We start from the raw sequence: 265,222 nt of genomic DNA, 5'->3' as shown, positions 1-265,222 counted from the left end.
GTTTTGGAGCCTTGGTTGTTTAGGCAAACCACCTAGGCTACAGCCTGCTTACCCTTCAGGTCTTAGACAAACATCGTTCACTCCAAGAGGCCCTCCCCCCAGGGACCCCTCATCCAAATCAGGTCCCTTCAAGGCATCTGCACTTAAGACTTCACAGCTCTATTCCAATCATGTGTTTTATTTATTTTTATCTGTCCCTTCCTTATAAACTTCGTAAAGGCAAAGATTCTGTCTGATTTCCTTACTATACTGCATCTCCTATACCTCACAAAATGTTTTGGAAGTCCTTTGTGCATGCGCCTGTGTGTGTGTGTGTGTGTGTGTGTGTGAGAGAGAGAGAGAGAGAGAGAGAGAGAGAGAGAGAGAGAGAGAGAGAGAGAGAGACGGGGGGAGGGAGGAGAAACGGAGAGAAGAGGGAGAGATGATAAGGCATGTGGAAGAAGAAAATGACAGAAAGGACTTGCAGGCCAACTCCATCCCCCTCCCTGAAAAAGAAGAGGAAGAGGAAGGGATACCCAGCAAGCAGCCCCACCCCACCCTGCCCTGCCTAGGCCCTCAGTCCTCAAGAAGTCAATCCTGGAACCACCCCACCCTCCTCTCACCAAGTACAAAGGAACCTGTTCTGTAATTGGTTTGAGTCCCAAGGCAGAGCTTTGGGGGTGAAGAGCCTGCAAGGTGACGAACACGAAGGTGACCAGATTTTGGTGTCCCAACTGCATGAGGCATTTTGAAATTCACAGCCAAGCAACACTGTGTTCTCTGGGACCAAGTTACATAGGGTGCAACCACGTGGGCTTGAACTCTAGAAGCCTGGGCACTACCTTGTGCCACCTGCTCAACTTTACCTTTGGGTTCTCACAGGGATCAAGAGAGATGGCGCATGTGAATGTGTTTGATAACCTGGAGGGCTGTGTATGGCTCAAGTTATGGCTTCTGTACCTGTTTAGATCTGAATCTGGCAGGTGTGGATCAGGTGTGACTGGACCCGTGTGAAGTCCTCAGAAAGGGGATCCACGTGGGCCCCGTGATCGTCCTCGTGTGGGCAGGAAAACGTTTCCTTAGAATAAATACTGGATGTCAGCTTTGCTAGCTGATTATTTGTTTTGGAGGTTACCCCACCTACTTGCAAGGAGTCGAACTAGCTGCTAGAATGATCAAGGCAGGCATTTTTAGATAAGAATTATCACACAATGATCCAATCGCTGTATGTGGCCATGTAAAACCTGCACCTCGTCATTTTTATGAGCATATTTACAACTGAGGGCTGGTCCCAGGTTATTGCCGTGGTATGTACTTCAGGCTCAGTGGCCTCAAGTCCAAGATGTATGTCGTAGCAACAATATTGGTTTAAAGCAAGACTTTTCAAGAACTTGCAAAACCTGCAGAGGAGCCATAAGGACTGTACAAGCTATTTCTGGCACCATTCACAAATTCATCTGCCTGCCATCAGTGCCTCAGATCCTCTCTGTAATTCTGATCTCAAATCCTATCAGCTCCGTAACTGGTACCTATGGGTCTACAGGGTTACATCCCTGGAATCTGGAAATCAAGCTGCGCTTAAGGCCACACATGATGGACAGGACAAGTTATCTGTACAAGGCCCCAGAGGGAACAGGACATCTCCCTGGTGACAGCCAGAAGAGTAGGGCTTGGAAATTTAATCCAGGCATGCCTGCATGTGAAGGAAGCAGGGGCCAAATTAAATCTCAGAAAAGCTTCTGAACAGCAGGTGTCTCCAGAGTCTAAAAGACACCAAAAGGATCTAGCCCATCGTCACAGCACTAACCAGAATAAAGGGGGACCCACTGAGCAGGTGTGTTCCATCTACCTGGAGAGCTGCTGTACCTCAGTGACATTACTAATATACTACTCGCATGATTCCCTTTGCCCTGTTTCATGCTCTCTAAAGCCTTCAATTCTACTTCCTATGCAGGGGAGAGTACATACGGAGCAGTCACCATGACACCAAGTCTCAGGCCCCTTGGCAGTTATATCTGTCATTACAAATTAATAAATTACTATTTGACTAGGCCTCTAGGGAGTCAGTTTTTTCCTCTCTGAACCTGATCAACTTCGATTTTAGACTTGCAAAGCTAATACCCAGAGCTCAACCCATGAACGAGTATGTAGCCCAAGTACGTGGCTGCGGCAGGCCACTTCACCTTCCACCCACATTCTTCGTTATCTATTGATAATTGGCCACCGCCTTAATATACTAGTCTAGGCCCTTTCATAACCAATCAATGGGGCTTGGAATGGCAGAAAACCTTCTGTCACTGCAGCCCTGGCCTCTGGATGACTCGGTAGCCTCCTAACAGCTTGGTAAATGTTTCTAATAGCAGTAGCTACATCAAGTGTGATTTCAGGAAATGGCAAGCCAGCTTACATTACCCAGAATCAAGATTATTTTCTGGAATACAATCACCTATCCATTCATAAAAATGCATATCAAAAATAGAACAAAGAACAGTCACCATGTCATTTTCTAAATACAGCGTTGCACATGATCCAGAACCTCGTCATGGCATTAAAATCCTGCGTACATCAAGGAGCAACATTCTTATGGACTCGAAGACCCTTTGTACATAACCTGAGCCAAGTTACACAGGGCAGATGTTTAAGCCGGGCCACTGAAATCAATGTTTTTGACATGTGTACATTGTTAGGAAAAAACTTTGTGATAATCAAGTACAAATTTAGAATATAAGCTTGTATTTTAAAATTATTTTTGTATCAAAAAAAGAGGGCCATGTATATAAAAAAAAGAAAGCAGGAATGAAATATACAGGGTTAACAGTGAGAATATGGTGGAAGGATTCTAGCCCTTGATTTTATTTTTGTTTTTTCCAAATGTTCTGTGAATTTTTATTACTTTTATATTGAAATGTAAAATACATTCCAATTTTCTAAGTTACCCTTAGAAGAAACATATGCAACCAAGAAGAATGAAATCAGAGACTACGTGAATATCTTAATTTTCTTTCGTGTTGCAAACAATACAGAAAAAACATAATCACACATGTGGACTGAGGAAGGCTTGCAAATAAGACAGTAGATCTAATAAGACAGCCACTGCCAGGAATGAACTGTGAGGAGTTACCACCAGGCCTGCTGTCTGGGGTAGGGTTGGTTTAACCTGACCCACCTGTCTCCAGAAGTGTCATGAGCAAATTGCCTTTGCAAATCCCCAATGCTGACCACATCCTTGGCCAACACAAGGATTGCTGTTTTGGTTTTGTCAGGTAGCATTCGTTTCTGAGAATGAGTAGAGGACGGACGCCAGAAAAGAAAGGCTGAAGAAGCCTCAGATGCTGACATCGCCAAAAGCACCATAAAAGTCAAGTCGTGAATCTGGATCTTGGAGGAGTTCCTCACCCATTACAGGTGCCCTGAAATTGAACGAGCCTTGCGATGAACACTCCCAATTCCTTCACACCCACTATTGGAACAAAAGCAGCACTGATTTTCATAACAGATGTTTCAAACACCTGAAGTTTCTGGGACAGATTAACTCTTGTCTCGCTATCAAGATCATTTGCATTTGAGTCTACTTCCAAAAGAATATCGAGTTCCCACATCACTACCACCACCTTTTTAGGTCATCTGCCACTCCCACCTTTGAAAGAAAACAAAGTTCCTTGGAAAATACGCTGTAATAAGCAAATTGGCCTCAAAGTTGTTGTTTTTTTATAAAGACATCAATACTGGGCAATCGGCTCATACCCTTACTTACTTACACGAGGCTTCCTACTACCTGTGGAAATCTTTCCTGAGAAATGAAATAGGAAGGAGCTGGCTAGCTTTAATTTGACCCACCTTGTATCCAGAAGTGTAATGGGGGGTCATAGTTAGACCCCTTTGCAAATCTCTTATAACCACCTTTTGACCACCTTTCTTTTCTTTTTTAATTAGTTTCAGGTGTACAAGACAAAGCAATACTTAGACGTTTATCATTTGTATCCCTCACACTGTGAACCCCCCTCCCCCCATCCACTATCCCTCTGACATCACATACAGCCATTACATTTCCACTGTCTGTATTCCTAATGCTGTACTCCGCTTCCTGTAACCATATACGTACATATATACACACACATATATATATATATATTTATATAAAATTATAGTTGGCATTCAGTATTGTTCAGCTTCAGGTGTACAGTGCAGAGATCAGGCATCTACATCATCCCTGAGGTGGTCTCCCAAATGGGACACGTGTCCATCGGATACCCTACAAAATCTTTACATTATTGATTACGTTCCCCAAATTAATTTTCAAAACCCCGTGGCCATCTTGTGGTTACCAACTGTTTTCTAATCCCCTCACCTTCCCCCTTATCCCCACCCCCCCATCTAGCAACCCTCAGTTTTTCCTCTGTCTCCAAAACTGTTTCCGATTAGTTCATTCACTTATTCTTTTCTTTAGATTTAGCATATAAGTGAGATCATATGGTATTTGTCTCTCTGTCTGACTTATTTCACTTAACATAATGTTCTCTAGGTCCATCCATGTTGTTGCAAATGGTAACATTTCTTTCTTCTTTGACCACCTTTCTTGCTTGCTCTTCAATTCCAGACTTTCTGGGAATAAGACGTGTAAATAGCGCCACCTCGGGGCAAAGTGTGGTTCCTCCAGCTTCCTAGCCCAACATCAGCAAGAGGAAATGCCCTCATTTGGGAGCAATGGATCAAGTCAAGACTGGAGTCCCCTTAGAGGATGACTGGAATGGTGTACAAGGCCTCCTGGGAGCATTATCAGAGCCAAGGGCATTAAACCGGAATGGAAACGATTAAGGAGTGTGTGGTTTCATCTCAAATGGGGAGATTCTGAGATGAGAAAAGCTGTCAATCAAATACCAGGGGACAAAGCACGATTCCTATTTTGGGGTGTGGAAAAGCCCTGCGTTCTTTGCTGCTTGATGCCTGATGGGAGAGCACATACAGGGATACCCTGGGGTCGTGGGACAACTGATCTGAAGGGTAACAGGATGTCTGCACCGCTCCGTTCTCTGTTCCAGACCAACAAAGCTGAACAGTAGGAATCACGCTGCTCTTTGTACCACAACTTGATCCACTTGTCTGGGAAGAAGAGAATGTGAGGATCAGCCAGGTGCATGATCGGGCAGTGCTTGGCACACAGAGGCACTCAGTAAACACTTTGTTAATCCACGAACAAAGATGCTGGGAGAAACTCGGGGCCAGGGGCAGTCAGTGCAGCGCCCCCTTACTAGCCTGAATCCCTGGCGCTCAATCACAGCTCTGCAGAGCAGCCCTGGAATATCCACTGATCCCCCAAATGTCACCTTCTCACTGGGACCATAAAGTGAAGTCTGAAAGACCTCATGACACAGGTGGGTGTCCCTCAGCAAGATCCAAAACCTGACCTAGGGCTATCATGCTATGCCCCAGACTGGGTGCCGGGACTAGAGGAAGGAGTCAAGCCACTGTCGCCAATGACCAGATGCTTCTTGTCCCTGAAGGGGGCAGGCGATGAAACACAGTGTTTCTAAGAACAACGCATGGTGGTGCATGTTTATTCTACATCTGGTCACAGCAAATCTCACATACCCAGACGCGAGCCAGGCTGAGGATGCCATGTGGCTATATGCAGTTGGAGCAAACAGAAGACCATCTACTCTGTTGCACACGGCCACGGGCGGAAGGCACAGCTGCCTCACGGGCACTGGGGCCATATTCCCGTCTCCAGGCCCCTGGGACATCTCTAAAGGCGATTCCTGTTTGGAACTCCCAAAATCCTAGGCACCTGTGGGAATCGCGCCCTGGTTCCAACAAGTCCTTCTGAGTCCAGGCTCTGCCACACAGACTGAAGCACTGAGCTGGTGTCAAGGCAGCTTGGGGGCTGAAAAGGAGCCTTGGGCTGGGCCACAGAGCAGGCCTGGGGGCCCTGGGGATCAGGGCCTCCGATCCTTTCTGCGGAGCTTATGTCCCACCTGAGACCCCCGCTGAGCAGCTTTCACCAGGCCTTTGAACTGTCCCTGCAGCTTCATCTTCTTCCTGCAGGGACAAGGAACAGAAGGGTCACATCTCACTGAGAACAGGCGGCCCCCCTTCCCATAATGTCAAAAGACGGCTCTCCCCACAGCAGTAGGAATGGAGGAAGAGTGCTGCCCGGTGGTGGTAGCACATGTTCAGGGCAGACCTATCATGTTTAAAAGAGCACTTCAAGTTCACAATACATGTAAGTACCAACTACATGAAGGTGCATGTTAAAAAGTAACAAAACAGGGGCCGGCCCGGTGACTCAGGTGGTTGGAGCGCCCTGCTCCTAATGCCAAGGTCACTGGTTCGATTCCCACATAGGCTAGTGAGCTGCGCCCTCAATAGCTAAAATTGTGAACAACAGCTCTCCCTGGAGCTGGGCTGCCATGGGCTACAGTGTGCTGCCATGAGCAGCCAGTGGCCAGTGTGAGTGGCTGGCAACCATCGTGGGCTGCTGTGTGCTGCTGTGAGCTGCTGTGAGGGGTCGACCAATGACTGGTGACCGACTGCTTGGGGGCGGGGAGCGCAAGGCTCATGATACCAGCATGGGCCAAGGGGCTTGTCCTACACAACTAGACTGAGAAACAACGGCTTGAACCTGAGGGGGGGAAGAGAGGGGGCAAGGCGGAAGAAAGGGGAAAAAAGGTAACAAAACAAAACTGGAAGAGACATTGAGCAACTGAGTGGAGAGTTTAATGAGAATAAGGCCCCCCGAGCACAGCTCCTGCCCTACGCCCCCCACCACCCCTGCACGGCACCATACCTGTGGTTGAGCTTGGTTCGATTCAGGGGGATGTAGGCATAGGGGTCGAGCCGACCTTTCTTCTTCACGTCACCCTTTGCTTTCTGCTCATCCAGAGAAACAGAGTCAGCTAGGAGTACGGGGTTCCCCTCCATCCCCTCCTCTGACTTGATAGGCAGGCCCTGCACAAACTCCCTTCCCTCATTCTCTGCCTTAGGTGACACCAGTTTCCGTGGCTCTGGAAGGCCATCCAACAGAGGCCTGGACTTTAGATGCTAACATGACCTCAGTGTGCCCCTCAGTCTGCTCCATAAAGGTGTCTCTCCAGGACAGTGATGGGCACAGATGCCCCACCCTTTCCCAGACTCTCTGCCAGGAGACCCCTTGCCCCCACCTGAAACTCTTACCTTGGCCTTGTATTCAGCCCCAGGTGTAGCCTTCTTGGCCACAGGACGATGGATGCCAGAGCCTCCAGCTAGAGAAGGAACACAGAAGCCACGAGTCAGGCAAAGCCAGGGCAGCCTCCTCCTAGGAAAAGGCACTGGGCACCTTCTGTTCGGAGAGCTGCTGGGGAGACAGGTCATGGCCGGGGACCTGGCTCTGTCCCTTACCAACCAAGGACAAAGACCTTTCTTGAGAAAGGACTGTCCTCTGATTTGACAGACCACGGGCTCCTCAGACTGACCCGAATCCACAGAGACCTACCAGTGACCTCTGGGGACATACATATTCTCCATTAACATAAAATAGCCCACATGCTGTTTTTGTTCCACTTGTTCTAGGAAAGAACACGCGAAAGAACGCAGGCTATGAAGTCAGACAGACCCGGGTTCAACCAGCTGCCACCTCAGGCAGGTCTACTAATTTTCTGAGCCTCCAAACCTCATTTGTAAAATGAGGCACTATAGGCTTTCTCTCACTCAAGCTTCACATCAACACTGTGAGAACGGGAGCTCTCACTCCACCATACAGACGTGAAAACTGCAGCTCAGAGCGATCAGGATGTTTCCAAAGTCAGTGTCATTTCTACCTGGACGTGAACACAGTTGTGGATGGAATCCTACAATGCTGACTCAGGAGGACTCTGAAGTGACCCAGATGAACCCCCTTTACAGGTGAGCAGCTAGCAGCTCAGAGGCAGCATGACTGGGCAAAGGCCACAGACCTAAGAGCAGCTGGGCAAGCAATCCTGAAGCCCGGCCTCCTGCTGCACCATCGGCTTCTGCACCACACCATCTCGGAGTGAAATAGGTGAGCTGGGCCCCGGCCTGGGGACCACAAAAGGAGAAGCAGCCACAAGGCTCTCCAGCTGGCTTAGGGTGCCATGGAGCTCTGAGGAAACACGGAATCCTGATACTGGGATCAGGCACTTCCCATAGGAGCCCCTGGACCTCCACATACATAACAAGGGCTCTGCTGCAAGGGCTTCGGGACAGGGGCCCTGCAGGGCTGCCCTGAGGGGAAGGAGGCAGAGGTGAGGTGACAGAGGCGTTCCCTGGCTTTGGGCAACCACCTTGGTACCTCTAGCAGCTGCTCTGGGGAGAACAGCCTGGGGCCAGGGACGAAGGTACAGGGGAATCCCCTGGGCAGGCCCAGTACTAACCCTCCCACCTGCCACCCTCAACACAGGCCCAACCCGGCCTGACTCAGGACCAGACAAGACAGGCAGACAGCTCCCAGCAGAAGGGGCAGCTGCTAGCGTCATGGAAGGCTGGGTGGGTAGGGAAGAGATGGGGCTCAGGGGTCCCCCAGAGGGCTGGGGGTTCTGAGCACAGATCTCCTAAGCCCCAGGCTCTTCCTCATCCTCAGACCCTCTTGGCTCCCAGCCCACTCCTGAGTGACGTATCAGCCAATCTTTGCTAGTGCCAACTAAGTGCCACTGGGCCGTGTAACCTCGTGGCTCTGCCTGCAAAACCCTGCCTAATGCAGGTGACAGAGTTTCAAAGGTGAAGAGTAGAAGCCTCACCTTGGTACTGAGGGGGCATCTCCAGCTCCTCGTCATCAGGCTCTTTCTGATGCTTGAGCTTCTGGGGTTTCTTCTATAAAGAGGTAAGCACAGTTTGTGAACAGACAGACATGACCATCCGCACTAGTGGTAACAGTAAAAGTAGTCGTAAGCTGCATTAGCGGGAAAGGCCCTCTGCCACGCACTTGATTGCCTACTTACAGATGAGGACACTAAGGCTCAGAGGGGGCAAGTAACCATCCAAGATCACACAGCGAGGCAGTGCAGAAGCCAGGTTCCAGCCCAGGTCCTCAGGGCTGAGCTTGTCTCAGCTGCCCATGCTCTGCCTCTTCACACTGAACTCCCTCCACAGGGCTCCAAGCGCCCATCTGGGCACGCTGACCTCGGCTTAGCCCCAGTCTTCCAAGCAGGGAAAATGAGGTCCCGGCCTCTTTGGAGAGAACAGCGTTACCAGTTCTTTGCCTCATATGAACACCACTTTACCTTCCCCATTAGTCAAACGCTCACTGACTCCCTACTACCCTGTTTCCCCGAAAATAAGACCTAGCCAGACCATCAGCTCTAATATGTCTTTTGGGGCAAAAATTAATATAGTAAAATAAGTAAAATAAGACCTTATTTTATAGTAAATAAAATTGGGTCTTACAGTAAAATAAGACCGGATCTTTAATATAATTAATATCATATAGTACAATACAATATAATCTATAAGATATGATATGATATAATATAATATATAATATACTATAATACCGGGTCTTATATGAAGTTTTGCTCCAAAAGATGCAGTAGAGCTCATTGTCTGTCTAGGTCTTATTTTTGGGGAAACACGGTAAGTGCTAGGCTATAGGGACACAGGAGATAGGAAGTACGTCCCATGCTCCAGGGGCTCTCCGACAGGTGGGAGACCCCTGTGCACGTCAGCACAGCTCCTCAACAATGCTACCGTTCCCAGAGCTGTGAGCACAGGACAATGGGACAGGTCACCCTGCCCACTTATATCCAACAGGAAGCAACTCAGCACTTACTACATGCCAGCATCGTGTCAGGCTCAAGGGGGAGAGGTAGGCCTGACAGCAGCCTAGTGCACCGGGAGATCTGAGCCTACAAAGCGACACGTAGGCCAGGCAGAGGGACGTTGTGCAGGAGACCTCCGATCACAGGGCTCACTGCCACACTGTGGTCTGTGCTAGCCACACTGCCTGGGAAATCTGGTCAAACTAGGTTCACGGTCCCCAGGGGAATCCTGAGGTGGGGGCTCCAGGCCCCAACTCTGAGGAGCATTTACTGGCTTAAAGGCCAGGTAGAGGGAACATACACAGGGTACTTTGGGGGAATGGGAGCACCCAGTTCCGTTGGCTGAGGCCTCGCAGAATGGGCTCCTAGTGGAGAAACAGAAACTGGCTGGAAATGGGACGTGGGCTGCGTCACAGAGGGTGATAGCTCAGCTTGTTCTTGGTTCAGTTGGCATCTGGCACCAGCTCTGCCCACTGGCAACTGCGGTTGTGACATGTACCCCAGCATTTTAATGCTGCCATAACTGTGGGCAGAGGAGTAGGATTTAGCAACTGCCACACAAAAAAGCGCCTGGGGATCTCGATGGCAGGTGATGACCTGCCATGAGCCAACTGTGGAGTGTGGCCAGCCCGGCTCCCTCTCGGTGCCTTGAGACACGGCACCCCAGTCCTGCTGTGCCAAACTGTGGGCCATCCTTGGAGGAGCGTGGTCAGCTCTCCCTGGCCAGCAACAAGAGTAGGCTGCAGAGGGACTACAAAGCCACATGTGAAGATGTGCTGTAACAACCAGGTAGGCTCTGGCCAGAAAAGACTTCCAGGAAAAATGCAGTGATAATAAGACTACCACACCACTTACTTAGTGTCATTAAGTGCCACATACTTTACATACAAGCCAGGATTTGGGTTCAGGCAGTCTGGGCCTGGAGACAGACACATTTATAACCCCTATGACCTTGGGCAGGTTACTTATCTTTCATGAGCCCTTCTGGAAAAGAGGATGACAAATAGTCCCCACATCCTCTGAGGATTAGATGAGGTAACTCGTGGAGGCCCTCAGTACCCCTCAACGGTGGACGCCCCCACCCAGGTGGGAGCTTACTCCTTGGAGCATGCAAGCCAGCTGTTGCCCTTGCAAACTACATAGCACATGCCCTCATGGAGAGACGAGGGGCTTTGTCTCGTCCTTCTTCAGCTGGACAACCCAGCCAACACTGAAGGAAGCCCCAGGTGCTTCAGAGGGAGCCAAGCTCCCTCCCGCCCCACAGGGTGGTCAGCCTGACACCGGCCCTGGCACACACTCGCCATACCCCATGGACTGCCTGCCGTGTACCTCCTTGAGGCTCCACTGAGCAGTTAGGAAGCAGCGCAGGTGAGCGAGTAAGAAGCCGTCAGCCCCAAGACTTAAGTCTGAGGGCCCAGGCCCCCGTCAGCAGGAATTACTCACACGCCTGACGCCCAAGTCTTCCATCAGGTCAGCCATCTCTTCATCCTCCCCTGCAGCCAAAAGGAAGAGAGGCCTGTGAGCACTCAGGGAGGGCCCCTATTTTCCCAAAGCCCACCCAAATTTCATCCGGCCTCCTCCTGGCTCATCAGGTTGAGGGAGCTGCCAACGCCAGCCCCCAAGTCCTGTATCCATCTGTGGGAGACAAGACCCCTGAACACTGACCCTTTCCCCCTCCCATCCTCCGTCCCAGGGACAGCAGCCCCGGAAGGATGTGGTGATCCCATTTCTGAGGTAAATACAGCTTTCTTTGCGATTCTAAGACAGCCCCAGGTTTCCTGGGGAGCCAGGCACTCCGCAGCCCCACTCCACTTCGCCAGGAGGACTGCTTTATTTTCCTCCTTAGAAACTATTTTTTTGCCCTATATATGCTGAGCACTGTGTGGGGATAGAAAGAAGTAGGAACCAACAAATTGGTTCTACGTTAATAAATTGGACTATGTTAACATTTTACAATTTCTCTGTGTTAAAGGACACATCAAAGACTGAAAAGGCAACCTACAGTATGGAAGAAAATATTTGCGAATGATACATCTAATAAAGGGTTAATATACCAAATTTATAAAGAACCTCTACAACTCAACAACAAAAAACAAACAACCCAATTAAAAAATAGGCCTAGGGGCCAGCCCGGTGGCTCAGGCGGTTAGAGCAACATGCTCCTAACTCCGAAGGCTGCCGGTTCGAGTCCCACATGGGCCAGTGGGCTCTCAACCACAAGGTTGCCAGTTTAATTCCTCAAGTTCCACAAGGGATGGTGGGCAGCGCCCCCTGCAACTAAGATTGAACACGGCACCCTGAGCTGAGCTGCCGCTGAGCTCCCAGATGGCTCAGTTGGTTGGAGTGCGTCCTCTCAACCACAAGGTTGCCGGTTTGACTCCCGCAAGGGATGGTGGGCTGCGCCCCCTGCAACTAGCAACGGCAACTGGACCTGGAGCTGAGCTGCACCCTCCACAATTAAGACTGAAAGGACAACAACTTGAAGCTAAATGGCACCCTCCACAACTAAGATTGAAAGGACAACAACTTGACTTGGAAAAAAGTCCTGGAAGTACACACTGTTCCCCAATAAAGTCCTGTTCCCCTTCCCCAATAAAATCTTAAAAAAAAAAATAGGCCTAGATTCATATTCAAATTCGAATTCATAGAGACAGAAAGTAAAATGGTGGTTGTTAGGGGTGAGGGGAGGGGGAATGGGGAACTGTTTAATGTGCTTAGAGTTTCAGTTCTGCAAGATGAAAAGTTTGGAGATTAGTTGTACATCAATGTGAATGTATTTAACAGTACTGAACTGTACACTTAAAAAAGGCTAAGGTGGCAAACTTTGTTATGTGTATTTTACCATAATTTAGAAAAAAGCTATCAGTAATTAAACAAAAAAAAGTATGAACCTGACTAGTTGGAGGGAAGACAAAGTCAAGTAAAGTCAATCAACAACCAAACATCACAAGAAAGCATGGGACTAAATGCTGAAGGCTGGGCAGTCTCCTGGGCTTGCTGGGAATTCTGAGGGAACAAGGCATGAAGGCTGAAGGGCAGTGGAAAGGCCACAAAGGACTTGAGCTGGACGTTAAAGAGCAGGGAGGGTTTGGGAGGCAGAAGGAGAGGGGAGGGGTGTTTTCAGCATCAGGAAGGGAGCAAGGAGACAGGAATTTTCAAAGGTGAGGGCAGCAGTGGCAAGACCAGATCAGGAAACAGTGTCATCACATTTTTACCCTGCTGTGCGTGTGGTCTTCAGCTTACTTGTTTCATCTTCACAACAACCCCTGATGTAGGTACTAGTATTATACCCATTTTGGCACAGAGAGGTTAAGTCAATTGTCCACAGTCACACGGCTAATAAGTGAGGGGCAGGGGCAGTGTGAAAGCACTGGTTAGGAGGCTGCAGTGAGTCAATGGTATAGGGACCATGGCAGTGGGGACCAAACGAGAAAGGAAGACAGGTACATCTTAGAAGACCTGGGCTTTTGTGATCTGATGGATGACACACGCAGAGAGGGTGCAGAAGACGAAACAGGACTCGGAGGTGTTACACCTGAGTGGCTCCTAGACAACAGGAGACAATGGAATCGGGGGGTGGGGAGTGTCTGAGTCTGGCTCTTCCCACCTGGGCCTCCAAAAAAAGGAGGAGAAGGAAAGAAACATAACAAAATAGTGACCGACAAAGTGCACTGCACATGGTAAGGAGAAGTGGTGTATTTTGAAAGTTTTGTATGAATTATAGAAGAATCATATACAACATTGGGTTACAACATTAAAAGATTTCTTAATGTGGTCAAAAAAGTTGGAGAAAATCAGTAAGTTTGAGCAAGTTGCCTTAGATACGAGCTCCTTAGATCTGTTTTGATCTGCAGTTCTCCAACAAACGGTCATGAATGAGTGAATGAACAAATGAGTAAATGAATGAAGAGGCGAGTGCAGCCGTGGCCCAGACCAGAAACAGCTGCATTCCCAGAGTGGGCGGAGGCCCTACCTTTAGCACCTTCCTCCTCTTCCATCTTGGTGGTGGCAGCGTCATCGTCCTCCTCCCGGATGATCAGCCGGCCGTCGGCACTCACTTTGAAGCCATGGTCCTTCTTCTTGCCGTAGCCAGGCCCAGGCTGTGTGGCTGGCGTGGCAGAGTCGGGCAGTGAGGAGGTGGAAGGCCAGTCCTAACCCACTCACACCCTCATCATGACCGACCAGCCCGGCTGTGCCCTGGACGGGGGTCTGAAGCATAGCGAGGCGCATGTGTGCGGGCAAGGGCTGCCCACGGGCCCACAAGGAAGTCAGCAAGGCCGGCCTGTTTTCTGAGCCAGCTGCTTCTTGCTCACCTAGGACTCGCTGGGCCACCTTGGGGTCCAGGAAGTTGAGGGGCTCATCCCCACCACCCTCCTTCAGCCAGGCCCGGCTCCTCTGCCGGGTCAGCCTCCGCTGCTCCTTGCCCCGGCTCCTTTCCTCCTGCTCACTGTCCTCGTCCTCGGAGTCGGCCAAAATCTCCTCGATGCTGAGGACAGACAAGCCCCACGTCAGCGGGCTCCCAGGAGAGGCGGGGCAGCTGGGCACTGCCTGGGCACACTCCACACCACACGTCTCACCTGTCACCTGTGCCCTGGGCGGGCTCCTCCTCCTCTTCCTCTTCCTCAGCCGCCTGGTTCAGCGCGCGGTGCCTCTTGGCCCGGGCCTCAGCTTTCCGGATGTTGACCAGGACTTTGTGGTATTCCACAGGCAGCAGCTTCTTCACCAGCTCAAACCTGAGGGCACAGTGATGTGCGTTGAGGCGCACTGGCCAGAGAGCGCTACCTAGTCAGGTGTTCAGCCAGAGCCCTTCCAGCCACAGGGGAGGGACCTGCCCCACCCCCACCCCCCGCGCGGCCCCTTCTCTGCAGAGTCCCTGTGGTATGGAAACCCTTCAACTGCTCCTCTGCTCCCGCCACCCCACCCCACTCAGTGCACAGACCCAAACTTGCGGATGAACTTGGTGAACAGGTTCCGAAGCTTCATACGGAAGTGCCGCCGCATATCGTCTGACAGCTTCCCAATGGCTTCCATCTGCAGGGTGGAGTAGATTAGGGTTTTGGAAGGGGGGCCTTCCACCTTGCCTGGCCCCCCACTGCTGTCCAGAGCAGGGACACAGGAGGACCAGGCCCAGCTAAGAGGTGAGGGCAAGAACAGCCCTGTTCCTGCCTCAGCCCTTGGTGCAATCAGGCTCCACAGTCTGGGTAGCGCCCATCTTTCCCCTAAACCCTCCTTTGTGACAATCCCCGACCACCCTGCCAAGACTACAGCTTTACAGTCCTTTGCACAGTGTTTGGCACCTTACATGCATTAGCTCACTGAATCCTTAGAACAATCCGGTGAGGCAGAGACTACCATCATCCCCAGTTTATAGATGAGGAAACTGAGGCACAGAGTTAAGTGGCTGCTAAATGGCCACAAAGGCAGGAGTTAGCCCAGATCTAATTCCAAGGCTCACACTCTGCCCCCAACACCACCAGGTTTCTCTTTGTTCTATATGTCTCTTCTATCACCCTGCATTAATCTCTAGCTGAACTGCTCTCAAGCCTTCGTGCAGTCTGGTTTGGGAAACGCGTGGGTGGCAGATATCTGCAGTATCTCATCACCCAAAGGGGCTGGGGGGAAGAGCTTTTGTCAATTCTAATAATTTCAGAACGGATCTCCGCTCTGGCTATTCTCCCACCTGTGGTCTCTAGGTAGGCTGCAGGCTTTGGAATTGGAGGGCGGGGACAGGCTATCCTGACTCTCATCCGCTCCTCCTTGTCTCGACCTAAGGACAGACTCAAAAGTGATAGGCAAGAGGGACCTGGAGGTCTGATGAGACAGAATCCAGGAGGAAGTGGGAAACTGAGGCAGTGGGTGCGGTGGACAGAGGGTTTGAAAGACAGTCCCAGCTTGCTGCACACCTCATGCCTGGCTGAAGCGGGCCAGGGACCCAATACCAGAGGGCTCTTTGGGCCCTTCTGCAGCCCAGATGGGGCTTCCAGAGGAGCCTTCTCAAAACCAGAAGGTCAAAATGCAAGAGGGGGGAAACGTGAGATGAGGGCCTGCCAGGGAGAGCCCAGTTAGTCCTGAGCTTTGGGTTCTGTTCCCAGGGCTCCTCTCACTAGCGCTGTGACCTGGGGAAACCTCTGGCCTCAGTTTCCCTATCTGTAAAATGAGGGGTGGCCCTGCCCACTGGCCTCTGCCCTACAGAGCCCTTGCTTCTGTGGAGGGGCCACGGGGGTGACAAGAGGCAGCCTGGCCACTGTGCCCTTCCCTTGTCTCTACCACACGGACGTTCCCTACTCGTCCCTTCCAGGGCTCCTGCATGACCTTCTGTTGCACAAGATAGTGTGTAGTTAAAAACGTTTGAAATTTGCTGGCCTCGAGACTCACTGGTTCCATGACAGCAGCTCAGAGGCCACGGTGCCACCCACTGCAGGGAAGGTGGGCACTTACCACCAGCTGCACATGCTTGGCCAAGTGTGCCACGTCCATGACAAGCACCGCCACCTTGATGAAGCCCAGCGCTGACTTGACCACATCCCGTGTGCGGGAGGCCAGGAGCAGGCACACGTTTTCCAGCAGCTGCTCTACGGTGCTTGTCCCCATCAGACCTGTGGTGGCCAGAGAGCCACTGTCAGAGACACCCAGAACCCCATCCACACCCAACACCTTGCCAGGTCACAAGAGTGGGAGCTAACATTTGGGGACTTTCGTGTGTCTGGCACGGGTCCGGTCACTTTCATGGAATATCTCCTCTGGTCCTTCAACCACCCTACGAGGAGGTGCTATTTTTTGCCCCCATTTTTAGAGGTAAGAGAGTCACGCTGAGGAGACATGTAAACTTGCTGGTAAGAGGCAGAACCAGGACGGAAATCGGGCACGGGACCTACCTCCTCCGGTCCACTCTGAGAATGGGATGTGAGATAGCTGCTGGGAAGTGGGAGGGCCTAGCTGGGCAGCAAAGAAGATGGGAAGCAGCCGGGCTTGGCTCCAGCTTTTCTTCCTTCCTCTGTCTAGTAGCCACCCTTCTGGGCATTTTCCTACCCCAAGGGCTTCCCAGGCCTTCAAGGAAGTCAGATTTACCTTTAAACTCGAAAAGGAGGTGGGTCAGGGCCAGGATGCTGCAGCTGACCATGGTGACGGCGCCCACAAGGCCAGGGTAGATCAGGATGAGGTAGCGCTGCAGGGCCTCTGGGGGGGAAGAGGGGAGACAAGTTGCACCAGAGCAGAGCCCAGCCCACACACTGCATCTTGGGCCCAGCAGGGCGGGGGATTCCAGCCAGAGAGGAGCAGGCTGCCAGGTCCAGAGCCAGACAGCGCTCTCTACCTTTTCTCTTTGACCAGTGGTTTCAAGGTACTCCCCGCAGGCCTCGGGGCAGAACACCACCCCCGTCCTGCATGACCCAAGCCTCACCTTCCTGGCTTGGGCCAAACCGAAGGAAAGCATGGCCCATCTCCACCAGCAGGGCGAACGCATTCTTCCGAGCACCCACCGATACCTCCTTGGTACACAGGATCACCTGCCCAGATAGCGCCATGAGCACGTCCTCCCCAGCTGGCCACCCTGGGGTTGGTGGCCGAGGCAGAAGGTGTAGGTAGGAGCACTCCTACTCCCGGGCCGTGAATCAAGCCCATCCCCACATCCAGTAGTGCCCTCCCCTGATCCTGACAGGCCTTTAGGAGCCACACTCTAAGGAACTCCCCAACACACACACGCACACACACGCACGCACGCACACACGTACACACACCTGCACCCCTCACCTCTGGGACAAGGGCAGTGATAAACTCCTCATGCTCGGCTGTGAGCTTCTTCACAATATGTATGAGGCACTTCAAACGGGGCTGCAGGGCAAAAGGGACAATGATGGGGACCCCTCAAAGCCACCCTGTCCCTGAAGCCCCCTAAGCGTCTCCACGTGGTCCTTTCCTGGCGTCCTTTACTTGCCCTCTGGAATCCTTACCCTCTTGGCAGGTGAGGAAGTGGTCCGCAGCGAGTCCAGCAGGGTCTTCTTCAGGTCGTCCAAGTGACTCTGCACGAAGCGGGCCCCGGGGCCCCAGGGACTGGCACACACCTCCTCTAGCACGCGGTAGGCCTTCTTCTGTACCCCATGGGCCTTGCTCTGGGAGGGCACACAGGGAACAGGGATGGGTGAAGAGGGCGAACTGGGAGTCTACCACCCATCTAATGACAGTCCCAGAGCAGTCACAATTAACGGGCCAGCACTAGAGGGGATTCAGAGAAGATGGCCCCGTCTCTTGTGCTCATGAGGGCTGATGAGAGAGCTGGCAGAGTCTGCAGGCCAGAAGCTAACTCTGTCAGGCAGGGATGCTGCGGGGAGAAGCCGACCCAGAGCTCCGGTCCATTCCGCTGGCCCACTTCTAAGTAACGCTCATGCCAGCGAACTCGCAGTGCCTGGAGTGTGCCACGGCTGTGTGCACGCTCACTTTTGTACCGGAGCACTCTGCTCTCTCTCCTTGTTTGCCTAATTCCTTGTGCTCCCTGCCACTCCCCCTGGACACCTCTCCTGCAGTTCGGTGGCTCTGCCCTGGACTTCCGGGTCGCCTGCATATTCCACCCCCGAGCACTTCTCACACGGTTGGGTAACTGCTTATTAAACTGTTGCAGTGGTGACAGCCACAGCACGTCAGGCAGAAGACCTCGCATGTGCAAAGGCACTAAAGGGGCCCATTATACCTGTGACTCTTAAAACAGCTTAATGAGGCCGGAGTGGTGGCGGAGGGATGAGGGGGGGAAAGGGGTGATGAGAGTGACGGGAGTGAAGATCAGTCCAGGTTAAAACGGCCCAGGGGACAAGCCAGGCAAGGGAGTATGGCTTCGGTTCTACAAGAGGCTTCTCAGCAGGTAAGGCCTGAACACGGCTGTGCATTTTAGTCACCTATATGACAGATGGGCTAAACAGGTTACAAAGGGCAGCCACACCACGAGAAAGCAGATGAAGCCCTAATCTTGGGCAGCAGCAAGGGCTGAAGACTAGGAGACAGGGCCCACCTTTCCAAGGCGGCCCCTTCTGCCACGAGTGTGGCTGTGTGGGGATCGCAGCCCTGGGGCTCACCTCTAGGTAGGGCCGGATGGTGGAGTACAGCTTGCTGATGGCAGCTTCGTCAGCATGAGGAGCCAAGGCCACGACCAGGTCCAGGACAGATAATCTGCTCAGCAGGACAGGAGACCAAGGAGCTTAGCAAGGGCTAGAGAAGGGCACAGACTACCAGCGTCCTTCTGTCTATCAGCTACGGGGCAGGTGGGAGGCAGGTGGGAGGAGTGAGGGTGAGAAGGACAAGGACCTCACAAGGGCCCATGAATGACAATCATAGCTTGTACCAAATCAAGCTCTCATCAGGTACCAGGCACCATTCCAGGTGCTTTACCAGTGTTAACCCCTTCACTCCCCACAGCAACCCTGCTGCGGTACTGTTAGCATGTCCCTTGTACAGATGATGACACAGAGGCACAGAGTGGGTAAGTAACTTGTCCAAGGTCACACAGCCTGTAAGTGGTAGAGCTGGGATTAGAACCCAGGCACTGAGTCTCCAGGGTCCTCATCCTTCCCTAGGAGACTGTTACGACTCTCCAGGAAGGAGGAGTCAGCCAGGCCTCACAGAGACTTGAGGACATTTAATACCTTGTCTTTCCTGAATTATTCCAGACATAATTCCAGAATCCACAGGCTTCTGCTAGGCACACCCTCTAGAACCCTGGGCTGCCTCAGCTCAAGTGGCACATTTTACCTGGTGAAGTCCGAGCTAGCAGGGTCGAGCACCTTCTCACTGGCTTTTTCCAGGAAACCATTCACCAACTGGCAGCCCCAAAGGGATGAGAGGAGGGAGTTGATGAGAGAAAACAGAGCAACGGCAGGTCACAGAACTGCGCCCTCTTCTCCCCACTGACACCCTTCCCCCCACCGTTGTTTAGAAGCCTCAAGCTCAGACCAGCCGCCACCGCTGGTTATCTGGTCACCTCTTCTCCAGGTGGCAGAGGCCCAAGTGAGGCCTGGTGGGTAAGGTCTCGGCATTGCCAATACACCCAAGCCTACACGCGCCACCTCCGTCTACCAGCTCACCTGAGGCTCAGTAATGGTGAGGTAAGTTTTGATGGTTTCCAGCACGGCTCGGCGAGGGGCTGGGGTGTCCCCAGCTGCAACAGGCTGCCCATACAGGTTGAAAAGGATCGGCAGGAAGTTCTTGGCAAAGCGGCTCACTTCAGCACGGTCGGCCTCTGGCAGGAGGACCAAAGTTTACATAAAAGGGGCAGGAGTTGAACCTGCTGGGCTGCAGCCCTGAGGCATCCTTTTGGGGGACCCATGATAGGACCATTGATGTGTGGCTTCTCTGGGATAGGAGAGGCTGAGGCTAGAGCACAAAGAACTAGGTGCCACCGTGGTCTATACTCCTCCACGCCTCCGGTCAACACCAATTAGGTAACTCCTCACAGCTGTCAGCACATTGGGAGCAGGGAGAGACAAGGGGCCATTTTCGGCATCCTTGGATCCCCAGCAGAAGCCCAGGTCCTTGCAAAGGATACCCATGGCTCAGCGGTAAGCCATAACAGGCCAGGAGATGGGGTCAGGGGAACCATGCCATTGCAGCCATCCTCCCACCAGCTCCTGACTGCAGAGCCCACACGTACCTGCTTCGCAGCCCTTGGTGATGAGGGTGCGCAGGGCCTGGCACACAGTGACCCTCAGGTCTGGGTGCTCACTGATGGCTGTGCCCAGCGTCCGTGCCAGCCCTCTGAAGGAGGCAGCCACATCTGTTGGCCTCGTGCAGAACCCAGGCAGGAGGGTCCAGATCTGGGGAGGAAGAGGACAGTAAAGGAGAGTGACACCCAAAAAACTGCACCCCTACACCGTCCAACCCACATTCCAAGTGACCCCTTACCTGCCACTGCAGTGTGTCATAGATCTTGGACTCCACTGTGCTGCCCGCCTGCGCCAGGTCCATTGCTGGAGTGTGACACAAAGACACAGTATGACCCTGAGCACCCTCCTGGCCACCACGACGCATTTTCACCAAAACCAAAAGCCCAGACGAGAATATGGGTGATTTCTTCCCCACAATAGATTGAAACTTCCTGCTGAAAACCTAAAAAGACCCCTATAAAACAAAAAGGGGATGTCTCCCCATAATCTCACTCCCCCAGGAATGGCTACTATCTCTTTTGACTTTCTTATATTTCTTTAAACACACATACACTTTTAAAAATATAAACAGGATTGTACCACACATATATTGTTCTGAAACCTTGTTTTTACTTGACAATTAAGTTGACAACATTTATTGAACAACTTCTACATGCCAGGCTGCATAATGGGCACTTACGTGATTCTTTCATTTAACCTTCATGATGTCACAATTATTGTCCTCATTTTACAGATGAGGAGCAGACCCAGAAGTTGAATAAACTTGCCCAAAGTCACCAAACTGTGGCATGGAAGAGCTGAGATTTGAATCTAATCTGTTCACCTCCCCATTTACTAGACACCCGCACATAAGCTCTCTTTCTTTCTTTACAAGGACCACATTATGTCCCACCGTGGGCTTTTCCATAACTAACTTCGCCAAAGCCCTGTTGAGGGACGCGCAGGTAGTTTCAGAGTTTTTGGTAGGAACATCTCTGCAAACACGTAAACTGCTGTCTACTTGTCTATTTCCTTAGTGGGAGAGGAGGCCAGTGTCTGCCACCACAGGGCAGGCCAGGCCATGCCTCGGAGCAGAGGGGAGGGACAGCCGCCGAGTTAGGCACAAGCACTAGCTGGCCATCTGTTTGGCAGAGGGAGGTTGCCGAACATCCTAAGGCTGGAGTGCAGGACCGGGAGCTCTTCCCGACCCCTTCCAGCTGAGCCTCCAGAACTGCGGGGGGCCCCGTACCTTTGCTCTTCAGGGTGGTAGCCAGGGGCAAGAAGTAGGCGGTGAAGAAACCAAGTCGTGTTTCCCGGACGTGGTCCCGGATGACGGGCAGCAGCCAGCTCCGTGGGAAATCCAGAGTCTCTCTGGGCAGAGGCAGGGAAGGCTCAGTAAGGAAGAGGTGACAGCCTGGTGGGCAGCATACCCAGCAGAAAGTCCCCTGCTGAGCCAAGGAGCCATGCCAGCCTGCGCTGGTCTCTCCTGCTGACTCCTACACAGCACACAGGGAGTTCACCCGAAGGAGTGGACACCCTTCTGGGGGACAGAAAGCCATCTGACCTTCCTGGGGCTCATACAGAAGCCCACCAGGGTCACACTTACTCAGAGCCATCAATCTCCAGAGGCACAGCCTGTAAAACCACCTCAGGTCCCATGCTGGCCACCGCAGCCCCCACTGCCTGGTCCAGAGCTGCTGTGTGGGGGAAGTGGGGGGAGAGGCGCAGGTCACACAGGGATTGGAGGCACTGGAGCAAAGAGACAAGAGACTGTACATCAAGACATGCTCACAGAGCAGGCACCCGTGGCTGAGTCTGAGCCGAAGTCTGAAAGAGAATGAGGTCTGGAGCGTGGGCCCAGGTTAAGCGCTAGGTCAGAGGTCACAAACCAATAAACAAATGCAACCCACTGATGTCTGAGCCCTCCCCAACGCCCTAAGATTAAAACAAATTCTGCACTAGTTAATAACATGCAAAAATCAGGAGATTTTACACACAAATGTACATCTCCAGTTTATCTTGAAAAATGGGAAGGTCTGGCAAAGGCAGACCTGCGTGTGACAACTGGCAAATTAGCAGGCCCTGAGGACCAGCTGCCCGTCCAGACAGAGCTGCACGCTCTGGTTCACCAGAGCCTGGAGTCCCCCTGCGAGGCTCACTCCTCATGGGCCTCTCCTAGGAAGGCAAGTCTGCCAAGTTCATCTCTCAGGGCCCGAGCCAGGCCTCCCGAGAAAGCCGGCCCCCCAAGGCTGGCTCCTTTCTTCCAACCAGCAATGTGGGAGGGGTCAGTGAGGACGGCTCCACAAGGCGGGAGGAGGGAGGCCTGGAGCTGCTCCGCCTGCTGATGAGATGCCTGGGCCCTGGCCCAGAGCTGGGAGGATCACCGATCCTTAGGTGATTTACTCTGGGCCAGTCACCTCCCTGCAACCAAAGGCTGCTTAATACATTACACCCACTCACAGAAAATCCAGAAACTTAAAAAGTAAAAGATAAGGGCTAGGGGTGAGAGAGAATCACATTGGTTCCCTATTCAAAGCTATCAAGTCCAGCCAACACTAGTGAGCATGTTGTAGGGAGGGGGGCTGCTGCCCGTCTTCTTGTTCTTCCCACACTAGTCCAGTCATCTTCCTGGGGACACAGTACTGGGCAACTGCTGTGGGCACTAAGTGTTGGGTTAAAGTGCAGAGATAACAGAGACCCCTTCCAGGGTCCCCCAGTGCAAACGCCCGCTGCCCTGGTCGCAACAGCCCCTCAACGCACCTTCTTCATCACAGGATGGGCCTGCCTCCCAGCCGCCTCAAAGAAGACGCACAGCAGCTGCAACACGGAGCTCCAGGCCGCGTGGAATTTGTATGTCAGGCCCTCCTCTACTGCCCTGCCAAGGAAGCAAGCAGTCAGGGCCATGGTCACGACCCCTGGGCCCCAGCCAGGAAGGCAATGGCTGCCACCAGGAGCTACGGACCATCAGCGGGCCAGTAAGGGCAGGGCCAAGGGGGACAACTAGCATTTATGAAGTGCCCACCCTGCCCGTGCTGAGTTTAATTTACATAATCCTCGCACTTAAAGAGAAACCTGTGAGGTAGGTTATTTGTTCCATATTCAGATGGGGAAACTGAAGCTCAGAGAGATGAAATAACCTGTCAGGGTCACTGTGCTAGTGGCCAAACTGGGCCTCCAAAGCCCACGCTTTGTCATTGTCTCATGCTTTCCTGGCCTGACCCGAGGTGGGATGGCGGGGTAAGAAGTGGTGGCCTGGGCAGAACGGGGAAGCTGCACTGGGGAGGGCTGGTCCTGCCACTGGCCCCTCCAGGCACGTGCACACCTTGGTCGTCTCCATCTCCCAGTCTAGCCCTCGGGGGCTTTTAGGCAAGAATGGCCAACAGGGGTCAATGTGGGGCAACAGATGAGTTATGGGTGGGGACAGTTCTATTCCTGTTTCCCTAAAACTTCACCCCACATGTAGCCATAGGAAATGGGCCTATTCCTCACAAGGAACAGTACGCAAAGCACCACTACTTGACGCTGAGCAGAGACCCAGAGGAGACACCAAGGATCCCAGCCCCTTTCCCGGGACCACCCAGTGTGCTTGATGCTGAGGCTCCTCACCGCCCCCTGGGAGGCTGAGAGTGGGCTGTGGCTGGGGCTGTGAATTGCTCCTCTAGGAGGTACGCAGAGCAGGTGGGCACTGAGGTCAGGCTGCCACTTACTAGCTGGGTGACCTCAGTTTGCCTATCTGTAAAATGGGGTCAGTACCTATTTCCTAGACCCACAGGGACTACTAGTAGTTTCTATTTATTGAGTGCTTAACTACACGTCAGGTACTGTTCTGAGTACTTTGTACATATTACCTCATTTAATCCTCACCTGTTAGTACCCTTTGACTGATGAAGACCCTGAAGTATCGGGAGGTGGAGGAACTTGTCCCAGGTGACTGGCCCCAGAGTCCACGCTCATGAGCACCAGACTATGGCACCTGGGACGTACTCAACTTGGCAGCAGCTACTCTGGCATTGTGCATGTGGCCCAGAGTAAGTGACACATGGAGTGCTTGTCATTATAAGGAACTTTCTACAAGGTACACCCACCCTATTCCTTCCTATCACGGATGCCATGTTCTCACCTGAACATCTTGGCAACATACTGGCCAGGGCCTGAGGCTGAGGAGGTCACGGAGCCAATGCCGGCCATGTGGGGAGCGACACACTCCTTCAGGATCTCCTGCAAAAAGAGGTCGCAGCTGTCTGGGCCCAAGACCGCCCCCCAGTGCCACTCAGCCCTTCCAGGTTTCTGCTTCCTGAAGCTTCTAGGAAGCCTATCCCTACCCCAGAACTGCCTCTCCAGGATGCAGCTGGAGGTCTGGGGCGAGCTCTAGGAGAGACTGGGCAGCTGGCAGAACCTCTTGTGCTCTCTGCTACCCAACTAAAGCTGGGGCTAGTGGGGGGTACAGTACCTGGAGACTCTGGGTAGCAGCTGTCACCACGTGTGAGTGGGGGGAGAGGAGGCAGGTCATCGCAGTTCCAAAGAAGCGAGGGAGGTGGCCCAGTCCCAGGTCCGGCTGTAGCCTATCAAGAGAAAAGACAGAATTCTATGGGGCCTGGCCCTGGGCCTTTAGGACCTGGGTGGCCCAGGCCCAACAACAGTCACTGATCTGCAGGGCATTTTACCTGGAGGGAGGGCCCTTCTAATCGGCCCTTCTGGTTGCCAATAGTGCTGTCATTCAAGAAATAGCTACACGTGGTTAAAAAATTCAAATAGGTCTCCAGGGTACAAAATGAAGAGCATGCCTTCCTTATCACCTCATTCTCCCAGACTGACCCTCGAATGCACTTCCCCAAGGAAAAATCAAGGTTAAGTTTCTCGAGTACTCTACCAGATGTTTTTATGCATATACAAACATAAAAAATAACAGTTACTAATGTTTACGTAACACTTATACACATGCCAAGCACAGATGTAACAACACATTAATTCATTTAAACCTTGCAAAAACTGAGATTAAGTCCTATTACAATTCCCATTTTATGGATGAGACAACTGAGGCACAGAAAAGTTAAGTAAGTTGCCCAAGGCCACCCAGCTAGAGGAGGGAGGGGTCAGGGTTCCCACCCTGGTTGGATTCAGAATAGGCATGTAATTACACCATCTGCTGTGCTGCACCTTGCTTTTCCTCAGCATATCGTGGAGGTCTTTCCACGTCAACACGCACCCATCTACTTCAATTATTTCTAACAGCTGTGTGGTATTTCACTGTTTGTATTTAACCAGTCCCCTCCTAAGACACATTTAGGATGTCTCTAGGCTTTTTTGCCATTATTTATGGTGCTACAACAAGCATCCTGGCGCAACTGTGGGAGTCCTCCTGTAGGATAAATCCTGAGAAGCAGAGAACGAGGCTTTTCCCCTTTTCCAGCCCATCCAGGTGAAAGGTGGTTTAGTGCAGGAAGAAGGACATGGACCTGGCCGACCTGGGCTACAGACCTGGCTGTGCTCCTTAGCAGCTGCGTGACCACCTGACTCACAGTGCTTCCATTTCTGGTTTAGGAAATGGGCTAAGCCCTTCCCATGAGGTGGTGGTGATCAGTGTGGACAAACATGGATGCACGGCACCCAGCACGGCGCCTGGGGGAGCCTCAGAGACCCTCCCTCCAGGTAAAATGCAAGTCACCACCTGATACACTTATGTTCTTCTCAGCCTGAGCTGGGAAAAGCAGAATCATCGAGAGGTGACTATTAAGTGGCCAAGTTCAACTGTGAGTGTTATGACAGAGACACAAAGCAGAAACTAGACTTGGAGGACTAAGAGGAGGGGACAGTTAACCCAGGTGGGGAGTGGGGCAGAGATGCAGAAAGCAGGTAATATCCTCTCAGAAGGAAATCAACTGCACAGGGTGACAGCCGGGGTGACAAGATCAGTATGGCACTAGGACCCCACCCTGAGGGCAGTGCTCTCAGCCAGCTGGTCAGTGCTTTGGCAGGAAAGGCGTCAGCCTTGGCTAACACCGGCTGTGCTGCCCAGCCCTGTGCCTCATAAAACAAGCGGTGGTCCTCTGTACCCTCAACGTGGACCTGCTGCCAACCCCAGGAAGCTGACCCCCTCCCCCACTTCCAGCTCAGGTCCCTCCACCTCACCCTACCTGACCAGGTTGATATGGGCTTTCTCCATGACCTTCAGCCAGGCCAATAGGGGCTGTAAGTCATTCTCACTGGGAACGTAGTCATACAAGGCCTAGAGGCAAGACAAAAGAAGCAGGTGACTGAGCGAGTGTGTTCGGCAGCAGCCCAATGACAATGACCCCTCCTGTCCCCAGGCACCCCAGTGACAGGCCTACATGTGGGGCCCTGGAACTCACAGCCCCCCTGGCCCTCCCAGCTGCTGCCTTTCCCTGCCCCGTGAAGCCTTTCCAGTTTTGCTTCTATGGGAGAAAAGTCTGTAGGAGCGGTTGAGTGTAACTTGGGTCACACAACCCACTGTGATCTTGACAAAAGGCACAGAGCCCTTTCCCAGAAAAATGCATGTGAGCACATTTTGCAAACAATTTGGGGGCACATCCGCTCCCTTCCTCAAATCCATCCACAGATCCCTAAGGTTGAGAGTCCCTGCTCAAAGGTACCTGTTAATACCACGAGATCACGCTGAAATTGGTTATGAAGCTAACTGCTACTAAGTCAGGAGTCAGGACCCCAGCTCCCGGGGATGCTGATGTGGCTTTGGCGGCCCATCTCCTAGCTGCCTGTCAACTGGTCTCCAGCAGTGTGACAGCGCAGCCCAGACCATTCAACCTCACTCTGCAGACAAGTAACAGGGCCACCCCATCCCGACACAGACTTGCCCTCCCTCCGTCCACTACCCAGCCTCACCGTGATGATCTGAGCATTGAGCTCTGCAGGCAGGGTACCCGGGCCCGGCTTCGCATGGAAGAGGCTGTGAAAAGCCTGCATGGCACAGGCCGTCACCAGCTGGAGAGGACACACAGGCTCAGTGGGGACTGCAAAGCCCACAGTTGCCCTGGGGTCCTCAACCTCCCACTCCAGCCAGTGGGCTGGGGGGAGACCTGGGACCCCTGAAACTCAAACATGCTCCCCACACCTGGACACTCAGAGGACTGTCACTTTAGCAAGTTTTGGCAGCCACCAAAAAATTTAAATGATTTAAACAAAAACAAGAGAAACATAAACAAGATGTTTTTAACATAATAGACTAAGAATGTAAGCTACAAATGATTTGTATACTATAATTATAGTTATATTTTCACATTTTTATGTATGTTTATCCAAAGAGAAGATTCTGAAAGGATACACAGCAAGTTGTTCTAAAAGGTTTTTTTCTTTTAAACAATGATCATGTTATTTACATAATAATTATTTAAAAATATGTATGTGAACAAACACTGTAAGAGAATTCAGGAAGATTAACAGAGTTAATGCTAGAAATGACAGAAATGTGGGGGATGGTTTTTATGTATCTTTAAAGGCACTATACTGATTTGTAAGAAAGAGAGGGAGAGAGAGAGGAGAGGGAGAGAGAGAGAGGCAGAGAGAGAGAGAGAGAGACAGAGACAGAGAGAGAGACAGAGAGAGGAAGAAAGAGAGGGAGAGAGACGGACGATTGCTGGAATAGCGCTCAGGCAGGGAGAGGACGGATGCTGTAGCAGCCCCCCACCCCTAGCTCTACCCTCACCCTGATCTCTGAGCCTGGCTCCTAACTGGACTGGGACCCTGAGGATGGCCCCGCCTGTTGGACACAGGACATGAGATGGTACCCTGGTGGTAGCGAAGAGCAGGTTCGGGGCAGGGAGACCCCAGATCCTGCTTTTGGCCTGACCAGGGAGTTCCCGGAACTCTAGCACCATGGGCCTGGGGTCTGCAGCTGTGCCCCCACCCGCTCAGAATAACCCTGCCTGTTGGCTCCCCAGCCTGAGCTCACCACATGGCTCAAGGTCATGACCCTGAGAAGAGTCTCACTGCAGCTTTTCACCATGCCTTCCGGGAAGCAGGGCAGCAGGTCCTTCAGCAGTGTCAGCATGTGCAGCGTGGTGGTGGCCTCCTTGGAGCCTGGCAGACAAAGGGGAGCTGAGACTCCAGCCACTCTCTGCAGGGGGCCCTGTCCTCCGCCGCTGGCCCCCGCCTCCACCCACTCAGCCCTGGGCCTGGCTCCCACCTCCAGACTTCTCAATCTCCTGGATGCAGAATTTGGCAGTAGAAACGGCAGCAGGGTGATGGGCAGCGGCCTTCTCACCAAACATGAATTCACTGCCCTTGAGGACCGAGCACACTCCATGCTGGGCAGCCTTCCGGATCTGAGGGGCAAGGAAAGGGGTCAGGGCTGTAGGTCAACCAGCAGCTTTGGGGGGTCGGCACAACGGCCCACCAACAATCGGTGTTTGCACTCCTCCCGCATGGCTGATGCTGCGCCTAGAGCTTCGCAGACAGACACCCGAGCTGTGGGGGGAGACAAACCTCGGCTCTAATCCCCACTCTCCTCTAAACTCACCAAACGGCCCCGAGCAGCCAAGCAACTTAATCTCTGAGCTCCTGTGTCCTCATGTTTACAACAGGGATGCCTGCACTCATTCGATTGTCAGCAATACCGTGTCCACCAAGCCCTCACTGTTCTTAGTGCCGGCAGTGTGGTAGTGAACTGAGCAAACAACTCATGCTCTGCTTGGGAGGCAGAAAGCAAACACTGTACACCGGAAGGTAAAAGTACCCTGCAGGCAGTAAAGCAGGGGCTGTGACTTTTTATATGGCGGTCAGAAAAGTGACATTTCAGCAGAGACCCGAAGAAAGTGAGGAAAGATGACGTGGATACCCAGGGAAAGAGGCACCAGCCACCTGGGATCCAAGTGCTCAGCAGAGTGATTACTAAGACTGTTATATTACATGCTCCCTGCCCTGCATTTCAGGAGGAAATAGTGGCCACCCACCACTTACTACCAAGCGCCTGCTATAAGCAGCAGCTGCACCAGGCCTGAGGAACACTGGAGTCTCACCACACCCTCACAGCAAGGTTCGTATTATTACCCCTATTTTAGAGCTGGAAACCGAGGCTCAGAGATTAAATAACGTGCCCAAGGTCACAGCACAAACGGGGAGCCCAGTATCCAATTCAGGTCTGTGTGACTCCAAGGCTCCGCCTCCCGAGCCCCCCTCCTGCTGCTGTAACTAACATGTCACTGCCCAATGAGGCAGCAGACTCACAAGGGCCTGCAGTGAACATCCCCCCTTAGGAGGAGGAGCTGCCCCTCGTGTTCTGGACCTGAGCAGATGGCGCCTCAGAGGCAGGAAGTAGAACCTCGGGCCCAGAGCCTAGGACTCCAGGCAAGCTCCCCAATCCCACTCAGGTGGACCAGCCCAGCCCCGCCTCCTGGAGTGGCTGGCCCCTCCTGTCCTTGGGGGGCCCTGCAGCCTTACCTTGGGCTTGGTGTGCACGGTGAAGCTCAGCAGCCCGTGGTACACCTGCAGGGTCACGGGGTAGCCCCAGGCCTCCAGGTCCTGCTTCCGCAGAAGGATAGCCAGGCACGAGAGGACCTTGAAGAGGAGAGGCAGAGTCTCTCAGCTCTACCTGCGTCAGCCAGGTGGAAAAAAGCCTCACTGACCCCCCCCAAAATCCCAATAGGATCAACCCGAGGGTCCAAGGAGTGCCCACACCTCTCCTAGGGAGCAGCCAAACTTTAGCCTGCTCAGATGGGCCCTGGACTACAGTACAGGAGAAACTGAGACCCAACCACTAACCCATCGGAGCGCAGAGGTGGAGCCACTGCTGGCCTGGGCTGACATGATTTCCATGAAGGCTTTGGAGGTATCGGAGAACTTCTTAATGAGCACAGGGCTGGGTACTCTGCGGGGAGAGAACAGAGAAAGTCAGAACCCCAGAGGGGCCTCCGAGAGTATCTGGTATAGCCTTAGCCCTGGGCTGAAAGAGGAAGCTGGACAGACGGAGGCAGCGCTGGACCAGTCACAGCAAATGAGCACCAGCCAGGACGGCTCGCCCTTCCTGACACTCGGTTCAGCGAGCCCTCCATGGCACCTGAGCTCCCTGCTTCCCTCACCTTCTCCACTATCTATTCTCTGTGCTACCACAAGGTGGATCCTTATAAACTGACCCCAACCCCCTCCCCACCTTTCCCCAGATACGCTGGCACCAATACTCCACCCCCTGCCTCCTGCCCGACTGCACCAGGGCTGCCCTCTCTCCAGGCACCAGCACTCACACTGTCCGCAACATCCCAAGCCATGCCCAAGCCTGGTACTGTAGGATGCCACCTGATACTCCAGCCTCTTTTCATTTTTTTAAACAATTCCCTGATCCTATTCCTCCCATCCACACTCCCTTCTCCTCTGCACAATGAGCCTTGGGGTCAGACAGAAGCCAGGACTCACCGCTTCAGGACAAGGTTCAGCAGGTAAGCAACAGCGGCCAGAGACTCTGGGGATTCCACCGCTTCCATTGTCGTCATCTGAAAGCCAGATCACGGGGTGTGAACAGGAAATGTGTCATGTTGGCAAATGGGATGCTGTAGGCACTACGTACCCAGCAGAACAGTTATGATCAAGAATCCTGGTGTCAGAGGCTCAAATTGCCGCTTTGCCACTGTGTGACTTTGGGCTAGCGACATAACGTTTCTGTGATTCAATTTCCTCATTGTAAAACAGGGACAGCAGTCCCTACCTATAAGTTGTTGTGAGGGTTCACTGAATTAATATGCGATACAATTAAAATATTGCCTGGCACATGATGAAAACCCTGTATTGCTATCTATTTTGTTTCATTATTCTAGAGCAGATTGGCAAGGTTTGTCTGTAAAGGGCCAGATAATCAATATTTTAGGCGTTGCAGGCCACATGTGGTCTCTGTTGCAGATTCTTCTTTCCATGTTTTAACAATCCTTTAAAAATGGGAAAACCACTCTTAGCTCTCAGGCTTACAAAAAGAGGCCATGGGTTAGATTATGCCTTTGGGCACAGTTTGCCTGTCCCACGCTATAGTAGTGATTCCCAGACTATTAATCCCTTTAACATTACTGAGGATTCCCCAAGGAGATTTTGTTTACGTAAGTTATACCTACTAATATTTACCATATTAAAAATTAAAATGGAGAAAAAAATTAAAACACAAGAATATGCAAGCACAATTCCATCAACTGTCAAAATAATGTCATCAGAAATCAAATAACTTCTGGAAAATTCTATGATACACTCATGAGAGAGTGAGACTGAAAGAGGTAAATGATGTTTTAATATTAAGGAAATAATTTTCACCTATTCAACCCCCTCCCCAAAGCGTCTTGGGGACCCCTCACACCACATTTTAAAAAACATTTTTCTTGAGGATACTCAGCTTCATAGATCACAGAGAGAAAAAAAAAACCACAACAGAGTAGAGAATTTTTGTTTTACACAAATAACGCAGCAAATACCACCAGGCTTACCAAGCCACCGGAGAATGACTGAAGCACTTTCGCCTGCTCAAGGTTGTCCTTCTCTTCCCACATGCCAGGGGCACCTCTCTTCTCTCTACAGCTTGAATAATCTGCTGCTCTGAGCACCCACCCCAAGTCACAACCACTTACCAGGGCTGCAAAGTACTCAGTCTCCGTCTCCTTCCCTCCCTGGGAGCGAATCACCTCGGTGACAGCAGCCAGAACAGCACAGATCTGCACAAGAGGGAGAAGGCCCCTATGACATCTCTTGTTAGACCTACCCCACCCAGGTTCGCCTCTCTTCCTTGCTCCTTCACAAATGACTCTCCTGACAGCCCAGAGATAGACAAGATGAGCAGCATTCAGAGCCAGGTGTACACAACACAGGGCCCAGCACACAGGAAGCTCAGAACCCGTTTGCCAGAATTCTACCTCTAGGATGCTATCTATCGCTTATAGAAATACCTGCACAAATGTGCAAGCATTTATGTACAAGTGTGTTCATCGCAGCAACAAATTGGAACAACTATGCAGCCAACCACAGGGGATTAAGTATCATAGAATAAATAATGATACATTCATATGCTATGTAACTATTGAAAATAAGGAACAACTATGGATATTAACATATTGTTCAGTGAGGAAAAAAGTTGCAGAACACTGTATATAAAATATAATCACGTTTTAGTAAACCAAAACAAAATGCAGATAAAAAATATACCAAAAAATCTAGAGTAGTAATAATATTAACAAGGGGCTATTGAGCACTTGAAATGTGGCTAGTATGACTGAGGAACTTAATCTTTAATTTAAAATTTTTAATTAATTACATTTAAAAACAAATACTTGATCCAGTTATTGGAAAACAGAGTTAGAACAACTTGGGTATACAAATCTACCTGTGTAACTGTAAGTTTTATGAACTCTAAATACAAATCAAATATTTTCAATTAAGATTTAGCATCCAAATGGAGATGTTAAGGGTAAAATGCACACTAGATTTTGAAGACTCAGTATGATAAAAATATTGTAGAACATCTCATTATTTTTTTTATATTGATTATATGTTGAAATGATAATTTTGGGATATATTGAGTTAAATAAAATATATTATTAAGATTAATTTCACCTACTTTCTACTTTTTTTAACATGGCCACTAGAAGATTTAAAATTATATACATGGCTTGCATTACATTTCTGTTGGACAGAGCTGGTCTAGATAGATACACAAATGACCCATTAACTGTAGCTACTATGAAGGAGTTAAGTTGGGAGAACAATTTTCACAATTTTTTCCTACTTTGGTACCATTTACAATTTTGACAGTTTTCATTTAAATAATGAAATAATATAAATATACATAATTGAAAAATATAAACTAAAGTAAATTTAGTTGTTAGAGAAAACATTTTCTAACCCCTGTTACTCAGCATTAATTTGCTCCATAAGTGTTTCTTAAAAATATTCTATGTACAATGTTCTGTGCTAGGTACAGTTGAAGAGAGAAAAGTTTGGAAAATATTTTTACCCTGAGGGGCTTTACACTTGAGCAGGGAAGATGTCAGAAAAGGAGAAAAGTGGAATCTGCCCTAGGAGAGGTAATAAGATAAGTAGGGGGCACAGAGGGTAAGAGAGGTGATGCATCCTCCAGAAATACCAGCTGCTGTCACCGACAGCAGTCGGCCCACGCTGGAATAAGCATGAGTCTGGCTCCTCTTCACTACCCCACGCCCTCCTGACCCTCCCCACTACCTCCTTGTGGGCAGCAGAGTTGGATTCCCAGAAGCGCTGCACTTTGCTGAAGGTGACATTAGTGCAGTCGGAGAGGCCGCTCAGGAAGGTGGCCGAGGACTTCTCCGTGAGAGCTGTCGCCTCTTCTTCTTCCATGGCCGTCTCAGGAGCTTCACTTTTGCCCAGGCGCAGGGACCCTGACTGCAACTCATTATGCAACTTCACAGCATCAACTGTCAGGTCGCTCTTTCCTGAAAACCGGAGGCACAAGGTAAGACCACCCCCTACTTCTACCTGAACCTCCTTGGCCTGAGAGAAAAAGAACCATCCCTACGAAACGTGCAGGCAGAGTCCAGGCCCCCAACCCGAGAGGCTGAATTCTGAACACGGTCTTCCCCATCAGCCTACTGTACGCCTAGAAGTTAGAGGGAACCCTCCAGGTAAAATTTTCGGATTCCCTGCCCTGGTGGCATAAGTGCCGGTGGGAGTCGGCTGAGGGCTGCATTCAGGGAACATGGGAAATAAATGAAGGTGAAGACGTTTTGAGAAGAGCCACCAGGTTAATTATAGCCATTAGTCCAAACTCTGATACCCGTGGTACCCTAGACAAATCATTTCCGTACCGTGGACTCAGTTTCCGCATCTGTGAAATGGGGAGGGGCCTTCCCGGTAGGCTCCAGACCCAACACTCTAAGAGATGAAAGCTCCAATGCCCGGGCCTCAGAGGCCCAGACCCATCCAGACCCAGACAGGCCCAGAACCCCACCGCCGACATTGCCCGGGTCTCGATCCTACTACCTGAGGGCCGGCTGAAGAAGCGGCTGCGGGCGGCCTGCCGGTGGCGACAAATGGCGGGGTTGCTGTCGCTGCTGTGGCCTTTCTTCCAGCGTTTCAACTTAGCGGAGACACCGGAGGGCAACTTCCCGGAGCGACCCATGTCTATCAACTAAGCTTGTAAGACTGGCTTCCAGGGACGCAGAAACACGCGCAGAACCCACGTGGGTCCGCAATTCCCGTCGTTTCCTTTTCCTCTGGCGCCACTTCCGGACTCGCCTCCGTTACCGTGGCAAAACAGTCAACTTCCGGTTTTACATTTCCTCTAGGTTCAAGATCCTGAGGAGCTCAGAGGAGAGTCGTTGCTAGGGAGGAAGTTGTGTTGCTAGGGTGTCCCTGGGGCTCCTACTCCAGGTCCATGGTTCTTGGCCACAGGAGGGAGCCTTGCAAAACTGGAATTCCTTTGCAGGTTAAAAACACAAACAAACGTACATTTATATTATTTTTGAAAATCTATTTTCAAAAGTTAAACATAGGAACAAATTTATATGAAAGGGTCGAAATCTGTCCAGACCTGAAAGAATGAAAATCAGTTAGGCCTGAAAAAAGAAAACAGCAGTGGGTATGCTCTAAACCCACTTAGCTGTTTTCATTTATTACTGGGGATACCCAATTGCGAAGCTATCCTTGCCTCAGGACAGCACTCAATCCCCTCTTGTTAATCTCTTCTAATTCCACTTCAGAACCAGCAACCAATCCAACCCTCCCAATCCCCTCCAACCCTCTCCCAAATCCTTTACACAGAACCCAAACCTTACAAAAGACGTTTAGGAGGGCCTCTTGATAGGAAGTCCCTTCTTCACTTCAAATGAATAAATCTGATTTTGTCAGACTAAGGTTTGATCTTGGTGGTTTGGGCTGAGTAGGTTTAAACATTCATTTTTACTTTTTTTTTCTTAGCTCTCGTTGATAAGACACTTTGATAAGTCAGTTTTCTAAATGAACAAATAATTGACAAAGTTTCACTTGATACCGTGTGAATTTTTCCCCTTGCTATGATCTAAATGTTTGTGTCCACCCAAAATTCATGTGTTGAAATCCTAGCTCCCAAAGATGATGGTATTAAGAGGTGAGGTCTTTGGGAGGTGCTTAACTCATGAGTGGAATGGTGCCTTATAAAAGCAAGCCCAGATTGATCTCTAGCCCCTTCTGCCACGTAGAAGACACAGTGAGAAGGCACCGACTATGAACCAAGAAGCAGCCCTTACCCAATCATGCTGGTACCCTGACCTCAGACTTCCAGTCTCCAGAACTGTGATAGATAAATTTCTGTTGTTTATAAGCTACAAAAATGACAAAACTGGGGTGGCCAGTTAGCTCAGTTGGTTAGAGCGTGGTGCTAATAACACCAATGTTGCCAGTTCAATCCTCGCATAGGCTACTGTGAACTGTGCCTTCCTTATAAAAAAAGAGAGACAAAACTGAAGTGTCCTACTTCAGGCACATCCTGAGAAGCCAGGGTTCTTTGGAAAAGACAGTAATGCTGGGAAAAATACAAGGCAGCAGGAAAAAGGAAGATAAAATATGAGATGGATTGATGCCATCAAAGAAGACATAGGCGTGAGTCTACAGGAGCTGAGCAGGGCTGCTGAGGACATGGATGTCACTCATTCATGGGTCACCAATATAAATTCCACAAAGACAGGAATTTTGTCTTTGTCATTTCCATTCCCAGCATCTGGAACAGTGCCTGGCACATAGTAGGCACTCAACAAATTACTGTTGAATGAATGAATGAGTATATGTGTGTTGTGGATAGAAGAAGAGGGACTAAAACAGGGCACAAATTATAAAAATTCAAGAATAAATGTAAATACTAATAATTGTGATGAGTCTTTACTTAGGCAAACTGAGATATTATTTCACTCCACAGTTTGAAACACAAAGCTCAAAACACACATCTGAGGAAGTGAAGGGATGCCAAAAAAAGAGTTTTGGTCCAAGAATCAAAGAGCTGGGAATGGAGAGTAAAGGGAAGGCTGGAGTGAAATTCGTGAAACTACAATGTTGGTGTTGGAAGCAGACACCTGAGGGGGCACCTAGATGACAGTGTCAATACTTTCGTGTCAGTGTTAATATTTTGCTGGTCAGTTTCAATACTTTCACTGTTCTGCAGTAAAATAAATATACCATAATGATGCTGGTGTTCAGAGGCCCTTTCTTCTTCTATAAAGCAATAGTGAGAATAAATGGAAGGTTTTTTTTCAAACACTATTATTTGTGAAAATAAAGAGTTGGCAACATTCTGCCAGGCATTCTCCTTTTTAAAACAAGGTTACTGACGTGTGAAAACTCAAAATATCTGCCAACCAACTCTTCATTTGAATATCTGAACCAACTGTTCATTTTGCCAAGTCCAGAAAGGTGAAGTGATTTGCACAAGTTCCCACAGCGTGGTAGTTTATTTGGTGAGACACAGAAAGTGCTATCCATAAAGGAAAAGATGGATGAAGTGAAATACATTAAATGTAAGAAATTCTGCTCATGAAAAGACACCATGAAGAGCATTAAGAGGTGAGCCAAAGATATTTGCAATACGTATAACTAATGAAGTATATCAGAATATATATATGTATTTTAAAAAGACCTCCTACAAATCAATAGAAACAAGGCTGACAATCCAGAAAAAAACAAAGGGCAAGAGAGATGAATAGGCACTTCACAAAAGTAGATACCCAAATGGCCAATAAACATATGAAAAGATGCCAACCTCATTAATGAACAGGGAAATGTAAATTAAAACCACAATGAAATGCCACTACAAACCCAGCAGAATAGCTAAAATTAAGAAGACTAGAGATGGCCAGCCCAGTGGCTCAGGCGGTTGGAGCTCCGTGCTCCTAACTCCGAAGGCTGCCGGTTCGATTCCCACATGGGCCAGTGGGCTCTCAACCACAAGGTTGCTGGTTCAATTCCTCAAGTCCCACAAGGGATGGTGGGCTGCGCCCCCTGCAACTAGCAACGGCAACTGAACCTGGAGCTGAGCTGCACCCTCCACAACTAAGACTGAAAGGACAACAACTTGACTTGGAAAAAAGTTCTGGAAGTACACACTGTTCCCCAATAAAGTCCTGTTCCCCTTCCCCAATAAAATCTTAAAAAAAAAAAAGACTAGAGATATTAAGTGTTGGGGAGGATGTGGAGCAACTGGCTGCATGTGCTGCTGGTGGGAGTACAAGCTGATACAACCACTTTGAAAACCTGTGTGGTAGTCTCTACTAAAACTGAATACATTGATTATACCTCATAATCCAACAATTCATTCCTGGGTATATACTCAATAGACATGTACACTTATATGCATCAAAGACATATATATGATAATGTTCATAATAGCAAAATGGTGGGAATGACCCAATGTCCATCAACAGTAGAATGGATAAATAAATTGTGTCATATGGGTACGATGGAATATTATAGTATTCAGCTGTACACAGCAATGAGAGTGAGCAAATGACTGCTACGTAATGCCACAGCAGGTATGATCTAAGTTGCGTGAAAGACTCCAGACACAAAAACGTACATATTGCATGATTCCACTTAGGTGAAGTTCAAAAGCAGGCTTTCCTAATACAAGATTAGAAGTCAGGATAGCAGTTACATGGTGGTAATACTGAGAGTAGGCACAAGAGGTGTGGTAATATTCTAATTTTTTATCAGAAGGGAGTTTACATGGATGTATTCAATCATTTACTGAGCTGTGCGCTTATAATTTGTGTACTTTTCTGTATATATATATATATATATATATATATATATATATATGTAAAACATTTCACTGGTTTATTAAAAACAAAAAGTGGTCCTCGCACAGAGAAGAGAGAACATAAAGACTGCTGATGTAAAAAGCCTCACTCCGGAGTAGACAAAGCCCAGCGCTGACTCAGCCTCCAGCCACAGAAGTTAACACAACCACCCTCCAGTCCTGGGACACAGGCTGAGACCTGAGCAATAAGGCTGAAAAAGGGGAACTGGTGGCCTGGAGAGGAAGAGGAAGCTGATTTTGGAAACTGTTGTAATCAAACTGGTGTTCACACCCAGACATCTAGATGTGGGGACAGTTGCTACCTAAGAGAAGGCAGAGAAAATGTTAAGCTAGAGTCTGTATTTTTTTGCTACATGACACTGAGCAAGGATTTAACCTCTCTGAGTCTTCGTTTCCTAGTCTGAAAAGTGGTAATAAAACTGAGCCCAATGGGCAACTCTGAGGATTCATTATGAAAGTGCGTGTGTCAAAATGTGCACAACTCCCCAAATGCGAAGTGGTACCCTGCGAAGGGCGCGGTGGTGCACCTCTGCCACCAGAGGGAGCTCTGGAAACAGTTTTAGGCTAAAGCCCTACGGAGACGCAGCAATACGTGCTGAGCAGGCTGGAATTTTTGCAAATCAGATGGGAAGATGAAGAGGTCCAGGGTAGCGGGAGCCTTCTCATCCTTTTCCTAGGCCGTAGACACTTCCAAATGAGTCTGTATCGTAACTGCATAGAGCCCAGGTTGGAAGGGGCATTGGAGGGGCCATGGGCCACCTGCTGGCCTTTCCTCCTGAGGCACCTGCTCAGAGCCTCCTCCAGGAGGCAAGAGCACCCACATGTCCGGAGCACACACTCTCCCAACCCTGCACTCAGGGTTCACCTTTTTGGTGAAGAACCAACCTGCCCTCCCCACCCCAAATTCCAGCCACATCTTCCACCCAGAAGCAGCAGTCATCTCCATGATTAGTCACACTACACATACCCCATATTTTGCCCTGTATAATGTGCACTTTTTTGCCCAAATTTGTGAGGGAAAAATAAGGATGCGCACCATACATGGGTGGTACTAATTTCATATCTATACAAGTGTGTTTAATTCTTTTTTGTATGCTGTGTGACCTGGAGCAAGTCACCTTCTTTTCTAAGCCTCAGATTTCCTCATCTATAAAATGGAGATAAGAATGCCTACCCCTAGGGTTTATGAGAACTGAATAAGATAATATGTAAAGTGCTTAGCACACTGCCTGCTCACCTAGTGAACAGGCAATAAATGTGAGCTAATATTATTATCTAAAAAAGTCTTCTTGAGTTCCAAAACACCATCCCACCTATTATCTAAGTGAGGAGGACAAAGCAGGAGTCCTCATTTTACAGATGAGGAAACATGGTTTCCAGGGGTTCAGTCACCCCCCCAAAGTAGCACAGTTGGTCAATAGGCAGAAGCCGGGATATCCAACTCTTAGCCCAGGAGCCCCCTCTGTAGCCGCTGCTCTGTAACTTTCTGTGAGGCTCGCGTGGAGGGAATACGGTATCTGAAGTGCAGAGCCCAAGGGGAGCAGGAAGGCCGTTTTTAGGTCAGCAGGGCTACGATCTGTTATGACACTGGGTAGGAGGAAACGGAAGTTGAAGCCTGGTCTCTTGCCCCAGACAAAAAGGAAGCACGTGGTTTGGGTGCCTAACTTAGGGCCCACGCTCGGGGGAAGGGAAAAGGACTTCATCAACCTTGGCAGGCCATCGTGACCAAGGCGGTGTAGAAGCACTGCTTCAAGGAGGGATAGAACACGTGCTCCAGCCCTCTCCGGTCACCATCTGAAGATAAACAGAGCTAGAACTGGTGCTGCTGGAAAAAAAAGAAGAGAGTTTGGCTGTAGGCTTGTGGCTTCCTAGGACTCCCCTGAAAGCAGCACCTTCTCTGCTCTGACCCTAAAACCCAGCTTCAGACTTGAACGTCCAGCCCAGCCACAGTGCAAGACCTTCTCTCTGGATTATGGAACTTTCATTCTCTGAAAATAAACCATCAGGTGTGTTCCAGGCCCTCTGCCTCCAGGCCCTGCATGGGTAACTATGATGATAAAAATGCTCAAAGCCTGGCAATAAGCAAACCTTTTTGACCCTTCTATTTTCTTCACAAAAACTGGTTTCCTAGTCTATATTTTCTTTGGATTAAATTCTAAGTGCAAAACAGGCAGATACCTTGTTATTTCAGAATAATTTGTACTATGAGTAGGGAATGACTGAGAGATTAGTAGTGTGTTAGCCCAGGATCTCTGAGAAGCAATTGACAGACAGGGTTTACAGGAAATGTACTGGGGAAATGCCTGAGGCAGGAAATGGGGAGGAAATAAGACAACTATGGCAGAGTAGGTGTGACTCAAGTGAAGGATGGAGAGAAGGAAGGTTGGATGGGTGGAAGCGTCTTAGACTGTAGTGAATTTCTGAAGGAAATTCAGCGAGGCTGTTGGGGAATACTTGAGCCAAAATCTCCCCTCAGAGGAGTCCCGGGTCTCCCAGGACCAGGCCTTTGTATCCTTGATGCAGGGCTAATAAGTCACGGCTCGGCACGACTAGAAGCTCAGAGTCTTGGGATCTTAGCTACAATCATCTGGGCTCACTCCCTCTCCAAAGCAGAAATCCTCTCCTCCTCAGACACCAGCTGAGCTGGGAGAACTGAACATCAAGCGACACATTTGCAAGATGTTCAACAAGTAAAGACACATGGAGTCCTGACAGGGAGTGGGCTGAACAGCAGCCTCTCCTTCCGCTCAGCGGAAGACTTGGTTTACCCCACTGTGATTTTAAGTCGGGTTCTTCACTGAATGTTCCATAATAGATAAGGGAGATACCCTTCTGTGGAAAAAAATAAATATTATAGGAAGGGAAGGCTGAGAGAGGCCTTCATTGTTTTAAAGGACAGTGGAGGGTAATAGGGCTAAGACCACTGATTATCCTAATCTGAGTTTTTCGAACTGCTTAACCAACAAGATGGCTGTTTGAAAGCTGTTAGAGTCCTGGGAATTTCCCTGAGGCCTGAGGAATGAAAGCACCGAGCTAAAAGGGAGGCGCTCTGCCTTAAGTAAGGGTTTAAAGGCCGACAGGAGCCCTAGGCAGAGATGAGAGCTGGTCATTGATGACCAGCTGGCCCATGAGATGACAGCTGAGAAGCCTCTGGAGGACAGATGCCCACGCCCACGCCCACACTCTATGCAGGAAGGGGACTTATCGGCCACAGTTGCTCCCTGCAGGGCAGAGAGGGAGGGCAGTGACCTGGGGAGGAGGGGTGCAGTCATTCTCCCAGGCTGCTCTGTGATCTGAGTCCCTTGCACCTGCTTTGTTCTCAGAATGTGTGAATGCATCCTGCATCCGCCCAGTTCTTTAGAAAGGCCTAGGAATCAGTCCTGACAAATGTTTGCGTGTCTTGTGTTCAGTAGAGATAACAATTAAGATTTAAAAAAACAAAGTAGTGGCGGGCAAAACACACTGGTTTATCCTTATCCTTATTGACATTTGAGAAATCACCTTGGCTTGATAGGCTCTAAGCTTTTCCCCAGATTTGTGATGCTGTGACAGATACCAAATGGATCCCCATCTCTGCCCAGGAATTCTGGCTTCCAGCTGCAAAGCCTTCAGCTCCTCACAACGGTCCTTTCCACTCCCTCTGTCTCCATGTCTCCTTGGGCTCCTGCCTTTCTCTTCCTGACAGAGCAATCCCCAGCTGTGGGGCCCTTCTCCACAGATCACCTCCGACTTCTCACACATGAACGTGGTCCTCTGACCTCTCCCACTCTTTTGGTGGGTCACCTCACTTTTCTCATCTGCTACATGAGAATTGGGGGAGGCAGGAAGTGAGGACTTGCAGTGAAGAATTTTCAAGATGTTTCCCAGCTGGGACACTCAGGGACACTGACGGAGTGGTTAAGTGCATGTGTGCGTGGGGGTGTAAAAATAGTTAAGATGTAGTGCCCGTCCTCAAGGAGTTTCTCGTGGAATAGAACTGATGCATGCACAAAACAAAACCCTCTGATGATCTGAGGTGCATAAAGTTATCAGAGTTCTTCAGAATTCCAAGGTGATGAGAGATTCCTTCCAGAGGCAGAGGGGGTGGGTGAAGGGAATAAAGTAGGATTCCTGAGCTCCTTCCTAAGGCTGGTGGCACAGATGACCTTGGCCTCCTGCCCAGTGTATCCTAGTTATCCGCCCAGTTCCAATTCCAATGAGCAAGCCATCCCTACCAAGCATCCTGCTGGAAGGGAAATCTGTCCGCGGACCGTCAGACTCACAACCTCTGAAATGATACCCCTCGTTAAATCTTTTTTGTCTTCTTGATCACACTGCTAACAATATTTATTATTAGTGTTAATAAAACATACTTATTGTTATTTATGATTATTTGCTAGGCATAGCACTAAGTGCTTCCCATACATTCATAGCATTTATTTCTCACAATAGTGTTTTAGGTGAATATAAATGTGCTTATTGTCCCAGCTTACAGATGGGGAAATTAAGGACGAGCAGTTGAGTGACCCATTGTAGGCCCCATGGCTAACCAGAAACAGAAACGTATTTGAATTTCTCCGTACTCACACTTCCTATTCATTGTAGAAATGTGAGACCCCAATTATACAAGAGCATAGAAATTTTGAATAGAAGGAGAGAGCAGGGGGAGGAGAAAGGGACATGGCGAGAGTTAGAGTGGGAGCATGGATGAGGATCAAGGCAGAGGGACAAAATGTGCAGTCTGAAAAGCCAAGGGCAGGCCAGGGCATCAGGACTGGGATGACCAAGCAGCAGGGATGACCAGAGGGAGAATTTTCTAAGAGGAAGTCTTTCAAAGACTCTTGTTGGGGCCACACCAAGATTTTGAACAAGGATAGTTCTCCCTGGGATTTTGTGAGCTCTGGGTGCAGCTTTTAGTGTTGGACTCTTCCCAGTCACTTCTCTGGTCGCTGAATTCCATCTTATCCCCCCTGCAGAAGACAGAGGCAGTGGGCATTGTGGTTAGAGTATACACTAGGCCATTGGACTGCTTGGGTTTGAGTCCTGCCTGGCTTCTCCTTCACTTCTGAGCTGTGACTTTGGACAAGTTATCACTGTGGGTCTCAGTTTCCTCATCTGTGGAATGAAGCTATAATAGTATCTACAGTATAGGAATTGCTGGAGGGTTGAGATAATACACTAAAACACTTTATACATAAACAAACAGTAGCTATTATGATGATTAATCTACAAACCCATCCAATGTGTTTTGGTTCATGTTGTTCCTAGAGTGCCTTTTCTCTCCCTCACAAATCCTTCCCACTCTTCAAAGTCAACAAATGACTAAAATGCCACAAAAATGTGGAGAGCACAGAGAGCAGTAGGTAAGAGCATGCATGGACTTGGGAGCCAGCTAGCCCGGTTCCTGTAACGGTGAACAAATTACCTCATCTCTCAGTTTCCTCATCAGTAATGAGGAAACGATAGTACCTGCCTCAAAGGATCATTATGAGGATATAAAGACTAAATGAGTTAACACTTGTAATGCACTTACAACACTGCTTGGCACTTAGTAGTTGCTTCATGAGTGCATGTTAAAAACTTTTCTAGAATCTCTGTCAAAATATAGCATACAGTACAGTTTCATTGTTAGCTACTTACATGTGCATCTTATTCGAACTCCACCTGCTGTGAAGGGCAGAAAACACATTCAATCCATCTTGGATCTAGCCCACTGCCTGACTCCTCTAAGTGGCTAGATTGAAATACAACGGGAGAGTGGCATGATTAGCAGAGAGCTGTCCAGATAAGCACATATTTAAACTACTGATTGGGTGTAGGGGAGGAACAGGCTGTGACTCTTCTTTCTGGAATGTTTGAAGGGGCCTAGGCTTTGTTTCTCTGTTGGAGGCCCACGAGGCACTGACTAAAGGCTGTGAGACTAGCAGATGTGGGGATAAACAGCTTTGCGTTAAAGAGCATGGCTTTGGAACCAGCAGTCAGCCAGTTACCTTATGTGTAAAATAGATCAGTGTCTACTGAAATGATAGCAAATTACAACGTTTTACTGAACATCTTCCAGGTAGATAGGCTTCAGCTAAGTATTTGTGATGTCCATTTACAGATAAGGGTGGATGAGATTACAATAACTGCCCAAATACAAAGCACATAAAATGAAAGCGTAAGGATTCGAACACAGCTGTGTGCATGAAATTCTGTGTACGGATGGGTAAGAGACCTGGCAAAGCTAACTGCGGTTCAAACGGTAAGGGCCATTTTATTGCAATGAATGACATGAATGACAGCTATACTAGGAGAACAGGCTTGCCCTCGAACAGTCACGGGGCCAGCACGCACTACCGGCCGCGGTCCAAAGGTCCCGCCGGCCTGGGCGCTTACGTGCGCTCCGTGACGGCCGCGGAGGACGCGGGGCCATCAGTGGAGGCCGCATGCGCCCTGGCGTACGGGAACTCTCCCCCTTCCCGCCGCGGCCGCAGCGCCCGCACGGGGCGCATGCGCACACTCAGCGGGCAGAGGGCGGCCTCCAGCGAGTGGAAAGATTTAAGCAGAGCAAGTGCGTCGGAGCCGGGCGGTGGGGCGCGATCGCGCAGGCGCGGCCGGGGGCCGGGCTGCTACTCCGGAATCTCGGCGAGCCCCAGTCTGCACCGCACTCCGAGCCGCCGCCATGGCTGCCTACAAACTGGTGCTGATCCGGCACGGCGAGAGCGCGTGGAACCTGGAAAACCGCTTCAGCGGCTGGTACGACGCCGACCTGAGCCCGGCAGGGCACGAGGAGGCGAAGCGCGGCGGGCAGGCGCTGCGAGGTGCGGAGCGGGCCGGGCTGTGGGTGGGGGTGCGGAGTTCCCGACGGGCACCGCTTGATCAGGGCCGCCTCTCTCGCCCCCGCGCACTCCGGGAGAGGTCCGAGACCTTGGGCTTCATCTCTACAGCAGTTTATTTGGCAAATGAGAAAATGGGCCCAGGGTGGGGAATCGATTTGCTCAAGGTCACCCAGTAGGGTGTGAGGGTCTGCGCCAGGAAGTGGACCCGCAGCCCATTGCGCTCTCCACACCGCCTTGTGAAATTCTCTTTCTAGTCTGAGCATTTAGTATAATTCTGGGACTTGTTAAACTGGATGCCTGGTGTCTCCCAGTCGCTGTAACGAAGCCTTTTCAAGGGGCTGCTGTGGATCCTCTTGAAGAGGCAGGTCACACGTTTACCCCCGCTGTGGGGGGAGTGACGTGGTGCTCGGGGGGAGGGGGGCTCAGCAGGCACCTAGATACCAAGAAATCCACGTGCTTGTGTAGGCCTTGGATGCTCAGCAGCGTTCCACAAATCCTGTGCCCAAATGCATCCGCAAATGTAATTGAATGAATGAATGAATGATTTGATCCTCTCCACGACCCATAAAGTATAGATTTTATGCCTCTCCTTCCCATCCCTCCCTGGTCCTTTTGTAGTTGGGAAAGCGAGGATTGGAAAGATGACTTATGCAAGGTCATATTTCCTTATGCCTAGTCCAGTGCTCTGGCCTCAATTTTGGGGTTGAATAAAGGGTAGATGTGAAGAACTGGTAGGCTGCTGGCCAAGGACGCTGGGCAAAGGTGGAAGTGGCAGTGAGATAAGCTTGCCTAAGCAGGGTTGCCCGCTCTGGCAGACAGATATCTCTGATTTTGGAATCCTAATAAGGGTGCATTCCTGCTGCCAGCGAGTCAAAGAATCTTTGGACTGAAGAGGTGCTCCCCCCCCCCCCCCCGATGATTTGTGTAGGTCTGGCCTTGCTCCCTTTTAACCTCTGGACAAAGAAACAGTCATTTAAAAGGGTCACTGATGCCTGGTTGATGTGGAACAGTATTTGGCTCCAGGTTGCTCTCTCTGGCTTCTTGCCTTAACTGTAGATCCTCTTGAAATGAAGCAAAGGCTTGGAAAGCCTGGGAAATGTAATCTTGCAGCAGGAGTGTGTGGATGCTTTGGGATGGCCTCGTGTGACCTCATACTGTTTAGGAGAGCAGGGAAAGGAAAGGGGCTGGTAAAGGAGGCCATTTGCTCTCCTGCTGCCTGGCAGGAAGAACTGTATGGGTCTGGGTGGTTTGCTGACGATTAGCCCAGGACAAAGAAATTGTAGCTATTCTATAAGACTGGTCAAATGGCTAAACTTATAAGCTCTCCTAAAATAACAGACCCTATTTCAGTTTCTAAGTAAATATTGGTAGCATTAGTTTTTTAAAATCCCATTTGAAATCTTAATATCCCTTATGGGCATCACAGATGATTATATCAAAACTGAGACTAAAAGCAAAAACTCTGAATGATGAAGACCATTGTGAGTAATCTAATAATATAAAAGACCTAAAATAAATAAACTTACCAGGGCTTAAGTGATAGTGGGGTTTATAGACTCTTGAATATGATTTCAGGAGGAAGGGAGTGAGAATCTAGTTTCCCGTGTAATTTACTCCTGGGGAGGATGGAGTCCGTACCACACCATCACCCCATCCCTGGGAGTGCCCTAGACTATGCTTTTGCTTGATGGGCAAGTTAAGTGAAGAGGCTTCAGAGGTTTCTGTCAAGAATCCTAAGGGGAACTGCTTTTCTACTTGGGGACCTACTTGTGTATCCACTTTGTGCATTCCATTCCAAGTGGAAATAATTGCAATGTAACACCATTAGCTTTTCAGCATGGGTGCTGAAGCTTGCACTATGGGTAGTTGCTTCCCAGTGACTCAGCCTTTTATTGGGCGCCTTTCCTTCCCTTAAGGTTAGGGAGGAGACGGTAGCCACATCTACCAGCACTTGTCCTAAGGCTTAGTGATGAGATCTGTCATCTTTTCCCTCGTGGGTGGTGCTGCTTTCCTAGTGGTTAATCCTCCCTTCCTGCATCAGTATAGTTCTTACTGGCCTCACTTTCAATTGAATGACTGGCAGGATAATTCACTTCACATTTTATTAATGACTATTGGCAACCTCAATATGAGGCAATACCCAGGAAAGTGCTGAGTTTCAAAGAGGGCCTTGTAGCCTCATGGAGGAAAACAGGACTGTTTTTCCTGACCCATTACATAAGGAAAGGGCCGTCTCCCCCTTAGAGTGGGAGGGAGAATAATTTTTCTTTTTTTAATTAAAGTTTACTGGGGTGACAATTGTTAGTAAAGTTACATAGATTTCAGGTGTACAGTTCTATAGAGAATAACCTTTCATGAAACATGAAGTAAGATTAACCTCTGTAACCTACTGGTTGGGCCAACACAGCTCTGGACTGCCAGTCAGTAACTACTGGAGGAGAGATTCGTTTATAAACGAATCAGATAATTCAGACAGTGCACAGTATGTGCTCTCTCCCGTGAGTGGCTTCTCCTAAACTTGGTTTAACAGTTAGCCTAGATATATACAGAGGGTGCCAAAAAAATGTATACACATTTTAAGAAAGGAAAAAAACTATTAAATTGTAATACTCAATATATACTGATAACAAAAGATGAATACAAGTCACGTTTGACTTCTGCAATTACAAGAGGTGCTCAAAGTGGTTCCCATCAGCGTCCAGACACTTCTGATTACGGCGAACTACTGCTTGAGCAATATCGATCAAAGTGTCTACTTGTATGCATTTTTTTGGCACCCCCGGTATATATTCATATTCCTCTGAGAGTACTCAGGAATAGGCTGGCACTTTGACTACAGCAGAGAGGAACTATAGATGAAGATTGTGATGTGACTTCCACACTCAATAGTGAAAATATAATTTCACGCAACAAACGGAAGTTTTATCAGCATTCCCTAGAAGCTCGTGCAGTGTCCTGATTGTCGGGAGTTCAAAATCCCATTTCGCCTATACCAGAGGTTAGAGAGGAAGGAAATATATTAGTAATTATCAATCAAAAGTGACAGTTCTAACTAAAGTACAAACATCAGGATTCTTAGGGTTTAGGAAAATACAGAGGTAGCTCGAGATGGTGGCCATGAGTTGGATTTTGGAGTCACACAGCCGGGGTTTTTATCCCTCTGAGGTAATAGCTGTGACCTTGCATAATTTGTTTAACTCCTCTAGTCTTTATTTTTCTCACCTGGTAAGATAGATTGTAAGGATTGTAACTTCATAAGATTGTTATGAAGACAAAATAAAACATACAAAGTATTTAGTCCAGTGCCTGACAGATGGTAAGCCCTCTGTAAATACTAGCAATTATTATTTATTAAGAGATTCCAAGTTTTTAGGATCCTTTTCTTGAAAGAATTGTAGCAGAAATAAATTCTTAAAATGTGCTTCATTAAGCCCAGCATTCTGGGGGTTAGGATAAGCAGCACAGAGGGCAGGTTAGCTAGTTGACAGGACGTGTAGGACTTGGGTTCAGTGCATTATTGGGGAACCACTGGGAGGTAGCTGTCAACTGGAACAAGCCAACGGGTTTTCTCTTCCCTGAAGGCAGAGCATTGTTTTTCCTGCTAGCATATACAAAATTAAACATTTAGCCACATAATTTTCATTTGGACACCTGTACAAATACATATGTAAGAAAATTCTGGCTCCAGAGTGGACTTCCATTAGCTGATCACTTTGAACTTACAATTTCCAGATGCTGGCTATGAGTTTGACATCTGCTTCACCTCAGTGCAGAAGAGAGCAATTCGGACCCTTTGGACGGTACTGGATGCCATTGACCAAATGTGGCTGCCAGTAGTGAGGACTTGGCGCCTCAACGAGCGGCACTATGGGGGTCTGACCGGCCTTAACAAAGCAGAAACTGCTGCCAAGCATGGCGAGGCCCAGGTGAAGATCTGGAGGCGCTCCTATGACATCCCACCACCTCCGATGGAGCCCGACCATCCCTTCTACAGCAACATCAGCAAGGTACGGACAAGCCGAGATTTGGCTCCCTCCACCCAGGACCAGGGGATTGGAATCTGGGCCTCACTCTTTAGATTTTATCAGTGTCTGCCTAGTCCCATTGAATTTATAATTTATGATAAAATAGTTGTGATCTCCCTTCTCCAAGGAATGGCCCTCGTTTGTTAAAAGATTTAGTTGATCGTTTGTTTATCTAAAAACAATTTATATATCCTTTTTTATATTCCTACTGCCATATTTTATAAAACCATCTATAGCCATGGGGCCTTCCTAAGCCAATTGCAAGATAAAGTGAACTGGGAAGAGCCTTGTAGCTTACCTTTCTTCCCTCCTTTTCTAAGTTACGTTTCTTTTGAACTGTTACTAATCTTCCCAGTAGTGGGTAATGGGGGAGGGGGGTAGGATAATAATTATCCCTTTTCCCCAGCTCTCAGCTGCATTCTGTGCCCTGGGGAGACAGCTTTACCCATCACTTTGACCCCTTAGGGGATGAATGGGCAGAATGCAACTGCTAGTAACTGGTAAGCTTGGATTTTCTGTTGTTTTTAGGATCGCAGGTATGCAGACCTCACTGAAGATCAGCTACCCTCCTGTGAGAGTCTGAAGGACACTATCGCCAGAGCTCTGCCCTTTTGGAATGAAGAAATAGTTCCCCAGATCAAGGAGGGGAAACGGGTACTGATTGCAGCCCATGGCAACAGCCTTCGGGGCATTGTCAAGCATCTGGAGGGTATGTACATTTTTCAGAGGGGCCCTCAAGGAGGGAGAAAGAACAGCCACTAATCAGGGATTTAATTACTTAGTAATAGCCTTAGAGGCGGTCTGGATTGATTCCTAGTAGAAACACACCCTCTACTTTTGTTTCTCAAAAGTGTCTTCTGCAGAAGCAGAGGCAGCCAGACCCCCCGGTTGCTTGTCATACGTGCAGAACCTCAGGTCCCACTTCAGACCTGATTCAGAAGGTGCATCCCTCACCCAGGTGATTCAGATACATGTTAGTTTGAGATGCCCACTTCTCACCCAGGATTGCCAGTTGAAACTGCTGATGAAATCCTCCTCAATCACAACCTGGGACAACTTCACACATGAATCTCAATTTGCATCTTAAATTGTTCCACCTAAGGGCTTAGAGCCTCAGCTGTGCTGATTTTTGGCAGGCTGGATGGACTACACAGGACATCTGAGATGTGTGTAAGTAAGTCCTGCTTTAGTGTGGGCTTCTGGATCCCACTTTGGGAAGATACAAGATGTGATCAAAAGATACGGTGAATGTTTAAATAAAAAAATGTATTACAGTAAAAGACACACTGCCATTAATCCCCCTCAAAATACTCCCCCTCGCTGGGAACACACTTATATCGTTCTTGCCACTTTCTGAAGCAGTTCTAGAAGTCCTCTTTCATGAGTGTCCTTACTTCATCCTCCATCATGAAAACCCTCTGTCGTGCGGGGGATCCTGCCAACTATGCCATGTGCAGGGCGGCCTGTGGGGTCTCTGCTCCCGTTTCCCGCACAAGAACGCAGGATACGGTGAAGCCAAAAAGGAACACTCACGGAGCCATAGATAGGGGAGTCATACCACTATATTCTCACTGGTGGCTGGGTTGGAGAAACAGGAAACAGGAGCCACACAATTCTCAACCCTCATTCCGCTTGCAGGCTCAGCCACCATCTTCTTGCTGGCCCCGATTTTTTACTAGTGTAGCCACAGCAGTTATATTACTGGCCAATGGCTCACTGGTTACAGCAACTAGCCACAGCTGATGGCCATCCAATCACAGTTGATGGCCATTTACTACCTGAGCCAGCACCTGTCTATGTGAGGCCAAGAGCCTGGAAACTGCTTTCTGGGGCTCTGTCCCCACACCCTCCATGTCACACATTGCTTCCAGTATGGCATTTTCTGTCAAATAAAAACATTGAGATGTGTCCTCATCCACCTTATTTGTGGCATCTGGCATCTTGTGACTTCTGGCTCTTCCCCAGTCAAATCACCATGAAAGGAAAACATATTGAATCGATTCAGGACATCAAGGCAGCCAAGACAGCACAACTAAACACACATGAAAGAGGACTTCAGAACTGCTTCAGAAAGTGGCAAGAATGATGGGATAAGCATTTTCGAAGTGAGAGGGAGTATTTTGAGGGGGATTAATGGCAATGTGTCTTCTACTCGAATAAATTTTTTATTTAAACATTCACTGTATCTTTGATCACACCTCGTATCTGCAGTACACAGCTTTCATACCTTTTTCTTGCTTTTCAGTGGCTGAGAAGTCAGTAGTGGGGGAACTCCTTGGGTGACTGATCTATAATGTAGATGATTACTGTTATTACAAGTGTCAGAAAGGGTGTGTTGTTTCAATTCCTACCGAAGCCCTTTGTCACCTGGGGATGAATAGTAAGCCTGGAGGGGTGATGGGGAGCCAGGTCTTGCTGGGCTGATCATGGTGGTGCTCTCTTCAGGTCTCTCTGAAGAGGCGATCATGGAGCTGAACCTGCCAACTGGTATTCCCATTGTCTATGAATTGGACAAGAACTTGAAGCCCATCAAGCCCATGCAGTTCCTGGGGGATGAAGAGACTGTGCGTAAAGCTATGGAGGCTGTGGCTGCCCAAGGCAAGGCCAAGAAGTGAAGCAGGCAGACGACTCCCCCAAGGATACCCTCCCTGCCCGTCCTATTCCTCCGCATCTCTCCTCTGCACATGTCACACTGACCACATCTGTAGACATCTGAAGTTGTAGCTGCAGATGGGGACCAGTGGCTCCCAACTTTGTTTTAGCTATAGCTATTTTGTCTGTTGCACCCACTCCCTCACACAGTGTAGTCAGAATAGCATCTCTGGGGCACAGGTCCTCAGTTAGGCCAAGGGAAGACTCGTATCCACGAAAGCTGCAAGTATGTAACTCGGGTTTATTACTAAGGACCTGCTTGAGTAGGGTATAGGGAGGAGCGATGCTAAGGTGTGAGCAGTGAGGACGCAAGAGCCAGTTTGTGTTCCCAGGAGCCAGACCTGTACTGTCTATAATCAGGTGCCTGGGGGCTCCAATCATTCCAGTGGAAGATGAATGCATGGTGATTCAGACAAAGTAGTTCCTCCCTGATCCCGGAATACCTGGCTTCAGAAGACGGATCAGTCCAGAATGTTTACGTGTTACATTTTCTTAAAAAAAAAAGTATATATATATGATACAAAACAAAAAGCCTTCTGGGGTTTCTAGTGGCAGTTGAGATATTCCCACATGTGGTCACCACAAAATAAGCCATTCCTCACACCACTGTGGGATAAGCTCCTTGACTTGTAAGCTTTAGGAGTTCATCCTGCTGTGTGTTTTAGAATCCCTCCCCTGCCTTACTGTTTTGTGGCAGTGAAGTCTCTTGATCATGTCTGAGTGTCTTTCACTGTGTCTGATTTCGGAATCACATTCCAGTTGCTTGGCCCTGCCACTGGGGCCCAGTATGCATTCTGAGCATAACTACTAAATCTTTTTTCCTGATCAGTATAATAAAGGAGTGATGTGCAATATTCTCTGTGACGTGTAGTATCTCTTGTCTGAGGAAATCATCTCGAACATTCACCCAGAAATGTCTCTCATTACCCAAATTCTTCTATTAAGAGCTTCAGGACTATACGCACAATTTTACACAACCTGGTTTTCCAGCTCAGGTTGGAGAGCTGAGGGTGGGGGTAGGCAGGTCTTCTGGCTGAGCTCTCTATTCCTGTTGCCTCTACAGCTCTTGCTCAGTGCTGCTGGTTACTGGATACCCCTCAACTGGAAAATCCAATTCTGAAACTACAATGCCATCTTTAGATTTAGAGTAAGGTAAAGGCTTGACCAGATTTTTTAAAAAGCCAATCCTTTTCTATTACAGATTTGATTCACACCTTTCTTTTTTGGCCCCTAAAGTTTTATCCCTGTTAGTCAACATCCTAAAAAAATTACACATTACTCATAAAATGACTTGATCCAGGAGGAAGGGAGTGTAATTCCACTATATACACAATTGGAAGGGGCATTAGTCGTTTACCTTTTCTCTAAGGTCTGAAAAGGTCATTGGAACATGAGAAAGCCTATAAGGCCTTTCTCCTAGGAAGAAGTAATATCTGTTAAGCTCTTACGAAGCTTCCCTGTGCCAGCCATTGGGTGAGGCACACTACAAAAATCTCTAGTCCCGACAACCCTGAAAGAGCAGGTATCCTCAGTTTACAGAAAAGGAAACCGGCCAAAAGAGATGTAGAAACTTGCCAGAAGGTACACTGTTAAATACAGAAACCCTAATGAAGGACATTAGTTCAACTAAATCAAGGTCCTTATTCTAAACGTTAATACTTTCAAACACCTTGCTTTCCATGTTTAGTTTTCATTTGACCTGCACAGTAACCCTAGGAAAACCTTGGTAATTTAACTCACCAACAGCCTGGTGTCAGGATGCGACTTTACTTAGCCTGGACTGAATCTTAGACCAAGTTGGTCATTTTGTCTGAGCAAGTGCTCTTGACCCAAGTCAGACTAGATCAGGTTGGATTAATATTACTCTATGTCTGAACATCTCTTGAGTTTACACCAGTCTCCATTCCTTTCAACTTAGAGGTTCTGACTAGAACTGCCGGATGGGCAGGAAAATAACAAAGCCAGCAACACTCACCATTACCACTAGGAGGCCAATAACTGTCCCTCAGCGACAGTGCTTAGCCAGGATAGCACTTCAGAATCAGCCGGGCCTTGTTTCCCCGGAAATAAGACAGCCGGACCATCAGCTCTACTGCGTCTTTTGGAGCAACAATTAATATAAGACCCGGTATTATATTAAAATAAGACCGGGTCTTATATAAGACCAAGTATAATATAAAATATAATAATACATGTAAGAACCGGTCTTATATTAATTTTTGCTCCAAAAGACGCAGTAGAGCTGATGGTCCGGCTAGGTCTTTTTGGGGAAACGGTAGAGCTGGGGAAAAAACCTAACCATCTGCTCTCGCTTCACCCATGGGATTCAGGATTAGAGCTAGGGAAGTGCTCCCCCTGCCCTTCCTTTAACGCTTTATAGGCAATTTTGAAGTCCTAACCCAGGCTGAGAAGCGCTATTCCAAGGCACAGAAAGAATATCCTCTTTGTTTCTAAAACCAATTTCAGATTAGCAAATACCACTATCACTAAACATCACTGGGCACAGCTGTGCAGTCAGCTCTGAGTATACTTGAAACAATTTTTATTGAGCATTTGCTATGTATTAGTCACAGTACCAGGAACTGGAGATTCAGAGATAGATAAGAGAATCCTGCCCTAAAAGCTCAAGTTAGTAGGGAGGCAGGCCCACAACGAACTTGTAATATACTATCAGATGTTAAGGATGAGAATACCTAGCCTGTTTTGCAGATCAGAGAAGGCTATAATCTATTTCAAATGCTCTTCTTTAAGATAGTATTTTAAAATTACTGTCTGAAATTATGAGGTGTGATCAAACAAAACAGTGAATGTTTAAATAAAAAAAAAATTAATTACAGTAAAAGACACACTGCCATTAATCCCCCTCAAAATATACCCTCTCGCTTTGAACACACTCATCCCATCATTCTTGCCACTTGCTGAAGCAGTTCTGAAAGTCCTCTTTGGTGAAGGTCTTTAGTTGTGCTGTCATGGCTGCCTTGATGTCCTGAATCATTTTGACTGGGGAAAAGCCAGAAGTCGCACGGTGCCAGATCCGGTGAATAAGGTGGATAAGGACCCACCATAATGTTTTTATTTGACAGAAATTGCCCTACCAGGAGCAATCTGTGATACAGAGTGCTGTCATGGTGGAGGATGATTTATGGCACACTTTAAAACACACCTTCCCTCAACTGTAGCTCACACCCCACTGACTGCACCGAACAAGTTTAGACTTGTCAACACTTATTAAGGGTCGATGCACAGCTTCCTGTATTGAAGATCCCTGACTTCTTGTTGGATGGCACTCGGCAGCAGCACATTTTGTAATCGCAACGGTAAGGCTCTCTGTCACACATCGCTTCTGGTACACAGCAATTTCTGTCAAATAAAAACATTATGGTGTGTCCTCATCCACCTTATTCACTGGATCTGGCACTGTGTGACTTCTGGCTTTTCCCCAAGGTCAAAATGACGATGAAAGGTGAATGTTTTGAATCGAAGCAGGACAGCGAGGCAGCTATAATTGTGCAACTAAAGACACGAAAGAGGCAAGAACGATGGGTTAAGTGTGTTCGAAGTGAGGGGGCGTATTTTGAGGGGAATAATGGCAATGTGTCTATTACTGGAATAAATGTTTTAATTTACACATTCATTGTAGTTTTTGATCACACCTTGTATAGCATTTCTTTGTTTACTTATCTGTCTTCCGCCACTGGAATGTAAGCTTCACAAGGAAAGGATTCTATCATGTTACTGCTTTACTTTCTAGTTCCTGGAACAGTGGTTGGCAAAGTAGTTATTCAATATGTATTTATTAAATAAATGAATGATTTACAACAAGGACTCATAATTAATGAACCAATGTCAATTTAGAAAGCCTTAATTATATGCCCAAGATTCTGTTCAGTGCTTGAAAAAGGAGGCACCATTGTATAGAAGAAAACCTGTGCTTTACAGTAAGACAGACCTGGGTTTGAACACTGTTCTGACACTTGACATCTGTGTGACTTCAGGCAAGTTACTTTTTCTAAGCCTTAGTTTACTTCTTTGTGAAATGGAAATGATGGCTACTTTCCAGGGTCACTGTGAAGTTCCCAGATAACTAAAATGACTAACACTGTTGTTGAGCGAATCAATTGGTAACATCCTTCTGCAAGGCCATACATCTGACCAAAAATTGAAATGTACATATTCCTTGACCCAGCATTCCATTTCTAGAAATCCATTTTGTAAAAGAATCATGGCCTGGGTGGCCAGGTGGCTCAGTTGGTTAGAGCGCGAGCTCTTAGCAACGGGGTTGCTGGTTCGATTCCGATATGGGCCAGTGAGCTGCGCCCTCAACTAGATTGAAGACAACGAGTTGCCGCTGAGCTGCCGGTGGGGCAGCCGGATGGCTCAGTTGGTTAAAGTGCGAGCTCTTAACAAGGTTGCCAGTTCAATTCCTGCATGGGATGGTGGGCTGCGCCCTCCACAACTAGATTGAAGGACAACGACTGATGGGTCCTGGAAAAACACACTGTTCCCCAATAAAAAAAAAAAAAAATAGTTCACATTAAAAAAAAAAAAAAATAGAATCATGGCCTGCACAAAGATACATGGTAGAGAGCTTTTCTCTGCAGCATTGAAAAGAAAAATCTGTAAAGTTTTAAAATGCCTATCAGTAGGGGTCTGATTATACAAAACTACATCTGAGTGTCCAGCATATGGCCTGGCATTTATTTAGATACTTCATAGGAAGCAATCAGATATAATAACATATGACAATAATAGTGGCACGTACTGAGCACTTCTATGCGTTTCTTCCTTACAATAATCTTATGAAGTCACACTATTCCAGATGAGGAAACAGACTCAAAGAAATAAAAATAACTTGCTCAAGTATCAAAGTCAATATCCTGATTGTTGTAATTTTGCAAAATGTCACCACTGGGGGAAACTGGACAAAGTGTACAAGGATATTATTTTTTAAAATTGCATGTGGCCCTACCGTTATCTCAATAAAATTTTCAATTAAAAAACCAAAACAACCTAACCTACTCAAGGTCAGAACTAGAGGATGCAAACCCAGGTGGGTTAACTTCAAAGCTCACCCTCAACCACTGTCACTACACACAGATGACGTGGGCTCCTTGAATAACACCTCAAGAAGTGACACCTCATGATTCACCATTCCTGCCATTCCCTCTGCAACCTCTTCGTGCTTAGCCCTCATGCCCTCCTCATCCTCAAACTTATGTGTTCATTCCTGCTTCTGCCCTTTGCTCTGGCTTCTCTCTCTGCTTTCAATATCTTCACTTCACTTATCTAAGTTCTTTAATTCCTTTTACCTCATGTCACAAATCCTTCCTTGGCCACCTCACCATGATAGTGCTGTGTCCCTCTTTTCAATTTAGATTTCAAAAACATTTCCTGGAGCACCTACTGTATCAGTAACACTATGTTTACCAAGTTACTTTCAGAACTACTCACATGCTACCTGAATCACCACGTGTCCTGCACCCTATCATTTTCACTAAACCATAATCTCTCTAAATGAGGGAATGTATATCAAGTGCTTGACCCAGTGTCTGGCACATAGTAAGTGCTCAATACACAGAAGTACTTAATAGAACATAAAAAATATAGAAAGATGAGGGATTAGGCTTTGTCCAGAGCAAGCATGCACTTGACACGTCAGTTAATGGGTGCCATCAAGCAAACCCCTGCTCCAAATGTCATGGCAGAATGTAGATTTCTTTCCCTACTCAAGACAACGGAAACCATAAAATCCTTTTAATAAAAATATTTTCTTTGTCACAGCAAAAAAAAAAAAAAATATGTATGTTTAAGACTGTCAGAAAGAATTGGCCATTTCCAACATTATATACTTTATGAAGAGAAATTATCACTCAAGAGAATGAAATCCACTGGAAGGTTCACAAGCAAAATGTTTCATCTACAGAGTAAGTTTCTGGCAGACTTTTCTAGAGGTGGCTGCTGGCTGACCCCAGGTGTTTGAGTAAAGACAATGGCATCTTACTGTCATACATGTACTCTTGGAAAGAGCTTAAGCCCCTCCTTGGGGTAAAACGTGGCTCCTTAGGTCTGCAAGAATTCAGGCTGTACTCGGGCCACTTTCCGGAATTCTTTCGTGTGGGTCTTAGGGCACTGCATCTCACACCAGCTGATGGGAACCATCTGGACACCTAAAAGGGAAAAGCTGGTGTTGGAGCTGGTATCCCAAACATCTGCCTGAGATCCTTCTCTTCTCAGCTGTATGCACTGAAGTGTCACCAAGCTACCTAATGAACTTCACGTCATGCAGAAAAAAAAAAAGTTTATTCCACTGACTTATGGAGGGATAAGTAGGAGTTATTCCCCTTTCCTTAGATTTATATAAGGAGAATTATTATAATCTCAGTAGTAAGAATCTACACTTATATTACTTCCTAAATAATGATAAAACAAGGGAAACGAAGGAAAACAATGGATGAATCCCAAACCATGGCTCCCAGGGAAACGTAAGCATGTGGCAATACAGACCGACTCACCTGATTCGCTGTGGGCCACCACCACGCCGAGCTCGTTTTCAGCAGTGGTAAGGAGGTAGTTGGACTGTGCGTCACCCAGGGAGATCTAGTCATGTAACACTGGTGAAGGAAAATGAAGGGTGGAAGTCTTCCCTCCCAGAGCCACTTGAGTTGTTTCTCTACTTCCATTTCTTCTTTTGACAATGGACCCCAAGTTTGCTGGGAATAAAGGATACCACTTTGGCCAAAACAATGTCACCTGGGTGGAAACTCTTATAAATTTCAACCTGTAAAGAAAGAACAGGAGTATTAAGTGAAAGCTCTAGGTCAGGTCTATATGAAACTATTAACCCCTCTGGTACAGCCGGTCTACTTTCTAATCCCAGAGGGTAGAAATCATCATTACTCAAGTCAATCAACAACTTTTATTGCTTCTACAGCACCATCATATTAGGCTGGTGCAAAAGTAATTGTGGTGTAAAAGGTTAATAATTGCAAAAACCGCAATTACTTTTGCACCAACCTAATATAAATGAAAGATTTTGAATCCAGTAAACTGATCAGGAATCTGACTTGGGCATAAGGTACAATCGTTGGCTCTGAAAGGGTCCAGAGTAAATCTGAGGGAATAGCAATGAATAAATACTTGGCTTCAAAGCGAAGGGTAAACTAGCCCCCCTCTGGTCAACAGAGTGAACAAAATCATATGGAGAAGAAAGGGACAGTGAGGTCCCCCCACATTTTCCAGTAGGGAACATCTTCAAATTCTTTGGACTCCACATTCCTACAGATCTTTGAAATTCATTGGAGTAATTTAAAAGGATGGAGATGCCTAAAGCCATGGGGAAAAAGAAAAAGAACCAACCAACAACCTTGTCTTTTTCAGTAGCTCGGACATCTTCCTTGCTGTAAAAAAAGAATTAACAGAAAGATTAGTTATCTGTGAGAAAGAATTACCCTGCAATGCCTAGCAGACTAAGAGCAGAGAGAACAAGTTGTAACTGGGACCCAGCTGTCACCCGGAGGAGCAGGGTGGAGAAGCATCACCAGGCTTCACAGAGGAGAAAATCATATTTCCCATTCTTAGATCACAAAGAGCAGCAGTATCCAATACTTCTGACTGGAGAAAAGCAGATCAGATCTGGCAAGACAGATAAGGAACTTTGCTGCTTTAGAAGGGCTTGCACAGAAGTACTCTAGAACTACACAGAATCATGAGGCTGGGAAGGGCCTCAGAAGTTAAACTATCTGCCTCATAAGAACTGTTTGTCCCTTCTCAAAGAATCCACAGGGGAAAAAAAAAATCTACCATTTCGCCCACTAACCTTTATAATAATGTCTTACAATACTTGGGTTTAATCTATATTAAATTCAAGAAAGGAAGGTACTCCTAAAATGCTTTCTGTTTTGATTATCTTCAGCTTAGCTCAATTCTTTTTGCTTTATTCTTATGCCCTATCTCATTGCTATAATATTTTCCTTTTGTCCTAACTCATAAATTACAGTATTTTCTTCGGACACTACCTGGGTGAATCAAAGCACAAAGAGGAAAGAAATAAGCAGGAGCAGGAACTGTAATTGTTCCTATGAATTCTTATATCATTCCAGGTGCTGAGGCAAGCGTGACGACAAAAATACTTACCGGATAGTTCCTCGAAAAGAGTTCTTAAGTGGTGTGGACCCCACGTACAGGATGTGTACTTTGGCAAAGCGTGAATTGATACTAGAGACCTGTGGAGCAGAGAAAAGATTAGAGTATTAGTAGTTGTCAGCTCAAGGAGGCATCAATAAACTAGGAATTATCAGGATTTTCATCCAAGCAACCCAACTAAGTTTAGAATTTAAGACAAGTTAACTCCTACTTATCCCTGCGTAAGTGATATATGTAAAATGGGATAAGAGCCACTCTAAGAGTTACTGTGGGAATCAAATGAAATAATATGGTTTAGATTTTGAAAAATACAGAAGTCTAGCATAGACACAGGGCATTATAGCAAATTGAGACCTTTAACAGAGGCCTGTGTAGTGGATGGAATTTAAGTGTACATTTCAGCTGCTGCATAATATCTGGATTACTGCCTCCCTAGTTATTTTCAGAATTACACATAGATTTTCTGCTGGAGCAATGTATAAAGAAATAAACTAAGAGCTCCAAGTTAATTTAACTTGGTAGAGGGTAGGATGATATATTATACTTACTGATCATTACAGTATTAATTTGTACTTCCCATGAAACATCCTAGAAGACTTTACGTTTAATAGGAACGCTACCGTATTCAAGTCTCTTGCTTCTCTGCAGAAAAAGGTCTCACTTCAGAAATTCAAAAATAGGCCTCCTTACCACCATTTGGTGCACCTACCTCCCAGACACAGGTAAAATATATATATATATATATATATATATATACACACTCAGGGAACCAGCTCTGTGAAAGAACTACGCAAGCCTGACTTGGCTGCCTTGATCATTATCCTAGAAATTTCTAGACCAGCACAGTCCAGTAAAACTTTCTGTGACGACAGAAATGTTCTGTGTTGACCAATATGGCTTGAAATGTAGCTAGTGGAACTGATAAATAAATTTAAATTTTTAATTTACTTAAATTTAAATGGCCATATGTGGCTAGTGGCTACCATATTGAACAGTGCAGTTCTACAATGATCATGATTTCAGCATTGGACAGGTGTCCTAAGCAGGGAAGTTAGGACTAACCTACCTTACAGGTTACAATAGTCCCGACATCTGGCAGTAACTGGGACTCTGTTTCTCTCATCACAGACACGACAGGAAGCTACAAAGAAAACAATAAAACGTGGGTATCCTGGCTAAGCTTTGGGTAAAGGTATTTGTGGTTTGAGAATAATATAGAAATTCCTTAGTTGAAGTCATGAGGGCAGGTGGAATACAGATACATTTATAGCCTAGAGCAGAAGCCTAGACATTATAGGAAATAGGAAGGCCAAGGGGCCACAGGAAGAATGCTGCTAGAAGATATAATGTAACCATTTCAGATTAGTTCTAACAAGTTTTTGGTGATTTTCTTGGAATTTATTGGTACACAACTATATGGCTTATAATCGTGGATAATTTGACTCTTTCCTCCAGGTATACCACTTCTTTCTGTTTCTCATTTTATTGTATAGGCTAGAATTTCCAAATAAATGTTATATAATAGTGGCCATACTTGTTTACTTTTAGTTTAAGGGAATACTGGTAGAATTTTCTCTTTGAGCACGGCATTGACTATTGGAATAGATAAATAGAACCTCATTATTTATTAATCTCTTCCTTGTTCACTATGCTTCAGCTTTCCTGGCCTTCTTTCAGTTTCATCAACTCACTAAGTTTCTTTCCATCTCAGGATGTCTGTTCAACCTGTTCTTTCCACCAGTACTAAGTCCTCCCACCCACCCAACTCTTATGTATTCTTTAGATTCTGGTTAAATGTCACTTCGTGATCAGGGTGGGTGATCAGGGTGGGTTTGCTTATGACGACGATCTCATGGTATCCTGTAGTATTCTTTTAAAGCAGTCATCGCATTTGAACACTTGTTTGTTTACAATGTATCTGTGCCCCTGGATAGCAGAGACCATGTGTATTTGGCTCATTACCATACCCCTAGAGGTCAGTACTGACAGTGGCACATGAACATGCTCAACAGATATCTATATCTATGAAATGAACAAACTGAGGCAGGTCAAGGACATTCCCAAAACTGACTGAATAAAAAGCCTCTCATTTTACAGATGAGGAAGACCGGAAAGCCAGAGAGTTTGTTTCTTACATAAAGTAGAATCAAGGTTTAGTTTGCCAGCACCTAAGGGTTCTAATTCTGAATCCTCTTTCTACTATGCTACCTGTCTTTAAGCTGTTCCTCCGAAGTCTGCTTATCTGATCTTGCGTTAATCCTAGATCAGCCTCCAGCACAAGGATAGTTTTACTAACGCACTCAACAAATGTTTATGGAACAGTTAGTTACCTTGTGGTACTCTGAGTTCTGGTGGTAAGGCCTGCTTTCAGGGATCTTGAGTTTAGTAGGAGAAAAGTCTAATGGGGAACTGAGTGTTTAATTATATGCTGAGATAAGTGCCTGGAAGGAAAGGAATACGATTCTTTGTGTTTAACAAAACACACAGTAAACAAAAAACAAAACTCCTTTCCTCAGCTAGTGAGTCTCGGAGGGCTTCTCTGAGAAAGTGAGACAGAGAGGCTACCTGAAAGACAGGTCGGGATTGAATAGGCTAAGGAGAGAGGAGCGTGTTCCAGACAGACGGCTTCGTACAAAGGTTCTGTGGCAGGAGAGAGCTTAGCGCATTAGCGACACTGAAAGAAGCCTCTATGACTGACTAGACTAGATTGCAGTGAGGTGGGAATATGGATGAAGCCAGACAGGTAGGTGACATTCGGGCAGGATTCAGCAGCTCACGGCAGGGCTGAGCTCACCTCTGCTCTTCCCTCGACTTCCTCCCCTGAGTGTCAGGAACACAACCAAGAGTGACCAACACAACTAACTGGGCTGTGCTAAGTGTCCAGCAGCAGGGACCACAGCTGGAAGAAACTTAAGAGACCAACTCTTCTACCCGTGAAGCACTAAAGACGCGTCCGCGGAGCCGCTGCCATAAGGACTGCGAAATCAAGCGCAACCTAAGGGAAAAGCAGAGACAGAGGAGACGGGGAGCCGCCTTTACCGCGCCATTCTCGCTGCTTTTCGTCATGCAGCCAGCAAGCGACGAAAAGATGTAGCCGTGCCGGGTGTAGGTGCCGCTGCCTGGGCTGGCCTCCTCCAAGTTACAGAGACGTTCGCCTGCAGAAAAAACGCTGCATCAGCCACGTGTGCCCAGAATCTGTTGGCCATCCCGCCTCCCTTCCTCTGTCCCTATCCAGGATTCACAATGGTCACCACTCACTTACCGGGGATGCAGTACCTCACGGGTGGCGCCATGACTATCGCTGCCCCAAACCCCGAGAAAAACGAAGCCGATTTCTCATTGGCCCAAATCCAGTTCCTCAGTAAGAAACGCACCAATTGGTGCTCTTGTCACGTGACCTCAGGGAAGGCCTTCTCGAGGGGTGAACTACATTTCCCAGATCGTCCCGGGCCGAATCCGGGGGAGGAGCTCCAGGAACGCGTGCGCTTGCGCTTGTGGTTGAGGATGGGCTGGCGGCGGGTCCGGGTCTGCAGGCTGGCTCTGTGGGCGGCGGGCCATGGTTGATTGGATTGAGCCGGCCTGTCCTGGGGCGCCGAGCTGGAGGGGGTGGCAGTGAGCAGAGGCTGCGGGCTGGATTTGGCTGATTGGGGAGTCGGCAGGCGGCAGGTAAGAGCGAAGCCGCGGCCTTTGCTCCCCAGTCCTGTCCCTTTTTCTAGGGTCGGGCCCAGTTCCGGGGCCTTATCGTGAGCCCGGCTTCCTGCTGTCTCCTCGCCTAGCCCTGCACGTCCGTGCCCTTTTCGTGCCCTGCGGGCAGCCGTAACGCGCCACGCTGAAAGGCCGACCAGCCCATCTCGCCCATTTCACAGATTTACAAACTTAGATCCAGAAATAGAATTTGAATTGTCAAATGTCTCGAAGATAGTTTAAGGTAGAGCACAAACCGGAACCCAAATGTTTTGACTTCCAGTCCATCGCAGTTTGACCATACCACCCTCATTGAGAAATAAAACCGTGCCCCGGTTTTTGTAACTGCAGTTTCCGATCTTACAGTCGTATCCTTTCAAGAGTCGTGTGGGCCATTCCTTAACTTTTTCTCATCCCAGCGTGTTAGTCCGGAAGGGAAGTCTGCACATGAATAAAGTGTCGGTTACTGAGGGGTTGACAGTACTGCTTGAGATTGCAAACGTCCTGAGCGCTGCATCTTTGTCCGGATGAGTTGTCACGACTTTCATCAGTTTCCTTCCTCTGCCTTCTGGTGGCTTTGGAATCTGTTCTTCCCTGTGTCAGCCGCCATCCTCCAATCCCATTTCCCCTTGGGAAACAGATGGTAACTTAGAGCCTTGAGGAGAGGAGAGTACCATGGTCTACAATCCCCTATAATCTGGTGGCAGATGTCACTATGGCCTGTGATTACTACTGAAGGATCAGAGTGCTCAGGGCTTGTACTTGGGGTGATAGTGAAGCTGTGCTTTGCTCTTTTTCCTTCCCTGGTCACTCTGGTCATCCACCCCTCACCATCCCCTTCACAGTTTTTCAAGTTCTGCTTTAACTCAGTTTCCTAAGACGAAAACTCCGTAGGTTCAGTTGTGGCCTCGTGGACTACATATCTCTTCCCTGGCTTCCCCAAACCCCACTAGCTAAAATGAGTGGGGGCTTGGCTTGAGACTTTGTTCACTCAAATCTGATATGTAGCTCTACATCTACAAGTTTACATGTTTGGGTTGATTTTTGGTTGGATAGACTTGTTTTCTAAAATGCCTGCTAGCTCTTAAGTGCTATGATTCTAAAAATGAAGACTGATAGTGGCAGACACTTATTTAATGTTATCACATTGGCAGGAATGCCCTTGCTGTTATTTGTAGGACAGGTTGACATCTGACAGGCCTGCCCACTTCTGCATCCCAGGTCATTCATTCAACAAGTATTTATCGAGCATGCCCATGAGCCAGGTATAGTGCTAAGCACTCTACAAACATTTCATTCATACCCTACCAAGTGTATATATGGAATCTTAAAGGGTTAGAACTGGAAGGGACCTTAGCGTTTACTTCTATCTCCTCACTGAATGGTAACACAGGGAAATTGAGTTCCAGCAGGATTTGCTGATTTGTCCAAGGTCACAGAACCACTTAAGGGCAGAATTGAACCCTAAGTCAAGTTATGGGGCAGGTGAGAGTTGGTAAGTCTAGTCCTTGCGGCAGGCATTTCCTGTAAAGATTCAAAACAATCCAAAGAGTGGAGAATCTGAGAAGGAATTTTTTTTTTTGTAGACAGAAGAAATGACATATAATTCATGTTTATTGCAGGTGAGGGATATATCTTATTTGCAAGCTATTGCTATAAAAAGTATTTTAGCAAATAGGAAACTTGCCATGAGCCATAGTAAGGGACAATCTAAGTCATTTGGACTTGTTGTGGGGTAAAATATTTTGTCCCACTTTTAAACATTTGATTATGGTGGCCATATATACTATTTCAAAAATTCATATTTTAAGCCAAATCATGGTTCCAAACAATAGGAGTCCAACTCAAAGGAGGTAGGAAGTTTGAGTTTTTCCTTTTTCTATCTTCTTCACTGCTTCTTAATTCTCTAGCCCCTAGGAATGGCCAGTTTCTTTATCCTGGTGCAGAGGGTAGGTCCCTACTGAATTGCCTTTCTTCTCTTTCTCTGCTGGCCTTGTCTGCTGGATTTCTTTTTCCCTTAGGTCGTTACAGGGTTTGTGGAAGGAGGTAATTAACTGTCTTTGAAAGGCCTCTTGTGGTGATGAGCCAGGATGCAAGGAGAGTACCTTGCTCCAGTTACTGAACTGAAACCATCCTACAGTGGAGCAGCCTCCTCCAGTTTCTGCTGGGTTTTGAGCTGCCTGTTAAATAAGTCAGTGGAGTTGCTGAGGACAGTACTCTTCATAGGGGAAAATCAGATGATTTCTTTTCTAGTAAGGACTTTAATCTGCAGAATGAGGAGACAGTCATGGAAGGAATCTGTCTTCTCTTGTGGCCATTGGCAGGGCAGCTGGCCTCCCACGGCTGTTGGCTGAGGTAGAAACCACATGGAAGAGACGAAGGCACTTGCAGAGGAGCCACGCAAAGGGCTAAAGAGCTGGGAAGGCTGCTTGGGAAGCTTGGGCCCAAGAGCAGCCGCTGCAGAGAAGGCTCTTGAGTGTAACTAGAACAGGGTGGGGGCGACTCAACTGCAAGGGCAGGCCTTGTGGTTTTCATGAGCCACCAGCACGGAGTCCTCCCCCCCCCACTCCCCCTACCGCCAGTATTTTCCTGTCTGTGGTGTTATTCTGCTCTGAATACCCAAAGTTGTCTTGGCTTCTGTATCCTTGAGGTGGGGCTGGGAATGGAATTGAGACAAAGCGTCTTACGTCATGGGAGGCGTAGTTGAGCTGTCCTGACAGGAGATACTCTCATACTACCAGGTTAGGTTTGTAATGTCAGCTCAGAGGGAGTAGGAAGGATGAGTACTTTCGCCAAGACTCAGCACCAGGGAAGAGTGAGGTGCAGGGTCCACACACTGTGCAGCGCGCCCCCCCCCCCCCCCCCCCCCCCCCCCCCGGCTGTTCCTGGACGAAGAGCAATTGTTAGGAAGTAGGTGGAAGGGCGGGGCCAGGTGAGGGCCCTGGGAAACCCCTGCTGCACTGGCCACGCCCACAGAGACACGGGGCAGTGTTGTGCACGTTGGCTGTACTCCACCCAGTGGGCTGTCTACACAGACAACTCCAGAGACCCTGCTTTGGCTTGGCGCTGCCTACCTGTCCTGCGCCTGTTTATTGTGGCCCTTTACTCTAGGTGTGCACCGTCTGGGATTTGCTGTGCAACCACATGGTGTAATGTAAGTATGATTTCTGCCTGCTCAGAACCTGCGACCCTACTCCCTGTCATCTGGTTGGGACACTGGCACCACACATTCCGTAGAGAGGTGAAGTGACTTTCCGACTTCCCACTGCTGGTGACTGGCCCAGCCGGGCCTCAGTCAGGTCTTTCCTCTAAGCTGGTGCTCAGGCTCCCCCCATCGGTGGAATAGGGAGGGACGGCGCCCAGGCTGGCCACCCACAATGGTGTGCTCTCCTAGGAGCCATGCAGGGCCAGCGGACCCTGCTGCTGGGCCCCGCCCGCCTCTGCCTGCGCCTGCTTCTGCTACTGGGCACCCGGCGCCGCTGTCCCCCTCTGCTCCGGGACCTGGTGCAGCGCTGGCGCTATGGCAAGGTCTGCCTGCGCTCCCTGCTCTACAACTCCTTCGGGGGCAGCGACACCGCTGTCGATGCTGCCTTTGAGCCCATCTACTGGCTAGTGGACAACGTGATCCGCTGGTGTGGAGTGGTGAGTGACGCTCCGGAAGAGGCCTGTTTGGGGCGGTAGAGGGACATGTGTCTGATGGACCCACAGCAGCCCCCACTGCAGGGACATCCCTGAGTTACTCTGGGTGTTGGCAGGCTCTCCCTGCATCTCCTCACCCTCCCTGGTATTGGCAGGTGTTCGTGGTGCTGGTGATCGTGCTGACCAGCTCCATTGTGGCCATCGCCTACCTGTGTATCCTGCCCCTCATCCTCCGCACCTACTCCGTGCCACGGCTCTGCTGGCATTTCTTCTATAGTCACTGGAATCTGATCCTCATCGTCTTCCATTACTACCAGGCCATCACCACTCCACCTGGATATCCACCCCAGGTGGGTCCCCACAGGGGCTGGGGGAAGGGAAAGGGCTGCAGGCCCTGGGAGCCAGGCCCAGGAGTGGGGAAGGAGAGGGCCGTGGTATCTTTCGAGGTTTGACAGTCATGCTGCCACAGTTGTCATACTTCTTCTTTGCACAGGGCAGGAACGATATCGCCACCGTCTCCATCTGTAAGAAGTGCATTTACCCCAAGCCAGCCCGAACGCATCACTGCAGCATCTGCAATAGGTGGGTCTTGGCTTTGCTCTCTGATAACCCATCTGTGGCCCTCCTGCTGTAGCCCTAGGGCAAAACCTAGACCTGCTGTTTGATAAGACATTTCTGAAGCACCTGTCATGTGCCAGGCAGTGTGCTCTGTGTCACGACACCTCAGGATGCTCGAGTCAGGCTCTATCACCACTTGGGAAACTGAGTTTCAGAAAGATGAGTTCCCTTGTCTAGTATCATGTAGCCAGTAAAGCGGGTTTGAAGCGAGGCCTGGCTGTCTTCAAAGTCTGTGCCCTTTCCACCTCAGCAGGATGCTGGTCCTTGTAGGGAAGGATTGGCACTGACATCTCAAGGACCTTGGCCATCGTAACAGCCTGTGTCCCTCCCTCACAGGTGTGTGCTGAAGATGGATCATCACTGCCGTATCCTTTTGTTCTGTCTTCTGCCTGAGGCCACCTTCTTTGGCTCCAGAGCACTGCACAGGGTTAAGGGCCACAAAACTAGGGCTTCTAGCATCACCCTGCAGAGAATACTGGGCTCATGAGAAGTTAGTGGAAGAGGAGCTGTGGGGGCTGACCCTGCTGGGGGAAGCAGGAGGCTTACAAATGCTTGGGGACAGGTCTCCTTGGAGCAAGACATCTGTTCTTTTTAGACTGGCGTGCTAATATCTGTTGGATGGAAAGCAATGTTTGGGCTGTAGCGGTTGTCCACTGGGTGTACCAGATAGAACCATTGGTGAACCCCCGCGAGGCTGAAGTACTGGCAGGTTAATTTTAATGAAGGATTTCAGTTTTCGTGATTTTCTGGTGGGACTTGTGAGGGCTCTGAAAAGCTTTAACACTTTCACCTCAACCTCTGGGAAGTTCCATATTTTCCTGCCTTTGGAAAATAGTTCTTGCTGACTGGAAGCCCCAGGCTTGGGTGATGTCATGAAGCGAGGATGAATCAGGCCTGGACATACTCTGAAGCTGTGTCTGATCTTGTCCTTAATCCTTCCCCCACCAGCCTGGCTAAACAACTGTGTGGGCCACTATAACCATCGGTACTTCTTCTCCTTCTGCTTTTTCATGACTCTGGGCTGTGTCTACTGCAGCTATGGAAGTTGGGACCTCTTCCGGGAGGCTTATGCTGCCATCGAGGTGAGCCCAGTTAGGAAGCAGGGCAGCTCGGTAGAGAGCACTTGAGGTGTGGCATCTGTCCCTAAGGAGAGGGGCTGGTAGCACCTCTATGCTAGAAGCCTGAGAGTATAACCAGCACTGTTTTCCATCCCCTTAGAAAATGAAACAGCTCGACAAGAACAAACTACAGGCGGTTGCCAACCAGGTGGGCCGTCCCCACCCCACTGCCTCCTGCTGCTCAGGCCAGGGGGTACGGAGTTGCTGAGGCAACTGGGGCCCACCTGTGAGTTGAGTTGTAGACTGGCTGAGGGGCTGCTTAAGACCGGAACGAGGGTGTTCTGGGAAGCTGTCTGCCGTGGGCAGACTAAGTGGCCTGGGGGCAAGCCAGAAGTCCCCAGTATATGGGTTTTTGTTTCTATCCCATTATCACCTTTGGGCTGAGCAAGGGCTCTGCCTTGGTGATGGCCTGAGCAGCAAGGAGTCTGTGTCAGTCTGTGTACTGGGGCTCCAGGGGACAATCAGGCTGGGCCAGTCTGATCATCCTTCAGTCCTGGTCTGTCTGCATCGTCCCTTCTCCCCTGGCCTTTTAGGACCCCTTACTCTGATCTTAGGCTAATGACTGTATTACACCTCTGCTGCCCTTTTGGTTCTTAGTGGAGCTCACTGTTCTCCCCCCTGGCAGTCATTCCATTGTGGGTGCGGGTCTGGTCCCCTCTTGGGGGCTGCAGCCACATGGTGAAGGAATTCTAGCTGGGGAGTGGCATGGCTTCCCCTGGAGCCCCATTTGTGTTGTCACATCTAAAGGCCCAGGGTCGGCTCCTCTTGTGCTTTGCCATCCTGTCCAGACCTGCTCTGCCCAGTGTTTGTCCACATGCCGCCGCTGGGCTTGGTCGACCCACCTGGCTTCTGCCGACTCCTTTGTGGCTTCACCCCTATTTTCTCATCCTGGGCTTGGATCACTTCCCTGCCTGAAGGTGCTGGGGGCTCTAGTGGAGACCAGCAGAGCAAATGAGCCAGACTTTGCTGTTTTTGTTTGTTTGTTTTCAACAGACTTACCACCAGACCCCACCACCCGCCTTCTCCTTTGGAGAAAGAGTAACTCACAAGAGTCTTGTCTACCTCTGGTTCCTGTGCAGGTATCTAACTCATTTTTGACAGCTTAAGGGAGGGGCAGCTTCAGGAAAACCTTTTCAGGTCCCCACAGCGCCCGTCCCTATGTGAACTGCTGCTCTTCTTAGTCTAATTGAGGTTGGCAGAGTCAGCACTTAATTTTCTTTAGCCTTTTGGGGCAGGGAACACTAAGGATATTGACACTGTTTGTTATATGCCATGGTAAGTTCAATCCTACTTAAATGGTAGGTGACTACATTTTATAGATGAGGAAAACTGAAAATGAGAGGGGTGAAGTAATTTTGTTCCATGATACACAGGTAGGAATGGTAAAAGCTGGAATCTGAATTTTTGCCATCCCATTCCAACCCCTGCTGCTCTTACTGCCTTCCAGTGTCTCCCAAACATGGGTATTTTAAGAAATACAGAACATTTGTATTAGTAATACACACTTCTTCCCTCCCTCCTTTGCACACAATTTATTCTTAGCCCATGGTTTTTCACTGATGCTCTTTATGGATGTAGTTAAGTTTACCTGGGATGTGTGGGCTGGGAGATGAGATTTAGGCAGAGGTTCCTGTGCAGTCATCACTCAGCTTAATTTCAGACATAGCCTCTGCCCTCCTCTAAGCTACCCACCAATCTTTGCCCCTTTTCTTAGTTCCGTGGCACTTGCCCTGGGTGCCCTAACTGTATGGCATGCAGTTCTCATCAGTCGAGGTGAGACTAGTATCGAAAGGCACATCAATAAGAAGGAGAGACGTCGGCTGCAGGCCAAGGGCAGAGTGAGTAGGACTGAGGGCGGGGGATGGCGCTGCGGGTGGGTAACTGAACCTGCCATCCTACAAACAAGGCCATGGTCAGGGCCAACTAGGGCAGGTATCATAAAAGGCCAGAACTTGCCTAGCTGAGCTTTAGCTCAGCCAATTTAGGCTCAAAAATTAGAAAGGGATTAAGTGAAAGGGGTTTGTAGAAACACGTTTTTCTTGGCCCTAGGTTTTTAGAAATCATTACAACTACGGCTGCTTGGACAACTGGAAGTTATTCCTGGGTGTGGACACAGGAAGGTAAAGTAAAACCTAGATCAGTGCTGTCCAACAGAATTCTAACGAGAAAGGTGTCCTATACCTACGCTAAGACATTAGCCATTAGCAGCCACACGAGGCTAGTGGGCACTTGAAATGTGGATAACGCACTGAATTTTTAATTGTTACACATTTAAAAAGGCACATGTGGCTGGTGTCTACCATATTGGACAGTGCAGACTGAAGACTCTAGGAATAGAGCTTATTGCTCACTTCAGCCAAAGGAGCTTAAGGCCAGCATTGTGTGATTTCAGTAGCAGATGAGGCTTACAGATGACATAATAAAATACAAAGAAAGCTGTTCTCAAGAAGGGACCTCTATGTGGGATAGGCAGCTACCAGTCACCTCTCATTTGTATGGCCGTGTCTGGAGTTCAAGCCAATAATTGCTGGGATTGAAGTAATCTGTTTGTGACAGAGGTCCTAAGACAATAAATGAAGCTAGCTCCCTCAGCCCCAAGAGACAAGGGAAAATCCTTCTTCAAATTGCAACGACAGAGACAATAATAGGCAGGTGACTGTAGTACCTGCCCACCCCACTTTCCCATCCTCATTACATCCTGGTCGTCACTGCTTGCAGTGGTCCCTTAGAAGATTAGCTCAAAGCCTCTAACGGCCTCCCAGGCACTTAGAGGGCAGATTTATCGGACAAAATTAGGACTTTTGTGACATTTGTGATTCATGTCAGGTAGCTTCAGGAAACCTTGATGTATTGTTGCCAAGGAAGGAGGATCAGGAAGCCCAACAACTCTTGGAACTCAGACATTTCTTTCCTCTCACAGGCACTGGCTTACTCGGGTGCTGTTACCTTCTAGTCACCTGCCCCATGGGAATGGAATGAACTGGGACCCCCCTCCCTGGGTGACTGCTCACTCAGCCTCTGTGATGGCAGTGTGAGCTGGACTGTCAGCCACGACTTGAGCATCGCCTTGCTTCTCGTGTTGTCTCAAGGGCCTCCAAGAATAGCTTCTTGGGATCCTTGAACAAAGAGCCAGTGGGCCTGCCTTAGGGTACCATGTAAGGACAACTCAAGGACCTGTCTCCTGGCCACTGCAGAAGCAAAACACGATGTGGAAAAATCTAGGACTGATGTCCTTTTACTCAGGCAAACAGAAGTCCCAGCCATGACTGGAGAGGAGGCAGCTAGCAACCTTGCCAGGTGCTGTCCCTAACCTCCAGTTTACAGCATGGGGGATGGCCACCACCTCTTCCACTTGCTGCCTGAGAAAACACCTGAAAGGTGAAGCTGAGATCCTGGCTTCTCAACAGGGCAAAGATACCAGGCCTACTGCTGAGGTCACTGCCACTTCTCACATGCTGCTGAAGGGGGAAAAAATAAAGGTATTTGATTTTTAAAGATATACAGCTTCTTTCTCACTTGTTGCCGCTACGGTAGGGCAGGGAAAAGGTAGGTCAGGGTCGAGGCCTAGTGAGTAGTTGTCCGGGTGATGCCGCCTGTGTGCTACTGGGAGGGGTTGGGTGCCCTGAAGAATTCTTGGTTAGTCCCTATCATTACTGTTCTTCTAGCTCGTACACTGATGCTTCTGGTTATGTGCTTCTGGTGCATTGGTGTGTGGGCAGGGGAATATCTGGCAGCCCCATTATCAAAAGAATCTTTATTCTCCAGCAATATACATACACACACGCATCATCCCGGTTCCTCAGAGCTACACTCAGCTGCACTCACTGCTCAGCAGCGTGTCTCACTTTTTATGACATTCACATGGGGAGGAACCCCAAGATCTCTCTCCAAACACAAGTAGTCTCACACTTAGTTACTTTACAAATCCGTTATAAATCAAGATTCCCATGTTTCCTGTACAGCCACGCAACAGAGGCCCAGCATTTGTGCTGTGTCTGTGGGAAAGGCAGGCCGAGGCCAGCGGTCTCCCTGCCCTGGCAAGATGGCTTGATAGTAATTCCAGGTTCGATTGTCTGTCAGAACAGTCTAGGCCAGGACAGAGGGCTCAGCTGCCAGGGCTCCCCAGCAGAAACCTGTAGGCAAAAAGAATGTTGACAGCATTCATGGTGAGGCTCATTTCCATCCCACATCTCCCTATGACCTAGAAACTCACCACTCTCCCCTGGCCGACACTGCTTCCTTGCGCACCAGTCTCTTCTTGTCATCCAGAGGTTTGGCTAAGGCCCGAATCACCTGTGGTTTGTACGGTAGCAGCTGTGGAGTTAAGAATGAATCTCAGCCTTGCTCAACCATGGCCACCAAAAGAGCCGCTTCTCTGACTTGACAACTAATAATCTTCCTATTATTTTTTAGTGGTTCCAAAGGATGCCAGTTGGCAGGATGGCCTGTCTGTACCTTGCCGTTCATACCTCAGTCACACAGCAGGGTGGCCAGTCCTGCTTACCTAAGGCAAAAAGGTACTTCTCTGGCTCTCTGAAGTTTCCAGGCCAGAGAGGGACCTGTGGGGTACTCACCACAGGGGTGGGAAGGCGAGTGAGCGCGTGCATACACTGCAGTGCAGCAATCCGGACAGCCTGGAACACAACCGTAAGGAGGTGAGGGGGGAGCCGTGAAGGAGCCATAGGTGCCAGAAAGTTGCTGGACTCAACGCACCATGGAAGGGCTAGAGCTGAGGTTCAGGAACTTGGTGACGAGGGTGTCAATGTGAAGACTCATGACCTGGGGCGCTTCCAATAGAAGCGGCTGAAGGCAGCGGAGGGTGGAGAGCTGTACCACACAGTCGGGGGAAGACAGGGCCTCCAGCAGCAAGGAAAGCAGCTAAGGGGCCACAGGAAGGAGGGATGAGCACACAGTCATGAGCCTGCTTCTCTGCCTCCCCCCTCTAGCCCAGCTGGAGGACATGGCTTGGTCCCTTGCTGACAGGCTCTGACTGCGAGGCTTACCGTGGGCAGCTCTGGCAAGACCACATGCTTAGGCAGACTGTTCAGTACATGAGACAGAGCCTTCAGGTAATTTGGTTTCACATCTGGAAAACAATGGAAAAGCTTAGGGGAGAAACGGGCTTAGACACACAGCTTGAGAATTCATCTCTCATCTCTGATGAAGCTGGGACATCGGCCTATAAAGAGGCTTAAAAACAAAAGGGCCCCTCAAGTTCAGAATAAGCAAGATATGCCCACCAAAGGAAAACAGTGGGGCAAGAATCTGGAAGTTAGTCCTGTAGGCACAGACCATGACATAGCTCTCAGGAAGCACTGAGGACCTCAATGATTTTAGAGAATGTGGCCCGAGCAAAGGAGAGGTCTATATATTTGGGGCCTTTCAGACTCTCCTCACCTTGGGGAGCAGCCTGGAAGCCCTGCACCAAAGCAGGCACATTATCCGTGAAGAAACGCTGCCGGAACATGAGCCGCACTTCAGCGTGGCCAGCACGGGTCATTACATCAGTGCAGTTAGACATGAGCAGAGAGAAGCCATCGGCTGCTGCTGGGCCTAGTTCTGGGTCACTCAGGAGACCCATGAGCTGGAGAAGAGAGCTTTTGAGGTCCTTCAGGGAAGAAGAACCTTAAATACCCAGTCATTTCTGGGAGGAACAGGGTCAACAGGAAGTCCTGTTCAGGTTCTAGGTTCTCCTATCTCCAGAGTGGACTTACCCGGTTTGTAAGGCAGGAGCTGAGAGGATGGTATCTGAGCACTAGGGCCTTTGTTACCTGTAATCAGAGACGAGACTGGTCAGGGCATGACACTCAAATCCCAGGACCCCGAGAAGCATGCTTATGGTTCCAGGTCAAATGGAGAAATTTTATTTAACCAGACATAACTGTCTCTGTCTAACCAGAATCCATTCCAACTCCTTACCCAGAGAAGCAGTGTGAACACCTGACTACGAGAGGGCCCAGAGCCCAGCCCAGCCTCCACTTTGTCCACAGCCAGCTGTAGGAATTCATCCAGCTGTTGTCCTAAAAGGAGGGAGGAAATGCTGATGCAAAGGCTACGTATTTCTCTCTTAACAACAAAGGACATAGATCATTTTAATGCAGAGTTCCCTGAGAAGCTATTACAAAGAATAGTACCATTTGGTTGTGGACTTTGCCCACTCAACTCTGGGACACCAGCAGCATGAGAGACCAGTATTCTCCTAATGCAGGAAGCTGGCATCTGAAAGGAGTTGTCTAATTTTAAGAAAGCATTAGCTCTAACGGCTCCCTGTAGGAAGTAGGATGACAGACTAGACAGAGCACTCTGTTTGTATCCCCTTATCTTCTTAAGTCCTATAATGTTTTGCCCAATTCTGGTCTTGACTCTTGTCCCAAAGGCTGCCCTTTGGGAAGCCCTATTACATTATTAGCAAGCTCCTTTTTTAAAAAAGAACAAGGACTGAAGATTCAAGATTTCATCAGTAGTTGATTCAGGGAGGCTTCCAGTACCTGCAGGGTGCTTGTTGAGGAGTCCTGCAAAGCACTTGGCAGCGGCAGTGGAGGAGAAGGGGCAGCTGTGGCAACAGCTCAGCTCTAAAAGCTCCCGCATGAGTTGGTTCAGCTGAGGGATTTCCACCTACAGAAAACCTGGTCATGTCATGGACCCAGAGAACACTTGGACTCAAGAGATACCCAGTAGAAAGAGGCAGCAGGAGCCAGGATGGATGAGAACTAAATTCTCTGGCGAGGAAAGTAGATCAGCTTAGTCTGTGACAATTTCAGCCCAAAAGTCACATGGGACCCACCTCCCCTTGTCAGGGTAGGGTACTCTCCAAATGTGTTCACTTACATCTCGAGGCAGGGAGCAGACAAAGGCCATAAGCAGTGCAACCAGCCTCCTCTGTCCTGAGGAGCCATCCTATAAAGGAAGAAGAGCCTTATCAAGCCTGTCCCGCCAGCAATACGCCTGTCTGCCCTGATACCCATCCCACATTAGCCCTAGAAATTTGAAGGACAGAAACCCCAGGATTTTCCCCGATTTGATCCATCAGACCCTCACCTGGAATGGCTGGAATCTGCAAGGGAAGCTGTTTTCAGGCAGGAAGGAGATGTTGCCATCCAAGAAGAGGGGCACAATGTGGGCAGCACTCTGGGCAGCTAAGCTGGGGTAGAGCACTAGGTATCAGGGTGGTAAAGCAGCCCTGGGCTTCCCATTAGTCACTGAGTCAATGGGCCAAAGCATGACCCTTCACACATTCGACAATTATTAATTGAGCATGTATTATATGCCAGGAACCATTCCCATTCTAGGCCCTGGTGATATAGCAGTGAGCCAGACACATCAAATCCCTATTTAGGAGCTTACAATCTAGTGAAAGAACTCAACGTATATATTTTTTAAATGCTCCATAGGTGATTCTTATGCACATCTGCAGCTAAGAACCATCAGACCATGGCTCATCTATCCCCACAGTCCATGGTGCTACCAGCCCCTTCCTCTTACTTTGCCAGCAAGTAACTGCCTCCACATTTGATTCTGGGTAAAAGGACCTCGCAGAAGGCAGCTACCTGCTGCTGCTTTCCGCGACTGCTGTCCTCCCTGGGATCAAGCTACATACATGGTGATACTCACTCTGGGCTTAAGTGGGTGGTGGCAGTGCCAATGACAGACACCATGGCAGCCAAGACCTCATCCTCCAAAAGCACTTTCCTTATAACTGAGTGCTCCTTCTCTGCAAAACCAAACCAAAACACACATACAGAATCACAAGGTCATGACTATGGGTTAGATGATTAGGTCCTGTTACCATAACTGGGGTGTGACTCTAGTCACAACGGCAGTGATTTCTAACCTGTCCACTAGTAGTGCTGCAGCCCTGAGAACCAACACGGCCCCAGAAGCAAAAGTGATCTCATGTGAGCCACAGAGAACTCTCAAGAACACAGTCCTTAGACTGGACAACAACGGAGAATAAGGCCAGTGAGTATGAACGTTCTTAATATCGGAAATAGTTATGTTAGTCTTTTCAAAAACTTAAAAGATAACATGGATTTATCTTCATGGGTCATTATTATAACAGCTACTATACATTGAGCTACGATACAGACAGACATTGTATTGCCGGGCATTATACATTATTTTATTTAATCCTTAACAACTGCCTTGTGACACAGATATTTCTCTTTATTTACCCCTTCATAAGCAAGGAAACAGGCTTAGAAAGGCTAAATATCTTCACCCAAGTCAGCGAGTGTTGGAGTCGAAGATGAAAGCCAATCAGGTCTACGTGACTCCACAGACTAATTACATAGCAATTAAAGGGGAAAAGGTGTGCATCCTTTTGAGCGCTGCTAACACTAACGGGTTTTGGTTTCCGCCATTGGTCAGCTTAGCACCCTTTTCTTGAAGCGAAATCTCACTCCAGGGACAATACTCAAAATAAGTCTCCGCTGGTACACAATGTAATACCAGCGACACACTGAGGGTGGCAGTGCTGTTCAACACCACTGAAATCCAGAGGAGTAGTGAGGTGGAGCAAGTTACCTGGCATGGAAGCCTGCACAGCCAAGGCTAACAGGCGAGGTACAGCTGTCTGATGGAAATACCAGCAGCTCTCAGGGTCTGGCTGGCATTGTTCTGCCAGCTGCTGGAGGCTCTGACAGACAGCAATAACTTCACTGGGTCCTGCCACCATATTCCCTGTGTAGTGAGAAAGTGTTCTCTGTAACATTTTCCTAAAAGCATTTCCAGGTATTTCACATAGAGCAGACGAGAAGAACAATCAAAGGTGAATGACAAAGAGATCAAGAGTGTCTTACTAAAGAGCCAAGTCACTTTATTCTCTTGGATGTTCTTTTTCATTTATTCCGATTTTGGAGCTGAGACCTGCTCTGTGCCAGGCTCTGCAGCAGAAGCACTCACATACATCTAATTTTTCATAACTCTAAAAGGATCGTTTCCCATTTTATAGAGGAAGATGTGGAGGCTCAATGAAACCACCAGTGGTATTTCTAGAGTCACAGTAAGTGCAAAGTCAGGGATCGAGCCCAGGCCACACTCCGAGTCACATTCTTTCTACTGTGTAGCAGATCAGCCACTGTCGACTGGATCGTCCACAGGGCTGGCAGGCAAAGTAGAGAGCTTAGAAATTAGTGAGGGCCCACGGTGAACATGCATAGGTTTGTATGTAGTACAACAGCCACTGTCATTTATGCCTGGGAGCAGTGCTTCTCAAACTCGAGTGCATATGAGTTACCTAGAGAGCCTACGCAGATGTCGACTCTGACCAGTGGGGCCTGTGATTCTGCACTTCTAACAAGCTCCCAGATGATCCCCATGCTGCTGGGTGATGGACCACGTTTTCAGTAACATGGTCTTAGAGTGGTGCTTTCCAATTCTGGCTCCACATTAAAATCACTCAGTAATTACTGTTGCCCAAGTCCCATTCTTCCTTAGAGACCGATTTAGTTGGACTGAGTGAGGCCTATCGTCAGTAGTTTATTCTAAAAGTTCCCATGGGACACTTTTGTATAGCCACCACTGGAACCACTGCCTTAGAGGCATCAACTCCAAACTTGACGATGGCTCCCATCAGCCCAGCTCCTTGAGGATCAATCCTAGCAGTTACCTTTGTTCAACTGGCAGAGATGCTGCAGCAGCAGAGGCAGGGTCTCCTTGACAATGCTGGGATGTGTTGATACAGCTGACAAGGCTTGCAGACAGCGCAGATGCCGGGCGCATTTGTTGCCCTCATCCTCTCTAGCCAAATCCAACTCCCCTGAAAGCAACCCAGGAGACGAGGTTTCCCTGTGTGATGCACGTATGAAGGCCCTCAAGCCTCCCTGGGCAGGGGCAGGCCACAGAAGACCGGAGACACATACCCACGCACAGCTCCTCAGCAAGCCTGGGTACCAGGTAGCTGCTGAAGGCCACAGGGTAAAGAGCGGCCAGGTGTCCTGCTGCTTCCAGCGCTGCCACCCTGCTGGGGGCACAGGGCAGAGGAGCATTAGCTGAGCCTTGGCCCACCGTTCTCCTGCCCAGACCTGCCATTAGGCAGAATCAAGAGCTTGGGCTCCTGAGGCCACCTTGCTGAAGAGCAGGACTCAAGTACCTAGTTGGACAGGGCTTCTTAATGCCCCAAAAAAGAGAACAGTCCCACATGTCCAACGGCTTGGCAGCCAGAGCCAAGCACAAGGCCCACCTCCCCTAGGGAGAGCCAAGGGTCAGAAGCAGAGCCCTGGAACTGCGTGCTTTATCTTGCTGCTTTAGATTCTCACCAACTCTGGGAATCCTCTTCCACGAAGCTCAATCTGTATAGGTGACCCACTGCCAGCTCCAAGTCGCCAGAAGACAGGAGATCTGTGTTAGAAGGGAACATGAACCACCTTTCTTCCCCTGTAGTCACCACAACCCTTCCAAAAGTCCCATTAGAAATTCCAAATCCATCAAGAATTGTAGTGAGAACCAGGGAATTAAGACTGCTCTTCACTCAAGACAGAAAAATCACAAGGAAGGGAACAATGCCCCTATCTTTTTTCTTTCTCTGAAACGTACCTGGCTGGGCAGCCAAGACTGTGAGTGCACGGATGCCAACAAGCTGAAGCTGGGCGTTGGGGTCTGCCAGGGCCATGAATACCACTGAGCCCAGCTGGTCCTTGAAGCCACTCAGAGGCCTCTCACCTAGGGAGAGACAGTCCAGGTTAGAGGGAAGCCCTGACTCAGCAATGATGCAAGGACAACCCGAGGCAGATTTAAAGAGCTTAATCCATTTGGGTATCTAGGAGTGCACTGGGAAAATAATAAACAGGTCTCAGCCATTAAATGTTTTGTTATGTTACAACCTCAGAATGACAATACCACTGTTCTAGACTACTCCATGGCACTCTTTGCCTGTCGTCCTTTATAGGGTTACAGTGCTCTCTGAAAGGTGACCTCACCCTTGTCTTCATAGCTCCATTTCTGTTGCAGCTTTAAGAAACCCAGGATCATTTCAAGGATTGTCCGCCGCTGGTTGCTCTGCAATGTTTTAAAGGATATTGGAGTCAAAGAATGTTTTCAAGGATTTCAGTTCTACTACTTTGAAAGTGGAGTGAGTTATTCTTTTATGTAAGAGTGTCAAGAATAGAGTAAATAAGGGAACCAGCATCAGTTAATAGGAGCCTAACCCAAAAGCTACTATCTGGGCCCAAGCTCAACACTTATGCTCTCTCTGTGAGAAAGGGATCCTAGCGAGGGGTCCCATCATCTCCTCAACAGGTTCTGCTCGCTTCCTTACCTGACTGTGCTTGTGGAACTGCTCCAGCAGCAAAGGCAGAACGTTGCTGGTGATGTGGTAACAGGCCCGGGCAGAGGCACCTGCCGCTGCCTGCAGCAGTTTGGCACTAGGCCACACCAGTTTCATGTCCGGTTCACACAGATGGTGCCTGCAGTCTAGAGAGGCAACACGTCATAAACTTGGGAGGAGGCCGAACACTGTTAACTCCCCTGCAGTCCATAAAAGGGGGAGACTGAGACCTGGGACAGTTCCCACTGAAATTATTTTCAATTCCAAGTAGGGGTCCAGCCCCCAAATCACAGCACACGGTGGGGCTACGCCTGAAAGATCTCGCCCTCGTGCTCGCTCCCCTTTGGCCACCACGCCCCGTTACCCTGTAGAATGCTGCTAAGGAAGGAGTCAAGGAGATCCTCAGCATCGGTCCTCAGCACAGAGCAGGACAAACAGGCAGTCAGGGAGCGGAGGGCAGCCAGGCCCTCGGCCTCCACCTGCTCACTTGCTGTCTGGAACACCTGTCAGGGAGGGATCCATGGCTACTGAGGGGAGGCTGCACCAGGTGAGACCCTACCCACCCACTGCCCATTTCCTTTGGGTGGGGCTGAGAACCTTTAGGGCACAGCAATGTGAAATTAACCCCTCAAATGAGTTTCTTCTCAACTGGTATATTCTCACCAGTCCTTAGTCCCATGGGATTGATACACATACTTTTGAGAAACAGAATGCCAACTTGCAGCAGTGGTTATTGGGATACCTTATCCCAGGTCTCTTCCTCTCCCCTTCTATTCAGCCTGGTGCCACGGCACCATGACTATGCTCCTTACCATGAGGACAGTAAGTGGGCACTGTGCAAAGGGGATCAAGTGCCACCGCCAAGCAGCTGACCCTCACCTCACATAGGGACCCTCCCTTGTCATTCAATTAGAAGTACACCCATGGCTTACTTGCTGAATAACCAGGCACAGCAACAGGGGAAAAGCACGGCGGGTATTATTTCCCTGAGACCTGACAACTGGGAGTCAACAGTAGTGAGTTTATCTAAGTAACACTCACCTCTCTGCGGATAGAAGCCCAGAGGCTGGGGAGGAAGTCCTGCAGTTCCTTCTGTCCATACACAGCACAGCAAGCATTCTGCAAGGAAAGCACAGGTATCAGCTATTACACACTCAGAATTCCTCAGATATGCAGGCACCTCAGCACACTGGCATCTGAAGGAGTCTGGCTCTCAGCAGAAAAACCAGCAGGATTTCATAACAGTCATACCTGGGGCACAGAAAAATAGCTCACTCTGAGGTATGAAGAACAAGCTTTAAGGAGGAGCCCTGGGGGGCGGCTGGTTGGCTCAGTTGGTTAGAGTGCAGTGCTCGTAATACCAAATGTCGCCAGTTCGATTCCCACATGGGCCAGTGAGCTGCACCCTCCACAACTAGACCGAAAACAACACTTGACTTGGAGCTGAGCTGCGCCCCCTACAACTAGATTGAAAACAACGACTTGAGTTGGAGCTGATGGGTCCTGGAAAAACACAGTTCCCCGATAAAAAATTAAAAGAAAAAAAAGGAGCCCTCATCAGCCTTTCCTTGGCTGCCACTCACTTACTATCAGACAAGACAATATGCAACTGGGGACTTTAGATCAACATACAGTCCCCAATCCTGGGATCCCTCTTTTGACGCCCATGTTCCCTGGCCTCTAATATTCTATAATCCTTTAGCACTCCTAATTTGTCTAACTCTTTTTGCTGCGATGTTCAGATGTTTTCCTGTGGCTTGCACTATCAGTCACAAAGATGTTTTGTGTGCCATGTTATGTAACATCATGTAATAAATTGTTTATGTCATCAATGCCATTAGATTCTAATTTATCTATACCTAAATCTAATTGATGCCACTTAGCATGTTTTGAGTATTTTTTGCTAAAATTCAATATAATGGTAAATTTATTACCATATAAAAGAGGTTTAAAATAAAAATCATTTACGTACAAAGCAGCTCAAAATGCTATTAAATACATAGTCAAAATATCAACTTTTTATTTTTTGTGGATTTTTGACGCATTTTGAAAAAACAAACTTGAAATCAATTAACACAGTGCAAGAGCTAAAAAGGCAGCTGGACCAGGGAAGGAGAAAAATGACTCACCAGAGTCTGCAGAGAATCCAGTTTGGCACTCAGAATCTCAGAATCCACTTTCTCAACCAGCAGGGGCAGCAGAAACTGTGGGAGAGAAGGAAGAAGAACTGAAGTTTGAGAGGGGCAGTGTTGTAGCTACACCAAGGTCACCCGCATCCTTCTTGCCACCAGTCCCCAGGGACAGGTGCTACACCAAGGAGCTATTCTTGAGTTAGGGATTGTGACTGTAAGCCAACCTTCCTGCTAAGATGTGGCCAGACCCCCAGTCACCTGAAAAAAATGGGCTAGTTGGCACATCTATAGGATTTCAAAAGATAGCACCAGATAGGGATTGGATTACTATTTTAAAGGAAGATGGTAAAACTTTCCTTCCTTCCGTCTTTCCTCCCTCCCCACCGTCCCCCTTCTCATTAAACTTTTATTTATTTGTTTTTCCAGGACCCATCAGCTCCAAGTCAAGTAGGTGTTTCAATCTAGTTGTGGAGGGCACAGCTCACAGTGGCCCACGTGGGGCTCGAACCAGCAATCTTGTTGTTAAGAGCACCATACTCTAACCAAGTGAGCTAACCGGCTGCCCCTAAAATTTTCTATTTTGAAGGTCTGAAAATACTTGGCATATAAGCCTGAAGACACTTGCAGGATGTCAGATCTTAAAGTGTATACTGGATTTTTCTTTTTCCTCATGCTTTTACTGTTTCTTCAGACCCTTCATGGCCTGGGGCTACATACCCTAACCTGGGCTAGACCCACCTCAGCAAATTGTGCTGTGGATGCCAGCACTGCTTGGAGACTCAGGACAAGATCTTCTCTCTGGATACCATAGGGATCATTAGGTGGCTGGAAAAGGGAGAAGGGCCATAGGTTTGTATAACTCTTTGGACACAGGCTTGAACCTGACAAACCAGAGAACAGGGTGATAGTTACACCCAATCTGACAGAACAGCATGAGACGAGGCTCTAGCAGGAAGACATGCTCACTCTTACACGTTCCTTGGGAATTTTCGTTTTCAAGCATTTATTTTCTATCTGATCACGCAGTCTCTATCTGATCTATCTTCTCACCACTCAGAGATAAGCACCATTCACTTTCTGGTGCACTACTTTCTTCTCTCTCTATACCGGGGGTGCCAAAAAAATGTATACACATTCTAAGAGATGTTATCTATGCTTAAGCAGATACTTTCACCATAATGAAAGTATCTGGACGCTGATGGTAACCACTTTGAGCACCTCTTCTAATTGCAGAAGTCAAACGTGACTTGTAGTCATCTTTTGCTATCAGTATATATTATTACAATTATATTTAAGTTTCTTCCATTCTTACCATGTGTACACATTTTTTGGCACTGTGTGTGTGTGTGTGTGTGTGTGTGTGTGTAGTGACTGTATTAATAGACGCTGCTTCCCTTTAAAATATATACTTTTAGAAAGTGTGATACTTTTGTACATGTTTTATAATTTATTTTTTCACTTAATGCATTAGGAACATTTTTCCATGGTGTTATTCTTTCATAACATTAGTTTTAGTGGCTGATACTATTTCATTGTGTGGTTGAGCCACAATTTATTTATTTATTTGATGGACATTTTTATTTTTTCACCCGTATAAAAGGCTATCATGTTGGCAATATAAAAAGCATTGATGATTTCTGTGTCAAGATGGCAGACTGAAAATGTGCACCAAATTTTCCTTTTCCTCTTTAGAAACCCCATGAAAAATACAGTTAAAGGAACTTTCTTTTTTTTTTTTTAAAGACATCTAGCTAAAAGTTGGAAGAGAACAGGATAACAGATGTTAGCAGCAACACTTTAGAATATGAAAGCAGATGGAACAGAAGAAAATGACTTAGCAGAGCCAAGAAAACAGAATCCTTAGTAGGCTTGGGGAAAGCTGAATAACCATCTATATATACAGTTCTTGCAAAGTTTTGCAACTGGCAGTACCAGGTACCTTTGGCATTGGGAGTGGAATTAGAGAAGCAAGCTGACCTCCTAGATCACCTCCTAACTCTTCCTTAACTGTAGCATCTGGAGAGTTAATTCTCTGGAGACGGTAAGACAGAGGTCTTTCGTATTGGAGATGTAGGTGTAGTTGAGGGGTTGGGTGCTTACCAAAAGATATGATCCAAGTGATATAGTACTGAGTGCTGAAATTTCCTAACTCTTCTAGCACCGTCTGCTTATAGCTAGACCTCTCCTTCTAGGTAAATATAAGGTCTTTTTCTAGAAGAGAACCTGACTAGCCCAAGAAGGAGAATACATTAGGGGTTCTCCAAACTGTAAATGTAAGCCACTCTACAGTGAAGCTCATACTCAACAAGCCCATTGCATGTGCTCAGAGCTCCCGCTTGGAGCTTTTTATAATCATTTTGAAACATGCGCAAACTCCCAAGGATTACCAGATATGTGAGGAAAGCCTCTCTCACCTGGAAATAGAGACCAAAATAAATTAAAAAACAAAACAAAACAAAACAAAACAAAAAACCTTGGAGGAAATAAAGACCACAATCGTGGGTAGAAGAAATATTTTAAAATATCGTTGTTTACAAAAAAGATAAGAAAATAATTTATCTATGAATTAAATAAGAACAGAATGCTATTGAAAAAAAAAAACACCAAAAAATATTTAGAGGTCATCATCAATGGCAGCAAAAGGACCTTGGAAATTCAAACCATAGTGCAGAAATGAGAAAAAAACAACAACAACAGGAGGGATTACAGGGAGATGTACTGATCCTGGGCATTTCTGCCCTTGGGTCCATTCCTTGGGCTGACCACCCCAGGCCATTGCCCAGTCTCCCATACTGGCCTGGGTCAGCCAATGGGAGACACTTACGGCACCTCAGCACTGACAGTTATCGCCTTCATGGATCCAGCTCTGTGATAGGCCCACTGCGGTTCCGTCTTTGTCAGATACTCTCAGCCCCTGGTGCCCAGTAACATCAACTCTTCCCTTGGTCCCTCCTGCCTAGGGGTGGTAATGGCTTCCTGCTATTGATAATCTCTGGGTGGCCTCACTATCTCCTGTTTGGCTTCTCAACGCTCCTATCACTTGTATAAACAATTTCCTGCATTAAATTATTTCTGTTTTAAATACCAAGGTGGTTTCTGTTTTCTTGGTTTGACTTTGATAGAAAAGATAAAACTGTGGAACTCTCTCATAAAGTAACAAAAAAATACGAAAGAAAAGTTAAGAGATTCAGAGATCTAACAAAAGATTAATAGATGTTCCAAAAAGAAGAAACAGAGGGGAAAATATGCAAGAAAATTTCCCAGGATTAAAGGACATGAATTTCCAGACGGATAGGGTCTACCAAGTACCCAACACAATGCATGAAAACAGACCCACAGTAAGGTACATCAACGTGACATTTCAATACGCTGGGGACAAACTCAACCTTAAAAGCTTCTAGAAAGGAGGAAAAAAAGTGAATACAAAGGTTTATGAATCAGAAGGAATTTAGACTTCTCCATGGAAATGAAAACTAGAGATAAATACAGAAACGACTTCAAAATCTTGGGGGAAAAGAATTTCCATTCTTAAATTTTACACCTATACTAACAGTAAGTGGGAAAAAAGAAGGAAGACATTTTTAGAATGACAAAATCTAAATAGTTTTTCACTCTTTTACATACTCTCTCAGGAAGCTGACAAAGGACGAGCACCACCACATGAGGGAGCACACCATACAATGAGGCACACGTGAACACAGGGAATAGGAGCTGTGATCCAAGAGAAAGGACACAGGGACCCCAAGATGATGGTGAAGGAAAATTCAATATCTACTCTGCATTAGAAGTAGGAAGCAACCAGTTGAGACTGTATGGCCAAATTAAGAATAGTTATACATTTTTAAATGGTTGAAAAAAAATCAAGAGTATCTGTGACACATAAAAATTATAAGAAATGTAAATTTCTGTGTCCATAAATTAAGTTTTATTGTAGTAAAGCCACTGTACCATATTCCAGTGTCTATGGCCATGTTTGTGTTAGAACAGCAGAGTTGAGGAGTTGCAGGACATCAGATGGCCCGTAAAGCCTAAAGTAGACATTCTCTGGCCCTTTTCAGAAAAAGTTTGCCAACCTCTGTTTTAGAGTAAGCATACAGGCATACTTGTAAGTGAAAAGTCAAAGGAACTGTCACTTATACTGATGTGATCCACTATGACGATGGCATATGGCCAAAATGGACTGATAAGACCATGAAGAATATTTCTAACAAATAGTAACACTAAAGCCAGGTGACTCTATTTTAATTTACAAGAGCTTTGTACTTCCCATAGACTGCAGTGTAGAAGAACACACAAAAATCTACTCAAATAAGAGAAATGCTCCTACCATTATCTATAACCTTGCTTTGCCTATAGTATCTCTGTGAAAATATATAAGCAGTTGGAAGCAGTATTATCTCTAAAGGGAAAATGGGTGGTGGCTGTAAAGGGGTGTAAAGAGGCTTAATTTTCTATCCTTTAAATGTTGAATAATGCTGATTGTATTACCTTTCAAAAAAAAAATGAATCACATATTCTACCCCACCCCAGTTATAAGTGCATATGCTTCAACAATTCCACTTTTAGGAATTTATCTTGTTATACCCATATATACCAGGGGTGTGGAAAAAACTGTATACAAGTGGACACTTTGGTCAGCATTGCTCAAGCAGTAGTTCGCCGTAATCAGAAGTGTCTGGATGCTGATGGCAACCACTTTGAGCACCTCTTGTCAATGCAGAAGTCAAACATGACTTGTATTCATCTTTTGTTATCAGTATATGTTGAATATTACAATTTTAATAGTTTTCCTTTCTTAAAATGTGTATACATTTTTTGGCACCTTCTGTATATGTGAAGTGATACATAGACAAGGTATGTAAGTTGCAGCATTGCTTGTAACAGCAAAAGATTAGCAATCAACCTTTATCTCATATAGGACTAGCGAAATTAATTAGGTATTTCCATGCAAAAGTATATTATACAGCCATAAAGAATAAAGAGCTGAAGTATATAGTAATATAGAACACTTTTCTAAGATATATTGTTAAGTGAGAAAGGCAAAGTACGAGAAAAGTATATATATGCTACCTTTTTTGGGGGGGAGGAGGGGTGTAGAGTATTGCTTATATGCAATGAAAACAGCTCTGTAACAGACATAATTAATAAAACTGGTTGACAATAGAGAAAGAAACTTGATGATAGGTACATTTTTTCACCTTTTTGTACCTTTTGGATTTTGAATCATCTGAATGTATTGTCTTCTCAAAACAAAATCAAACAGCAAAACCAGAGAAACCCAGTAGCCTAACCAAGAACTTGCAAGATTGCAAAGGTATCAGTTCTGAGTTAGAAATAGTGATACTGATTATAAAAGAGATGAAAAGAATTTCAGGAGCGAGGAGGTCCCAAGCAATATGATATCAGCTGGAATAAGCTGGTAAGGAATTTCCTATGGCAAAGAGGGCTGCGTAACTTTAAAGGCAATGAGAGTCAATACTCAGATATTGTTTGGTGTGCTGTGATATAACTCCTTTCATTTTTTCCAAATCACTAATGTTTGCAGTGAGGAGACCCTAAGTATCTGGAAAGAGAAGGTGCAGAGTGGGAGAAGAGTTTAAGGGGGTCAGAGCAAACACCTCCTGTACATACCGTGCTCAAATGTGTCTTCTTGGTTTTCTCAATTTGTTTCTATTGTTTGAGATGCCCCCTCAGAATCCAGGATCATATTCTACACATCCCTCAGAAACCAAGTGAAACCCTATCTTATCTGTGAAGGCAGTTTCTGCCTATTCTACTTCACACTGAACTCGGTTTTCTCTGAAAAACTGTAACACCACTCGTTTTGGTCCATAATCTCAGATTGTTACTTAAATGTTTCATCCTTCAAGGGTGGGAACCATGCTTTACAATACTGTAGTCCTCACACTAAGTGCATTGGTTGAGAGCTTAAGGAGCCCTTTGTATACCTGCTGAATTAAATCCTTCCTCTGACGGCAAATGGTTCTCCACTTCTCAGTTTATTGAAATATAAGTTCCTGAGGGCTCTTTTGTTCATTGCTGCATCCTCAGTGCCTACAAGTGGGCCCAGCTGACAGCAGGCACGCAATGATTATTTGAATGAATGAATGAATAAATGAATTGATGAATGAAAGGTGCTACTTACAGGGGTAAAATCAATAGGGAAATAACAGGAGGTCACTTCAAACAGCTCTTCCACAAAGGGTTCTAAGGCAACAGAGAAAGAATGAGGTTGACTTATAAGCTTCACTCATCTGACAAGTCTCAACCAGCTCATTCACAGATACAAGGACATACCCAGAGTATAGTCCCTGGAGATGAGGTCATGGACGATGCGGAAGGCCACCAGAAGATTACGGGGATCCTTTTCCCCATCCATCATCTGGATGAAGCCAAAGGTGAAGTCAGCTCCTAGGCCCTTCAGCTCTGGGGAGGAGAGAACAAGGTCACTACTGTCCCACGGGACAGGAAGCTGAATTTTATTCTGGCCTGTGTTTTCCCTCTACTATCACTGCCTCCCTTTTCTTGCGTCCCAGAGAGAACCCGTTTTGTTTTCCTATTCCAAAAGATCCTCAGTGAAGAAGAGATGTGCAACAATATATGTTACAGAGGTACGAATTTAAAACATTAGTCCAAATTCTACCCTTCCTTTACTTTACTGGGGAGTGAGTGGACCCCCAGTTTCCCTTTATCAGTCTCTCTCAGAGTATTTAACCCCAAGGCTAAAATGACTCCTGGTACTGGAGAAAAAGAAAGGATGTGCTCACTTTTCAGATGTCTCAGACAACCCTGCTTCTCACCTTCGTCCCGGGTTCGCATGAAGTTGCTGATGATACTGTAGACAGTGTGTCGGTTCACCTGTGACAGGGACTTGGGGGTGGGAGACAGGAAGTAAGGAAAGGAAGTGCTCAGCTGACAAAGCCACTTCCTGCTTTACAATCTCTAAGTGGACAGTGCTCTTTACACCAGTGTAAGATGAACTGAAGAGGAAATACAGAGAAAGGATATGGCTACGAGCGCAGCCCCCCTACTATAGCAGCGGGGCCAGTAACCAAAACCCGTCTGCTGTACATCTTCCTTTCTTTATGTGTAAGAGGACATACGTCAGACACAATGGAATGCCTCCCTCTCCTTATACAGCAGCAAGGAATAGCATATAAACCAAGAGCTTTCAAGATCTGAATAGCCTAACCATGGTTAAAGACTGGAAAGAGTGCAGAACTTTGAAGGCAGTATTGTTTTGCCATCTAATTCTAGTTATGACAAGGGCTAGGAAACGGGAGAATACCAAAGTGACTGTTGTCACTCACCTGTACGTGGACCTCCTGGAAGATGGCTTTAAGCACAGAGACAGCCAGCCCTGGGGGCAGCGCCACACATAGGCTCTGGAGGAGAAGAGGAGATATGTGAGCACCAAGGGAATTCCAGCACAGTATTCAAGACACAACTTGAAAACTTAGCTGGGAATCACAATATCCAGGTTTAGCAGGAAGTGCTAACAGTAAGAAACTTGGCCCCTTTTCTCAAGCTGATTGGTCCTCTGCAGCTCCTTCCAGTCTGGCTCTGAGTTCTAGTCCCCAAAGGATACTTTTACTTTCTAGACTAAAAACAGAAATGAAGCTGGCTGACACTAGCTTAGTCCCACACTTGGGTATGTGCTCCTAAGCACCTAAAGTCTCATCCCCAAAGGGCAATGAGAGAATTCACTGGAAAAGGGCTCCTGCAAACACGGTATGTAATGAAAAAAGGGAGAACTCACAAGTGCCTTCAAACCATGCAGGACAGATGGAATCACAAGATGATGGTCCTTCAGCCGGTTCTCATAGAATAGGATCAGGTGTACCACTGCGCAAACCAGAAATTCAGCCATTAGTTCACACAGGTTGGAGGAGGGCCCACCAGGTTGCTCCTTCCCAGAGTTTTTGAGGGCTATTCCTGATTGGACTTCACTGTAAGTTTTCTCCTTCACCAAGAGATATATCCCATGTCCTCCCATTTGGGGGTGCCTTGATCAATCAGGAAAATAGGTGAACATTTTTTATTATCCACTCTCCATTCTCTCTTTTATTATCCGTAGGTCTACAGTCAAACCCGTTCTCACCCCCTCAACCGCCTTTCTGACAAAGTCTGGCAAACTTTTTCAAAGGGCCACACAGTAAGTATTTTAGGCTTACAGGACATAGTATCTGTCGCAACTACTCAACTCTGCTCAACTTATCTGGCTGCTATAAGATAAAAGCAGCATAAAAAATAGGTAAATAAACGGGCATAGCTATATGCTAATAAAACTTTATATATAAAAATAGGCTACAGTTTGCCTACTCCTGTATAGAAGATAAATAAGTTGTTGGCTTTTTTCCTTAGGACTTCAAAGTATTTTGATATTTCATTACTTTTCCACTCCATCTATGAAACACGACTTTGTCCATTTTACACAGGGGAGGATACAATGAATAAAATGGTCTAAGGCTACATTTAAAATCCAAGTGTCTTCTGTCTCAATTCTTATCATCTCTGCCACATATACAGTGAGGAATGAAGACCTTGAATTAGTAGTTCACAGATACCTCATGCCCTCCCTTCCTCCCTATCCCTGTAAAGTTGGCTTGAATAGACAAGGAAGGCCTTGGCTCTGCAATCCAGGGAGACACTCCCACTAGTGATGTGAGTACCTTCCTTCTCCAGGAGCAAGGAGTGACACTGAAGTAGCACCTGTGACAAAAGCTGGATTCCTCGTGCCCGAGTTCGGGGTTCTGGATTCTCTAAACAGGACCTGAAAGAAAGTAGGATAGAGAGAGCCTGGCATTACGCAGTTCAACCTTTCAAAGGAATAACTATTTTGCAATTAGTTACACTGACCCCTGCGCATGGATGCCAGCCCAGGAAGGTGTTCTAAAGGTGCTCATCATTACAGATGACAGTAAGGCCAGAGCCTAAAGAGCCAATGCCCAGATTGATCTGGCATCATTAGAAGCACATGTGACACCACAACCAAAAGTGCCCGTTTCTAGACACTGACTGGGCATTTAGGCTTACTCTTGCTCCCAGTGTAAAACTGTGACATTCCTCTGAAACAGAGCTTAGCACCGACCGGGCTCAAGAGGTGATTGGCAGCTGCAGCTTCTACCAAAACAACGGCAGAATAAATCTACTACTGCTAAAGAAGAAATGCTAAGAGCATTCACCAAGGTCTCGGGGGAAGGGGGGTGCAAAAACTTTATAACTGGAAGCTTACAAAGTAATGGCCAGAATAAAGGTTTTAACTATTCAGAATTACTGATATGGGAGGACCTGGACTGAAGCAACAAGGTGATTTATCTTCAAAATAGCTCTACAGAGGTTACATTTAAATCTACTGGAAGGAATCGAAGCCAGTAAATGTAGGAAGTAGAAGAGCTCTGAAGGAGAGCTGTTCAGGATATTTGAGTGAAATCTCAAGGATAAGGGTATCTATAACTAGGGGTAAAGGGGCAAAAATAAGACCACTCTTGACAGGATCCCTAGGATAGGAATTTGTAGATAGGTCCTTGCTCAGAAGTAGAAAACTGTGCATTTAAAAATGGACTAAGGCACACAAATGCTCATAGCAGCATTAGTCAGAATAGCTAAAATGTGGGAACAAGCCAATTATCCCTCAACTGATAAATGGTTAAACAACATGTAGTATATTCATACGATGGAATATTATCCAGCAAGAAACTACATACTGATACATACTACAACAGAGATGAACTCTGAAAGCATTATGTTATGTGAAAGAAACCAGACACAAAAGGCCATATATGGTATGATTCCATTTATATGAAATGTCCAGAATAGGCAAATCCACAGAGACTGAAGTATATTAGTGGTTGCCAGGGGCTGGAAAAGAGGAGGGAATGAGGAGTGACTGCTAATGGGCATGGTGTTTCCTTTTGGGGTAATTAAGATGTTCTAAAAATGATTGTGGTAGGGTTGCACAAATCTGTAAATATGCACTTTAAAATGATGACCTTTATATATGTGAATTATATCCCAATAAAGGTGTTTTTTGTTTGTTTGATGTTTTAAGACAAAACATCATGAATTTTTATTTATATTTGAGTAAAGGTGTTATTATTATTATTTTTTAAATGAACCAATCCCAGAATAACATGAGTAGAAAGGCCAAATGGTCACATACGTGGAAGGAATGCATAATAGTAACCGACTCCATCCACATAAATTTTCTACTTTCCTCTGTTTTGGAAGACAGGCTGGACGTGACTGTTAACCTTTGCTAAGACCTGCCAATGTAAACGGTCTACGTCTACCAAGTAAGAAATATGAGGAAAGCAGACATTAGACTACGAGCACATACTTCCTCACGTGCTTAGAATATCTGGTCGCAACAAGGATCTTCCAGCTCTTTCCCCAAGTGTTTTCTTATAGTGGGGACCTAGTGCAAGGTCAGCTTCCTGGCAACTCCCCAGATAGGGCCCACTGGCAGGTCTGAGTCAGATGCAGGCTGACTAGAATCCCTTGGGAGTCGGTGGGTATGAAGCAGAAGAGGAACCCCAGCTCTAATTAAATAACAGTTAATGGCCTTCAACCACGCACCTCTCCCCAAACCTGTGGGCTGACCCAGGGGCTGATGTGGCCACAGGCTGCGTGTTCCCAACACTTCCTTAGAGCCTTAGTCAGGTGGCATGAAACTTTTATCAGGAGAAACACAGGCTTAGCCTGAGCTTCTGATAGCGGGGAGGGGAGGTGTTGGACTACAGTAGGAGAAATTCAGGACCAATTAGCTCCAGGAAAGCAGGGTGCACAAAATAACTTTCTGAGGATGCATAGGCTGGGCTGGGCATTCTAGAACAGAGCCTCTTACCCAAGGGCTTCCACCACTTGTAACACTGTATAGCTTCCAGATTTCACACCTAGAGGAAAGAAAAGAAAGAAATATGAAAAAAACAAAACCCAAACCCTATCCCTGGGTTCAATGGCTCTAATTAGCAATGTTTCCTGCCTACCCTAGGGATTGTACCATGGGGCCCACTATACTTGCTAAGAGCCCCTTCTAAATGAGAAGCGTTACTGTAACATGTAACACTTTGAATATTCAGCTTAAGGTATAAAAACTGAAAAGTAAATATAGCATTTGTAGATTGTACATGTGCATTATTGTGTACCCAGAAAATCCAAGCGAAACACTGAAAAAATATCACAAAGTAAAATAATTCATTAGGGTGGCTGGGTAGAAAATTAATATTATTAAATTAAGAAACTCTGGGCGGCTGGTTTGCTCAATGGTTAGAGCTCGGTGCTCATAACACCAAGGTCACTGGTTCGATTCCCACATGGGCCAGTGAGCTGCACCCTCCACAACTAGATTGAAAACAACTGACTTGACATGGAGCTGATGGGTCCTGGAAAAACACACTGTTCTCCAATATTCCCCAATAAAAATTAAAAAACAAACACAAAACACTTCACATATATACACACAATAGCTTGTAAAATGATATATATACATGTATATACATATATATGTATATACATATATACATAAAAGATCCTATTTACAATAGCCACCCTCCCACAAAAAAAAAAGTAGAGAAATACCTGGATACAAACTTTAAAAATGTGAAGACGTAAATGGTGAAAACTTTAAAGAACCATTGAGGATCACAAAAGAAAACTCAAACAAACAGAAAGGCAAGCCATATTCTTGAAAGACTCAAGATGACAAATCTCCCAAAGTAATCTATAATTTTAAGATAATCTCTATAATTTTAAGATAAGCAGTAGAATTTTGGGGGGAACTAGATAAGCTTAGTCTAATGTTAATGTGTGAAAAATGATATATACTTAGACAGGCAAATTAAAAAAAAGAGTTATGGGGTAGGGAGGAAAGGCAGAACTTCCAGGTATTAAAAGACAGTTATAAAGTCACAACAATTAAAATAATTTATACTTTTGAATATAGTTGAAATTTTCCACAAGTAAAAGAAAAACCCAAAACAACCAGTGTAGTAGGAGTCCACAGTCAGACAAAGATATCAATGGAAACAGAATAAAGTCTAGACAGACACAAATACCTATGAGAATAAATGATTTTAAAAATCATATTCCAATTAATGGGAAAAACAAGACTATTCAGTAAATGATGTTGAGATGATTGAATACATTTGGAAAAATTAACATTGGCTCTGAATCTTTCACCAAAATAAATTTTTTTTTTTTAATTTTTACTGGGGAATATTGGGGGACAGTGTGTTTCTCCAGGGCCCATCAGCTCCAAGTCGTTGTCCTTCAATCTAGTTGTGGAGGGCACAGCCCACCATCCCATGTGGGAATTGAACCGGCAACCTTGTTGCCAACTGAGCCATCCGGCCACCCCTCACCAAAATAAATTTAAATGGATTAAAGAAAAAACACATGAGGGAAAATTTTAAGTATAACATAAAATTCAGAAGCCATAAAAGAAAGATTGGTTAAAAATCAGCTATATGAAAAATAATTGGATTTTCAGCAAGGCAAAAAACCCATCATAAGACAAATTGGGAAAAAATATTTGCAATTCTTACAACAAAGAGCTGTTTTACCGATATATAAAAAGCTCCTACAAATCAATGAGAAAAAGACCAACAACCAATTTTAAAATGGACAGAAACAAAAAACGAACAGGCATTTCACAAAAGATGCTCAACCATATTCACAACAGAAATTAAACTACACATAAACTTTGTTTTTAATTTACTAGATTGGCAAGGATAAAAAAACTTCCTAACACTTATGTTTGGTGATAACATGCAGAAAAAGGCACTTTCACACATTGTAGGTGGAATATAAACTGGAACAACTCCTTTATGGGGGGTAATTTCACAATTGCAAGTGTACATATGCTTTAACAGGAAATCTTGAAATTTATTCTATATACTTTTAGAAGTACAAAATAATGTATCTATCAGGTTATTCATTACAGAATTATTTATAATAGCTAATGACTACAAACAAATGGCCATCAATAAACCAGTTAAATAAATTATAGTACATCCATACAATGGAATTTTCTGTAGCTACTTAGGAAAAAAAGTGAAAAAGATTGAAGCTGCACGCGCACATGCACACACACAGAGCCAAAAAAATGTATAAACTATTAAAATTGTAATACCTAATATATACTGATAACAAAAGATGAATACAAGTCACGTTTGACTTCTGCAATTACAAGAGGTGCTCAGAGTGGTTACCATCAGCGTCCAGACACTTTTGATTACGGCGAACTACTGCTTGAGCAATGTTGACCAGGGTCCACTTGTATACATTTTTGGCACCCCTGATATATATGCTGATAATGGGACAAGATCTAAAAGCAGAACAGTGTACATAAATAGTATATGTATGTGCATAGTATTGTTTTTAAAGGGAGGGATTTATTTCTATTCGTATTTACTTATATCTCTGGAAGATAAAAGGTACTAGTAATATTTTTTGTTTCTAGAAGCAGACACTGGATACCTATGAAGTTGAGAGGTAGACTTTTTAAAAATAAAGGTTGTATTTTAGAATAATTTTAGATTTAAAGAAAAGTTATAAAGATGGAACAGAGCGTTCCTGTATACTCCTCACCTGCAGTTTCCCTGAATGTTAACCTCTTACATGATACACTTGTCAAAACTAGGAGAGGTTACCATTGGTACATTACTATTAATTAAACTCTAGACTTTGAGCTTTACTTGTTTTTCCACTAATGTCATTTTCTGTTCCAGGATCCAATTAAGGATACCACACTGCAATTAGCCATCATAAATCCTCTGGTCTGTGAAAGTTTCTAAGTCTTCCTCTTTTTCCATGACCTTGATATTTTAAAGAAGTACTTTACAGAATGTCCCTCAATTTGCATTCATTTGATGCTTTCCTTATTTTTAGACTGGGGTCATGGATTTTGGGACGACTAACACAGACAAGTGCCCTTCTCATGATTTCGTATCACGGGTACACAATATCAACATGACTTATCACTGGTGATTTTAACTCTCATCACTTGGTGAAGGTAGTGTCAGCTGAGTCTCTGCATTATACAGTTACTGTTTCCCCCTTTCCTTTGGAAAGCAATCACTAAATCCAGCCCACACTCAACGTGGAGAAGGAGGGTAAGATTAAGCTCCATTTTCCTAGAAGGAGGAACATCTTACCTATATTATTTTGGAATTATTCTGTAAGGGAGATTCATCTTTCTTCCTCTTTATTTAGGACTTTATTTTATATCAGCATAGACTCATAATCCAATACTAGGTTATTTTGTTGCTCAAATTTCTATCTTTAGCCAGTGGGAGCTTCTTAGGTTGGTTCCTGTGTCTCATTGACATGCACTACCTATCCTTTTATTTTTTAAAGCACTTTCTTACTTTTTGGCATTACAAATACAGCAGGTCCTCAAATACTGTCGTTTTGTTCAGCATCATTTCCTTGTAAAGTTGATGAAATGTCGGAAGAACTTAACCCTTGTTTATATCAATTAGCCTATTGGTTTCTCTATTTGTTTCGCTTAAAGTCACAGAATTTATCCATGACATTAAGTGAGGACTTACTGTACTACAGGCTCATCTTGTAATTTCCCTGCTCCAGACCTACAATCAACCTTTTCTCCAAGAAGTACTGGTTCCTTTTATTGGAGAATGGTACCAGAAACCAACATCTGGGTGTGGCTGTGCTCATTTCCCTGGAAGTGTCCCTGCTTCTAGGCCCTCCTTAGCAGAGAGAGAGAATATATATGGAGAATATATGTACATATTCTAACCCACCTATACATACATATCTATCATTATTCCTGTATCTTTCCATATATATTAAACATAAGATCATAGTAAAGTACCACAGGGTTCATTTCTCTGACAGCTAGAAACCTGGTTCCCATTACGTACCATTTATTATTTTTCAACCCTAGTAAAGATATAAATTACTTTTAGAATTCTCAGCCTCTGTGAGAAACAAATTTATAAGCAGAGTGCAGTATTTATGTACAGTTTTGTCTTAAGCATTATAGTTTCCAGACAAAATATTGTTTTCCAAAGTCACTCACATCAGCTTTTACCCCCACCCCCTTAAGTGAGGCTATATCTATCATACACTAGTAATACAGTAGATTCACTTGTCACAGTCTGCATTCCATCTTGGGATGGGAGAATTCTCACTACATATCCTTTTGCATCTTTTGAATACTGTACCATGTGAATATATTACTTATTTTTTAAAATGCAATTTTAACAGCACAACAGTAATTCACATAGATCTAACAGAAGCATCTTAGGATATATTTTCAAAGGAGAAACAAAGAGTAAAAGATTAGTAATCTTCCTAAGGGTTTGGTTAACAGAGAGGAGTTCTAGCTCCATAAGGTGTGGTAATCAGGCAATTACTTCCAGCAGCCTGTTTTAGGTTCCTGACCCACCTAACTCTAAATGTTGGACTTTGGCTACAATGAAAAAAAAAAGCCTTGAGAAAACTCAATTTCCAGTTCTCCTTAAGTCTGTGGTCTCAGAGCAACGTCTGTGAGCTGAGCTGGGCACAGACCCGCTCTGGTACTAGAATAAGGAGAAGTCCAATCAGACCGAGGAAAGGAGCAGTCTAGTTGGGAATCACAGCTGGCGACTGGCACCAAGTTAGACATCAGACACTCTTAGCCCTACTCGTACCAGGATGTGGAAGGCCAGCTCAGCTGCTGCCCCTGCTCCTGAGAAAGAGCCAAGGGAAAAATACGCAGGCCATAGTATAGGGTGGGGGAAGGGGCAGCAGCCAGACCAGCAAGACAAACCAAGGAACTGATATTTGGATTCTATACCCCATTCCTTAATGGTAACACTTAAGTGAAGAGAGATCCCATTTCTGGGTTATAAACCGTAAGAGTATTGCACTATTTTGGAGGCTGAAAAAGGGTACTGTTTTTGGAAACTCCTGGCTAGAGCCCAGGAAAACTCTACTGAAAAACCCATCTAAAAACTAGTATCAGAAGGAGTTAGTAATTGTACACAGGAAGGTATAAGGGACTGATCACTGTTACTAGCAAAGAACATCACGGAACCGAATCATTCATTCTTCATCATCACTGACCCGATGCATCCAAGTCTCCGTGGATGCTGGGCAAGGGTTTATCTTTGGAAATCCCTCAAGTGCTGTAAGACAAAAACCTGCCTAATTTAGTTGCCTCTAATTTTCTAAAAACTGTAGGTAACATTTACACAGTGAAATGCACAGGTATTTGATAATTTGATAAGTTTAACAAAAATGTACCCTGAGTAACCAACACCCCAATCAGGATACAGAATATTTCCATCACGTGAAAAAGTTCCCTCATGCCTCCTACCAGCCAATTTCCACTACTATAAGTTGTCTCAAATTTTATAAATGGAAAAGGCTTCTTCAGCATTCAATATCCCTCATTATGCAGCTAGCTGCTTTATCATTACAAAGAAACATCCATTTGCACGATTCCTTGAATCCCAGTATATGGGTGAACTCTCCTGGCAGAGCCCTTTAGTTTTCGTTATCTTTCACAAGGATCCCACCTTGAATTAATGCAGCACAAACATAAAAAGTGAAGTATAAAAATAATACAAAATTAGGGGAAAACAAAGGTATTATTTGCATTAGCTTTACAGCTATCACACAACAGTAAATAAGAGTTAAGAAAATGGTAAGGTGGCAAAAAAAACTAGAACAGTATTTTGAGGATGCTTTCAACAAAGGTGGCTAAGTTTAACATCTTATTTCAGTTCTGTGGAGTCTACCTCAGAAATGTCTTTTAAATATGACTCTTCCTTTTCATCCCTATGACCGGACTATATAGCGACAGATTTCAACACAGCCATCCATGTTTGATGAAACTGTTCTGGAATGTTTAGACAGTGGTGATGGTGGCAGACATTGTGAATATACTAAAAGCCAATGAACTGTACACTTAAGATAAAGTGGTGAATTTTACCTCAATTAAAAAAAAAAAAAAGGCTTCCAATCCATCCACACTCCATCCAGAATCACCTCCCACAAATGCAGTTACCTTCCTGCCCACCCATCTCCAGCTGCTCCTTGTCGCCTAAGACCTCACCGTGTGGGGCGTGATGTCCTTCACAGTCGAGTCCCCAGCCCCCTCTAGCTCACCTTTCCTCATGACTCCTATCAGTCACATGAAATTGCAACATGTCCAGTTCTTCCATACCCTTAATCTTGTAAACATTCCCTTGGTTTGGAATGCCTCTTTTCTGCCCTTCTCAATCTGAGGAACTTCAACTCGTCAAGACTCAGCTCAAATGTCAACTCTTGGGAAACCTTACTTGATTCCCAAAACAGAACTAATCCCTCTTCTGTGTTTCCTCCATAATTCTTTTAAAAAATTGTCATGCACATTTGTTTTCATTTTTTTCATTTGACATTTACTGAACACCTAATATAAATCAGGTACTGTGTTATAGGCTGGAGATAGAAACACAGACAGGAAGTTTTTAAGGAGCCCACAGTCTGTTGGGGCAGAAAGACATCTAACACAATCACAGTGTAAGAAGTTCAGCGTTACCACAGTGATATAAACAGACTGGGTTAACATAAGGAAGGAGTAAAATTCCTGGGTTTATGGACCATCTCTCACTAACTTTAAGTGCGTCATTCTCTTAACACTATAAATACTCCCAAATGAAAAATACCTGAATATCTGGAGGTACTGTTAATTGCGTACTTGGACTGCTGGGATGAAAGAGCTAATAAAGACTTAATTTTCCTAAAGGGAGTATCACTGGCATTAAGGAAAAAATAAATGAAAGTTCCTTTCATTATATAGGTAGGCCTATGCTTTTGCAAGCTGTCCAAGATTTGCTCTCTAAAAATGGACCTACTAGCACCTCCTAACTACACACAACTTCCACAGCAGGGCACCAGTTCGTGTGGGGCACTGAGGAGTCATCAAAGATGTATTTACATGAGCCTGACATAGAATGCACAATCAGACCTCTGTCTGATGGAGTTGCAGCCTCTTGAGAATCTGGAGCAGCAGCCAAAAGGGGAAGGGGGAGGATATGAGGACGCAGGAAGAAGAAAAATCCCAATCAGGACTCAGTTCCAATTAAGCTCTCCAAATGTCCTTTCTGCTGAGGGTGCTACACACATTTCTCAGAACTATATTTTACTGTCCTTTAGCAATCTTTTGGATTCAGGAACAGTGGTCTCCTCAGGGAATCACAAATGTGGGACAATATAATAAAGGCTGAAAAAAAGAAAATATAAATAACTAAGAGGATGAAAATTTATATCCACCACCTGTAATTTCAACATGTCCAAAAACCACTTCAAAATTAGTTCCTTTCCCAACCTCCATTTTTGGACAAAGTACTTCTCTTTTGCTTATCATCAGGCTCAAAAACTTGGGGTCGTCCTAGAGTTCTCCGTCTCCTTCAAGCCCTATAACTAGTTAGGCCTCAAATTCCAGATTCTTCCTTTTCTCATTTCCATTCACTTATTCAGTTTTTTACTGCACATCTACTTATGCTAGTCTCCAGGAGACTCTGTTGGTAGGAATGGCAGAGTAGGATGTGGAGATCCGTACAGAAATAGCTACTAAACAAGTCTGCTAATAAGTTTATAAGTGGTTGAGAAATAAACACCACACAGATTCTGAAGTGTGAGATGATGTCTGGTTGAAGTAATAAAAAACACTTTGAGGGTAGGCAGTGAGCCCTCAAACTGGGCCTTGAATCCTACATCTACCTTTGATTAGACGGAGCTAGGGAAGGAAACCACTCGGGGAATAGCAAATCAAGGTGGCTGCCTGGAACTAAAGGTCCAGGAGGGGAATAGTGAGAGTAAAGGCTGGAGCCAGGTAGTGGCAGCCTTTGACTGCCAGGTCATTTCTTTTCCATCATTTGAACCTTTATATCTGATACTTACTTTCATCAGGAACCCAGATACAAAACAAAGTTGTGGTAGCTGCCTCTGTGATAACAGGGTGTTCCTTCTGCATTTACAATTTGCAGGAGAGGCTACCACTGTGAGTGGCTTAATAGACAGTGGTCCTTTCAGCACTAACAAAGCTTGACTTAGGATGGAGGATCCCATCTTATTCTAGGGATGCTTCAAAACCTGGTCAGCCTTCTACAACCCTAACTAGGGCTGTAATCTAAGATTGGGAATACCAATTTAATTCTTCTCAAATTTGCTTTCATTATGCGACCCCTTTGCTCAAGGATCTACAATGACTCCTATTAACCACAATAGATCATTCAAGTCCCTTTGCCTGGAATCCAAGGTTATGCATAACGCACCCCCCCCCAAACCTTTTCAACCTTATGTTGCTACCCCTGTTACTTATCTGTTCCTACCAACCTCCTTTCTTAGTCTGAAGGGTTAAATTACAACAGGGCTGGTGTTACAGTCTTAGCTGAGCTGAGTTAAATTTAAACTAGACAACAGTTTAGGCCATTTTTTTCAGGTATAAAAACATAAATTTTACAAGGACATTTATAAAAGCTTGGCCATCCTTATTCACGTCGTCTTCTCAAGTGTGTTCTGCATTTGAAAAATGCAGAATTCTTGTGTTCATGATATATAAATGTGAAAGAATAGTTACTAATAACATTGATATAGCCATGTTCTTTATCTTGGTAGGAGGTAGGTGTATACATTTTTCAAAATCCGTGACTATACACAGGATTTGTACAATTCATTGGATATGAATTTTACACCAAACTAAACTATAAACAAATACACCTACCAAAGTATCTAGGGGGAAGTGTACTGACATCTGCAAATTAAACGTATGGATAGATATGTGATAAAGCAAGTTACATTAAATTGTTAATGGCAAAATCTAGGTGGTGGGGTACTCGTATGTATGTTTCTTACGAAATTCTTTAGACTTTGCTGTGTTTTAAAATGTTCATAATAAAACACCAGGAAAAATGACATTGAAAACACACTGTACTTGTTCATTATAATTGTAAGCACTAATAACACACTAAGCTTCATAAAGCTGTAGGCAGTTCAGCTTAGTGGAATGGCAGCATCAAGCATTTGCTCCTTGACGCTTCCATGCCACCTTGCACGTACCTTTCATAGCCCTTTTCATGGTGTAGTGTACTATCTGTTTGCATGGTTTTCTCTCCCACCACACGACAGTGGCAGATACATAGCTAGTCTAATTCGTATTTATGTTCCTATTGCTTTGCATCTGTTTAAAGAATAACATATATTCAATAATGGTGGAATTATTGAACGAATAATTGGATAAAAGTGTAATTGCTAAGGAGCAACGTATTGTACTTCTTGCAGATTTACTTTATTCATTTATCACATATTCTAAAAGTTAATATGTTAAATTTTCAAGAGAAATGCGTCCTTTACTTTTTCTCAAGACCGCAAAATTTTCAAAAACAGGCAAAACTCTTCTGTATTCATGAGATTTTGTATTCCCTTATGTAACACGAGGTCTGAAGGCCTCCGAATATTCAATAACTTCTAAATTTTTTTTCTAAAAGAGAATTCCAAAGAAACCTGCAATTTGTTTCATTTAAATCTTATATAAGCTGTCAGAACTAAGAGATCCCTGAACTTGTCAAATGCAGGAAACTGGAGATCTGGGAAAAATATAAAAACAAACACCACATAAAATAGTCATGAAGCAAATTAATCAAGAACTTTACTACTAAGAAACGGAGGGAAAGTCGTCAAGATACGTAGAACATCTCAAACTCCCCTCAGGCTGGCTTCTCTCCTCCTCTCTCCAATTACAGCCCGTCAAAGATCAGGCCGCCCTGCCCCTCCCAACATGCCACGCGACTGGAGCCGATGCCTCTGAACATGCTTCTTGTCCCGTTAACCTCCCAGGATCAAAGTGCTTTCGCGACGTGATCACCAGATTCTGAACTGGAGGACCTGGGGCCGCATCCCAGCTCCCCCACCTGCCTGATCTGCGAGCCTCTTGCCTCGCTAGGCCGGATTCCCACCTGTGAAATGGTAATCACTCTCCTAACCCGTGCCGGCGCACAGGGTGGCTATAAACCAAGATGAGGGGCGTAAAGGCGTATTAAGGAAGATGCAAGTAACCGTTACGCCTCTTAAGCACGCGGTGCTCACAATCTGCCCGAGACCAATCTCTAAAAGTCATCGCTGTCCCTCACTGCCTTCCCGCCCCACGTCTGTGCTGAGGCCGCTCCCTCCCGTTGGCCCCCACGCGGGAGCCGCGCAGCGCCGTCTGCCGTACCTGCAGCCACTCGGTCAGCGGGGCCCTCCTGCTGACCCATGACGAAGTCGTGCACGAGGCCTTGCAGGGCGCCTGTGGGAGCCACCGCCTCCAGAGTGGCGGCGGCGGCCATGACGCGAACTGGAGACCGTGGGAGGGGAAGTGGGCGGTGGCACGGAACGGAACTCTCAGCGCATGCGCCCCCTGAGCCAATCGCCTGGTGGAAGCAGAAGGCGGGGCGCTCCCTGGATCACGTGCCTGCCGGCTCCAGGGCAGGCGGTTCTAGGGAGGAGTGGGATGGGCCCTCCCCCAAGGGGCGGGGCCTGGAGTGGCCGTGGCGGCGCGGGGAGGGGAGGTGGCTGCGGGGCACGCAGCCGGGGGCCATTGAAGGCGAATAATTCCCGGCCCTGCTACCCGGGAGACTGGCGGCGGGGCGGGCCCCTAGTTGGGTGGGGTCGAGGGGCGGTACGCACCCTGGGGAAAGCCAATGAGAAAATCAGACCCGGCCCGAGGGGGCGGTGCCGTCGGTCACATGCGCACCTGGGGCGGGCGGTGGCGGAGGCGGCGGCGGGTGCACTGCGAGCCCACGGCAAGGAGCTGGGCCGGGCTGGGGCGGGGTTAGGCAGGTGAGTGACAGGCTCCGGGGGGCCGGCCCCAGCCGGGAGCCGCGAGCTAGCCGGGTGTAGCCGCGGCGGTGACCGCCCCCTCTCTCCGCCCCTCCAGCGGAGCTGGTCTTGGGCCGGGCACCGTCGCGGGCCCCCCTGGCCCGGCCACCTGGGACTGTGCTAGGGAGTCGGCCACCTTCCTCTCTCCCCTCGCCGCAAAGTTTGTGGCGAAGCCAGCGTTGGGGCACAGCGCGCCCCCGGGGGCAGATCCAGCAGCGCCCGATGGCTGGCGGCAAGAGCCGTTGACCGGGGACGCTGCCGTCCGGCGCCGGAGCGCGGAGCAGCGGACCAGCCCGCCGCCTCCGGTGCATGGGGCCCGGCTGAGGAGCCAGCATGGGCAACTGCGTGGGGAGACAGCGCCGGGAGAGGCCGGCCGCCCCAGGACACCCCCGCAAGCGAGCAGGTAACGACGGGGAAGGGTACAGGGCCACGGGCGCCCCGCCAGTTGTCCCCTCCTTGCCCGAGCCTTGGGCTTCCCAGGCGACTTCCCATGGCTCCTGGCGCCGGGTTTCCCCGATGGCTGTCCCCGAGCCAGACTGGGGTCCCCTTCCCCAGCCCTGTGGCCAGGGGAGTCTAGTTGGGGCAACCGCGAGCGCTGACCCGGCTTTGAGCCCAACTCTCTCCAACTGGGAAGCTCCGGGTGGGGGTGGGGGTGGGGGCGGGGGCAGGAAATGTTTGCAAACCGCAGCGGGGCCGGCAGAGGGAAGGAGGGCCCGGGGCAGGGGCCCCACTGGCCGGGCAGCCGGGCCGGGGTCCGACGCCGGCCCGTCGGGGCATGGCTCTGGCGGCCAGGCGGCCCCAGAACTCGGAGCAAGCGAGGCGAGAACAGTCGCTCTTTCCCAAGACTGTCTGTGTCATTATCGGGCTGCAGATCGTGTCTGCCGGAATCCGACTTGCAAAAGCACCGCAGGACTCTGGGAAAGAAATCTTTATTTTTCCCGCAGGGCTTTTTAGAGCCTCCCGGCCGTCTGGGAGTCTAGACAAGGTGGGGTGCGGGGTGGGAATAGCCCTCGGGTTTGTTGGGATCCTTGGGGTCCTTTCCAGCCACGAGAATGGGATTTCAACTGGTGATCCGCGAGGGCCAGGCAGCGCCTTCTCACTTTCTTGGTACACTCCTATCCTGGCTCTTCGCCCCGGGAAGAGGTCTGACGGTCGTTTCCCTGGGTCTTGTGCTCACTTCCTTCTCTGAGGTTGTTGCAAGGACCTTCTGGGAATTTTAAAAATCGTGATCTTTAGAGTTGAAAGGCACCTTCTAAGCTTGTCTGGAGTCCAAATAGACCTACCTCCTCCTATCTATGAAAGAGCCCACATCCAGAGAGGTTGAGCAACTTGCCCCAACTCTTACAGCTAGTTAGTAGTACAGTTGGGGCTAGAACATAGTCTCCTCTTCCACTCAATTGCCACATATCCCTTTATGTAAGAGGAGCCACAGGCAGAGTTGTTAATGAAGTGGAAACTCTAGTTGGAGTTTCCTGTCTCCTTGGACACCGAAGGTGTGTTGGTTGATTTGCGGAAACTGGGAAAGAGGATGAGGGGAAACATGGGAGAAGCAGGGAAGGATGTCTGTGTTGTGGACAGGATGACTTGTGGAAGAAGAAATGTGTTTTTGTAGGAACAGGGTAAAATTTAACATTGAAATCCTCTTGGCAACCCTGGCCATTCTGACTGAGGAAAGTTGATTCTCAAACCCAAAGCCTTTCTTCCTTTATTTCATTCGTTTATTCAACAAATATTTATTATTTATGTGCTCAGTCCACATGATTGATTTTGTCGCATTTTTCACTGTCGACAGCCCTCTCCTACTTGAAACTCTCCCCCCTTCCCTTCGTGGTGTTTATTAGACTATCTTGGTTTTTTTCTCAGCTCACTCCTGTCCGCCATCACCTCCTAGGTGTGAGCACACCAGTGGTTCAATTAGACATTCCATTTTTTTCTCTTGTTACACTTCCTTCCAGAGAAATTTTAATCAGTCCCACAACTCTTTGTCCTTTGGGGAGACACTTAAGCTGTATCTTCAACTATGCCTTCTCAGACTCCAGACTCGTGTCGCTGAATGCACACTGGACATTGCGATGTAGTTATCCTCAGATTCAGCACTTCTAAAACCAAGCTCTGTGTCTCCCCCTCAGGCAGCTTCCCTATGCTCTTCCATCCTTGCAGCTGCCTCACTTCAGTCTTTGAAGACCTCTCTCTGCCGACTTTCTCTGCCTCCTGTGCTCTGCCTCCCAGCCAGTTAGTCATTGGGACCTGCCGGGTTTCCTTCAGCAGGTGGTACAAACCTGTCCCTTCACATTCTACTTCACACGCTTGTCACCTCAAGTCCATCTCATCTCCCAGGTGTAAGTTAGTTCCCCATCAAAGGCAAAATCATCTTCAGTCATTCATCCAGTGCCTGCATACCATGGTCCCCCCAGAAGACGTTTTGTTTGTTAAATTAACCTGCTTCAAGCCCTATCGTTCTATGTTCAGAAAAAAATTTTGTCCCTCCTCACTTATACAAGAACTTTACTTTCAAGGTTGTTCAAATCTGGTCCAGTCCTTATTTTTAAGGCATGATTTCTTTCTCTTACCTGACAATAAAGGCCGCCAGTGTTTGCTCATGCCATTTCCCCCTGTTTGTCAAGACCCTTTCTAGCCTTCAAGGTCCATCTCTAATCTCATATCTTTCTAGAAGGACCTTGCCTGACAGTGCCACCCCCTCCCCTGTAGACCTGATTGCTGCTTCTGAGAACTCCTGCAGACATGTTACGCCACTTAACAATTATCTACTCCATATTATTAGTCATTTCTTTGATGTTTATAGTCTTACATCAGCAACTACAGTGCAAGCCTTGAAGACCTGGGTTCTATCTTATCCGAGTGTGTGTGTGTGTGTATGTGTGTGTGTGTGTGTCTGTGGCTGGCTGTCTTTCTCACTTATATAACCATGCACACGCACGCACGCTTGCGCGCATGCACACACACACACACACACACACAGCATTTAGCACAATGACTTGTACAGAGGAAGCACTCATTATTTGTTGATTTTAGAAAGCTGACCCAACTTCATCCTACCATTTGAATTTTTCATGTAAACTTTTTCCTGAAGTATATATCTGCATTTTTTTTACCTGCTAGTATATCATTTGTTCAATTCTTTGGGTCCCACTTTGAACAGCTCTTTATTCATAATGTCCAAAGCCAAGGGAAAACGCTGTAAGATGACAAGTTTGGTATAAGGGAAGAAATCCTTCTTAACCTCACATGTGCACCTGGCATTCCTGTAACATCTGCAGTTTACCTTTTGACAAGGACATAGTTTTATGTTGTAACACCAATGCCTAAAACTCCCCTCGCTCTCACTGTAATTCTTACCTTTCCTTGGTCCCTGGTGTAACAGAAGAAACCCTCAACAGAGAGCTAGAACCTGAGTTCTAGTCCTGGGCCTGTAGCTGGTTGACCCTGGGCAAGTCATCAAACCTCTCTGGGTCACACTTTTAATATCTCAGATGGTCGACTACACCATGAGAGCCATTGTAATCATCTTCACAAGGGCAACTGGTGAAAACTGCAAAGTTATTGAGTTGAAATCTTATGCCTTGTCATGTCACCCTTTGGCCTTACTTCTGTCTTCCTTGTCTCTTGACGGGTAAAGCAGAGACATGACGCCCACTGATCAGGCAGTCTTACATTAGCAAGAAGAATTAGGTGATTCTTTCATTTCATCGAGTTTTGTGATTGTCACTCTTTTTTTTTTTTTTTTTAACTGTTACTCTTAATGCATCCCCAGTGGGTTCTGTGTTCTCCCCTTCAGGTGCTGGGTGCACCTGGCATGATGCATAGAATACTTGGGGATTTACTCCTCTGGGGGGGGGGGCTCCTGCCACTCCAGACATGTACCTTGGGTAGATCAATGTCTCTGCCCATGAAGTGGGTGAGGATGAAATAAGAGGTGGTAGAACAGGCTGGTCTCTTGCCCAGCTCCACCCTTTGAGAATGTGGCAGGGCTGAAACCCAAATATCTGACTGTGTGATGTGCCAGGCGTATCCACTTACATTCTGGAATCTCAAGCTTGGGGTAGACAGACCCAGGGCCCTGTTTTGGGCTGGTTGGGCTTGGCAACCAGTCAGCTTCTCGTTGTGTGGGCCGCTATAGCTATTCTTGAGAGAGTAATTGGGCAACTTCTCCATTTGTTCAGTAAATATTTACTAAGAATGCCAGGTACCTTGCTGGCTATGAAGAAACATGGTCCGTGGCCACATGGAGCTTACAGTTTAGGGGGGCAGACAATCAACATATAATCATACAAATTACATGTGATCATACGTGGAAAGCCTGTATGAGTATACATACAATTATGTATTGTTACGTATGCTGGTGACGCCCATATTTATAATTTTAGCCCGTCCTCTCCAACTCTAGCCTTATATATTCTGGAGCCTGCACAACACGTCTAATGTCTAAAAGGCTTCTCAGTTTAACGTGCCCAAAACAGAATGAGCCCTTACCACCACCCCCTGCTCCTTTCAGACTTTTCCATCTTAGTTCATGGTGATTTCATTCTTTCTGTTTCCCAGGCCCCTGAAATTCTGGAGTCATCCCTGCCTCCTCCCTTTCTCTCACATTCCACATCCACTTAATCAATAGATCCTGTTGGCATTGCCTTAAATACATCCAGAACCTGACTCTCACCATCTTCATCACTTTCACCCTGATCTAAGCTCCCATCAGCTTCTTAACTGACCTTCCTGCTTCCTCCCTTGTCTCCCGACAGACTATTTTCAGCACAGCAGCGAGAGTGATGCTGTAAACCGTAAGTCAGATTTTGTTGCTCCTTTGCTCCCCATCTCATTCAGAGTCCTTGTGTTGCTGGCCTACAAGACACGAAATGATTTCCACCAGCTTACCTTTCTGAAGCCTTCTCTTGCACGTCCTCCCCTGATCCAGCCCCTGATAGCTGTATGGGTCCCTTCCTCCCTCTCCTCCTCCAGGTCTCCTCAGACATTCCTTTCCAGTCACAGCCTCCCAGCCCATCCTTTTAAAAATCGACCCCCTTCCCTCTACCACCTGCTGTCAGCATTATCTACCACCCTCCCCTATTTTATTTTTCTTTATGGCACTTACCATCATCTGACATTGGCTGTCTCCCCTACTGCGTGCAGCCAGAGATTCTTTGTGCACTCCCTGGTACCTGGAGCAGTGCCTGGCATATAGTAGATGCCTGATATTTGTTGGATGAAATTAGTGTGTCTAATGGAGTTGGTGAGGGTTATAGAAGAGCAGGAATGAGCAGACCTGATTGCGCTCCCATAGTAGATGGGTGTTCGGGCAGGTATCTAATGAAGGGGCTTAAGCTGCAACCTCAGAGTGGTGATCTGTTCCTGGGCCTGGCTTCTCGCTCACCCTGGGCCTGGGGAAGGACTCAGATACCTGGGACACAATTCCCTGTGGTTTGGAAGCCTCTTGCTAGAAGATTCCTAGGGCTGAAGTACTGTGTTTCCCCGAAAATAAGCCCTAGCCAGACAATCAGCTCTAATGCATGTCTTGGAGCAAAAATTAATGTAAGACCTGGTATAATATTACATTGCATTATATAAGACCTGGTCTCATATTGTAGTAAAATAAGACTGGGTCTTATATTAATTTTTGCTCCAAAAGACGCATTAGAGCTGATTGTCTGGCTAGGTCTTATTTTTTGGGAAACAGTAGGAGAGCAGAGTGAAGCTCCCTACTAAGGCCCTAGCTAGGCAGTAGCACTTTCTTGTCATTCTATGCGTGCATCTATGTAAGAGGGGCCCCGCCTCACAGGCACACCTGGTGTTTGCAGTCATTAACTCAAGGGGCAGGGACGAGGTGGTCTAATAAACTGAGGCAGGAAGGTGGGTGATGTGGATTCCAGGCTTCTCTGCTCATTGGCTTGCTGAGGAATTTTTAGAATCATAGAACTTTAGAGCTGAAAAGGAACTTAAAGATTTCTTTAACCTCTTTTTTTCTTTTCCAGCTATTAAAAAGAGAATAAAGGTATATCTACTCCCTGCCAAGTTCACAGAAATATGGTACAACCTATATAAAAACTTCATGAGCTCCTTTAAGTTTTGAGTATGTCAAGGTTAAGACATTGTAGGGAAGTGGTCGAGGTCAAGTGCATTCAAAAGTGGGGAGGTCTGTCTCTTTGCCACTTTCTTGAGTGATGTTGGGCAAGTTATTTGTGCTTGGTTGATCTGTTTAAAAAATCAAAAGATGGTAATATATCCAGTTTACTTCAGAGAGATGTTATGGGGGTAAAATAAGCTAACACTTTTTTAAATTACTTTCATGGCTGTATGATCTGCTCAAATATGAAGTCCCAACCCAGAGCCTCATCTGGCATTGACGGGAAGTAAGGCCTTGGTTCTCTTCTCCTTCCTAATTGTGTATGTGACTTTGGACAAGCCTCTTGAGCTCTCTGAGCCTCAGTTTCCCCATTTGTACAATTCGATGACTATTACCTTGCCCACCTCCCAGAGAGGTTGTAAGAATCAAGTGAGATCCTGGATGAAAAGAGACTTTGTGAACTTACAAAGTTTCTATTATTTAAAGCTACAGGATTTTTACACAAAAACCCATACCCAGTGATTCCCTTCCCCCCCCCCCCCAGATCATTGAAGCTTATTCTTTTTTTAAAGAGCAAAACTATAAAAGAAATGTTTAAAAACTATTTTTGGATGGGAAACACGGTACTTCAGCCCTAGGAATCTTCTATTTCTTTCTGAAATAGATGATATGCTTCCAAGCAAAGTATACTGAGTATGATAACCTCTCTTTGCAACTCGATGGTGTTGAGTTCGCATCTATATGTACAAAGCACCTGCTTGGAGGTGGGGACCACAAAGGCTTTCTCTCAAAAGCCTTTATCTCTGAAAGAAGAGGGGGTGGGGTGAACTGGTGGCTGGCAGAAGGAAGTTGCCAGGAGAGAGCCCGTTCAAAAGGGACCTACCTCAAGGTCCCAAGCAGCATTATTGGTGTGGGTAGGCTCTTGAATCCTGTTCCGAGCTCTGAATGAAAAGAGTCCTGCCTAATCAGCTGTTGTGCTTATGGCAGCATAAGGCTCCTGGGCTTCCAAGTCTCTAGAGCAGTAGGCCCTGAACTAAGTGGTTTTCTGCTGCTGTGCTTTTGGGGTTCATGTCTCCACCTATAATTGTTGCTCTGTTTTCTCCCTGTCAGTCAGTGGTCATCCCCCCCCCCATTTAAAAATTGTGGTTAAATATACATAACATAAAATTTTAACCACTTGTAAGTGGATAGTTCTGTAGCATTTAAGTACATTTACACTGTTGTGCAACCATCATCACCATCCATCTCCACAACTGGTTTCATCTTCCCAAACTGAAGCTTTGTACCCATTAAACACAAACTCCCCATTCTCCCCCCTCCCTTAGTCCCTGGCAGCCAGCATTCTCCTTGTTCTCCAAGAGTTTGACTACTCCAGGTATTGTATATAACTGGAATCATGTGGTTTTTGTTCTTCTCTGTCTGGCTTATTTCACTTAGCATAATGTCTTCAAGTTTCGTGCATATTGTGCCAGTGTCAGAATTTCCTTTCTCTTTAAGGCTGAATAATACTCCATTGTATGTATATACTGCATTTTGCTTATCCATCATCTGTCTTCAGACACTTGGGTTGCGTCTATAATAACCTTTTGGCTATTGTGAATAATGCTGCCGTGAACATGGGTGTACAAATATGTTTGAGACCCTGCTTTCAGTTCTTTTGTGTATATTCCCAGAAGTGGAATTGCTAACCCATATCTTAATTCTGTGTTTAATGTTTTTGAGGAACTGCCATACTGTGTTCCTCAGCAGCTGCACCATTTACAGGGCATGAGGATTCTAGTGCTCCACATTGTTGCCAATACTTGCTATTGTCTGTGGGATTTTTTTTTTTTTTTTTTTTGATAGTAGCCATCCTAATGGTGTGAAGTGGTATCTCACTTATCATAGTAGTCACTTCTTGAGATCCCATCTGCTGGGCTCAAATAGCAACACCTCCCATTTCTTGAGCTTGTTAGAATTGTGCCTAGAGAAAGTGTAGATGGGCTCAAAGTGAAGCCTGCGGGGTCCCCCAGAGAGACAAGTATGGGAGCTTGGGTGGGGAGAGTCTGTGACATATTTCTGGTAAGTCAGAATTTGGCTTGCTTCTGGGTTTCTAACTATGTGGTCAAATGTTTGGGATGGATGGATGGACAGACAGACGGATGTGTGGATGGATGGATGCCTCCAGTTAAGCAAAACATTTTTGTGTTATCTTTCATCTGGCTCCCAAAGAATGTTAATGCTGTCTTACTCTGGTTGAGCACCACTGGTTTTTAGCTCCGTTTTGCATGTGAGGGATGCAGGACTGTGGTTCAAATGGAAAATGTAGGATGAGTGAAAGGTAGGGAGTGTTACAGTGACGTGGCAACATGGCGTTTGTCTGCTGCTTGAGGCCATGGGCTTCTCTTTGAGCTTCTAGGAACAAGACCTCCCTGCTTTCTGAGCTTACAAGGAAGGGGGCTGGAGCTCAGTGTGCATCCACACTTCTGACCAGCCCCAGCCTGGCAACTTCTATATCTGTTGCCCTTGGAAAGAGGAACCTGTCAGGAAAAGGGCTGGAGCACCTTCTGCAGGGTAAAGGTTGGGGCCAGTGGGGGATGGGGATGGCTCCTCATTTGTACCTGTCTCCTCTGGGAGGCTGGCACCAAAGCCCAAGCCTAGGCAGCCAGCCAGTCCCCAAGCAGCTTGGGTCGTAGAGGCAAGCCCGTTGACTTGGAGTTTTGTTGTTTCTAAGGGCTGGAAGAGATGCAGTAGCAACAGCTCTCCTTTGCTGGGTGTTTCCCATGAGCCAGGAGCATCACATGCAGTATCTCAGTCAGACCTCACAACCACTCTATGGGTGGATACTATTATCACCTTTTTACAGATGAAGCGATCGAGCCTTAGAAAGGTAACATTTCCTGCCTAAGGCCACACAGCTGTAAACAGCAACGCCAGGACTGGCGCCCAAGTGGTCTGATCTCAGAGCCCGAGCTGTTTGTCCACTGTAGTTTATTTTCACTGGAATGGGAGGAAGAGAAGACGTGTTTTTTGTTTTTTAAATAAGAGTTTATTATTGAGTACCTTCAGGCAACATGCTAGGTCCATTCAGATAATCAACTTATTTGATTGTCCCCATTTTGCCTATGGGAACATTTTTACCCATTTTTACATGTGGGAAAGCTGATGGTCAGGAAGGTGAATTGATTGCTGGTGGTCATGATGTTGAGAAGAGGCAGAGCTGGAACTCAGGTTAAGTACTTTGACTCAGATTCTGGTGCTCAGAGCTTATTCCGTTGTGTTGTGAGCTCCCTCCCCCAACCCCCATGAACAGAATCTGGGAGGTCAGCTGGGAAGCCTGCAGAGCTCCAGGGACCATAACCACTTTGCTCCCTTCCCATTGCTGTCACCTCTTTTAATCTCCCAGCCCATAGACCCCAACCTGCACCCCTAGGACTCCCGTGTGCTTGGCACATAGTAGGTGCTCAATAAATATGTATTGAATGTTGTTTAAGTGCTGAGTCTTCTAGAAGTAATAGAATCTCAGCCAAGATTGTGTTCCTACAGAGAAACACAGAGTGCAGACATCATTTTCTCCTTCCAGAATGAACCTCCACTCTCCAACTCCCAGATGCCAGGGACTTGAAGAAAAGAGTGCCTTAGAATTATCCCAAGTTCCCAAGGGAAAAGAGGCAACAGTCACATTAGCAAAGTGCTTGCAGGATCAGGTGTCACTCTTTGTAATTAATAAAACTGACACTCCTTTGCTTTGCTCAGCATTTTCCAGTTTTCAAAGTGCTTTCTCGAGTGTTAGGTATCATTTGATCGCCACAGCCATCCTGTTAGGTAGGCATGGCAGGAATCATTTTTCCTGGTTTGTGGATGATGATACTGAGACTTAGTGAGGATGTTAAGCTGCCCAGGATTATTGACAACTATGTAGCAGAGAGGCAGAAGCCATGGAAGGCAGTGCTTTGTCGCTATGGTGAGAAAGCCTCAGGTCGGAGCCTCGGTTTCCACATCTGTAAAATGGGACAAGAGTACAACCACATAGTGTATCAAGGATTATATATGATGAAGTATATGAAGTGATCCGCATGGTGCCCACACACAGCAGATGCTTAGCAGATGATGGCAGTGAGTTATTAATGACAATAACTAAGACAAAGTTCATTATTCCTTAGGGGACTTGTATTCTGCTGACTTGTTCAGCCCAGAGTGTTGGGAGGAGCAGACTGTAGCCTCCCCTACAGAACCTGGGAAACCTGATTTTGTCCACCCTCTAGCCCTTCCCCTAGAGTGTGTAGAAAAGGCTGGCCATGCATTTCTTTTGATTGGCAAAATCTGAAGTTGTTTATAAGATACAGTTTTCTTTTGGTAGCAGGTAATTATGACAGTTATAACAAGTGTTTTACGCATTTAGTGTCCATTTGCATTTTTTTATCCAAGCTCCTTCAGCTCGTTAGCCTTGGGTAAGTTGTTTTGGATTTTTGGGTCTCATTTTCCTCATCTGAAAAATAAAGATAACAGTACCTACCTCATAGGGTTGTTGTGAGGATTAAATGAGTTAATGCACATAAAGTCCTTAGAATAGTGCCTGGGATATATTAAAATACCCAATAAATAGTTATTATTTTTTACTATTATCACCATGCTTGTCACTGTATTTAAGCCAGCTGTCCCCAACCTTTCTCTTCCCTCCAAGTTGAGAGGCATGGCCGATGAAGTTTATACACAACACCTAGCTTCCACTGAGCATACTAACTGATTTTCTACCATTCTTGTTATTCTAATCATTCATTTGGGAAAGCAAATCGGAAGCAAGTTGCTCAAGAGTGATGTTATTATAGAGATAGCCTTCAATCCAGCTTCATTTTTAAAAATGTGAATCATTCACAAAAACTTGGCAATGTCAACTCTTCCCCCCCCCTTCCTCCCTTCCCCCCGTCATTCCTGTTCAAGCCATTGTTTCTCAGTCTAGTGATATAGGACACAGCTCGCTGGCCCATGATATTATGAGCCTCCTGGTATTATGAGCCTTGCGCTCTCCCCAGCTGAGGCAGAGGCATTCGGTCTCTGGTCGTCGGTTAGCTGCTCACAGCAGCTCATGGCAGCTCTCACCGGCTGCCGGCCACTCATGCTGGCCACCGGCCACGGCAGCACACAGCAGCTCACGGCAGCACACAGCAGCTCACGATGGCTGCTGGCCACTCACGCTGGCTGCCGGCCACTCATGGCAGCACACGGTAGCCCATGGCAGCTCAGGCTGGCTGCCTGCCACTCACACTGGCTGCTAGCCACTCACGCTAGCCACCGGCTGCTCATGGCAGCACATGGTAGCCCACGGCATCACACAGCAGCCCACATGGCAGCTCACGCCAACCTCCAGCTGCTCACGGCAGCTCAGCTCCAGGGAGAGCCGTTGTTCACAATCTTAGCTGTAGAAGGCGCAGCTCACTGGCCCATGTGGGAATCAAACCATTGACCTCCGTGTTGGGAGCACAGAGCTCCAACCACTTGAACTACCGGGCCCGCCCTCAACTCTTCTTAGTAACAAATCTCCTGCAACACCCCCACACTCTTGCTGATTCCAGCAACAACCAGTGGCTATGGTTGGGCTATCTTCTTACACATGCAAACATTTCTTGCCTGGTAGCCCAGGGCTCAGGAGTGCCCTCAGTTTGCTGTGGCCCATCTCCAGCTTGGCACACACCTCTGGGTCCGCTGGGGCTTCCTTCCTGGAACCTCCTTCCTGGAGTCGCCCACATTTCTCTGATGCACTTTGTCAACTGTAAACACTTCCTCCATGAACTTCCAAGAAACTGGCAATAAACATCCATGGCAGAGCCACTTTCCACACTTGATACACAGCCCCCTGCAACTATATTTAAAAAAAAAAGAAAAGAAAACAGTTGTTTTATAATTATTATATACTCTTATTTCTTGAGCACCGACAGTGCGGCAGACGCTGCAGCAGGTACTTTATGCACATCTCATCTAATCTTCCTGACAGTTCACTGAGGGTGAGATTGTCCTCATTTTAGGGGAGAGGCTCAGTGATTGTAACTGTCATGTTCAGAATCACACTGAGAAACGAAAGATTTTGGATTCCAAGCCACTGTTCTTTATTTTGGCCCTGGGTTCCTTCCATGCAATATCTGCCTCACTGTCAATTTCAACTGAAGGGCTCACTGGACCCTAAACAGGTATAGCTGGTTTACTGACGTCATTGCCACCCATGACTAGCAAATAGTCTACTTCTGCCAGTTCTCACAGCACATAGCCTGAATGTGCGAGCAAGTGCACTTGGTGACAACCTTCATGGATTTGTCCCTCCTTCCACCTCCGCCACCCATATTGTGTCGGAAACAGACCACACTGTCCTCTGTATAATGGGATATCACACATGGCATTGGATTTTTACTTAGCGAATGCACTGTTTCTCCAAATAAATGGTCATATGACCTGAGCATCTCATTTCCCAAAACCTCACAGCAGCTCTAGAAATCATCGTTACTGAAATCAGTGCCATTTATTAATTTTCGGCCACAGATGTGTGAGGCACCCTGCTAGGTGTTTGACATCATTGCCTTCAGTTTTCACATGAGCCTTTAAGGTAGGCATAATTACCTCCACCTTATAGAGGAGGAAACCGAGGCTTAGGTTAAGATGCTCGCCCATGGCAGCGGGTGAACTGCTGTTTGAATCCTGGTAGTTGAATCCCCGGGCCTGTACGTTAACCACTATGGGAAACTGCCTCTAAATATTCCCTGCATCTTCCCTGTCCCATGCACAGGACTGTGCTGTCTGTGGGGCACATCGTGGAGCATGCATGCCTTTTTCCTCAAGAAGCTCACAGTGGAATGGACTGTGTAATCCCGGAGCTTCTGTGATTTGGTTTTTTTTCCAAACCCGTTTCCGCCTGGGCACACCCAGTGGGCAGAACCGTGACGCACAGTGCTGAGGGTCCAGGGTGAGCTGAGGAGGCTGGGGAGCTGGAGGTGCTCTGCGTGCCATGTTTGTGCCCCAGGCCGACTTCTCTGGTGGCTGTTTGGCCTTCTTTCCTTTGTGCTCTCACATCAGGTTCACAGAACCCAGAGGTCATCCAGCTCTGGCCCAGTGTAATATTCTTGTTTGTGGCCCAGTCCAGGGCAGATTGCTGAGGAGGTGGGGGGCTTATTGGCTGGAAACTTACTGTTACCAAGGCCCCAAATGAATTTTTAAAACCTTCACATGCTGTATGTTATTTGGGCCCCCTCCCTGGGAAGCAGGATGGGCTAGTTTTTGGAGTCGATAGGCAGAAGGAAAGCTTCATCGGGCCCTTTGATCTGCATCTGACCCCTCCTGTTTGAAGCTGAGCCTAGCTCTGTCCTGCTGTGACACGTGTCCCATGGAAGATGCAGGGCCTGGATGTCCAGCTCATTGTTGACCATCAGTCACTTTTCCTGCAGCCCTGGACAGGTGCTTAGCCTGCTACTTTTGACAGCAGTACCATTCCTTGGGCACTGGTCTGTGCCAAGGACCCTGTACCAGAGAAGTGTCCAAGGAGAGACTTGAGCTTACAGGCCCTGTTCTTCATGAGTGCTACCCACCCCTCCACTTCTCGTGCTAGTTTAGATATGGATGGGAACACCCTTTTGTAGGCTGGATCTGGGGCCTTAGTTTTACAGGTGAAATGATCCTGTTTAAAAGCTGTGAGATTGGCAGTCTTGCTCAGAACCCATCCTTAATCTTTTAGGGGAAGGGAATTGGCAATTATAACGAATTCAGCTGGAAGAACTGGTTCAGAGAGGTTAAGCCGCTGGCTAAGCCATTGGTCTTCCCTTCGAAGTTAGAGGTAGAACTAGTATCTGACCCAGGAAATCTGACTCCATTTCCTGTGTCCTTTCTGCTACATCCTGGCTCATTCCTGCAAACATGTTATATTTTTGCACATATTATACATGTATGTCTCACCATCCATGATGGTTTTCCGTCTATCTAGGGGAGGAAGCAAAGACAAATGTGAGATACCATTTGAAGCAAGACAATGTGTAGACAAGTAGAGACAAAGGCAATGTGTAGACACTTTAGAATGAGTTGAGGTGGGATAGGACAGGTGTTAAGGGTAAGGGAAGAGGGTTTGGAAGGTAAGGTTAGAGAGAAGCAAGTAATATGATTTTCTTTATTGTAAAACTAATATGTGTTCATGTAAAAAAATGTGAACAATACCAGAAGGCCCAAAGAAGAAAATCGTCATCCTCCTAGCACCCAGAGAAAGTCCCCATTCCTCATTTGGTGTTTATCTTTCTAGCTTTTCTTTTCTTTTCGACAATAGAATCAAATTGGCTCTATACACCAAGGTTAGGGAAGGTCTTGATAATAAACGGAGGCATTTAGGTCAAAGAGCCTCTGCTGGTTCCTGCACATGGGGTGCAGATGAATGATGCGGTTTGGGAAGAGACACCCAACACCTGCGAGCAGCCAAGACTAGAGCCTGTGAAGCAGCAGGGAGGGGCTGCAGCATCCCAGACTCGGGACGCAGATTTCATCACCGACTCACTCCACAGGAGTCTCAGGTTTGCTCCTCTGCTGCCCAGAGGTTCAAGGGAAAGAATCGCTCCTGATGTATCTCAAAAGTTCGCCTCCCCTCCCCCCCACCCCACAGACTCCTTCCTTTCCCATTTATCACCCAGAGTTTCAGCAGAGCCCCCTCCTCTGCAGTTGGGGACACAGCCGGTTCTGCCACACCGCCAGCTCTGCTGCTGCTTGAGGCCATTCCAGGGGAGACACTATATATAGCGGAGGGCCGGCGTCAGGGCAGCTCCATACTGTTCTGCCTGCTGAGCGCTGCCCCTCTGCCCGTGCTGCCAGGGTCACCTGGGACTCCGGGCCCGATGGTGGGCGCGGCATGGTCCCCCGTGTTCCCTCGCCAGTGCTCCCCACATGGGACCAGGCTTCTGGCCCCACCCAGGCCCGCGGGAGACTAAAGGAGCAGCCTCGGGAGAAAGGCAGTGGAGAGTCAGGCGGCCAAAGTTCTCCTTCGGCTCTGCCTCTTAGCACCTGTGCGGCCTCACAGCCTGATGCCCTGGCTCCTCATCTGACTGATGGAATTGGTCTGGAGCAGGAATTTTGTACTATTTGTTAAGAACACCTTCAAATGCAAGCTTACTAGGTAGCTTCATATATACAACCAAATGCGCACTGCACTGGTGATGCCAAGGAGACCAGGGCCTCAAGAGAGTCCCCTGAAGTCTTGGGGTCCCGCAGAGCACACAACTCGAAAACCACTAGGCAAGACCACCCTCTGAGGTTTCCTCCAGTTTTGGGATTCCTGGGTCTGGCCTTGTGATGGCCTCTGGCATAAATGACCCATCAGCAGTGTTGCTGTGACATCTTGGAGATGATGGTCGTCTTGGGTAGACGGGGGGAGGGGGTATGGCCGAGGGAAGGAGATCTCGGGGCAGAGTTGTTTGTAGTGGGGTAGTCGGAGGGTTAACAGAGTTCGCGGATCCAGTTTGACTTGCTGGCCTCCTCCCACCTGCCTTTTCTTTTAGTGCCAGATTGTCCCACAGAAGAGATCAAAATGAGGATATAATGCATTTCAGCCAAGGAAAATACGTTGAATTTAAGTTGCCTAGAGCTGAGTTACACATTTTATACGTGGAGTATTTGTAGGGCACAGCGGTGCCTTTGGCAGAAATCAGAAAGCCAAAATCTGGGGCTAGTTTTCCCTCATTCAGTGAGTTTGTTTGTTGAGTCCCTGCTTTGTATTCCTGGAGGAGCGCAAGGGAGATCCCAGCTGCATTAGGACCCCTTCATTGCAAGTAACAGAAACCAACTGAACCTAGCTTAAGCAAAACAGATGATTTATTATAAGGTTTCAGGGGTGCTCAGGACCCCATGGGGTCCTGCTTTAAGCAGGGACTAGAAAAATCTTGTTAGATTCTCCCTTTGTCTCTTGTCTCTGCAGCCTGGCTTCTTCCTTCCTCAGCCCACACTGTCCCAAGTGTTTCTGCTCCAGTTCCAGCCACACTCAGACAGACTGACATCTCCTAGGCCAAAGTCCAGATTCCCAGGGGAGTGAGTTCGATTGGACCAGCTTGGTTCACATCTCTACCCTTGGCCCACTCTGCCCTGGTCAGGGGATGATGTCACATGCAACAAAACATGCCTCGCAGGGGCCAGTCCTGACCCTACGTGGATTGGGGGCAGCTTCAGAAGAGAACTGGTGAGCCGCTCAGACAGCCCCAAAGCTGTCTGCTCCTCCAGCCCTAATTGAGGAGCCCTGTCCCCAGGGAGGAAACCAGGTGTGTGTGAAACACTTACTGATCAGACAGGGAGACGAGAAAAGTGCCCCTCAGCAGAGCCTGCTTGTTGCCTGCTGAGTATGGCTCCTACAGGTAGGGCTGTCACATAAGGGTTTTGGGGCTCCCCCAGCTAGTGTCAAGTGTTCCACACAGAGAACAGAGGCCCCTCCAGGTTAGCTCAGGGAAAGAGGGATTGTTGGCAGGATTATGGTGAGGCAGCCCAGTCTCATGGGAGCTGGGGCCGGAGAGCAGTCAGGGAGGGAGGCGGCTCTGTCTTTTGGGGGCTGGTGGCCTCTCTGCTTTCATCTGAGCATCTGCTCTTGGCTTCCCTCTCTGTAGACCCAGTCTTCTCTTACTCATCGGCTTGTTCCATGGCTGAGCACACTGCCGAGTTTTGGCAGCCAGTGGATTGACTTCTCTGGGTCACAGGACCACCCAGGTCCAGGCAGCTAGTGTGGGGAGGGGGCCCTTTCAGAGCTTTGGGCAGGACAGACGTTGAGAAACAATCTCATATCTTCTACAGTCGGGATACTTGTGGACGCAGGAGAGTGGAACCTGGAAGGATGGAATAGAGGAGGAGCCTCGGGAGGAGGACCAGCCGAAGCTAAAGCAGGGGCGCAGGGAGAGGCCCGGGGCAGGTGTGTGCTTCGGGCAGGGGGCAGGAAGGCCTGGAAGGCGCCTTGAAAGCGAGCTGTGGGGCAGGAGTGTGCAGGCAGTGGGGAGCCACTAGGAGCATGTGACCAGGGGGATGCTGGGGACTTCAGAGGGTCCTTCTGGATTCACAGGATGAAAAGGTGTCTCAGGCAGGACGGGAGACGGAGGCCAAGCAGGAGGCCGGCAGTGTTCAGGCGGAGGGAAAGGCTCTGTGTCAACATGTCGGGAGTGGAAGTGAGGGGTACAGAAGCACCTTTGAAGAAAGAGTCCACAGGATTGGGTGACAGGTTGACCAAAGCAGAGGGAGGGCCAGAGATGTGTCTGGAAGGGTGGGAGGGCCTAGCAACACTGGGCACTTGGAGGAGATTGTTAGCCTCTGGAGCAGCAGGGCTACTAGAGTGCTTGCTCTTCTCAGTGGGAGAATTGCATACATTTAAAGCAGAAAGGGAAGTTCTGGGGTAAAGGAGGAGACTGCTGGAGAACGGGTCATGGGCCACCACCTCTGCTTCTCCGGAACTATGACCCTGCCCGAGTCACCTCAGCTTCCTCATCTTCCAAATGGGAATGACAGAGATGTGGGGAAGGTCAAAGATTATGCACATGACGATGCTTTGTACACAGGAAAGGCCGGTGCAGGTGTAGGCAGCCTTGTTTCTGTTGCTGCCTGTGTGATGTCCTGCATGTGGTCCCTCTGCAAGGTCAGGGACCCTTTCTTCCTAGACCCGCCACGACGTGACCTGACGTGGCCTGACACTGGCTCTGTGCAGCCAGCCCAGCCCCTCAGGTGGGTGACAGTGCTGCTGGGGTTATGTTGAGAATAGTGCTTGTCTGGAAGTGAATCTGGGGGTGCCTGAATGACTCATTAGGTCGAGGATTAGTCCAACCCCACCTAACTCCAGCATCCCCTGATGGGTGCTGTGTGTGGGTAGAGCCCATTGGGCAGGACTGAGGCTGAGCTCTCCTTCCAAGAGAAAGAAAAGAGCAGTTGGGGAAGGGAGCGGGTGTGGGCAGCTTAACCCATGCACATTTCAGTGTGGAACTGGAAGATGATTTCTCCTCCCTATGGGCCTCCCAGGCCTGTTCCCTGAGAAAACCACGGAGCGCTTGTTCCAAAGTTCCCAGGAAAGGGGAAATGATGAAACCTGCATCCTGTTTTGCCACTGGCTTAGAAGAGGACCCAGATGGGGACAGTAGATGGTGGCAGGGCCTGGAATACTGGTGAAATCCTGGGGCTTGTGAAATCAGGGGTGGGGGACAGAGAGGGCTTGAGGAGGGGACCCGAGGTCAATCAGTGAGAGAGCCTGTGGCCCTTCTTTTCTTCCTGTCCCAACCTTTGTCCATCCAGCAGCGCCCGGCAGCGTGGTTCTCTCTCCCCAGCTGCACCTTCCTCAGGATGTGGCCCAGCTTTCCCCTGCTGCCCACATCCTGCCCTTCCTGGCTTCCCCATGGCTCACCTGCAGCTTCCTCTCTCCTAGAAGGCTGACTTCCTGTGCGCACAGTGTCTCTGGTTTGGGTCTTTCTCCTGTGCGTCCTCTTCCTCCCCCTCCGGCCCTTTTGGCCTCTGTTGGAGTCTCCTGTTCCCCCCACACCAAGCAAGACTTGGTGTTCTCCTGCCAGCTCATTTCCAAACTCGGGCCCCTTGGAGTATTAAACACAGCAGCTGTGCATTTCACTGGCCTGCCCTGTTCTTGTCCTCAGCAACAGAGGTCACGTCATTTGTGACAATAAATAGGAAATAAGAATGAGAGGGTTGCCAGGTGCCTCTGGGCTGCCCATCCAGCTGCCTGCATTCCTCCTGGGAAACAATAATAGTAATACAAATAATAAAGCTAACACTTGTAAATACTTTGTGTGTTCACTTATCATTTTCTAGATGCTGTGCTAAACATTTTACATGTAATTTTCTCATTTAATCTTCACAATAGCCTCGTGAAGCAAGCTGTATTATCATGATCTCACAGTTGAGGGAAACTGAGGCTCAGAGAGTGTCATGCAGGGTGCCATGCAGGGTCTCTGGTCCCGCTCCCCACATAAGAACGCAGGACATGGTGAGGCCAAAAAGGAACACCCACTGAGCCATAGATAGGGTAGTCATACCACTATATTCTCGCTGGTGGCTGGGTTGGAGACACAGGAAGCGGGAGCCACACGATCTGCAAGCTGCTGTCTACTTCTCTCTGCCAACCAACCTCACTTGCTAGCTGCAATCCGCCGTGCTAACTGCAATCCGCTCTTGCTAGCTCAGACACCATCTTCTTGCTAGCCCCCATTTGCTGCTAACGTAGCCACGGCAGTTATATTAGTGGTCAGTGGCTCACTGGTTACAACAGCTGACGGCCAACTAGCCACAGCTAATGGCCATTCAATCACAGTTGATGGCCATTTACTACCTGAGCCAGCACCTTTCCACGTGAGGCCGAGAGCCTGGAAACTGCACTCCTGGCTCTGTCCCCACAGAGAGGTTATGTGATTTATCTGACTTCACCAGTGAGTTAAGTGGCAGAACAAGACTAGAACTCATGTGGGTCTGACTCCCATGCCCATCTCCTAACCATGGCGATACATCTGCCTCCCACTGGAGAGGAGAGTTGTATGCTCACCAGGCATACCATAGCCCACTTAAACTTGAACTTCTTCTTTCCCCAAGTTGCCTGTTGCAACTAGTTAACTAGTCCAGATAAGGAACCCTTGCGGTGTGGTGTTTTCAGAGCTGTGCTTTGTTTCTCTTTTCTCTACACCCCAAACAATGAGAAGACTTTAGGATGCTCGGGGACTTTAGGATGCTAGGGTGGTTTTTCTCTTGGCTGTGGTCTCGCTCGTACCAGTGCCACACTTTACAGCTGGAAAACGTTCTCCTAGTCTTAGGAACTTAATTGGACATTATCCTGACAAAGGAGCTTTAGAACTGGAAATAATAGCCTACTCTCTTGACTTTCCATCTGATGGTCTTCCCATTTAGATCATGTTGCCATTTTATTCTGAGAGGGCTAGAAATATGCCCCAAAGGTTGCGTCTTCTACACATTCTGTATTGACTTAGAACATGGCTACTCTTTGTGATAGGCCTGTGTTCTGTTCTTGGCTGTTAGTGGTGATTGTCAGTGGGTGGGGGGAGAATATAAAAATCTCTGGGGATTGGGGAATATGTGAGGTTTGAAAAAGCATATTCAGTATCATAATCACATTTTAGGTTTGCAAAAATATATTGTGTTTTTAAAATGTAAACTACTGAAAGTGAAGTTTGACAGAAATCCTGCCTGATGTTATAGTAATTCTCAAATGGGCATGGCACAGTTTGGGGTCAAGGTGTGTATTTGAAATATGTGTTTATTAAAAGGAGGGTGTTGTGCAGGGAGTCACGCAGGGTCTCTGGTCCCGCTCCCCACATAAGAAGGCAGGACATGGTGAGGCCAAAAAGGAACACCCATGGAGCCATAGGTAGGGGAGTCATACCACTGTAGTCTCACTGGCGGCTGGGTTGGAGACATAGGAGGCAGGAGCCACACTATCCGCAACCCGCCATCCACTTGTCTCTGCCAAACAATCTCACTTGCTAGCAATCCACTTCTCTGCAATCCACACTCTGCCGCTTGCAGGCTCAGCCACCATCTTCTTGCTAGCCCCCATTTTTCTGCTAGCGTAGCCACGGCAGTTATATTAGTGGCCAATGGTCACTGGTTACAGCTGACGGCCAACTAGCCACAGCTGATGACCATTCAATCACAGTTGATGGCTATTTACTACCTGAGCCAGCACCTTTCCACGTGAGGCCAAGAGCCTGGAAACTGCACTCCTGGCTCTGTCCCCACAGAGGGTATGTGCTTTAAAAGGCTGAGAAAAATGGTCTTCTATCAGGAGACCATAGTGTCCTGTCATTCTGTGTCTTGCAGCCCCTCAGCTATTTACTGGAGGTCTCTGAGGATGGTGTGCGCTGTATGGGGGCATCCTGCCTGCCTTGTCTCAGTTGGACCAAACCCTCTTGGGGCTGTGGGTGGCCTAGCCAATGGCCATACCACTCACTTCCTGCTGGATGCCGGCTGGAGGTGATAACTCGTGTAGAGGCCCTGGAGAGTTCAAGCCTCATCTGAATCACATACTTCTATAAAGCTCAGACGTGCATTGAGTTTCTACATGCCAGGCCACAGCTGAACAAAACTAATATGGCCTTTCCCTCATGTCACCCACAGAATAGTGGGAAGACAGATTATGCTCAAGTAATCAAAATGGAACACATGCTACGAAGAAGAGAAGAGGTGTTGGGAGAGAATTATAGGGTAGGGGAAATGAATTATTTTGGGGTGGAGAATCAAGAAGACTTCCCTGAAAAGGAGACCTAAGGTAACCCCTGAAGGCTGAGACTGAGGTAGCCATGTTTGTCTTGTGGCCCCATCCCTGGCTAGGGCTTCTTGCTGGCCCTTGAGACACTTTTAGGTGAATTAGGAAAAGATGCCTGCTCTGGGCAGAAGCAGCCCTGCCAGGGCCCATTGCTAGTGAGCGAATATGAGCTAGATTTCCACCTCCACTGGCCCCTGGTCCTGGCAGTCATGTGCTGGGCACAAACCAGGGGGTAGGGGTGCTTGCTTACGCGGGGCAGAAGGAACTGCATAAGTGGAGGCCTTGGGCTGCAAAGAGCTTGCCATCCTGGAAGGGAAAGAAGCCATTGGAAGAAGCAAATGGCCACTTCAGCTTTTCTCCCCCTAGTGAGGAGGTATTTTCCCTTTCAAGGAGAAAAGGCAGGGAGGCTGAATTGGGAGCGCTGTCTAGAGCTACGAGGCTGGCTGGCCAGCGCTCAGAGTCTGCCTTCCTTGGCTGTAGGTGGTGAACCTCTGCTCTCACCTTCTTGCCATAGCAGATGTCCCTTCTCCAGTGTCCTCGGAGAGAGACGGACCATCAGGAGGGAGTTCTGGGGAAGCTGGGCCAGGGACCTAGGTGTAGGACCAACCAGCTTCCGGTCAGCCTCCCAGGATGAGCGCGTATTACTTTGTGCTGAGTTCTGTGCTCATCTTGTTCATTTGGAGTATCACAGACCTTTAACGTTCTTTGTCTTCTCACCTGGAACATCCCACAGGTAGTGATAATGGCCTCACATGTAAATGGTGGCTGATTAAGGAAGAAGACTCTGCTGGGTGGAGAGTTCTGCTCACCTTGGGGAAGGAAGGGAGCAGCGCATGCCTGAGGACATGGCATGAGTTCTGTTCTAGGTGCTGGGATGCATATGGACCATAATTTATGGAGTAGACTAAACTCTAGCTCTTACTGACTGGTGAGCCTGCAGTGCTTAGCACGATGCCTGGCTCATTGGAGGTGCTCAGTACAATTTAGAGATTGAGTAGGCCCCTCCAGCATCTTCAAGAAGGCTGTCCAAATTCTAACCCAGGTTTTCTGTCCTCTTGCCCAAGGCCTGCCTTTGTGCCACAGCTGCCAAGAGACAGAGCAACTAAGGGATGAATGGGGAACTTGAAATCATGCCTTGAGGAACTGGGACTGCCTAGCAAAAAAACACAAAGGCGCAGGGAGATCAGGAAGGCAGTCTTTAAATTCTCAAAAAACAGTTGTGTTATTATTAACATTTGTTGAGTCCTTCCTAAGTGCCAGGTACTGTGCTAGGGGCTTCATAGATACAGTCTCATTTAATCCTCACCAGTATCCAAAGAGGAGGATGTTATCATCTACTTAATTAGGGGAAGAACTGGGGCTTAGATTAGATGATGCGCCCAGGATCACCCACCAGGGATGTGGAACGGGCCTCTGACTCCCGAGCTAGTAATTGCTAAGAGATTTTAACCTCTACACGGAGCTGCTTAGAGATTTTGTCATGTGGTTTCAGAAGACAGAGCTGGTACTCGTGGGTAGAAGTTTCATGAAGGTAGTTTTCTGTTCCCCAGAAGGGCGGTTTCTCTTCCTGAAGGAGAGCAGTCTGAAATTAGAAGAGGGCTGCCCTCTGAGAGACCTCCCGGCATCAGTGGGATCTGGTTCTGCAAAAGTTGCAGCTCTCCTGCCCTAGCCTGTAGGTTTTTCCTGAATCGACCTGTGCAGGCCATCCTCAGCCAGGCACCAGCAGCAGTATCCAGACCCCTGCATCAGCCCAGCCTGGATCTCTGCGTTCTGTTCTCTCGTTTTTTTCTGAAGCACAATTATAGGGCTGGGCCCAGGGTTCCTCCCAACAGGAGGTGGGCAGCAGTGTGTGACTGGCTGCCTTTGGAATGGGCCACACAACTACCTGGCCAGTCCCTGGGCCCTGGCATGGAGGCTGACGCTCTGATGGGCTTCTGGGGAGGGCAGACTGGTAGGCGTACCTCTGTGAGTTCCATGGCGTTACCGATGTTTACACGGTGGCATCTCTTGTCCTTTGACTTTTGCTTTGCCTTACTGACTTCCTGCGGCCACACAGCTGGTTCCAGGATGTAGAGGGTTGTGGGGTAGTGCTAGAGCTGCCACAACATCAAGTGAGTTGATATATGTGGGATCCCTTTTGTAAACTGCAGAAGGCTACGGGCGCAGGTGACAACTGATTGGAATTCAGTCCTCTAAGACAGAGGATATCACCTCTTCTACTCCAGAACGTTATGACAGGACATTAGAGTTGGAAAAGCCTAAACCACAATGTTGTCTAACTACCCACCTGGTATGGAGTGGCTCCACTTAGCACCCTTGTTGAGTCAGGTCAGCTGGGCTTTCCTGGAGCGAAGCTAGCTTTTGATGGCTGTAATGAGGAGAACATCCTTCCTTGCGTCAGCCTGGCCCTCTACAGAGTGCGTTCCTGTGTGCTGCCTTGTTGCCTCTCCCTGTGTCCTGGTAAAGGGGGTGGGGTCTACACTCAGTGAGCTTGGAGAGTTCACCTGGGCTTCCTGTGTGTGTCTCCCACCTGATGGTTCTGCAGGAGCGGGGTCTGCTTCCCTTTGGTGGATTTTTCCTGCTCCTGCTCCTGGGATTAGAGGGATTAGAGTTGGGTGAGCATTGGTGACCTTAGTGTGGTGAGGATAAAGAGAGGGCGTGGGCCTTTCCCAGGTTCATCCTAAGTATGTGACCAGGTAAGAAATACCACCCAGGAGATATTCAATCTTGTCCTTTGTTGCTCAGGTGCATTCTGCCTACTTCCAGGCCTCCGACATGTTCTATGGACAAGATTCTAAAAGCCCTTTCCAAACAAGGTCAAAGCTTTTGGCTTCCTTCATCTTTAGAATATACCTGGCTGGTGGGTTGAGGGTGGGGATGAACACGGAGAGCCATTTGGTGCCAGGAACAGGACATGGCAGCTGGGAGGAGGGATCTGGAGGGGGCCAGGGTGTTATAGCTGAGCCACATGGAGAAGGGCCTCCATTGCTTGGGGCTGGGGCCACCCTGGTGACTCCCTCCTGTTTCACCTTTAGAGCCTGTCACCTCCCTGCTCTTGTCTTCATCTGCTTTTTCTCCTTTTTCTCTTGTGAGGCACCCCTGAGCTGTTCTGCCTTCCAGCTCTTTAGCATCTTCTCTGCCTACCTGGAGAGTCCCAGATCTTAAGATTTAGCATTCTTGACACACCATACATCTTTATAACATCTTCTCCTTTAGGGCTCTGCAGCCATGCCTGCTACTTCAGAGCAACTCCTGTCTCCACCTGGGAGCTTTAACATCAGCACCTCAACCAGACATTCTGGACGCCTGCCTGCTAGCCTGCCCAGAACATTTAATTGGCTTTTGCAGGAGGTAACATCTTACTCCACAGGGACATTTCACAACAGTGCCTTAATCCTGAAGGACAGGCCCAGTGGTAGAAATTTTATGCATCATGGCAGCCCAACAAGGAGGACATTTGGGGGCAATAGAAGGAAATGAGCATTTGTGGAGTAGCTTCTACATGCCAGGAACATACCACAGTTTGTCCTTGCAGCAGCCCTGTGAGGTGGCACCATTGTCTCTGTTTTACAGATCCGAGAACTCAAGCTTGCTTGGAGTCACAGGACCAGTCACTGGGCAGGGTCAGAATGTGAATCCTCTGCTTGGCTCCAGAGCACAAGCTCCTCGCCCTGGACTGTGCAGCCCGTCTGCAGGGCCTGTCTTCTCTGTTTCCTCAGTAGTGCCCAGCCCAGCACTTGGCGTGAGCGTGTGACAGTGGCTGTGGAAGGTGGGATAGAGCTGTCAGGCAGGTACCAGGGTAGGGCTGGGTGCTTGGGCAGATGACTCAGGCACCTGAGGGCTGGGACGGCAGTAGCTGTCCTCTGTCCTTGTGCCCTGTGGCTGGGTGTGACTGGTGGGCACCCAAGCTCAGAGCTGAGAGATCCAGAAGTGGAACGAAGGAGAGGCAGTGGTGGGCGTAGCAAACCCGCAGTTATGCCAGGACTGCTGGTCTCTGGACTCCCAAGGATGATGAAGACACAGCTTCCCTGGTTCCTGGTTACTCCGTGGGAGGTGGTGGTGGTGAAATTAGGCCCCCCACCTCCCAGGCCAGCTCCTTCCCCATTTCTCTTGTTCTCCCTTTTGGCCCCATGACAGCCAGCAGGCTGCGTAAGGAGACTCATAGCAGGGCTAGAATAGTGTTTGTGTGCACTTGGTTTTGCAGCCCTTAACCCTTTCTTACAGCGGATGCAGTCTTTTAAACCTTTGGGGACCAGGCTTGTCTTTCCGATCCCTTCCATTGACTCTGATGCTGCCTTTTCCCACTGTGACCACAGTGCTCTTCCGCTCCTGTCCGTGCCTCCTTACCAGTGCTGCACGGAGTGTATGCCCTGACTGGTGTACCCCCTCCATCCCACCTCCTCTCCTGAGGCTCCTAGATCTCAGGGGTCGGCGGGGGGGGGGGGTCACGACCCACCCTTCTCCAGCCAGCACTGAGAACAATGGAGACTTAGGTCCCGTTGGTGTTCAGCTCACCCTGTGAAGGCAAGTGCATTCATTCATGTAAAGCTACACTGCTGTATAAAGGGGCCTAATGTTCCAGCGACTAAAAGGGTGAGAAGTTTATTTTTCTGTCTCATGTAATGTCCCTGATGTACCCAGTGTGAACAGACCAGGCAAGAAGGGCAGCTCTGATACTTGCCGTCATTCTGGGATCCAGTTCCTTTGGAGTCATTGCTCTATCGCAGGACATCATTGTCCGTGTAGTTGGAGCAGGGTTGCTGCCATGCTTGGGTTCCAACCAATCGAAGAGATAAGAGAAGGTAGAGGAGGCATTCCTGCTGTCCTTGGGCCCAGGTCTTCTATGGCTCACATCCCTACAGCTCACATTCCATTGGCAAGAGTGTAATCATGTGGCCACCCTGAGTGCAAGGGAGGCTGGGAAATGTAGTCCAGCTGGGCTGCTGCTCACCAAGAAGGGGAGAATGGATTTAGGTAGACAACTAACAGTCTCACCACAAAAGATGGAGAGTATTTTCATTTGTGTGTGCTCAGAGATGGGGAATATTTCTCTGACAGTAATATGCCCACTCTGTGTGACAGACTCAGTGCTGCACAAGCTGGGTGAACCAGAAGCTGAGTAAGGCAATTCCTGCCTTGTAGCAACTCAGTGTACAAGGAGAGGGCAAGCGTGGAGCCCAGACCGTCTGTTAGTGTCAACATAGAGATTTTGTCGTCGTCGTGTGAGAGGCACTGCAGATACAGAGCTGACAGACCACCCATGCCCTCGAACTGGACTAGGAGATGAAGTGAAGTGTAGGAGCAGGTCTGGCTTGGGGAATTAGGGGGGCTTTACAGGAGACGTGATGTTCAAGCTGGGCACAGAAGGGTTCCGTTTCAGCAGGCAGAGGAGGGGCACCAACAGCAATGGCATGCAGACCTGGAAGTCCATGGTGGGTTGGTGGGTTGGTGGGTCGGTGAGCAGGTGGAGAGAGTAAAAGAGAGGTCTGCGTGGCTCACACCTTGCTCCATTCTGGCCTCTGCACCTGTCTTCTTATACCTGCCTTCCCTGGCCACCCTTTCTAAAATGCCCCCTCTCGTCACTTTATTTCTAGCATGATGTATAACTTGGCATGTCTGTACTGATCGTGCATCATCTATCTCTCCCACTAGAGTGTAAGCCCCATGAGAAGAAGCACTTTGTTCTGTTTAGTACCTGGCAAATAACAGGTACTCAGATATTTGTTGGATGAATAAATGAGTGAGTAGAAATATGTATTGAAGATCATATTTTTGGAAAACCTTTATTTCCCTGCTAAGGAGTTTGGCTTTTGTTTTTTAGGCAGTGGGGAGCCATGGAAAGTGTTTGAGCAGGGCAGTGACATGTCAGTTAAGAAGATGACTGGCCGCAGCAGGAGGATGGGTTGGAGCGGGCAGAGCGTGTCCCTTCCCTGGCCCCAGCCCAGCTTCACAGTGATGTACCCTTCAGCCCTGTGCCCTGTGGTTCAGTCCTGAAACCTATTCCTGGGCACAATCATTTTGTTCGGGGCCAAGCAGAGGATTCAGTCTCTAGCTAGTCATAGCCCCTGGCAGGGGGTTATATGTGTATGTGAGCTGACCTCTGCCTTTCTTTTTGGGAGCCAAAGAGGGTCTGACAAGCACTCTTGGGCACTGTTGTGGAAGTGAAAACTGATACAGTCATTCTGGAAAGCAGTTTGGCAAAAGGTACCAAAAACCTTAAAAATATCCCTACCTTTGACCTAGAAATCCCACAACCAAGACTTTGTTATAGGGAAATAAGCCGAAGTGTGCGCAAAACTTTATGTGTGAAGACTTTCACCGCACTGTGAAAAATTAGAAATAATCTGAATGTATGACTCAAGGCCCTCTCCATTCCGTCCCCACTAAAACAACGCCTGCCATGTAATAGACAGTGAGATCTGAGTCCTGGTCCTTATTTTCTCCCCTGTGCTAACGCAGCAGTCTCTTAACATGTCTTCCTGCCTCCAGGTGAGGCCCGTGAAGCCCACCCTATGCAGATTCCAGCGTGACCTACAAAAATGCATGTTCTTCTGCTTTACCCCTTCAGGGGGCCTCCCATCGCTTAGGGGGTAGTGTCCACACTGTCGCACTGACCTGACATCACTTCCTGTCCTGTCCCCACCTGCTCTTTGGCTCCAGTTCTGGCCACATTCTGCCTTGCAGGCTACACTCCAGCAGCACTGCTTGTGGTTCCCAGAGCATGCTCACCTCTGAGCCCGTGTTCATGTTGTTCTGTCCGCCTGGCTAAACCCTGCTCATCCCTTAGCCTCCAAGCAGACTTTAGGACCTTCTGCAGGCCAGGTGAGACCCCAGCTTCCGCGTCCCCATGATAATGTATGTCACAGTCTTCACATTTGTACACTGGTTTCTGATCTGTCGTCTTTACCGGCTCTGACCTTGAGGGCCAATTTTATTGACTTTGTGTCCCTGTTCCCTAGCACAGGCCTGGTGCCTAGGAGAAGCTCAGCACATGTTTCTTGAAGGAAGGAAGGAGTGGGGGGAGGGACCAGCATTTTGTTATAAAGAAATGCATCCTGTGTAGTGCCCAGCACTGATTGATTCCTAATTCCTGATTAAAGACTGATTCCTGAGTCTATCTGTAGGGGTGGAACCTGGGCCTCTGCATTTTTATGGAGCTTCCACAGGTGAATCTGATGAACGGCAAGGGTTGTGAATCATTGGTCTAGCAGTTGGCATCAGATTAGAATAAACATAGGATCAAGGAAGGCCGTACTAATAGTGACAGTTTGGCTCGTACACACCATGTATCCCAGCAGTACATGGATGCATTAAAAAGAACAGCAAGAACAATTGAGAAGAACAGAAAGAAAAATCCCTCAACAGATCATATTGCTGGCTATTTTGGGGTTGATAGGATTTGGGCGACTTAACGTTTTTTCTTTTTATGTTTTTATTATGTACTTTTTCTCCATTTAGCATATGTCAACTTTTAAGCAACATGAAAAATAAAAAGAAAGGCAGCTGAACAAGGGAGTCTGATTATGCTCGGCACAGCGGGTCCTGGGGCCAGGCCCTGGCCTGCAGCCTTCAGCCGGCTCCTGAGGCTGATTCTAGCATGGGTCTCGAACTTGACCCTTTGGCCCTTTCTGAGCACCAGCATCCTCACGCTCTGAGAAACTGCCCAGTGACTGGGGACCTTGCAAATTGCTGCAGACAATTGCTCGGCCTGGAGTAGGCTGCTGTGTGGTTTCCAGGTCCCCAGGTAAGGAATGTGATGGCACTGTAGTAAGAATTTGCCACCACAAGGTAGTCTCCAAATGGAATCTGAACAGAAAAACTGAGCTGGGTGGGATGGGGGTGGGGCCCCAGAGCTGGGGGCCAAGGCCAGCAGGGGCATTATGATACATGGGAGGGGGGGGCCGCGGGGCAGCCCACGGGGCAGCCAAGTGCGATACTGAGCGTTAGAAAGGTGGACAGTTGGGGAGCAGGTGGCAGGGGACTGACTGGGTTGCGAAGAGCGGCCTGCCTAGAGGGAGCGTCTGAACCAAAGTGCTCTTGTTCTGTGAGTTGTCCAAGGTGGTGGTGTTGGGGGTGGGGGTAGGAGGGAGAGATGTGTGCTTGCTTATTTGCTGTTTAATGCCCTCTTCCTCCCAAAGGCCTTTATGAGTCTTTTTCCCTTTATGTTTCCCATCAACCTGGTGAGCGCTTTATCTCCTTTAAAACCCCATTGGTACTTGTTCATGCCACTTATATAGCCTTCATCACTTTCTGATTTGTGTTCTTGTTTCCTGGCATGTGTTGGCCCATCTGAGGCAGGACGGGGTCTTGTGCATCTTTCTGGTCCACATGGGCCATGGCTAGGTCCAGGGAAGGCGGCAGTGCTTTGCTTGTTTTCCTAGCTGGAAAGGTCAAGGCAAGTGCTAGAGCTGGGAGGGCTCTACTCCTGGCCTTGTGTCTGGCTCCTGCCTGGTGCTTCCCTGGGTCTCCATGGTGACGAGATGCTCACTCGCAAGCAAATAGCATCCTGGCACAGAGCTGCCAGCCTCAGCAGTTCTTGACCTCCAGCTGAGTTGAAACTGAGAGGATCCCTTTTCCAGCAGCCGGGAGCCAAGCCCACAGGGCTCCCTCCCTGTCTGTCCCTTTGGTGGCTGTGCTGAAAACAGATACCTCCTGGTACCCCAGGTTTACCATCTCTTCCTTCCCACTCCTTCCTACTGCTAGGGCCTGTGTGTGGACCATAGAGGGGAGGAGGCTTGGGACAGAACAGGTGGTCTCCTCCTAGCACAAAAGACAGCTACCAGCTGCATGCTGTCTGCAAGGGACCCTCCCCGGGCCTTGCTTTTCCCGGGTTTCGGCACCGAGGGAGCCTGCCGTTCTCCTGTGCTGCGGGGGTGAGGAGGCTGCTCTGTTGGACCTCTGGCCACAGAATACGCCTGAGGCGATGAGGCCTGACTTGTCTGCCCTGCCCCGTGCAGCCTCCTCCTCCCAAGTCTCACTCAGCTCTTGCTTGACACAGATCTTAAGGCCTTGTCAGACTGGTCTCAGAGAAGGCAGGTGATGCGGGCCATGGCCTAGCCGCCCAGACATAGCAGGCCCTGCAGCCTTCTACCCTGGGAAACCCTGCAGACTGAGCGGCTGCAGCTTTCCCCTGAGGCAAAGACCTCAGGACAGCTGACTAGGAAGTCAGCTGTTCTCTGCCGTTGGGGAGCCCTCTCCGTGGCCCTCTTTCCCATTCTCACCCTCACCTCTTCCCCGGAGACCTGAGTTCACAGCAAAGCCCCCATGTGGTCCTCTCCTTGCTTCCTTTTCTTAGTCTTTTTTGATCACATACTGTGTGCCAGGCGCTGGCCTGAGTCCTGGGACTCCTGAGATAAGTAAAGCCCGGCCCTACCCTCGTAACTTGTTTCTGGTACAACTCATACAAAGTGGCTCAAATGGGAGCGTCATTGGATCCAGGCCAATTAGAAATGGTCTTTCCTTAGAGGTGCCTGTGGGTAGAAGACACCCAACTTCTCAGCTGAGCTGTTTTCAGCCTCCTTATGACAAGGATCTTTTATTACCTTCCCCTATGAGGTTCATAAAGTTTTCTACCAAACCACATTTAAACAAAAGCTTAAGAAACACATACACGGAGTCCTTATTAAAAAAAAAATCAATACATATACAAATATTTATCTTAGAAAGTAAAAGTCCCATCACTATATCCATGCTGTGGAAAGACTGGTATGTGTTTCCCCAGATTGTTTTCCTCGCAGATACCAACACTGTCTTTATAAACTTGGGCTCCTTTGGAGCTGCCTGTTTTCTTGGGAAGCACACAGCCTCCGAGGGCCATCGTCTGACCCCTGACACTGACTCCAGTCACAGACCTCTGCCCACAACAGAAATGGTGTCAAGCTCAAAGTCCTCCTTGCTCCCCGCAACCCCCATGTTGTACCAAATCAGCATCTAAAGCCCTGTGTTGAAGCCTTTGATTGGCCAGAATTTCAGCTGCCTCCCACCACTCCCGCCTTTGTGCCCCAGGCTCCTCTTCCCTTGAAGATGAGGACTATATGGGCAGTGGTGAAGTCTTACCTGGAGCTAGAGATTGGGGACCTCTGGGTTTTTCAGCTCCTTCTTCCTCCCTTTGGCCATATCGCTCAGCTCCTCTGTTCCTGGCCTCCAAGAAACTGAGTCCCAGAGACATCCATACCTTCCGTGTTGACCAGAACATCTTTTCTGGGCTGGCATTCTGTCAGCTCAGTGTGAACCACTGGTTTCCATATGTTGATCAGCTGTAATTGACAGATATGTCTTAGCATTTCCATATTAAAAATTATAGTCTCGTCTTTTCTGGGCTGGCATTCTATCAGCTCAGTGTGAACCACTAGTTTCCATATGCTGATCAGAAGCTTTAATTGACAGAGATGTCTTAGCATTTCCATATTAAAAATTATAGTCTAAATATCATTGGAGAGAATTTCTTTTGAGACCTGGGGGAGGGGAGCAGGTAATCAAAGGTCTTTGCCATGACAAGGTTGGGAGTTGCCCTTTGGTTCCCCAGTGGCACAGATGTTTCGAATCGGAGCCAGTCAGCCAAGGTGGAGGAAACTAGAAAAGAGGAAATGGGGCACTCTTGTGGGTGCCACAGCTAGAGTTTGATTTAGAAATGACATTGCAGACTCATGTTCAAATATTTATGTATTCCTGACTTTGTCAATGGCGAGTGAAAACCAGTGTTTAGTAGGAGGCCCGTGGGCCGGGGCCGTGCAGGGCAAGCCTTCGCTGCTTCTGTACCTTCCCCCGGACGCCTCCTCCCTCACCCTCCTACAAAGCCCAACTCACAATGTTATACTTCCTCCATGAGGCCTCACAGATGTGCTCATTCCCTCCTTCATTTCCCCATAGCCTTCTGAATCTCTTTTATGCCACTTCCTGCTTATCTGGTGGTATATTCATTCATTCATTCATTCATTCATTCATTCATTCAACTAGTACTGAGAACTTTCTCTGTGTAAGGTGCCAGGTGCCGCTGTGAAGCAGAGACCAGGGTCCTGCCTTTCAACAACTGACATTCTACAGACAGAAAAATGAGTCGTCAAACCTTGGCAAAATTGGGATAGACACTAAAGAGAAGAAAAGGGGCCAGGATGGGGAATGGGGAGCCCACTTTACTTAGGTTGGGAGGAAAGACCTCTAAGGAGGTGCTCTTTAAACCTTGAGACTCACTTAAGGTGATTAGAATGTCATCCTCATTTTCTCAGGCCTCTTGAGTGCCTGGCAGGATCTTGAACACAGTGGGTGCTCAGGAATTGAGTTGACATGAATCTGGGCCATTACCCCCGTGTCTGGGCCTTAGCACCCTGGGAGCCAGTACTCATCACCCTCTTCTGCCTTAGGGCTCCCTGGCCCTAGCCACCTGCAGCTGTCATTTGACCATGAAGAATTGGGTTACCTTAGGAGTGGGTGGCCCAGCAAGGCTACTCCCAGGCCAGGCTTGTCAGTATCGGGCAAAAGCGAGAGAAGGAGGTGGGGGGAGGGACTAACAACCTCAGACAGCCTGGAGGCTCTGCATGTGACTGGTCCTCTTGCATCTGGATCCTTCAGGGATGTTTCATCTCCTCTGTCACCACCATGATCCCACAGGGAGACTGAGTCCCAGAGCTTGGAAGCTGCCTCTTCCTCTAGCAGCAGCAGAGGCCAAAGTGGGACAGGTCAGCACTGTGTGTGGGGATGAGGGTCAGGCTTGCTCCCAGCTTGCCTTCCCAGCCTGCAGGAGCCCACTTATTTCCAGAGTCTGTGTCCCAGGGTCAGAGCTGGAAGCAGCAACTGTAGAGAGAATCCAGCCCAGCTCCCACCCACCCCTTTGGCAGATGCACAAACGAGGCCTGGTCAGTCAGGGTGTGGGCTCCCAATACAGGCAGACATACCTCATTTTATTGTGCTTCTTAGGTACTGTGTTTTTTACAAATGGAAGGTTTGCGGCAACCCTGCATTGAGCAAGGCATGTCTGTCGGCGCCATTTTCCCAACAGGCTCAAATGATAGTTAGCATTTTCAGCAGTAAAGTATTTTTAAGTTAAAGTATGTACACTGTTTTTCAGACGTTGCTATTGCACACTGAACAGACTACAGTATAGTGTAAACGTAACTTTTATGTGCACTGGGCAACCAAAAACTGTGTGTGACTCACTTTATTGTGGTATTCGTCTTGTTGCTGTGGTCTAGACCAAACCCACAATATCTGAAGTATGTGCTTCTCTGCCTCCCTGTGCTTTAGCATGCAGCAGTTTTGCCTGTTTGTGTGTGGGGGGTTTTCTTTGAACAAAATTTGTATGTATCACTTATTTATTGTGCATTTATTTATTTTAAAATGTGCCACAGAGTAACACATTAAAAGGGTTTTGTAAATTATGTTCATTCAAGTATTTTCGAAATAGTGAGCATGAATATAACATATCACAAAACCAAAAAGGATCTCCGTGTGTCATTTGTGGGATTCAGGTGACCTGGCCAGAGGATGACAGGAGTTCGTCTGGCCGGGGACTGGCCGTGCTCGTCTGGGCACTGGTACGTGCCGGTGTGAGAGACTCGGCGCTTTCCACTTTAACAGGATCCCCATGAATTTCTGAGAGCCTATCCTCGGGGTCTCACAGCATTCTTCTGTACAGAATCTCGTGGCTTGTGTGTCTGTGTGTGTGTTGTCACACGTGGTTCGCTTTGCAGTGTTGTGCAGGGGTGTGAGTGTTTGGAGGGCAAAGGTCTTGCCTTAGCTGTCTTTGTGCCTCTCTTGAGCTCCATGCAGGTCTTTCCTCAGGATGGAGTTGAATTGAGTCTTAGAGCTGGAAGGCGTCCTGAATTGTTAGTCCAACCTCCTGGTTTTACAGTTGGGGGCCCAGATGAGCGGCTTCAGGGACATGACCTGCCTGCTCCAGGTCACGGGAGGTGAACCAGCCAGTCATGGGGCTGAGATATCTGACCTTCAGAGCTGAGTTGGGAGCTGACCTGGAGGTGAAGGGTGCCTGTCCCTGAGGCCCAGGTGGGCAGTGCGGGTGAAGCTGAAGCTCGCTTGTGCCTCCAGAGCCTGGGGTTTTTGGGGCTGTCAGGGAGGTGTCAGGGAGGTCTCAGGAGCGGTGGGCATGTGGGTATTGCCCCTTCTCCACCCACAGCAAACCCACTTTACCTGCCTCACATGCTAAGAGAGCTTCTCTGAAAGCCATTCACTATTTTCTTTGAAACAAGGGTTTTGCTGCTTAGGAAAGAGCTCCTCCCCTGGAGCTGGAGACCCTCTGTTTGTTTAGTTTGGGGGCCTGCCCTTGTGGCCTGGCTGGAGGGTGGGGATGTGCTATGTGGGAGGACGAGGGGGCCCTGCCTTTCCTCCCTCCATACAGATGCCAGGGCCAAGCCCTAGAGGCTGCTCAGGCGCTGCCCTCCCCATCGCCACCTCAGGCATTTCCAAAATAAACAGCTCTGGATGAGGTGCCTGGGCAGCCCGAGGCCCTTTCACACAGCCACCCCCAGCAGCACCCCAGAGGGCCATGCACAGCCAGCACATGTGGTTATTTCCGCCCCTTCTTCTAAGGGGCTGGCGCCTTACATCTGGAGCCTTCTCTGAGGGCGGGGGAGGGGCATAGAACTTCCAGGCTTGGGATCACTGCCTCTTGCTCCAGCAATCTGGATCCTGTTAACCTCCTGTAGGAGGGTGAGGAGGCCTTGCTTTTTAAATTTTGTTTTTCTTTTTATACTTTATATTTCACAAGAACTTCAGATAACTCAGCGAAGCTGTACACAGAATAGGACTCAGTAATAAATGCTTGTAGATGGACATGAAATTAGACCAAAAGAGGCTCATTCATTGATTTGTCTTAGAAATGCTTCCTGAGCTTCTGCTAGACTAGCTCCCATGGATTGAGCACTTACGACCCACCAGGCACTTGACATGCAGGAGAGATGGCATCTTGGGGCAGCGAGGGGTGGAGGGTGGGGGGAGGTTTCAGAACCAGGCCGCCACCAAGCCTTGTGACTTTTGGATTAGGTGATTTGATGTATATAAAGGACTTAGAACAATGCCATATGATAAGAATTTAATAAATGTTAGCCATGATTGTTAATGTCATGTTATTGCTATAGAGTTCTCATTGTAGCCCTGTAAGGTAGTGACTATTATTATCCCCATTTTCCAGATGAGGAAACTGAGATTCTCATAGGTTAAATGACATGCCCAAATCATGCAAGTGGTAGAGCCAGGGTTCTATCTCAGGTCTGGAATCTGAGGCTTTTGGCAGCACAACTGTACTACTTATCTGGCTCCAGGCTAGGGGCCAGTCATTCAGATGCCAATACTAACGAGACCAGGTGCTGCCTTAAGGAGCTTACAGCCTGGCATGGAGGCCCACACATACACATGGGCGTCAGTGAGTGAATTTCCGGAGGCATCACGTGGGTTAGAGTCAAGCCAGGCTGTGTGGGAGGCATGGCAGGACTGGCAACAATGTTATACCACACTCTGGGCTGGTCAGTAGTGTTGCCAGGTGGGCCTTCCCTCCTGGGCTGGAGGCAGAGCTCGTTCTGTGCCTGTCAGCGGTGTGTGTGTATGGCGGCAGAGAGTGGTGTCACCTCCTCTTTCGCCCCATCCCCAGCCCCAGCCAGGGAGTTCTTTTCCTTGCTCTGGGGAGATGGCATACAGGGCAGAAGCTGGGACAAGCACTGGGCTGCGAGTGAAAGGATGTGAAACCACTCAGTGGATTTTTGCCACTGGCCCAGGGTCCCTGAACCTCACTGTCCTTGTCTGTAAAATGGGAGTAAAAGTGCTTGCCTGCCATGCAGGGTTGTTGTAAGGATTAATTGAAATGATGTAAAAAACAAACAAACCTCTTTATGAGTATAATACTAATTCTAGTACTTATACAACTAGTAATAATCACTACCATTTTTAAACTCCTACTTTGTGCCTCACATAGTGTTAGGTGGTTACATACAGTAATGTATCTTGTTTAATCCTTCAACAGTCCTTCCAGATGGTATCATTGCTCCCATTTTATGGACGTGGAAACTTGAGGTCCTGAGGCTCAGCTGCCTGGGTTACACCTATGAGGGGTGGAGTTGAAAAACCAGGTCCTGTCTGATTCCAGAGCTACCTGTCTGTTTCAAACTTTTTGAGTTCTGTCCCCCTCCCGCCCCTCCCTAGTAAGTTACTGGACCAGCCTCGGGAAGGTGTGGCTGGCTGCTCCTGCCAGGCCAGCCACCCAGGCCTGGCAGCTGGTGGGAGGCAGGGATGGAGGGATGGGCTTTACCTGCCCACGGTCCCCAGCGGTGGTGGGAGCAGCAAGCTTTCCTCCCTGCCAGTCTGGCAAGTAAGTTTTGTCGGCTTATGAATCACACAGCACTGATGAGTCAGGTTTTTCCCTTCTTCTTGCCCAGAGCAGCTGGGGAAGAGGTAAGGGATTTTCTTAGGAAATAGGACATCCCTCGCTCTGTTCTCCCACCATTGCCCTTGTCTTCAAGCTGAGCATTTTCCGTAAGTCTGTGGCTCAGCCCTGGATGAAGAGTCCTTTGTGTCCCTACAGACGAGAGTGTCTGGGTGCTGGCCATCGGGGCACAAGAGATCAGGCCTCAGACTGAGTAGAGTCTGGAGGGGAAGGGCCCTCCTTGCTAGTAAGGAGGATAAGGTAGCTAGTCCAGGGCTGTCTGACTTGAAAGCCCCTATTCTCGGCCTCTTGGCTTGGCTCCTTTCTTTCCTTTCCACAAGGAAGGGGTTTAGCCCTGTATCCTTTGGACAGTGCAGCTGGGTTTCCCCAGGCACAGGGAGCTATCTGCTTCTTGCCTTATGACCATTCTGGCTGAGAGCCTTGAAAGGACTGTCCAGATGGCCAGCCTCAGGCAGGCCTGGGGTTCTCCCTGAACAACCCCCTGCCAGGCCCTCTCAGAGGCCTAATTAAACAGTCGAGGCAGCTAGCCAGGCTGGGCAGCCTAGTTCCAGATCAGTGCATGTCAGCCCTGGCCACATGTTAGACTCATCCCGACAGCCTTCATACCCCTCTAATGCTCAGGCCATGCCCCAGAGCAATGAAGTCACAATCCCTTGGGTGGGCCCCAGGCAACCACGTTTCTCATATAACACACTGTATTGCCTTTTGAGAGCCTGCCCTCCAGGAGTTGACCGTCAAGTTGCAGGGACAGTGCAGCCTCCATCGAGTCAGGCTGGTGTAGGATGCTCATGGCCCACAGGGTCAGGGGAGAGGTGCGTGTGGGCCCCAGGGAAGAGGATTGTGTCCTGCATCCTGACGGATGGGGACCAGGCAATGCTTGGGAAGGAAACCAGTGAGGCCGCTGGCCTGACAGGGCTGTGATTCATGGGCTGTAAGGAGGAAGGGGAAGGAGTGAGTCAGGCACAGCTGCCTGCAAGGCCAGAGCCTGGCTTTGGAGGAGAGTGAACGTGCTCAAATGAGTTCTCTGTTGAGCCACAAGCCAAATGTTGTGGGTCCTGAGCTGTGGGTGAGCCTTAAAAAGATGGGGTGTCAGCCATCTGTGTGCACTTTGCATCTGACCAAGACACTTCTCATAGAAACTCCTGGAGAATTTCAACGACTCTGTAAGGGGCAAAGAAGAGTGGCATTTGCGGTTGGCAGATGTGCTTGGAGAGTTAAGTGCCATGCCCTGGCTCACTCAGCAGGGGTCACAGGTCTTCTGATTCCAAGTTCACCCCACTCCAGACACACACCTGAAAGACAGTAACTGAGGGCCAGCTGCTAGGGTGTGGAATGAACACCAAGACAGAGAACGTGGAGCCACAACCAGGGGGAACGTTATGGGGTCTCTTCAAGCTCCAGCCCCAACAGTTCTGGGCAAACTTGCTGTCATGTTTGCTATGGAGGCAGAGGGATTGGTGCTCAGATTGAGGAAGCAAGAGCCTGGTGGGGCTTCGTGCTGGGCAGAACTCACTTGGGCTGTTGGGTGAGTTAGGTTAGTTGGGAGGAGAGTGAATGGGATGAAATAAGAGGAGGGAATAGGGATCTTCAGTCTAGAGAAGAGCAAAATGTCAACCCTGTGAAAGAGGCCGTGACTTGTTCTGTGTTACTCCAGAAAGCAGAGGCAGAGGATTCCAGGTCAGAATGACAATGTTAATGTAACAATGGCAAAAACAATTTCAATGACAGTAGTGAATGCCCACTCTGTAGCAAGTATGGTGCTGGGGTCCTGCTCTCTCTCTCAGACTGAGGAAGCCAGAGCCAGGTGAGACTCGGTGCTAGGGAGACCGCACCTGGGTGTTAGGTCAGGTGGTTTATTATATACAGAGGTGTCCCCAAAATGTAAACACATTGTAAGAAAGGAAAAAGCTATTACAATATTCAATATACACCAATAACAAAAGATGAATACACGTCATGTGGATACATTTTTTTGACACCTCTCTATAATCTTTTTGATTCTATTAGTTAATTTAATGTACTCATATATGTAGATAACTTCAATCCTCCCAACCTACCTACCGTGTTTCCCCGAAAATAAGACCTAGCCGGACAATCAGCTCTAATGTGTCTTTTGGAGCAAAAATTAATGTAAGGCCTGGTCTTATTTTACTATAATATAATATAATACTGGGTCTTATGTTAATTTTTGCTCCAAAAGATGCATTAGAGCTAATTGTCCGGCTAGGTCTTATTTTCGGGGAAACGGTAAGGAGTGGGTTATTTATACTACCTGCTTCCCAGCAGACTAGAAAGCTTAAGGCATTTATCCAAGGTCACTTAGCTGATTTATGATGGAGACAATGTTCAAACCCAGGTCTGTCTGCCTCTGTAATCCGTTTCTCTGTTCTACTACCTGCTACATAGTTAGTGCTCAGTGACGGGAGACTATAAGACTATTAACGTTCTAACCATTTGATCCAGCCAATAACAGAAGAGGCTTCCTCAGGGCGTAGTGAGTGCCTCATCCCCCTAAGTACTCACAGAGGCTGAAGTGCCCCCGGCAGGAGTGTCGCCAGGGGTGGAAGGTTGGTCTCCATCACTGAGCCCCAATCCAGCCATGTGGAATTAGAATCTCAGGCTAGTGCTTCACATCTGTGTCATGTTTCTGTCAAGCCCACAGGAGACCTGGGCACACAGTCAGGCCCAAGTGTCCCGGGAGGGCCCAGCTCGTAGGTTCTTTTCTTCCCTAGTGGGAACTGGAAGGTCAGGCAGACTCCTAACTTCTCCACTCATGCTCCTGATTCGTGGTCTGCTTGCTGCTTTTCCCATTGGCGTATTTGTCACCGGCAAGGAGTTGTTTGATAGATGGAATTTACCTCCCACCCCCCAACACACACACACACCCAGGCAAAGAGCTGTGGGGTTTGGGACAGGTCACACCTCCTCTCAGAGCCTCAGTTTCCTTGTCTGTAAAATGAAGGGGCGAAGGTGAATGACTTTAATGTCACTCCCAGCTTTAGGATTGTGCTGGACTCCAGGGCGCCTACCCTCATGTGGTGGCACATGTCTGAGTGAAACAGTGTGGCAGTTGACACCCAGTGGAACAGAGTCCGGGGTGTCAGAAGTCAAGCCGTGCCATTCGGCCTCCAGGAACCTGGCTGCCGGGCAGGGGCTGGCCTGGATCTTCCCCGCAGGGAGCCTTCGTGACAGCAGGGCTATGGAAAGCACAGTGGCAGTGATGACCTGTTTCTCCTCCCTGGAGTCCTGAGGTAGCGAGGAGAGCTGGCCAGATACCAGAGACCTTTCTAGCAACCTCTGGGGAGTTCCTGTTTTATTTATGAGCCGCCATCCTCCCTCTTCTGCCCCAGGAAAAGTGCTGACCCTGTGCTGTGCAGCCACACAGGGAAGCGGGCATCCATCAAGCCCATTCTTTGTCCCTGTCCAGCTTAACCTCGTTTAACCCCTGCGTCGTCCTGCACTGTGAGGGAGGGACCAAGAGTTCTTCACAGCTGGAGTTTTCAACCTTTCCAAAATTACAGCAACTCTATGGAAAAAAATAAGACAATAACCTTTCTTTTAATTGCATAATGGTAAGCATGATTGACTTGGCTTGATTACTAATTACAATACTAACTATCTTTTAAGAGACCACTGGGCAGAGTGGTCTCTGTAACCCTCACAGCCATCCATGAGGTAGGAGTTACTTCCTCCTTACAGATGGGAACATGAGGTGTTAGAACGGTTAGGTCGTCTGCCTGTGTGCACTCTCACGCGCCCCCGCTCACACAGGTGGCCAGTAGCCTAAGCAACCCACCCCCAATCCATCTCTGAAGCCTATTTATAACTGAGTAGCCATATTGGAGAGAGAGGCCGCCCTAACGTCTCTTTAACTCATAATTATCTGTGATCTAGGTTCCTGGAAACCACATGTAATCAAAGTTCCCTCTACAGCAGGGGTGTCAAAACTTTTTTCAACGTTTTTTACCAAGGGCCATATGCGGTAAAATACACAAACAACCGGGCCACTCACTCGAGGTAAAGTACGTATTGCCTCACCTGGTTTATTTAAGTAAACTAAATATATTTTTGGAATTTGCTGCGGGCCAATTAACAATGGATTGTGGACCGTAGTTGGCCCATGGGCCGCAGTTTTGACACCCCTGCTCTAGAGCTTGTAACATTGGAACTGTTCATATTTAGGCCAGGACTTAGTTGCACCTGGGAACAAACATATCAGTACATGATGAAGATGGCGATCTATTCATTATAAGAAAGGAACGGGCTACATATATTTTTTTTAAAATGGGACTAATAATACCACAATAAGGTATACAGCTCTCACTTTTTTTTTTTAATTGGGGAAGGGAAACAGGACTTTATTGGGGAACAGTGTGTACTTCCAGGACTTTTTTCCAAGTCAAGTTGTTGTCCTTTCAATCTTACTTGTGGAGGGTGCCGTTCAGCTTCAAGTTTTCCTTTCAGTCTTAGTTATGGAGGGCGCAGTTCAGCTCCAGGTCCAGTTGCCGTTGCTAGTTACAGGGGGCACAGTCCACCATCCCTTGCGGGAGTCGAACCAGCAACCTTGTGGTTGAGAGGACGCACTCCAACCAACTGAGCCATCCGGGAGCTCAGTGGCCGCTCAGCTCAAGGTGCCATGTTCAATCTTAGTTGCAGGGGGCGCTGCCCACCATCCCTTGCAGGACTTGAGGAGTTGAACTGGCAACCTGGTGGTTGAGAGCCCACTGGCCCATGTGGGAATCAAACCGGCAGCCTTCGGAGTTAGGAGCATGGAGCTCTAACCGCCTGAGCCACCGGGCCAGCCCTCTACATATATTTTTTAATTCATATTAACTTAAAACAAGGAAAAGTACAGGAATTTCCCAAACACCTGATATTTTTACTCTACCACGAAGGGCAGTGTCCTCGCCCAGCCAGCCTCAGAAAGGAGCTGTTGGTTGTATGGCAGGTTAGCTCCCAGAGTAGCCCCTGAGGATGTGGGCTGCACCGTTTGCAGTCATGATCAGACAGGCCCGTTTTCCAGCAGGAAATGGGCCGGGGCAGCTGGGTAAAGTCAGCTTGGGTCAGGGGAAGAGTTGTTCAGTGCCCAGCCTAGCATGCCATCTTCCACCCTGCCTGGCTGCACATGGCTGCGGCCCTGAGCCAGAGGCACAGAGCAGAGAGCAGATGAAGTCCCTGCTCCCCGTGAGCCCCACCTTAGTAAATGTGTGCGTCGTGGGCAAGCGCAGTGAAAGCACACACTGTCTTTGCAGTTCTGTGTGCTCTCTTGTCCACATCCACAACTGCCCAAGCAGGGGGCCTCTTGGGTCTATTTCTCTTGGCTGCACTTTCGTCTCTCTATTTGCCACGAAGGTTCCAGGCCCTCACTGGGTGTGGTTTCTGACATCCAGCCCCTTATCCTCTGCAAGTTCTTCACTGTACACTTCAGGGGCTGGTTTTGTCCCTCCTGGACTCCCACCTCCACCACCCCGTTTCTTTCTCCCTCTTCCTTACAGGGATTCTGACCAGGCAGTTCCAACTGGTCTGTCGCCACGTCCGATCTCGCCTCTCCCCTCTCCATGTCTTCCCACTTTTCCTACACTGCCTGTTCACTTCATTCACTCATTCGTTTTACAAACAGTTCTTGAGTGCTGCTGCATTCCAAACCCTGGGTTTGTCCCCAGGATCCAAAAGAGGCATTGGGGTGGTCCCAGCCTCAGGGGGACAAACAAGATCATTACACAGAATTGCAGTTGCCCTGAGCTGGGCATCGTCACAGAGCTGAGTACAGGGCTCCCAGAGGAGCCTTGAGTTGAGTCCTTCAACCAGCTGAGGACCACCTGGGACCAAACATGCCCCATGAGGGGATGCAGTTTAAGAAGCCTGGCTTGTCACTTAGCAACTGGCTCCACCCCCCCCACCCCACCCCCCCCACCCCCGAACTCTGTTGCTGGACTGGAAGGAATGAATGGGGAAGAAAAGCCCATGTACTACTATAAAGAGGCCACCTGGAGAGGCCCCAGCTGAGCCGAGCTGGGCCAGCACTTTCCCTTCAAAGGTTACCCAGGCTCTGAGGGTCATCCTGGGCTAAGTCTAACTATAAATACCATGCTTCCTAAAGGGATTACCGGCGCCCTGCTTCCCCTGGCTGTACCCTTTCCAGCAGCGCTAATCCTCCTTCTGGGGCTTGCTGTTCTCCCTGACCTCTCTCCCCTCCATCAGGTACCACCCTACAGCAACTCTCTCCAGCCCTGTGTATCCCAGGTAGGAGGGAAAGAGGAACGATTTGAGTCTGCGTCTTGGCCAGAGGGCCCATGCAGCCTAGGCTGTTGGGACAGGCAGGGCAGGCCCTTGTCCCTGCCTTCTGTCTGGAGCTCATCTCTCAGCCAGTCAGAGCAAGCCCAGACTTGTCACAGAACCAGTACTTCTGGGGAGGACACTGTTGTCCCCATCCCTGAAGTGGGGGGATGGACCTTGGTAACCGAGTGTAGAAACAGAGCTTGGGGATTGCTGCAGGTACAAATAGGGACGTCTCCTGGCTTGGGTGGACCGAGTGTCCTGGGAAATCTCTGGTTCCCTCAGCTGGTCTCAGGTTTGGTGTCACATCCCGGTGGATCAATTGTGCCAGTCCCTGAAGCCACAATAAGGATCTCCTGGGGTCTGAGACCAAGAAGTAAAGGGACTGCCTGACTTCTCCTTCATGCAGACTTTCCCCCTGCCTGCCCACTTCTGCTCTCAGTTATAATTCCTGCACCATGCTCTCCACCCCATTCACAGTCAGTTCCATTTTCAACTCAGCAGACAACTTGCTAAAAACCCGTACTGGGCCAGGCATGCTGTGAGGTCCTGGGATATGCAGAGGGAAGCAGCCAGGTCCTCTTGTCCTTTGTGGGTTCTTGAGAATCCCTTCTTTTGTGTAGTCATTCTGAATGAAACAGGATGAATCAGGTGTTGGGAGTACAGGTCCTCTCTCTCTCTCTCTCTCTCTCTCTCTCTCTCTCTCTCTCATAGATGCACACCAGCTGTAGGCAAGTTGGAAAGGACCTGTAGTATTTTCTCTCCCACTCTTCTTTCAGTGCCCTCCCTTGTGGGTGGCATGGCCAGACACCATTCATTACCTGGGCCAAACCACAGCGTCCACCGTCATTATCCTCCCCCAATCCAGACAACGTGCCCTCTTGCTCCTTCCTTCTTTACTCTCCAAATCTGCTCTCAGCAGCAACTTTGGAGGTGATCTGTTGAATGAATGAGCCTGCCATTGCCACGTCTGTTTTGCTGTGTTTACAAGGGGGCTTCTTTAGTCAGAATCACTACATCTCAGCCAGGCCCTGCAGCTCTGGTTCAGTGAGTCTGAGGTGGGCCTTGGCAATCTGCCTTTTTCACCAGCACTCCAGGAGCTTCCCAGCTTTTGCCTCTGTACTCAGAAACATACTTTCTTCTCAGGCACAAATGTCCTGGCTGTCCCCTGCCCTGCACAGTCACAGAAACCCACGATTTTCCTGGGTGTTTTGTACCTCCCTGTACAGGTGTGTACCTCGACTACTGATCTTTCATTGTTTAAAAAAAAAAAAATCTCTCTTTTGTCAACTTCATTAAGGATAAGGACCACTTCTGTCACTCTTGTCTTTGACCTGGAACTTATCTAGGACAGATGGAGACGTAAGTAGAAGCCACTAGATGCTCCTGCTGCTGAAACCAGCAGAGCCTGTCCTGGCCCTGGAGAGTCACTCAGAGCTGCCAGCAGCTGAAATCCTAGAGGCTGTGGACCTGGGGCTTTCGGGCTCATCACCACCCTCAGTCCCCCTCACTCTTCCACCTTTTCCATGGCTGCTCCCTAGGACTTGATGTACCCTTTTCTTTGTTAGCAACTTTCATTGTATTATTCTTATTACTAAAGCAAGAAATGCTTGTTGTAGAAAACTTGGAAAATATAAGCAAAATCATCGGTAACTGCCAATCAGATATAACTAGTTAACACTGGTGTAAATCCTTCTAGTCTTTAATATGTATGATTTTACATACTTTTTTAGAAAGAAAAGCTGAACCACAGAGCACTTGCTGTTCTGTAACCTTTTTTCACTGTATTCTGGACATTTCCCTGTCACTCAGCATCCTTCCACCCCATCACAGAGTGGCTGCCACAGACACAGGTTTTATTGAGCCTTTCTCCAGGTGGTGCGCAGTTCATTTGTATCTAGCTGTCACCTGTTTTAAACCGAGCTAAGTTAAACAGCTTTGTAGATAAACCTTTGCCATACCCTTGTGATTATTTTCTTAGAATGCATTCTGAGAAACCAAGTAGCTGAGCCAAAGGGATGTACATTTTTAAGTTTTTTGGTACCATACCAGTTGCCCTCCAGAAAGTTTGTACCAGTTTGTGCAGCATATAAAAATGTTCATACCCTTTCCGCTACCCAAATTTTTTGATTCAACTATCAGACATCGTTTATTTTTAAAGTAAATGAAATTTAAAATATTCATCATCAATTTGCTTTTACTTTTGGATTAAAAGTTTCCTTTTCGGTGTTTTTATCTGTGCTGAAGATTGTAAGCATCAGTGTGTAGGGGTCTAGACATTGTGGCATGTCTCTTGCCTTGGGCCTGGAGAACTTTTTGGGGTATGTTTATGCTGTAGTGGACTCACTGATGAAGGGAGCCAGCACACTGGGCCAGAGGTGCTGCAGCTGCCCCCTGCTGGCTCTGGGGTGCAGTGTTGGCTGAGAAGGCAGAGCTGGGCTCCTGCTGCCCTTTTCTTAACATCAATCCTACCCGATCCCACCATCACCACCCCATTCTGATATTTTCAGCCTGAAAGGACCAGCGTGCAGGGTGAGGAATTTTTACACCATTGTATCCGGGGTGACTGCAGATGCTGTGACTACTTGGAGAGCCTCACTCACATTGTGTCCAACCGTGGGTGAGAAGTGTGTCTGTGACAGGAAAGTGTGCTGCTGTTTATGTGGAGGGAAGAGGAGGGAAGTGTTCCAGCAAAGCATCCCTCAGGTACCCGTGGCCTCCTGAGGTGATGACTTTGAAAGGTGACACTGCGTGGCTAGGTTAATTTTAAAGAGACAGCGAGATGCATGCGTACATAGTTACACTTCCGGTGTCCTGGGGTCACCAGTCCAGCAACCTCAGTTGTCTGGCAGGAACAGAACCAAAATGTGACCATTAAAGGAGGGAAGGATCTGAGCAGGAACAACAGACGTCTGGAACGCTAGTCTCTTCCTTCCTTAGGAAGCCTCTTCCTTAGAACTGGGTGTTCTTTATTTCAGTAGTGCTGACAAGCGTTCTAAACTTGGCAGATTAGGAGTGGCCCGTTAGCTGGACCTGACCTCTGCCCATAGGAGCAGCAGACAGACGGATACCAGTAAGAAGTGACCTCTGGCAAAGAGGAGGGAGACAGGAAAGCTATAGAGATCAGCTCACGAAGTTAAAAAGGCCCGATATTGGGGTCATTGAGTAGAAGGGCAGAAGCTCCTGAGGATCCTGAGGACAGTGGCTGTGACTCCTGCTGGTCAAAGCTCTTGTCAGGGAGTCCTCCATGCTGAGGACCAAAGCGAGGAAGGCAGAAGTCCTGAGCTAGAGTTATTTCCTGGATCCAGGCAGAAACACCTTTGGGCCAAATTTCCACCAAAAAAAATACATGGACCAAACTAATCCGTTTCTCCAGTGCTTTCTTTCTATCTTTCACATTTAAGTCTTTGATTGATCTGGTTTTGATTTTTGTGGCTGGCGTGAGGTAGGGATCCTGTTTCATGTGTTCCTATTTGGTGAACCTATAGTACCAACACCATTTATCAATAGTCCATTGTAAAGAACAATCTTCCATGTTCCTCTGCTGCTTACACAGAATACTTCTGATGCCAGTTGTGTGGATGTTTTTCCCACACTAGGCAGTTCTCTAATTCTCTGTGGACACCAACTGGTGTCCCACAATTCTGACACTACACAGACCTGAGAGGTTAAGGGCTCGGCCCCACAAGACTGTCTCCCACTTCGAACACCAATCGCAAATAGTGAGTCCTCAGGTTACCCACAACTTCTGTCCAACTTGGCTACAAATTAGAGGTTCCCGTGACCCCCTCCTTTGATTGGATAATTTCACTAGAGCAGCTCACAGAAACCAGGAGAACAGTTTACTTACTGTTGCCGATTTATTACAACAGATATTTTAAAGGATACGAATGAACAGCCAGATGAAACGAAACATAGGGTGAAGCCTGGAAGCATCTCAAGCACAGGACTTGGGGTGTACCACCCTCCTGGCACGTGGACGTATTCACCAACCTGGAAGCTCTCCAAATCACATACTTCGGGGATTTTTGTGGAGGCTTCATCACATAGGCGTCAATTATTAACTCAATTTACAACCCCTCTCCCCTCTCCAGAGAATGGGGCAAGGCCGAAAGTCCCAAGTTTATCATGGCTTGGTGTTTCTGGTGACCAGCTCTCATCCAGGATCCCTCCAAGAGTCTCCTCATTAAAACAAGAGACGCTTGTATCACCCAGGAAATTCCAAGGGATTTAGGAGCTCTGTATCAGACATTCCTATCACTCAGGAAATTACAAGAGTTTTAGGAGCTCAGTGTCAGAAACTGGGTCAAAGACCAAATATTAGCAGGAACTGGGGGTAGAGATCAATATATGTATTTCTTATTTTACATCTGTCTTGCACACACACACACACACACACACACACATACACACCATCTGCAATGTTCCTTCTTTTTGAAGTGTTTTTCTGTATGGGCCTGGGTCTGTTTCTGGGCTCCCAATTCCATTCCACTGGCCCATTTGTCTGTCCCTTCCAGTACTGCACTCACTATAGCTTTGTAATAGTGTCTGGAATTGCAGTGCAAGTTCCCCCCCCTTATTCTTACCATCCAAATTTCAGTTAGTATATTTTTCATTTCTAAAAGTCCAGTGTGGTTCTTTTAATTTCTGCTTAGTTATAATCTCTTTTCCCTTTTCATATTTTTTTTAAAGATTTTTTATTGGGGAAGGGAACAGGACTTTATTGGGGAACAGTGTGTACTTCCAGGCCTTTATTCCAAGTCAATTTGTTGTCCTTTCAATCTTAGTTGTGGAGGATGCAGCTCAGCTCCAGGTCCAGTTGCCGTTTTCTAGTTGCAGGGGGCACAGCCCACCATCCTTTGCAGGAGTCGAACCGGCAACCTTGTGGTTGAGAGGATGCACTCCAACCAACTGAGCCATCCAGGAGCTCAGCGGCAGCTCAGCTCAAGGTGCCATGTTCAATCTTAGTTGCAGGAGGCAGAGCCCACCATCTCTTGCGGGACTTGAGGAGTTGAACTGGCAACCTTGTGGTTGAGAGCCCACTGGCCCATGTGGGAATCGAACCGGCAGCCTTCGGCATTAGGAGTATGGAGCTCTAACCGCCTGAGCCACCTGGCCGGCCCCCTGTTCATATTTTTAAGTTTCTCTTCTTTCTTAAACTCAATATTTCATAACCTGTGTCTGATAAAGCCCATATCTGATATCTTTTAGTCCAATTTTTCTGTCTGCTGGTTTTGCTGGTTCTGGCTCATACTGCTTTGTTTCCTTATATGTTGTGATTTTTTTTTAAAACTATGACCTTATTATTTATTTTCCTTGGAACTTTATCTTGGGAATTCTTTGACACCTGGTTTAAGTTGCTTTCCTACAAAGAGGATTTGCATTTCCTGCTAACCCAGGAACATTCTGAATTAAATGTTTGGCCTGAGACTTTTCTGCCTGCACAGGTATTGGCAAACCCACAGGAGGGCTGTTTGTGGATTCATTCTGACCTGAGGTAGAACCCTCACTCTGTCACTTACTGTGTGACCCCAGGCAAGTCATTTAATATCTCTGCTTGTCCCATCATCTGTGAAACAGCGATAATAAACATCTACCACCTAAGGCTATTGCAAGGGGGAAATGGGATAATGTGCATAAATTAAGTGCTTACATGGGGTTCTTTCATACAGTTGGTAGGCAGTGAATGTCATTCTCTTCCTCTGAGAAACTCCCCCTCTTCTGCCCCAGCTGGTGGGGGTGGCCTAGTGGTAGCCCCCAGCCTTAGTTCAGCCTCTCATGTCTTGGATCTAGGTTAGAGTGGGAGCCAAGTGCTTTAGACCTCACTCCTGTGGCTCATTTTTGCCTTCAGCTTTGAGATGACGGGGCCTCCTGAAGCCTCTGAGAGGTGCTCCTGCCTCAGTCTTCACTGTGGTCTGGAGTTGTCTTGGAGGCCACTTGGGGAGAGGTAACCAAAAAAATGACATTTAACAGAATTGCTTTCTTCTTCAGATACTGTGGGATTTTTTTGGTTCATTGGTTATTTTGTTTTTTTGTTGTTTAATATTCTTTGTAACTATATGGTGGAACATTAATAACAAGACATTAAAATTGTTTATAATTTTAATCATGGGAATATACATTAATAATAATATAAGTGTGACCTAAACAGAAAGTTGTATATTGGCATGAAATCATTTTAAATTATTTGTATACGAAGAATATTAAAAATTTAATAACATGAACTCAACTATATTGAGAAAAATGGGGAAAAGGAAGCTGGATGGAAATATGTCTAGGTGTCAACAGTGGTTACTTCTGAATGGTGGAATTCTTGAGTAATTTTTTTCCACAATGGTAACTCGGTACAGACAGTGGTCAGAGGGTGGCCTTTGGAGTCAGAAAGTCTTGCGTTAAATTGGTACCGTGTGGCCTTAGACAAACAACAAACTCTTTAGGTCTGAGCTTCCTCACTGTTGGGTTGTTTTGAGGATCAAATGAATAATGGGTCTAAAATGCCTAGCCTGCGGTCTGGCACAAGCTAGTTCTGCGAATGGTAGCAGTTATTCTTTTTACATATCTGCGTTCTTTCTAGATTTGTTTTTTATATTGAACATGTACTACTTTATTTACTTTAAGGAGGGCGCAGCTCACAGTGGCCCATGTGCGGATCGAACTGGTACCCTTGGTGTTATGAGCACCGCGCTCTAACCAACTGAGCGAACCGTTCACCCCACATGTACTACTTTATAATCAAAGAAAGAATACAGTTAAAACTTAAGCAACTGCAGCAACAACAGCAAAGGCAGTGTATGCTTTGCTGATGAAAATATTTTACATCCCCAGATTGGGTGTATGCAGTTTCCAGACTCTTCCCTGACTCCAAGGATGGGCCCAGAGACCCAGATACTTAGGAGCCGCTGGCAAGGGGTGGGGGGCAGGCAGTGGGTCTCAGACTGGGGAGGGGAGGAGCTGAGGGGAGGGTGAGAGCCCTGGCTTTAGAGATGCTGAGCCTCTCCCTTCTGTCCTGCCCAGGACGCAATGAGCCGCTGAAGAAGGAGCGGCTCAAGTGGAAGAGCGACTATCCCATGACTGATGGGCAGCTGCGGAGCAAGCGGGATGAGTTCTGGGACACAGCACCTGCCTTCGAGGGCCGCAAGGAGATCTGGGACGCCCTCAAGGCGGCCGCCTACGCGGCTGAGGCCAACGACCACGAGCTGGCTCAGGCCATCCTGGACGGAGCCAGCATCACCCTGCCTCATGGTGAGTGGGCAGGGCGGGGGCTTGATCCCCATTGGAGCGAGGGGGCCATCAGTGCTGTGTAGGATGGAGGAGAGCCGGTAGGAGTTGCTGTCCAAGCTGGTGGGTGGTGGATGTGGCTATTCGCTTGTTCATTCAAGCAGCCCTTATGAGCATGGACCAGGAGTGAGGGCAAATTAAAATGAGACACAAATTAAAATGTTTGCCCAATGAGGGGATGGAAAGGCACCAGCCAGCCTCAAAGCAGTGTGATGAGAGCAGTCTAAGGACTGGGATCCCAGAACATCGGAGCTACCGACTTTCTGCTGGTGCTTATGTGCTGGGGACTGAATCAGTAGCTTCTGCTTTATCTCACTTACATTCATAGCAGCCTACGGGGCTGCGTAAAGCAGAGGTTAGCAGTGGAACTCTGGAGTCGTAGACCGAGGTCTAACAGAGTGCCTCTTTCCTTGCTGTGACCTTCAGCAAGGAGCTTCTTGAATTTAAAGCCTCAAAGATTTCCAGTTGTAAAGTGGGCATCCGTACCTCAGAGGATGGTTGTTAGGATTCAACAAGATATCAAAACATCCCTTAGTCCAGTCCTAATCTTGTAGGTGCTCAAGGCACAATGAATATATTTCTATATGCAATACAAGTAAGCACATTGAGACCCACGAGGGCATAAGCCATGAAGAGCAGGGCCCGTGCTCTTTCCTCCATCCTTGTAACCCCAGCACCCAGCACATATGCTCAGGAAGGAGTTGCTGAATGAGCAACTGGAAAATAAGTAATATGCCAGGGTTGAACGAGCCAGTACCTGAGGGAGCCAGAGTGCCAGCCCAGGTCTTCCTGACTGTACCTCCCCGCGCTCTGAGAGACACTTGACTCTAAGATGGATTGGGGACTGTCCATCACCTGTAGCGATGACAGGTATACTAGCCTGCTTGGGATGCTATAACAAATACCACAAGCTGGGTGGCTTATTAAACAATAGAAATTTATTTCTCACAGTTCTGGAGGCTGGGAAGCCCAAGATCAAGGCACCAGTTGAGTTGGTTTTTGGCGCGAGCTCTCTTCCTGGCTCCAAGACGGCCGCCTGCTCGCTGTTGCTCACGTGGCAGAGAGAGCGCGAGCGCTATGATGTCTGCTTATAAGGACACTAATTCTTTCGGGTCAGGGCCCTACGCATATGACCTCAGTTACTCCCACATAGGCCCCTGTATCTAAACACAGTGATGTTGGGGGGTAGGGCTTCAACATCTGAATTTTGTGGGGGGCACCATTCCGTCCCCCAGCAGACTCTGACAGCCGTTTTTCCTATAGGCACCCTCTGTGAATGCTATGACGAGCTGGGCAATCGCTACCAGCTGCCTATCTACTGCCTATCGCCACCCGTGAACCTGCTGCTGGAGCACACTGAGGAGGAGAGCCTGGAGCCCCCTGAGCCCACGCCCAGCGTGCGTCGCGAGTTCCCACTAAAGGTGCGCCTCTCCACAGGCAAGGACGTGAGGCTCAACGCCAGCCTCCCCGACACGGTGGGGCAGCTCAAGAGGCAGCTGCATACCCAGGAGGGCATTGAGCCGTCCTGGCAGCGATGGTTCTTCTCCGGGAAGCTGCTCACAGACCGCACGCGACTCCAGGAAACCAAGATCCAGAAAGATTTTGTCATCCAGGTCATCATCAACCAGCCCCCACCACCCCAGGACTGATGAGCCCACGAACCCCTAGGAAGAGAGGCCAGGGGGCTCTCTGCAGGGCTGAGAGGCCTCCGGACGGAGCACCAGGCCCCCCCACCTTGCTGCTGCCTTCTTCAGGGGCACCTCCTGCTGTATGGCTGCTGGATGAGCTGTGAAGGGACCCTGCCTCCCCGGAACACCATGGGCCACCAGTGCCCAGCACCCAGGAAGCAGTGCTGCCACACAGGCCTTGCCAACCTTGTCAGAGAAAAGACGGACTGGAGCCCTCCAGCCTGCCCTTCTCATGTGGCAGGTTCGAGCCATGAGGGCTAGCCCGGAGGCCCCTGGAGCCCAGATTGGTCATCTGGTACTGCCAGCTGAGCTCACTCCGGTTTTCTGCTCAGGGTCTGAAGCAGCTGCTGTCTCCCTCCCCTGCCCTCACCCCTTAACTCTGCCCTGGGTACATTGCCAGTCCCTTAGAGGGGAGGGGAGGGCACTGCTCATGAGCCCCAAGGGCAGGGAGCCTGAGGCCGGCCTCTGCCTCCCTGCCCCCAGCACAATTGGCAGAGATCAGGCAGGTGGCCAGACACCTGGGCTGCTGTGGCAGGGGTCTGCACAGGGCCATCTCCTGGCTGTAACCCAAGCGGTGGGGGTCTGCAGCCAGTTTCATGGCCCCACAGCAGGTCCCTGTGTACAGACATATCTGCATATTTATCAATAAAGCCTTTTGCTCCTTCCTTTTCTTTTGTCTGGCTTTGACTTTGGGTTCCCCTGCAGCTTCGTGGAGCCCCAGAGCCAGTTCTGGTGTGGAAGCAGGTGGGTGCACAGCCTCCCAGCTGCTCGGTGCAGCAGAGAGTACAGTGGAGCAAGCCTTGAACTCTAGTGTTTGGACCCTGTGTTCTCAGGACTCCTCAGGAAAAACCACTTAACCTCTGAACCCACTTTGCTCATCTTTAAAGTGGATGTGATGCCACCTGCCCTCCCTCCTCCCTCAGTTGCTGGGAGGATTAAATGGGATAATAGCATCTCAAGAAGGTGGTGTTAGTTACCTTCTGGTCTGCTCCTGCCGCAAGAGGCTGCTGGCTTCCAGCTCCAGCCCCTGAGCCAGGCCCTCAGGACTAAGGTATGTGTGCAAATCTCGGAGATACTGCAACCGTGGTGATGTTAAAGCAAAATCTCTGGCAAATTTAGGTTTTGACCATGTGTCGGTTTGCCAGCAAGGCAACCAAAAGAAAAAGGAGCCATTCCTGTGCTTCTTTAGAGAAAAGTGTGCATAGAAGCAGAGAGGGGAGTACTTAGATAAGGTTGCTTAGCTCAGGGCAGGCCACGTGAGAGTGAGAGAACCACAGAGCTGTGGTGTGTGTGGTTCACTTGCTGGTTAAACCTGGGTCATGGTGACCAAGGCTGGCCCCCACAGTTACTGCTATGGGACTGAGCAAGTTAAGGTCTGTTTTTTCTCCAATTGGGAGTATTTTTCTTTCTCGGTGAGCATGGCTGGCCGCCGGTAAGGGTGGCCTGACTGGGAAATGGGAGGAAAGGGTGATCAGTCGGAGCTGGCGTCCTTGTCAGCGGGACTTGGCACTGCGCTCTGGCCCTTCCCCTGGCTTCTTGAGACCCCTCTTGAAGCAAGACCCTATAAGTCCCACACAGGCCCCTGAAACTGATGGACAGATGGATGAGATTTGTCAAGGATTAATGGACACGCAGCCAAACGCAGGGATGCTCGGGTAGGGGGCGCAGTGGCACCCCAGAGACGCAAAGGCCTTTGTGAGCTGTGGGCGAAGAGGTAGCTAGCTGCCCTTCCCTGACCCAGGTACTCCAGTCCAGACAAGGCAGTTTGCCCCTCCCCGGAGCCAGCAGGGCCTGTTCACAGGACAGCCCGGGGACACAAGCCTGTCTTGGGTTCCCACATTTGGCTTTCAGAACCCCTCTCTAGTACTGACTGTGCACGGTTTCCAGGCGTCCAGCAGGTGGCACTGCCATCAGGACCAGGGGCAGCCAGCTGCCCTGGCTAAAGACCAGCTGGGCCCAAGCACTCAGGACAGAGTCCGGGCAGGCTCCTTCTGCGGCCCTGCTCTCAGAGTGCTGTGCCCTCCCGCTCCAATAGGCTAGGGGTTGGGGGGGCAACTGCCCTGCCTCCCCCTGCTCCCTGGGGCTGCTCGGGGTGAAGGTGACAGGTGGGGGAGGCAGGTGGAGAATTGGGTCGGTGAGCTCATAGCAAAGGCACCCAGCAGGGCGGGGGTGGGTGCCCCGGTCTATAAAGCCCCCATGGCCCTGCGGCCTACAGCGGCGGCTTACAGACGCAGGCACCATGGCAGGCTCCGAGGCGGTGCAGAGGGCCACGGCGCTTATCGAGCAGCGGCTGGCGCAGGAGGAGGAGAATGAGGTACGGGCAAGGCTGTGGGACCCACGGGGTTTTGAGGAGATCCAGCTCTACTGTCAAGGGAAAGAATAGCCTGGCTGCCACACCTGTGGTGGGAAGGAGGACAGTTGTCCCCAGGGGCCCACTGGCCCCATTGTAGCCACAGGGTGCTCCTGGTGGAGGGGGTTGCTGGCAGTGGGAGACTGAGGCTTCAGCCCCAAGAACGGAGGGACTTGTCAAGGATTGAGGTGGGCAAGCCAAGCTGGGCTCCCCAAGACATTGCCCACCCACCTGGGCATTGAGACAGGCTTGGCTGCACAGAGCGAGACAGCTAGGGCCCTGCCTAGGAATGCAGGAAACGGGGGCCCTGAGATCCCCTAGCTGCTGGGTGGGAGGCTGGGACAGGAGAAACTTCAGTATTTGGTCACTGAAGAAGAATACAAACTGGGAGCAGAGTGAGTGAGGGATGCTGGGAAATGAAGCATGGGTTTCCCAGGACTGCCAGCCACACTTGGGGAGGACTTTGGAGGATGGGGCTCTGGGCAGCTGCATTTTCTCTGGAATAAAGAAGTGGGAGGAGGAGCATGCCAGCTTTTCCTACTCTTCATTTCATTTAAACTAATGCTTGAGCTAGCGTCTGCTCCGAGAGAAGGAATGAGAGGACCAATAAGGTCAGCCCCTGCCTCCTTTTTACCAACCCCGCATTTATTTTAGCCAACATTTGTCAGGGGCACAGTCAACTCAGAAACAAGGCAGAATAAAGAAATGGTGAAGTAGATGTTAAATCAGAAGTGAAGGAGCACAAAGGGTGGGGGTTTGTTCCCACGGTGGGCCCTCAAGGACTTCTCTGTGGACAGGAGCGCATTTGAGTGGGGCCTTCAGGGGGTGAGTGGAGATTAGGAGTGAGGTGGGTATTCCGGGCTGATGAAATGACAGGCACTGAAGGTTAGGTGAGTGAAAGCGTGACTCTTACCTGAGAAAATCTGGTGGCAGTGGCTAAAGCTGGGAAAGGAGGCAGGACAAAAACCAGAGAGGGCCATTGTGAATGATGTTTATTCTGTGGGCGATGGGGAGCCACTAAAGGTTGTTGAGGGAGGGAGGGGGACGCTATCTGACCTGTTTTAGGAAGGCGGCTCTGATAGCCCTGACAAAGCCTTGTTGGAGGAAAGATTGGCCCTAATAGGATTGGGAGGGAGGAGATAAATCAGATTAGAGGTAGGCTCCAATCAAAAAAGGAAGGGTGACTGAATGGGCTGAGGGAGAGGGAAGGATCAGGACTCCCCTGGAAGAAGAGATGAGGACTAGGGAAGGGAGGGCAAGCTTGTGGGAGAAGAGCTGGGAAGGAGCCTGCTGAGTCTTGGTGGAGGCATCCCTGATTTTCCAGGAATGCCACTTCTCACTCCCCCAAGGGCATGTGCACCGGTGCCGGGCAGGTGAGTCATGCCTCTGCCATTTTGGGAGAACTGGACACAGACCTTCAGCAAGGGAACATGCAGCAGTCCTCATCCATTCATTCATCTAACAAATATAGCAGCAGGGCTCTGAGGACTCCGGGTGCCCACAGAGCCAGCCTTCCCATCGCTTACCTTCCCGTGCCAAGCACTGTACTAAGCATTGTACAGGCATGCTGCCATTTAATCTGTACAACCGTTTATAAGTAAAGTGGAAATTTTGTTATGTTTCACCAACTAGCATCCAATTCAATAAGCATTTTATTGAGCATCTGTACTATGCCAGCCCACAAAGACAAATTGGAAGCCAGGGGCCGTAGTCCGGGTAAGACATGGATGGGCATTAGAGTCCCCAGTTGTTCCCACCAGCACCCAGCCCTGCAGCATCCTCAGGGGAGAGCTTCTGTCCAGCCTGCGCCCTCTTCTTGGGTGGGAAGGGGAAGGGTCCTGGAGACCAGCTCAGGGAATGGTGCTCTGTTGTGAGGAGCTTACTGGATCAGGTCATCACTGAGGACTTAGGGGTGGGCAGAGATGCTGAGCCCTCTGCTATCATCCATTCATTCATTCATTCTTTCATTTATTTATTCTCCTAACATTCGCTGAGTACCTACTACATGTTAGGCCCTGGTATAAGTGTTGGGGATACTCAGATGATTGAGACCCAAGCCCATCCTCTGGCTGCTCCACGGGGAGCCCAGCCAGGGTCCCACATGCAATAGTAGCTGTAGTCCTAGGTCATCTTTTGTCCACGGGAGAAGATGCAGTGTTTCAGGTGAGGCCAACACTGGGGAGACCTCAACTCATGTAAACCCCACATGGAAGCGAGAGGCCAGTAGACAATAAGACCTTTCAAATACAGACCTGGGAAATCAGCCCTCGAAACGACCCTTGAAGAGTGTAACACCGGAGCTCAGTGGGAAATACAAAAGGCAGCTGAGAGCTCTGTAAGGGTGGCCATTCCTCCCCAGCTGGCATCTTAATCGGCACCCTCCAACCAGGGCAAATGTTCCTGGTGCGCTGGGCCTTCAGAGATAGAGGTGCCAGCTCTTCACAAAGAGTGATTTCCTTTGTAAGAGAGAAGGAGGCCATGAGGAAGTAGTCCAGGCAAGCTGGAACTATACATAGAGAGGAGTGTCACCCATATTTTTACAATGAGAATAAGGTTAATACTTAGAAAGCTGGGGGACTGTGCCTGCCATTACTTCGGTTCCCTGAGAGCAACAGTTTCCACGCTCTAGGATTTCACAGATCACTAAAATCTGAGGGGGAAAAAACAACTGGTATCTGACATAGAGTTGCCAAATTTTAGTATTGCCAAGTAAGCCATTTAAAAAATAATTATCACCTCTTATCAATTTTATCGAAGTAAATTTTTAATGCCAAAAAGTTTTTTCAAATCTCAGTGCTTGAAAAGGTAAATATATTTAATTTCATGAAAACTCATTCCAGTAGCTTTTAATTTTATTTTGCTGGGGGTTCAGGGCAGTCAGCGGGCAGGTTTTTGAGCTGGGGTTGGGGTTGGGGTCGAGGTGGGGAATGGAAACTTGTCCCCTTTTGGGGGTCTCTCTAGGAGCCCTGCTCTGGCCAGGGGCCTTTCAGGACCGGTCAGGAGTGAGGGCAGAAGAAAGGCTCTGAGGTCACACGGGAGAATGTCCTTGGGGGGGGGGTGTCCTTGAAGTAGTTAGAGTAGTTAGGGGAGAGGCTACCTGCCTCTCCATACGCTTTGGACAGGCCCCAGCACACATCCTCTCCTTGCTCACTAGAAACTCCATGGAACCGCCCACCAGAAACTGCCCATGGACATGCTGGTGTTGGAGAACGAGAAGCACCAAGGAGCTCAGAGTCTGGCCCTACAAAAGGTTAAGGTAAGTGTGGGCAGAATCCAATGTCCACACTCCGGAGACAGGGCACGCAGCTATGGCCTTGCTGCTCTTGGTGTGGTCCTCAAAGCAGCAGCTCGGCATGCCCCTGGGAGCTTGTTAGCAATGCAGCGTCTCCGCCCACCCCAGAACTGCTGAGTCAGGATCTGTACAGATGGCAGGGAAAGACCCAGTGATGGGACAGCCATATGGCAGGGCACCATGCCGGTGTTAAGGGGCTGCGGGAGGCCGTGCCCATGTTGGTAAGAAAACCAGTTTCCAGACCACGACGTGGAGGAGGATCCCACAGGATGTGTATCTCAAAAGGCATCAACTCAGCCATGATAGAAGTTACGTCTGGGAGCGAAGGGCTTTCTCTTCAAAACTTTTATGTTTCTGTATTACTTTTATTTTTAATATTAATCATGTATTACTTTTATGATCTCACGCGCACACACGGAATTGCGTGGAGACTGAGGGTTTGGACCCTGTTCTGAAGCTCTAGGCTAAGAATTGCCTCGGAGATTCCCTCAACTCCCCACCCCCCCGCCCCCCACCATGTGAAGCCTTCAAGCCGCCCTCAAGCCTCCCTTGCCCCTGAGCTGAGCCATCTGTGCCTGGGGCTCATCTGCTTCTCCTAGTCCTGGGAAGGAGAGCTAGATTTGGGTTCTTTTCCTCTTGAGAAGCTCTCCTTAGCCTCCCCCTCCAGCTTAGTTCAGGGATCCCGAACCCCCACGGGTGGGGGTTGACCGGCCATCCCCACTCAGGGCCAAGAGCGTGTGCGCAAGACATCCCTAGACCTGCGGCGGGAGATCATTGATGTGGGTGGGATCCACCACCTCATCGAGCTTCGGAAAAAACGGAAACAGAAGAAACTAGAGGCCCTGGCCGCCCCCCAGGAGCCGCCTGCAGAGCCGGAGGAGACAGTAAGCGTCTGGGGGAGGATACTTGTGTGGGCAGGGGGAGCTACCCAGGGCCTGGATCACAGCTGGGAGCCCTCCATGATGGCATTCACACCCTCCAGACTGGTCCCGTGGATGAGGAGACGTTCCTGAAAGCCTCGGTGGAGGGGAAACTGAAGGTCATTGAGAAGTTCCTGGCTGACGGGGGTTCCCCTGACGCCTGCGATCAGGTGATGTTCCCACCTGCATCTGCCTCCCTTTCACAGTGGTCACCCCCCACCCCGCCCAGTTGTGGGCCTGTTGGAGAACAGGCATTGGGTGTCCTTTAGGAAGTGGGCCCTCAGAAGGTTTGGGATGCCCCCTTCCCCACACAGGAATTTATCTAAATCCTTAGACCTTTTTCAGCTTGAACCCCCTCCAGAGTAACAAATGTCATGGGGTTTTTTGGGGGGGAGAGAAAGAGGAATGGAATCAAATAAAAAGAGTCCAAGATCATGAGTGTGGGGCTCAATCCCATCTCCACCACTCCCTAGCTATGCGACCTGTGCGTAGGCCCATCATCTCTCCGTGCCTCAGTTTCTTCCTCTGTAAAGCCGCCTGATTTCTTCAGAGCATATTATGGGGATAAAATGGAATACTAGTGCCTCGATAAGATTTACTGACAGAATGAAAAAATCATAAAGCACATGCTAGGATACATTTTTGTGCCATATAGAATAATAACATACTTCTTTTTAAAAATTATTTTTATTTTATTGTGATAAAATATATATAACATGGACTATGCCATTTTAGCCATTTTAAGTGTACAATTCAGTGGTATTGATTACATTTATAATGATGTGCAACCATCACCACTACTTTCAAAATGTTTCCATCACCCATTATACTTTTTTTGGTTTCCCTGAAACGGCCTCTTTCGCTTTGTAGGGTGTTCCCCTGTGCTCACATCCTGGCATTAAGCAAATTAATGTCACCCTTTCTCAGCCTGCCTTATTGTAGGTTTAGACTGCAGTCCTTTCTGTCCTTTAGACTTTAGACTCTTAATCCTCTTGTTCTAAGCATCTCCTACCTCTGAGCACAGTGCTATCTACTGGGAGTACAAAAAAGGAAAAGACAAGGGTTGAGAGTAGCTGGGACACTCATGCTTCAAGAGACCAACACCGAAAGCTGACTGCATTGGGGAGGGAGGAAGTTCACTCCTTCTCTGAATCAGTAATCAGGGTATACCTGCCCATCCTGGCCTTGGGCGAGGCACTCAAGGGAAATAGAGACAAGTAAGACTCAGCCTGCCCTCAAACGCTTTCTCATGGTGGAGGGTTGTCTGGGCCCCCAGGACACCCCTGGCCCAGAGGTTTCAAGAAGACAATGGCACTTGAACTACATCTTGAAAGAATAGCAAGGATTCATCAAGCACTCACAGGAAGTAAGGGCACAGAGGGCAGCCTGGACGAAGGTCTGGCTTGGTGTTCTTGGGGGCAGTGAGAAGGTCAGGGTCTCTAGGGCAAAGGAGGTCGCCAAGGCTGGTCTGGCTAGAGCATGAGGAGCTGGCAGAACATGGAAGATATGGGGACCCAGCGCAAGGGTTAGGGTCAAGCTGGGGTTAGGCTTGGGTCTCAGCTTGTTGGGGAGGTGGGCTCAGGCCTGGGGCCAGAGGTCAGTCCCTGACAATCTCTCTGGGGACAGTTCCGTCGGACAGCTCTGCACCGAGCTTCCCTGGAGGGCCACATGGAGATCCTGGAGAAGCTTCTGGAGAGCGGGGCCACTGTGGACTTTCAGGATCGGGTGAGCAAGAGAGCAGGTATTAGGTGGGAGGCAGGAGGTGGGTCTAGCACCAATAGATCCCTTCTCTCTGTGCCAACCTGGGACATAGACAGGCAGCCTCGGGGGATACGCCCCACTTCTACTGGGTTGTATGATCTTAGGGCAGGCCCCATCTCCTCCCCAAACCTACTCTGTAATCTTATTTGAACCAGGTGGGCCCAAGAGTTCTTATGCTTTGCTTGATGCATTGCCCAAGCACTGGAGTGGCCTGTCCCTTCCCGGGACCCTTACCCTGGTTATCTCCCTGCCCTCTTTGCTTGAGTCCTTTCTTTCAGAACTCTTTCTTCCTTGAGACTCTGCAATTAGGCCCCATCCTTCCCTTCTAGCTGGACTGCACAGCCATGCATTGGGCCTGCCGCGGGGGCCACTTGGAGGTGGTGAAACTCCTACAAAGCCGAGGAGCAGACAGCAATATGAGGGATAAGGTGAGGCAATAGTGCTCACAGATGTTGGGGTGGCTATGGGAGGCAGGTGGGAGGCAGAGGGCAGAAAAGCCCAAGAAGGCAGGAAAGTAGGGAGCTAGCCGGTTTCTGGAGTGGCTGCAGAGCCCAGGCATGGGTCCCTTCCATCAACTGCAGGGCACTGGAGACCACCATCTGGGAATGGGAGCAGGAAGAGCAGAGAAGAGGGGAAGAGAAGAGATCCACTATCTTGGGAGCTTTGGGACCACCCAAAAGATGCAGGATTTGTTTATCCATGCAATCCTTCATCATCCTTCTATCTGTCTATTCATCCATCCATTTATTCATCTGTCCTCCATTTTTTGTTCATTCATTCCTTTGTATGTGACCTTAAGCAAGTAACAGCCTTTGAGCCTCTGTTGCTCATCTGTAAAATGTCTTGCAGAGTTCTTGTGTAGATTAGGTGGGGAAATATATGTAAATTAATTATTTATTCAACATAAGGCTAATGTTTTGTAAGCTTTTGCCATGTCTATCACATATTCATCTCTCAATAAATGACATCTATTATAATTATTTAAAAAGGACAGGAGGGTGGCCAGATGGCTCAGTTGGTTAGAGCGTGAGCTCTGAACAACAAGGTTGCCAGTTTCATTCCCACATGGGCCAGTGAGCTGCACCCTCCACAATTAGATTGAAGACAACGAGCTGCCGCTGAGCTTCCGGAGGGGCATCCAGATGGCTCAGTTGGTTAGAGCGTGAGCTCTCAGCAACAAGTTGCTGGTTCAATTCCCACATGGGATGGTGGGCTGCGCCCCCTGCAACTAAGATTGAAAATGGTGACTGGACTTGGAGCTGAGCTGCGCCCTCCACAACTAGATTGAAGGACAACAACTTGGAGCTGATGGGCCCTGGAGAAATACACTGTTCCCTAATATTCCCCAATAAAACAAATTTTAAAAAATACTTTAAAAAAGGACAGAGGAGTGAGTGGTTGTCCACAGCTGGGTGAGAGGGGAATCATAGAAGGCTTCCCAGAGGAGGTGACATGTAATGTTTCAGAGTGAGACCATTGGATAGGATAGTAGAAAATTACAGCATTCCCTACCTGCACTCCCAGGGCTAAGGTCATGACAGTAGGACTTGGGGGAGGGATAAGGTTGGAGTTAAGACAGCCCCCCTCCCAGAGCACCGCAGGCCAGGCCCCTTCAACTAGCAGTTCTTGCTTCCTCCCCACCCAGCTGCTGAGTACGCCTCTGCACGTGGCGGTCAGAACGGGGCACGTGGAGATCGTGGAGTACTTTCTATCCCTGGGCCTGGACATCAACGTCAAAGACAGAGTGAGTGGGTTCCCTCTTGCCCAGGCCCACCCTGCCCAGGCCCACCCTAGGGGTACAGGCATCCTGAGGGTTCACACATGCCCACATGGGTCATGCTGAGTATCACACTGACTCTAGGAAGGCGACAGTGCCCTGCATGATGCCGTGAGGCTCAACCGCTACAAAATCATCAAACTGCTGCTACTGCACGGGGCTGACATGATGACCAAAAACCTGGTAAGTTAATTCCTTCCCTGACTCAGTAAGCAGTGTGCACTGCTTGCCCAGGCCCTGTGCTGGGCAGTTGGAGGAAATGCAGAACTGAGCAAGACTCAGCCTGTCTGACCTTGGAGCGCTTCTATAGTGGAGGGTTTCTCTGAGACCCTGGGGATTTGGGGTCTATCCAGTTTCCCAACTCTCTCTATACAGGTCTATGTCCAGAGTGCAAGTACAGAGAAACAGCCTGGAGGGGTGGTTAGGGGACTTCCAAAAGCCCCCAAATAGACCAAAGGGAGTCCTAATGTCCAGGCCCAGGGAGGCCAAACTCATGGAGGGACATAGCTGGAAGGAACCTAAGCACTTGGTTGGCACGACCATTCCTAGCACACGGTGTTGGTTCCTGGTGGTTGTTGAGTTCTCTTAGGATTTCATGTCTCCTAATCCAAGCTCTTCTTGGAGCCTAGAGCGATCACAAAAAGGGGAAGAATGGGGGGCCCCCTGACTCAAGAAAGGTTAAGGGGATATTGGAAAGTCAGGAGGATATGGGGAGGGTGTAGATGAGGGCTTCTCAATCTTGGCATTATTCACATTTGGCGCTGGATAATTCTTTGCTGTGGGGGCTGTCCTGTGCCTTGTAGGATGTTTAAGCAGCATCCCTGGCCTCTACTCAGGACACCAGCAGTACCCACCCCCACCTACCCCTACTCCCACCCCCGAGTTGTGATAACCAGAAGGTCTCCAGACATTGCCAATTGCTTCCTCTTGGGAACCACTGGATGGCACCTCCTGGTACAGACTTCTGAACAAGATCTCCTCTTGGTTCCCCCAGGCAGGAAAGACCCCCACGGACCTGGTGCAGCTGTGGCAAGCTGACACCCGAAGTGCTCTGGAGCACCCCGAGGCAGAGTCAGAGCAGAACGGGCTGGAGGGGGCTGCTGGGAGTAGACCAGAGACCCCCCAACCTGTGCCAGCCCAGTAAATGCCTGCCCCAGCCCAGCTCAGCGCCTGGCCTGTCTCCTGCATGCAGCTGGATGGTCATACGAATGGCCTCCAGACCTGAGCCCTTCCTCTGCGTAAGATGCAAGAGCTCCCACAAGCTACTACAATAAAAAAGTCATTTTGCTATGTGTGTTGTTTGTTTCTATTTGTGGCTGAAATATTTAGGAATGCAAGAACGAGCCCCTTGAGCCAGCCCTGCTGCTTTTCCTACCGAGGACTCTTCCCTTTGTTACCTCTCTTCCCAAGTCCCAGCATAGATCAGCTTCACGATGCACTGTCTTGGGATCCCTCCTGGTAACTGCTGTCCTGTGGGGCTCTGTGTAGCCAGCTCAGGCCTGTCATGTGGCAGGTTTGGCAGAAGGAGCCAGGTAGGGAAATGGCGTGGGGCAGCCCAGAGGCTGCGGATCACAGGCATCTTCCTGTTCAGAGCTGCCATACCTCGCATAGGGCAGGGCCAGCTCAGATACTTGGCTCCTCCAACCAACCATGGAACTGCCAAGTGGAAGCTGGCAGGGCTCCTGGCTTTGGGACAGGGAATTATGGGAGGAAGGGGCAGGCCCCACTGGAGACACTCATTAGTGTCAGGACTCCAGGAATCAGCCCTCCATCTGGTCAGAGGGACACTGGGTTGTGGCATTTCTTCAGCTGCTCCGCAGGAAGAGGAGGAACCCCCTGAGACCTATAGACCTAGCTTTTCTCTCTGTGGTCACCCAGCACAGCCTGCCCCAGGGCCGACAAGTCAGGGAGCAGCAAATTTTTAACTAGACACATTGATCATTAACGGGGGTAGAAAGGAATCCAAACTCAGCCTCTTTAGGGGCAGAGAGTAGCTGGGCCTCAGGCCTCCGATGGCAATGCTGGGCCCCCGAGTCTGGTCCTCTGTGAGGCAGGGGCTGAGCAGGGGCTTGTCTAGGAATGTGGGGGGCTGGGCCTCAGGAGAGGGGAGGAAGGTAGATATTGCAGGCATCTACCCCGCTGTGACCACCCCCTTCACTGCCACAGCAGAGGTGGACTATGGGAAACTGGAAGAGAATCTGCACAAACTGGGCAATATCCCCTTCCGAGGTAAGTAGGCCTGTCCATTGTGGGGGTCAGGAGAGATGTGAATGAGCCTGGTCTCCTCAGCGTGAGACCAGAAGAGGTACATGTTAGGCACGGCTGGAGGAATGAATGAATTGCGGGAGACCAAAACTGGTCTTATTAGAATTTATTTGGCGTGTTTGAGCTGCAGGAGGTCAGATTAGAAAAGACAGTAACTTCTTCAAGTAAGACGGGTATGGAGTTTGTTAGCGGGAGGTATACAAGTTGCTGTTGCTCTTCAATGCTTCGGGGGCTTTTCGTTGCATTGGTTTTGGTCACTGAGGGTTTCAGCATGTGGCCTGGTCCTCTTGCTCCAGATTCTTGTTCCCATGCAGTTGTCCAGGAATGTTCAGGTCTGTTGATCACGGGCTCCGGAGAGGAGAATACAAGCCAGACAAGACGGCTTCTAAGATAAGATGGTTCTATTCAGCACATTCTGGGCCATTTCTCTAGGCCTAAGGCGGTTTCAGCCCTTGGCCTGCTCCTGGCCTAACAGTACACAGGCTCTGTCAAGCTGCTCAGGGACAGTACCCCAGGGTCGTTTTATTTTGGGAGAGGAACAGGGGACACTGGTCTGGATTCAAGAGACAGGTGGGAAGCTCCCTGCTGGTTTGTGACCTTGGCTGAATCTCTCCTGCCTTAGTTTCCCCAGTTATAAACTGCTTAAAGTGCCTTCTTAGCTCCCAGCATTGTTGTGGGGATCAAACTAGATAATACGTGTGAAAGTCCTTGTCAACCAGGCACTGTGCAGGTGTGAGGGCAGCCAGGGTGTCACGTGGCAGCCCAGCCAGCAGGCTCACCTCCCTCAAAGCCTTGTTCACACTCACTCTTCTGGCGGAAGCCTCCCTTGGCAGGATTAGTTCCTGTTCTGTATCCTCTGACTCATTTCCCCTTTTACACATGGGTCTCCCCTCTCTGAAGCCAGGGACCAGACCATGATTTGTGACATTCAACATACAACACAGCCACAAGTACAATAAATGAAGATAGAAGGTAGAAGAAATGACAAATTCCTCCCCTTCTTCCCTGGCCACCCTCTTCCATTACTCATGACAGTTCCCTGAGGCAGTACTCTCAATAGCCCCATTTCGCAGATGGGAAGCTGGGGCTCAGAGAGACCCAGTCATTTGCCCAAAGTCACTTCCTACTACATGGCTGAGCTGGGATTTGAACCCGGGTCTGACTACACGGCCATGTTCAATTTCACTCCACTGCACTGACTGCTGAGTTGCTAGACTAAATGATTTCCACAGAGTCTGGTTGGCACCAGCTTTGGGAATAGAGTGGCTCCAACTGAGGCAGTGAGTCGAGCAGGTAAGAACATGGACTCTAGAGTCAAATCACAGCTCTGCCACAGACTTAGCTGTGAGATAGTCTCTAAACCTCAGTCTCCCCATCTGACACATGGGAGTAATAATGTCCATCTCATAGAATGGTTGGGAGAGAAATCTGAGAGAATGCAAGTGGAAGCATGATGCAAATTATAAAGAGCGGTGCATTGGAAAGTATTGATTCCCATGAAAACAATTGTCAGGATGACAGTACGATTGGCACTGGGGGCAAAGCTGCTTTAGGACAGTATCCACTAGCCTGACTGAGACCCCATTGATATCTCAGTGCTGAGGTGCTGTGACCCTGCCTTAGAGGACAAGGAATGCTCTGTGGACACCCACGTTGTGCAGTGACACACATTTTTTCTGGGGCTCAGCTCACTGGGGCCAGAAGGTGTGAGCTGAGGCCTGGTTCTCTTGAAGCAAAGTGAGAAGCTTCTTGAATTTAAGAGGAGAGAAGACTCTGCTTCATTTTCCAGGTTCAAGGACACCCTAGTGTAGGGGGCGGGAAGGGTGGACTTTGCATCTGATGTCTGCCTGCCACCCAGAGAATCCACAGAGAACCCCCAGGTTCTTTGGACCCCAAGCGCCCTGCGGAGGGCCTGGTGGAGCCTGGCAGTATGGCTGCACTGGACTTGGCAGGCCAGGGCTCACATGTGCCTGCTAGTACATCTCCCACACAACCCACATAGGTGCTTGCTCCCCCCTCATCTCTCTCTCTCTTACCCCCAAACGCATATGGTGGGGGGCAGCGAACTGTGTAGAAAGAGCCCAGCATCTGGAGTTAGAAGACCAGGCAAGAATCCTAGTTCTGCCAGTTACAATGAGTTTCCTCATTTCAGAATGGGAACCGAGCCACAGGCTTCAACCCATTCCGCCCAAGGTGCTCAGTACATACGGCCCCGGCACAGAGGATGTAGAGCCAGAGGGTCCTTTCACTGCTCCCAGGACATAGCCAGAATGCCCAGTAGGGAGCAGGGAGCCACTTTAGCTCTAAAATCCGTGTTTCTCTTGCCTGATCCTGGCCCAGCTTTGCAGCCCAACACTCAGGGGCAGAGGAGGGAACCATCACATATCACATGGCCAGGGTCTCCTGCAACAAGTTCAACATCCTCCAAAGAGGAGGCGGGAACCTGCCCTTGATGAATCAGTGAACAGTTATAGATGGTTCTGGAAGGCATTGTCTGAAATTGTGTGGCTTTTCTATTTTTATTTTTTTAATCGTTTATTTGTACTCATTTGAATATAGATATTCTTTTAAAATAAAAGTTATAACTAGAGACTCGGGGTGGAGTTGTTGCAGAAGGGCCATTTGGCCCTGAACTCGCTCCCACAAACAACCTCAGGGATGGACTTTGAATTGTTATTTCCAAATGAGGTTATTGGCCAACTACAGAGTTACTCCAGTCAGACTGGGGAGATGCTGTTCCCCGTAGAACTTTAAGCTTGTGTCTTATTCCCTTAGTATGTAGACTAGACCTTGGTTTCTTGTGATAAGGGAGGATATTGTTGTGTATATTAAACCCATTACTTTGCTAAATGTTTTGTTTAAAATATCACAATTTTGATAACCCTATTTTGGCATTTTTTCATTTAAAAAAATGTGTTAGATGCCTCTGGGTGAAATAATGGAGTGGCCCAGGCCCATTTCCACCCTCAGAGGCCCTAGATGTCACTTGGGATTGTGGGCCAGGATGTCAGTTACCTGTACCTAAGGAGAGCCTGGCTCACCCTTTCACCACCTGCACTGTGACCATTTATGGGGGTGGGTGAGTGGTGGTGGCAAATTGTGGGTTTACAGGTGCATCACTAAGGCAAGAGGTAGCAGCCCCCATCCTGGAATGGCCCCAGGTATGTGGGACCCAGTGACATCTTCTGTCCTACCCGCTCTGCCCTCTCAGCCCTGCTCATCTTGCCTCAATTGTGACCTCATGTTATTCTAGAATGAGCTTCTTGCTGGGCCCTTTTTCCTTCTGTACCCTGCTCTGTAATGGTGTTGAGGGGTGCAAGTGGGGATGGAGTACGCTGAACTGGCAGCAGGTGTGGGCCCTGGGTGGCGGGAGACAATGACGTTAGACGGCCAGGAATGGAGGCCAGCCCAGACAAGAGGGCCCTTCAGCCATGGCCCACCTGATCCAGCAGCTTCTGCTCCCTGGGGGACACTGGATGGTAAGGGAAATAAACCAAAGACTAGAAGATAAGAAGGACTGAGTCATAAGGTAGTTCCATTTTCAGTTTTTTGAGATACCTACATACTGATTTCCATAGTGGCTGCACCAATCTGCAATCCGATGTCGGAGGGGTGGTAGATTAGGGCAAGGGGGTTGTCACTTTGTGAAGGGGTGTAAATGTCTATTACATTGTTTTGTACACCTGAAACTAATAATAATAAAAAAGGACTGAGTTGCAGAAGGGGTCACAGAGGGCAGAAGGGACTCAGAGTTGGGGAAGCTGCCCTTTCACTGACCATGGGGACAGTGTCAGGGTAGGAGACAGAACCTGGGCCTTAGGCAATGCCTGCCACGTTAGACATGAGGGATGCTGAGGCCTCTCCCCACCCCGCCCCCCACCACCTTCCTCACAATGGGGTTCATTGCTGAGGTGGGAGGGGCATCCTAGGGAGGGTGCCAGGGGAGACCTGCCTGCCAGACACTTTCAGGGAGCCTGCCCTTTCAAGCATGAAACATACCATCTGGGCTCCCCTACTTCCAGTGTGCTCTTAGCTCTGCCTGCCTGGTGTAGGGTCCTGGAGACCTTCTTGGAGCTCATCCAGCAACCATCATGCAAGGTGGTGCTGGGGACCGCCCTCTTACTCGGAGGTGGAGGCCTCATGCTGTGGATTCAGAGGAGGAAGAGAAGGAGGCCAGCCTGTGGGCCTCCACAAGACGAGCATGAGCCACAAGGATGCCATAACGCACAAAATGAGAGCTGGATCAAATCTCACTTTAGCCGCCTTTCCGAAGAGAAGCTGGCCACCAGCAGCACGGCTGCTCCCCAGCCTGAGAGTGGGAGCGGAGAGGCCAGCACTACAATTCGTATGGAGACTTTTACCACGAGGCAAGGAGAAGCGGGCACAGCTCTTCACCGGGAGTCCTTCACCAGCAAGCAGAAGATGTCTGGGTCCTCAGTGGTAAAAGAGACCCACAAGGAGTCTGGAAAGTCCTCCTCCACCGATGAAGCCACGTGGGCCTCTGTGTCTGCTTGTACCAAAGAGATTGACACCAAGGGGCGGCGACTGGCTAACTCCATGTTGCAGCGTGCCACGGTTTACCAGAACTCGGGCCACTTAGAGTCCAAGGACATCAGCCAGGAGGAACTGAAGGCCCTCGAGGAGGTGAAGATGAAGCTGAAAAGCAATTTCCTCACCCAGCGGGAAACCACTGTAGCTGGTATGAACCACACACACACCTTCTATGGACATAGTCACCATAGCCACCAGGGTTATCCAAGCCAGCTGAGCCACCAGAGCCACAGCATGCCTAACCGCAGCCACCAGACCTATCACCCCTTCAAAGCCACCTAACCATGGATGGAAACACCCCTTCCCCCGACAGGGCTGGCACACAATCACAGGCCTGTTTTACCTCCTATGGGACAGCCTGTGTGGCCCAGGGTAAGATGCTGCCACCCCAATCCCTTCTTCCTCAGGCCCTTAAAGGGGTCCTGAGCCTCTTGGACCCCATGAGTGAGGTCTGTCACAGAGGATGGCCCCTAGCAGAGGGAGAGTTGGGAGGAAACAAAGCAGCTGAGACAGACTCAGGCCCCTGTACATCCACCGAGAGAAGACAGACAAGGCAGATCTCAGGAGCAGCTGAGGGCCCCACACTGACGCCACAGGCCTGGAACTGAGCCAATAAAGCTTTGTACACCCTCACTCTGAGTCTGGGGGCTCTGTGGCCAGCCTCAGGGCTGCGCAGGGATGGGGGGAGGAGGGTTCCTTCTCTCCACAGTCCTCTTAGTGTGGGCCCTGGCCTGGGGCCTTTTCACTGGGCTGACTCAGGATGCCATAAAGTGCCATAAAATGGTCTCAGGTCTGGGGATGGGATATCTCCAGGGGGCTTCACATCCACCAACCTGCTATCGTCAGGTGTGGGGACAGAGCCAGGAGTGCAGTTTCCAGGCTCTCGGCCTCACGTGGAAAGGTGCTCACTCGGGTGGTAGATGGCCATCAGCTGTGGCTAGTTGGCTGTCGGCTGTGACCAGTGAGCCATTGGGCACTAGTATAACTGCCGTGGCTACGCTAGCAGAAAAATGGGGGGCTAGCAAGAAGATGGTGGCTGAGCCTGCAAGCGGCGCAGTGAGCGTTGCGAACAGTGTGGCTCCTGCTTCCTGTGTCTCCAACCCAGCCGCCAGCAAGACTATAGTGGTATGACTCCCCTACCTATGGCTCCGTGGGTGTTCCTTTTTGGCCTAACCACATCCTGCGTTCTTATGTGGGGTGCAGGAGCAGAGACCCCTCATGACACCCCGCACATCAGGGAAGGAAGAAACAGCCAGGCATTGCGGGGAGGGGTGGAGACAGGCCTCTAGAAGCAAATTAGTGAGTGGGGTGACGTAGGCCCGTCTTCTTGGTGCCATCCTCACCCCGTCTACGGCTTCTGTTGTGTGGCAGCCCACACTGCAGTTCTCTCCCCACCTGCCTGCTCCCTGGGCCCACTGGGATCTGTGTTAGTCTCTCTCCTTGTTTATGTTAATGTTGGGGCTGGAGCTGCTGCTGCTGCTGCTAGTACTGCTACTAACTAGTTAGCAACTCTGTGGGGACAGAGCCAGGAGAGCAGTTTCCAGGCTCTCAGCCTCATGGGGAAAGTGCTGGCTCGGGTAGAAGATGGCCATCAGCTGTGACTGGTTGGCCATCAGCTGTAACCAGTTAGCCAATTAGCCACTGATATAACTGCCGTGATTCCATTGGTTGGTTGGCTGGTTGGCAGGCAGAGAAGTGGATGGTGGATTGTGGATCGTGTGGATCCCTACTTCGTGTGTGTGGCCTGGCCACCAGCGAGAATATAGTGGTATAACTCCCCTATCTATGGCTCCGTGGGTGTTCCTTTTTTGCCTTGCCATATCCTGTGTTCTTATGTGGGGAGTGGGACCAGAGACCCGGCATGACAAGCTCCCTCTTTTTGAGTATTGTTTTTTTCTTTTTTTTGAGTTTTAGTATATGCCACATTTTGTGTTACGGCACAGCCCCAGATGGGTATTTCATTCTGTCCATTTTGCAAATGAGGCACCTGAGGCTCAGTGATGTAATTCGCCTGAGATGGCATAAACAGCAAGTGATGTCACTGGGGTTAGAGTCCTTCTTTGCCTGACTCCAAAGCCCAAAGGTAGGGTCTGACCGTACCTATGAAACTCTCTATATCTCTAACTGTCCCTATCTACTACTATCTATCTAGCTCTATATCTATCTAGCTATTCCTATCTATTTCTGACCCCAGTCCCATGCCCGTCATCCCCAGATGGGTCCACCTCTCTCATGCTTATCCCTGTCTTCTTCCCACATGTCCTGACACTTTCTGTGCTGTCCTGCAAGCCTGGGACTCTCCTGCTTCTTCTTCCGAGGTCCCAAGAAGCCATTTCTGGGGCAAGGGGTGACCCCCAGTTAGGTAGTTTAAGTTCTGGGGAACTTGAGAGAAGTCAGCTACATGGCACTGTCGAACCCCCATAATCCCATCCCATGGAAGTTTCTTACCATTTGCATCTGTTATGGGTTTACCAGTGGTTCCCAATCTGTGGGCCTCAAACTCCAGGAATAAGTAGCAATGCCAGTACGACCAGCAGCGCCTCATTGCAAAGGATGCGTAAATCTATAAACACCCTAAATGCCGTCGATTGGTTTTATGGTACAGAGCTGAGAGTATTTGACTGTTTTTGACATTACTAATAAGCGACTTTATATAAATGCTGATATACATGTATATTTTAAATACTTCATAATAAAAGTTTTTTCCCTTTTTTATTTTATCTTTTTATATTAGTTTCAGGTATACAAAACAAACAACATACTGATTAGACATTTACACCCCTCACAAAGTAATAACCCCACCAAGTCTACTACCCCTCTGACATTGTACGTATACAGCTGTCACAATACCATTGACTATATTCCCTATGCTGTGCTCTACATTCTGTGACTATCCCTGGGGTGCCAAAACAAGGTATACACATGACTTTTACTCATCTTTTGTTATTGGTGTATATTGAGTATTACAATTTTAATACAGTTTTTTCCTTTCTTAAAATGTGTATACATTTTTTTGGCACCCTCTGAATATATATACACATACATATATTTAATTATAGGTGACATTCAATATTATTCTGCATCAGCTTCCAGTGCACAGCGCAGTGGTCAGGCATCTACACAGTCTATGAAGTGATCCCCCCAGTAAGTCCAGTACCCATATGGCACCCTACATAATCTATACAATATTATTGATTATATTCTCCATACTGTATTTCACATTCCGGTGACTATTTTGTGACTACCAATTTATACTTTCTAATCCCTTCACCTTCTTCTCATTCCCCAACCCCCCTCCCCATCTTGCAATCATCAGTTTTTTCTCTGTATCTCTGTGTCTATTTGTTTTGTTTGCTTGTTTGCTCTGTTCTTTAGATTCCACATATATATAAGTGAGATCATATGGTATTTATCTTTCTCAGTCTGACTTATTTCACTTAGGATAATGTTCTCTAGGTCCATCCATGTTGTTGCACATAGTAAAATTTTAATTGGGGTCGATCACACTGGAAAATGTTGGACAAAAAGCAAGAGCGGTGAAGTTTGGCTTCTAAAAGTGATTGTTAAAATGTATGCATTTATCTGGAAGACCTAAATCCCTTGTATAACATTTAAGAATAGCCAATTATGACTTCAGAATCTTTACTTTTAAAAAGTTTCAAACTGGCAGAATCCAAATAGTCTGTAGTTAGTATTTTACCAAGGTTCATTCTCTGGTTTTGATAACTGTACAACAGTTAGGTAAGATGTACTTGGCAGTGAGTGCTGGTTGAGGGATGTATTGAAATCCCCTGTACTATTTTGGCAACTTCTCTAAAGTTAAAAGTAGTTCAAAATTAAAAATCAAAAAAGTTTTTAGACAACTTAGTTACGAGTGCATGTCAAAGTTTTATTATACAGAGGGTGCCAAAAAAATGTATACACATTTTAAGAAAGGAAAAAACTATATTGTAAATTGTAATACTCAACATACAGTGATAGCAAAAGATGGATACAAGTCACATTTGACTTCTGCAATTACAAGAGGTGTTCAAATTGGTTACTATCAGTGTCCAGACACTTCTGATTATGGCGAACTACTGCTTGAGCATAGATAACATCTCTTTAAATGTGTATACATTTTTTTGGCAACCCTGGTAGTTGTGCTACAAGGAAAATGGCTTCTAAGCAGCCAACTCAAGTATATACTCCTTGAGAATGATGAAATCATCGTTAGACTAGAAGAGGAGTTAACAGCTTCTAGACTCTTGTCTGAGAGTCAGCTGGGAGGGTGAGTGGTTTCCCAGATCAAGGCTTAGTTCCATTAAAGCTTACCAGCAAATTGTTTAAGCATTTTATCAGGAATGTTCATTTATTCCCAGTGGGAGGTTATGAATTACTCACACAGAAAAAGTTCTTCCCAGACCAGGTTTGGGACAATTTTCCTTTCATACAACAAATTGTCAACACACACCTCAATAGGCAGCATACTAAGGTGTCATGGAATAGGCCAGAATGAGCAGGACACCATCCCTGACCTTGCTGATTCTAGGCAAAGTAGTACAAATACTATTTAAGAAGAACAAAATGCTGTGAAGGGCAAAGGGGAGGGAAATTGAGGAGAGACTTTGTGGCTCTCGCAGCACATGAGGAGCTACAAACAAGGAGGTGTTCCAGGCAGAAGGGAACAGCATGAGCAAAGGTGCAGAGGCAGGAAGGTGGCAGTATGTGTGGGGGACCTTGACAGTCAGTTTGGCTGAAGGGCATCATTTAGGGATAGGCAAAAGTAGGAGAAAAAGCTGAAAAGTGACTCCAAAGGCTACAGCCCAGGACGACTTAGGAAACCAGCCAGTCCAATTTCTTCCTTTTACAGCAGAGGCCAGTTTGAGAAATTTTTCCTAGTCCCTCAGGTGACGGTGGGGGGAGATTGAAGGGTTCTGAGGACCTCTGTGCATTTTTTTTTTTTAAATATTCAGTGTATAGTTTCTCCTCACTTTTTTTTCCAGTTTTTTTAAAAATTAATTTCAAGTGTACAAAGCAACATAGTAGTTAGACATTTAAACCCCTCTTAAAGTGATAACCCACCCCCCCAAGCTACTACTCCCCTGACATCTTATATAGCTGTTACAATACCATCAACTATTTTCCCTATGTTGTACTTTACATCCCGTGACTATATGTACCTATATATTTAGTTATAGTTGACATTCAATATTACTCTACTTCAGCTTCAGGTGTATAGCACAGTGGTCAGGCATCTACACAGTCTATGACGTGATCCCCTGATAAGTCCAGTGCCCATGTGGCACCTTACATGGTCTTTACAACATTGTTGATTATATTCCCCATACTGTATTAACTATCAATTTATATTTCTTAATGCCTTCACCTTTTTCACCCTGACCCAACTCCGTTCCCATCTATCACCCTGATAGATCTAGTATCTATTTGGCACCATACCTAGTTATTACAATATTATTGACTATATTCCTTATGCTATACCCTATATCCCCATGACTACTATGTAACAACTAATTTGTACTTCTTAATCCCTTCCCTTTTCACCCACCCTTAACCCCCACCCCCCGCCACCATCTTAAAGAAGTCCCTCTAAGATTCCTTGTTATACTGGGTTGGTGGTGATGAGCTCCTTCAGCCTCTTCTTTTCTGGGAAGCTTCTTATCTGTCCTTCAATTCTAAATGATAGCTTTGCTGGGTAGAGTAATCTTGGTTGTATGTCTTTGCTTTTCATCACTTGGAATATTTCCTGCCACTCCCTTCTTGCCTGCAAGGTTTCTGTTGAGAAATCAGCTGCCAGTCTTATGGGGGCTCCCTTGTAGGTAATCAATTGCTTTTTCTCTTGCTGCTTTTCAGATTCTCTCTTTGTCTTTAACCTTTGGCATTTTTTAAATTATGATTTAAATTGGTGTTGGCATCTTTGGGTTCATCTTGTTTGGGACTCTCTGTGCTTTCTGGGCGTGTATGTCTATTTCCTTCACCAGGTTAGGGAAGTTTTCTGTCATCATTTCTTCAAATAGGTTTTAAATTCCTTGCTCTCTCTCTTCTCCTTCTGGTACCCCTATAATGCGAATGTTGGTACGCTTGATATTGTTCCGGAGCCCCTTAAACTCTCCTCAATTTTTTGGATTTTTTCTTTTTGCTGTTCTGGTTGGGTGTTTTCTGCTTCATTATCTTCTACATCACTGGTTAGATCCTCTGCTTCACCTAATCTACTGTTGATTCTCTGTAATGTATTCTTCATTTCTGTTATTGTATCCTTTATTTCTGACTGGTTGTTTTTCATGATTTCCATCTCCATTTTTATGCTTCCTATCTTTCTGTTGAAGTTCTCCCTGAGATCAGTGAGCATTCTTATAACCAGTGTTTGGAACTCTGCGTCTGATAGATTGCTTGTCTCCATTTCGCTTATTTCTTTTTCTGGAGCTTTGTTCTGTTCTTTTATTTGGGACATGTTTCTTTGTCTCCCCATTTTGGCTGTTCCCTGTGTTTGTTTCTATGTATTGGGTAGGGCTGCTATATCTTCCGGTCTTAGAAGAGTGGCCTTACGTAGTAGGTGTGCTGTGGGGTTCAGTGGCGCAGTCTTTTTGGTCACCTGAGCCACGAGCTCCAGGTGTGTCCCTCACGTGGGTTGTGTGTGCCCTCCTTTTGTAGTTGAGCCTTGGTTGATAATTGCACATCAATGGGAGGGGCTGACCCTTGGGCTCACTTGTTGTGAGGACTGGCCTTGCCAACAGTGGAAGAGTTGTTGTGCAAAGGCTGATCCTACGGAGCAGGATCTACCTCAGCAGGACTCTGGTGCCTGCCCAATCCACCCCTTGGGTGTGTTGTACTTGGAGGCGGCTGGGTGATGCTCCAGCTTGTTTTGAAGCTGGCCACTGGGGTCATCAGCTTGGAGGGGGTCAGCTATAGGTCAAGTTCAGCCACAGCCCGTGCCCCACTTGGGGCCACCCAGCAGGAGCCACAAAGAAATCTGCAGATGGCTGCTGCCCGTGCTGTTCTTGGAAGCACCTTGAGAGGCCAAGCTGCGAACCAAGGCCGGCTGCCACTATTGCCTTGCTTAGAGATGCTCAGCCAAAAGTACAGGACATATTCGACAGATGCTACTTGTCTGGATTCCACAAACATTTGAGAGACCCTAGGAAAGTCTGCAGCTTGAGCCAAGGCAGGTGGTCTGCACAAAAAAGCCACTGGAAGTGGCATGGGTATACCCAAAAGTTGGGTGGGGCCAGGTCTCGAATTGCCAGGGCAGGGCGAACAAACAGGGGAGATTCAGTTGTGGCTGCCTCTTTTGTCTGTATATGGGGAAGGGGGAGGGCTCAGCAAAGAAACAATGGTGTAATGCAGGGACTTAGCTCCCACTCCCCGCAAAAGAATGCAGGATATGGTGAGGCCAAAAAGGAACAACAACGGAACCATAGATAGGGGAGTCATGCCACTATATTCTCGATGGCAACTGGTCGAGAAAAAAAGCAAACATCTGCCAGTACCCCAATGAGGGGTCTTCCTGCACAGGAAGTAGGATCAACCCAATCTGCAATCCACAATCTGCTTGCTAACCGCAATCCGCTGTCTACTTCTCTGCCAACCAACGTGCTAGCTGCAATCCGCCATTCTCTCTGCCAACCAACCAACCAACCAACCAACCAAACAACCAACCAACCAACCAACCCCATAGCATAACCACAGCAGTTATATTAGTAGCTAATGGCTACCCGGTAACAGCTGATGGCCACCCAGCCACAGCGGATGGCCATCTCATTATTAGATGGCTGATGGCCATCTAATAACCAAGCCAGCACCTTTCCACGTGAGGTTGAGAGCCTGGAAACTTCTCTCTGGGACTCTGTCCCCACAAATGGCCTCCACCAGCTCCCCCGTCCAGGAGAAAGCCGCCTCTCCAGCCCCCGTCCCAAGCCAGACAACTCAATTCCCCACCATTTGTCCCTGCCACCTTTCCAGCTGCTGCCTCAGTGCTGGAGCTCTGAGCAAGTGATTCCTTTGGTGAGTAAGTCTGTGCACAATCCCTTTAAGAAGAGCGCCTGTAAATGCAGCTGCACTGTCTCACTCAGTCACAATCGCCACTGGTTTTCACAACCAAAAATTATGGGGGCTTCTCTCCTCAGCACTGGAAACCTGGGCTGGGGTGGGGCTGAGATCTCTTACTCCTCTGGGGAGTGGGGGGAACCCCCACAGCCAAAATATCCCTCCCGATCTTTAATGGTCACACGCAGGTGTGGGACCAGCCGGTTCCGCGTCTCTGCCCCTCCTACTAGTCTGAAAGTAAGTGGCTTCTGCACGTCCTTAGTTGAAAGGCTTAAGTTCAGCTGATTTTAGGTGATTCTCAATAATGGTTGTCTTGTAGATTAGTTGTAATTGTGATGTGGTTGTGAGAGAAGGTGAGCACAGCATTTACCTACTGCGCCATCTTGGGTGTCCCCTTCTTCTGTGCATTTTTGAGTAGGCAAGTGAGAAGGGCAAGGAACAGGTAATAGAAGTTCAGAGGCGAGACGTCCAGGGGAGGCATTCCAGAAGGACTTCTCAGAGGAGGGGCCAATGATGATAAGCCAAGGGGCTTAACAGTAAGAGAGACTATGATTCCTTTTGGCCACAGTAAATGACCAGGTTGCTTGTACATCCCCTCCCCAAACACCCGCTCCCCTTCTCAGGCCACTCTGGCTCCCCCGAACAGACAGTGTAACCAAGGGAGAATAGCTCTCAAAATGATCCTCTTCATTTTACAGCTGGAAGGGGCCTGAGAGGTCAGAGTGCAGCCTCCCCTCCCACATCAGCCATCCTCCTCCTCAAATTGAAAGCTGCCACCCTCCTGATTTAAGCCTTGAGCCCTTTCTCCTGATTTCATAATAATTACAGCTAACACTTACTGAGTGCCAGGTTCTATTCTAAGCAATTACTCTACTTTACAATTACTATCTCAGTTAAGCTTCACAACACTCTTTAAGCAAAGTACTAACATTATCCCCAGTTTTCATTTGATGAAGCTGAGGTTTCGTTAAGCCATTTGCCCAAGATCTCATAGGTGGTGAGGGGGCCACACTACGAGTTAAACCCAGGCTCCTCTGGGTTCAGAGCCTACGTATCTGACCATGCTATTGCCCTGCTTCTCTAGCACTCACTTTCCTCCCTCCTGACTCATCTGGGACCCTGGCCTTTTCCTCTCCTCCAGTCCTCTCTCGACACCAGCAGAAGGACATCAGGCCTGAAACTGGACATCTAATCAAGGACAAGGAGGGGGCTCTTGGTGGCATCAATTCACAGATTTCAAAGTGCTTTCTGTACATTTTGTTCTTTGTGTCTTTAAGACAGCCCTATAAGGTAGAATTGAAATGATTTTATTCTCATCCCATAGAAAAGGAAATGGAGACTCAGAGACACGATGTGACTGGCTCAACAGCCAGAGGTGACTTGGGTCCAGTGCTTCTCCAACTATCACACTCCCTCTTCCCCAAACTGGCATTTCTCCTCCTTGGGAGTCAGGCCTGGGTCAGATGTTTTCTTAAATGGGACAAGGGAGAGGGCTCTAGGAGTCTTGAGGACGGGTCTGCTTCACCCCACAGAGTGCAAGACCAGCTGTCCTTGCCGTTTAGGCCAGGTCCACCTGTGGGGCCCGGGGACCCCTGCAACTGACCACCAGAATGAAGGGGGACTTGGAAGTGAGTGCCTATGGCTGAAGAAGTAGCTGGAGCAAGAACCCGCCCCAGCCCGTTCGAGGAGGGGTAGCAGGCAGGGTTGGGGAGGGAAATGTCTTTGGCATTTGAATAGAGGGAGTAGCAAAAGCTTGATCTCTAAATCTTTGATTTCTAAATCAGAGGGTGCTGGTCCAATCATGGCTGGACTGGGGCCCTCTCCAGGGTTGGCAGATCTGCGAATGGAGGTGACCCACTGGGAAAGCACGGGGGCCATATGTAGCAAGACACAGGGAGCTCCTACCATCGGCTCCAAGCCTGACACGGAGGAATGGCTCCTGAGGAAGCAATCCAACAGAAGCCAAAAGCTATTTGCCTCAAGATGTTCCCTGCAATGTTAGCAAAGCAAAAAACTGAAAAGAGAGAGAAAAAAATAAGTATCCAGTGAGCTATTCTGGCAATCTACTCAGTGGAATCTAATGATGTAGTAAATAGCATGGGAAAAGGTTTGTGGTGTAAAGTTGACTCTACATCACACTGTGTCCCCTGAAGGATGACTCACGGGAACAATTTCTCTTGGTCCCAGTGCCAGGAAACTGTATTTCTCCAGGGCAGCTGCCTTGCTTTTATCTGGAGTTCTACATATCTGTCGGCTGACCACGTTTCCCTTTTAGCTTTGACTGTAGGGAAGCTCCAAATCAAATTCATGGCCCATCACTCACGACCATATGACAGGAATTTTGATATCAGTACCCTTCCCGGCTTTATTTTCTTTCCTTCCTCCCAAACACTTTTCTGTTTATTAATAATCTTGTATTGTATGCTGTATTTGTCAACTATTGAAGAAAAATATTTTTGGAGTAGAATGGGGTAGAGAGGAGAAAGAAAGGAAAGAGAAAGTTAAAAAAAAGCTGAGAGGAAAATGGATTTACTAACACTGCCTTCAGATTCAACTGAAGAGCATCAATTCTGCTGGTCACTCGTGAATATAAAAGGGTTGATGCCTTTAACTGGTAATGTTAGAAGCCATTCCAATGATAGATGAAACAGGAAAAATGCAAAATAAAATAATGAGGTGTCACTTTCCACCCAGAAAATTGGCAAAAATTAATGCTGACAACCCCCAGTGGATGAGCATTGACACACTCTTCTATTTGCCGATGGAGTGTGAACTGGCTAATTAGAGACTTTTGGCACGTGCAGGTGCCCATACATGTGACTTGGCAGTTACACACCTAAGTGTATACACTGTAGGGACACGCTTAGACGTGGGCACAGAGGACTTTACAGAAAATGTTTGCTTCAGCATTGTTTGTAATAGCAAAACAAAAGTAAACATTTTAAATGTGTCCTCAGAGAGGGGTGGCCAATGGCTCAGCTGGTTAGAGCGCGCGCTCTCAACAACAAAGGTTGCCGGTTCACTTCCCGCATGGGATGGTGGGTTGCGCCCCCTGCAACTGAAGATTGAAAACAGCTCCTGGACTTGGAGATGAGCTGCACCCTCCACAACTAGGATTGAAGGACAGTGACTTGACTTGGAGCTGATGGGTCCTGGGGAAAAACACACTGTTCCTCAATAAAGTCCTGGAAATACTCACTGTTCCTCTTCCCCAATAAAAATCTTAAAAATAAATAAATGTCCTGGGGCCGGCCCGGTGGCTCAGGCGGTTAGAGCTCCATGCTCCTAACTCCAAAGGCTGCCGGTTCGATTCCCACATGGGCCAGTGGGCTCTCAACCACCAGGTTGCCAGTTCAATCCCTTGAGTCCCACAAGGGATGGTGGGCTCCACCCCCTGCAACTAAGATTGAACACGGCACCTTGAGCTGAGCTGTTGCTGAGCTCCTGGATGGCTCAGTTGGTTGGAGTGCATTCTCTCAACCACAAGGTTGCCGGTTCGACTCCCACAGGGATGGTGGGCTGTGCCCCCTGCAACTAGAAAAAAACGGCAACTGGACCTGGAGCTGAGCTGCACCCTCCACAACTAAGACTGAAAGGACAACAACATGACTTGGGGAAAAAAAGGCCTGGAAGTACGCACTGTTCCCCAATAAAGTCCTGTTCCTCTAAAAAAAAAAAAAAAAAAAGTAAGTATTTAAAAATAAATAAATAAATGTCCTCAGAGGGAGAAAGAAAAGTAAAATTGTGGTCTAAGCTCACGGCAGACTATTATAAAGCTGTGAAAAATGAATGAATCAGAGCTACCCATCCTGCTATGGACAAAGCTCAAAACATCAAAACACAATGTTGGACAAAAATGGCAAAGTGCGGAAGGTATGTAAGTTTGATTCCATTTCTATAAAGCTTAAAATGGAAAAACCGTATTATATAATATCTTGTTTATGGATCGATATATATGTCCTAAGGTGTATGAAGACATGCTGGGAACAATAACACCTGAGGCATGACAGCAAGAGGAGGAAGAGGAAGGTGACCCGGGGAGGGTTGCTATGGCTGCTGGATACACACACGTGGATTATATTATTATCTGTTCTTTGGGGTATGGCTAAAACAGTTCAAAACAAAGAAAAACGGTGTGAACAATGTCATTGCAACTGGGTAAAGAATTCTGGCTGCATCAGAACAAGCTTGGGAAGGAAATGTGCATAGAACCTTGGTGTCGGGGAGGTAGGAACCGGGGTGAGTACAACACCAATGTCCCGGCTGTAAGAGGATGGGGAGGCATCAGGTTGGCTGTGATGTGGCCTCTCTTGCAGGCTTTTTGGTCCAGGGCTCCAATGGCGAGTTCCCCTATCTGACCAGCAGTGAGCGCCTGGAGGTGGTGAGCCGTGCGCGTCAGGCTATGCCCAAGGACAAGCTCCTGCTAGCTGGTTCCGGCTGCGAGTGTGAGGCTCTAATGCCCTGGGCGCTGGGGGCAGCAGGAGGGGCTGGGGGTGGCTGGGGTGGGGCTCTTTGGCCCTGAGGCTGGGTTCAGTTGACTATTTCTGTCTCCTTTGCACCCCTTGCTTGCCCCAGAGTCCTGGCCCAGCCCTTCTCCGTCCTGCTCTCATCCTCCATGGCCTGTAGGGGAGACTCTCTCTTTCCTTCTGCAGCTACTCAAGCCACAGTGGAGATGACCGTGAGCATGGCCCAGGTTGGGGCTGACGCTGCCCTGGTGGTGACCCCTTCCTACTATCGTGGCCGAATGAGCAGTGCTGCCCTCATCCACCACTACACCAAGGTGGGTGTGAGGGTTGGGCGTGGGCTTGAGGCCTGGGCCCGAGAGGAGGTTGGGTGAGGGGGAGACTCTGCCTGGGGAGAGGAGACAGAGAAGCTGGGAATGGAGTGGAGAGCCTGGGAAGGGGAGAGATGGCACCATGTACCAGCTGTGTGACTTTGGGTGACGGCCCTAACCACTCTGTGTCACTGTTTCCTCCCCTCTCAAAAGAGCTATCTTCCTCGTAGGGTGCTTGTAAGGACTAAATTCGATCAAAACAGAAAGGACTTGGGACATAGAAAGCACTCACTAAGTACTGCCCTCTATTACTGCTTACAAGCAGCATGTAGCCCTGTGACTTCTAGTCCAGGAGGTGGGCCTGTCCAGGGAGCCCAGGCTCAGACCTATTGGTGGCGAGCTGTGCCTCAGGCTCCTCGGGCCTGGGCAGCTGCCCTCTCCCCTCCTCTCTGTGTCCCTCAGGTCGCCGACCTCTCTCCAATTCCTGTGGTGCTGTACAGTGTGCCAGCCAACACGGGGCTGGACCTGCCTGTAGACACAGCGGTCATTCTTTCCCAGCACCCGAATATCGTTGGCATCAAGGACAGTGGTGGTGATGTGAGTGACAGAAGCTCCTGGCTGAGGCACCTTTCCCTCCTGTTTTGCTACCAACTTCAGGACAGCGCTGGGACCCGCTTCAGTTCTGGGCTCCTGTTCGGGTTCTCTCTGGCATGTGGATTTTCCGGGGTTTCGTCTGAATTTTAGAGCTCCTTTCTGGGGCCTGGGCTCTCATTTGCTCATACTGGCCCAGCCCCCAGCCGGGAGGGCCTGCGGGTCTGGGCCCCACTCACACCTGGTTTGCTGTTGCAGGTGACCAGAATCGGGCTGATGGTTCACAAGACCAGGAGGCAGGATTTCCAGGTGTTGGCTGGATCGGCTGGCTTCCTGCTGGCCAGCTACGCCGTGGGTAGGCTTCCCGCAGGATTCATACTGTGATGGGTGACCCAGATAGAAGCAGGCAGCTGGGGTCTGCTGGGAGAGACTGTGAGGGCTGGGGCTGGGTCTGCAGAGGGCCTGGGCCAGCCTGCCTGCTCCCAAACCTCGGAAGCCCAGCACACCGCTTGCTTGTCTGAACAGTGGGTGCTTGTGAGTGGCCCTGTTGGGTGGAGGAGGGTGGCCATGTACAATCCCTGGCCTGTTGTAGGGATGCCTACAATTTACTCTAAGTCCAAAGTTCCCTGCTTAGGTGACAAATTTAGCTCCTCTAATCTCACCTTGTAAATCATCTTCTGAGGGCAGAGGCTTGGGGCTCTCCCTTCTAGTCAGGAGCCCATTTTCCTCTCCCCCTGTTCCCAGGCCAGAATGAATGGTCAGGCCTGCAGGGTGGGGCCACGGGTCTTTTTCTGGTGCCTGATCAGATTGTGTTCCAGTCCAGGATCCTAGGAATGTTGTCATTGTCTGTTTGTAGTCAAGGTCCTTGGGATCAGGTTGGATTTGAGCCTGGGAAGGGCAGGGAGGGGAAGGGAAGCATCTGCTCCATCAGCTGAAGCCCCAGCGAGTACAGATTTGAGTTGCTTTTCCCATGCTATTAGGGGCAATCCTGTTCTCTCTGGTCTTTGCAGACTTTGGCATGTTGCCTAGGTCCTTGCACATCTCCCCTCGGTCTCTTAAATGCAGGGGGCCCATTTATGCCTCATTCCTGAGGGTATATGGGAAAAGCACAGACTCTGGATACCTGGGGGAACTGAGCTGGAATCTCAGCTCCACTGTTTATTCACTGAGTATCGCTGGGCAAAGTACTCAACCTCTCTAGGTCTGAGTTTCTACTAAGCAAAGCAGAGAGGTGTTGTCAGGATTAAATCGCATTGGCCCCGTCTGCCATAGTGCTTAGTACATAGTAGCTATTCAGTAAATGGCAACTATATTAGCTCATTCCAAATTGCCTACTCTCTCCACTCTTGAGACCACTTTGCTTAGGGAGTGAGGGAACACAGTCCCAAAGAGCAGTTTCCAGGCTCTCGGCCTCACGTGGAAAGGTGTTGGCTCGGGTAGTAGATGGTCATCAGCTGTGACTAGTTGGCCATAAGCTGTTACCAGTTAGCCATTGGCCACTGATATAACTGCCGTGGCTGAGCTAGCAAGCGTGGATTGCAGTTAGCAAGTGGGTTGGTTGGTTGGCAGACAAGCAGATAGCAGATTGCAGATCGTGTGGCTCCTGCTTCCTGTGTCTCCAACCCAGCCGCCAGCAAGAATATAGTGGTATGACTCCCCCATCTATGGCTCCATGAGTGTCCCTTTTTGGCCTCACCATATCCTGCGTTCTTGTGTGGAGAGCGGGAGCTGAGACCCTGCATGACAGGGACCATCCTAACTAGTCTTGGCATCACACTCACAGGCTGGCAGCAGTGGCAGAGCCCTTTGAGATCACAGACAGCCCATTTTCGTTGCCCAGATGAGAACAAAGAGGATCAGAAGGGTCTATGACTTGTCCAAGCTCATGCAGCCAATGGGAGGAAATGTCATATCTCCTGACTGTGTCCAGACCACTTTCCACTCCCCACCCTACCCCCACTGCTGTCTCAGGCTGAATTCACTGGGGGGAATATGATTTCAGAAGAGCAAAGGCTTCCCATCCACCCCCATCCCTTTTAGGACTGGTGAGTCAGGGGGCTAGTGGAGGAATGTGAAGGTGTCAGCAGGCAGTTGGGATGCTACTTTGGGGGGGGGGATGGGTGGAGAGAGTGCAAAGACAGGGAACTGTCCTTAAATTAGCCTTCAGTCTCTGCTTGCTGCCCCTCAGCCTGCAGGGTTCTACTTCAAACATACTGGCAGCTTTTTTCTCTGTACTCTGTGGACTCACAAAGCATGCCTTTGACATGGCCAGCCAGTGGCATAGAAACCTACATCCTAGCTCCCCAGAACAAAGGGGTGCTAGGGACCAGAGTTTGTAATTCTCGGTAAGAGGAGGCTTTGGCTGACATTCTGCATCTTACTCTGGGGCAGGAGCTGTGGGGGGCGTGTGTGCCCTGGCCAATGTCCTGGGGGCTCAGGTGTGCCAGCTGGAGCGACTCTGCCTCACAGGGCAATGGGAAGATGCCCAGAAGCTACAGCTCCGCCTCATTGAGCCAAACACTGCGGTGAGCTCCCAGCAATGGCAGCAAAGGGCAGAGGTGGGGGGCGGGGGCAACAGTCTGTCCTCATTGGGGCAGAAGCTAGGGCAGGCACAAGGGTCCCCATTCATTCTCTTCCCTTTCAGAATATCCTTTTAGAGAACATTCCAGGGTGGGAACTCCTTACGTGTCCCCAGAAATTCTTGACTTCAGACAAAGTTGAGCCCCATTGGTTCTCAAACTTAAGTGTGCATTAGAATTCATTTAGGGAGCAAGTTAAAATTAGAATCCTTTTGGCCCAGGAATATGCATTGAGACAGACAGCCACAGTCATTGTGACATAAGTCATCCTGGGACCTTACTTAGAGATGCACTGCCTAGACAGAGGGACCATGGACTTTTAGACCAGCTTTATGAGCGGCCAGATCCTGAAAAACAGAATGATTGAGAAGGAAGAAGTTGGAAAGCTGGAGGTATTCAGAGCCCAGATTTCCCAGGAGACTTCTGTCTTCAAATAATCTATTCTGCAGTCAGACCAGGTCCCCCAATTCTGTGTTGGGCAAGCTATGGAGAAGAGTCAAGATGGAATGCCTTTAAGTGCTAAGCAATGCTGTGCAGCACCATATTGGAGTTTGAGGCAGAAAGTAAAAGGTGTGTCCCTATATTTGTAGACACCTTTTTATGTATAAATTAAACATTTAATTTTGAGATCATTGTAGAGTCACATGAAATTGTAAGAAATAATACAGAGAGATCCCATGTACTCATTATCCAATTTCCCCCAGTGGTAACAATACCACAACCAGGATTTTGACTTTGATATAGTCAAGATATAAAATATTTCCATCACCACAAAGATCCCTCATGTTACACTTTTATAGCCACACATACTTGCCTCCTGCCCCCACCCCCTCTTTAACCTATGGCAACCACAAATAAGTTCGTCATTTTTATAATTTTGTCAGTTCAAGACTGTTATATAAATGAAATCATATAGTCTATAACCTTTTGAGATTGGCTTTTTTCACTCAGCATAATTTTATGGAGATTCATCCAGGTGTTGTGTGTATCGATAGTTGGTTCCTTTTGAGTAGTAACTGAGTAGTATTTCATGATATAGTTATACCACAGTTTATTTAACCATTCACCTGTTAAAGGACAGACGGTTGTTTCCAGTTTTGACTATTAAAAGCTGCTACGAATATGCATGTACATGTTTTTGTGTGACCATAAGTCTTCATTTTTCTGGTATAAATAAATACATGATTGCTGGGTCATATGATGGTCACATGTTTAGTTTTTAAAGAAACTGCCAAACTATTTTCCAGAGTGGTATACCATTTTACATTTACATCGGTGTAAACGTATGAGTGCTCCAGTTTCTCTGCATCTTCACCAGCATTTCATATTATGACTATTTTTTTATTTTAGCCATTCTGATAGATGCATAGTGACATTTCATTGTGATTTTAAGTTACATGTCTCTTATGGCTAATGCTATTGAACATCTTTTCATGTGTTTATTTTCCATCTGTATATGCTCTTAGATGAAATGTCTATTTATGTCTCTTGTCCATTTTCTAATTGGATTTTTTTTTACTGTTGAGTTTTAGAAGTTTGTTATATCTTCTAGATAGTAGTCCTTTGTCAGATATGTGGTTTGCAAATATTTTCTCCCAGTTTGTAGCTTGTCTCGTCAATCTCTTAATATGTCTTTTTCAGAGCAAAAGTTAAATTTTGCTAATTTAACTTTATCAATATTTTCTTTTGTTTATGCTTTTCATGTAAAATCTAAGAATGCTTTGCCTAGTACTAGATTGTGAAGATTTTCTGCTATGTTTTTCCTAAAAGTTTTGTAATTTTGTATTTTACAAGTCTGTGACCCATTTTTAGTTAATTTTTGTATAAAGTGTGAGACATAGATCAAGGTTGTTGTTTTTTTTCCCTGTAGATATCCACTTGCTCCAGCAGCATTTGTTGAAAAGATGATCTTTCCTCCATTGAATTACTGTTGTACCTTTGTCAAGAATCAGTTGGGCGTATTTGTGTGGGTCTATTTCTGGATTCTCTATTCTTTCCATTGATCCATCTCTCTGCAATACCACACAGACTTGATTACTGTTGGTATATCATAAATCTAAAATCAGGAAGACTGATTCTTTTCACTTTGTTCTTTTTTGCAATGTTGTTTTAGTGAATCTAATTCCTTTGCCTTTCTACATAAATTTTAGAATAATCTTGTCTATATCTACAAATACTCTTGCTGGGATTTTGATAGGAATTTTCTTAAACCTGTATACCATTAGCGGACAATTGATATTTTTACTATGTTGTCTTCAAATGCTTGAATATGGTATGTCTCTCCTTTTATGTATACCTTTTTAAATTTATTTCATCAGCATTTTGTAGTTTTTGGCAAACAACTCCTGTACTTTTGTTTTGAGAGATTTACACCTAAGTGGCTCATATTTTTTTAGTGATTATAAATGTTATTGTATTTTTAATTTCACTATATTTATTGGTAGCATATAGAAACACAATCGATTTTTGCACGTTTATCTTGTATGTCACGACTTTGCTGAACCCATTTATTAATTCTAGGAGGGTTTGGTAGATTCCTTGGGATTTTCTACATAGACAATCACATCATCTACACATAGGGGAAGTTCTGTTTCTTCTTTTCTGATCTGTATGTGTTTTAGTTCCTTTCTTGCCTGATTGCACGGACTAGAACTTCCTGCACGATGTTGAATAAGAGAGGTGACGGTGGCGTCCTTGCCTTGTTCCTGATCTTAAGGGAAAACAATCAGCCTTTCACCATTACGTGTAATGCTAGCTGTAGGTTTCTGTAGGCTCTCTATCACGTTGAGGATGTTTCCCCTCTATTCTAGTTTTCAGAGAGCTTTTTTAAAAATCATGAATGGGTGTTGAATTTTGTCGGATGTTTTTCTGCACTGATTGATAGAATCATGAGATTTTTTTTTTCCTTTTTAGCCTGTTAATATGGAGGGTTACAGTAATAATCTTCAAATATTAGGCCAGACTTGCACCTCTGGAATAAATCCCACTTAGTCATGGTGCATACCGTGTTTCCCCCAAAATAAGACCTGGTCTTATATTAATTTTTGTTCCAAAAGATGCATTAGGGCTTATGTTCGGGGGATGTCATCCTGAAAAATCATGCTAGGGCTTATTTTCCGGAAGACACAGTAACTCTTTTTATATATTGCTGAATTCCATTTGTTTACATTTTATTAAGAATTTTTCTGTCTATCTTTATGAGGGATATTGGTCTGTTGTCTTTTTTTTTTTTTTTTTTTTTTTTTTTTTTTTGGTACTGCCTTAGTCTAATTTTGGTATCAGGGTAAAAATAGCTTCATACATCAATTGGGAAGTGTTCCCTCCTCTTCTATTTTCTGGAAGAGGATTGGTATTAAACCTTCTTTCCACATTTCTTGGAATTCTCCAGTAAAGCCATCTGGGCCTGGAGATTTCTTTTTGGGGAGTTTTAAACAAAAATACAGCCTGCAGTAGGCTTCGACTGACTATCATCATGGCTGGAAAGGGTAAGAGAGTCTCCTTACTGCTCCCGTGTGGCAGTGAGTGGGGATGGCCTCCTTAAGGGTGGGCAGAGGTGAAAGTTGTGACTCTCCTCACTAGGCCTCTTCTGACACCATCCCTGGTAGATGGGGAGAGCTATTCTCTACTGCTGAGTTGGAGGGTAGAAGTTCTGGCTCCTAGTTCAACCTTGTTGGCCTGGTGGGGAGGGGGCACAGTTTTTTCGGTGGGGTTTGACTGGAGTAGAATGGTGGTTGTTTAAAAGTTTTCACTCTTGCGAGGCTGCCCCTTTCCTGGTCCTTAGCTGAAAAGAACAGACTTTTGTTGGGGCTTTTACTGTCTGTGCCCATTGGCATTTCAGGGCCGCTGGCTCCTTCAGCTCCAAGTCTGGGCCAGTTAACCCACCACTGTGTTGTCCTGAGGTCTGTACTTGGTCTTCCTCTCTACTTTTCAGACTCTTCTTATGTTTGTTTTTATATAATGTCCATTTTTTAGTTGTACTTATAGTAAGACTAGAGAAAAGTACATCTATTCCATCTTCTTGGAAGTGGAAGCTCTAACTAGTTTTCTAAATGGTGATCCCCCCACACACATACACTCGCACCGCCCCCGAATATTAAAGTAGTTGAAAAAACTATTTAAAAATTTAAAAGTAGGCATATTAAAACTCACAGCATGATTTTAGTTTTAAATATTTTATACCAAAAACATAGTTTATTATAATTTTACTTCCTTGGTTTGAATAGAAGCAAACTTATCAAAACAATTTTCCCCCGACTACTTCTAGAAACAAAAATTAACCATTAAAAAAATACACAAAACATGTATAGAGGGGCCTTATTGCCTTACTTATATATTACTTTGCCTCAGACTACAATATGGCAGGGTATGGCTCTGTGGGATTCTGTTTTTGTTTAAAACTTTGATACTTTGTTCATTATTAGTATTTTTGCATTGGTATTGATTTTTTTAGAAAACATTAACTATTTACCTTGATGACTGAGGTGTTTGGCATCTCCTTAGGTTTTGCATCTGAGATCATGGTCCCAGACTGAGCCAGGCAATGCTTTTTGTTTGTGTAAAATGGCGGGAGGGCTGCAGATCTCCTTCACAGTTTATGCCTTTACCTCAAAGGGGCAGATTAACTCAGACTTAGAAAAAGGACAGCTGAGGAGGCAAGCATGAGTCTCCCTGGATGTGAAGGTTTTCCTGAGATAGGATGCTCCCACCCCCATTCACCTGCGAGAGAGAAGGTTCCAGAACCTGCATACCACCAGGACAGGAAGAGGAAGATCTACCAGGGCTCTGGGGTCTGGTCTAATAGTGGCCTTTTCCTTCTCCAATGCTTGTAACATGGGTTAGGTGTTGCTATAACCTCATTTTACAGATGAAGCAGCTTGGGCTGCCCCTTGGGAAGAGAGGATGTTTGCTGCCATCCAATTCTCTGTCATCCTGCCTTACCCGTCACTCTGTGCCCCCTCCTGTGCCAGCTCTGGGCACACACTCAGGAATTCCTGGAACATCTTTTTGCTGCCTGGGCTGTAGGCTCAGCCACCCCAAGAGCAGCTTGATGTCACCCTCTTTCCCTGCCCTGCTTGAACACAGTGTCCTTCCTCGACCTTCCCACCCAGCCAGCCTTCTGCCCCTGCTATATTTAGGACTTTCCGTGATTTTTACCGCCAAAGCATTCAATCCTTTCTCAGCGTCGGAAGAGGGGCAGATCAGAGATCTTCAGGCACTATGATGGGAGAAAGCTTTTCTCTAGGTACTTCTTGTGTCCATGCTCTCTCCTAGGTCTTTCCCGCCTGACTCAGGTTTTGGGTGAAATGCTCAGGTTATTAGAACACCATGGCTGGCTGGGGCCAGGCCTGAGAGGCTTGCTGAAGTCTACTGGCCTCTAGTGGTGAACAGTTATTCGTCAATCATTCATCAGCTTCCCAACCTTTTTATTCCAAACAACCTTTTTTTCTTTTTTTTAATTTTTAATTATTTTTACCTTTCATGAAGCCCATACTTCTAAGGTTTTACCTTCCCTCCAAATAAAACTTTATTAAGTAATTATTACTTTCCTAGTTTTTAGGGAGTCAAAGATTCTTCTAACACTTCTGATCAGCATAACCAGTTGCTATGCTAAAAGCAAAGAAACTTGATGCTTCATTTTCTGTAAAACTCCATGTATGGTTTTAAATGATGACAATAGCCTTTTTAGGTCCCTCATGACAATGGAAAAGACTTTAGAGATCATATTGTCCAGCCCCCTCATGTTTTAGGCAAGAGAACTTGCTCAGAGCTAGCTAGTAAGTTCATGATACAAAGCTGTATACAATGAAACTTCTTTGGGCAATGAGGCACTGTTTTTCTGGAGAGAGCATTTAGAGTTAGGGTCAGAGAGCTATGGGTGAGCTGCAGGGCTGGCAGAGGTCTGGGCTGTGCCTGACTTCCCAGGCCTGTTGTGCCCTGGGTCACGTTCCAGGGAACTGGGCTGCAGACCCGTGATGTCCCAGAGCCCCCACCTGCAGGGTTACAGCCTTCTCCAACCCTCGATTGAGGACTGAATGCCGCTCTCTTCCATGTGGGGTAGATTTGTCTCTTAAAACCAAAGGAGGCGTCTTCCTTTCTTAATTTGAGGTTTTGGCATTGTGTTCTCTCTGCCGGCCTGCCTTCTGGTCTCCCAATCTGGATTCCTAATCTACGTTGGGTATTAGAGATTTGGTAGTTACTTTACCAAGGAGGAGAATGAGAACCCCAACTTTCTGAAAATGACACATGTCTGGGTCTCAGGTGTATCTGTGCAGGGATTCCCCAGGCTCTTCTAACAAGTCCTAATTCTCAGGTGACCCGGCGCTTTGGGATCTCGGGGCTGAAGAAAACCATGGATTGGTTTGGCTACTACGGAGGCCCCTGCCGGGCCCCCTTGCAGGAGCTGAGCCCCGCTGAGGAGGAGGCGCTGCACCTGGCTTTCTCCAGTAATGGCTGGCTCTGAGGGCACGGAGGGGACCTGCCGGCCTGAGCCCATCTTAGCTCCTGTCTTGCACCTGCAGCCTGAAGAGGACTATGAAGGGACAAGGGTCCGAGGCTCATTCTCCTACTGCAGTCCTGCAGGCGCCTCTTACCAGGCAATGCCAGGCACACTCATTTCCTATTTTCACAGCTCCATGTCTTCTAGATTTGTATCCTAAACTCTGGGTCACTAGAGACCTTCAGTCTGAGAAGGAGCAATTGCTTCCTTGTCTCTCTACTGTGCTTTCCTATGCTCCAACCCAAGTGAGTCAGGAGCCAGAGGGGCAGGGCAGGGGGCAGCTGGGCACAGGAAGGGAGGACTTCTCGGAGCTGGGGATGAGTCCAGCACAGTGCGGCAGGAAGCCAGGCCTACCCTACACACCCAAGTTCTGACTACTTCCAGAGGACCTGGTAGGTTAGGAAACCCGATCAGAAAAATGTCACCGGTCTCTGAGAGAACCCCCCCAGGATGCATTCCAGCCACAATGCCCTTTCCTAAATCTGTTTTGATTCATCTCATGTTCTTGTCTCTAGTCTTGATCTCGACCATCCAGTCTCAGACAACCCAGAATTGGTAAATAATGACACCTGGTGGATAAATGTGACATTCTAGAAGACTTATTGTAGTCAACCAAGGTCTGAAACATTAGCGAAGGGGGCTTGGCCCGAGACAGGTCCATCCTCTTGCCTATAGGCGCTCTGTTTTTATTATTAAAAATACTTTGTTATTGCAATAAAGTTTAGTAAGTTCAACTAGTGTGTCTGTGTACAGCTTGACACTCCAGGACTATGCAGCTCTTAGGTTTCCTGTCCAGACGTCAAGGACCTACCTTGAGGCAATTTGCCTCTCAGGGTCTGCTTTTTCCAAGTTCTGGGAGAGGCCCTAACAATACTGAGCAAACACAGGCATTAAATTAGTGGCAGCCTAGGGAAAGGCTTATTGAAGTTTTAAACAGGAGCGGTAAGGGGCAAAAAGGTTCAACTGACATATTTAGAAACACTTAGCACATTAATCACAAAGGCTGCTTTCTTTAAAATGTTTAACCTTATTTAGTGGTATCCGACAAGTGGCAGAAAACCTGAGATGAATTTTCAAAAAAATTACTCTGGTAAAAAAAAAAAGGTAAACAGATTTGTTTCAGGCAAAAGCTAGAGGAGAGAATATAAAAAGCATCAATCTTCAACTGAAACTGGGCATCTGGCTGGCACTGAAGCTTGGCACTTAGCCCCTGGGCTCCTCTCACAGGCAACTTCTAGAGGCTCTGAGTGCAGAGGAAGATTCTCCTCTGATTCGGTTTAGGGCTGGGCAAAGCCTAGAGCTAGGGAGGCAGGTTAGTGTGCCGGTGAAATGCTCAGCCCTGGGCTCACACAGGCCTGGGTTGAAGTTCTTGGATCTGTCCCTTAGTGTCTACAGAATTGTGGGAAGCTACTCAACTGCCCTGAGCCTCATCTGTAACACGGGACTGGTATAGCAGCTTTCTCCCTGGGCTGTGGACCATCAGGTGTGTAAATGGGTGTGGCAAGGGAATGTGCAGAGAAAAGGAAACCCAGGCCGGAGTGACCGGCCTAAGGTAACCCGGCAGGTGTGACAATTATTGGTCTCAGGACTTGGGCATTCTGGCATGCAGGGTGAGGGGAGTACAGTGGAAAGTGCTTTGGGATCAGAAAGACGGGGATACAAATCCCACCCAGCTCAGTCACTTACTAGTCTGGGCAACCCGAGCTTGTCTGATTTTTAAAAAAAATGCTCCCACCCTGCAGGGGTTTTGAGAATTAGATGATGTTACGTAGTGAAGTGTACATGTCAGTTCCAAGCCCCCAACTGTGATTAACTTTTAGAAACAGCAAATGGGTTAATACTCAGGAGGACAGAGCAAGCAAGTCAAGAAAACTAAGTGTAGGCAGTTCCGGTGATTTGTTTATTCCTCATAAACACTTGTTTCTACAGTACCATTGAGAGAATAAATAGAGGCACACGGCTATAATTTCCATCACAATCTGCTGCTGGGGACACATTCAGTGTGAGGATGGGGACTGGGGCTGTGGTGGGGCAGGCCGTGTCTGGGGCACAGGGTAACTGGAGGGCCTCCGTGATAACTGTGCAGGGATCCTTACGGCAAGATCTGATCCCAAGGCCTGATGGCCAAGGCTCGTGGCGGAAGAATGACAGTGACCCAAATGCAAGGAGCCAAATGCTCTTTTAGTTCACTATGGTCCTAGGATGAGTCCAATTCTACCTCAAGTACTGGTCCATGGGAAGGAGCTGTGTCAGCTCTAAGGATACAGTTCACTCCGTGTAGGGCCTGAAGTGGCTCAGAGATGTCTGCCCTGGAGTAAGTAATAAATACAAGTTATAAGATGACTGTTTACATCACTTTCTTTCTTGACTATCCCATAAAGGAATTGTGTCCCATACCTAATGAAGGAGAGAGGCACAAATGGGAGTATCTGCTGGAACTCAGGTAAGGAAGACAGCTGGCAAAGTCAAGGAGAGGGAAACAGCACTTTCACAGAATCCTTCACAGGGGAAATGAGCAGACGCAGGTACTAGTCTGGTCAGACACAGTGGAGCTGGAGCCATAATGCCAACCAGCAGCGAATGAGGGGGGACATACAGAGAAGCTCCGGCCTTGACTTCCACAGGATTGCTGTCCTATCTATGCCACCCCTATCTTTTTCCTTATTTCTCCAGGGTAGCACACAGCACTGGCCCTAATTTGGAACTAGGATCGCCTGCCCCAAAGATAGGCAGAATGTAGAGGTTCTGTATCACCCGGCAGAAAATGAAGTAGCAGGCAGCGCATGTCTGCACTGGGTAAGCCAGGGTGTTAGGGACAGAGAGTACCAACAAGTGAGACAAGGAAAGACACAAGTGGTAATCACTGCTGCAGGGCCTGGGGGCCAGAGTTCTCAGAACTTCTCTGTGACCGCTGACTGGCAGGTGATGGGGCACGGCAGAAAGTTCTGCTCCAAGGTCACTCTCATCTCCTCTCACATCTGATTCATCTCTTCACCTCGAGTGAATAGTGGGGCATCTGCTTTACCCAATACTTGTCACCCCATCAGGCAGTGAGGCTTCTGGCTGACTTGGAGGCACTCTGGGCCCGCTGAACGACCGTGGAACACTTCTCACGCCGCAGCAGCTTATTGTTCTCAAACAGACCTTCGTTACGGGGTATTCCATGAGAACCATCGGGGAAAGTCAGCAGGCCTTTGAGGGGGACAGAGGAAATACGGGCGTGACAATAGCATTAATGACTCAGAGACCAGCTTGACAGGTAGTGGCCAAGGAAGAGGAAAACTCGCAGCCCGTCTCAGGAGCACTCTGTGGGCAAGTTCAATAACCAGGCATGAGGGCAGCATCACGGTGGACTGCCGGACATCCACAGGGGATAAACCTAACAAGGTGTACTCGTCACTCGTGTTATGCTCGCCTAAGTAACCCATCCTGCCGGGCTGCAACTTACCAAAACCATCTACTCTGCCGTTTTTAAATTCCCCCTCAAAGGTCATGTTGTCGTGTCGAATGAAGACTCCGACGCCATTAAACTTGCCCTGGGCAAACTCCCCCTCATACCTGCAGAAACACAAGGTGTTAGCCTTTCAGCGGGTAGTGAGCTGCCTAGGTTAACTGAGTCAAGCAGCTACCAATACGTTATTTATTAATGTCAAAGAGCAAAGCTGATTCCACTTATCTCAGGGCTCCACCCACCCACTCCCAGCCAGCAGAGAGGGGTCAGAGAGTACGTATGATACGAGGTCCTAATCTTAAGGAAATAACAGAACAGTGGTGAGGTGGAAGGTCACTCACCTCTTGCCATTTCAAATTTCTGATCGATTTATAAAGTAACCAATAAATGAACTAAGGCTTACTCATTTCCTGTTTTCAGAGGGCCTGGGACAAGCTCAGGTTTGACCAGATATTTACCACTGTCATTTTTAGATCAGAGCCTTCCTAGTTTAAGGCTGAGAAAGGAATGACCAAGTACATACCTTGAGCCATCTGAGAAGGTCAGTACCCCAAAGCCATTAAAGAGCCCATTCTCAAAATGACCCAGGTAAGTGCCACCATCTGCAAACATCAGCTGACCAAAACCATGTCTGCGGCCTGGGCAAAGACAAGAACAGGTTTCAGGTTGGGAGGGGGCTGCTTCGGGGTCCCCTCTCACTGTCTAACATCCCTTGCCTCCCATCACCCCACCCACAAAGGAAAGAAGAGAAACAATGACATTAGCAGGGCACGGTACTATTACCCAGAGTCAGGCACCAAGAAAACCTGGCTCCTTAGGCCTTCCCAACTTAAGTCACAGCCATCAGATTTGGCGCAGGTCTAAGTATGAAAATAAGAGAGCACTTAAAAATAGCACATGGTTCCTTTATTATGTGCAGCCACTTTTCTAAGCACTTCGTATTTGTCATACTTAATCCTCACGACAGCCTTATGAAGTAGGCACAGTACTGTTATTATTCCCATTTAACAGATGCAGAAACCAAGGCCAAATAAACAAACAAAAAACCTAAATAACTTAATCAAGATCCCAGAGCAATTAAGTGGTAGAGCAAGCATGTAAACTCAGCCTGACCAGAGTCCACACTTAACTCCACTGCCACTCTGAGAAAAATATAAGTATATCACTTAGCACCATGAAGCTACTGTGCAAACCTAACAGCCAGACTGGCAACACTGGTTTGAGCTCTGTTACATCAATGGGGCTAAATTGAATGCACTGAACCGACCAGAAATCAGAGCAAGATACTGAAGGAGCAATGGTGCTCTTCAAATAGAGGAGAGGCCTTCTTTGGTGGACAGAGACTCCCCAGCAGAGCCTCAGGGATTCTCTCGTCTAAAGGTCATATTATCGGGGCCAGCAGGGATTTGGGAGGCAGGAGAAAAGGCCGAGGATGTATGGAGGCAAGGTCACATCCCATCTGCACAATCTCTCCTCTCGAGGCTCAGGAATCCATCAGCTGCAGGATCTACCGTGAGAAGAATGAGGCATCTGTCTGGAAGCCGTGTGAACTGCTCTTCACTGGCATAGCTGTCAAGAGTCGTGTCTCGTTGGGGAAGCTCCTGGCTTGCTAGGGCGGGCCAGACCCACGGGACTTGTTTCCAAACTGAACATCATAAAACTATTTCCTATAGAGTTTCAGGCCCCGAAGAATTTTCCCATTCCTGTGAATGCGTACTTCCGAATATAATGAACTGTCACAGGAAATTCAAGGCAATGAATACCGTTCGCTCTTCAGTGTCTGCCCTGATTAACTTCTTAAGATTCACTGGAATCAAGTCACTGCAATGAATTCTGTACTTTCTGATTTATGAGCACTAAAAATAATTCATTTTATTCTGCTGAGTACATTAGCATTTAGAAAAACAATTCCCAAATAATACCACTAAAGGATAAAAGGGTTAAAACACTTTAAACTTAGAAGTGGAAAGATTTAACTTACTTCTGGAGGTTGGATTAACAATAGTATATTCTAATTCCTTTATCGAATTTCTAAAATCGAATAAAGGCAGGCACTATTCAGATTAAATCCTGGAGTTAGAAGTGAAGACTCATAAAGTTGGCATATATATCCTGAGGTATTTGTCCTTTGGCCAAATGAAGTGTCATCACTGGGTCCTCTTACCCTCCTTCCACTCGCCACGATACTCCTCCCCACTGGAGTAGGTGAAGGAGCCTTTTGTCAGGGTCATGGTGACAGCTTACAGAAGGATGAAAACTGTAGGACACAAGCAGGAGAGAACCAGTGTCACAGGGTGGCTGGAGGAAAGGCCTGCTAAGCAACTTTGTAGATATATTCAAAGTCTACCAGGCAAGTCAGTGTATATTACCTCAAGTATATTTAACAAAACTACCCACCTCGCCAACCACCCCCCACCACCACCACCTCTGCCCAAGCAATCTTATCCTGCTATTTGTCTTTAAAGTTTTCAACCAGTTCCAAATTTCTATGACCTAGGGTGGAAATGTAGAATTAATCTACAAATATTTGCTTGATACCTACTATACACTTATCAATGTGTAAAATAGTCTCTTTCCTTAATAAGTTTATAATCTAGTTGATAAGATTAACAATCAAAACACTGAATAATAGGAGAGGTAATGTAATTAAGTGACAAAGTGAACAGCAGAGATTAACAAAGACAAGGGGTGGGCAGAACTTAAAATAAACAGTGAAGAACACAAAGGGTAACAGAAAACATGGGGCAATGAAAGCGCAAAGAGCAGCGTAAACATGGGCTGTTCATTGGGAATAAGAAGCTGGGTCTTGCTAGAGTTGAAGGTGTAGTTAGGGAGTTAACTACACCTAATGAATTTGTCTACGTATACTCAGCCTAAATCTTAAATCTGAAAAGAACCTCAGATTTAATCCAAACTCCCTCATTTTATAGATGGAGAAACAGAAGCCTGGAGAGTAAAAAGCTAGTCGGCGACTGAGCTAAAACTAGTCCCCAGGCCTCCCGATTGCTAGTCCTTTTTCGCCTGTACTACGTGCTCTGCTTCTAGGGTCAGGCTGGCTTAAAGAGAGCTAGGCAGAAAAGTTTATAGCTGAGAAGGTGGGGAAAGAGGAAGCCCCTCGGGGTGTGTGAACAGGGATGCAATATGATGAAAGCAGTTTAAGGAATATGAAAGTGGCAGCGGGAAGCAGGATGGGTTGGAGCAGCAAAAGCCTACAGCTAGAGAAGCTTGTAAGGCAGGAGATATGATAATTCAGTAGATTGTGAAAATAAGCACAAATTATTCTCCCTCCATTCATGCATGGCAGATGCTCCCATTCAGAGGCAGTTTATTTACTCCTCCACCCACTGGGTCTGGCTGGGTTATGTAACTAATGGAATGGCAGCAAAGGTGATGTGGCAGAGGTGTGAGGAGCATTTGTACTTTGGGCTTGCCCTCTTGCTGCACTTGGGACTGTTCTGTCCCCATGTGAACAAGCCCAGGCTAATCTCCTGGATGGTGAGAGACCACATGGAACAGCTTTCCCAGCTGACCACACATGCCTGGGTGAGCTCAGGCAAGACCAGAAGAGCTGCCCCTCTGAGCCCAGCCCCAAATTATTGGCCCACAGCATCAAGGATTAAAGAAATGGTTGTTTGAAGCCACTATATTTTGGGGTGGTGTGTTATTACCCAGCAAAAGCTAACTGATACATCCAGGTATGAGGTCATAGGCCCGAATTCGGGGGATAATAAGGTAATGGGAGCAGAAACAATGACTGTGACAGATATATCACAGGGAAAAAACCACCACCACCACCCAATAACACTGAGGAATGCCTGGTTATGGCTTCACATGAGTGGTAAAATAATATTTATATTCAAGGATATCCTATAAGAAGGGGTTTAAGATACCAAAAATATCATTCAATATAAACAAAGACAAATAGAATCATTTGACACATTAAAAAAAATGCAACCCTTATTTCCTTTTTTAAATCCCCTGGGTCTTTTTACTCACCATTCATTTTTTCCAGATTGAAACAATACAATGTTTTCTCAAGTGATTGTGACAATGCAGTCCTAGGCCTGCAACCAAATCTACGGAATCAGATTCTGTAGCGTTAGAGCCGGGGAATCTGCAGTTTTTACAAGCACGTCATTAGATTCTTACATACTGGAAAGCTTGTGGGCTACTTATTATTCCAATAAATGGAAATACCGTGTGCGACCTATAAATCACCATTGAAATGTCCCCTGTTATTAATAATTAGCCTAGAGTCTGACCTTCAGGCACCTGACTGAGTTTCAACAGGACAAGTGCACCTCTTCTTCAGAGCACTGGGGTCAGACCAGGAGGACAATTTAAAGGAAACATTCTTGTGGGTCTGGTGGCAACTGCTAGCTTCTTTTTCCTTCAAGTCCCAGGGAAGCCCAAATCACACACAGTGTTAACGGTTGTACTGGTTTCTCCATCATGAAGAATCCAGATGGGGTTCTAAAGACTAGGTTCTGCAGTATAAGAGGGGTCTGGAGTATTTAACACAAAAATGATGCTTTAAATGTTCAACTAAAACAAGACATACACTGTTTTCCCCAAATTGTCGTGTTGGACAGTGCTGAGTTATTTATACTCCAGATCAGCTAATACAACCCTCTATAATCAACTGAGCTAGCTCCAGAGAAATTATCTGAAATACCTTTATAATAGCACTAACATGTACTGACTACTTATTGTGTACCATAATTTAAAAAAAAATACATTATCTAATTTCATCTCACAACTTTATGAGGTGGGTATTATTGGTATTTCCACTTTAGACATGAGGAAACTGAGGTACAGAGAAGGTAAGTAAGTTAGCTAAGGTCACCCAGCTAACACAGGCAATTTAGAATCAGAATCCTGTCAGTTGGCCCTAGGGCCCATGCTCTTATTAAACACTTTTTTTTAATTGATGATAAAATTGTCCGTATATTTTTTTAAACACTCTTATCTGACCCTACCCTACCCTACCCTACCCTATCCTACCCTATCCTACCCTACCCTATCCTATCCTACCCTACCCTATCCTACCCTATCCTATCCAACACTGCCTCCCAGTATACGAGTATGTGACTGTATCTAGAACACTGCATAGCCCTGGCTATTAAATGGTTTTTTTTTCCTCCTTCAAAAAGAGACAACTAAACTCACACAGTTACTTACTGTAATGGAAATTTCTCTAAATCTCAGTATTAAAATGCTACTAGTGTAATTCACATAACATTTTGAAACGAAAATCAGCAATGTTGACTAATGAGGTAAATACTAAGCAGAGGAAAAGCAAACTCCAGTTGCCACTCATCTGTTCTTATCAACACCCTGTGGGATATTTTAATTTTGGCTTATGTCATAATGATTTTCGATACAGATGCCGCATGCCCAGAAGTGGTCTGATGTGAAAACAGTCTGGCCTGACCAGAGCAGGGCTCAGTCACATCTTCTAGGCCCTGGCTCTATCTCAGAGCTCTAGTTTCTTCCAGCTATGAGGACAGATGAGTTCTGAACTCCCTGGGGTCTCACCCAAATATGAGGAACATTTATTTCAACCCCCACAATGAAGTCCAGCTTTGTGGACGCTCTTCTAGGGACGTTTGGAAGTCACTCCCACAGGTCCACCAGGGACTTTCTCACTTTTCTAGTTACTCAGAAACTCCATATCCAGGGTCTCGAACAGAGAAGATGTCCCAAGAAAAGGATCATTTTCTTTTTGTCTTAAAGCCCCTCATAACCTCTGGGGCGATGTTCTGAGAGGTGATACTGGTACCTGGGTGCCATCTCTGTCCAATCAATGTTCCACAAGGTCAGCATCCAATTTCAGGCGCACCAGCCTCTTATCGTCAGCCCAGCATCATACTGTGCCTGGGGTAGAGGTCAACGTGACTCCATTGCAAATACAACATTGATGAGAGGGAGCGAAACAGTTTTCCATCAAAGCTGCACAGGAAAACTCTTTCCAGTTCAGATAGGCATTGTGATAGCTCGAGGCCATCTTCAGCGCTTCCCAGAACAAATCCAATCAGAGGACTAAAAGTCAGCCTATGGTACAAACCTGGACTATCTCATTCCTTCAAAACAAATCAGAGTCTGAAAGGTTGTATCTTCTACTAAATCTTATGACTAAACAGCCATTCCAAAACACAAAATCACTATTTATATAGGAAGATGATAAGGTAAGGTATTTCCTTTAAATGATAGGCAGCGTGGACTGGTCTTCACTCAAAAGCTTTGGAAGGAGTTGTAGTGCAATGTGAGGAGTCAGACTGACTGCACCGGGGCTCACAGGAAGCAGCCTCGTTTACTTTTTCTCAAGACCACATGAAACTCTCAAATAGTGGCAGCCTACCTCGTTTCAGAAGGACAATATAAGGTCTCTGAAAGAAAGGGAACAGTGTTTCTCCACTTTGAGGATTATCTATGGAGAAAGCACTAGCCTGCCCCTCAAGTTGTAAAACTAGCCACTCTTTTGGTATGCTGCTAGCTCTTGGGAAATATACCGTTAAAAAAACAAAAATAAAACAGAACCAAAATGGAGTCACTTGTGGTAAGCTCCACCAATACTTAATATCTAACTTAATTGCAGTTTCAGCTTATCCCAGGAGAGGAATTTTACACCAACCTGTCTAGAATTTCCTGGTAAGCACTAGTGATGTAATCTGCTTGATAAAACAGACCCCAGACCTTCCCATAAGGGAAGGTAAACTTGCCTGAGATAATCTACTCTTTTAACTTCTTTGTCCCACACTCTTTCTGCCTATAAAAACCTTTCAGTTTGTACAACTCTTCGGGAATACCTTTCTATTTTTACTAGATGGAATGCTGCCCAATTCAGGAATCATTCATGAAGCCAATTAGATATTTAAATTTACTCGGTTGAATTTTTTTTCTTTAATAACCCTCACTATTTCAAGGAAGCCAATGAAACCTGAAAGATTATGTTCTTATAATCAAATGTGACAGATTGTATTTTCTAAAGATGTTTGCAATCATATCTCCTGTCTTACACATTCTTCTACAATTAGACCCTGCTATTGCCCAACCAAAAGTGGACTCGAACTCCTTTCCTTTGAATCTGTGTAGGCTTATGATCTTATGATTGTTTTGACCAATAGAACATGATGGAAGTGATGGTGTATTCTGAAATTAGATCATTAAAGGTCACGCAACTTCCATCTTGCTCACTGGTACACTTGTGCTGGGAGACCTGAGCCACCACGTAAGAAGTCTGACTCCCCTGAGGCTACCAAGCTGTGAGGAAGCTGAGCCACACAGACAGCCACAGGTGTTGGTGAGCCGGTGGGCAGGTCTCATCTTTGAATCATCTTAGCCCAGGCATCAGGTGTGAGTAAAGGAGACTTCAGAAGATTCCAGTTCCTCTGCAAGCCATTAAGCCTGATCACATCTGAGGTATCTATGAGCATCATATGATTGTTTTAAGCAGCTTAGTTTGGGGTAATTTGTCATACAGCGATAGGAACTGGAATATCATCTCTCAACCTAACCCTACCACCATCCTCTCCTATTTGTTTTCAAAAGTCCACACTGTACTACAAATTTCCATTCCTTTTTGATCTAGGGAGATAGAGCAAACTCCCTTCAAAAATTGCCTGTCAGTGACGTCCATTCCCAAGAATACAATCAGAAGTGCTAATTAAAGGAACACATGTCGACTCCATGAGTTTCAAACCATGGTTGAACATACTTGACTAGAAACTTCTACCTATGTCCAAATAATGGATGTTGTCACTGCCTGGGATAGTGTCAGGATTTTTCATTTATGACTTCTGTAATCAGCCATGCTAATTCATGGTCAGCTGCATAGCCACTGACCCAGAAAGAAATTTCACCAGTTACCATGGTCATTGAGACAAATCTAGTTTAAAAAGTATAGTCAGTGCTGATGAAGATTGAAAACCCAATACTTTAGCAAATCAGTACGTGTATCAGTTATTCAAAAAATCTTTTTAAAGAAAATGGAGGGCCTATGAGTTTAGGCTTCAGCTATACATATGAAATATAGTCACAAAGTCAAGATAGTTCACGCTTCTTCTAAACAAATACCTACCCTTCTGCTCTCTTGCTGGATGGGTTGCAAAGGATCAATCCAAACATCTATCTGAAAGGAAATTAGTATTTTGTCCGTGTAAACTAATACATTATTAGTCTGCACAATAGACTATATCCCTGCTATTTTTCTTTTCTCCTGATCCAGACATTTCCAGATAGAAGTTGGAGGCAGGAATGATAACTTTTGTTTCCATTCTGTTTCTTTTTTTTAATTTTAGAAGTCAAACTTGTTAAAAGAATACTTATGCTTTCATAGTAACCTGTGCCCCAGTTCAGGATTTAAAAAAAAAGAAAAACATAAAGGGGAACAAATTTTCAGTTTAAGAATACTGTTTGGAGGCAGCCACTTTACCCACATATACCTTCAACACTGTCCACCCCCTCCCAAGCCACCCCTCCCAAAGTATAACAGTCTTGCCAAAGTTCCTTCAGTTATAAAGAAAGCAGTTCTTAGGCTTTCAGACTCCTAAAGAGAAGAAAATGAAGGTTTTGATGAACAAAGATTAGGTTTGGAAGAAACCCAGAAGAAAAAGCCAAACGTTCTTTCCCCACCCCTTTCTTCCCCCCCTCCCGTCCCCCCCCCACACTCCGGTTCAAGCCGTTGTTTCTCAGTCTAGTCAAACGTTCTTTTTAAAGTGTTTTACATGAGCTTGAATTAACTGTTTTTATAAGTCTGTACGTCTCTTTTACTGTAAGTCTCCCTTCCATTAGAAAAGTAAACAAATGTATCACTACTAGATCAAGTTCTTATTTATGAAGACTGTGGGACAGTTAGATTGAAGAAACTGGGAAGAAAATCCTGACACCAGAAAGAAAGTAAAAAAAAATAAAAATAAAAACACTTGGGAGTAATGGGGACCGCCAGAATACTATTCTAGTTCATGGTTAAGGAAAATGCCATGGTTAAGGAAAATACTACGGTAATATAGCCGAGTTACCGCTGCTGATACCTAAGCATTTCGGTGATGCCACCATGCTGGGATGCTACCATCAACTAACTGAGGCATCCCATTCCCCAAGACGTGATGTGTGGGACATCTCTCCACTGGAGTGTGAGAGAGGCGGGCCCAGAGCAAACAAAGCCCTAGATGGCAACAAGGCAACACTTTCTGGTCCACTTCCCCTTTCCTTCAACCACCCGTTAGTGCCTTCCAGCATTGCTCTTTCTCTCTACCCCGGGTCCGCTTTCCCTCCCGGGCCGGATCTTCTGCTCGCACAGGTCTGCCGTCTGCTCCTGACGCAGCCCCCACCCACCCCGCTCGCTAACCCCCGTGCCACGGGCGCTCCTGGGCTTCGGCACCCAGCCGTGGACACGCGAGGCCCGGTTTGGGGACTTCGGGGCAGCCGCCCTCCGGTCAGCGCGTCGAGCACGGAGCCGCGCTCTCCAGCCCATGTCATCTAGGGCTGGGTTCCTCCGTCCCTTCCTCACCGATCACACTGTCCCAGCCCCCTCCAACCCGCACTGCCAGCCAACCTGGGCTCCGCCTTTCTGGATGACGGTCACGCCCCGACCCGGGGCTCCAGCGGCCCGGACCTCCGCTCCGCGGGGTTCGCCCCTGCCACCTGCCTCTCGGCCACCTCCACCAGTGCCTGCCCCACTTGACGCCGCCATCCCGCACTGGTCACAATTCCCGCTGCCCATTGGCTGTTACCTAGGCAACCGGGAGCAACGCCATTCTCCATTGGCTCAGCCTGGGCTAGGCGCCATCTTTGTGCGGGGCGAAATGTCTCGAGAACCCCTCTCAAATATCCGAAAGAGGGGTGGGGCTGAACTCCACCTTGGCAATCCTGATGAGAGAACTCGGGTCTCGCCTACCCTGCAACAGCCTAGCCAAAATGTGAAAACCAAACTGAACCGAACCAAACCAAACCAGCGTCAGACACAACAGTGACCACCAACTCAAGCGGCTTCGATCCTGCGCGGATCTCCATAGTTGTAAATGGCCCGGCCGCGGAGTTAAAGGACAGAACCTAAACACGGCTTTTGACGTGCAGCTTTGTAAATTGCAACGCGTTGGACAGGGCAACTGTAGTTCAATGTGTGTCAACTCGATGCCAGCACTATGATATCAGGACACGTTTGCATTCTTTGTAGGGATTTGTGTTGTCGATGTCGTTACCCAGGTCCTTTGTCTTTAGAATACCGTGCCAAGATTGGAGCAAATCCTCCAAAATACCACGCACGCCAATCCGTTTATCCATGTTTATTTACTGAACAATGGGAATGCAGCGTGATGCTAGGTTCTGCCAGTCTAGAAAAGACATGATCACTGTCCTCGTGAGACTTACTGCCCAAGTGTGGAGAAGAAAAGATTCATGCACGTGGAAAAATCCAAGACTAACTATTAAGAGAAGGCAAACGCATGAAGAGAGTAAGCAAATTGCTTCTCTGAAGGGAGATTTTTCCTCATCTGTACGATAGAAAATTATAACGATGATGATAAAGGCAGCCTAGGACTTGTTTGAGAATACAATGTCAAATGCTCAGTACTATGTCAGAAATTGCAAGTGCTCACTAAACAGTTTTAAGAGACTTGGATTCTGTGTTCAAATCCCTGCCACCAACTGGGTGTGGCTTCAAGCGAGTTATTAAAGTCACTAGCCTGTAAAATAAGATTGGACTAGAAGACCTATAAAATTCAATCCGGCTCTAACACCCAATGGTTAAACATGCTAAAACTGTGTGGTATTGACTATTGATATAATTACAGCAGTTGAGAGAATGGAATGTTAAGAAATCAGATTGGAGAGTCTGTGTTAGAAAATATGAAGAAATGAAGTTGTGGTCAAATTATGGAGAAACCTGAAAAATTAGAGAGAAGGTATGGTTTGCAAAATGTAGTTTCTTGAATAGGAAAATTCATAGAAAGTATTAGGTTGGTGCAAAAGTAATTGCAGTTTTAGCAATTATTTTTAACCTTTTAAACCACAATTACTTTTGCACCAACCGATAGAATAGAGGTTACCAAGTGCTAGAGGAAGATAGAGTTATTGTTTAATGGGTACAGAATTTTTATTTTCTTGATAAAAACGTTTTGGGTAGAGACAGTAGTAATGGTTACACAGCATTGTGAATGTATTTAATGTTACTGAATTGTACACTTACGAATGGTTAAAATGATAAATATTATGTATATTTTACCACAATAAAAATGTAGTTTCTTGACTAGAGCAGTGACACAGTGAAACCAGTGTTTTAATAAAATTATTCTGGCAGTGATACACAGAGATGATCAGAAAGAAATTGGAGGGGGTGGGGTGTTATCATTTTGTGAGGAGTATAAATGTCTTAACTGTTACATTGTTTTGTACACCTGAAACTAATAATAATAATAATAATAATAATAATAATAATAAAGAAATTGGAAGCAGAAAACAAATTCAGAAGCTATTGTAATAACGTAACTAAGACATCCTGGAATGTGGCATCAGTGAAGATGGAAAGAAAGGGGGTAAATATGAGACATATATTGTAGAGGTATTTAATAAGAAACAATATAGTGTGGAACTAGTCTGCTTGAATTTGGATCCAGCTCTGCCACTTACCAGCTGCATGACCATAAGCAAGTTATTTTATTCAGTTTCCAACATCACAGGGGCTGTAATGCTGGTTATATAATTTACTCCATATAATACACTTAAAATAATATCTGGCACATGCTTATCATTTGGTAAGTGCTAAATCTTCATGGGTAATAGGGAATGTATTGACATTCTTTTCCGTAAAAGGAAAGTCCAGTTCTGAGAGGTAGATGCTGAAACATATTATGAGGGTTTTCCATAGAGAAAACTCCGAATTCAAGGGAGAACTCTAAATCTTGGAGCTTTCCTTGACCATAATTTGCAGCTTAGGGTCTAAATAAGATAAATAATACAGGAGATCATCTCTGTGTCTGTGGCCCCTAGGACACAGTAGGCAAATATTACTTAATTATTTGGCCTTTGGGTAGGAAAGGGAACTACATGTCTTGTATTTGAAAGGGGTAATTGAACTATCTGTATGGCCATTTGCTAGAATGGTTTATTTGGCAAGAAAATGTTTAAGACATTGCCATAATATAACTAAACAATTCAGTACTTCTAGTTAGCTGTGCCAATAATTTGATTCAAGAAAGAATTGTTGAACAAACTAAAAAAGAGTCTGGAGGCTTTGGCTAGAAATAAATGATAACAATTTATTTAAGGGTCTTAGGGTTTACAAACCCAAAACACAATTAGGCAAAAACCCATAAGTGTTCTGAAGAAAAAAGGAAAGTTAAGAGTTCTTATAGTAAAAAGTGCATTCTTGAGAATAATCAGTTCTGTATTCTCAGCCCTAGGATTGGCCCAGGGTGGTTATCAGTCAGCTATCATGAGATCTGGATGATGGATGCCATGTTATCTGGAAGATGGGTGCCAAGAGGTCTTGTCACATCCATGGTCTGGATAATAGACGTCAGGTGGTCTAGATACGTGAGTCTTTCAGGCATTATCTGGAGGTCTGGTGTATGTCCATGAATTGATGTATATCCAGGCATTGACACAGGACAAGAAAGTTCAAAATTTAACTTCCCAGGCTAGTTCAAACAAGAATAGACTATTGTTCTCATGCCTCAACCAACTTGATTTTAGTAATTTTGCGGCTTGACTATAGTGACCCCATTTTATTTCTTCACTCTGTTCTCCAGAATGATTATGAAATATTGGTTACTATGTGGCTGGTCACCATTTGTGAAAATCCATGCCTCTCATCTGCTGGTTACTTTAAGCACAAAACCAAAAGCATCAACAATAACCTCAGCAGTGATAAAAATCTATCATTTGTTGAGTACTTTTTAGGTACGAAGTGCTATAAGTTCTTTATATATCTTGATTCTTATTTAATCAATTGAAGAGGAGCTGATTATTCCCATTTTATAGATGAAGAAGCTGAGGCTTAGAGAGTTAAATAACTCATAACTAATAAATGTGAAGCCAGGGTTCAAACTCAAATCTCTGAGTCCCTCTTTTCTCTCCTTTTTACCTCAGTGATTTAATTACATTCTTCCTTTAACAGTTAGATCATCGTACATGCCCCACTTAAGGCCTTTACTGACTCTCCAGCCTACCTCCAAATTGCTGAACTCCTATTATGGAGTTTTCAGTTCTTATTGTTGGCTTGTTTTCTCCTACTGCCTCAGAGAGCTGTGTGGCTTCAGCTTGAGGGCAGGGACTATATCATCCTTCTCTTTTCCACTGATAACCATGTACTGAGTGAGCATCTACTGTGTCTGGACACGGAGGATTTACAGTGATAAATAAAATAGTCATGGACTCTTATGGAATTTTTGTCTGATGGGACCATGTATTTCCTCAATTAACAAACATTGAGCTTTGGGCCAGGCACTGTGTAAACTGCATGAGGGCTGGGATTTAAAAAAAAACAACACACCTTTTTATTTAGGTAGAGCAGGGATTTTTGTTTGCTTCATGCTGCCTCTCCAGCGCCTAAAACATAGTAGGTGCTCAATAAATATCTAACGACTGCATGATTGAATAAATGCAGATACGAAGATTAGATTTTTCCAGTCTTACAGCTGGTTCGTAGCAGGCACTCAATAATTAGTGACTGATTAAGTAGGCTACATCACTGAAAACTCTCATAGATAAGGCAGCGATTGAAAGCTAAGGCGCGGGCGGGGCGGGGCTGGTAAGAACTGAGGGCTTGTCTGACTCAAGTTTGTGTCCTAGAGCATGCGCAGTCCTCACAGAAGGTGGCGAGCAAAATATGCGGAGGACGGGATTGCGTAGGCACTGGTTCTGATTGGCTAGTGTTCGCGCGCGAGGCGTCGTGCCTACGCGTCGCCAAGTAAACAGGGTAGGTAGGGGCGGGGCCAAAGAGGCACCGCAAGCTGGTTGGCCAGGCGGGGTTTGGAGGTATTGCGGATTGGTCCCGGCCGGGATCTCAGCTGTATGCCTCGCGCCGGGTCCCGGAGCCGGCTGCCTGAGGGATGGACGAGACGAGCCCACTAGTGTCCCCCGAGCGGGCCCAACCCCCGGACTACACCTTCCCGTCTGGCTCTGGAGCTCACTTTCCCCAGGTGCCGGGGGGCGCGATCCGAGTGGCGGCAGCGGCCGGCCTGGTCCCGTCTCCGCCGGGCTCGCCAGGCCACGACCGGGAGCGGCAGCCACTGCTGGATCGGGCCCGGGGTGCGGCGGCCCAGGGTCAGACCCAAAGTGTGGCGGCGCAGGCCCAAGCCCTGGCCGCTCAGGCCGCGGCAGCGGCTCATGCTGCGCAGGCCCACAGCGAGCGGAACGAGTTCCCGGAGGACCCCGAGTTCGAGGCGGTGGTGCGGCAGGCAGAGCTGGCCATTGAGCGCTGTATCTTCCCGGAGCGCATCTACCAGGGCTCCAGCGGAAGCTACTTCGTCAAGGACCCTCAGGGGGTGAGAGCGGGGTGGGGAGGGTGGGCCTGTTCAGGGGAGTTTAGGGTTTCGCACAGCCAGAGGGAGAAGGGGGGGGGTTGAAAGAAGGGTTGCAAAAGGGATAAACTTCACAGTGCGGAGCCCCTTGGCAGGATTTTGGAATGCCACGGAGGACTGGAGCTGCAGAAACTCTGTGGAATGAAGAAATAAATCAGAATCTATTTGGTGGGGGAGGAGTGAGCGAAAATGAAAAGAGGAAATTGACCAGATACAGGCGAGGGGCCCAGCGGTGTGGTGGGGCAATCGGCCTCTGGACAGAGATTCGCGGGGAGATGCTGCTTTCTAGTGGGTTCCTGAGCTTTAAACTACAAAGCCTGCTGTTCGGCCATTACAGATTTGAGTTTCGGGCCCGTTTTTCTCTCTTTTTGGACCAAACCAGTGATGTCGCTGTTCATTAAGAAGGACGGGTAATCCATCAGGGACTCTTGCGGTTTCAGTTGCAGCGTTCTGTGCTGTAGTTATGTCTCCTGTCATCTTCCCAGCTCTCTTATTGGCAGACGATGGTGACAGAGTGGGTGGAATCACCAGTTTTCATCTGTCTTGGCTATTGCTCACTTTTGGGAAATTTTTCAAATCCTTTTTTACGGTTCCTCAGCTTAGAATGGAGTTTTAGAATCATGGGACTGTCAGCTGCCTTTTACTTTCATGTCTCTCCCAGGACTATCAGTAGTTTACTTTTCAGCTAAGGCAGAGTGTTTGCTGACCTTTGTTTTGTCCCTTGCATGTGTATAAAGGGGGATGGGATGGGATGAGCCATGGAATGACCAGAGCAGCTGAGAGGTGACCTCTATTCTTTTTTAAAAAAACAGGAGGAAAACAAATTTGATTTCTTAGGTTACAGGAACCCTATAAACACCAGACCCAAGGCAGTCAGGTAATTGAGGCTTATATTCAATCCTGAGCTAAGGGATAGGGGCCTGAAGGGTCAAAGGGGAGGAGGACAATTCACAAGGAAGTTAAGAAAAGCAGGTGTTTGGTAATCAGATGTTTTACCTGCGGTGTGCAGGTAAGTCTTACAGATAAAAAAAAAGTTATTTCTGGTAATAGCTCTCTTCCTGGGCCAGGCACCCCTATCTAAATATTTTTAGGCAGTTAAGGGAGAGGTGAAAGTTTTTCCTGAGACTGCTAGGTCTTGATTGCCTTCTGTTGGAAACAGTCCACCTGCGAAAGTGGCACGTGTTGGAGTAGAATATTCTGCTCCCCTTTAGTTCCGCCTTTGAAACTTCCCAAGAAGTTTCACAGTCCAGCTCAAGAAGTTGAGTTGGTAGATTGCTCCATCTCACTGAACCAGTTTCTCACTTAGTCTTGATAATATGTATGTCAGTTCAGTTAAACAGTTATGTCTTATTTCAGGAGGCAGTGATGCAGGTGGGCTCTCAAAGTTAGACCTATGTTGCGCAAGCAGTCAGTTACTTAATAGGCATTTCTCTGGAAACAAAAGGAAAACTAAGGTTAATGATTGGAGCAAACTATAATTCCAGTTCCTGAGTTCTGAAGACAGCCAGCCAAGATTTCTAGCTGTCTGGCTTGTAGCAGCTTCAGATGGCATGAGGGCAGGCAGCGGCAATCTGATAGATTTTCCTGGTTTGCAGTTTGAATGTCTCTGGTGATCTTTCAGTGTGGCTGACCTTTATTCTTTTGAGAACTACAGGTCAAAAAATATCAAGTCTTCTCTGCCAAAGTTCTCAAACCAACCAGGCTAGGATGGTTTACTGGAAAAACATATTGTTATACTTATAAGAGTGATGGGTGTCAAAACGCCTTCAAATTTTCCCTGCATTTCTCTTGTGTGAACTCTTTAGATGGGTGGCATGCTGTTTTGATAGGAGTGCTGAGTGGCCAGGGTGGAGCATGACGTGTAGCTCTTGCTTAGGTTCATTGAATGATCTGGTTATTCTCCCAGGTGTTGTCCCTGAATTACTGTCAAGAACCAGAGAGCAATTCTGCCATCAACTCAGTTAGCATAGACTGAGTTGGGAAAAGCTTTGTTTTCCCCAGGTGCTGGGGTGGGGAGAGTAATAGGTCTTTCCAAGTTCTTTAACTAAGGGAGCAGTGAGTTAAAGTGAAAGCTTGAAGGGGAACCATCACTTCTAGAAGAAAAGAAAGCTGGGTGTCCTAAATATTAGCAAGATGGCTTGCATCTTTTTATTTGGGAACCAGAATGACACCTAAGATAATGAGTGGTTTTTATTTTTGCTTGTTGACTGATTATCTTGGATAGGAGCAGGAGGAAGGTTTTTGTTTTTCTTTCATGGCACTGTTACAGCTCTGTTGGAAGTGTGTCAGGTCAGCCGAGAAGTGATCAGGTGCTCTGACAGGTGGGTGTAATATGATCTCTCAATTCTAACCTGGTAGGTAAAGCACTACCACCTCAGTACATAGGCCACAGAGCATGACAGACTGTGTGTTTCTTGATGATTTGCAGGATCCCAGTCTCCTGGCCAGTTTCCTGGCCACTGTCTTTTCTTAAAGGGGAAGTCAAAACACATATGCCCTGACAAAACTTATTAATGTAACCATCCTGTTCCCACTGAGGAAAATGTGGTTTAGAGCAGAGGACCACTTCCTAAATACTGTGGTGGGTTGTACTGGCCCACAGACTTACTGTACATGGCTGGTCGTGTCTCCTTTAAGTGCTTTACAAATAATAATTCACTAAATTCTCATAACACACCCAGAGATAGGTACCATTATTATCCGCACAGCTGGGCAACATGGAGGCACACAGTGTAATAATTGGTCCAGCGCCTCACAGCTAGTAGTCAGTGGGGGGCAGGATTCAGACTCAGGCAGACTGGCTCTGGAGCTCATGCTCCTAACCACTCTGCTCTGCTGCCTCAGTCAGTCAGTCGTCTGAATGTCTGATTTCTCTTTTCAGCTACCATTTTGGTTAGGATTCAATTTGGCTGTGTGTGACAGAAAATTTAAAATAATAATGACTTGAATAAAAGTACATTTAATTCTCATAAAAGCAGTTTACAGGCCGCTCAGGGCTGGGACGGCATTTCAATTTATCAGAGATGCATTCTCTTTCTGATCAGCCATCCTTAGCAGGTGGCTTCCACGTCATGATCCAGGATGGCTGCTCAAACTGCAGGCATCCTGTCTGCTTTTTAGGCAGTTGGAAGACAAAAAGGGAGAGGGAGACTGTGTCCCCTCCCTTTAAAGCATTTCCTAGATGTCGCCCCAGACTCCCATATCTCATTGTCCAGAACTTAGCTGCAAGTAGTGTCAGGTAACTGTAGTCTTTATTTTGCCCAGCTGAAAGTCAGGGGTCCTGTGGCCAAGGAAGAAGGGGGAACAGAGATGGGGGGAACAGCAGTTTCTGAGACAGCTACGTTCAGAGCTAGATAGTCCAAAAGGTTCTTTAAGATAACGGCCTTGGCTCTACTAGGATGGTTTCTCCCTCACGGCAAGCAAGTGAGGCCCTGGAACAGTAAGACGGAAAATGCTAGATCAGAAGTCATGGTGGAGAGTGCTCCTGTTACCCTCCTCACTTACATCTTTGCACTTCAGGTCTCAATACTCAGTCACCTACAAAAGTATTTTTTGAGCATTTTCTATTTCGTGAGGCTAGTAATACTAGATGTTCATATTGCCAAGAATCATAGACTAGTATGTGACTCACTAATTTATTAAGAAGGTTAAATGAGATACCACACCTGAAAATCCCTGGCATGGTCCCTGCTGAGTTGGGAGTTCAATCAGAGTGTTTCGTTTTTAAGTTACATGCCTACTGCGCTCTGGATTAGGCTTTCTTGGGTACATTAGCATTGCATAAGGCAGAAGTGCTTAGATTTTGAGAAGATGTTCATGACCATTGAGAAGAGTAATTCATTAGATAATCCTATTTGGTATTTCCATGTTTCCCCGAAGGTAAGACCTAGCTGGACCATCAGCTCTCATGCGTCTTTTGGAGCAAAAATGAGTATAAGACTCAGTCTTATTTTACTATAATATAAGACTGGGTATAATATAATATAGTAGAATACCAGGTCTTATATTAATTTTTGCTCCAAAAGACGCATTAGCGCTGATGGTCCAGCTGGGTCTTATTTTTGGGGAAACACGGTTGCTTCAAAATTTTATAGGTATTGCTCACATGTTCTAGGAACTTGACCTTACAGCAATAATTTCAACCTTTTAAAAATACTTTATCCACCGAGTTTGTTATGAAAATGGTACAGTATTTTTTTCCCCATTTTCAACTATAAAGTTATGTTATGATATTGAATATGCTTCTTCCAGCTACTTGTGCCCTCCAAGAGATTCTGATGTCCTTACACTTGGTTGAGAACCACACTGATAGCCAAATAAAGAATAAAGATCTCACATAGAATCACTTTTTTTTTTTTACTAAAATGTTAAGAGGCAGTCAACTTTGAATATCATATATAAATGTAGTCCTTGAGATTTTAAGTATCATCTACCATCTGTTACAGGGAGCTGTCCCAGGACACAAGTTGTAATGGGTGAAGTCAGTGAGGTTGATGTCGGTGGATAGGAAAATAAATACAGGCTAAATCTCTCACTGCATTCTATTTGGATGCCATCTTCTTTCAGGGTCTAATATATTTGGAGTAGCCCATCCCTCGCTTTTGTAAGAGTTAACATGTAAATAAGACTTCTCCACCTAAATAGCTAAGTCAAGGAGTGCTATTTCCCTCCAACCTCTAATACAGAATACAGCAGTTCTCAGAGTGTGGCCCAAGGATCCCTGGGAGTCCCTTTTGGGATCCACAGGTCAAAATTATTTTCATAGTAATTTTAACACTTTGTTTGCCTTTTTTACTCTAATTTCCTTATGACTGTACTGGGGAGATTTCCAGAGGCTGCCTGATGTGTGGTATCAAAACAGATTGACTATTAAGGAAGATATGAGAATATGGTTGTCTTTTAGTGAGCTAGATGTTAGGGAGATCTGCAAAAATGTAAAACAATGCTAATCTCACTAAAAATTGTTTTTGAAAATATATTTTTTCATAAAACATGTCACTTATATTAACATGATGGGTTTATTTTTATTACTAGGTGAGTTAATAAATAGTTTTAGTATTTCAGTTTTAATTTCTACTATAGCAAATATAGATTTTACCCATATAAACAAAAGCTTTTGGGGGTTCTTAATAAGTTTTAAGAATTTAAAGGAATTTTGAGACCAAAATGTTTGAGAAATGTCCACTTAATGTTTACCAAACTTAAAACGTTATTTCTGTATATTTCGCTGTGTAATATAAGTGATGTTCTTGAACTATCTTAGATTTTAGGTTCCTGGAGGAAAAAGCCTCTTTAGCATAGCATAATACCGTCTTCCTTTGGCAGCTGGCTAGCTATAGGAAACCCTTTAGGTTCCAGGGTCCAGTAATTGGTTGTGGGGTCCTGGCACCAGCCACTTACTGGCCTCTTACTTCCTTGTGCAGTTCTGTTTTTATCCCCCACTTCATGGACTGCCACTGCTGAAGCTGCCTGCACCTCACCCCCTTTGCTAATTTGAGATTAGTGGGTGGGTGCTAAGTATCAAACTGAAGCTTTCTCCTAAATGTAATAAAGGAATTGAAAATGTATTAGAGGAGAGGATGGTAAGAAAAATTAGGCAGTGGTCATTTTCTTTCTCAACCAAATACTGGTGGGTGTCTTTCTAATTTGAGTAGCTTTAGAGTTTGTTTTCTATGAATAAGGAGAATATTCTCGAGTATTCAGTAACACAGTTGATTATGTGAAGTGAACATTAACTTTGAAAATTAGGCCAGGGTAGTTTTTATGTATATACGTAAGAAACCCAAAGAGTGCTCACGCGAACTAGGTACTGGGCAAATGTTAACAGAATTTAAGTGGACTGAGGCCTATACTTAGTCTTGAAAGGCACTTGTCTCCCATTGTGTCTGAATGTCCTGTCTTCCATCCTTCCTACCCTACCAGTCCCTCATCTGTCCCATCTAGACATTATTTTCCCCCCACTTCTTCCACCTCCCCCCCACTCCGGTTGTGTAGGACACAGCTCCCTGGCCCACGCTGGTATTATGAGCCTTGCACTCCCCCCGGCTGAGGCAGTTGGTTGTCAATTGGCTGCTCACAGCAGCTCTCACCGGCTGCCCGTGGCAGCACACAGCAGCCCACGGCAGCTCACGCCAACCTCCGGCTGCTCATGGCAGCCCAGCGCCAGCGAGAGCTGTTCACAATCTTGGTTGTAGAGGGTGCAGCTCACTGGCCCATGTGGGAATCAAACAGGCAGCCTTGGAGTTTGACAGGAGCACAGCGCTCCAACCACCTAAGCCACCAGGCCGGCCCCAGACATTATTTAATGAAACTCTTGTAGTACTGAGATAACCATGATTACTAATGCTTTTAGGGTTGATGAAATGCTTTCCAATTTTTCTTAGGGTGAAAGGAAACAGATGTTTGAAAAGTCAGCCTATAAATGATGATTGGCTGCAATCTTGGCCTTCAAGTTCAGTTTTTTTAAGTGGAAGTATTTAAGCCTCAGCCCTGACATTTTTCAGCCCACTATCAGTGGGAATATCTTGTTCTCGCTTTTGGGGACCAGCTTACTGAACTCCATATTGTGCCTCAGTTGAACTGACTGTTGGGTTCGGGGACATGCCTCACATTGTCCTGTGGTTCACTGCCCACGTCCAGAGAGTTACAATATACTCCTCAGTCATTCGCTGAGTGGTAAGATGCTGTGTGATTCAGAGCCCAGGATTCCAGGGGAGCAGAGACAGAGAGGAAGATTGCTAATTTCGACTTCTTGCTTGCCACTTTGAATACGAGTGTAATTCTGACTTATGATATGAATATATGCACTTGATTTTTTCCAGTGAATAATTCAGTTTGTTTTTCTTTAAGAATAAATTGATTCCTTTGGAGGGTCAAGGAGAGTTCTGTATTTCTCTAGCCCTCTAAAATCCTTGCAGGGCTTGAAGGAACTGGTCTTAAGATTGACCAAACATTGTTGGAGACATGCGCCTAGCCAATTCCTAATAAGAGTACTTACTTAATGCAGGCAGGTGGGTGTATGTTGTCTGCTGTGAGCTGCCATTCAGGAAGTGACACCCACAAGAAAATGTCTTATGACCCAGACTAGCTGGAGTTGGCTGTGGGGTGAGAGGAGAGGGAGCATCATATGATAAAAATGAATCACTTGGATAACATATTTGCTTCTTTTCCTTTGAAAATGCAGTTTGGGGGCTGCAGGCAATGAAAGAAATGAAGAACAAGCTCAGAAGGCTGACTGGCCAGGGGAAGAAACCTTCAGTAGAGAAGGCCCTAGTTTCTAGGCTGCAGCAGCATCCCATATTTCCAAGGACCTTTGAGGATTAAGTTACTGTCTGCTAGAGAAGATGGATTTAATCTTCGTGGACTCTCGTGTCCTGACCTCTTGCCTATCAGAATTACTTATGAGAACCCCATTTTAACGAAATAGAAGATGCTTTTTTCATGCTGTGATTTTTCTTTTCCATTGCTTTCTTTCTTTTTCTTTTTTTTATTGGCGAAGGGGAACAGGACTTTATTGGGGAACAGTGTGTACTTCCAGGAATTTTTCCAAGTCAAGTTGTGGTCCTTTCAATCTTAGTTGTGGAGGGTGCCATTCAGCTTCAAGTTGTTGTCCTTTCAGTCTTAGTTGTGGAGGGCGCAGCTCAGCTCCAGGTCCAGTTGCCATTGCTAGTTGCGGGGGCGTGCAGCCCACCATCCCTTGAGGGAGTCGAGGAGTCAAACCGGCAACCTTGTGGTTGAGAGGACACGCTCCAACCAACTGAATCATCCGAGAGCTCAGCGGCAGCTCAGCTCAAGGTGCCGTGTTCAATCTTAGTTGCAGGAGGCGCGGCCCACCATCCCTTGTGGGAGTGAAGGAATCAAACCAGCAACCTTGTGGTTAAGAGCCCGTGCTCCAACCACCTGAGCCATCCGGGAGCTCAGCGGCAGCTCATTGACTTCATTCTAGTTGTGGAGGACGCAGCTCGCTGGCCCATGTGGGAATCGAACCCGCAGCCCCGTTGCTCAGAGCTTGCGCTCTAACCAACTGAGCCACCCGTCCGCCCCTTCCATTGTCATTCCTAAACTTTTTATTGTAAAGTTTCATTAACACGCAGGGGATGGGATAGTAAAGCTAATAGAAGAAATCAACCGTCGATGAAGGAATTTTCTTAACCTCATTCCATAAAACCTTACTAAGTTCCTTTCAGTTGATAATTTTTTGATTCTTTACATCACTGATGCAAAGCAGTAGCGTGTATGTATGTATGTACCTTGGAAGTTGGGGTTTGATGGTGTTAAAATCTGTATTGTACCATATATGCCAGACTTGGCACCCTCTTTGGCCACAGCCCTTTCTATCAGTGGGTCTCTTGGTTGCACACTTGAACTGGTGTCTTCCCCCTTATAAGCTGGGGAGAAGCCAGTATCTGACTGTCAGGATTGTCTGCCCATGCCCTCTCATTTCTTTCTAGATTCCTGCTGATCTGGTCTGTGAGCTACTTTAGTCAACTTGCCTTTAATGTCCTCTTTTTCTTTTGTTTGTGTAGAAGATCATTGCTGTCTTCAAACCCAAGAATGAGGAGCCATATGGGCACCTTAACCCTAAGTGGACCAAGTGGCTGCAGAAGCTGTGCTGTCCCTGCTGCTTTGGCCGTGACTGCCTTGTGCTCAACCAGGGCTATCTCTCAGAGGCAGGAGCCAGCCTGGTGGACCAGAAACTGGAACTTAACATTGTACCCCGTACAAAGGTCAGTGACCTGTCTCCAGGGAGCCTTACTGCCTGGCCAGTTTTCCTAGGGCCTAAGCCCTGCTACATCTTAGTGGTACCATTAGGTCCAGTTAGAGCCCTGAGTCTAGGGTTCTCAGCCTTTTTTTGTGGGGTGGTAGTGGTGGTCGTAGGTTTAGGGTCATGATTTGATCATCTGATGAGAGAGATCCTCAACAGGATACACATACATTTTTTGCAATTTCAGGAAGTTCCCTGACCCTCTGATGCACATTTGTGGGCTCCCTGCATCTTTGGATTCCAGATAAGCCTAAGCTGGTTAAAAACCTAACTGCTTTTGTGACTCGCTCTCTCAGATTTCTGAGCTTAAAACCATTCCAGGATTTAGATGCAGTCTAGAATAAACTGGCTGATGTCAGCCAAGCACTTATGCAAGGTCTGGCAAGGAGGACTCTAGAATGGGCTGAGGGTTAGAGTAAAGATCTGGCCTGAACCACTACAGGAAACTGACATGGAATTCTTCTCACCCATCTTTATGCTCTGGGATTCTGGTACTTATCTGAACATAACAAAATTTGGGTCCCCCGAGGAAAATCCACACTGAGAATGAATTTGTACACACATATGTGTTACATCCTTAGTCGAGGTTTTAATGAAGGGTCTGGATCATATCCCTTCCCACTCCCCAGAAATGCTTAAATACAGAATTAATTGCATACAATATCAGGAAATTTACTGAGGCTAGGTTAAGAACCGCTGTACCACAGAGTGTTTATTCCGTGAGACTCCAGGGATTAGGAGGGGAATGAATCTGCTAGTCAGCCTATGGACATTTAAGGACAGGTCCCACTGAGTATGTGGCTACCTGAGGTTTATTAACAACTTAAGGTGGAACTCTGATCTGATGCCCTAAGGCTGCAGGGGTGTCTTTCTAGTTCTAGGTCTTAATCCTCTTTGAGAATTTGAAGAACGCTATAGATCTTGTTCCCAGAAAATAAACACATATTTGCAATTATTGTTTTGCACGTCATTGGAGGGGATGGTTCATAGATCAGTTGAAGTCCATCCGTTGACCCTGTAGGACTATACCCGTAGATTAAAAAACCCCAGCTTGAAGGTTGCTTCACAGGTTTACATAGTAGACTCTGTGGACAAAGAGACTGGAGAGGAGACAAGAGCTTTCCTTCAAACCTGTTTTTTGTTTTCCCAGGGCATTTTAGAAGAAAATGTGCTTGTTTTCATGTGGATGTTTAACTGTGTCTGTTTCTTTGCCACCAAACTCGAAACAATAAGCCAAACTAGTTTGTGAGTCTGTAGAAGTCAGGAACCATTTCTTGAGATTTCCTTCTCCCATTCTCAGCAAGTAGCAAAGTGCTACACTTCTAGTAAGCATTCCATAAGTACCAGTGAAATCAGTGAGGGAATGTCAAACCATGAGAAACAATACCAGAGACCCTCTCCCTCCCCCCACTCAACTTCAGGTCTAGGAGAGAATGTCTGATCCCAATTCCAGGTTTGTAGCTCCCATCTGACGTCTGATTCACTGCCTGGCTCTGCACAGCTCTTCCCTTCCGCTTACGTCTTCTTCTCTGTGCCTATAATTAAACAGCACACTTGACCATCCTGTATAATAATTAATGCTCCTAAGATCTCTTGCTTAACCTGAAATCCTCCTCCTAGGCCCCTCTTAAACTCGAGAAGCTCTTTTAAATACTCCTTGCTCATCACACCTAGTTTCCTTTGTTCACTAGGTAAATAGCAGAGCTCCCCTGGCCCCATGCCTGCCTGCGCCACCTGTACTTCTGGAGGGCAGGGCCTAAGAATCAGAGGGCTTATGTTTGAATTTTGGCTCTGCAGCTTTTTATTGGGTAAGCCTTGGGCAAGTCGCTTAAGACCATGCTCCTCCCACCGCCTCTGCTCAGTGTCCTCACTATAAAAATAGGGATATAAATAGTTCCAACTTTATAGGGTGGCTATTAAGATTACACAAGATAATCCATGTAAAACACATAGCCCAGTGCCTGGCACAATGTAAACACTCCATACATCTTAGCCTGTGGTATTTTTATGACTTGTAATCATTAATGTCAACCCCCACAATCCCTTTCTTCCCCACCTCTGGTCTTCTTTCCCTGTTGGAGAACCTTAATGAGGCCCGAGGAACTTTTGCATCAAAAAGTCAGCAACAACAAAAATACTTGTCTTCTATGAGACTGAGATGAGACAGAACTTTGCAAGCTTAATATACAGCTGCTGGAGAATAGTAAGAGGAAATCTCCCCCCCACCTCCCCACCCTTGTGACAGGATTCTGTCCAGTTGATCAGACCATCTGTCACTATGGAAACGGGGCTCACATTGCAATGGAGCTTCAAATAGTAAGGCTCTAATTCTCACTCGCTAGCTCTCTCTGCTCTCTGCTTTTGTCAGGTTTCAGGTGATGATAGTTTCATTAGTTATAGAGAAAAAGGGGGCTGTGGCAAAGAGTGATTACAAATAAATAGACGGTGGGAAAGGTGGTTTATGGCTTGAGAGAGCAAGGCTTTTTACTGTGGGAACTGGCAAGATAGTCTTAGGAAAGCTCTTTTATCCCTTTATTCCTGTGTCTGAGTTTCCTGATTTGTAAGGTAGAAATTGCCAGCCTACAGTACCTTGCACATTCACTGTAGGAGGGATGGATGGATAGATTGGGGTGAGGGGGAATTATTTTGCTTCCCTCTATCTAGAAGGTTCATGGGCAAAATAATTTGTTACTTGTAATGAATTTTGCAAGGCTTAGGAAAAGAATTTTCTTAGAAATTTGATTTCAGGTATTTATATACTAAAATCCACTTGTTGCTGTCTCTGAAATAAATTTGTAACTCATTTATTCATTCACTTAATAAATATTTTTGAGCATGTGCCAGGCACTGTGTTAAATACTGGGAATGCTTATGTGAGTATGTTCTCCTCCTCCCCTAATTTCATTAGTCTTAAGAGAGAAGTTAGATATACATATGGATAATCACAAGACAATGTGAAAAGTGTGATAATAGATGTACATATGGATTATGGATTATGGTGATGTCACCATGATTTGACGATCAAGTGTAATATTGATGGCCTATTAAAAAACCTGTTTTGTATAGGCAATGCGTGTGTCTAGTGCTAAAATGAGAAGGCACAGGAGAGGGAACAAATAGTAATTCAGTGTTCCTCCCACCCCTTTCAGCCACTCAATTTCCTTCCTCAGAGGCAGCTGCTATTACTAATTTCTTGCGTAATATTCCAGATATGGCCTGCATAAATATGAATATGTAGCAATCCACTAAAAATTAAAACCAACTTTAATGTTTATTTTTTCATGTGAATAAATGTGCATAGTACAAAGTGCAAAAGAGATAAAAATGTATAGAATGAATTGCAATTTGTTTTTATCTGGAGAGAAAATAGGTATTGGACCATTTTCTCTTAACGCAAGAAGTAGCTGTATTAGTCAGCATAATTCATGTTAGCTGCTGTAGCAACCCTGAATCACAGTGGTTTAACATAATATACAGCTGCAATTTATTACGTAATATACAATTTATTTCTTGATCATATCACAGTTCCATGCCAGGTAGGCAGCTCTCCTAGTCCCATGTCATTCCATGTAGTGACAAGGGGTCTAGCTAGAGTCCTTTTATGATGTGGCTCTGCTATCTCAGAGCCCTTCATTCCATCTACAGATACAGATCAAGGGAAATTTTAGGGGCCGGACCTGGAAGTGATGTTCATATATCACTTTGTCCATATTCCATTGGCTCGAACTAGCCACCAGGAAAGCTCTATCTTAGTCACCAGGAAGGCTGAGAAAAATGCGTTCTTTCTTTGTGCCCTAGAAGAGGAACATATTGCTGCGCATCTAGCTATTCTCTGCCATAGTTCCTTAAACTTGACTCTAATCTAGGTATCTCTTCTTTTTCCACTGTAGGTAGTATACCTGGCCAGTGAGACCTTCAACTATAGTGCCATTGACCGAGTGAAGTCCAGGGGCAAGCGGCTTGCACTAGAGAAAGTGCCAAAAGTTGGGCAGCGGTTTAACCGCATTGGACTACCGCCAAAGGTACAGACTACACCTGTGTGGCTTATGAAAGGTGATGCTTCATAGTGGCATAGCCATCCAAGTGGCAAAGCAAGTTGCCTATAGATTTGCATATGGGTATGAGAATAGCCTGCCCCGAGGCTCCTGTCTTCCTCATTTCTGTCAAGGACTTAAGACCCTAACTTTCTCACTTTACTCCTCTTGACCATTTGGATGGGTTTCTTGAATTAGGATGGGCAGTCACGGTCACCCTTTTCTCCTGTACTTGCAAGGAGATGAAGAAGTAAAGATCTTGAAAACATTTTCCTTCTCTGGTATAAAACCCACAAAGCCTTAGTGGGTACCTGGCTTAGCCCTGGGATCTTTGAACTTGGACTGTAGGGAAATACCTTTATCCTTCCTTCTTGGTTGTAGGTTGGTTCATTCCAGCTCTTTGTTGAAGGCTACAAAGATGCAGACTACTGGCTACGGCGTTTTGAAGCAGAACCTCTCCCTGAGAACACTAACCGCCAACTACTGCTGCAGTTTGAGCGGTTGGTGGTGCTGGATTACATCATCCGCAACACTGGTGAGCAGCTGTGGGTGGTCCTCTCCCTGTGCCAGACTGGTAAGGCATGGCGGGAAGCCTGGCGGCTTGCAGGCCTTGGTATCATATCAGAGCGCCTGGTCAGGATGAGTTTTTTTCTCTTCTTTTCTTTTTCCTTTTTATTTTTTTAGATTTTATTGGGGAAGGGGAACAGGACTTTTTTGGGGAACAGTGTGTATTTCCAGGACTTTGTTTTATTTATTGGGGAACAGTAGTGTGTTTTTCCTAGGACTCATCAGCTCCATCCAAGTCAAGTTGTTGTCCTTTCAGTCTTAGTTGTGGAGAGCGCAACTCAGCTCCAGGTCCAGTTGCCGTTGTTAGTTGCTGGGGGCACAGCCCACCATCTCTTGTGGGAGTTGAACCGGCAACCTTGTGGTTGAGAGCCCACTGGCCCATGTGGTAATCGAACCGGCAGCCTTCAGCATTAGGAGCACGGAGTTCCAACCACCTGAGCCACTGGGCTGGCCCCAAGAATGTTACAGTTTTTGTTTTAGATTTAGGTCATGAATCCATTTGAGTTAATTTTTGTATATGATGTTAGCTAAGGGTCTAATCTCATTCTTTTGCATATGGAGATCCAGTTTTCCCAGCATCTTTGTTGAAAAGACTGTCTTTTCCGCATTGAATGGTTTCGCAACCCTTGTCAAGATCATTTGATCCTGTATATGTAAAGGTTTATTTCTGGACTCTGTTCTATTCCATTGGTCTGTATGTCTGTCTTTACAGTGTGTCCAGTACCATAGTATTTTCATTACCATAGCTTTGTTGTAAGTTTTGAAATCAGAAAGTGTGAGTCCTCTAGCTTTGTTCTTCTTTTTTTGGATTGTTTTGGCTATTCAAGAAGACCTCTTGAGATTCCACATGAATTTTGGGATGAGTTCTTTCTATTTCTGCAAAAAAACATCTTTGGGATTTTGATAGGAACTGCATTCAATCTCTAGATTGTTTTGGGCATTATTGGCCTCTTAACAATATGAAGTCTTCCAGTCTAAGAACATGGGATATCTTTTCACTTAGTTATGTCTTTCTAAATTTCAGCAATGTTTTGTCGTTTTCATTGTACATGTCTTTAACCTCCTTGGTTAAGTTAATTCCTAAGTATTTTATTCTTTTTGATGCTATTGTAAATGGAATTGTTTTCTTAATTTTCTGTTTGGATTGTTCATTGTTAGTGTATAGAAATGCAACCGGTTGTTTGTGTAACTTTGTATCCTGATGCTTTGCCGAATTTATCCATTAGTTCTAACAGGTTTTTTTTTTGTTTGTGTGTGTGTGTGTGTGTGTGTGTAATCTTTAGGATTTCTACATAGATGATCATATCACCTGCAGAGATAATTTTACCTCTTCCTTTCCAATATGGATGTCTTTTATTTCTTTTTCTTGCATAATTGCTCTAGTTTTTCAGCACTATGTTAAATAGAAGTCATGAAAATGGGCGTCCTTACCTTGTTCCAGATCTTAAAGGAAAAGCTTTTGGTCTTTCACCATTGAGTATGATGTTTGCTACGGATTTTTCATGTATGAATTTTATTATGTGGAGGTAGTTTCCTTTTAGTCATAGTTTGTTGAGTATTGTTATTATGAATGGATACTGAATTTTGTCATGTGCTTTTTCTGCATCAGTTGAGATTATCAATCTGTTAATGTGTTGTTTTACATTGATTGATTTTCATATGTTGAACTATCCTTACATTCCAGCAATAAATATTGGTTATATTGTATAATCCTTTTAATATGCTGCTGAGTTCAGTTTGCTAGTATTTTGTTGAGGATTTTTGCATCAATATTCATAAAGGATATTGGTCTGTAGTTTTCTTGTTTTGTCTTTGATTTTGGTATGAAGGTAATGCTGGCCTCATTACCTTCATACCAAAATGAGTTATGGAGTGTTCCCTCCTCATTTTTTGGAAATTTGAAGAGGATTTGTGTTAGTTCTTCAAATGTTTGGTAGAATTCACTAGTGAAGCCATCAGGTCCAGGGCTATTATTTGTTGAGAGATATTTTTGTTGTTGAGAGATTTTTTTTAAAATTACAGGTTCAATTTCCATACTAGTTATAGCTGTACTCAAAATTTTCTGTTTCTTTGTGGTTTAGCCTTGATAGGTTTTGTGTTTCATCTAAGTTATTAAGTTTGTTGGCATATAGTTGCTCATAGTATTCTCTTATTCTTTTTATTGCTGTAGAATCAGTAGTAATGTCCCCACTTTAATTTCTGATTTTAGTAATTTGAATATTCCCTTTTTCCCCCTTAATTTTAATAGCTAAAATTTTATCAATTTTATTTATCCAATGAGACAACTGTTATATTTTAATTTTAGAGCATTTAGTTTATTTATCTATAATGTATGTATAGATATGTTTGGATTTTTATCTACCATTATTTGCTTTCTTTGTTTTCTGCCTTTTTATTCTCTTTTTCTCTCTATGATCTTTTTTCCTCTTCTTTCATACTTTCTTTTAAATTGTTTTATAATTATTTCGTTTTCCCCCTTTTAGCTTAAAGTTGTATACTTTTTGTCTTTTCTCTTGGTAGTTACCCTAAAGATTACCATGTTAATTCTTGATTTTCCAAATTTAATGTTAATTGGTACTTTTACTATTTTCCTGGGCAACGCACAGATCTTAGAAACCTTGAGCTTCATTTATCCATCTCCAGACTTTTATACTATTAACGTCATGTGTTTTAATTATATATATGTATAAACAGATACATATATAATTTTATGTATATATGCATATATGAATACATTTATATAAAGTGTAAGGCAATACTGTTGTCATTAATAATAATTATGGAGACTTTCTGAGCATACACAAATGAACGAATAGTCAACTTTTACTAACCAATCATCCTACCTCTTAGCCTCTTCCCAAATCAGTAGATACTCTATGGGAAAAGAAGCCACAAATGCTGGACTTCTTTTCTGGATTTCCTTTTTCTTCCAGATCTTGATACTAACTCGTAATGGTCTTCTTCAAACTTCCAAAGCCTCCAAGACATTTTAAAATATTTTATCCATTTTTTTTGTAGTGTTCTCAGTAGAATGATTCGTCCAAGTGTCCAAAACACCTACTTCATCATGAAAATGAAAGTTGCCCTAGTTTTTTCTGCTAACTTTATATTTCTGTTCACAGATCGAGGCAATGACAACTGGCTGATTAAATATGACTATCCGATGGATAGTTCTAGCTCTCGGGTAAGAGGTTCTTCTATATAATAAAGAAGAAGATGAGGTGGAGTATATGCATTCAGAAGAATTAGGATAGCAAATGTGTTTAAAATTGATAGGTTAATATTTGGTAGAGTTTTCCTCTATCTGTTTATTAAGGAATGTGCTACTAAATGATATTAATAGGAATAGACTGAAGAAAAGTTCAAACAAGATTGAGACATACTTTATGCCTTTCTTAGAGATTCATAACACACAGTAACATAGTAAAGATCTGAGAAGTTGTGCATTAAATGAACCTGTTTAATTTTAATTGGCCCAGTGATTTCTAAACTTTTTTGACCAGGGAACACTTTTTTCACAACAGACCACAATTCCACAGAACATCAGTTTAAAGAAAGCTGCTTCCTGCAGCTTTCTTTATTCTCTCATTCTTTTCATACTTCACCACACTTCTGTCTCCCTCTCAGCCTGCACATTTTAAAAAATTAATAGGAAGGCTACCTGGAGAAGGAAAGTGATGCTGGTTTTTAATCCTTATAATGTCTTTTTTTTTTCTTCTAGCTTTATTGGGATATAATGACATATAGCACTGTGTAAGTTTAAGGTGTACAATGGGATGATTTGATACACGTATATATTGTGAAATGTTTACCGCAATAAGGTTAGGTAACACATCTTCATAGTGTCTTTACTTCCTTCTTTCATAGTCATTCTCAAATTTTGTACATCTGAATCACTTATTAAAAATAGTACAGATTCTTTCCCCCATTAGGTTGGGTAAAACTCTGGATTCTGCACTTTTCATAAGGTATCCCAGGGGATTCTGATGCAGGTGCCCTGGGCCCAGGTGCCCTATTCCTGTGATGGCACCAGTGAACCTGAAGCGTGGAGCCTGAGAAAGTTTGATGAAGGCTGTTACAGGCAGCCTGCCCCCCTCTTTTTACATTCAGCTCTTGTCCTTTTTATGTATCACTGAAGCAGGGGAACAGACTCCCTTGTGCAAGAGTAGCCAACTGTTGTCTTCCATGGTTCTCTTATCTCATTGGAAAAATATGGTTACCACAAATGAAGTGGCATCTGAGTCAGCGTCCACACAGGAGGACCTTGACCAACTGATTCTGATTTTTTTTCCTTTTCTTTTTTATATCCTCAGGAATCTCATTGCCTTTCCCTAGGAGGAATGGCTTATAGTTATCTTTTGTTAGTGTCGTTTCCCTTTTTACCAACGACTGTGGCAACTGCTGGGGAAATGCACTTTTTCTAAGATGAGGAAGGGACTCTGAGAACCTTGAACAAGCCAAGTTAGAGGTGCCATAAGTGTACTAAGTTCAGGTAACAATGTGGAAACTGGTTCAGAGGTTGAATAATGACTGGTGCCTGAGGAGGTTGAGATGGGATGCTTTGCTGCTACTTTAAATGGCCTGAGGCACATGTGACTCGAAGTATTTAGTCTTTCCTTGCTCTTTAGGACACAGACTGGGTAGTGGTGAAAGAGCCTATTATCAAGGTGGCTGCCATAGACAATGGGCTGGCTTTCCCCCTGAAGCACCCTGACTCCTGGAGGGCGTGTAAGTCTCAGGACCACTGTGGTCTGCCTTTTCTCTTGCTCTGTCGCAGTTTTCTCGTCTGTGTGAGGTAGATAATAACACCTGTATCACAGGATTGTTCTAAGAATTAATGAAATAATGCAGCTCATGCACTTTAGCACAATGGCTGGCACATGGCAACGACTCCATAATGTAAGCTATTACTATAATTTTTACCTTACATTCCCATTAGAAGCATAGAGTTGAGTTTTCTCATCTCTGCTTTGCATTTTTCTTATTCTGAGGACTAAATATAAGCTACTGTCAGTGTTCTGTCTTCCTTATTGACATCCTGGAAGCCAGCCCCTGCCCCGTTATAACAGAGAAACTTTTAGATAGAGGGAGAGATGCAGGTCGGGGTCCACTGGCCCCTTTGCAGCACTAGTTAGGCTTTTCAAAAACAGCTTCTCAGTGTCTCAGGGGCAAGTAATTTTTTCTCAATAGCTTGCTTCTTGGAATGTCATGTAATATCTGGGAAGGAGCACAGGCCCTGGGATTAGGCAGACCTGGGTTTGAACCCTGGTTCCTCCACTTACTGTGTAACTGTTAGGGTTCACAGCTCTTAGAACTTTTCTGTCGTATATCAAGAAACGGGTGTTCTGCCTTTTGTGTTGCTCTGATCAGTGGAGGACACATGGAAAGGGACTTTTTTCAACACCAGCTTTGCTTTTGATCTTTCCTTTTTTCAGATCCTTTTTATTGGGCCTGGTTGCCCCAGGCAAAAGTCCCATTCTCTCAGGAGATCAAAGATCTGATTCTTCCAAAGATATCCGACCCAAACTTCGTCAAGGACTTGGAAGAGGACCTGTATGAACTCTTCAAGGTTAGTCCTGGGAAGGGGAGCCTTCTGCCCTTAGAGAAGGAGTTCCTGAAGGGTTTCCTCATTGGTATGATACAAGCCAAGAGAGCGTGGCTAACACCCTTCTGACTTGCATTAGCCAGTGAAGAACGATTCCCACATGTGGACAGCAGGACTTAGTTTGGTTTGGTTTGGAAAAAAAAAATTGGCAGCTGTGATGAATCACACTGGTGTGTATCCTGTGTGTCCTGTGGCTGTAGTGTATCTGCCGAGCTCCTTTTCAAATGGAGCATAGAGTTCCTTAGAGTTAATAATGAGACTCAGGACAAGATGTTTACATGTTCTCTATTTCCCCAACTGTGAAACGGGGAGTTTATGGGGTGGTAGCTAACTTCACTAAGCCTCATAAGCCTTGTGTAGGTTTTATTAGCAAGTTTCTAATTGGGGTCTTCGGAAGGATTCATGCAGGCTCTATCTCCTTCTGCCCTTCCTTTGCAGAAAGATCCTGGTTTCGACAGGGGTCAGTTTCATAAGCAGATTGCTGTCATGCGGGGACAGGTAAGCCTGGGACAGCCTCCTGGTGTCATCCCTGGGATCTCTCTGGGAGGGTTATATGGTCGTGCTGAGTAAATGTGTAAAGGTTGTATTTTGTACCCTTTTCAGTCTATACCATACATATTTGTGACTCTGCCTCAACCAGTGGGAGAGGAATGATAGCCCTCCCCAATCTCCCACCTCCTCCGTGGTATTCGGTGCTTGGTGAGAACGTACGATGTGCTTAGTTCTGTGCCAGTTGCTGGATAGTTCATTGGTAAATTTATCCAGTGGTCCCTTGTTCTCAAGTTGCTCAAGGCAGGCCATGTGTGCCTTGGTGGTTACGAGTTAGGCTTTGGAGTCAGACTGCTTTGCTGCTTGCAAGCTCTGTGGCCTTGGACAAGAGCCTCTGCTTCCTTCTTTATAAAATGGGACAGTAATAATACTTTGCAGAGTTGGCCAGAGGATACATGAGATAATGCATATCAAGTGTTCAGTGAAAATAATGCCTGGCATGTGGTAAGCACTCATCTATTGGCTATGGTTATACTTTTCGTTGCTATAGTTATGTCATATTATTTCTTTCCACTTCACCTTCAAAGAGAGCCAAGGAAACCACCAGGGCATTATTGAGCCTCCAAAGCATAGTAAACAATATGCTTGAAATGTTGTTGAAAAACTTTATCGGCACTGACATTCTACTTATCACTTTGAAGTCTTCCAGAAGAGAACTGGGATGGCCTAGTGGTTAAGGGCACAAACTGTGGTCAGAGTGCCTGGGTTTGAATCCTGGCTCTGCCATTTACTAGCTATGAGGTCTTGGACAAGTTACTTAATTCTTCTTTTACTGTCTCCATTTGTAACATGGCATTAAGAACAGCATCTACCACATATGATTAGTAGGAGATAAATGATTTAAAACAGTTGGAGTAGTGCCTGGCAGATTGAAATACTGAATATGCGTTAGCCAATAGAACACCATAAAGTTTCAGGAGCATGAAGCTCCTTCCAGCGTGGAAGTGCCCACTTTATCAGTCACATCCTTACTTGCTGACCAATCACACACCAAAGCAAAATGGGCCTCTGCCTTACAGAAATCTGATAACCGCTGGGAAAGAAGGTTACAACCGTCTACCTACCTGAGTTGTCATCACAGAGTGGGCTGTACAGGGGCCCTGAGCCTACGGGGAAGAGTGAAGAACCCCCAGAAAGATGGACTTGAGTGGTACCTGTTGCTCACCAGAAAGGCTTCTGATTAGGAGTTAGATAAAGAATGCAGGGTCTGAGGCAAAACCTCTTCAAGTAACATTTGCATTATTCTTTATTCTTTAACATTATTATGTGCCTGCTATAAATTTTTCTTCAACTTTTTAATTTGAAAAATTTCAAACCTCACTAAAGTTGAAATAATAGGATCTTCTCCTAGACTCACCAGTTGTTACATTTAGCCACATTTGCTTTATCTACTATCTATGTGTTATCTATCTGATTGATATCTATAGCTATATAATTTGTCTCTCTCCCTAGATAGTTTTTTTTTTTTTTTTGGCCAAATCTTTTGAAAGTAACTATGTTTACCTGAAAATAAGACCTAGCCTGACCATCAGCTCTAATGCATCTTTTGAAGCAAAAATTAATATAAGACCTGGTCTTATTTTAATATAATATAAGACCAGGTCTTATATAATATATAATATAATATAATATAATATAATTCCAGGTATAATATAATACCGGGTCTTGTATTAATTTTTGCTCCAAAAGACGCATTGGAGCTGATGGTCCAACTAGGTCTTATTTTGGGGGAAACACAGAAGTAATAGACAATTGACATTTTACCCCCATACTTCAGCATGCATGAAAAGCAGCTTTTAACCCAAAGAACCAAAGGAAGCACAGGAAGACCCAGCCAGAGCAGGTTGAAAATCCTGTCTCTTAAGTTGGGTGGTCTCCCGCACCATCTGTTTGAGCCTCCTTTTAGTTCTCTACTTTGATCTGTGCACAAAGCTCTTTGACGCAATGTAGGATGCAGACAAGTGCCAAAACAAGTAATTAAAAAATGAATAAATCACTGGTAGGATCCACTTCTGACTTCTGACCTCTGTTCCAGGTGAATCTCTGCCTCTTTATGGGCAGCCTCTGTGGGCCAAGGATATTTGGCCTGAGGGCTGTGTGTCTGTGTGATTTGAGGGGCCAGGCCATGCAAATCGTCAACATTAGTTGTTTAAAGGCGGCCATCATAGGACAGCTTCAGCTTTTGTGCTATCCTACCAGAGAAGATAAATGGTATTCTCATTTTGACAAGGGAGAGAAAATGTGTCCCCATGGACACATCTGAGATCTCTAAAATACAGACAAAAGTTGATAAGGAATTAAATACAGAGTGGTATCCTAGATGCAATCCTGGAACAGAAAAAGCACTTTCTGGAAAAGATAAGAAATCTGAATTAAGTCTGGAGTTTGGTTAACAGTAATGTTCCAATGTTTATTTCCTAGTTTTACTGAATGTACCGTGGTTATATAAGATGTTGAAATTAGGAGAAACTGGGTAAATGGTATACAGGAACTTTCTGTACTATCTTTGCAAGTTTTCTATAAATCTACAATTATTAATTATTCCAAAGTAAACATTTTATTTAAATAAAAAGATGAAGAGACAGCATTAGAAGGAGAATCCAACTGAAATGTTGGCTTTTTAAAATACATGGTCTTTGTAGGAAAATCAGAAAATAAGGATAAATAGTAATAAACAAATAAATATCACCTATAATTCCTTGGCTCAGATGTAATCATGCCAACTTCCAGGCTTTTTTTTCTCTGCAGATAGGTAGATAGGAAGATAGTATTTTAGAAAATAAATGTGGAGTCACATTATAATACTGGTTCTTTATCGCCTTTCTTTTATATCTAATAACAATTGTGATCAGCTTTCCACACTATAAAGTATCTTTTTAAATTGTTCCTTATCCCTTAAATTATTAACTGATCCCATACTCTTGGGCATTTATATCATTTTCACTTTATAAACAATACTGGATTGTCTTGGTTGAAACTGTGTTTGGTGCCTGTGAACGACTGTTTCCTTAGTCCTGAAAATGGAATTGCTGAGTCAGAAACCTATTCACATTTAAGCTTTTATTGTCCACTGGCCTTTCTGAAAGATTATCCCGTGATCTAGCTCCACAGCCATGTCTCTGAATTCTCCCTAACTGTCGTCTTTGTACCTTTGCTGACTACAAGGGCGAAAAACAGGAGATGCTTGTAATTTGTAATTTAAAATGACTAGAGAGGTTTCCATTTTCTATATATTGCCCGCTTATATTCCTACTTTTGTAAATAGCCTGTTTGTACAGTTTTCCATTGATGTGCTGTTGATGTTTTTGTTGATTTGTAGGAGCGCTCTCTCTGCCAGTCTCCCTTCAGAGGCAGAGCTGGAGGTCTAGGCCTGAGCCTCACTGATCTCATTTTTCCCACTGCAGATCCTAAATCTGACTCAGGCCTTGAAAGATAACAAGAGTCCCCTGCACCTGGTCCAGATGCCACCCGTGATTGTTGAGACGGCCCGTTCCCACCAGCGGTCTGCTAACGAGTCCTACACACAGAGCTTTCAGAGTCGGAAGCCTTTCTTTTCCTGGTGGTAGCCTGAGACAAAGGCGCAGTGTCTGAGACTTGGGCTGGGAGGAAGCCTGGGGCATGGGTTGCAGGAAAAGCCAGAGAAGCCAGAGGAAAGAGCAGTGCCCTCGAGAGTCCTCCCTCTCTGCTCGCCACCCCCTCAGGACTTTCCCAAGCACGGGGAGAAGCACAGTCAGAGGGACAGTAAGTGCTGGTGGGCCCTCCTAAGTGCTGCCAGGGCTAGAGCTCCATGCAAGGAGTCCAGATGCCGGGGAAGGAGCATCTTCCTTCCAGCGTCTCCTGGGGGCAGGCTGGGGAATTCCCTTTCCTCCCGATACTCTGCTCTCTAGCAATTCCTCATTATATTCTGCATCAGAAACAAACAAACAATTAACAAACAAATTGAAATACTATTAGCAAAACCCAGGTAGAATCCCGGCTCCTCTCATGTCAGAAACCTCGGATCCAGACCTACATTTGCATGAACCCAGATGGTCAGCTGCCTCGCAGTTCCCTCACGCCCGTGGACCGAGGCAGCCGGGTGACTGGCAGCTGGAACACACAGAAGCCACACCCTTCCTTTGGGTTTTTGCCGGGTCGTCTTCCCCTTCTCCTATCAGTGCAATAGGCTGACTAAAAAGCCTCCAAATGCAATTTGCATGGCGGGAGTACTTTTGCTTTAGACCTCCCAGCTGTTCTGTATATGACCCTATAGATCGGCTCTGCTCTCTGCCCTGCTAGGGACCCAAACTCTAGCGCAGGCCTGTGGCTAACCTACCACTCAGGCAAAGTCAAGAGGGAGGATGTGGACTCCCCAGCACTACATGTGATCTGTGTGGCGTGAGTGTATGCTGGGAGCTACAATTGGTCTATGGCAAAGTCACCCCAGCCTTGCTTCCTGAGTCCTCTATCCTCAGCACAGGTGATAAACTCTCAGTCCTCTAATTTGTTCCTCTTATTTTAGATAGTTTTCCTCAACTCTTTTGACTTAGGGTTTCAGTCTGGGTTCTGGAGTGGTCTCAGCTAAGAGACCAGGATATTAGGACTGTGGAGGTAACAGGACTTGTATTCTGCCTAATTGGTAGCTGCCCTTTGCTCCCTGACTTCTTGTTCCAGGCCAGTTTTTCCATGGCTTCTTGAGAAAGGTGGGACCCAAAGGAGAGAGACCTTCAAACTGTTTCCCAGTACCTGCCCAGCTCGGTGTGCATCTTCCTGCTTCCATGTCTCTCTTCCTTCAGCTGTCCCCCTTGCTGGGTGTCTGAGTCCTTTCTACACCAAAGCAAAGAACGGCCTCAGGACGTAGTTAAGAGGGTGCCATCTGTGGCTACGGGTCAACCCTGTGCTATTGGACTCTGCAAGTTTCTGGTATCTGGCGATTGGTCAATCAGTCTTGGAAAGATTATCATGAAGGTTTGAAAAACAACCAAAGAAAGGGAGCAAGGACTATGGCTGTGTGCCCTCTGCTTGCCCAGCTCCCGCCATCCAGGAGGCAGAGCAGAGATGTGCAGCCCTCTCCTCAGCTATGCCAGGACCAGGCTGGGCCCCTTCCATTCCAGCCCGTGGGACACAGCTTGTCCTGGGCTTCTGTCCAGCTGACACGAAGTCTCTGGGAGCTGGATGTACATGCGATGTACATGACGGCACAGCTCTCCAGCCCTGACAATCCTAGTCAGCTGACCTGGCACTAGTCTTGGGGGCCAGGTTTGTGAGAATGTTTGCCCTCAGACTGCAGGAGCAGCAGGGCTCCCAGAAGCCAGAAGGGGACCCAGGTGTGTTTAGCTCTCCATAGACATCTTTACACAAACGTGTGGTAAAGCTCCCTACCTGGGTGTCAAGAGAGCCTGAGGAGCCTGCTTGCTCCCTCAGCCAAACAGGTCTGCATGTTGCCCTCATCCAGACCAGCTCTGTGAGGAGAAGGAAATTGGGTCCAACATACAAGGGGGCTGGTCCCAGGCCTGAGTGGGGGGCATCCTTTCCTGGCCTATCTCTGTTCTCCTTGAAGCCTATACTCAGGTTGCCTTGAATGTGGACTTTGGGAGAGCCAGGGGCAGAGTGCCAGGGCAGGCTTCTGGGTGGCACTCATGGGATCGCCTGGCCCTCTGCCAGCTATAGGCGCTGTCCCCCAGTGTCAGGGAGTAGCGGCTGGGCTGAGTCCTGCTGCCTCTGTATTGTTCTAATGCACTGTAGAAATTGTATGTAATGTATTTAAATCAATGCAAATGTATGAATAACAAGTCCAATTCTGATCTTTATTTGTCTAGGTTCTTTTTGGTGGAAGGTAGACAAGGTAGAATACAATTTTAAGAACAAAGAATACTGCTTTTCCATGGAGTTGCTGAGTTAGGGCTCCTGAGTTTATTTTCCTCTAGTAGGAAAAATACAGGTCCTCATTTCCAAAGTTCTAATTCTCTGAAAACTAAAAATATTTTCATAACTCATTTGACAGCAAAACTGACCTGAGCCTACACCAATGTGAAGCTATTTGTAATCATCATATATCCCTCTTAGTGTGAACATTTGTTGCAGAAATATTGATGTTTTGTTATGAGATGTTCGCCTACTAGGGATTATTCAGGATCTGCACTGACTACTTCCTGAGAGCCAACAAAATGCTGAATTCCAAAATCATTAGCCCCAAGGGTTTGGGATAAGGAATGTGGATGGGCTTCTCTTCTTGGCCATGAGAGGGCAGCCCTGCTCTGTGTGCATCACCTCCCGCTTGGAGCACTTTGAACCCCGGCTCCTTTTAGTGGATGCTAATCCAGCAGATAGGATGGGTGGGGGGAGAGCTGAATGCGAATGAGCGTATTATGCTTCTTTTGAGGCAAAGTCAGAATAGTAATCAAAAATCCTCACCCCAGGGTTTTTCAGGCTATGGAAGCCTCAGATAATGCAGGAGGCTCAAGAATGATTGGGTCAGCTGTTGACCCACTTCCGGATGGTTGGCCCTTGGGAATGAAGAAGCCAGCTGAGGAGCTGGCACCCACTGTGACTGCAGGCTCACTGCCCACTCTGCAGGGCGGACCATAATAGCCTTCCCTCTTCTAGAGCTGGCCAGGGGCCAAGAACCCTCTTCTTTCCTGTGGCTCAGGACTGCCCAGAGATGCTTCCTTCTCCCCATCTGCCAGCCTCTAGAAAAGGCTTCGGCATGGGCTCTAGGGGATGGCAGTGAGAAAGCAAAGGAGGCCAGCCCTATTTTCTCCTTGGGAACACACACCCCTTCCCTGAAATGAGCCTAAACTCTCACCCGCTGGCTCCAGAGCACCCATTTTGGTATTGTCCCCTTCTGTGACAGACTCACACAGTTCTTGATGCAAATGTTTTTTATTTTTATTTTGCCACTTAAACCACAATTTCCTTGTGTGGCGGGACAGGCTGCTGGATCACGGATCATAGTAGCAGGAAGGTTAGTAGCAGGAATGATGTGGTGCTCAGTCTGAGTGTCCCTCACTTGGCTCCCAGGGGAATATCATGCAGCCTAGGTACATAGTGTTAGATGGGGAAGGGTCGAGGCAAGATGTTCATTGTGTCTCCTGGTGAGGAGTGGGTCCCACATAACTAGAGCTCAGTGGACACGTTCAGTCCTTTCCTGAATTGAGCAGGCCAGTAGCAGCATGTGGGGCCGTCTGCCTCAAGTCTCTCTTTCTCCCCTTCGCCTCCCCAGTCCCTTTGGCAAAAGTCCCTATGATTTCCGATACTGCCATTCCCAGCCCCTTCCCTGGATCAGTGTCTGATCTGATGGAGGTAGCTTGTGGGGCCTGGCTTCCTCCAATTCCGGCGGATCCTGGCACTTGTCCTCCTAGAGTTCAGATACTGATCGCCGGAAGCCATCTCAGTGGCACTGCTCTGTGGGTCGACCGCTGGAGCGTGGGGCTCTGGGATTCTGCAGGGAACGAGTAATAAGGCAACATCAATAGGAAGGACAGAATGGGGACAGGTTTTGGTCACGTGCACTAAAACACTATTGGGACAAAAGGAGACAAAGGCTGTGGTCTTCTCTCTGCCCACTGGGAGCTACATGACAAGGCAAAGCTTTCAGATTTCTCTTTTGTAAAGAGACTTAGACTAGATCAGGGTGTGCAATACTCAACATTTCTCCATTTCTTCATCTGATACTCATGGCAGACATTAGTCAGTCATGATATAAGACTGGAGGAACCAAGTATCCTTAGCAAGGTGTCAAGTAGGGATTATTAATCAATTGGAGTTAATATGGACCTGATCTCAGAAGGCCTGTTCAGGTCTGATGTTCTGGTTGTGGGCCCCAGAGAAGGCAGCAGAGGAATGGAGCCCAGACTACACCTGTAGTGGTTGGTTAGGCCGTGTGGTTCAGCTCTGTCTCGGGGGGCTCCCTGTTCCTGGGCTGGCAGTGACCTAAGCAAAGAGGAAGATGACTAGAGAAAGTGTAAGGTCAAGTTTCCCAACAATTTGTAACCTTTGATGCCTCTGCAGTACTTTGCTGTGCTATATTCTCTAGAATCCCACAGCCGAGAGCTTCACCAGGTTGTTTTTTGAATGTTACCTGTTCAATAATAGGTACACAGGATTTTTTTTCCCCTTCTAAACAATAGTCCCTCCCACCTAGATGAGAATCACTGTGAAATGAAGTGGCACTGATAGGACGCAGGCACCCCTTTCCCCAGGAGTTCACAGGGTCATATATGACTCCAATAGTAACAGCGCCTTTTAAGTGCCAACCATGTGGCACTGTGTAGACCTTGCAGCAACCCCAATGGCACTTTACAATGAGGGCAGGTCGGTAGCTCCAGGTCCCACAGCCAGGAAAGGGTGGAATGGGCATCATTAGTGCTCTCCTTCCCTCAGCCCTCCAGGCCCAGGAACCTACCTGAGCCGTCTGCAGTGATGCAGCGAGTGGCCCAGGAGTTTCTGCCTTGGGGGCCTCTTCCTACGAAGCCTTCTCAAGGCGTCTGCCACGCGGTGGTCCCCTGCACACTCCCAGATGATCTGCGCCCGTTCCTCAGCCAGCTGGTCCCCACTGCGCTGAAATAGGCCCTGGATCTGCAGCAGCTCGGCGTCCTGGAAGATGTTGGCCGAGGCCTGCTTGCGACCCCGGGCCTCCGTCGGGGTCTGCCAAGGGGGTGGCTCACTCACCACAGAGGCTGGGGTACCCATCCCGAGTGCTCTGAGGATGGAAAGCATGGAGGGACATCAGCAGCTCAGCAGGTCCTTCCCAAACCTGGGGGCCCTGACTAATGCAAGGACTTCTGGTGGTTCTACTTATTTTCCAGGAGCCAAAGTAGAGTAAGTCTTATCTTAACATCGCTCGAATTTCCCAGGGCACCTTGGGGAAATAACAATAGCCAAACTTTTATTACAGAGTGCTTGTGTCTGACACGTGTGTTAACTTACCTAAGAGTCACAGAAACCTGTGAGGTAAGAGTTGTTTACCCCCACCTTCCAGATGAAGAAATGTGACTCAGAGGTTAAATGACTTTCCCGCAGTCAAAGCCCTGTGTAAGTGCAGAGCCAGAAATAGAATCCAGGTCTGTTTGGCTTTAAAGTCCAGGCAGTGCCCAGGATATCCAGGTCCTAATGATAACTCCAGCAGCAGCAGCGGAAATGTGCTGAGCACTTCTCACAGGTCAGGCACCGCTGGCAGAGCCGTGTTCACGTAATGTTGAAATGTAAACACAGCAGCCCTATGAAGTATGTACTTGCATCCTCCTCACTTCATAGATGAGGAGACTGAGGAACAGAATCCAGATCGCTAATGCTGGGGCCCAGGCTGTGCAGCACAAAAGTCAGGGGTTGAGGAGCTGGGCTACCTGGGTGGGAATCCCACTTCTAGTCACCTCCACCGCTTACGGGCTGGTGGCCCTGCATGCCCCAGCTGCTTCCTGTGTAAACTGATCGGCTGTACTCAGACCTACTTGGCAGGGCTGCCGTGAGGACGGAGTGAAGACACACAGCATGAAGAACAGAGCCTGATCCACTAGTCTGTTTGTCCATCTATAAAACTGACAAGTCATCCCACCACCTATTTTTAAGACCTTGCGGATGAACCAAGTCCATGTAATTTAGCAAACAGTATGAAATAGACCAATCAAATTGAACTACAGTCCAAAGGCTCACAGAGAGAAAGGGGCAGAAGAGGCTACAGGATGACAATACAGTATCAAGGAAGAGGCTGAAACTTCTAAGAAAATTCAATAAAAGGCTCATGTTGATGTCCCCGCACCATATCCAAGAAATGAAAATTAAATCATCTCCCTCAGTTCTGCTTAGTTCACGTTCAACAATAAAGGCGTAAGAGGTTCACCCAGCTTATCCTTGTCTCTGGTATAGCCTGACAAAGCCATGGGATTGGAAACCAGACTGGAGACAAGAAAGACCAAGGACTGGGTTTGAATCCCAGCTCTGCCACCTGCCCAGCTGTGACTTCAGCGAGTTAGTCAACCTCCCTGTGCCTGCCTGCTTAACTGTCAAATGGAGCTGATAAGCACTTCTCAGGATTGTTGTAAGGATTAAATGAGTTTGGTATGATACCAGGTACCCAACAAGTGCTAAATAAATGCAAATGCCCCTCTTTTTGGCCTCCTTGACTTTTGTACTTGGGTGTGAACTGGACCCTCCTTTCCTCCAAGCAGTCTGCCCTGAGCCAGCTGAGGGCCTGCCGTGTTCCCTCTGCTGCTCACAGCCCTAGCCTAATGGGGAGGGCCTGGTTGATAAGTCAGACCTCATTCCACAGCGAGCTACAGAGAGATCTGCTAACCAGCAACAGCTTAAAAAGGGGAAAAGGAAAATGTACATGCTCATTGTAAAAATGCAAACGTAACAGAATAATACAAATAAAAGCATTACTGGTTTCCTCTCCTCAGCCCACTTGCAGAAGTACCCCTGACTCTCATCTTTTTGTTCGCTGGCGAGTCTGAGCCCTCTCCTCATCCTATTCAGACCATTCTTCCCTTGCCCTGGCCTTCCCGCTCTATTCCAGTAATTTCCACACTCCCCTGCCCCACTTTCTAGGCCTTCTATCATAAGAACCCCACTCTCTTTTCAAAAGATTTAATAACTAACCCTGCAGAAGACTTTCAGATAAATTAACTTCATAAAAATTGTGCTTTTTATGTGGAAAATGGGAATTTTAAAACCTCCTCTCCTTAGGCATTATTATGGGAATCCTGTTAAAAACCTAGTATGTATGTGGTAACTAAACCCCCAGAACTGGATGATATAAACATACTGTGACTGAAAAACAACAGTCACCAAGTAACACCTTCAGACTGATAAGCAGAAATCAAAGCTAACTATAGGGCATTTATTCTGTTAATCAGGCAATATGCATGATATCATTTCATCCTCAAAACAATTCCAGGAACCAGGCACTGTTACCCTCACCCCAGTTCACAGCGGAACAAAGGGAAGCCGGGAGACTCAGATATAAGTACCAGTGTCTTATCCAAGGCCAGAACCAGCTCAAAGCACATTTCTTCCCATCATTTCTGTGAGGAGTGCTTCATTATTAGTATTCATTCCTACCCAATTCACACAGAGGGAAACACACCAGTGGAAAGGAAAAACACTGACTATACCACACTTGAGGCAGGGATGGGGTGTGGAATTTATTTCATCTTTTCACTGACGTCAGGGCTGTTCACTTGGTGACAGGCTGTCCCAGCCTTGAACCCATGGCACTGTGAAGAGGAAGATCTCTCCCTTCCACAAATGAAATCTGGAACCGCAACCCAGCCCAGGGCACAATGCCATGGCTTATGAATCAGAGGATGGGGTTCGAGCCCCAGTTCTGCCACTCAGTGGCTGAGAAGCCTCAGGCACTTCCCATGCCGCTGTGGGCCTGTTTCCCTCTTATACCTACAAGAACAGATGGATGCTGATGGCCTCTGAGGGCATGTGCCAGTGTTGAGAGTCAAGGATTCCACGATGAAGCTAGGTCTGTATGGAAGCAGAGGTGGGTTTGCTTGTCTGCCAGGGCCTAGGAGCAACTTGTGTGGACAGGTCTGGCTAACTAGGTGCCAGAAAACTCCCCAACAAGTAGCTCCCCTTCTCAGTCTTCCACTGAGGCCAGACACTGTTTTGCTGCTGTGGGCACTGGGGTCAGGGTCTAATACCAGGCAGAAAACTCACCGCTCTAAAGCACTAGTGACCTAGGCTGGCTATGGCCTAGAGGGGTCTGGGTGGTGAGAGAAGCCTCATGGCCCTTGTCTCAGACTCAGGCAATCTCATCCTCCCCTCAGAGAGAATGGCAACAGGATCAAACAGCAGCAGCTTCCTCAGGGAGGAAATGGCTTGGAGCCTGACTTCCCAGCTAGTCCCGTCACCTCTGCCAGGTCTGCAAGGCCCGACCTCCAGCCTCGGAGTGACAGTTGAGTTACAAATGCACAAAGAAAAACCACCTGGAAGAGTCTGAAACTCCAGACTCAACCATACCCTCCATGAACCTGACGGGGGTGGGGGCCCCTCAGATTTTGACGCCCCTCAGGCTACACTCTGCTTCCCATCCTGAGATTCAGACAGCAGAGTGAGGCTGGGAATAAAAATCAGTGGGTATCAGGTGGGATTAGATGGAAAACTGAATCAGAACACCTAGCAGAAGAAATTTTTCCAGTCTCATTCAATGTGTTAAATGGTTACTTTCCCCCTCATTTCCTGGAGAAGACCTGAATCTAGGAAAGACAATGTATACTTGAACAATGAAACCACAGGGCTATTAAAAGATTACAAATGAATCTTTCATTTCAGAGCTGACATAAAAGATAAGCATGGGTCTGGGAACAAATGACTAAAGACTAATTGCAAAATACTTCAGTTTGACATAAACTAGGTTAAAAATGAATCCCAAAAGTAAATACCAAATGTGGAAAGTGACAAAGTTCAACTTGTTTTGAAACAGGCAATAAATGAACTGTAGGGCTCTAACAGATATATATTTTAAAAAGTGACTCACCATGCAATGAATTTGCAATATATTAATATGGTGCACAACTGAGCATTCTTTGTAACATATGAAGCTCGTTCAGACACCTATGTCCACCGTGGTCTCGGAGGCGCAAGTAATCATGAGAGGCAGAATACACTTGTGTGAGCTAGGCAGCAACTGACTCCTCAGCTCCCCTCCTTCGGATAACCATGGTGGTGGCAATAATCTGTAATCAGAGACCAAGGGCCTCTTAGAAAAAGAACGGCAGGGTCTGGCCCAAGGCCCAAATCAACACTTGTGGCCCTGGCCTGCTTCCCTGCACAGACATGCCACTGGACAGCAGCCAAAATCTGTGGATCCTCAAGTGGGAGGCCCAGTCCAAACTGCCGTGTGGGCCCCCCACCCGGAAGGGCCTAGCCTCAGCCAGGCATGCCTGAGAGAACTGAACATACGTTGGTGTCCAAATCTGTGTCCTGGAAGGTCGAGAAAGGAACTGGGCTCTTTCCCCACACCAATTCTCAGATACGACCTAGAAAAAATTCCTACTAGATCTAGAAATAACTCTTTTTAAGATTTAAAGATCCCTGAATTCTGGCTGTCACTGATAACGGGGTGACCTTGGCAAGCCCGTTTTCCCCGGCCTCAGTTTGCTCATCATCAAAATGGTGAAAATAACCCTCAGGGGTTAAAGGAGATTGAGTATGCAAAAGCATCCATCCCAGTACATTATTTCATGAATGAATGCTGTAAGGGAAAGGCTGTTTAAGCACCAGGGACGATAGAATCACTGTCATTTTCATCTTCATCACTATCATGAAACTCCCTCAAAAGGGCCCTTCACTCTAGGGAGAAGAGGGTAAAAGGAAATGGAGTTATTTGTGGACTTTTAAATCGTAGCTGCCATCGAGGCACCTCGCTCCAAATCACGTGCAGAGCAGCACTTTCAGACCGGTGAATTCCTTAAGCCTCATGACACCCCATGAGAAGGCACTACCGCTACACCCATTTTACAGATGAAAAAGCCAAGCCCAGATAGGTTAAGCAAATTGCTCAAAATCACACAGATAGTAGGTGATAAGGCTGAGATATGAACTCAGGTAGTCTGACCTCAGCGCCCACGCTCTCTACCACTGTTATTTTTGTTCCCGCCAGATGGCTGCCGAGGTCTTCAGTGAAACCTCCCGGAGCCTGTTATCTGCTTCTGCGGGCTTTACAAGGCGCAGGGATGGAAAGCCGGGTCTTCCAAGCCAGCGTCTGTACCTCCGCACTCCACGGCCCCGCGGGGAGTTAGAAAGATTACTCACCACACTGAAGCGCAGCGCCGACAGACCTCAAACCGGGATGGGGAAAGCTAAGATGCGCCTACTCCAACCCCTGCCTGGCCTTTCGAAAGGGCTGGCGCAGCACCGGGCTTCTGCCGCGAAGGTGCTCACAAGAACCAGGCGGCGTTTACCGACAGGACGAGAGATTGGGAGGGGTATCCTGGCCGAGGTTACACGGCGACATCCCCAGCACCGGTCGGCCCTCGAGGTTAGACGTGGCGCTTCGCACAACGGCCCCTAGATGGACCTGGGAGTTCGGGTCCCGGCGGCATCCGGGCTCTGACGGTTTGCCCTCCCGCCCGCTCCAAATGCAGCGTGAGTCGGATCACGGACCTGCGTACCTGGCTGCCCGAGGCGGGCCACCTCGGTCACAGCCGTGGTTCCCCAGAGAAAGCGATCCTCAGCCCAGGAACAGCCAATCCTCAGCCGAACCTTGGTGTGAGCTCCCAGGAGAGCCTTCCAAAATCGAACGCGGAGACTCCGTGGGCCAATCAGCGACCGCAGAGGAGCGAGGGGCGTGTTCTGGCCCCGCCCCCTTCCCTCCGCAGGCCTCCAAACCCGAGTGCGAAGATTCCCGGGTCCAATCAGCGGCGGGGCAGAGGTGAGGGGCGTGTCCACCCGGGCCGCTTCCCTTCTCCCCGTCCACCCTCGCGTCAGGCGGGGAGGTGCCCCCTTCATTGACGTCAGTCCCCCGGGAGGGCGCGGTTTTGCTGGCGCGGGAGCGGGGCGGGGCCGCATTCCTGCCCTGGGGTGCGGCGGCAGCTAGCCCTGTATTGTACACGCGATGGGTGCACCTTCCCTTGGGCCCGAGGCCAGTGCGCACCGTGCCGAGTTCTTTGGAGCGTGTGTTCCTCATCAAACAGACCTGCAGCTCCTTAAACTCGCCTCCCAGACCGTTTATGTTCTGGCTCCAGCTTTGAGGGAGAGGGAGGGACAGTCAGTGCGGTGGTCAGACCTTGGGCTTCAAGACCAGCATGTTGTGGGTTCGAATGTTGGATCAGGGTTGCAGCCTTGGGCCTGTTACCTAAATGAGACAGGATTAAAAGAGGTTTCATTCATTCATTCGACAATGGTCCATTAGGGACCCACCTTGTCCGAGTTTCTTGACTAGAAGTTAACAGGAGACGCCTATAAGTCCTTCCCCTGGGGGATATTTACAGCCTAGTAAGGGAGGCAGACATTAAAAGGCCTAAAACATTTAGCTCTTATTACAATTGTGATAAACATGGCTTAAATTAAGAGAGTAAAATGGAGGAACCTAAACTCCCTCTGGGAGGTCCTGGCAGACAGAAGTAACATTTAAGCTGAGGTACGAGGGAGTTGAAGTCTCCACATGAAGAGGAGTGTGTGGGAAAGAGCGTTTAAGGAAGAGAGACTGGCGTGTGCTAAGACCAGGAGGTAGCTTGACTCAGGAGGACTTAAAATGAGGCCTGGAGTAGGGCTAGCAAGGGAGAGAGAGCAGTAGGGAAGCAGAAGGCAGAGGCAGGCAGTGGAGAAGTTTCCATTACTTCTGAAGATCCTCTGAGGGGAATAGCATTATATGTATTTCTTTAATAGACATTGTCTAGCACTTACTATGTGCCACTAATGCCAGTCAGTACTTTACAAATGTTAGCTCATTTCATCCTCATGACAAATTTGTGTTTTCAGAAGGTCACTTTGGCTAGAGCTTGGAACTTGGAGGGGTCAGGAATGGGCGCAGGGTGTTCAGTACGGCTCTTGCTATTGTTAAATGCTTGTTTACTTCCTTGGGAGATGAGGGGCTTTTTTGTGGACGGGTTCACAAATGTTCAGGAAGGGCGCCCAGGAATAGGCAGCTAGGTTTCCCTGACTTATTCTTCACTACAGAGCTAACCATAGTAATTTTGATTTCTCTCCTGTAAAAGTTCCGAGGGGGAAAGAGTAAGAGCCAGCACGCGAGGCTTTATGGGTCCCTTTTTGCAGGTGAAAGGGATGTTTGGGAGCTGTTCTTCATCCTTTGGTCTCCAGTTCCTCTTTCTGTCCTGCACAAAAACAACATCAGCAAGTGCTTAGCTGTAATTAAAAGAGTTTGAAAGGTAGTTCCTTTTTGCTTTTCTTGAAGCCCTGGGGAAATACTAAAAAGAACAAAAATCAGCAATGTTCATCTCCAATAGACAGTACTGCTTGCAAAGCCTTTCAGTCAACTGCTTGGTTAAGGAGGGTACTGTGCAGACTCCTAAACCTGGAGGCGGGGCTTCTGAACCAGGGACTCCCTCTACCCCATTCTAAGCAACAAGTAGGCCAAACTCTTGACATGTCAGTGCTTGGAGAGCCTAGGTATTCTGACGCCATGATTCAGATGAGCATACCAGGGTAGGAGTCAGGAACTTGTGGGTTCTGGGTCATATGTGACTAAGTCTGGGTGGAGAATATCTGGTGTCTCCAAACATTTTTGCAGGCATGTGACCATGTGTTTACCACACAATGGAACCATTTCTGTTATAGCTTTATGACTCAGTATTTCTGATGTTAAAATGGGTCAATTCCACAGTTGTGTGGGCCATGCGGTAGTGGGGGATCTGGGATCCACCCTCCCCTACAACAGGGAGAGAAGGTAAACTCTGGGGAATGGAGCCCTGAAGTAATTCAGGCCAAGACTTGGTTTTACCAGAAATTAGGTTAAGGTGAGGCGAGTGAGAAAAACTCATTGGATGCAATATGTAAGGGAGGAGAACCAAAAACCTCAGTAGTAATCGAGATAAATTTTAATGTAATATTTTTAAAAATAAAAACTAATGCAAAACATCCATAGTGAACAAAAGATCAATATTTAAAATAAAGAGGCTGTTTATTTTATGACCCTGCATCATTTTGCAACAGGAACAGTCACTTGCAATCAGCCCACGGTTCCCAGGCAGGTAGTCATTGCGTCCCCTATCAGTTGGCTTTGGATTGACAATAGTGTGGGAACAGATTGGGCAACACAAGACTTTATATATGGTCATGATTTTTATTCTCTTTTTAGTTCAGAATATGAAGGATATTTTGATAAGTGCATATAGGGGTGCACATATTTCCTTTTGCCCCAGGCTCCAATATGGCTCAGCAAGGTACTGGTTTTTAGAGGAGTCAAGTCTAGGAAAGGGGTTCTATCTATCCAACCTGAGGCAAATGACTTAACCTCTCTGCCTCTATATTTTCTCATCTACAAAATGGGAATAATCTCCCTCACCTCTCTATTACTGTGAGAATGAAATGAGGTGCTAGAGGCACAGCACTTGATATACAGACGCCGAGCCAGCATTCCACTCTTTCCCTCTCTATCCTGCAGTTGTTCAAATTACAAATGGTCACCCAGTGGGGCTGAGACTTGTTCATGGGTTTGTTGTTGCTATTTGTCTTGTTCTGGGGAAAGCAGAGGAAACTCACACTCTGCTGACAAGCAACAAGTGTGACTTTTGAGTCAGTTCTGTTTTTCTTGATAAATGATCCTGGTCGTTCTAAGCTTTATAAAAATGTGCTCTTCTGCTTAGGATATCACATAACAGCCCTCTTCTCTGAACTTAGAACCAGAACAGGCCAAAAATAGCAAGGTCCTACAGGCAATTGGTACATTATAGAAACACTAAAACAAACAAACAAATAAAAATACCATTCATGTAGATTAGAATTAAAGGCCAGTATTATTTTAGTCTCCTCAGGCTGCCATAACAAAGTACCACAGTCTGGGTGGCTTAACAGCAGCAATTTACTTTCTCACAGTTCTGGAGGCTGGGCAGTCCAAGATCAAGGTGCCAGCTGGTTTGGTTTCTGGTGAGAGCTCTCTTCCTGGCTTGCAGATAGCTGTGTCCTCAGATAGCGGAGAAAGAGCAAGCTCTCTGGTGTCCCTTCTTATCAGGACGTGATTCCTATGGAATCAAGGCTCCACTCTTATGGACACTCTCATTTACCTTAATTACTTCCTGACTCCACAAACAGACACATTGGAGGTTACAGCTTCAACATATGAATTTTGGGGAGACACAGTTCAGTCCATAGAAGTATGAAGTCATGGTTTTTAATATAGAGATAACTAGATCTAGAAGTAAATCTAGCTATAAATGTATGTGTATGTAATATATGGGTATATGTACGTGTATACATGTGTATGAATACACATGAACACACACAAACATACACATTCCCCAGCTGTGTCTGCTGAGAGAGCCTAGAAGTAATAATGCTCCCAATAGAAATAAGCACATTTAACACCCAGATATTGATTTCTCAATACCATTCTCCACAAAAGGATCCATGGCTCCTTGGAGAAATGATTGATTCTACCACTGGGGCTGAGAAAGTTCAAGATGATCCTCGAACATCTTGTGCCAGACAATGAGGAAGTACTCAAAGAATGATGCAGATGGCAAAAGGACTAGGAATCAGTTTATAAGGGTTCCCATTAACTACTGCAGAGCATCGAAATAAAATATAACAGTAACAGACTATAACCCAATTAGTAAAATAATACATAAGTGCATAGTAATAGAAATGAATAAATAAGTAAACAGAGGAGATGAGAAAGGCTTTCTTTATAGTAGAATGCCAACTAATAAATGTAGAAGTAAGGAGGCAGTTAGAAAATCATTACAGACCACTAAAACAGCTTTGTGGCCAATTACAAAAACAAGAACTGTGGTAGTTTTGCATATTTTCTCTGTTTGTTATGTATATATGGCATTTTTGCACATACTAACCCTTTTTTCTTTTTCTCTCTCTTCCCATTTTTGTCTTATATGTAAGTTTACATGTAAGTTCTTGGAAGTTAATGCTACAATTTAGTCATTAGGTAACAGTATATTCCACAGGAATATGAGAAAATCTGAGATGTACTTAGTATAGAGTGTTGAGACTGTATCTCCTCATTTTGGAGAGGGTGAGAACTTTTTCACTTATAAGAATGATAGCTGTATCTCATTAGGTGGAAATATGGACTTGTTTTATTGTTGTATGAAAGTCCAAATGTATATAGAAGGTTGCGTATGGATACTGAGTCTCCAAAGGGGTGGACTGTGCCAGTTATCGCTTTGATACTGAAGCACAGTCCTGTAGATTTCTTTTCCACTTGGCGCAATGCTCAGCTTTGTCAGTAGATGGAGCCGGTAAGACGCTATATGAGGAAGTTCCCCTTGGTTCTGGCGTGTTCCTCTCACCAGACTCCTTGAACTTGGGAAGCACCTCCAGTGCCCCCTCCTGGAGCACATGTGGCTTCCCAGGCACCAGGCTCCCGCAGTGTTGGCGGCTTCCTCAGCACCTGAGTCCTACAGCACATGGCAGCCAGCAAAGCACAGTGGCTAGCAGCTTCCCTTGCACTCCCTTGGGTGGCTTTACAATAAGCTATGAGGTGCATGCAGTAGCTCCTTGAAAACAATTTCCCCCAGCACCCAGATGGCTGATTTCCAGCAAGTTCTACCAGCACAGCACCTCAGCAACTTCTTTGCCATCCAGTGAGCCACAGCCACATCCTCTAAGGAGGTCTGAATCCTGGCCCTAGTGGGCGGGGCTGGGAAGAGAAGGGCTCTTCTTGGGGGTCTATCTCAGCCCGAGGGGTAGTGGCTGCTCCTTATGTCTTCTTTTCCTGTATTTTTTAGAGTCCTCTTTAACTTCTTATACCCAAACTCTTGCACAGTAACCCCTGTTATAGTAAATAATTTCTTATATTGAAGTTTCCCTGTTCAAATTCCTGTGTGGTTTCTGTCGTCTGATTGCATTCCGACTGATACAGTGGAGAATGGCAAGACTGGTAGGAATGTGAAGAAGGAAGAAGAACCTCAAGTGAGAGCGGGTTTTTGTCTTCCAACCAAGGATGCATTGAGAACCAGTGAACCGGGTGTCAAAGCTCTTTTAGAAAACAATGTTGATAATAAGCTAACACACATTGAACTCTAGGCACTTTACATCTCATTTAATCCAACAATAGTCCTCTGAGATAGTACTATTGCAATTAATCTCGTTATACCAGTGAAGAAGCTGAGGTTAAGAAACTGGCAGGATGTCATATGTATTCCAGTTATAACTGCTGCATAACAATCCAGCCCACAGCTTAGCAGCATAAAACAACCATTTTATTATGTCCACAAATTCGGTGGGTCAGAATTTTAAATGTACTTGGGGTTTGGGTTTTATTCAGAAACAGTGAGGCAATAGATCAGGAGACAACCACTATTGAAAAAATACTTTTGTTACTCACAGTTCCCCAGAGGAGGAGCCATGCCGTGCTGTGCAGGACCACATGGCGGAATCACCAGCGTCAGTCAGGAGGCAGAAGGAGCAAGAGAAAGCACGGGCATGAGAGTTTATTGTAGTTTTTGTGGGAAGGAACAAGCCAGGCAAAGTAAGCTGGCTAGGCAGATTTAGGATGGCTAGGTTGGGTAATTCCAGCAGACTCTGGGGCACAGAGACTGTCTCTAGTTGTCTGGTACCTGGCCCTGGGATGATTAAGGCAGAGGAATATTGCCGCCTGGAGTGTAAAAGCCATCGGAATTTAGAGGAGGGGTTGCAGAGTATGGGCTCAAGATTTGTTGGTTTGCATGTCAAAAGCGTGCTCACTGGCAAGTTATTTATTACCTCTAGAAATTAGCTAACCCTAGGAGGGGCAGTTCCTCTCTGGATCTGCGAGGTCCCAAAATGTCAAAACATCATAAAATACAGAGAATGAAAAACATGACTGAGACACAGGAATTCAAATCACAGTGGAAGTGGCTTCCCTCTGTTCCACAATGTCAGGACTTCAGCTGGAAGTCTTGAACACTGAGGTTGACTTGACTGCTGGGGATTGGAAACATCTGAAAGCTCATTTCTGATATGCCTGGTACTTAGTCTGGAAAAGCTTGAGGCTAGAACTGCTGGCTGGAGTGCTTCAGTGGTCTCTCAGTGTGACCTGGAGGAAAGGAGCTGCAGAGTAGTCAGACTTCTTCCATGGTGGCTCAGGGCTACAAATGTGAGTTCTAGTGAACAACACAGAAGCTATATTGACTTTTTTGACAGAACTTAGAACTTATACAGGGTTGTTTCTGCCATTCTGTTACTTACAATCAATTTACAACCTGCCCAGATTCAAGGGCAGGGGACACAGACCTGACCTCTGATTGTAAGGGGAGTCAAAGAATTTGCAGCCATTTAAAACAACAAACAAACAAAAAAAAAAAAAAAAACCACCTACAGAGTTTAAATAGGATTCAGTCCCCAGCAATTAGGCTCCAAACCCTACTTGCTTCATTACAGTGATGTTATAAAAAATAGAAATCTGTTTAAGTTAGCTCCAGTAAAGAAGTAGGGAGAGGGTTACTGTGAACCAACAGTGAGTTCACAGAAATGAAGTCCAGCTGAACAGCCTGGAGCAAATCATAGGCAGTTATCATCATCCCTTGTCTCTGCATAGCTGCCTATCATGGTTAATTTTATGTGTCGACTTGACTGGGTCACAGCGCGCCGAGATATGTGGTTAAACATTAATCTGGGTCTGTCTGTGAAGGTGTTTTTAGATTAGATTAACATCTGAATTGGCAGAATGAGTAAAGCAGATTGCCCCCATGAATGTGGGTGGGCCTTATCCAATCAGTTGAAGACTTGAATAGAATAAAAAAGGCTGATCCTCCCATGAGTGAGAGGAAACCCTTTCTGGCTGTTTGAGCTGGGACATTGTTTTTTTTCCTGCCTTTGGACTCAAACTGAAACATCAGCTCTTCCTAGGCCTTGAGCCTGCAGCCTTCATACTAAACAACACCATCAGCTCTCCTGAGTCTTCAGCTTGCTGACTACAGATCTGGGACTTGACACCCTCCTTAACTGCATGAACCAATTTCTTGTAATAAATATATCTAATATATCTATATCTATATATACAGTTTCTCTGGCAAACCCTGACTCTTCCCTGCAGACCATCTTTTTCTGCCTACTTCTGTCCCCTACTTCTTCTACTCTGTCCCTTTCTCTTCTCCACAGACCAACCTCCTCTGCCTACTCAGAAATTCTACTCCCCACAAATTTTCCTAATGCACTGGCTTTGGTTACCCCAGCACTAGCTCTATTCAGGAATGCCATTCAGCCAAATCCCAGGAGAAGGAATCTGATAGGCCCAGCTTGGGTCAGCAGTGGCGTAAGGTAGGGGCAGGGCCTTATAGTATAAATATACTATCTAGAGCCACCACTCCCACAGGGGCTGTGGGTGGGAGAGAAGGCTGCCATGGGAGAGGCAGGCCCCCCAAAGCATTTTAACTTCACTGAAGATTCTTGTTGCTTCTCTTGATCCCTGAATGCCATGATGTTGGCATTTTGGCATCTTCTGATGGGTCAGGTGTGGGGACAGAGTCCCAGAGAGCAGTTTCCAGGCCCTCAGCGTCACATGGAAAGGTGCTGGCTCGGGTAGTAGATGGCCATCAGTTGTGACTAGTTGGCCATCAGCTGTTACCGGTTAGCCATTTGCCACTGATATAACTGCCGTGGCCATGTTGGTTGGTTGGTTCATAGAGAAGCGGACGGCAGGTTGTAGATTGTGTGGCTCCTGCTTCCTGTGTCTCCAACCCAGCCACCAGCAAGAATATAGTGGTATGACTCCCCTATCTATGGCTCCATTGGTGTTCCTTTTTGGCCTCACCCTATCCTGCGTTCTTATGTGGGGGAGCAGGACCAGAGTCCCTGCATGACATCAGGGCAAGGTCCTCTTGGGTCTCTAGTGGTTACTGTGATCTTTGATCTGTTTGGGCCATGGCGGCAGTGTCCTATTCTACCTATCTAGTTTGGGGAAGGGAGTTTTCTCGGCAGCAGAAAGAAAATCTCCATGATTTTACCACCTCTTTAAGAGGCCCCAGTGGTAATGGGAGGTTGGAAAACCAAGTGGTAGTGGAGGGGAGACCACCTTTGCTTTTGCCATATGGTTTGAGGGGCTAATGTCTTGTGAAGAGTCTTATGAAACTGGACTTAAGAGAGAAGTTCACAGTTAAAGCAGATTCAGGGAATCGAAGGCAGGTGTAATGTGTCTAGTGGTCTGAAAATCTAAATTTAGTTCCTACTTAATCTGAATGAATCATTTTCCTCAACTGTCAAGTGAAGGTAATGAGTTACCTGTCTCACAGGGTTGTTGCAAGGGCTAAAGAGGTGGTGCAGGTTAAACACCCAGCGCAGAGCATCATCTGATGGGGACTCTGGGCTCCAGCTCAGCCCTGGGGGTCCACTTTTCCTGTTTTAAAGCACCAGCTGTGGGTGGGCTGGGCAGTTAGGGGGACAAAACCCCCTTTCTTGCAGCCCCTCACATAGCAGTGAGCAATGGAAACAGCATATGCAGTCGGGCTCTGCAGCTCTTGAGGCCTATAGCAACTACACCCACTCTCGTGGCTTCTTGCCTGGCCCCCTACCTGCTGACCATCTCCACCAAATTGGGACCATGCTTTGTTGCCTCTCAGGGGCAGAACTCTGATGTCTTGTCTCCCCCCATACGAAAGCCAAAGTCCCAGATATACGCAGTGATTAAAAGCCTGGACTTGGAATCAATATTGAATTTCATTCTCCACTAGATATGTGACATTAGGTAAGTCACATAACTTCCCGTGTCTCAGTTTTTTCATTTTAAAGTGGAGGTGGTTTTAATAGCCCCTACTTCACACGGCTATTGTGGAAAGTAAATGAAAGTAGTGTGGAAAGTACCTGGCATGGCACTTGGAACATGGTAAGTGCTCTGCAAATGTTGGTTATTACTACTGAGCCACTGCCACTTTTATCCAAGGCTGACTGGCAGACTGGTGGTTGACTCGGGGTGTCTGTCCATCCTCACAGGTGAGGCCCCTCCTTTCCCCCAGGAATGTGGTCCGCTGGGGTCTGCACATCCCTTTCACAGGTCCCAGCAGGAGGAAATCTTGAGCATCTCATGGGAGCCTCTTAATGATGTGGTCTCAAGGGCACCTATCTTGGTCACCCGTAGTTACTTAGCCTTAAGGACACAGCCTTGCCAGCCAGCGTGCTGGGTGGCTTCACACAAAGATAAGCTTCAGGGGGTGCCTGTGGCTCCTGCTGTGGTCCTGGCCAGCTTTCCCTGGGGGGTGAGGGCTAAGCTTTGCCAGAGTCGAATGCCTTTACCACTTGCCCAGGTCAGCCCATGAACACTTGCTCTGCCTCGGCACAAAGGTGCCCAGAGTCCAGGCTGCCTCATGGCCTCAGCAAAGGCCAGGTACTCCTTGGGGGCTGAATTAACAAGCTCAAGAGCCACCCACCTCCACCCACAGGGGATACCACCCTCCACCCCAGGGGCCCCTGTTCCCACAGCCTGGTGGGAGCCACCTTGGGAACAGGCCTAGAGGTGTGAGTCACTTGGCCCACAAACGAGAGTGCTATAGCAGCCCAGAGACTGAAACAGAAGAGAATTGACTGGACAGTAAGAGACGGTCCTGGGATCTCAGGCTGGGCACATGTTCCTCCTTGTTACAAGTTGCCTTCCCCTCTGGACATGTTGAAACTCATTACGTTGGAACTTAAAGTATCCATCAAGAATCACTGCTCCTTGTCCTCTAAACAACCTAGGCCCTGCTTTTGCTCACACTGTTTCCTCTGCATAGAACAAGGCTAATAAGCTAGCCTGCTGTTGTTTCATAAATGCTGGCAGAAGACCCGGGATTTCTAAGCCAGAGACAAAGGATTTACCCCTCTTGGCACAGCAAGCAGAGTGAGTGTCATTGTTACGTCTTTTTCCCTTGTTCTCAAGTTTCATGGGAAAACACAGAGGGGCCCAGCTGGATGTTACATATGCAAGGCGTTTGCGTAGCTGAGGAACATCCAGCTTGGGAAATGCACCATTGTCCCTTTCTACCAAAACCACTTTTATAGTAAGCAACTAGCAAGCCTGCTCTTTCTCTGGGAGAAGATGTTCCCTCATCCCTCAAAGTTGTTGGCTGCAAACACAAGACTCAGAAACCACTGGGGAAAGAGCAGCCATGGCCTTGCGTTTTGGGCATACCCAGTGATAACATCCAGGGATGCTCAGAACCCATGGTGGACCGCCTTCCCAACAAAGCCCATCCCCCATCTGTGCTTGTCAAAATTCTATCCATCCTCAAATGACACTTTGTTTTTGCAGCTTCCCCCAGCTCTGCCATCACACATACTCTCTCCTTCCCTTTCGGGTTCTCCTTATAATTCTCATCTAGCCCTCTCTTTTGTGTCTACAACTGTCCCCTCCCCTACCAGCGAAGTGCAAACACTTTGAGGCTAGGAGTTAGTCCTCTTCCTGCATTCCAAACCCAGTTTGTTTGCATCCAGGAGTTGCTTAGACCATATTTGTTGAGTTGGAGCAATCAAGATCTTTGTGCATGGTTATGCTTTGGCAGAGAGTCTTCTGGACCGCCTCTTGGAATGTCTTCAGGATTCCAAAGGCTAAAAATATCTCCCCAAAGCCACTGTATTGACTTCCTGTAAGGAACAGGACTTGACTGGTGAGGCTGAAGGTTTGTGCCCACCAGGTGGCGCTCCACCCTTAAATCTCCAGGTGCCTTTTTTAGAAGGAAGGATTCTCCTCCCTGCCTCTAAATGTTTATTCCTGTTAGGTTCCCCACTCACAGTAGTAGTTTGTGTGGCATAACCCCCTGTCATCAGTCCAGCACCCAGATTCAGCCTGCAGCTGCCTGTCTTAGCCCCAACCCTTCACAAGACGCACTCCACGGGTTGCTAAGCGATGCTGAAGGAAAAGCCCCGAAATTGGGGTCATAAGACCTAGGTTTGAGTCCCCACACTGACACTTACTGGTTGTTTCTTTGGGCAAGTCACATAACCTTGCTGGATCCCTGTAAGAGCAGCTGAGAATAAAATATAGGAAAGTATGTAAAAGCACTTTGAACGTGGACCTCAAGTCAGCCACACCGAGGCTCCTGTTTAAACTGTCACCCATCAGCTCTGTGAACATGGTCAACTTCCTTAACCCTCCAAACCCTGGTTTCTCCATCAGTGAATCAATACCTGCTAACAGCAGTTATTTTATAGACTGGGTGAAAGGATTAGGTAGAACAATGAATACAAAGGGCTTAGCATGGTGCCTACTGTATAGCAAGCATTCAGTTCATAATGATCACATATATTTTTTGTATCCTTAATCCCTAAAACAGAGCCTAGCACTTAATAGGTGCTTAAGAGCCATTTGCTAAATGGAAGGGTTTCACAGATGAGGAAACTGAGGCAGAAAGAGGTTCCAGCACTAGGGAGTGATGAAGCAGTGATGCATAGCTAGGCAGTCTGCCTCCAGGGCCTGCAACCAGAGTGTCTATACCATGCTGTCTTACACAGATATGAGTGTTATAATCACCATCTGTTTATATAAAATATGCATCCAGAGATTGCTAGGGCAGGGGCTATGTGGGCAGTGAGAGGCATGAGCCCCCTGAGAAGCCACATAGTTTTTCTCCTCCAAGGGGAGCCAGGCTGCTGGAAGAGGGACCTGCTCAGCCAGGCCAGGGGTCCTGGACTACTCATCTCGTGACCAGGAGATGACGGACTAGTTCTGCAGGACAGGATTAGCTGGGGCTCTGATGCATGCACAGTCCTCAAGGTCAGAGGGCCCTCTCAGGTCCATTGTTGTTTCTACATCCACTCCAGTGACATTTACTGAGTCTCCTGTGTGCCAGGCACAGGCAAAGATGGATAAGGTGTAATAACCAATTGTTCTGAGATAGCAGACTCAGAACTATTGCAGAGGGATGCTTTAAGTGGGAACCTAGAAGAATCAGCAATCAACAGACTGGACCAAAGGGAGGATCATTTAAACTGGGCATTGAAAGACAGGTAGGACTGTGCCAGCTAAGTGGAGTCTGGGAATGAAGGGCATTCCAAGCTTATTTGGGAAACAAGGTTTGGTGATGTTGGCATGCTGGGTGGTAGGTAGGATAGGTAAAGAAAGGAAGTGGGAAGTCAGGAAATCGCAGTCAGTTGGGGCCACATTGGGAAGTATGCCGATAGAAGAGATAGACCCCTATCCTGTGGTGAGTGGGGGAAGCAGTGTAATAAACAACCAGGTCCGTGTTTTATAAAGATGCCACAGTGCACAGAGGTTGCATCAGAAGGAGAAAGAAAAGAGACCAGCTGCAATGGCCGGCTTCCTGGTCTTAACCCCTCTAGGCTTCATTTTCCTCCTCAGTAAATGAGGAAAATAATTGTATATATCACCTGGCCTGGGTTGTTTTGAGACTCAAATGAGAATACATGTAAAGCACGATAACAGTAATGTGAAGCAGCATTAAGCCTCCATTACTGGCCGTTTTGCCTAGTAATTAAGCACATGGGCTTTACTATCTCAGGCTTGAGTTTGTATCCTGGCTGTGTTGGGCAGCATATTTTTAATCTAAGCAAGACTCAGTGGCAAGGAGGGTTGGAAAAAAAAGTGATGAGACTGGTGGGACTTGGATTTGTGGCGTGTGAGAGGGGCAGTGGGGCCTCTGGTGGTTGATGGTCCCTTTCTTTGACACGGAGAACTCGGATGGCTGAGACAAAGTCTGAGCCCAGTTATGGACAGGATTAAGTTTAAGGTGGGAGCTGCAGGATACGCCGGACGTCCAGGTGAGAATGGATGTCAATTCAAGACCAGCACTGCTCTCCTCCTGCGCTAAGGCGTCAAGGCAAAGCCGGGAGGCCACGGTGGGCACTTAACAGGAGAAAGGAGAAAGAACGGTACTCAGCCAGATACTGGAAGAATGCTCCGGAAGGCAGCTTTCCCTTCCAAGGCTGGACCGGAGCCAGGGAGGCAGGGCGAGCAGGGTGGCCCCAGATGTGGCAAACTTCACTCAAGCCGGATAGAGCGGAAGTCCCGCGGTTGGCTGGAGGGGTGCGGATGCCCTCCGCCCTGCCCTGAGGAGTCAGGAATGCGAGCTAGGAGTCTGGCGCCGACGGGGAAGAGGGGCGCCAGGGTAGTGAGCGAGGCCGAAAGAGAGATGGCAGGAAGCCGGGAGGAGCTAGTGGGGGTGGAGACCGAGGAGGGGAAGGGGAAGGGAAAGGGCGGGTAAGAGGGGTGGAGAGAGGGAGAGAGAAAGGTTGGGGGGAGGAGAGAGGGGAGGAAGGGTGGGGAACAGGGGAGAGGAAGAGCGAAGGACTAGGAAGGAGCGAGGAGGCCGCGGCGGGCGCAGCGGGAACGTTGGCCCGGTCGCCCCTGCGAGCAAGGCGCCGCCATTCCGCTACTCGGGGCGCCGCCGCCGCCGCCACCGCGCCCGGGGGCCATGCTCCCGCCGCCCCCGCGCCAGCCGCCGCCCCAGGCGCGCGCGGCCCGCGGTGCGGTGCGCCTGCAGAGGGCCTTCCTGCGCGGCCCGCTGGGCGTGCTGCGGGTGCTGCAGCTGCTGGCTGGCGCCGCCTTCTGGATTACCATCGCCACCAGCAGGTACCAGGGCCCCGTGCACTTCGCGCTCTTCGTGTCGGTGCTCTTCTGGCTGCTGACCCTGGGCCTCTACTTCCTTACACTGCTGGGCAAGCACGAGCTGGTGCCCGTTCTGGGCTCGCGCTGGCTCGTGGTCAACGTGGCGCACGACCTGCTGGCAGCAGCGCTGTATGGCGCCGCGACAGCCATCATGATCGACCAGACCCAGAGACACAGCTACTGCAACCTCAAGGATTACCAGATGTCCTGCGCCTACCACGCCTTCCTGGCGGCCGCCGTCTGCGGCGGCCTCTGCCTCGGCCTCTACCTGCTCTCAGCGCTCTACGGCTGCTGTCGCCGCTACCAGGGCGAGCAGGAGGTGGCGTGAGGCCACTGCGCCGCGGGGCGGGGGACCCTGCGGAGATCTGTGCCCCAGCCCTTCCTGCCGCCCCGCGACTGTGCTCCCCGGCACCCTCCCTTGCCCTGCATTCCCGCACAGCCCACGCCCAAGCACCCCGACACGCAGTTCCCATCGGACTGCATAGCCACCGCCGAGTCCCGACCGCTGCGCCGGATGCGCTGTCTCCAGGGACCCAGGCCCGGCTACCTCCAAGGGGCGGATGCGCACTCTCAGACTGGCTTCCCGGAGGCCACACCTCGAGGTTCCTCTCGTCTTCCCTGTGGAGAGACGTGGACAGGCGCCGCGTAGATCCGGGGGAGGCTCCCAAATTGGAAGCGGTCTTCTGGCTGCGCCCCTGCCGCCTCCCTTCAGCTCTGCGGTGGGAAGAGCATCCACTTACCCTGGCCCCTCTTCCAGCTTCGAGTGCTGTAAAAAGCAGACACGCAGCCGCGGGCGGAGCGGGGGACAAGCCTCCACTGGTCCCGGGATGAACGATGAGTTTGGTTTTAGCTTGGAATTGTGAGGGCATTTTGCGCAGTCCTTCCCGACTCATGCTTTGATGTCTTTGGGTGGGGTCCATCTCCAAAGGCCAAGATGGATGGCAAGGGCCCATGGGCTGTACTCTTGCCTCTGCCTGCTCCGCCTTTGTCCTCACGGTTCATGGAGGCCAGGCCTCAAATCACACTAGTTTCCCAGGCCTTGCCTTCCCAGCCTTCCTCTCACAGCCTTCCGCTCCACTCCCACCTTCCAGTATCTTTTTGCATTAGAGATTACACACGACCACCAAGGAATGTTAGGGTGAGCCCCACTCTTTCTTATTACAGATGGAGCCCTAGAGCTTGCTCATAAGAACAGCCAGAATGAGATTTAGAACCCATCCCAATCCAGCGCTGTTTACATTGAAGCAGTGGGTGTTCCTAGCGATCCTGGCTCAAGAGTTCCCCTCGGAAAAGAGGGTTTCCATGCCAAATGGATTTGTCGAAGGTGCTATCTCGCCTTTTTGGAGAGTCACAAGCATATCAAAGGCTCTGAGAAGTCTCTCTGTAAAAGAAGACAGAGTAATAAGTGTTTACTGCCCTTGGGCCTGGATCAGTTTTTGCCACCTTAAGGTTCCTGGCAGCCATGTGCTGTCCTGGTTCTCATTGCTTCCTAAGGGGCCCAACCCATTGGCTGTGGTCTGTTTGAAGATATGGGGTGCCCTCTCTCTTTCCCAGGGACTTTCTCTAGCAGAGGGAGGGCCCAGCCTTTGAGGGAAAATAGCTGCCCCTGCCAGGCCCTGGGAGGCCTGGGAATTGGTGGCTTTGAACATTCTTTTACATTCTTTGGGAAATAAAGCCAAGGTTATTCAGATGGCTTCCCAAGTCAAAAGGAACATCACCTGCAAGAGATCCTGGCATCGACCTTGACAGCAATTACACTTACTAAGGAGAAGAAAGCTCTCTGGAGCGGGGGTGAACAGCTGGCCCAGCCTCTGTAAGGTAAGACACTGGGATTTTTGGAGAGGTATAGGCTTTTGAATAAAAAACACAGAGCTCCTCCTTTTCTAAAAATTAGAGGGTTTCTTTTCAGAGAGCAACTTGGAGGTGGGACAATAATAACTACAATGTCCAAAGAGTTGTGACAATTCAACCTTTTTGCTAAATCCTTGAAAGGTCTGCTCTTCAAAAAAAAATCACCCCTCTCTGGAATGGAAACCAGAATAGGTGAGGCCGGAATGTGTCTTTGTGGACATGCTTTCAAGGCTTAGGTGAAGAGGTGTTAGGTTTCTTTGTGGTAGCTATGAAGACCTGGGTGGCAATAAAGGGCACTTATGTAAGTTTTACACCGTCACCATAGCAGTTATCTCGCCCTCTCTGCCTGGTTCTGGTCAGAGCGCTTAGATGTATTCATTTCATCCTCTCAACAACCCTATTGAGATGGGTTCTATTATTCCCATTTTCCGTCTGAGGAAAATGAGTCACAGAGAGGTTGAGTAACTTGCCCAGAGTCTCCCAGCTGGTGAAGGGCGGAGCTAGAATTTTAACCCTGGCAGTTTGGCCTCTTCAGGACCAGGCTATACTGTATATAGTAGAGGGTCAATACATGTTAGATACCGTTAACATGGTTATTTAAAAAATTTTTAAATTGTAAAATATACATAACATAAAATTAACCATTTTTGAGTGTACAGTTCAGTGGCATTAAGTACATACACATTGTTGTGCAACCATCACCACCAGCCATCTCCAGAACTTTTCATCTTGCAAAACTACTCTGTACTGATTAAAATTGTGGTTATCTTTGGTGTTTTCTCTCCTTTGGAAAATCCCAGAACAGTGAGCCCTTCAGTATCTCAGGTTGGCATGCTGCTGCCATACGCCAGGCAGGGTAACTGGTCCCTCACCAGATCCTGGCGGTGGGCTTTGGTGGGAATCTTGGGAGTGCCTCAGAAACCCAGGGACTTTGGTTCTCCTGTTGCAGGTTTCCATGTTGCTGAGGCTGTGGAGATTCCCAGGGCCTGCTTCTTTGGATGGGCAACACCATTCTGACCTGGGCCAGCACAGAGTTTCGGAATGGAGAGAGGGAACGACCTCTGCTCAACAGCTTCCTATCAACACCATCCAATGGAATAGCCAAGATGGGTGAAGATTCATTTTGCCTTAACACAAGAGAAATCCCAATTCTTGTGCTAGGATTTGAGCACAAGATTCCAAATACCTAGAACTGAGCCATGTGCCTCTATACACTAAACAATGGGTTTTGGCTCCAGCTTTTGTTCCTTTTTTCTTAAGACCATTAGCTAAGCTGCATCCTCAGCTCAGATCCAGACCCCTGAGGATGTCTTCTTAGCCCCCCAGCCCATGGTGCTCTGTCTGTGGTCGGGTGACCTTGCTCAGGAGCAGATCTCTCCTTGGCCTTCATGGTAACTTACCATCCAGGTGTGCCTGAAACATTCCGGTGCTCACTGACTCTCCTAGATGTGCCTTCCGCTTGGCCTTCAGCTGCTTCTCCAGATGTGAGAAGGACATGTAAGATGGCCCCCACAACCATTCTGTCCTTGCCCTAAAGGCCCTGTGCCGTGGGAATGGCCACCTGACCTGGCCCAGAAGTTTTGGATACTGGAGTCAATCTCATTGGCCTCTCTCTTTGGACTCCAGGATGCAGTCTTGCCTGAGACCACTGTGGGTTGCTCCCAGCCCAAAGTCTGGGACCACTTATGGACCCAAGAGAGATTTTTTTCCCAGCGTACTATTATACAAAGGCCAAAAGAGAGGGTGTGAGTGAGAGGGCTGAGGGCTGGTAGGGAGAGGGGACCCATGTGCCTCATTTAATAGTTTAGTGGTGATTACTAACATGCTTTTCTGAATAAAGTTTGGTTTGTCTGATCATGGTGTTCGTGTCTTCTGGCCACTGCAGTAACCTGTTCTAGGTCCCCCCACCTCCCTCCATCTTCTCATTATGCCACACTGCCCTGTTGTCTGCCTCCCCGGCTTCCCTCTTTTCTTCTGGAAGGGAAAGAAAAATGAGTTCACAGATTTCTAGCACATTTAGGGCAGGACACAGGAACCAGAGGGGGTGAAAAAACTGCCTGTGCAGAGGGAATTCCAGAGACTCCTTTCCCAGCTTTCAATGGGCCCTCTGTTTGGGAAGCATCATTGCCTGAGGGGCAGGCGCAGAGTGACCATGCTCATGGAGCCAGAAGGGTTCTGTTCTAGTCCAACCATGTCATTGTACAGACGGGGAAATGAACCCCATGGTGAAGTGGCAACTTGCCTGATGTCCCAGAGCTGAGTAGAGGTGGAGTGGGGTCTCCTGGAGCCCAGGCTCTGGTTCTTTTCCTGCAGACCACTACCTGTTCTGGTGTTGGCTCCTGGACATGCCCCACCTGGTTTGTCTCCCTGATTTTAGCCA

At 47.4% G+C, this 265,222-nt stretch overlaps 13 protein-coding genes across 34 annotated transcripts; 8 read left to right on the top strand and 5 right to left on the bottom strand.

Moving 5' to 3' along the window:
* Positions 1–5,503: 5,503 nt before the first annotated feature.
* On the bottom strand, positions 5,504–34,524 carry RRP12 (ribosomal RNA processing 12 homolog). The gene is made up of 34 exons (XM_074339271.1): positions 34,301–34,524; positions 33,524–33,753; positions 31,921–32,004; positions 30,731–30,807; positions 30,083–30,188; positions 29,762–29,878; positions 28,509–28,647; positions 28,275–28,402; positions 27,209–27,307; positions 26,485–26,576; positions 24,801–24,912; positions 24,471–24,568; positions 23,111–23,225; positions 21,957–22,099; positions 21,600–21,721; positions 20,610–20,674; positions 20,359–20,521; positions 19,793–19,947; positions 19,461–19,528; positions 18,788–18,881; positions 17,675–17,833; positions 17,475–17,555; positions 17,125–17,230; positions 16,794–16,901; positions 16,164–16,321; positions 14,665–14,756; positions 14,303–14,458; positions 14,039–14,211; positions 13,699–13,833; positions 11,169–11,218; positions 8,709–8,781; positions 7,150–7,217; positions 6,764–6,846; positions 5,504–6,015 (listed from the first exon to the last, which is right to left on the bottom strand). Exons 1-34 carry the CDS (start codon positions 34,437–34,439, stop codon positions 5,913–5,915), a joined length of 3,891 nt encoding a protein of 1,296 aa, XP_074195372.1. The 5' UTR covers positions 34,440–34,524; the 3' UTR covers positions 5,504–5,912.
* A 10,104-nt stretch (positions 34,525–44,628) lies between these two features.
* Positions 44,629–52,433, top strand: PGAM1 (phosphoglycerate mutase 1). Its single transcript, XM_019724798.2, has 4 exons — positions 44,629–44,884; positions 48,635–48,909; positions 49,456–49,636; positions 51,373–52,433. The coding sequence occupies exons 1-4, from the start codon at positions 44,746–44,748 to the stop codon at positions 51,540–51,542; spliced, it is 765 nt and encodes a 254-aa protein (XP_019580357.1). The 5' UTR covers positions 44,629–44,745; the 3' UTR covers positions 51,543–52,433.
* Positions 52,434–56,250: 3,817 nt separating this feature from the next.
* Positions 56,251–63,085, bottom strand: EXOSC1 (exosome component 1). Its single transcript, XM_019724799.2, has 8 exons — positions 62,984–63,085; positions 62,761–62,876; positions 60,788–60,862; positions 59,713–59,801; positions 58,943–58,976; positions 58,307–58,357; positions 58,092–58,176; positions 56,251–57,746 (listed from the first exon to the last, which is right to left on the bottom strand). The coding sequence occupies exons 1-8, from the start codon at positions 63,012–63,014 to the stop codon at positions 57,640–57,642; spliced, it is 588 nt and encodes a 195-aa protein (XP_019580358.1). The 5' UTR covers positions 63,015–63,085; the 3' UTR covers positions 56,251–57,639.
* A 130-nt stretch (positions 63,086–63,215) lies between these two features.
* ZDHHC16 (zDHHC palmitoyltransferase 16) lies at positions 63,216–72,279 on the top strand. Of its 3 annotated transcripts, none has more exons than XM_019724800.2 (12): positions 63,218–63,387; positions 66,517–66,559; positions 66,800–67,047; positions 67,200–67,394; positions 67,538–67,626; positions 67,999–68,027; positions 68,611–68,744; positions 68,881–68,928; positions 69,774–69,859; positions 70,495–70,618; positions 70,830–70,900; positions 71,701–72,279. In XM_019724800.2, the coding sequence occupies exons 3-12, from the start codon at positions 66,805–66,807 to the stop codon at positions 71,813–71,815; spliced, it is 1,134 nt and encodes a 377-aa protein (XP_019580359.1). In that variant the 5' UTR covers positions 63,218–63,387; positions 66,517–66,559; positions 66,800–66,804; the 3' UTR covers positions 71,816–72,279. The 3 variants fall into 3 exon arrangements, with proteins under 3 accessions (XP_019580360.1, XP_019580359.1, XP_074195371.1); XM_074339270.1 differs by having other exon boundaries at positions 63,248–63,387; positions 68,881–68,973; positions 71,701–71,960; XM_019724801.2 differs by lacking the exon at positions 68,881–68,928 and having other exon boundaries at positions 63,216–63,387.
* Positions 72,280–72,519: 240 nt separating this feature from the next.
* MMS19 (MMS19 homolog, cytosolic iron-sulfur assembly component) lies at positions 72,520–103,535 on the bottom strand. Of its 3 annotated transcripts, none has more exons than XM_019724803.2 (31): positions 103,381–103,535; positions 93,022–93,070; positions 90,848–90,948; positions 89,935–90,020; positions 89,486–89,560; positions 88,976–89,045; positions 88,473–88,601; positions 88,321–88,382; positions 82,914–83,000; positions 82,173–82,247; positions 81,085–81,162; positions 80,408–80,546; positions 80,035–80,189; positions 79,697–79,775; positions 79,314–79,439; positions 79,037–79,118; positions 78,641–78,741; positions 78,388–78,537; positions 77,304–77,459; positions 76,392–76,491; positions 75,819–75,921; positions 75,609–75,677; positions 75,269–75,395; positions 74,700–74,800; positions 74,495–74,551; positions 74,178–74,364; positions 73,784–73,866; positions 73,494–73,658; positions 73,355–73,414; positions 72,994–73,094; positions 72,520–72,913 (listed from the first exon to the last, which is right to left on the bottom strand). In XM_019724803.2, the coding sequence occupies exons 1-31, from the start codon at positions 103,490–103,492 to the stop codon at positions 72,886–72,888; spliced, it is 3,093 nt and encodes a 1,030-aa protein (XP_019580362.2). In that variant the 5' UTR covers positions 103,493–103,535; the 3' UTR covers positions 72,520–72,885. The 3 variants fall into 3 exon arrangements, with proteins under 3 accessions (XP_019580362.2, XP_019580363.2, XP_019580364.2); XM_019724804.2 differs by having other exon boundaries at positions 78,641–78,738; XM_019724805.2 differs by having other exon boundaries at positions 90,888–90,948; positions 103,381–103,509.
* Positions 103,536–104,026: 491 nt separating this feature from the next.
* On the top strand, positions 104,027–156,630 carry UBTD1 (ubiquitin domain containing 1). 2 transcript variants are annotated; one of them, XM_019724807.2, is made up of 4 exons: positions 104,123–104,427; positions 108,782–108,820; positions 154,014–154,241; positions 155,541–156,630. In XM_019724807.2, the coding sequence occupies exons 1-4, from the start codon at positions 104,358–104,360 to the stop codon at positions 155,924–155,926; spliced, it is 723 nt and encodes a 240-aa protein (XP_019580366.1). In that variant the 5' UTR covers positions 104,123–104,357; the 3' UTR covers positions 155,927–156,630. The 2 variants fall into 2 exon arrangements, with proteins under 2 accessions (XP_019580367.1, XP_019580366.1); XM_019724808.2 differs by lacking the exon at positions 108,782–108,820 and having other exon boundaries at positions 104,027–104,427.
* Positions 156,631–158,018: 1,388 nt separating this feature from the next.
* ANKRD2 (ankyrin repeat domain 2) lies at positions 158,019–167,355 on the top strand. The gene is given in 10 exon segments (XM_019724809.2): positions 158,019–158,194; positions 158,196–158,279; positions 161,470–161,571; positions 162,333–162,491; positions 162,590–162,697; positions 164,154–164,252; positions 164,618–164,716; positions 165,934–166,032; positions 166,150–166,248; positions 167,060–167,355. Coding segments are annotated over 10 exon segments (1,032 nt in total). The 5' UTR covers positions 158,019–158,161; the 3' UTR covers positions 167,210–167,355.
* Positions 167,356–167,718: 363 nt separating this feature from the next.
* Positions 167,719–196,098, top strand: HOGA1 (4-hydroxy-2-oxoglutarate aldolase 1). Of its 2 annotated transcripts, XM_074339266.1 has the most exons (7): positions 167,719–168,294; positions 185,241–185,369; positions 185,577–185,704; positions 186,161–186,295; positions 186,548–186,644; positions 188,681–188,814; positions 195,179–196,098. In XM_074339266.1, the coding sequence occupies exons 1-7, from the start codon at positions 168,078–168,080 to the stop codon at positions 195,326–195,328; spliced, it is 990 nt and encodes a 329-aa protein (XP_074195367.1). In that variant the 5' UTR covers positions 167,719–168,077; the 3' UTR covers positions 195,329–196,098. The 2 variants fall into 2 exon arrangements, with proteins under 2 accessions (XP_074195367.1, XP_074195368.1); XM_074339267.1 differs by lacking the exon at positions 185,241–185,369 and having other exon boundaries at positions 167,932–168,294.
* Positions 172,336–173,292, top strand: LG07H10orf62 (linkage group 07 C10orf62 homolog). Its single transcript, XM_019724810.2, has one exon. The coding sequence runs from the start codon at positions 172,471–172,473 to the stop codon at positions 173,161–173,163; it is 693 nt and encodes a 230-aa protein (XP_019580369.2). The 5' UTR covers positions 172,336–172,470; the 3' UTR covers positions 173,164–173,292.
* Positions 196,099–197,245: 1,147 nt separating the features above from the next.
* On the bottom strand, positions 197,246–208,510 carry MORN4 (MORN repeat containing 4). Of its 6 annotated transcripts, XM_074339269.1 has the most exons (8): positions 208,372–208,507; positions 206,896–206,946; positions 204,598–204,692; positions 200,980–201,072; positions 199,339–199,453; positions 198,813–198,922; positions 198,390–198,556; positions 197,246–197,673 (listed from the first exon to the last, which is right to left on the bottom strand). In XM_074339269.1, exons 4-7 carry the CDS (start codon positions 201,044–201,046, stop codon positions 198,408–198,410), a joined length of 441 nt encoding a protein of 146 aa, XP_074195370.1. In that variant the 5' UTR covers positions 201,047–201,072; positions 204,598–204,692; positions 206,896–206,946; positions 208,372–208,507; the 3' UTR covers positions 197,246–197,673; positions 198,390–198,407. The 6 variants fall into 6 exon arrangements, with proteins under 6 accessions (XP_074195370.1, XP_074195369.1, XP_019580372.1 ...); XM_074339268.1 differs by having other exon boundaries at positions 197,246–198,556; XM_019724813.2 differs by lacking the exon at positions 204,598–204,692 and having other exon boundaries at positions 197,246–198,556.
* Positions 208,511–212,788: 4,278 nt separating this feature from the next.
* On the top strand, positions 212,789–238,645 carry PI4K2A (phosphatidylinositol 4-kinase type 2 alpha). Its single transcript, XM_019724817.2, has 9 exons — positions 212,789–213,301; positions 221,863–222,063; positions 225,992–226,123; positions 226,517–226,670; positions 229,825–229,886; positions 231,331–231,430; positions 232,138–232,271; positions 232,746–232,805; positions 236,261–238,645. Exons 1-9 carry the CDS (start codon positions 212,867–212,869, stop codon positions 236,420–236,422), a joined length of 1,440 nt encoding a protein of 479 aa, XP_019580376.1. The 5' UTR covers positions 212,789–212,866; the 3' UTR covers positions 236,423–238,645.
* Positions 238,629–247,096, bottom strand: AVPI1 (arginine vasopressin induced 1). Of its 11 annotated transcripts, XM_019724820.2 has the most exons (5): positions 246,597–247,009; positions 245,320–245,518; positions 241,240–241,536; positions 240,612–240,767; positions 239,699–240,276 (listed from the first exon to the last, which is right to left on the bottom strand). In XM_019724820.2, exons 3-5 carry the CDS (start codon positions 241,524–241,526, stop codon positions 240,117–240,119), a joined length of 603 nt encoding a protein of 200 aa, XP_019580379.2. In that variant the 5' UTR covers positions 241,527–241,536; positions 245,320–245,518; positions 246,597–247,009; the 3' UTR covers positions 239,699–240,116. The 11 variants fall into 11 exon arrangements, 10 of the variants coding, with proteins under 10 accessions (XP_074195362.1, XP_074195365.1, XP_074195364.1 ...); XM_074339261.1 differs by lacking the exon at positions 240,612–240,767 and having other exon boundaries at positions 238,629–240,276; positions 246,597–247,054; XM_019724824.2 differs by lacking the exon at positions 245,320–245,518 and having other exon boundaries at positions 246,956–247,096.
* A 13,555-nt stretch (positions 247,097–260,651) lies between these two features.
* Positions 260,652–264,696, top strand: MARVELD1 (MARVEL domain containing 1). The gene is made up of 2 exons (XM_019724696.2): positions 260,652–262,809; positions 263,792–264,696. The coding sequence occupies exon 1, from the start codon at positions 260,798–260,800 to the stop codon at positions 261,317–261,319; it is 522 nt and encodes a 173-aa protein (XP_019580255.2). The 5' UTR covers positions 260,652–260,797; the 3' UTR covers positions 261,320–262,809; positions 263,792–264,696.
* The last annotated feature ends 526 nt before the right edge of the window (positions 264,697–265,222 follow it).

This window comes from Rhinolophus sinicus, linkage group LG07, assembly GCF_036562045.2.
Source record: "Rhinolophus sinicus isolate RSC01 linkage group LG07, ASM3656204v1, whole genome shotgun sequence".
NCBI classification, from domain to species: Eukaryota; Metazoa; Chordata; class Mammalia; order Chiroptera; family Rhinolophidae; genus Rhinolophus; species Rhinolophus sinicus.
Note: the sequence above shows the minus strand (reverse complement) of the source record. Positions and strands in the feature narration are given on the sequence as shown.

Bases quoted from the DNA above. Each gene is read 5' to 3' on its own strand.
- RRP12 (XM_074339271.1), bottom strand. From the start codon at position 34,439: ATGGGTCGCTCCGGGAAGTTGCCCTCCGGTGTCTCCGCTAAGTTGAAA. The intron at 21,722-21,956 runs GTAAGTGTGACC...GCCTCTGCCCAG, and splicing joins CTGGAGATTGATGGCTCTGA to AGAGACTCTGGATTTCCCAC. The intron at 19,529-19,792 runs GTGAGCTGGTAG...TGGGGCTGCCAG, and splicing joins TCACCATTACTGAGCCTCAG to TTGGTGAATGGTTTCCTGGA.
- PGAM1 (XM_019724798.2), top strand. From the start codon at position 44,746: ATGGCTGCCTACAAACTGGTGCTGATCCGGCACGGCGAGAGCGCGTGG. The intron at 44,885-48,634 runs GTGCGGAGCGGG...TACAATTTCCAG, and splicing joins CGGCGGGCAGGCGCTGCGAG to ATGCTGGCTATGAGTTTGAC. The intron at 49,637-51,372 runs GTATGTACATTT...TGCTCTCTTCAG, and splicing joins CATTGTCAAGCATCTGGAGG to GTCTCTCTGAAGAGGCGATC.
- EXOSC1 (XM_019724799.2), bottom strand. From the start codon at position 63,014: ATGGCGCCACCCGTGAGGTACTGCATCCCCG. The intron at 59,802-60,787 runs GTAGGTTAGTCC...TCTGCTCCACAG, and splicing joins GGACTATTGTAACCTGTAAG to GTCTCTAGTATCAATTCACG. The intron at 58,977-59,712 runs GTAAGTATTTTT...CTTTTTTTACAG, and splicing joins TCTTTTCGAGGAACTATCCG to CAAGGAAGATGTCCGAGCTA.
- ZDHHC16 (XM_074339270.1), top strand. From the start codon at position 66,805: ATGCAGGGCCAGCGGACCCTGCTGCTGGGCCCCGCCCGCCTCTGCCTG. The intron at 68,028-68,610 runs GTATCCTTTTGT...TTCCCCCACCAG, and splicing joins GAAGATGGATCATCACTGCC to CCTGGCTAAACAACTGTGTG. The intron at 70,619-70,829 runs GTGAGTAGGACT...TCTTGGCCCTAG, and splicing joins GGCTGCAGGCCAAGGGCAGA to GTTTTTAGAAATCATTACAA.
- MMS19 (XM_019724803.2), bottom strand. From the start codon at position 103,492: ATGGCCGCCGCCGCCACTCTGGAGGCGGTGGCTCCCACAGGCGCCCTG. The intron at 80,190-80,407 runs GTAACGGGGCGT...TTGCCTCTCTAG, and splicing joins CCTTAGCAGCATTCTACAGG to ACTGCAGGCACCATCTGTGT. The intron at 77,460-78,387 runs GTAACTGCTAGG...CTCACTACACAG, and splicing joins TCTCTGCCAGTTGAACAAAG to GGAATATGGTGGCAGGACCC.
- UBTD1 (XM_019724807.2), top strand. From the start codon at position 104,358: ATGGGCAACTGCGTGGGGAGACAGCGCCGGGAGAGGCCGGCCGCCCCA. The intron at 104,428-108,781 runs GTAACGACGGGG...GTCTCCCGACAG, and splicing joins ACACCCCCGCAAGCGAGCAG to ACTATTTTCAGCACAGCAGC. The intron at 108,821-154,013 runs GTAAGTCAGATT...TGTCCTGCCCAG, and splicing joins CGAGAGTGATGCTGTAAACC to GACGCAATGAGCCGCTGAAG.
- HOGA1 (XM_074339266.1), top strand. From the start codon at position 168,078: ATGGCAATGCTGGGCCCCCGAGTCTGGTCCTCTGTGAGGCAGGGGCTG. The intron at 168,295-185,240 runs GTAAGTAGGCCT...CCTCTCTTGCAG, and splicing joins GGGCAATATCCCCTTCCGAG to GCTTTTTGGTCCAGGGCTCC. The intron at 185,705-186,160 runs GTGGGTGTGAGG...TGTGTCCCTCAG, and splicing joins TCATCCACCACTACACCAAG to GTCGCCGACCTCTCTCCAAT.
- LG07H10orf62 (XM_019724810.2), top strand. From the start codon at position 172,471: ATGCTGTGGATTCAGAGGAGGAAGAGAAGGAGGCCAGCCTGTGGGCCT.
- MORN4 (XM_019724811.2), bottom strand. From the start codon at position 201,046: ATGACCCTGACAAAAGGCTCCTTCACCTACTCCAGTGGGGAGGAGTAT. The intron at 198,923-199,338 runs GTATGTACTTGG...GTGTTTCTGCAG, and splicing joins ACCTTCTCAGATGGCTCAAG to GTATGAGGGGGAGTTTGCCC. The intron at 198,557-198,812 runs GTAAGTTGCAGC...TCCCCCTCAAAG, and splicing joins CGGCAGAGTAGATGGTTTTG to GCCTGCTGACTTTCCCCGAT.
- PI4K2A (XM_019724817.2), top strand. From the start codon at position 212,867: ATGGACGAGACGAGCCCACTAGTGTCCCCCGAGCGGGCCCAACCCCCG. The intron at 226,124-226,516 runs GTACAGACTACA...TCTTGGTTGTAG, and splicing joins GCATTGGACTACCGCCAAAG to GTTGGTTCATTCCAGCTCTT. The intron at 231,431-232,137 runs GTAAGTCTCAGG...TCCTTTTTTCAG, and splicing joins CCCTGACTCCTGGAGGGCGT to ATCCTTTTTATTGGGCCTGG.
- AVPI1 (XM_019724824.2), bottom strand. From the start codon at position 241,526: ATGGGTACCCCAGCCTCTGTGGTGAGTGAGCCACCCCCTTGGCAGACC. The intron at 240,768-241,239 runs GTAGGTTCCTGG...CTCTTTGCTTAG, and splicing joins CATCACTGCAGACGGCTCAG to GTCACTGCCAGCCCAGGAAC. The intron at 240,277-240,611 runs GTCCATATTAAC...CGTTCCCTGCAG, and splicing joins AACAGGCCTTCTGAGATCAG to AATCCCAGAGCCCCACGCTC.
- MARVELD1 (XM_019724696.2), top strand. From the start codon at position 260,798: ATGCTCCCGCCGCCCCCGCGCCAGCCGCCGCCCCAGGCGCGCGCGGCC.